The sequence below is a fragment of the Lampetra planeri genome, chromosome 52 (genome assembly GCF_965212315.1).
Source record: "Lampetra planeri chromosome 52, kcLamPlan1.2.h2, whole genome shotgun sequence".
Taxonomy (NCBI): domain Eukaryota; kingdom Metazoa; phylum Chordata; class Hyperoartia; order Petromyzontiformes; family Petromyzontidae; genus Lampetra; species Lampetra planeri.
In genome coordinates, this window is record NC_136158.1 from 7373113 (window position 1) to 7657280 (window position 284168).

The 284168-nt window shown below is 52.8% G+C and overlaps 7 protein-coding genes across 23 annotated transcripts; 5 read left to right on the forward strand and 2 right to left on the reverse strand.

Moving 5' to 3' along the window:
• Window positions 1–10942: 10942 nt before the first annotated feature.
• Window positions 10943–79027, forward strand: C52H14orf132 (chromosome 52 C14orf132 homolog). Its single transcript, XM_078616992.1, has 2 exons — window positions 10943–11156; window positions 77388–79027. The coding sequence occupies exons 1-2, from the start codon at window positions 11130–11132 to the stop codon at window positions 77799–77801; spliced, it is 441 nt and encodes a 146-aa protein (XP_078473118.1). The 5' UTR covers window positions 10943–11129; the 3' UTR covers window positions 77802–79027.
• Window positions 79028–86646: 7619 nt separating this feature from the next.
• Window positions 86647–94247, forward strand: LOC144734631 (G-protein coupled receptor 4-like). Its single transcript, XM_078616899.1, has 2 exons — window positions 86647–87945; window positions 94230–94247. The coding sequence occupies exons 1-2, from the start codon at window positions 86647–86649 to the stop codon at window positions 94245–94247; spliced, it is 1317 nt and encodes a 438-aa protein (XP_078473025.1).
• A 1595-nt stretch (window positions 94248–95842) lies between these two features.
• Window positions 95843–141510, forward strand: SYNE3 (spectrin repeat containing nuclear envelope family member 3). Of its 7 annotated transcripts, none has more exons than XM_078617059.1 (19): window positions 95843–95961; window positions 112766–113013; window positions 113152–113287; window positions 113586–113698; window positions 114006–114277; window positions 114744–114893; window positions 115577–115883; window positions 116968–117143; window positions 117460–117606; window positions 121606–121771; window positions 125954–126100; window positions 127033–127671; window positions 132725–133030; window positions 134584–134709; window positions 136097–136440; window positions 137309–137387; window positions 137841–137912; window positions 138569–138621; window positions 139345–141510. In XM_078617059.1, exons 2-19 carry the CDS (start codon window positions 112804–112806, stop codon window positions 139538–139540), a joined length of 3639 nt encoding a protein of 1212 aa, XP_078473185.1. In that variant the 5' UTR covers window positions 95843–95961; window positions 112766–112803; the 3' UTR covers window positions 139541–141510. The 7 variants fall into 7 exon arrangements, with proteins under 7 accessions (XP_078473185.1, XP_078473186.1, XP_078473180.1 ...); XM_078617054.1 differs by lacking the exon at window positions 95843–95961 and adding an exon at window positions 107545–107651; XM_078617055.1 differs by lacking the exon at window positions 95843–95961 and adding an exon at window positions 107545–107651 and having other exon boundaries at window positions 139348–141510.
• An 8876-nt stretch (window positions 141511–150386) lies between these two features.
• On the forward strand, window positions 150387–160170 carry LOC144734699 (uncharacterized). 2 transcript variants are annotated; one of them, XM_078617005.1, is made up of 6 exons: window positions 150388–150626; window positions 153052–153192; window positions 154295–155552; window positions 158089–158397; window positions 159322–159459; window positions 159914–160170. In XM_078617005.1, exons 3-6 carry the CDS (start codon window positions 154325–154327, stop codon window positions 160066–160068), a joined length of 1830 nt encoding a protein of 609 aa, XP_078473131.1. In that variant the 5' UTR covers window positions 150388–150626; window positions 153052–153192; window positions 154295–154324; the 3' UTR covers window positions 160069–160170. The 2 variants fall into 2 exon arrangements, with proteins under 2 accessions (XP_078473132.1, XP_078473131.1); XM_078617006.1 differs by lacking the exon at window positions 153052–153192 and having other exon boundaries at window positions 150387–150626.
• Window positions 160171–161232: 1062 nt separating this feature from the next.
• XRN2 (5'-3' exoribonuclease 2) lies at window positions 161233–198304 on the reverse strand. Of its 2 annotated transcripts, XM_078617003.1 has the most exons (31): window positions 198131–198304; window positions 195468–195595; window positions 195137–195248; window positions 193987–194098; window positions 192749–192807; window positions 191088–191177; window positions 190806–190878; window positions 189840–189890; window positions 189454–189611; window positions 189074–189148; window positions 186395–186528; window positions 186116–186173; window positions 185258–185365; window positions 184798–184845; window positions 183711–183872; window positions 183327–183371; window positions 182578–182693; window positions 180515–180650; window positions 179747–179854; window positions 170080–170169; window positions 169420–169492; window positions 168799–168882; window positions 168045–168148; window positions 166954–167033; window positions 166547–166603; window positions 165991–166059; window positions 164420–164551; window positions 163880–163974; window positions 162685–162760; window positions 162282–162444; window positions 161233–161649 (listed from the first exon to the last, which is right to left on the reverse strand). In XM_078617003.1, exons 1-31 carry the CDS (start codon window positions 198203–198205, stop codon window positions 161584–161586), a joined length of 2937 nt encoding a protein of 978 aa, XP_078473129.1. In that variant the 5' UTR covers window positions 198206–198304; the 3' UTR covers window positions 161233–161583. The 2 variants fall into 2 exon arrangements, with proteins under 2 accessions (XP_078473129.1, XP_078473130.1); XM_078617004.1 differs by lacking the exon at window positions 183327–183371.
• Window positions 198305–218199: 19895 nt separating this feature from the next.
• On the reverse strand, window positions 218200–244498 carry LOC144734676 (leukemia inhibitory factor receptor-like). Of its 3 annotated transcripts, none has more exons than XM_078616971.1 (17): window positions 244280–244498; window positions 243708–243808; window positions 239167–239436; window positions 236394–236520; window positions 235652–235806; window positions 234280–234437; window positions 233729–233912; window positions 232341–232420; window positions 231294–231522; window positions 229604–229858; window positions 227704–227808; window positions 226836–226970; window positions 224479–224637; window positions 223308–223398; window positions 223064–223133; window positions 222526–222817; window positions 218200–220812 (listed from the first exon to the last, which is right to left on the reverse strand). In XM_078616971.1, the coding sequence occupies exons 2-17, from the start codon at window positions 243766–243768 to the stop codon at window positions 220700–220702; spliced, it is 2484 nt and encodes an 827-aa protein (XP_078473097.1). In that variant the 5' UTR covers window positions 243769–243808; window positions 244280–244498; the 3' UTR covers window positions 218200–220699. The 3 variants fall into 3 exon arrangements, with proteins under 3 accessions (XP_078473097.1, XP_078473098.1, XP_078473096.1); XM_078616972.1 differs by having other exon boundaries at window positions 223308–223395; window positions 244212–244498; XM_078616970.1 differs by having other exon boundaries at window positions 244212–244498.
• Window positions 244499–244931: 433 nt separating this feature from the next.
• LARP7 (La ribonucleoprotein 7, transcriptional regulator) lies at window positions 244932–265031 on the forward strand. Of its 7 annotated transcripts, XM_078616973.1 has the most exons (13): window positions 244984–245049; window positions 247638–247688; window positions 247934–248165; window positions 249032–249132; window positions 249309–249392; window positions 249701–249865; window positions 254978–255053; window positions 259552–260092; window positions 260302–260396; window positions 262478–262629; window positions 263023–263176; window positions 263506–263597; window positions 264136–265031. In XM_078616973.1, exons 2-13 carry the CDS (start codon window positions 247683–247685, stop codon window positions 264211–264213), a joined length of 1776 nt encoding a protein of 591 aa, XP_078473099.1. In that variant the 5' UTR covers window positions 244984–245049; window positions 247638–247682; the 3' UTR covers window positions 264214–265031. The 7 variants fall into 7 exon arrangements, 6 of the variants coding, with proteins under 6 accessions (XP_078473100.1, XP_078473105.1, XP_078473103.1 ...); XM_078616974.1 differs by lacking the exon at window positions 247638–247688 and having other exon boundaries at window positions 244932–245049; XM_078616977.1 differs by lacking the exon at window positions 247638–247688 and having other exon boundaries at window positions 244943–245037.
• The last annotated feature ends 19137 nt before the right edge of the window (window positions 265032–284168 follow it).

Below are 284168 nucleotides of genomic sequence, written 5' to 3' on the forward strand. Positions count from 1 at the left end.
CTGTCACTCACCTCCCTCTCACTATCACTCACCTCCCTCTCAGTGTCACTCACCTCCCTCTCACTGTCACTCACCTCCCTCTCACTGTCACTCACCTCCCTCTCACTGTCACTCACCTCCCTCTCACTGTCACTCACCTCCCTCTCACTGTCACTCACCTCCCTCTCACCTGTCACTCACCTCCCTCTCACTGTCAGTCACCTCCCTCTCACTGTCACTCACCTCCCTCTCACTGTCACTCACCTCCCTCTCACCGTCACTCACCTCCCTCTCACTGTCACTCACCTCCCTCTCACTGTCACTCACCTCCCTCTCAGTGTCACTCACCTCCCTCTCACCGTCACTCACCTCCCTCTCAGTGTCACTCACCTCCCTCTCACTGTCACTCACCTCCCTCTCACTGTCACTCACCTCCCTCTCATCGTCACTCACCTCCCTCTCAGTGTCACTCACCTCCCTCTCACTGTCACTCACCTCCCTCTCACCGTCACTCACCTCCCTTTCACTGTCACTCACCTCCCTCTCAGTGTCACTCACCTCCCTCTCAGTGTCACTCACCTCCCTCTCAGTGTCACTCACCTCCCTCTCACTGTCACTCACCTCCCTCTCACTGTCACTCACCTCCCTCTCACTGTCACTCACCTCCCTCTCAGTGTCACTCACCTCCCTCTCACTGTCACTCACCTCCCTCTCACCGTCACTCACCTCCCTCTCAGTGTCACTCACCTCCCTCTCACCGTCACTCACCTCCCTCTCAGTGTCACTCACCTCCCTCTCACTGTCACTCACCTCCCTCTCAGTGTCACTCACCTCCCTCTCACTGTCACTCACCTCCCTCTCAGTGTCACTCACCTCCCTCTCAGTGTCACTCACCTCCCTCTCACTGTCACTCACCTCCCTCTCACTGTCACTCACCTCCCTCTCACTGTCACTCACCTCCCTCTCACTGTCACTCACCTCCCTCTCACTGTCACTCACCTCCCTCTCAGTGTCACTCACCTCCCTCTCACTGTCACTCACCTCCCTCTCACTGTCACTCACCTCCCTCTCAGTGTCACTCACCTCCCTCTCACCGTCACTCACCTCCCTCTCACTGTCACTCACCTCCCTCTCACTGTCACTCACCTCCCTCTCACTGTCACTCACCTCCCTCTCACTGTCACTCACCTCCCTCTCAGTGTCACTCACCTCCCTCTCAGTGTCACTCACCTCCCTCTCACTGTCACTCACCTCCCTCTCACTGTCACTCACATCCCTCTCACTGTCACTCACCTCCCTCTCACCGTCACTCACCTCCCTCTCACTGTCACTCACCTCCCTCTCAGTGTCACTCACCTCCCTCTCACCGTCACTCACCTCCCTCTCACCGTCACTCACCTCCCTCTCACCGTCACTCACCTCCCTCTCACTGTCACTCACCTCCCTGTCACTGTCACTCACCTCCCTCTCACCGTCACTCACCTCCCTCTCACCGTCACTCACCTCCCTTTCAGTGTCACTCACCTCCCTCTCAGTGTCACTCACCTCCCTCTCAGTGTCACTCACCTCCCTCTCACCGTCACTCACCTCCCTGTCACTGTCACTCACCTCCCTCTCACCGTCACTCACCTCCCTCTCACCGTCACTCACCTCCCTCTCACTGTCACTCACCTCCCTCTCACTGTCACTCACCTCCCTCTCAGTGTCACTCACCTCCCTCTCAGTGTCACTCACCTCCCTCTCACCGTCACTCACCTCCCTCTCACTGTCACTCACCTCCCTCTCACTGTCACTCACCTCCATCTCACTGTCACTCACCTCCCTCTCACTGTCACTCACCTCCCTCTCACTGTCACTCACCTCCCTCTCACCGTCACTCACCTCCCTCTCACTGTCACTCACCTCCCTCTCACTGTCACTCACCTCCCTCTCACTGTCACTCACCTCCCTCTCACTGTCACTCACCTCCCTCTCAGTGTCACTCACCTCCCTCTCAGTGTCACTCACCTCCCTCTCACTGTCACTCACCTCCCTCTCACTGCAACTCACATCCCTCTCACTGTCACTCACCTCCCTCTCACCGTCACTCACCTCCCTCTCAGTGTCACTCACCTCCCTCTCACCGTCACTCACCTCCCTCTCACTGTCACTCACCTCCCTCTCAGTGTCACTCACCTCCCTCTCACCGTCACTCACCTCCCTCTCACCGTCACTCACCTCCCTCTCACCATCACTCACCTCCCTCTCACTGTCACTCACCTCCCTGTCACTGTCACTCACCTCCCTCTCACCATCACTCACCTCCCTCTCACCGTCACTCACCTCCCTCTCAGTGTCACTCACCTCCCTCTCAGTGTCACTCACCTCCCTCTCAGTGTCACTCACCTCCCTCTCACTGTCACTCACCTCCCTTTCAGTGTCACTCACCTCCCTCTCACTGTCACTCACCTCCCTCTCACCTCCCTCTCAGTGTCACTCACCTCCCTCTCAGTGCCACTCACCTCCCTCTCAGTGTCACTCACCTCCCTCTCACTGTCACTCACCTCCCTCTCAGAGTCACTCACCTCCCTCTCACCTGTCACTCACCTCCCTCTCACTGTCACTCACCTCCCTCTCAGAGTCACTCACCTCCCTCTCACCTGTCACTCACCTCCCTCTCACCGTCACTCACCTCCCTTTCAGAGTCACTCACCTCCCACTCACTGTCACTCACCTCCCTCTCACTATCACTCACCTCCCTCTCAGTGTCACTCACCTCCCTCTCACTGTCACTCACCTCCCTCTCACTGTCACTCACCTCCCTCTCACTGTCACTCACCTCCCTCTCACTGTCACTCACCTCCCTCTCACTGTCACTCACCTCCCTCTCACCTGTCACTCACCTCCCTCTCACTGTCAGTCACCTCCCTCTCACTGTCACTCACCTCCCTATCAGTGTCACTCACCTCCCTCTCACTGTCACTCACCTCCCTCTCACCTGTTACTCACCTCCCTCTCACTGTCACTCACCTCCCTCTCACTGTCACTCACCTCCCTATCAGTGTCACTCACCTTCCTCTCACCGTCACTCACCTCCCTCTCACTGTCACTCACCTCCCTCTCACCTTCACTCACCTCCCTCTCACCGTCACTCACCTCCCTCTCACTGTCACTCACCTCCCTCTCACCTCCCTCTCAGTGTCACTCACCTCCCTCTCACTGTCACTCACCTCCCTCTCACCTGTCACTCACCTCCCTCTCAGTGTCACTCACCTCCCTCTCACCTCCCTCTCACTGTCACTCACCTCCCTCTCACTGTCACTCACCTCCCTCTCACTTGTCACTCACCTTCCTCTCACTGTCACTCACCTCCCTCTCACCTCCCTCTCACTGTCACTCACCTCCCTCTCACCTGTCACTCACCTCCCTCTCAGTGTCACTCACCTCCCTCTCACTGTCACTCACCTCCCTCTCACCGTCACTCACCTCCCTCTCACCGTCACTCACCTCCCTCTCACTGTCACTCACCTCCCTCTCACCTCCCTCTCAGTGTCACTCACCTCCCTCTCAGTGTCACTCACCTCCCTCTCACCTGTCACTCACCTCCCTCTCACCTTTCACTCACCTCCCTCTCAGTGTCACTCACCTCCCTCTCAGTGTCACTCACCTCCCTCTCACCGTCACTCACCTCCCTCTCACCTCCCTCTCACTGTCACTCACCTCCCTCTCACCGTCACTCACCTCCCTCTCAGTGTCACTCACCTCCCTCTCAGTGTCACTCACCTCCCTCTCACTGTCACTCACCTCCCTGTCACTGTCACTCACCTCCCTCTCAGTGTCACTCACCTCCCTCTCACTGTCACTCAACTCCCTCTCACTGTCACTCACCTCCCTCTCAGTGTCACTCACCTCCCTCTCAGTGTCACTCACCTCCCTCTCACTGTCACTCACCTCCCTCTCAGTGTCACTCACCTCCCTCTCACCTGTCACTCACCTCCCTCTCACCTGTCACTCACCTCCCTCTCACCGTCACTCACCTCCCTCTCACCTCCCTCTCAGTGTCACTCACCTCCCTCTCAGTGTCACTCACCTCCCTCTCACCTGTCACTCACCTCCCTCTCAGTGTCACTCACCTCCCTCTCAGTGTCACTCACCTCCCTCTCACTGTCACTCACCTCCCTCTCAGTGTCACTCACCTCCCTCTCACTGTCACTCACCTCCCTCTCACCTCCCTCTCAGAGTCACTCACCTCCCTCTCACCTGTCACTCACCTCCCTCTCACCTCCCTCTCAGTGTCACTCACCTCCCTCTCAGTGTCACTCACCTCCCTCTCAGTGTCACTCACCTCCCTCTCACCGTCACTCACCTCCCTCTCACCTCCCTCTCAGAGTCACTCACCTCCATCTCACCTGTCACTCACCTCCCTCTCAGTGTCACTCACCTCCCTCTCACTGTCACTCACCTCCCTCTCACTGTCACTCACCTCCCTCTCACCGTCACTCACCTCCCTCTCAGTGTCACTCACCTCCCTCTCACTGTCACTCACCTCCCTCTCAGTGTCACTCACCTCCCTCTCACCGTCACTCACCTCCCTCTCAGTGTCACTCACCTCCCTCTCACTGTCACTCACCTCCCTCTTACCGTCACTCACCTCCCTCTCACTGTCACTCACCTCCCTCTCACTGTCACTCACCTCCCTCTCACCGTCACTCACCTCCCTCTCACCGTCACTCACCTCCCTCTCACTGTCACTCACCTCCCTCTCACCGTCACTCACCTCCCTCTCACCGTCACTCACCTCCCTCTCAGTGTCACTCACCTCCCTCTCAGTGTCACTCACCTCCCTCTCACTGTCACTCACCTCCCTCTCAGTGTCACTCACCTCCCTCTCACCTCCCTCTCAGAGTCACTCACCTCCCTCTCAGTGTCACTCACCTCCCTCTCACCGTCACTCACCTCCCTCTCAGTGTCACTCACCTCCCTCTCACTGTCACTCACCTCCCTCTCACCGTCACTCACCTCCCTCTCAGTGTCACTCACCTCCCTCTCACTGTCACTCACCTCCCTCTCACCTCCCTCTCAGTGTCACTCACCTCCCTCTCAGTGTCACTCACCTCCCTCTCAGTGTCACTCACCTCCCTCTCACTGTCACTCACCTCCCTCTCACTGTCACTCACCTCCCTCTCACCTCCCTCTCAGTGTCACTCACCTCCCTCTCAGTGCCACTCACCTCCCTCTCAGTGTCACTCACCTTCTTCTCACCGTCACTCACCTCCCTATCACTGTCACTCACCTCCCTCTCACCTTCACTCACCTCCCTCTCACCGTCACTCACCTCCCTCTCACTGTCACTCACCTCCCTCTCACCTCCCTCTCAGTGTCACTCACCTCCCTCTCACTGTCACTCACCTCCCTCTCACCTGTCACTCACCCCCCTCTCAGTGTCACTCACCTCCCTCTCACCTCCCTCTCACTGTCACTCACCTCCCTCTCACTGTCACTCACCTCCCTCTCACCTGTCACTCACCTCCCTCTCACTGTCACTCACCTCCCTCTCACCTCCCTCTCACTGTCACTCACCTCCCTCTCACCTGTCACTCACCTCCCTCTCAGTGTCACTCACCTCCCTCTCACTGTCACTCACCTCCCTCTCACCGTCACTCACCTCCCTCTCACCGTCACTCACCTCCCTCTCACTGTCACTCACCTCCCTCTCACCTCCCTCTCAGTGTCACTCACCTATCTCTCACTGTCACTCACCTCCCTCTCACCGTCACTCACCTCCCTCTCACCGTCACTCACCTCCCTCTCACCTGTCACTCACCTCCCTCTCAGTGTCACTCGCCTCCCTCTCACTGTCACTCACCTCCCTCTCACCTCCCTCTCAGTGTCACTCACCTCCCTCTCAGTGTCACTCACCTCCCTCTCAGTGTCACTCACCTCCCTCTCACTGTCACTCACCTCCCTCTCACTGTCACTCACCTCCCTCTCACCTCCCTCTCAGTGTCACTCACCTCCCTCTCAGTGCCACTCACCTCCCTCTCAGTGTCACTCACCTTCTTCTCACCGTCACTCACCTCCCTATCACTGTCACTCACCTCCCTCTCACCTTCACTCACCTCCCTCTCACCGTCACTCACCTCCCTCTCACTGTCACTCACCTCCCTCTCACCTCCCTCTCAGTGTCACTCACCTCCCTCTCACTGTCACTCACCTCCCTCTCACCTGTCACTCACCCACCTCTCAGTGTCACTCACCTCCCTCTCACCTCCCTCTCACTGTCACTCACCTCCCTCTCACTGTCACTCACCTCCCTCTCACCTGTCACTCACCTCCCTCTCACTGTCACTCACCTCCCTCTCACCTCCCTCTCACTGTCACTCACCTCCCTCTCACCTGTCACTCACCTCCCTCTCAGTGTCACTCACCTCCCTCTCACTGTCACTCACCTCCCTCTCACCGTCACTCACCTCCCTCTCACCGTCACTCACCTCCCTCTCACTGTCACTCACCTCCCTCTCACCTCCCTCTCAGTGTCACTCACCTCCCTCTCACTGTCACTCACCTCCCTCTCACCGTCACTCACCTCCCTCTCACCGTCACTCACCTCCCTCTCACCTGTCACTCACCTCCCTCTCAGTGTCACTCGCCTCCCTCTCACCTGTCACTCACCTCCCTCTCACTGTCACTCATCTCCCTCTCACCGTCACTCACCTCCCTCTCACCGTTACTCACCTCCCTCTCACTGTCACTCATCTCCCTCTCACCGTCACTCACCTCCCACTCACTGTCACTCACCTCCCGCTCACCTGTCACTCACCACCCTCTCACTGTCACTCACCTCCCTCTCACTGTCACTCACCTCCCTCTCACTGTCACTCACCTCCCTCTCACTGTCACTCACCTCCCTCTCACCGTCACTCACCTCCCTCTCACCGTCACTCACCTCCCTCTCACCTGTCACTCACCTCCCTCTCAGTGTCACTCGCCTCCCTCTCATCTGTCACTCACCTCCCTCTCACTGTCACTAATCTCCCTCTCACCGTCACTCACCTCCCACTCACTGTCACTCTCCTCCCTCTCACTGTCACTCACCTCCCTCTCACCGTCACTCACCTCCCTCTCACCGTCACTCACCTCCCTCTCACCTGTCACTCACCTCCCTCTCAGTGTCACTCGCCTCCCTCTCACCTGTCACTCACCTCCCTCTCACTGTCACTCATCTCCCTCTCACCGTCACTCACCTCCCTCTCACCGTTACTCACCTCCCTCTCACTGTCACTCATCTCCCTCTCACCGTCACTCACCTCCCACTCACTGTCACTCACCTCCCGCTCACCTGTCACTCACCACCCTCTCACTGTCACTCACCTCCCTCTCACTGTCACTCACCTCCCTCTCACTGTCACTCACCTCCCTCTCACTGTCACTCACCTCCCTCTCACCGTCACTCACCTCCCTCTCACCGTCACTCACCTCCCTCTCACCTGTCACTCACCTCCCTCTCAGTGTCACTCGCCTCCCTCTCACCTGTCACTCACCTCCCTCTCACTGTCACTCATCTCCTCTCACCGTCACTCACCTCCCTCTCACCGTCACTCACCTCACTGTCACTCATCTCCCTCTCACCGTCACTCACCTCCCACTCACTGTCACTCACCTCCCGCTCACCTGTCACTCACCACCCTCTCACTGTCACTCACCTCCCTCTCACTGTCACTCACCTCCCTCTCACTGTCACTCACCTCCCTCTCACTGTCACTCACCTCCCTCTCACTGTCACTCACCTCCCTCTCACCGTCACTCACCTCCCTCTCACCGTCACTCACCTCCCTCTCACCTGTCACTCACCTCCCTCTCAGTGTCACTCGCCTCCCTCTCATCTGTCACTCACCTCCCTCTCACTGTCACTCATCTCCCTCTCACCGTCACTCACCTCCCACTCACTGTCACTCTCCTCCCTCTCACTGTCACTCACCTCCCTCTCACCGTCACTCACCTCCCTCTCACCGTCACTCACCTCCCTCTCACCTGTCACTCACCTCCCTCTCAGTGTCACTCGCCTCCCTCTCACCTGTCACTCACCTCCCTCTCACTGTCACTCATCTCCCTCTCACCGTCACTCACCTCCCTCTCACCGTTACTCACCTCCCTCTCACTGTCACTCATCTCCCTCTCACCGTCACTCACCTTCCACTCACTGTCACTCACCTCCCGCTCACCTGTCACTCACCACCCTCTCACTGTCACTCACCTCCCTCTCACTGTCACTCACCTCCCTCTCACTGTCACTCACCTCCCTCTCACTGTCACTCACCTCCCTCTCACCGTCACTCACCTCCCTCTCACCTGTCACTCACCTCCCTCTCAGTGTCACTCGCCTCCCTCTCACCTGTCACTCACCTCCCTCTCACTGTCACTCATCTCCTCTCACCGTCACTCACCTCCCTCTCACCGTCACTCACCTCCCTCTCACTGTCACTCATCTCCCTCTCACCGTCACTCACCTCCCACTCACTGTCACTCACCTCCCGCTCACCTGTCACTCACCACCCTCTCACTGTCACTCACCTCCCTCTCACTGTCACTCACCTCCCTCTCACTGTCACTCACCTCCCTCTCACTGTCACTCACCTCCCTCTCACTGTCACTCACCTCCCTCTCACTGTCAAATACTTATTTCCCTTATTAAAATGCCAATCAATTTATAACATTTTTGACATGCGTTTTTCTGGATTTTGTTGTTGTTATTCTGTCTCTCACTGTTCAAATAAACCTTCCATTAAAATTATAGACTGATAATTTCTTTGTCAGTGGGCAAACGTACAAAATCAGCATGGGATCAAATACTTTTTTCCCTCACTGTACCTCCCCTTCGTCGTCAATCCCTCCCCATGCTCCCACCTGTCGCCCTTAACCCTTTGCTTCACCTCTCCCCACGCTCCCTCCCTCTCTCCTCCAGCCCCCCCCTCTCTATCCTCTCGCCCCCCTTCTCTAAATCAGCAGCAGCGAGAGGAGGAGGATGAGATCGCGACTCGAGGCGCCGAAGGCACGGCGCCCATCTTAACTGCTGCGAGTCCGCCTTTGTCTCTCTTTACACATATACACAGCGTGCACAACACGCATCCACAACACATATACACAACATACACAATACGCATCCACAACACATACAGCACATACACCACGTAGGTTAATACAGTATATACACATACAGGCAGATATACTTGAGATTCAAATATATTACGCATAGACGCACACACGAACATAGACAGTGACAGCCTTGAACAGACTTGGGTCAAGTGCTGAAAGCGAATACCTATTAAGGCACGCGAGGAGGTGGGTGACCAGCTCTACGCCCGGCCGCCTTTGTCTCCCCAGTGCTAATGTTCGCACAGCGCACCGGGTACTCATTTGAGGCTGAGTCGACCTTGGGGAGGCTCAGGACCGGTTCAGTCATTCGCACAAACGCGTACTGTACACGTACTCAAGAGACACACGAAGATCCCATGCACGCACACAGACATAGACCCGCACGCACGCACACAGACACACGGAGATCCACACAGACATAGACACACACACAGACACACAGAGACACACAGACACACGGAGATCCACACAGACACAGACACACACACACACAGAGACACAGACACACGGAGATCCACACAGACATAGACACACGGAGATCCACACAGACACACACACACACAGAGACACAGACACACGGAGATCCACACAGACACAGACACACACACACATAGACACACACACAGAGACACAGACACACGGAGATCCACACAGACATAGACACACAGACACACGGAGATCCACACAGACATAGACACACACACACACAGACAGAGACACAGACACACGGAGATCCACACAGACATAGACACACACACAGACACACGGAGATCCACACAGACATAGACACACAGACACACGGAGATCCACACAGACATAGACACACACACACACAGAGACACAGACACACGGAGATCCACACAGACATAGACACACACACAGACACACGGAGATCCACACAGACATAGACACACAGACACACGGAGATCCACACAGACATAGACACACACACACAGACAGAGACACAGACACACGGAGATCCACACAGACATAGACACACACACAGACACACGGAGATCCACACAGACATAGACAGACACACAGACATAGACACACACACAGACACACGGAGATCCACACAGACATAGACACACAGACACACGGAGATCCACACAGACATAGGACACGCACACAGACAGACACACAGACATAGACCCGCACGCACACCGACAAGCACACGGAGATCCACACAGACATAGACACACAGACACACGGAGATCCGCACAGACAGACACACACACAGACAGACACACGGAGATCCACACAGACAGACACACACACAGACACACGGAGATCTACACACAGACAGACACACACAGACAGACACACGGATATCTACACACAGACAGACACATACACACAGACACACGGAGATCCACAGACAGACACACAGACAGACACACGGATATCTACACACATACACACAGACACACGGAGATCCACAGACAGACACACAGACAGACACGGATATCCACACACAGACAGACACACACACAGACACACACACAGACAGACACACAGACAGATACACAGACAGACACACACACAGACAGATACACAGACACACAGACAGACACAGACACACAGACAGACACACACACACACAGACACACACGGGCACGCCGCGCACACGGCACTGCTGGAAGCATCTGTTGATTCAATTCCCTCCTCACGACTCCCGCGACAAGACAGCTGATCTCCCCCACCCCGCGATGCCCCAGACGCTGATGGAGTGTGGGGGGGCGTGAGGGGGGGGGGCGTGAGGGGGAGCGCCGGACCCCCCCCCCCCCCCACATTCTGCACAGTGACGCAGCCAGGGGTCGAACCGGGACCTAAGCAGCGGCAGGAGCAGCAGGAGCAGCAGCAGCAGGAGCAGCAGCATCAGCAGGAGCAGCATCAGCAGGAGCAGCATCAGCAGGAGCAGCATCAGCAGGAGCAGGAGCAGCAGCAGCAGGAGCAGCAGCAGCAGGAGCAGCAGCAGCAGGAGCAGCAGCAGCAGTAGGAGCAGCAGCAGCAGGATGGACTTCTCATTCAACGGCGCCTCGGTGAGATCACAAACCATCATCGCCATCACGCGACCCCTACGATCACCTCCACCACCACCATCGTCACCACCAGACAAAGATTCCCCGTGTAGCCTGAACAGACTGTCCGGGCAAGTGCTGTGAGCGAGTAGCAGCACCTGTGAAGGCCTGCACGGCACACGAGGGGGTGGGTGGCCAACGCCCCGGCCGGACGCCTTTGTCTCCCCAGCGGCGATGTTTGCACACCGCACCAGGTACTCATTTGAGGCCGAGTCGACCTAGGTGAGGCCCGGGACCGGGCGCAGAATAACCGCCGCTGGTGTTAGCGGTGGTCGTAAGCGGGAATCCAACCCGGGTCGCCTCGGTTGGGATCAAGGCAGCTCCCGGGGACGCTCCTCAGAATCATCGCAATCTTTATTTAGACTGCAGCAGGAGGAATCCGATGAGCTATGAAGCTCTTTTCCATAGATGTCCAGTAGGGGGCAGGGGGCTCACGACGTTTTCTCAAATCCTCCCTGGCCGCCTCTCGCCTGCCACTTTAGCAGCGCCGACTCGGCACCCGCTCACGGCTCTCAGTCTCGTCGGCCGGTCAAGTGCGGTGGGGGTCAAGTGGTGGGGGGTGGTGGGGTCAAGTGGTGGGGGATGGTGGGGTCAAGTGGTGGGGGATGCCCCCCACCGCTGTCCCAGACGAGCGAGTGGAGGCCAAACCACCGCTCTCGGAGACCTCCCTCGGAGCGGAGTGAGCAGGGAGCGCGCCTTGGCACTCGGGTGTGCCGCCGTGCGGTTTGTCCGCTCGCACGCGCCAATCGGGCGAGTCCGTTATTGACCTGACACTGAACACAGCGGTCGCTATGAAGGAGTTGGTGGTCATGGTGGTGAAGTAGGGTTACATAGTGGTGGTGGTGAAGTTGGGTTATATAGGAGTGGTGGTGATGTAGGGTTTTAGATTTGAAGCTTTCGTGACTGCAAGGATTCATATTCTTCAGTTTTTACGGTAAAGTCACGTAGGTAAAAAAAAAATTGTATTCATAAAAGTAAAACCACGGCAAAACTGATTCTTCCGCCGTTGCCTATCATTGCTACAACGCTGTGGGCTCTCATGAAATTGTCTTTTCCGAGACCAAGGTACTCTGCAAACCTCCTGGCTACCATCAAAGGTTTGTACACGAAGCCATCCAAATATACAAACACAGACATAATTTCAACCGTGATGATGGGTACAAACTGAGTAATCATTGGAAAGATGTTATTAACTATGCAAAAAAGGTTTAACCACACATATTTGGACCATCTTATTTGATAGGCACTATTCTTCAGTTACCGTACAGTTTCTTCTTTTTTCACACACTGGTTTCCTGCTTTAAGTTTTACCACACATTTGGCAAATCTAGAATTAATCCCAGCAACATAGCAAAGGGCTGTTTCATCTACATAACAAAGGCTCAGTCCCATTTACAGCAGCCGCACCTTTACAGCAGCCGCACCTTAACAACTCTGGTACCTCCCAGTTCAACCAGTCTACACAACAAATGCTCATTCCTAGCAGCGGCCTCAGAAGCACCAAGCTCACAATAATAATAATACAAAACTCCGATCTAGGTGCCTGCCTTGGCTCCTCCCACCCTCAACCAGTATATATATTTAATAAAGGTCGTGGAAGCGACTTCTGGAATCCGGTCTTTATTTGTCTTTCGTTCACAACACTCCTGTCTTACTCCTTCACGCTGCTAACAGACAGCGTGAGAGGGAGAGAGAGAGAGACTCGCGCTGCCACGTGGCAGGCCTGGACCCCCCACTCCAGCGTGGGTTCACCCTTCGTTCGTTCCAGATCTGACCACGTGTTGTCCGTCTCCACCCCTTTTAATACCCGGGTCACGTGGTACCTTTCCACCAGTCCTGGTTAACCTCCATGGAATCTTCCAGACTCCATCATACGATCCCAGGACCACGCCCCCGACTCGTCCCCCCATTGGCTGTGGCTAAAGCCAGCAGATCCAATCATCTACTTACAGATGCCACCTTCCCATTACGTTACGGCCACGCCCCTAGACTTCTCCCCATTGGCTATGGGCCAGGACCGGTAGAGCCAATCATCGTAACGAGGTGTGATCAATCAACCACCCGGATATATCCTCACATTACATCACCCTCCCCCTTCCCCCCCCCCAGTGTAAAAAGTCAGCCGTCTCGGCTGGGAAAAGAGTGACGGCCCCACTCCTTTAAATAACATTTTAGGGCGTCCATGATGCATTAACAAGGTAAGGGGAGTAGGGCGCCAATGCGCAGAGAAATTAAAACATTACAGACATAAAAACAACCAACGTACATTAGGGCGTCCCTGTAGCGCAGTAACACCAGGGCGACAGACCGTAAGGACAACAGTATTAGGGAAATGGGAGAGACTTCGACCGCGTACGCGACGCCGGACGCTCTCCTCCCCTCGCGCGAGGTTGCCTCGCCGACTGTTCAGCAGGAGGTGGGTGCAGTGCAGAAGAAGAAGAATTTTTGGTGTCCCCTGTGGCTGGGACAGGCCCCGTTGGAGGTAAAACGTCCGGGGTCTCGTCGACCTTCAAAACCTGTGCGTCTGCGGGGGGTAGAACACGGCCCCGCTGGGGATCAATCGGCAAGGCAAGTGGCACATTCGGCACGCCAGACCCCGGTAGGTCAACAAGTGGGGATGAAGGGCCAGCACGCGGGTCAACATAGGGCTTGAGCCGCGACGAGTGAACATACCAACGACATTCGCCGTACTGGATGCGAACGCTCTGGGGATTCCGAATGTCCACCAACCTCACGGGCCCCCGCCAAGGCCTGTGCAGTTTAGGGGACGTACCCACCAGCACCTGAGGGCAATGGAGCCATGCCATATCGCCCACCGACCAAGGTATGTCAGTTCGCGATCGACGCGCACACCTCTCGTTCCGTGCCTGTGTACGGGCCGTCGCACATCTGGCGGCCTCTCGCGCCTCCGTAACCCGTTTAAGCGAGTCCCACATGTGGTCAGGCAAGGAAGGGGACGGTTGTTTCCCCGCTGCACCAAGTTGCACATCAATCGGGGGTATATTCTCACGGCCATAAATAAGGAAAAATGGCGAATATCCTGTGGACGCGTGCGGGACCATGCGGTATGCCACCAGGACGCCCGGTATGTGCAAGTCCCAATCGGTTTGTTTTTCACTCACCGTGTGACAAAGCATGGCCGAAAGGGTGCGGTTAAATCGTTCCACCATACCATCCGTTTGCGGATGGTAAGGGGAAGTGTGGATTTTCTTTGTACCCAAGGCAGAGCACACGTCTTTGAGCAATTTAGAGGAGAAGTTATGTCCTTGATCTGTGAGCAGCCCTTCAGGTGCTCCCTTATCCATGACGTACCCATTCAAGAAAGCCTCGGTGATGGATGAGGCCGTTTGGTCAGGTAGAGGCCAGGCCATAGGCCAGCGAGAAAAATAGTCGACCCCGACCAAAAGGTATTTATTGCCCCTAGCTGATGGAGGGAATGGGCCCAGGATATCCAGAGCAACCAGCTCATTAATACGGATACCTCGATCGATCGTAGGGGCGGGACATAATTTTGACATGGCGGTTTCCGCTTCGCACAATCATGGCATGACCGGATAAAGCTGGTGACATCCGCTGTCACGCCTGGCCAAAAAAAATCTTGCTGCATTGCGGCCAATGTTTTCTGCACGCCAAGGTGCATCAGCTTGTCGGCGTGCAGCGCGTGGATCAGATCGTGGCGAAGGGACATCGGCACAACCAGGCGTGAACGGCCTGACAACCCATCTGTACACATTAGTAATCCCGCCTGGCCCCGAAACAACTGCCATTTCCATCCTGCCAAATGAGATCTCAGTTTCCCGACCAATTCCCGCAGTGGAGCCAAAGAGGCATCGGCCTCTTGCTCGCGTAGCTACACCGAGTGCGGCAAATGCAGCGTATAGTCGACTCCAACGGGTATATCCTGGCCTTCATCCTTTGACATCGCCCCCATGACTGGACAAGGCGGAGTAGGCAGCGCCGCACAGCGGTGCGTACCCGTCAGACAGGCGCAGGGAGGGGTCGCGGGCAACCTAGAGAGAGCGTCTGCGTTGCCATGGCGAGTACCCTTGCGGTACGTGATCTCGAAGGAAAACTCCTGCAGCGATTCCAACCACCGAGCCAATTGATCGGATGGTTGTTCCAATTTCAATGAATACTGCAAGGCAGCATGGTCAGTGCACACGAGGAATTTCCTTCCATACAGGTACGGCTGGTACTGGCGAACAAAATGGACAATTGCCAGCAATTCCCATCGCATCACGCAATTGCGCGTCTCGGCAGGAGACAGAACCCTGCTGCCTTATGCCACCACTCACTCGACCCCGTCTTTCCGTTGTGACAAAACGGCCCCTATGTTGATGTCGCTAGCATCCGTGTCAAGGATGAACGGCTGGGAAAAGTCTGGGTAGTCGAGTGTCGGAGCGGTGGCCAGGCGATCCCGGAGAGACTGAAAAGAGCGCTCCTCTTCCGGGCCCCATTTAAATCTCTGATTCTTCCCTGTTAGAATATGCAGCGGCTTAGCCAGCGTCGCGAAATTCTTAACAAATCGGCAATAGTAGGATGTGAACCCTATAAATCGCCGTACGTCGCTCACTGAAGTGTGCGTCGGCCACTCCAGGACACAAGACGTTTTCTGAGGGTCCGTGGACACACCGTCAGAGCTGACGATGTGTGCAAGGTAGCGGACAGATCGTTGCAAAAGGTGGCACTTCTTTGGTTTTAATTTTAGGTCAGCCGACCGCATCCTTTGAAAGACAGTCTCAAGCCATTGGAGGTGTTCTTCGAAGGTGCGACTGAATACAATGATATCGTCCAAATATATGAGGCACGTTTCCCACTACAGCCCCGTTAGCACCAGTTCCATCAGACGTTGGAACGTCGCCGGTGCTGCATTCAACCCATAGGTAGGCGGTTAAACTCAAAGAGGCCCTGCGGCATGTGGAACGCCGTTTTCGGTCTGGACGTGTCATCGAGGGAAAGCTGCCAAAACCCAGACGACAGGTCGAGGGTAGAGAAGAAATTTGCCCCCGACAAAGCGTCCAACGAGTCGTCCATCCGTGGCAAGGGGTATGCGTCCGCCACGGATATCTTATTCAATCGGCGGAAGTCTACACAAAACCTCGTTCCGCCATCCTTCTTTTTAACCAACACCACCGGCGCGCCCCAAGGACTGTTGGACGGCGAAATTATATCGGCCGCCAACATGTCGTCCACCGCGCCACGCACGTGTTCCCTTTCTGCAGGGCTCATGCGATGCAGGTGCATACAAATCGGTCCCGCCGCACCGGTGTCGATATGGTGCGACGAGAGCGAGGTATGGCCCAAATCCAAATCGTTTCTACTGAAAACATCAGCGTACTCCGACAATAGTGAATGCAAGGCGCTCCGCTGCATGGCTGACAAGGACGTATTTTCCCGGCACAATTCGGCGATCCATCGATCATCCGAACAATCAGATTGTGGCACGCCAGTGGCCATTTTTGTGGTTTGGTCGCCCTCAAAGCTGGTGAAATTGGTAGTGGCGTGAGCCAATACCGAGCCAACCGGAACGACCACCCGGTCCGAGCCCCCATTTAACACGAGATGGAAAACGATTTAGCCACAGAGTTTGACGGGGACAACAACACACCCGTCGCATCGTCCGCGGCTTCCAACCGCTTCCGGTAATGCAGCGGGATAAGCATTTGTGTGCCCGATGATATTTCTACCGTGACATCAACAATAGCATTAATAGCGTTTCCTGGGGGCGAACGGCCCAGCAGGGACGGCAGGAAGGACATTCAAGCAACCTTGATCGAGGAGTATTTTAACGGGCATCTGACGAAGGAAATCGGTGCCCAAAAAGCATGGGATGGCCAACGAACGCGAGATCAAAACTAGTCCCAACGCGGTGATATTCCCTATAGCAATGCGCACATCTACTCGTCCCAAAATACCCATGGTACCTCCATTCACAGCAACGCATGCATCGTTAGCCGGTCGGATCCGCGATGTAGGAATGGACAGGAGATGAAAAATAACATCGGAAATTATGGTTGCAGACGCACCGGTGTCCACCAAAATACAGACATCGATCCCATCGATAGTACCCCGTACCGTCGAGGACCCCGACGTGGCTACCATCACCCTTCGAGCCAATTTTTTCCATTGTGTAACCGAGTGCGGCATCACCCCAGGTGACCCACAATTCCCTTCAGGAGTGCAAACACGGGTGCGAGTGGATGCGTGATGTGTCAAGACCTGCCGGGTGTCCGATGTGTGCCAACTTGCCCGTGGGTGCCGTGGATCCGCGTCCGGTGGAGGAGATGGAAGTCGGCCCGACGGGAGCTGAGGAGGTTGGAGTCGGCAGCGACAATCCCGGGCGAAATGGCCTCGTCGGCCACACTTGAAACATGTGGCCGCCCCCGCCCGGTGGTCGGTCGCCCCGGTCCCCACTCGTGGACGTCCGGCCCCGTCGCGCTGCTCGCGCGGCCGTCGTTTCGGGACCCAGCGAGGAACGGCTGCAACCACCTCGCCGTCGCTGGAGCCGTTGGAGCCGTGGATGACACGACGTGGAGCCCATCCCAACGGTAGCCCGTCTATCTCAGGGTCTCCTGTCCATGCCGCCATCTGGTCCCAGCATTTGAGGTTGAACTTGGCGTCCAAATAGCACGCCGCCCATCGAGACATTAGCGGTTCGTGGCCGCACACCGGCAATGATATGTTAAGTTCCTGGGACAACTCAATCATTCTAGAAAGGATGAGAGGATCCAGGAGATCGGCTGATGAATCAGGGTAAGGCGGCCATGGCAAGCGCCAACAGCGCCCCACGGTAGGCCAAGGGCGATTCTTCCGCTCCATGAATTTCCTGGTAGCCGCCATCGGTGGCTCGTAGAACTCCGCCATTTCCGCAAAAGCGTCACGCAGCGTCTTTTTCTTACTCGCCGGGATGCAGTGGAAGACTGCCAAGGAGACGTCGTCCAACAGCGTGGGCAGAGCCTCCAGCGCTTCTGCCTCCGTCCATCGCACCGACCGGAAGGCTGACTCGAACCGCCACGTGAACGCGCTCCAGTCACCCCCGGTGACAAATTCTTTAATTTGAGGAAGGCGATGGCGGCGGTGAATATCCGAGGCCTCGGGCGTGTCAGATCCCGCTACCCACGCAGCACGCGGCTCCGTAAAGATGGCGTCTGGCAGCCGCGTGGCAGCAGCCCCGCCCAAGATGGCGTCCGGCGGCCGCGTGGCAGCAGCCCCGCCCAAGATGGAGGCCTCCCCCTCCGTGGCAGGAGCAATGGCGGACGGCGTTTCCCGCTGAAGATCTTGATCGTCGGCCCTTGGGTGAGTTCCACACGGCCGACCGAGGGCCGCAGATGACGCGACCGCCGTTGCAAGATTTAGCAGGATCGCACGGAGAGACTCTATCTGCTCCGCCACCCGACGCCACCCCTCGTCCGCAGCCGGAGACGTCTCCTCGCCGGCCTGTCGTCGATGCGCGGCGTCGGGGAGAGCGGCAGACGGCAGCAGAGGACCCGTGGCTCCCAGCAGCTCGTCCGCGTCCGCCTCGTCATCTTCATCCGACAGAGGATCCGGTGGGTTTCTTTTCTTGAGGTGCTTGGACATTTTCTAATAATTGTCCAAATTGTCTCAATGTAATAAAGGTCGTGGAAGCGACTTCTGGAATCCGGTCTTTATTTGTCTTTCGTTCACAACACTCCTGTCTTACTCCTTCACGCTGCTAACAGACAGCATGAGAGGGAGAGAGAGAGACTCGCGCTGTCACGTGGCAGGCCTGGACCCCCGCTCCAGCGTGGCCTCACCCTTCGTTCGTTCCAGATCTGACCACGTGTTATCCGTCTCCACCCCTTTTAATACCCGGGTCACGTGGTACCGTTCCACCAGTCCTGGTTAACCTCCATGGAATCTTCCAGACTCCATCGTACGATCCCAGGACCACGCCCCCGACTCGTCCCCCCATTGGCTGTGGCTAAAGCCAGCATATCCAATCATCTACTTACGGATGTCACCTTCCCATTACGTCAGGGCCACGTCCCTAGACTTCTCCCCATTGGCTATGGGCCAGGACCGGTAGAGCCAATCAATGTAACGAGGTGTGATCAATCAACCACCTGGAATTTCTCTTACTTGATACAGCAATCGTGCTGTGACGATTCCACCTGAAGACGGAAGCTTGTGTTGCCTCCGAAACGTCGTGATTTTTATTAAAAATTTTATTTTACTTTAATTAATTTTAATTTTAATTTTTTTACCTACATGACTTTACCGAAAAAACCTAAGAATGTGATGTAGGGTTACATAGGAGTGGTGGTGGTGAAGTTGGGTTATGTAGGAGTGGTGGTGAAGTTGGGTTATGTAGGAGTGGTGGTAGTGGTGAAGTAGGGTTATGTAGGAGTGGTGGTGGTGAAGTTGAGTTATGTAGGAGTGGTGGTGGTGCTGAAGTAGGGTTATGTAGGAGTGGTGGTGGTGAGGTTGGGTTATGTAGGAGTGGTGGTGGTGAAGTTGGGTTATGTAGGAGTGGTGGTGGTGAAGTAGGGTTATGTAGGAGTGGTGGTGGTGAAGTAGGGTTATGTAGGAGTGGTGGTGGTGGTGGTGGTGGTGAAGTAGGGTTATGTAGGAGTGGTGGTGGTGGTGAAGTTGAGTTATGTAGGAGTGGTGGTGGTGGTGAAGTAGTGTTATGTAGGAGTGGTGGTGGTGAGGTTGGTTTATGTAGGAGTGGTGGTGGTGAAGTTGGGTTATGTAGGAGTGGTGGTGGTGAAGTAGGGTTATGTAGGAGTGGTGGTGGTGGTGAAGTTGGGTTACGTAGGAGTGGTGGTGGTGGTGAAGTTGGGTTATGTAGGAGTGGTGGTGGTGAGGTGGGGTTATGTAGAAGTGGTGGTGGTGGTGAAGTTGGGTAATATGGGAGTGGTGGTGGTGGTGAAGTTGGGTTATGTAGGAGTGGTGGTGGTGAAGTTGGGTTATGTAGGAGTGGTGGTAGTGGTGGTGAAGTCGGGTTTTGTAGGAGTGGTGGTGGTGGTGGTGAAGTTGGGTTATGTAGGAGTAGTGGTGGTGGTGGTGGTGAAGTTGGGTTATATGGGAGTGGTGGTGGTGGTGGTGGTGAAGTCGGGTTATGTAGGAGTGGTGGTGAAGTTGGGTTATATGGGAGTGGTGGTAGTGGTGGTGATGTTGGGTTATATAGGAGTGGTGGTGGTGAAGTTGAGTTATGTAGGAGTGGTGGTGGTGTGGTGGTGAAGTTGGGTTATATGGGAGTGGTGGTGGTGAAGTTGGGTTATATGGGAGTGGTGGTGGTGGTGAGGTGGGGTTACGTAGGAGTGGTGGTGGTGGTGGTGGTGGTGGTGGTGGTGGTGGTGAAGTTGGGTTTGTAGGAGTGGTGGTGGTGAAGTTGGGTTTTGTAGGAGTGGTGGTGGTGGTGGTGGTGGTGAAGTTGGGTTATGTAGGAGTGGTGGTGGTGGTGAAGTTGGGTTATATGGGAGTGGTGGTGGTGGTGGTGGTGAAGTTGGGTTATGTAGGAGTGGTGGTAGTGGTGGTGAAGTCGGGTTTTGTAGGAGTGGTGGTGTCGGTGGTGAGGTGGGGTTATGTAGAAGTGGTGGTGGTGGTGGTGAAGTTGGGTTATGTAGGAGTGGTGGTGGTGGTGGTGAAGTTGGGTTATATGGGAGTGGTAGTGGTGGTGGTGAGGTGGGGTTACGTAGGAGTGGTGGTGGTGGTGGTTGAAGTTGGGTAATGTAGGAGTGGTGGTGGTGGTGAAGTTGGGTTATGTAGGAGTGGTGGTAGTGGTGGTTGTGGAGTTTGGTTATGTAGGAGTGGTGGTGGTGGTGAAGTTGGGTTATGTAGGAGTGGCGGTGGTGATGGTGAAGTCGGGTTATGTAGGAGTTGTGGTGGTGGTGGTGGTGAAGTTGGGTTATGTAGGAGTGGTGGTGGTGAAGTTGGGTTTTGTAGGAGTGGTGGTGGTGGTGTTGGTGAAGTTGGGTTATGTTGGAGTGGTGGTGGTGGTGGTGGTGTTGAAGTTGGGTTATGTTGGAGTGGTGGTGGTGGTGGTGGTGGTGAAGTTGGGTTATGTAGGAGTGGTGGTGGTGGTGAAGTTGGGTTATATGGGAGTGGTGGTGGTGGTGGTGGTGAAGTTGGGTTATGTAGGAGTGGTGGTAGTGGTGGTGAAGTCGGGTTTTGTAGGAGTGGTGGTGTCGGTGGTGAGGTGGGGTTATGTAGGAGTGGTGGTGGTGGTGGTGGTGAAGTTGGGTTATGTAGGAGTGGTGGTGGTGGTGGTGATGGTGAGGTGGGGTTACGTAGGAGTGGTGGTGGTGGTGGTGGTGGTGGTGAAGTTGGGTTATGTAGGAGTGGTGGTGGTGGTGGTGGTGGTGAAGTTGGGTTATGTAGGCGTGGTGGTGGTGGTGGTGGTGGTGGTGGTGGTGGTGGTGGTGAAGTTGGGTTATATGAGAGTGGTGGTGGTGGTGGTGGTGGTGAGGTGGGGTTACGTAGGAGTGGTGGTGGTGGTGGTGGTGGTGGTGGTGGTGGTGGTGGTGGTGGTGGTGAAGTTGGGTTATGTAGGAGTGGTGGTGTTGAAGTTGGGTTATGTAGGAGTGGTGGTGGTGGTGGTGAAGTTGGGTTATGTAGGAGTGGTGGTGGTGGTGGTGGTGGTGGTGAAGTTGGGTTATATGGGAGTGGTGGTGGTGGTGGTGAGGTTGGGTTACGTAGGAGTGGTGGTGGTGGTGAAGTTGGGTTATGTAGGAGTGGTGGTGGTGGTGAAGTTGGGTTATGTAGGAGTGGTGGTGGTGGTGGTGGTGAAGTTGGGTTATGTAGGAGTTGTGGTGGTGGTGGTGAAGTTGGGTTATGTAGGAGTGGTGGTGGTGGTGGTGGTGGTGAAGTTGGGTTATGTAGGAGTGGTGGTGGTGAAGTTGGGTTATATGGGAGTGGTGGTGGTGGTGGTGGTGAAGTTGGGTTATGTAGGAGTGGTGGTGGTGGTGGTGGTGGTGGTGAAGTTTGGTTATATGGGAGTGGTGGTGGTGGTGGTGGTGAGGTTGGGTTACGTAGGAGTGGTGGTGGTGGTGGTGAAGTTGGGTTATGTAGGAGTGGTGGTGGTGGTGAAGTTGGGTTATGTAGGAGTGGTGGTGGTGGTGGTGAAGTTGGGTTATGTAGGAGTTGTGGTGGTGGTGGTGAAGTTGGGTTATGTAGGAGTGGTGGTGGTGGTGGTGAAGTTGGGTTATGTAGGAGTGGTGGTGGTGGTGAGGTGGGGTTATGTAGGAGTGGTGGTGGTTGTGAAGTAGGGTTATATGGGAGTGGTGGTGGTGGTGAAGTTGTGTTATTTGGGAGTGGTGGTGGTGGTGGTGAAGTAGGGTTATGTAGGAGTGGTGGTGAAGTTCGGTTATATGGGAGTGGTGGTAGTGGTGGTGAAGTTGGGTTATATAGGAGTGGTGGTGGTGGTGGTGGTGAAGTTGAGTTATGTAGGAGTGGTGGTGGTGGTGTTGGTGAAGTAGGGTTATATGGGAGTGGTGGTGGTGAAGTTGGGTTATATAGGAGTGGTGGTGGTGGTGAAGTTGGGTTATGTAGGAGTGGTGGTGGTGGTGGTGGTGGTGGTGGTGGTGGTGGTGAAGTAGGGTTATATGGGAGTGGTGGTGGTGAAGTTGGGTTATATGGGAGTGGTGGTGGTGGTGGTGGTGAAGTTGGGTTATGTAGGAGTGGTGGTGGTGGTGGAGAAGTGGGGTTATATGGGAGTGGTGGTGGTGATGGTGGTGGTGAAGTTGGGCTATGTGGGAGTGGTGGTGGTGGTGAAGTCGGGTTATGTAGGAGTGGTGGTGGTGGTGAAGTGGGGTTATGTAGGAGTGGTGATGGTGGTGAAGTTGGGTTATGTAGGAGTGGTGGTGAAGTTGGATTATATGGGAGTGGTGGTGGTGGTGGTGGTGGTGGTGGTGGTGGTGAAGTTGTGTTATGTAGGAGTGGTGGTGGTGAGGTGGGGTTACGTAGGAGTGGTGGTGGTGGTGGTGGTGGTGAAGTTGGGTTATGTTGGAGTGGTGGTGGTGGTGGTGAAGTTGGGTTATGTAGGCGTGGTGGTGGTGGTGGTGGTGGTGAAGTTGGGTTATGTAGGAGTGGTGGTGAGGTGGGGTTACGTAGGAGTGGTGGTGGTGGTGGTGAAGTTGGGTTATGTAGGAGTGGTGGTCGTGGTGGTGAAGTTGGGTTATGTAGGAGTGGTGGTGGTGGTGAAGTTGGGTTATGTAGGAGTGATGGTGGTGGTGAAGTTGGGTTATGTTGGAGTGGTGGTGTCGGTGGTGAGGTGGGGTTATGTAGAAGTTGTGGTGGTGGTGAAGTTGGGTTATGTAGGAGTGGTGGTGGTGGTGGTGGTGGTGAAGTTGGGTTATGTGGGAGTGGTGGTGGTGGTGGTGAGGTGGGGTTACGTAGGAGTGGTGGTGGTGAAGTTGGGTTATATAGGAGTGGTGGTGGTGGTGAATTTGGGTTATGTAGGAGTGGTGGTGGTGGTGGTGAAGTTGGGTTATATGGGAGTGGTGGTGGTGAAGTTGGGTTATATGGGAGTGGTGGTGAAGTTGGGTTATGTAGGAGTGGTGGTGGTGGTGAAGTCGGGTTATGTGGGAGTGGTGGTGGTGGTGGTGGTGAAGTTGGGTTATGTAGGAGTGGTGGTAGTGGTGGTGAAGTCGGGTTTTGTAGGAGTGGTGGTGTCGGTGGTGAGGTGGGGTTATGTAGGAGTGGTGGTGGTGGTGGTGGTGGTGGTGAAGTTGGGTTATGTAGGAGTGGTGGTGGTGGTGGTGGTGGTGAGGTGGGGTTACGTAGGAGTGGTGGTGGTGGTGGTGGTGGTGAAGTTGGGTTATGTAGGAGTGGTGGTGTTGGTGGTGAAGTTGGGTTATGTAGGCGTGGTGGTGGTGGCGGTGGTGAAGTTGGGTTATATGAGAGTGGTGGTGGTGGTGGTGGTGGTGAGGTGGGGTTACGTAGGAGTGGTGGTGGTGGTGGTGGTGGTGAATTTGGGTTATGTAGGAGTGGTGGTGGTGAAGTTGGGTTATGTAGGAGTGGTGGTGGTGGTGGTGAAGTTGGGTTATGTAGGAGTGGTGGTGGTGGTGGTGGTGGTGAAGTTGGGTTATATGGGAGTGGTGGTGGTGGTGGTGGTGGTGGTGAGGTTGGGTTACGTAGGAGTGGTGGTGGTGGTGAAGTTGGGTTATGTAGGAGTGGTGGTGGTGGTGAAGTTGGGTTATGTAGGAGTGGTGGTGGTGGTGGTGGTGAAGTTGGGTTATGTAGGAGTTGTGGTGGTGGTGGTGAAGTTGGGTTATGTAGGAGTGGTGGTGGTGGTGGTGGTGAAGTTCGGTTATGTAGGAGTGGTGGTGGTGAAGTTGGGTTATATGGGAGTGGTGGTGGTGGTGGTGAAGTTGGGTTATGTAGGAGTGGTGGTGGTGGTGGTGGTGGTGGTGGTGGTGGTGGTGAAGTTGGGTTATATGGGAGTGGTGGTGGTGGTGGTGGTGAGGTTGGGTTACGTAGGAGTGGTGGTGGTGGTGAAGTTGGGTTATGTAGGAGTGGTGGTGGTGGTGAAGTTGGGTTATGTAGGAGTGGTGGTGGTGGTGGTGGTGAAGTTGGGTTATGTAGGAGTTGTGGTGGTGGTGGTGAAGTTGGGTTATGTAGGAGTGGTGGTGGTGGTGGTGGTGGTGGTGGTGGTGGTGGTGGTGGTGGTGGTGGTGGTGGTGGTGAAGTTGGGTTATGTAGGAGTGGTGGTGGTGGTGAGGTGGGGTTATGTAGGAGTGGTGGTGGTTGTGAAGTAGGGTTATATGGGAGTGGTGGTGGTGGTGAAGTTGTGTTATATGGGAGTGGTGGTGGTGGTGAAGTAGGGTTATGTAGGAGTGGTGGTGAAGTTCGGTTATATGGGAGTGGTGGTAGTGGTGGTGAAGTTGGGTTATATAGGAGTGGTGGTGGTGGTGGTGGTGGTGGTGGTGGTGGTGAAGTTGAGTTATGTAGGAGTGGTGGTGGTGGTGTTGGTGAAGTAGGGTTATATGGGAGTGGTGGTGGTGAAGTTGGGTTATATAGGAGTGGTGGTGGTGGTGGTGGTGGTGAAGTTGGGTTATGTAGGAGTGGTGGTGGTGGTGAAGTAGGGTTATATGGGAGTGGTGGTGGTGAAGTTGGGTTATATGGGAGTGGTGGTGGTGGTGGTGGTGAAGTTGGGTTATGTAGGAGTGGTGGTGGTGATGGTGGTGGTGAAGTTGGGTTATGTAGGAGTGGTGGTGGTGGTGAAGTCGGGTTATGTAGGAGTGGTGGTGGTGGTGAAGTGGGGTTATGTAGGAGTGGTGATGGTGGTGAAGTTGGGTTATGCAGGAGTGGTGGTGAAGTTGGGTTATATGGGAGTGGTGGTGGTGGTGGTGGTGGTGGTGGTGGTGGTGGTGGTGGTGGTGGTGGTGGTGAAGTTGTGTTATGTAGGAGTGGTGGTGGTGAGGTGGGGTTACGTTGGAGTGGTGGTGGTGGTGGTGGTGAAGTTGGGTTATGTTGGAGTGGTGGTGGTGGTGAAGTTGGGTTATGTAGGCGTGGTGGTGGTGGTGGTGAAGTTGGGTTATGTAGGAGTGGTGGTGAGGTGGGGTTACGTAGGAGTGGTGGTGGTGGTGGTGAAGTTGGGTTATGTAGGATTGGTGGTCGTGGTGGTGAAGTTGGGTTATGTAGGAGTGGTGGTGGTGGTGAAGTTGGGCTATGTAGGAGTGATGGTGGTGGTGAAGTTGGGTTATGTTGGAGTGGTGGTGTCGGTGGTGAGGTGGGGTTATGTAGAAGTGGTGGTGGTGGTGAAGTTGGGTTATGTAGGAGTGGTGGTGGTGGTGGTGGTGAAGTTGGGTTATGTGGGAGTGGTGGTGGTGGTGGTGAGGTGGGGTTACGTAGGAGTGGTGGTGGTGAAGTTGGGTTATATAGGAGTGGTGGTGGTGGTGAATTTGGGTTATGTAGGAGTGGTGGTGGTGGTGAAGTTGGGTTATATGGGAGTGGTGGTGGTGAAGATGGGTTATATGGGAGTGGTGTTGAAGTTGGGTTATATAGGAGTGGTGGTGGTGGTGAAGTCGGGTTATGTAGGAGTGGTGGTGAAGTTGGGTTTTGTAGGAGTGGTGGTGGTGGTGGTGGTGAAGTTGGGTTATGTAGGAGTAGTGGTGGTGGTGAGGTGGGGTTATGTAGGCGTGGTGGTGGTGAAGTTTGGTTATATGGGAGTGGTGGTGGTGGTGGTGGTGAAATTTGGTTATGTAGGAGTGGTGGTAGTGGTGGTGGTGGTGAAGTTGGGTTATGTAGGAGTGGTGGTGGTGGTGGTGGTGGTGAAGTTGGGTTATGTAGGAGTGGTGGTAGTGGTGGTGAAGTCGGGTTTTGTAGGAGTGGTGGTGTCGGTGGTGAGGTGGGCTTATGTAGGCGTGGTGGTGGTGGCGGTGGTGAAGTTGGGTTATATGAGAGTGGTGGTGGTGGTGGTGGTGAGGTGGGGTTACGTAGGAGTGGTGGTGGTGGTGGTGGTGGTGAATTTGGGTTATGTAGGAGTGGTGGTGGTGAAGTTGGGTTATGTAGGAGTGGTGGTGGTGGTGGTGAAGTTGGGTTATGTAGGAGTGGTGGTGGTGGTGGTGGTGGTGGTGAAGTTGGGTTATATGGGAGTGGTGGTGGTGGTGGTGGTGGTGGTGGTGGTGGTGGTGGTGAGGTTGGGTTACGTAGGAGTGGTGGTGGTGGTGAAGTTGGGTTATGTAGGAGTGGTGGTGGTGGTGAAGTTGGGTTATGTAGGAGTGGTGGTGGTGGTGGTGGTGAAGTTGGGTTATGTAGGAGTTGTGGTGGTGGTGGTGAAGTTGGGTTATGTAGGAGTGGTGGTGGTGGTGGTGGTGGTGAAGTTCGGTTATGTAGGAGTGGTGGTGGTGAAGTTGGGTTATATGGGAGTGGTGGTGGTGGTGGTGAAGTTGGGTTATGTAGGAGTGGTGGTGGTGGTGGTGGTGGTGGTGGTGGTGGTGGTGGTGGTGGTGGTGGTGGTGGTGAAGTTGGGTTATATGGGAGTGGTGGTGGTGGTGGTGGTGAGGTTGGGTTACGTAGGAGTGGTGGTGGTGGTGAAGTTGGGTTATGTAGGAGTGGTGGTGGTGGTGAAGTTGGGTTATGTAGGAGTGGTGGTGGTGGTGGTGGTGAAGTTGGGTTATGTAGGAGTTGTGGTGGTGGTGGTGAAGTTGGGTTATGTAGGAGTGGTGGTGGTGGTGGTGGTGGTGGTGGTGGTGGTGGTGGTGGTGAAGTTGGGTTATGTAGGAGTGGTGGTGGTGGTGAGGTGGGGTTATGTAGGAGTGGTGGTGGTTGTGAAGTAGGGTTATATGGGAGTGGTGGTGGTGGTGAAGTTGTGTTATATGGGAGTGGTGGTGGTGGTGAAGTAGGGTTATGTAGGAGTGGTGGTGAAGTTCGGTTATATGGGAGTGGTGGTAGTGGTGGTGAAGTTGGGTTATATAGGAGTGGTGGTGGTGGTGGTGGTGGTGGTGAAGTTGAGTTATGTAGGAGTGGTGGTGGTGGTGTTGGTGAAGTAGGGTTATATGGGAGTGGTGGTGGTGAAGTTGGGTTATATAGGAGTGGTGGTGGTGGTGGTGGTGGTGAAGTTGGGTTATGTAGGAGTGGTGGTGGTGGTGAAGTAGGGTTATATGGGAGTGGTGGTGGTGAAGTTGGGTTATATGGGAGTGGTGGTGGTGGTGGTGGTGAAGTTGGGTTATGTAGGAGTGGTGGTGGTGGTGGTGGTGAAGTGGGGTTATATGGGAGTGGTGGTGGTGATGGTGGTGGTGAAGTTGGATTATGTAGGAGTGGTGGTGGTGGTGAAGTCGGGTTATGTAGGAGTGGTGGTGGTGGTGAAGTGGGGTTATGTAGGAGTGGTGATGGTGGTGAAGTTGGGTTATGCAGGAGTGGTGGTGAAGTTGGGTTATATGGGAGTGGTGGTGGTGGTGGTGGTGGTGGTGGTGGTGGTGGTGGTGGTGGTGGTGAAGTTGTGTTATGTAGGAGTGGTGGTGGTGAGGTGGGGTTACGTTGGAGTGGTGGTGGTGGTGGTGGTGAAGTTGGGTTATGTTGGAGTGGTGGTGGTGGTGAAGTTGGGTTATGTAGGCGTGGTGGTGGTGGTGGTGAAGTTGGGTTATGTAGGAGTGGTGGTGAGGTGGGGTTACGTAGGAGTGGTGGTGGTGGTGGTGAAGTTGGGTTATGTAGGAGGGGTGGTCGTGGTGGTGAAGTTGGGTTATGTAGGAGTGGTGGTGGTGGTGAAGTTGGGCTATGTAGGAGTGATGGTGGTGGTGAAGTTGGGTTATGTTGGAGTGGTGGTGTCGGTGGTGAGGTGGGGTTATGTAGAAGTGGTGGTGGTGGTGAAGTTGGGTTATGTAGGAGTGGTGGTGGTGGTGGTGGTGAAGTTGGGTTATGTGGGAGTGGTGGTGGTGGTGGTGAGGTGGGGTTACGTAGGAGTGGTGGTGGTGAAGTTGGGTTATATAGGAGTGGTGGTGGTGGTGAATTTGGGTTATGTAGGAGTGGTGGTGGTGGTGAAGTTGGGTTATATGGGAGTGGTGGTGGTGAAGATGGGTTATATGGGAGTGGTGTTGAAGTTGGGTTATATAGGAGTGGTGGTGGTGGTGAAGTCGGGTTATGTAGGAGTGGTGGTGAAGTTGGGTTTTGTAGGAGTGGTGGTGGTGGTGGTGGTGAAGTTGGGTTATGTAGGAGTAGTGGTGGTGGTGAGGTGGGGTTATGTAGGCGTGGTGGTGGTGAAGTTTGGTTATATGGGAGTGGTGGTGGTGGTGGTGGTGAAATTGGGTTATGTAGGAGTGGTGGTAGTGGTGGTGGTGGTGAAGTTGGGTTATGTAGGAGTGGTGGTGGTGGTGGTGGTGGTGAAGTTGGGTTATGTAGGAGTGGTGGTAGTGGTGGTGAAGTCGGGTTTTGTAGGAGTGGTGGTGTCGGTGGTGAGGTGGGCTTATGTAGAAGTGGTGGTGGTGGTGAAGTTGGGTTATGTAGGAGTGGTGGTGGTGGTGGTGGTGGTGAAGTTGGGTTATATGGGAGTGGTGGTGGTGGTTTTGAAGTTGGGTTATGTAGGAGTGGTGGTGGTGGTGGTGGTGAGGTGGGGTTATGTAGAAGTGGTGGTGGTGGTGGTGGTGGTGAAGTTGTGTTATGTAGGAGTGGTGGTGGTGGTGGTGAAGTTGGGTTATATGGGAGTGGTGGTGGTGGTGGTAGTGGTGAGGTGGGGTTATGTAGGAGTGGTGGTAGTGGTGGTGAAGTCGGGTTTTGTAGGAGTGGTGGTGTCGGTGGTGAGGTGGGGTTATGTAGGAGTGGTGGTGGTGGTGGTGAAGTTGGGTTATGTAGGAGTGGTGGTGGTGGTGGTGGTAAGGTGGGGTTACGTAGGAGTGGTGGTGGTGGTGGTGGTGAAGTTGGGTTATGTAGGAGTGGTGGTGGTGGTGAATTTGGGTTATATGAGAGTGGTGGTGGTGGTGGTGGTGGTGGTGGTGGTGGTGGTGGTGGTGAGGTGGGGTTACGTAGGAGTGGTGGTGGTCGTGGTGGTGAATTTGGGTTATGTAGGAGTGGTGGTGGTGAAGTTGGGTTATGTAGGAGTGGTGGTGGTGGTGGTGGTGGTGAGGTGGGGTTATGTAGAAGTGGTGGTGGTGGTGGTGGTGGTGAAGTTGTGTTATGTAGGAGTGGTGGTGGTGGTGAAGTTGGGTTATATGGGAGTGGTGGTGGTGGTGGTGAGGTGGGGTTATGTAGGAGTGGTGGTGGTGGTGAAGTTGGGTTATATGGGAGTGGTGGTGGTGGTGGTGGTGAAGTTGGGTTATATAGGAGTGGTGGTAGTGGTGAAGTCGGGTTTTGTAGGAGTGGTGGTGTCGGTGGTGAGGTGGGGTTATGTAGGAGTGGTGGTGGTGGTGGTGGTGGTGGTGGTGGTGGTGGTGGTGGTGAAGTTGGGTTATGTAGGATTGGTGGTGGTGGTGGTGAGGTGGGGTTACGTAGGAGTGGTGGTGGTGGTGGTGGTGGTTGTGAAGTTGGGTTATGTAGGAGTGGTGGTGGTGGTGGTGGTGGTGAAGTTGGGTTATGTAGGCGTGGTGGTGGTGGTGGTGGTGGTGGTGGTGGTGGTGGTGGTGGTGGTGGTGGTGGTGGTGGAAGTTGGGTTATATGAGAGTGGTGGTGGTGGTGAGGTGGGGTTACGTAGGAGTGGTGGTGGTGGTGAAGTTGGGTTATATGGGAGTGGTGGTGGTGGTGGTGAGGTTGGGTTACGTAGGAGTGGTGGTGGTGGTGGTGGTGGTGGTGGTGGTGGTGGTGGTGGTGGTGAAGTTGGGTTATGTAGGAGTAGTGGTGGTGGTGAGGTGGGTTTATGTAGGCGTGGTGGTGGTGAAGTTTGGTTATATGGGAGTGGTGGTGGTGGTGGTGAAGTTGGGTTATGTTGGAGTGGTGGTGGTGGTGAAGTTGGGTTATGTAGGCGTGGTGGTGGTGGTGGTGGTGAAGTTGGGTTATGTAGGAGTGGTGGTGAGGTGGGGTTACATAGGAGTGGTGGTGGTGGTGGTGGTGAAGTTGGGTTATGTAGGAGTGGTGGTCGTGGTGGTGAAGTTGGGTTATGTAGGATTGGTGGTGGTGGTGGTGAGGTGGGGTTACGTAGGAGTGGTGGTGGTGGTGGTGGTGGTTGTGAAGTTGGGTTATGTAGGAGTGGTGGTGGTGGTGGTGGTGGTGGTGGTGGTGGTGGTGGTGGTGAAGTTGGGTTATGTAGGCGTGGTGGTGGTGGTGGTGGTGGTGGTGGTGGTGGTGGTGGTGGTGGTGGTGGTGGTGGTGGTGAAGTTGGGTTATATGAGAGTGGTGGTGGTGGTGAGGTGGGGTTACGTAGGAGTGGTGGTGGTGGTGAAGTTGGGTTATATGGGAGTGGTGGTGGTGGTGGTGGTGGTGAGGTTGGGTTACGTAGGAGTGGTGGTGGTGGTGGTGGTGGTGGTGGTGGTGGTTGTGGTGGTGAAGTTGGGTTATGTAGGAGTAGTGGTGGTGGTGAGGTGCGTTTATGTAGGCGTGGTGGTGGTGAAGTTTGGTTATATGGGAGTGGTGGTGGTGGTGGTGGTGAAGTTGGGTTATGTTGGAGTGGTGGTGGTGGTGAAGTTGGGTTATGTAGGCGTGGTGGTGGTGGTGGTGAAGTTGGGTTATGTAGGAGTGGTGGTGAGGTGGGGTTACATAGGAGTGGTGGTGGTGGTGGTGGTGAAGTTGGGTTATGTAGGAGTGGTGGTCGTGGTGGTGAAGTTGGGTTATGTAGGAGTGGTGGTGGTGGTGGTGAAGTTGGGTTATGTAGGAGTGATGGTGGTGGTGAAGTTGGGTTATGTTGGAGTGGTGGTGGTGGTGGTGGTGGTGGTGGTGGTGGTGAAGTTGGGTTATGTGGGAGTGGTGGTGGTGGTGAGGTGGGGTTATGTAGAAGTGGTGGTGGTGGTGAAGTTGGGTTATGTAGGAGTGGTGGTGGTGGTGGTGGTGAAGTTGGGTTATGTGGGAGTGGTGGTGGTGGTGGTGAGGTGGGGTTAGGTAGGAGTGGTGGTGGTGAAGTTGGGTTATGTGGGAGTGGTGGTGGTGGTGAAGTAGGGTTATGTAGGAGTGGTGGTGAAGTTCGGTTATATGGGAGTGGTGGTAGTGGTGGTGAAGTTGGGTTATATAGGAGTGGTGGTGGTGGTGAAGTTGAGTTATGTAGGAGTGGTGGTGGTGGTGTTGGTGAAGTAGGGTTATATGGGAGTGGTGGTGGTGAAGTTGGGTTATATAGGAGTGGTGGTGGTGGTGAAGTTGGGTTATGTAGGAGTGGTGGTGGTGGTGGTGGTGGTGGTGAAGTAGGGTTATATGGGAGTGGTGGTGGTGAAGTTGGGTTATATGGGGGGAGTGGTGGTGGTGGTGGTGGTGAAGTTGGGTTATGTAGGAGTGGTGGTGGTGGTGGTGAAGTGGGGTTATATGGGAGTGGTGGTGGTGATGGTGGTGGTGAAGTTGGGTTATGTAGGAGTGGTGGTGGTGGTGAAGTCGGGTTATGTAGGAGTGGTGGTGGTGGTGAAGTGGGGTTATGTAGGAGTGGTGATGGTGGTGAAGTTGGGTTATGTAGGAGTGGTGGTGAAGTTGGGTTATATGGGAGTGGTGGTGGTGGTGGTGGTGGTGGTGGTGAAGTTGTGTTATGTAGGAGTGGTGGTGGTGAGGTGGGGTTACGTAGGAGTGGTGGTGGTGGTGGTGGTGGTGGTGGTGGTGGTGGTGGTGGTGGTGAAGTTGGGTTATGTTGGAGTGGTGGTGGTGGTGGTGGTGGTGGTGGTGGTGAAGTTGGGTTATGTAGGCGTGGTGGTGGTGGTGGTGGTGGTGGTGGTGGTGGTGGTGAAGTTGGGTTATGTAGGAGTGGTGGTGAGGTGGGGTTACGTAGGAGTGGTGGTGGTGGTGGTGAAGTTGGGTTATGTAGGAGTGGTGGTCGTGGTGGTGAAGTTGGGTTATGTAGGAGTGGTGGTGGTGGTGAAGTTGGGTTATGTAGGAGTGATGGTGGTGGTGGTGAAGTTGGGTTATGTTGGAGTGGTGGTGTCGGTGGTGAGGTGGGGTTATGTAGAAGTTGTGGTGGTGGTGAAGTTGGGTTATGTAGGAGTGGTGGTGGTGGTGGTGGTGAAGTTGGGTTATGTGGGAGTGGTGGTGGTGGTGGTGAGGTGGGGTTACGTAGGAGTGGTGGTGGTGAAGTTGGGTTATATAGGAGTGGTGGTGGTGGTGAATTTGGGTTATGTAGGAGTGGTGGTGGTGGTGGTGGTGAAGTTGGGTTATATGGGAGTGGTGGTGGTGAAGTTGGGTTATATGGGAGTGGTGGTGAAGTTGGGTTATGTAGGAGTGGTGGTGGTGGTGAAGTCGGGTTATGTGGGAGTGGTGGTGGTGGTGGTGGTGAAGTTGGGTTATGTAGGAGTGGTGGTAGTGGTGGTGAAGTCGGGTTTTGTAGGAGTGGTGGTGTCGGTGGTGAGGTGGGGTTATGTAGGAGTGGTGGTGGTGGTGGTGGTGGTGAAGTTGGGTTATGTAGGAGTTGTGGTGGTGGTGGTGAAGTTGGGTTATGTAGGAGTGGTGGTGGTGGTGGTGGTGGTGAAGTTGGGTTATGTAGGAGTTGTGGTGGTGGTGGTGAAGTTGGGTTATGTAGGAGTGGTGGTGGTGGTGGTGGTGGTGAAGTTGGGTTATGTAGGAGTTGTGGTGGTGGTGGTGAAGTTGGGTTATGTAGGAGTGGTGGTGGTGGTGGTGGTGAAGTTGGGTTATGTAGGAGTGGTGGTGGTGAAGTTGGGTTATATGGGAGTGGTGGTGGTGGTGGTGAAGTTGGGTTATGTAGGAGTGGTGGTGGTGGTGGTGGTGGTGGTGGTGGTGGTGGTGGTGGTGGTGGTGGTGAAGTTGGGTTATATGGGAGTGGTGGTGGTGGTGGTGGTGAGGTTGGGTTACGTAGGAGTGGTGGTGGTGGTGAAGTTGGGTTATGTAGGAGTGGTGGTGGTGGTGGTGAAGTTGGGTTATGTAGGAGTGGTGGTGGTGGTGGTGGTGAAGTTGGGTTATGTAGGAGTTGTGGTGGTGGTGGTGAAGTTGGGTTATGTAGGAGTGGTGGAGGTGGTGGTGGTGGTGGTGGTGGTGGTGGTGGTGGTGGTGGTGGTGGTGAAGTTGGGTTATGTAGGAGTGGTGGTGGTGGTGAGGTGGGGTTATGTAGGAGTGGTGGTGGTTGTGAAGTAGGGTTATATGGGAGTGGTGGTGGTGGTGAAGTTGTGTTATATGGGAGTGGTGGTGGTGGTGAAGTAGGGTTATGTAGGAGTGGTGGTGAAGTTCGGTTATATGGGAGTGGTGGTAGTGGTGGTGAAGTTGGGTTATATAGGAGTGGTGGTGGTGGTGAAGTTGAGTTATGTAGGAGTGGTGGTGGTGGTGGTGTTAGTGAAGTAGGGTTATATGGGAGTGGTGGTGGTGAAGTTGGGTTATATAGGAGTGGTGGTGGTGGTGGTGGTGAAGTTGGGTTATGTAGGAGTGGTGGTGGTGGTGAAGTAGGGTTATATGGGAGTGGTGGTGGTGAAGTTGGGTTATATGGGAGTGGTGGTGGTGGTGGTGGTGGTGGTGGTGAAGTTGGGTTATGTAGGAGTGGTGGTGGTGGTGAAGTGGGGTTATATGGGAGTGGTGGTGGTGATGGTGGTGGTGAAGTTGGGTTATGTAGGAGTGGTGGTGGTGGTGAAGTCGGGTTATGTAGGAGTGGTGGTGGTGGTGAAGTGGGGTTATGTAGGAGTGGTGATGGTGGTGAAGTTGGGTTTTGTAGGAGTGGTGGTGAAGTTGGGTTATATGGGAGTGGTGGTGGTGGTGGTGGTGGTGGTGGTGGTGGTGAAGTTGTGTTATGTAGGAGTGGTGGTGGTGAGGTGGGGTTACGTAGGAGTGTTGGTGGTGGTGGTGGTGGTGGTGAAGTTGGGTTATGTTGGAGTGGTGGTGGTGGTGAAGTTGGGTTATGTAGGCGTGGTGGTGGTGGTGGTGAAGTTGGGTTATGTAGGAGTGGTGGTGAGGTGGGGTTACGTAGGAGTGGTGGTGGTGAAGTTGGGTTATGTAGGAGTGGTGGTCGTGGTGGTGAAGTTGGGTTATGTAGGAGTGGTGGTGGTGGTGAAGTTGGGTTATGTAGGAGTGATGGTGGTGGTGAAGTTGGGTTATGTTGGAGTGGTGGTGTCGGTGGTGAGGTGGGGTTATGTAGAAGTGGTGGTGGTGGTGAAGTTGGGTTATGTAGGAGTGGTGGTGGTGGTGGTGGTGGTGAAGTTGGGTTATGTGGGAGTGGTGGTGGTGGTGGTGAGGTGGGGTTACGTTGGAGTGGTGGTGGTGAAGTTGGGTTATATAGGAGTGGTGGTGGTGGTGAATTTGGGTTATGTAGGAGTGGTGGTGGTGGTGGTGAAGTTGGGTTATATGGGAGTGGTGGTGGTGAAGATGGGTTATATGGGAGTGGTGTTGAAGTTGGGTTATATAGGAGTGGTGGTGGTGGTGGTGAAGTCGGGTTATGTAGGAGTGGTGGTGAAGTTGGGTTTTGTAGGAGTGGTGGTGGTGGTGGTGGTGAAGTTGGGTTATGTAGGAGTAGTGGTGGTGGTGAGGTGGGGTTATGTAGGCGTGGTGGTGGTGAAGTTTGGTTATATGGGAGTGGTGGTGGTGGTGGTGGTGAAGTTGGGTTATGTAGGAGTGGTGGTAGTGGTGGTGGTGGTGAAGTTGGGTTATGTAGGAGTGGTGGTGGTGGTGGTGGTGAAGTTGGGTTATGTAGGAGTGGTGGTAGTGGTGGTGAAGTCGGGTTTTGTAGGAGTGGTGGTGTCGGTGGTGAGGTGGGCTTATGTAGAAGTGGTGGTGGTGGTGGTGAAGTTGGGTTATGTAGGAGTGGTGGTGGTGGTGGTGGTGAAGTTGGGTTTAATGGGAGTGGTGGTGGTGGTGTTGAAGTTGGGTTATGTAGGAGTGGTGGTGGTGGTGGTGGTGAGGTGGGGTTATGTAGAAGTGGTGGTGGTGGTGGTGGTGAAGTTGTGGTATGTAGGAGTGGTGGTGGTGGTGAAGTTGGGTTATATGGGAGTGGTGGTGGTGGTGGTGGTGGGCAGGTGGGGTTTTGTTGGAGTGGTGGTGGTGGTGAAGTTGGGTTATATGGGAGTGGTGGTGGTGGTGGTGGTGGTGAAGTTGGGTTATGTAGGAGTGGTGGTAGTGGTGGTGAAGTCGGGTTTTGTAGGAGTGGTGGTGTCGGTGGTGAGGTGGGGTTATGTAGGAGTGGTGGTGGTGGTGGTGAAGTTGGGTTATGTAGGAGTGGTGGTGGTGGTGGTGATGAGGTGGGGTTACGTAGGAGTGGTGGTGGTGGTGGTGGTGGTGAAGTTGGGTTATGTAGGAGTGGTGGTGGTGGTGGTGGTGAAGTTGGGTTATGTAGGCGTGGTGGTGGTGGTGGTGAATTTGGGTTATATGAGAGTGGTGGTGGTGGTGAGGTGGGGTTACGTAGGAGTGGTGGTGGTCGTGGTGGTGGTGAAGTTGGGTTATGTAGGAGTGGTGGTGGTGAAGTTGGGTTATGTAGGAGTGGTGGTGGTGGTGGTGGTGGTGAGGTGGGGTTATGTAGAAGTGGTGGTGGTGGTGGTGGTGGTGAAGTTGTGTTATGTAGGAGTGGTGGTGGTGGTGAAGTTGGGTTATATGGGAGTGGTGGTGGTGGTGGTGAGGTGGGGTTATGTAGGAGTGGTGGTGGTGGTGAAGTTGGGTTATATGGGAGTGGTGGTGGTGGTGGTGGTGTAGTTGGGTTTTATAGGAGTGGTGGTAGTGGTGGTGAAGTCGGGTTTTGTAGGAGTGGTGGTGTCGGTGGTGAGGTGGGGTTATGTAGGAGTGGTGGTGGTGGTGGTGGTGAAGTTGGGTTATGTAGGAGTGGTGGTGGTGGTGGTGAGGTGGGGTTATGTAGGAGTGGTGGTGGTGGTGGTGGTGGTGGTGGTGGTGGTGGTGGTGAAGTTGGGTTATGTAGGCGTGGTGGTGGTGGTGGTGGTGGTGGTGGTGGTGGTGGTGGTGGTGGTGGTGGTGGTGGAGGTGGTGGTGGTGAAGTTGGGTTATATGAGAGTGGTGGTGGTGGTGGTGGTGAGGTGGGGTTACGTAGGAGTGGTGGTGGTGGTGAAGTTGGGCTATATGGGAGTGGTGGTGGTGGTGGTGGTGAGGTTGGGTTACGTAGGAGTGGTGGTGGTGGTGGTGGTGGTGGTGGTGGTGGTGGTGGTGAAGTTGGGTTATGTAGGAGTAGTGGTGGTGGTGAGGTGGGTTTATGTAGGCGTGGTGGTGGTGAAGTTTGGTTATATGGGAGTGGTGGTGGTGGTGGTGAAGTTGGGTTATGTTGGAGTGGTGGTGGTGGTGAACTTGGGTTATGTAGGCGTGGTGGTGGTGGTGGTGGTGAAGTTGGGTTATGTAGGAGTGGTGGTGAGGTGGGGTTACGTAGGAGTGGTGGTGGTGGTGGTGGTGAAGTTGGGTTATGTAGGAGTGGTGGTCGTGGTGGTGAAGTTGGGTTATGTAGGAATGGTGGTGGTGGTGGTGGTGAAGTTGGGTTATGTAGGAGTGATGGTGGTGGTGAAGTTGGGTTATGTTGGAGTGGTGGTGGTGGTGGTGGTGGTGGTGGTGGTGGTGGTGGTGGTGGTGGTGGTGGTGGTGGTGAAGTTGGGTTATGTGGGAGTGGTGGTGGTGGTGGTGAGGTGGGGTTATGTAGAAGTGGTGGTGGTGGTGAAGTTGGGTTATGTAGGAGTGGTGGTGGTGGTGGTGGTGAAGTTGGGTTATGTGGGAGTGGTGGTGGTGGTGGTGAGGTGGGGTTACGTTGGAGTGGTGGTGGTGAAGTTGGGTTATGTGGGAGTGGTGGTGGTGGTGGTGAAGTTGGGTTATGTAGGAGTGGTGGTGGTGAAGTTGGGTTATATAGGAGTGGTGGTGGTGGTGAATTTGGGTTATGTAGGAGTGGTGGTGGTGGTGGTGAAGTTGGGTTATATGGGAGTGGTGGTGGTTAAGTTGGGTTATATGGGAGTGGTGGTGAAGTTGGGTTATGTAGGAGTGGTGGTAGTGGTGGTGAAGTCGGGTTTTGTAGGAGTGGTGGTGTCGGTGGTGAGGTGGGGTTATGTAGGAGTGGTGGTGGTGGTGGTGAAGTTGGGTTATGTAGGAGTGGTGGTGGTGGTGGTCATGAGGTGGGGTTACGTAGGAGTGGTGGTGGTGGTGGTGGTGGTGAAGTTGGGTTATGTAGGAGTGGTGGTGGTGGTGGTGGTGGTGAAGTTGGGTTATGTAGGCGTGGTGGTGGTGGTGGTGAATTTGGGTTATATGAGAGTGGTGGTGGTGGTGAGGTGGGGTTACGTAGGAGTGGTGGTGGTCGTGGTGGTGGTGAAGTTGGGTTATGTAGGAGTGATGGTGGTGAAGTTGGGTTATGTAGGAGTGGTGGTGGTGGTGGTGGTGGTGAGGTGGGGTTATGTAGAAGTGGTGGTGGTGGTGGTGAAGTTGTGTTATGTAGGAGTGGTGGTGGTGGTGAAGTTGGGTTATATGGGAGTGGTGGTGGTGAGGTGGGGTTATGTAGGAGTGGTGGTGGTGGTGAAGTTGGGTTATATGGGAGTGGTGGTGGTGGTGGTGAAGTTGGGTTATATAGGAGTGGTGGTAGTGGTGGTGAAGTCGGGTTTTGTAGGAGTGGTGGTGTCGGTGGTGAGGTGGGGTTATGTAGGAGTGGTGGTGGTGGTGGTGGTGGTGGTGGTGGTGGTGGTGAAGTTGGGTTATGTAGGAGTGGTGGTGGTGGTGGTGAGGTGGGGTTACGTAGGAGTGGTGGTGGTGGTGGTGGCGGTTGTGAAGTTGGGTTATGTAGGAGTGGTGGTGGTGGTGGTGGTGGTGAAGTTGGGTTATGTAGGCGTGGTGGTGGTGGTGGTGGTGGTGGTGGTGGAGGTGGTGGTGGTGGTGAAGTTGGGTTATATGAGAGTGGTGGTGGTGGTGAGGTGGGGTTACGTAGGAGTGGTGGTGGTGGTGAAGTTGGGTTATATGGGAGTGGTGGTGGTGGTGGTGGTGAGGTTGGGTTACGTAGGAGTGGTGGTGGTGGTGGTGGTGGTGGTGGTGGTGGTGGTGGTGGTGGTGGTGAAGTTGGGTTATGTAGGAGTAATGGTGGTGGTGAGGTGGGTTTATGTAGGCGTGGTGGTGGTGAAGTTTGGTTATATGGGAGTGGTGGTGGTGAAGTTGGGTTATGTTGGAGTGGTGGTGGTGGTGAAGTTGGGTTATGTAGGCGTGGTGGTGGTGGTGGTGGTGAAGTTGGGTTATGTAGGAGTGGTGGTGAGGTGGGGTTACGTAGGAGTGGTGGTGGTGGTGGTGGTGGTGAAGTTGGGTTATGTAGGAGTGGTGGTCGTGGTGGTGAAGTTGGGTTATGTAGGAGTGGTGGTGGTGGTGGTGAAGTTGGGTTATGTAGGAGTGATGGTGGTGGTGAAGTTGGGTTATGTTGGAGTGGTGGTGGTGGTGGTGGTGGTGGTGGTGGTGGTGGTGGTGGTGGTGGTGGTGGTGGTGGTGAAGTTGGGTTATGTGGGAGTGGTGGTGGTGGTGGTGAGGTGGGGTTATGTAGAAGTGGTGGTGGTGGTGAAGTTGGGTTATGTAGGAGTGGTGGTGGTGGTGGTGGTGGTGAAGTTGGGTTATGTGGGAGTGGTGGTGGTGGTGGTGAGGTGGGGTTACGTAGGAGTGGTGGTGGTGAAGTTGGGTTATGTGGGAGTGGTGGTGGTGGTGGTGAAGTTGGGTTATGTAGGAGTGGTGGTGGTGAAGTTGGGTTATATAGGAGTGGTGGTGGTGGTGAATTTGGGTTATGTAGGAGTGGTGGTGGTGGTGGTGAAGTTGGGTTATATGGGAGTGGTGGTGGTTAAGTTGGGTTATATGGGAGTGGTGGTGAAGTTGGGTTATGTAGGAGTGGTGGTGAAGTTGGGTTTTGTAGGAGTGGTGGTGGTGGTGGTGGTGAAGTTGGGTTATGTAGGAGTAGTGGTGGTGGTGAGGTGGGGTTATGTAGGCGTGGTGGTGGTGAAGTTTGGTTATATGGGAGTGGTGGTGGTGGTGAAGTTGGGTTATGTAGGAGTGGTGGTAGTGGTGGTGGTGGTGAAGTTGGGTTATGTAGGAGTGGTGGTGGTGGTGGTGGTGAAGTTGGGTTATGTAGGAGTGGTGGTAGTGGTGGTGAAGTCGGGTTTTGTAGGAGTGGTGGTGTCGGTGGTGAGGTGGGCTTATGTAGAAGTGGTGGTGGTGGTGAAGTTGGGTTATCTAGGAGTGGTGGTGGTGGTGGTGGTGGTGACGTTGGGTTATATGGGAGTGGTGGTGGTGGTGTTGAAGTTGGGTTGTGTAGGAGTGGTGGTGGTGGTGGTGGTGAGGTGGGGTTATGTAGAAGTGGTGGTGGTGGTGGTGGTGAAGTTGTGTTATGTAGGAGTGGTGGTGGTGGTGGTGAAGTTGGGTTATATGGGAGTGGTGGTGGTGGTGGTGGTGGTGAGGTGGGGTTATGTAGGAGTGGTGGTGGTGGTGGTGAAGTTGGGTTATATGGGAGTGGTGGTGGTGGTGGTGGTGAAGTTGGGTTATGTAGGAGTGGTGGAAGTGGTGGTGAAGTCGGGTTTTGTAGGAGTGGTGGTGTCGGTGGTGAGGTGGGGTTATGTAGGAGTGGTGGTGGTGGTGGTGAAGTTGGGTTATGTAGGAGTGGTGGTGGTGGTGGTGAGGTGGGGTTACGTAGGAGTGGTGGTGGTGGTGGTGGTGAAGTTGGGTTATGTAGGAGTGGTGGTGGTGGTGGTGGTGGTGGTGACGTTGGGTTATGTAGGCGTGGTGGTGGTGGTGGTGGTGAATTTGGGTTATATGAGAGTGGTGGTGGTGGTGGTGGTGAGGTGGGGTTACGTAGGAGTGGTGGTGGTCGTGGTGGTGAAGTTGGGTTATGTAGGAGTGGTGGTGGTGAAGTTGGGTTATGTAGGAGTGGTGGTGGTGGTGGTGGTGGTGAGGTGGGGTTATGTAGAAGTGGTGGTGGTGGTGGTGGTGGTGGTGGTGAAGTTGTGTTATGTAGGAGTGGTGGTGGTGGTGAAGTTGGGTTATATGGGAGTGGTGGTGGTGGTGGTGAGGTGGGGTTATGTAGGAGTGGTGGTGGTGGTGAAGTTGGGTTATATGGGTGTGGTGGTGGTGGTGGTGAAGTTGGGTTATATAGGAGTGGTGGTAGTGGTGGTGAAGTCGGGTTTTGTAGGAGTGGTGGTGTCGGTGGTGAGGTGGGGTTATGTAGGAGTGGTGGTGGTGGTGGTGGTGGTGGTGGTGGTGGTGGTGGTGGTGAAGTTGGGTTATGTAGGAGTGGTGGTGGTGGTGGTGAGGTGGGGTTACGTAGGAGTGGTGGTGGTGGTGGTGGTTGTGAAGTTGGGTTATGTAGGAGTGGTGGTGGTGGTGGTGCTGGTGGTGAAGTTGGGTTATGTAGGCGTGGTGGTGGTGGTGGTGGTGGTGGTGGTGGTGGTGGTGGTGGTGGTGGTGGTGGTGGTGGTGGTGAAGTTGGGTTATATGAGAGTGGTGGTGGTGGTGGTGGTGGTGAGGTGGGGTTACGTAGGAGTGGTGGTGGTGGTGAAGTTGGGTTATATGGGAGTGGTGGTGGTGGTGGTGGTGGTGGTGGTGGTGGTGGTGGTGAGGTTGGGTTACGTAGGAGTGGTGGTGGTGGTGGTGGTGAAGTTGGGTTATGTAGGAGTGGTGGTGGTGGTGAAGTTGGGTTATGTAGGAGTGGTGGTGGTGGTGGTGAAGTTGGGTTATGTAGGAGTTGTGGTGGTGGTGGTGAAGTTGGGTTATGTAGGAGTGGTGGTGGTGGTGGTGAAGTTCGGTTATGTAGGAGTGGAGGTGGTGGTGGTGAAGTTGTGTTTTGTAGGAGTGGTGGTGGTGGTGTTGGTGAAGTAGGGTTATATGGGAGTGGTGGTGGTGAAGTTGGGTTATATAGGAGTGGTGGTGGTGGTGGTGGTGAAGTTGGGTTATGTAGGAGTGGTGGTGGTGGTGGTGGTGAAGTAGGGTTATATGGGAGTGGTGGTGGTGAAGTTGGGTTATATGGGAGTGGTGGTGGTGGTGGTGAAGTTGGGTTATGTAGGAGTGGTGGTGGTGGTGGTGAAGTGGGGTTATATGGGAGTGGTGGTGGTGATGGTGGTGGTGAAGTTGGGTTATGTAGGAGTGGTGGGGGTGGTGAAGTTGGGTTATGTAGGAGTGGTGGTGGTGGTGAAGTGGGGTTATGTAGGAGTGGTGGTGGTGGTGAAGTCGGGTTATGTAGGAGTGGTGGTGGTGGTGAAGTGGGGTTATGTAGGAGTGGTGGTGGTGGTGAAGTTGGGTTATGTAGGAGTGGTGGTGAAGTTGGGTTATATGGGAGTGGTGGTGGTGGTGGTGGTGGTGGTGGTGGTGGTGGTGGTGGTGGTGGTGGTGGTGAAGTTGTGTTATGTAGGAGTGGTGGTGGTGAGGTGGGGTTACGTAGGAGTGGTGGTGGTGGTGGTGGTGGTGAAGTTGGGTTATGTTGGAGTGGTGGTGGTGGTGAAGTTGGGTTATGTAGGCGTGGTGGTGGTGGTGGTGGTGGTGAAGTTGGGTTATGTAGGAGTGGTGGTGAGGTGGGGTTACGTAGGAGTGGTGGTGGTGGTGGTGGTGAAGTTGGGTTATGTAGGAGTGGGGGTCGTGGTGGTGAAGTTGGGTTATGTAGGAGTGGTGGTGGTGGTGGTGAAGTTGGGTTATGTAGGAGTGATGGTGGTGGTGAAATTGGGTTATGTTGGAGTGGTGGTGTCGGTGGTGAGGTGGGGTTATGTAGAAGTGGTGGTGGTGGTGAAGTTGGGTTATGTAGGAGTGGTGGTGGTGGTGGTGGTGGTGGTGGTGGTGGTGGTGGTGGTGGTGGTGGTGGTGGTGAAGTTGGGTTATGTGGGAGTGGTGGTGGTGGTGAGGTGGGGTTACGTAGGAGTGGTGGTGGTGAAGTTGGGTTATGTGGGAGTGGTGGTGGTGGTGGTGAAGTTGGGTTATGTAGGAGTGGTGGTGGTGAAGTTGGGTTATATAGGAGTGGTGGTGGTGGTGAATTTGGGTTATGTTGGAGTGGTGGTGGTGGTGGTGGTGGTGAAGTTGGGTTATATGGGAGTGGTGGTGGTGAAGTTGGGTTATATGGGAGTGGTGGTGGTGGTGGTGAGGTTGGGTTACGTAGGAGTGGTGGTGGTGGTGGTGGTGGTGGTGGTGGTGGTGGTGGTGGTGGTGGTGGTGAAGTTGTGTTATGTAGGAGTGGTGGTGGTGAGGTGGGGTTACGTAGGAGTGGTGGTGGTGGTGGTGGTGGTGAAGTTGGGTTATGTTGGAGTGGTGGTGGTGGTGAAGTTGGGTTATGTAGGCGTGGTGGTGGTGGTGGTGGTGAAGTTGGGTTATGTAGGAGTGGTGGTGAGGTGGGGTTACGTAGGAGTGGTGGTGGTGGTGGTGGTGAAGTTGGGTTATGTAGGAGTGGGGGTCGTGGTGGTGAAGTTGGGTTATGTAGGAGTGGTGGTGGTGGTGGTGAAGTTGGGTTATGTAGGAGTGATGGTGGTGGTGAAGTTGGGTTATGTTGGAGTGGTGGTGTCGGTGGTGAGGTGGGGTTATGTAGAAGTGGTGGTGGTGGTGAAGTTGGGTTATGTAGGAGTGGTGGTGGTGGTGGTGGTGGTGGTGGTGGTGGTGGTGGTGGTGGTGGTGAAGTTGGGTTATGTGGGAGTGGTGGTGGTGGTGAGGTGGGGTTACGTAGGAGTGGTGGTGGTGAAGTTGGGTTATGTGGGAGTGGTGGTGGTGGTGGTGAAGTTGGGTTATGTAGGAGTGGTGGTGGTGAAGTTGGGTTATATAGGAGTGGTGGTGGTGGTGAATTTGGGTTATGTTGGAGTGGTGGTGGTGGTGGTGGTGGTGAAGTTGGGTTATATGGGAGTGGTGGTGGTGAAGTTGGGTTATATGGGAGTGGTGGTGGTGGTGAGGTTGGGTTACGTAGGAGTGGTGGTGGTGGTGGTGGTGGTGAAGTTGGGTTATGTAGGAGTGGTGGTGGTGGTGAAGTTGGGTTATGTAGGAGTGGTGGTGGTGGTGGTGGTGGTGAAGTTGGGTTATGTAGGAGTTGTGGTGGTGGTGGTGAAGTTGGGTTATATGGGAGTGGTGGTGGTGGTGAAGTTGGGTTATGTAGGAGTGGTGGTGGTGGTGGTGGTGGTGAAGTTGGGTTATGTAGGAGTTGTGGTGGTGGTGGTGGTGGTGAAGTTGGGTTATGTAGGAGTGGTGGTGGTGGTGGTGGTGGTGGTGAAGTTGGGTTATGTAGGAGTGGTGGTGGTGGTGGTGAAGTTGTGTTATGTAGGAGTGGTGGTGGTGGTGTTGGTGAAGTAGGGTTATATGGGAGTGGTGGTGGTGAAGTTGGGTTATATAGGAGTGGTGGTGGTCGTGGTGAAGTTGGGTTATGTAGGAGTGGTGGTGGTGGTGGTGAAGTAGGGTTATATGGGAGTGGTGGTGGTGAAGTTGGGTTATATGGGAGTGGTGGTGGTGATGGTGAAGTTGGGTTATGTAGGAGTGGTGGTGGTGGTGGTGAAGTGGGGTTATATGGGAGTGGTGGTGGTGATGGTGGTGGTGAAGTTGGGTTATGTAGGAGTGGTGGGGGTGGTGAAGTTGGGTTATGTAGGAGTGGTGGTGGTGGTGAAGTGGGGTTATGTAGGAGTGGTGGTGGTGGTGAAGTCGGGTTATGTAGGAGTGGTGGTGGTGGTGGTGAAGTGGGGTTATGTAGGAGTGGTGGTGGTGGTGGTGAAGTTGGGTTATGTAGGAGTGGTGGTGAAGTTGGGTTATTTGGGAGTGGTGGTGGTGGTGGTGGTGGTGGTGGTGGTGGTGGTGGTGGTGGTGGTGGTGGTGGTGGTGAAGGTGTGTTATGTAGGAATGGTGGTGGTGAGGTGGGGTTACGTAGGAGTGGTGGTGGTGGTGGTGGTGAAGTTGGGTTATGTTGGAGTGGTGGTGGTGGTGAAGTTGGGTTATGTAGGCGTGGTGGTGGTGAAGTTGGGTTATGTAGGAGTGGTGGTGAGGTGGGGTTACGTAGGAGTGGTGGTGGTGGTGAAGTTGGGTTATGTAGGAGTGGTGGTGGTGGTGGTGGTGAAGTTGTGTTATGTAGGAGTGGTGGTGGTGGTGTTGGTGAAGTAGGGTTATATGGGAGTGGTGGTGGTGAAGTTGGGTTATATAGGAGTGGTGGTGGTCGTGGTGAAGTTGGGTTATGTAGGAGTGGTGGTGGTGGTGGTGGTGGTGAAGTAGGGTTATATGGGAGTGGTGGTGGTGAAGTTGGGTTATATGGGAGTGGTGGTGGTGGTGGTGAAGTTGGGTTATGTAGGAGTGGTGGTGGTGGTGGTGAAGTGGGGTTATATGGGAGTGGTGGTGGTGATGGTGGTGGTGAAGTTGGGTTATGTAGGATTGGTGGGGGTGGTGAAGTTGGGTTATGTAGGAGTGGTGGTGGTGGTGAAGTGGGGTTATGTAGGAGTGGTGGTGGTGGTGAAGTCGGGTTATGTAGGAGTGGTGGTGGTGGTGGTGAAGTGGGGTTATGTAGGAGTGGTGGTGGTGAAGTTGGGTTATGTAGGAGTGGTGGTGAAGTTGGGTTATATGGGAGTGGTGGTGGTGGTGGTGGTGGTGGTGGTGGTGGTGGTGGTGGTGGTGAAGTTGTGTTATGTAGGAGTGGTGGTGGTGAGGTGGGGTTACGTAGGAGTGGTGGTGGTGGTGAAGTTGGGTTATGTTGGAGTGGTGGTGGTGGTGAAGTTGGGTTATGTAGGCGTGGTGGTGGTGGTGGTGGTGAAGTTGGGTTATGTAGGAGTGGTGGTGAGGTGGGGTTACGTAGGAGTGGTGGTGGTGGTGGTGGTGAAGTTGGGTTATGTAGGAGTGGTGGTCGTGGTGGTGAAGTTGGGTTATGTAGGAGTGGTGGTGGTGGTGGTGGTGAAGTTGGGTTATGTAGGAGTGATGGTGGTGGTGAAGTTGGGTTATGTTGGAGTGGTGGTGTCGGTGGTGAGGTGGGGTTATGTAGAAGTGGTGGTGGTGGTGAAGTTGGGTTATGTAGGAGTGGTGGTGGTGGTGGTGGTGAAGTTGGGTTATGTGGGAGTGGTGGTGGTGGTGGTGAGGTGGGGTTACGTAGGAGTGGTGGTGGTGAAGTTGGGTTATGTGGGAGTGGTGGTGGTGGTGGTGGTGGTGAAGTTGGTTTATGTAGGAGTGGTGGTGGTGAAGTTGGGTTATATAGGAGTGGTGGTGGTGGTGAATTTGGGTTATGTAGGAGTGGTGGTGGTGGGGGTGAAGTTGGGTTATATGGAGTGGTGGTGGTGAAGTTGGATTATATGGGAGTGGTGGTGAAGTTGGGTTATGTAGGAGTGATGGTGAAGTCGGGTTATGTAGGAGTGGTGGTGGTGGTGGTGAAGTTGGGTTATGTAGGAGTTGTGGTGGTGGTGGTGAAGTTGGGTTATGTAGGAGTGGTGGTGGTGGTGGTGGTGAAGTTCGGTTATGTAGGAGTGGTGGTGGTGGTGGTGAAGTTGTGTTTTGTAGGAGTGGTGGTGGTGTTGGTGAAGTAGGGTTATATGGGAGTGGTGGTGGTGAAGTTGGGTTATATAGGAGTGGTGGTGGTTGTGGTGAAGTTGGGTTATGTAGGAGTGGTGGTGGTGGTGAAGTAGGGTTATATGGGAGTGGTGGTGGTGAAGTTGGGTTATATGGGAGTGGTGGTGGTGGTGGTGGTGGTGAAGTTGGGTTATGTAGGAGTGGTGGTGGTGGTGGTGAAGTGGGGTTATATGGGAGTGGTGGTGGTGATGGTGGTGGTGAAGTTGGGTTATGTAGGAGTGGTGGGGGTGGTGAAGTTGGGTTATGTAGGAGTGGTGGTGGTGGTGAAGTGGGGTTATGTAGGAGTGGTGGTGGTGGTGAAGTCGGGTTATGTAGGAGTGGTGGTGGTGGTGAAGTGGGGTTATGTAGGAGTGGTGGTGGTGGTGAAGTTGGGTTATGTAGGAGTGGTGGTGAAGTTGGGTTATATGGGAGTGGTGGTGGTGGTGGTGGTGGTGAAGTTGTGTTATGTAGGAGTGGTGGTGGTGAGGTGGGGTTACATAGGAGTGGTGGTGGTGATGGTGGTGAAGTTGGGTTATGTTGGAGTGGTGGTGGTGGTGAAGTTGGGTTATGTAGGAGTGGTGGTGGTGGTGGTGGTGGTGAAGTTGGGTTATGTAGGAGTGGTGGTGGTGGTGGTGAAGTTGTGTTATGTAGGAGTGGTGGTGGTGGTGTTGGTGAAGTAGGGTTATATGGGAGTGGTGGTGGTGAAGTTGGGTTATATAGGAGTGGTGGTGGTCGTGGTGAAGTTGGGTTATGTAGGAGTGGTGGTGGTGGTGGTGGTGGTGGTGAAGTAGGGTTATATGGGAGTGGTGGTGGTGAAGTTGGGTTATATGGGAGTGGTGGTGGTGATGGTGAAGTTGGGTTATGTAGGAGTGGTGGTGGTGGTGGTGAAGTGGGGTTATATGGGAGTGGTGGTGGTGATGGTGGTGGTGAAGTTGGGTTATGTAGGAGTGGTGGGGGTGGTGAAGTTGGGTTATGTAGGAGTGGTGGTGGTGGTGAAGTGGGGTTATGTAGGAGTGGTGGTGGTGGTGAAGTCGGGTTATGTAGGAGTGGTGGTGGTGGTGGTGAAGTGGGGTTATGTAGGAGTGGTGGTGGTGGTGAAGTTGGGTTATGTAGGAGTGGTGGTGAAGTTGGGTTATATGGGAGTGGTGGTGGTGGTGGTGAGGTGGGGTTATGTAGGAGTGGTGGTGGTGGTGAAGTTGGGTTATATGGGTGTGGTGGTGGTGGTGGTGGTGAAGTTGGGTTATATAGGAGTGGTGGTAGTGGTGGTGAAGTCGGGTTTTGTAGGAGTGGTGGTGTCGGTGGTGAGGTGGGGTTATGTAGGAGTGGTGGTGGTGGTGGTGGTGGTGGTGGTGGTGGTGGTGGTGGTGAAGTTGGGTTATGTAGGAGTGGTGGTGGTGGTGGTGAGGTGGGGTTACGTAGGAGTGGTGGTGGTGGTGGTGGTTGTGAAGTTGGGTTATGTAGGAGTGGTGGTGGTGGTGGTGGTGGTGGTGGTGGTGAAGTTGGGTTATGTAGGCGTGGTGGTGGTGGTGGTGGTGGTGGTGGTGGTGGTGGTGGTGGTGGTGGTGGTGGTGGTGGTGGTGGTGAAGTTGGGTTATATGAGAGTGGTGGTGGTGGTGGTGGTGGTGAGGTGGGGTTACGTAGGAGTGGTGGTGGTGGTGAAGTTGGGTTATATGGGAGTGGTGGTGGTGGTGGTGGTGGTGGTGGTGGTGGTGGTGGTGGTGAGGTTGGGTTACGTAGGAGTGGTGGTGGTGGTGGTGGTGAAGTTGGGTTATGTAGGAGTGGTGGTGGTGGTGAAGTTGGGTTATGTAGGAGTGGTGGTGGTGGTGGTGAAGTTGGGTTATGTAGGAGTTGTGGTGGTGGTGGTGAAGTTGGGTTATGTAGGAGTGGTGGTGGTGGTGAAGTTCGGTTATGTAGGAGTGGTGGTGGTGGTGGTGAAGTTGTGTTTTGTAGGAGTGGTGGTGGTGGTGTTGGTGAAGTAGGGTTATATGGGAGTGGTGGTGGTGAAGTTGGGTTATATAGGAGTGGTGGTGGTGGTGGTGGTGAAGTTGGGTTATGTAGGAGTGGTGGTGGTGGTGGTGGTGAAGTAGGGTTATATGGGAGTGGTGGTGGTGAAGTTGGGTTATATGGGAGTGGTGGTGGTGGTGGTGAAGTTGGGTTATGTAGGAGTGGTGGTGGTGGTGGTGAAGTGGGGTTATATGGGAGTGGTGGTGGTGATGGTGGTGGTGAAGTTGGGTTATGTAGGAGTGGTGGGGGTGGTGAAGTTGGGTTATGTAGGAGTGGTGGTGGTGGTGAAGTGGGGTTATGTAGGAGTGGTGGTGGTGGTGAAGTCGGGTTATGTAGGAGTGGTGGTGGTGGTGAAGTGGGGTTATGTAGGAGTGGTGGTGGTGGTGAAGTTGGGTTATGTAGGAGTGGTGGTGAAGTTGGGTTATATGGGAGTGGTGGTGGTGGTGGTGGTGGTGGTGGTGGTGAAGTTGGGTTATGTAGGAGTGGTGGTGGTGGTGAAGTTGGGTTATATGGGAGTGGTGGTGAAGTTGAGTTATGTAGGAGTGGCGGTGGTGGTGGTGAAGTCGGGTTATGTAGGAGTTGTGGTGGTGGTGGTGAAGTTGGGTTATGTAGGAGTGGTGGTGGTGGTGGTGGTGGTGGTGGTGGTGGTGAAGTTGGGTTATGTAGGAGTAGTGGTGGTGGTGAGGTGGGTTTATGTAGGCGTGGTGGTGGTGAAGTTTGGTTATATGGGAGTGGTGGTGGTGGTGGTGAAGTTGGGTTATGTTGGAGTGGTGGTGGTGGTGAAGTTGGGTTATGTAGGCGTGGTGGTGGTGGTGGTGAAGTTGGGTTATGTAGGAGTGGTGGTGAGGTGGGGTTACGTAGGAGTGGTGGTGGTGGTGGTGGTGAAGTTGGGTTATGTAGGAGTGGTGGTCGTGGTGGTGAAGTTGGGTTATGTAGGAGTGGTGGTGGTGGTGGTGAAGTTGGGTTATGTAGGAGTGATGGTGGTGGTGAAGTTGGGTTATGTTGGAGTGGTTGTGGTGGTGGTGGTGGTGGTGGTGAAGTTGGGTTATGTGGGAGTGGTTGTGGTGGTGGTGAGGTGGGGTTATGTAGAAGTGGTGGTGGTGGTGAAGTTGGGTTATGTGGGAGTGGTGGTGGTGGTGGTGGTGAAGTTGGGTTATGTGGGAGTGGTGGTGGTGGTGGTGGTGAAGTTGGGTTATGTGGGAGTGGTGGTGGTGGTGGTGAAGTTGGGTTATGTAGGAGTGGTGGTGGTGAAGTTGGGTTATATAGGAGTGGTGGTGGTGGTAAATTTGGGTTATGTAGGAGTGGTGGTGGTGGTGGTGAAGTTGGGTTATATGGGAGTGGTGGTGGTGAAGTTGGGTTATATGGGAGTGGTGGTGAAGTTGGGTTATGTAGGAGTGGTGGTGAAGTTGGGTTTTGTAGGAATGGTGGTGGTGGTGGTGGTGAAGTTGGGTTATGTAGGAGTAGTGGTGGTGGTGAGGTGGGGTTATGTAGGCGTGGTGGTGGTGAAGTTTGGTTATATGGGAGCGGTGGTGGTGGTGGTGGTGAAGTTGGGTTATGTAGGAGTGGTGGTGGTGGTGAAGTTGGGTTATGTAGGAGTGGTGGTGGTGGTGGTGAAGTTGGGTTATGTAGGAGTGGTGGTGGTGGTGGTGGTGGTGGTGGTGGTGGTGGTGGTGGTGGTGAAGTTGGGTTTTGTAGGAGTGGTGGTGGTGGTGGTGAAGTTGGGTTATATGGGAGTGGTGGTGGTGGTGTTGAAGTTGGGTTATGTAGGAGTGGTGGTGGTGGTGGTGAGGTGGGGTTATGTAGAAGTGGTGGTGGTGGTGGTGAAGTTGTGTTATGTAGGAGTGGTGGTGGTGGTGGTGGTGGTGAAGTTGGGATTTGTAGGAGTGGTGGTGGTGGTGGTGGTGGTGGTGGTGGTGAATTCGGGTTATGTAGGAGTGGTGGTGAAGTTGAGTTATGTAGGAGTGGCGGTGGTGGTGGTGAAGTCGGGTTATGTAGGAGTTGTGGTGGTGGTGGTGAAGTTGGGTTATGTAGGAGTGGTGGTATTGGTGGTGGTGGTGGTGGTGGTGAAGTTGGGTTATGTAGGCGTGGTGGTGGTGAAGTTTGGTTATATGGGAGTGGTGGTGGTGGTGGTGAAGTTGGGTTTTGTAGGAGTGGTGGTGTCGGTGGTGAGGTGGGCTTATGTAGAAGTGGTGGTGGTGGTGAAGTTGGGTTATGTAGGAGTGGTGGTGGTGGTGGTGGTGGTGGTGAAGTTGGGTTATATGGGAGTGGTGGTGGTGGTGTTGAATTTGGGTTATGTAGGAGTGGTGGTGGTGGTGGTGGTGGTGGTGAGGTGGGGTTATGTAGAAGTGGTGGTGGTGGTGAAGTTGTGTTATGTAGGAGTGGTGGTGGTGGTGGTGGTGAAGTTGGGTTATATGGGAGTGGTGGTGGTGGTGGTGAGGTGGGGTTATGTAGGAGTGGTGGTGGTGGTGGTGGTGAAGTTGGGTTATGGAGGAGTGGTGGTGGTGGTGGTGGTGGTGAAGTTGGGTTATGTGGGAGTGGTGGTGGTGGTGGTGAGGTGGGGTTACGTAGGAGTGGTTTTGGTGAAGTTGGGTTATGTGGGAGTGGTGGTGGTGGTGGTGGTGAAGTTGGGTTATGTAGGAGTGGTGGTGGTGAAGTTGGGTTATATAGGAGTGGTGGTGGTGGTGAATTTGGGTTATGTAGGAGTGGTGGTGGTGGGGGTGAAGTTGGGTTATATGGGAGTGGTGGTGGTGAAGTTGGGTTATATGGGAGTGGTGGTGAAGTTGGGTTATGTAGGAGTGGTGGTGGTGGTGAAGTCAGGTTATGTAGGAGTGGTGGTGAAGTTGGGTTTTGTAGGAGTGGTGGTGGTGGTGGTGGTGAAGTTGGGTTATGTAGGAGTAGTGGTGGTGGTGAGGTGGGGTTATGTAGGCGTGGTGGTGGTGAAGTTTGGTTATATGGGAGTGGTGGTGGTGGTGGTGGTGGTGAAGTTGGGTTATGTAGGAGTGGTGGTGGTGGTGGTGGTGGTGAAGTTGGGTTATGTAGGAGTGGTGGTGGTGGTGGTGGTGGTGGTGGTGGTGAAGTTGTGTTATGTAGGAGTGGTGGTGGTGGTGGTGGTGGTGAAGTTGGGTTATATGGGAGTGGTGGTGGTGGTGGTGGTGAAGTTGGGTTTTGTAGGAGTGGTGGTGGTGGTGGTGGTGAAGTCGGGTTATGAAGGAGTGGTGGTGAAGTTGAGTTATGTAGGAGTGGCGGTGGTGGTGGTGAAGTCGGGTTATGTAGGAGTTGTGGTGGTGGTGGTGAAGTTGGGTTATGTAGGAGTGGTGGTGGTGGTGGTGGTGGTGGTGGTGGTGGTGGTGGTGGTGGTGGTGGTGAAGTTGGGTTATGTAGGAGTAGTGGTGGTGGTGAGGTGGGGTTATGTAGGCGTGGTGGTGGTGAAGTTTGGTTATGTGGGAGTGGTGGTGGTGGTGGTGAAGTTGGGTTATGTTGGAGTGGTGGTGGTGGTGAAGTTGGGTTATGTAGGCGTGGTGGTGGTGGTGGTGGTGAAGTTGGGTTATGTAGGAGTGGTGGTGAGGTGGGGTTACGTAGGAGTGGTGGTGGTGGTGGTGGTGAAGTTGGGTTATGTAGGAGTGGTGGTCGTGGTGGTGAAGTTGGGTTATGTAGGAGTGGTGGTGGTGGTGGTGAAGTTGGGTTATCTAGGAGTGATGGTGGTGGTGAAGTTGGGTTATGTTGGAGTGGTGGTGGTGGTGGTGGTGGTGGTGGTGGTGGTGGTGGTGAAGTTGGGTTATGTGGGAGTGGTGGTGCTGGTGGTGAGGTGGGGTTATGTAGAAGTGGTGGTGGTGGTGAAGTTGGGTTATGTAGGAGTGGTGGTGGTGGTGGTGGTGAAGTTGGGTTATGTGGGAGTGGTGGTGGTGGTGGTGAGGTGGGGTTACGTAGGAGTGGTGGTGGTGAAGTTGGGTTATGTGGGAGTGGTGGTGGTGGTGGTGAAGTTGAGTTATATGGGAGTGGTGGTGGTGAAGTTGGGTTATATGGGAGTGGTGGTGAAGTTGGGTTATGTAGGAGTGGTGGTGAAGTTGGGTTTTGTAGGAGTGGTGGTGGTGGTGGTGGTGAAGTTGGGTTATGTAGGAGTAGTGGTGGTGGTGAGGTGGGGTTATGTAGGCGTGGTGGTGGTGAAGTTTGGTTATATGGGAGTGGTGGTGGTGGTGGTGAAGTTGGGTTATGTAGGAGTGGTGGTGGTGGTGGTGGTGAAGTTGGGTTATGTAGGAGTGGTGGTGGTGGTGGTGGTGAAGTTGGGTTTTGTAGGAGTGGTGGTGGTGGTGGTGGTGAAGTTGGGTTATATGGGAGTGGTGGTGGTGGTGAAGTTGGGTTTTGTAGGAGTGGTGGTGGTGGTGGTGGTGGTGAAGTCGGGTTATGTAGGAGTGGTGGTGAAGTTGAGTTATGTAGGAGTGGCGGTGGTGGTGGTGAAGTCGGGTTATGTAGGATTTGTGGTGGTGGTGGTGAAGTTGGGTTATGTAGGAGTGGTGGTGGTGGTGGTGGTGGTGGTGGTGGTGAAGTTGGGTTATATAGGCGTGGTGGTGGTGAAGTTTGGTTATATGGGAGTGGTGGTGGTGGTGGTGAAGTTGGGTTATGTAGGAGTGGTGGTAGTGGTGGTGAAGTCGGGTTTTGTAGGAGTGGTGGTGTCGGTGGTGAGGTGGGCTTATGTAGAAGTGGTGGTGGTGGTGAAGTTGGGTTATGTAGGAGTGGTGGTGGTGGTGGTGGTGAAGTTGGGTTATATGGGAGTGGTGGTGGTGGTGTTGAAGTTGGGTTATGTAGGAGTGGTGGTGGTGGTGGTGGTGGTGAGGTGGGGTTATGTAGAAGTGGTGGTGGTGGTGAAGTTGTGTTATGTAGGAGTGGTGGTGGTGGTGGTGAAGTTGGGTTATATGGGAGTGGTGGTGGTGGTGGTGAGGTGGGGTTATGTAAGAGTGGTGGTGGTGGTGGTGGTGGTGGTGGTGGTGGTGGTGGTGGTGGTGGTGGAAGTTGGGTTATGGAGGAGTGGTGGTGGTGGTGGTGGTGGTGAAGTTGGGTTATGTAGGCGTGGTGGTGGTGGTGGTGGTGGTGGTGGTGGTGGTGGTGGTGGTGGTGGTGGTGGTGGTGAAGTTGGGTTATATGGGAGTGGTGGTGGTGGTGGTGAGGTGGGGTTATGTAGGAGTGGTGGTGGTGGTGGTGAAGTTGGGTTATGTAGGAGTAGTGGTGGTGGTGAGGTGGGGTTATGTAGGTGTGGTGGTGGTGAAGTTTGGTTATTTGGGAGTGGTGGTGGTGGTGGTGGTGAAGTTGGGTTATGTAGGAGTGGTGGTGGTGGTGGTGAAGTTGGGTTATGTAGGAGTGGTGGTGGTGGTGGTGGTGAAGTTGGGTTATGTAGGAGTGGTGGTGGTGGTGAAGTTGGGTTTTGTAGGAGTGGTGGTGGTGGTGGTGGTGGTGAAGTTGGGTTATATGGGAGTGGTGGTGGTGGTGAAGTTGGGTTATGTAGGAGTGGTGGTGGTGGTGGTGGTGAAGTTGGGTTATGTAGGAGTGGTGGTGGTGGTGGTGGTGAAGTTGGGTTATGTAGGAGTGGTGGTGGTGGTGGTGGTGAAGTTGGGTTTTGTAGGAGTGGTGGTGGTGGTGGTGGTGAAGTTGGGTTATATGGGAGTGGTGGTGGTGGTGAAGTTGGGTTTTGTAGGAGTGGTGGTGGTGGTGGTGGTGAAGTCGGGTTATGTAGGAGTGGTGGTGAAGTTGAGTTATGTAGGAGTGGCGGTGGTGGTGGTGAAGTCGGGTTATGTAGGATTTGTGGTGGTGGTGGTGAAGTTGGGTTATGTAGGAGTGGTGGTGGTGGTGGTGGTGGTGGTGAAGTTGGGTTATATAGGCGTGGTGGTGGTGAAGTTTGGTTATATGGGAGTGGTGGTGGTGGTGGTGAAGTTGGGTTATGTAGGAGTGGTGGTAGTGGTGGTGAAGTCGGGTTTTGTAGGAGTGGTGGTGTCGGTGGTGAGGTGGGCTTATGTAGAAGTGGTGGTGGTGGTGAAGTTGGGTTATGTAGGAGTGGTGGTGGTGGTGGTGGTGAAGTTGGGTTATATGGGAGTGGTGGTGGTGGTGTTGAAGTTGGGTTATGTAGGAGTGGTGGTGGTGGTGGTGGTGGTGAGGTGGGGTTATGTAGAAGTGGTGGTGGTGGTGAAGTTGTGTTATGTAGGAGTGGTGGTGGTGGTGGTGAAGTTGGGTTATATGGGAGTGGTGGTGGTGGTGGTGAGGTGGGGTTATGTAGGAGTGGTGGTGGTGGTGGTGGTGGTGGTGGTGGTGGTGAAGTTGGGTTATGGAGGAGTGGTGGTGGTGGTGGTGGTGGTGAAGTTGGGTTATGTAGGCGTGGTGGTGGTGGTGGTGGTGGTGGTGGTGGTGGTGGTGGTGGTGGTGGTGGTGGTGGTGAAGTTGGGTTATATGGGAGTGGTGGTGGTGGTGGTGAGGTGGGGTTATGTAGGAGTGGTGGTGGTGGTGGTGAAGTTGGGTTATGTAGGAGTAGTGGTGGTGGTGAGGTGGGGTTATGTAGGTGTGGTGGTGGTGAAGTTTGGTTATTTGGGAGTGGTGGTGGTGGTGGTGGTGAAGTTGGGTTATGTAGGAGTGGTGGTGGTGGTGGTGAAGTTGGGTTATGTAGGAGTGGTGGTGGTGGTGGTGGTGAAGTTGGGTTATGTAGGAGTGGTGGTGGTGGTGAAGTTGGGTTTTGTAGGAGTGGTGGTGGTGGTGGTGGTGGTGAAGTTGGGTTATATGGGAGTGGTGGTGGTGGTGAAGTTGGGTTTTGTAGGAGTGGTGGTGGTGGTGGTGGTGGTGGTGGTGAAGTCGGGTTATGTAGGAGTGGTGGTGAAGTTGAGTTATGTAGGAGTGGCGGTGGTGGTGGTGAAGTCGGGTTATGTAGGAGTTGTGGTGGTGGTGGTGAAGTTGGGTTATGTAGGAGTGGTGGTATTGGTGGTGGTGGTGGTGAAGTTGGGTTATGTAGGCGTGGTGGTGGTGAAGTTTGGTTATATGGGAGTGGTGGTGGTGGTGGTGAAGTTGGGTTATGTAGGAGTGGTGGTAGTGGTGGTGAAGTCGGGTTTTGTAGGAGTGGTGGTGTCGGTGGTGAGGTGGGCTTATGTAGAAGTGGTGGTGGTGGTGAAGTTGGGTTATGTAGGAGTGGTGGTGGTGGTGGTGGTGGTGAAGTTGGGTTATATGGGAGTGGTGGTGGTGGTGTTGAAGTTGGGTTATGTAGGAGTGGTGGTGGTGGTGGTGAGGTGGGGTTATGTAGAAGTGGTGGTGGTGGTGAAGTTGTGTTATGTAGGAGTGGTGGTGGTGGTGGTGGTGAAGTTGGGTTATATGGGAGTGGTGGTGGTGGTGGTGAGGTGGGGTTATGTAGGAGTGGTGGTGGTGGTGGTGGTGAAGTTGGGTTATGGAGGAGTGGTGGTGGTGGTGGTGGTGAAGTTGGGTTATGTAGGCGTGGTGGTGGTGGTGGTGGTGGTGGTGGTGGTGGTGAAGTTGGGTTATATGGGAGTGGTGGTGGTGGTGAGGTGGGGTTATGTAGGAGTGGTGGTGGTGGTGGTGAAGTTGGGTTATGTAGGAGTGGTGGTGGTGGTGGTGGTGGTGGTGGTGGTGGTGGTGGTGGTGAAGTTGGGTTATGTAGGAGTGGTGGTGGTGGTGGTGAAGTTGGGTTATATGGGAGTGGTGGTGGTGGTGGTGAAGTTGGGTTATGTAGGAGTGGTGGTGGTGGTGGTGGTGGTGGTGGTGGTGAAGTTGGGTTATATGGGAGTGGTGGTGGTGGTGGTGGTGGTGGTGAGGTTGGGTTACGTAGAAGTGGTGGTGGTGGTGGTGGTGAAGTTGGGTTATGTAGGAGTGGTGGTGGTGGTGGTGGTGAAGTTGGGTTATGTAGGATTGGTGGTGGTGGTGGTGGTGGTGGTGAAGTTGGATTATGTAGGAGTGGTGGTGGTGGTGGTGGTGAAGTTGGGTTATGTAGGAGTGGTGGTGGTGGTGATGGTGAAGTTGGGTTATGTAGGAGTTGTGGTGGTGGTGGTGGTGGTGAAGTTGGGCTATGTAGGAGTGGTGGTGGTGGTGGTGGTGAAGTTGGGTTATGTAGGAGTGGTGGTGGTGGTGAGGTAGGGTTATGTAGGAGTGGTGGTGGTGGTGGTGGTGGTGAAGTTGGGTTATGTAGGAGTGGTGGTGGTGGTGGTGGTGGTGAGGTGGGGTTATGTAGAAGTGGTGGTGGTGGTGGTGAAGTTGTGTTATGTAGGAGTGGTGGTGGTGGTGGTGGTGGTGAAGTTGGGTTATATGGGAGTGGTGGTGGTGGTGGTGAGGTGGGGTTATGTAGGAGTGGTGGTGGTGGTGGTGAAGTTGGCTTATGGAGGAGTGGTGGTGGTGGTGGTGGTGAAGTTGGGTTATGTGGGAGTGGTGGTGGTGGTGGTGAGGTGGGGTTACGTAGGAGTGGTGGTGGTGAAGTTGGGTTATGTGGGAGTGGTGGTGGTGGTGGTGGTGAAGTTGGGTTATGTAGGAGTGGTGGTGGTGAAGTTGGGTTATATAGGAGTGGTGGTGGTGGTGAATTTGGGTTATGTAGGAGTGGTGGTGGTGGGGGTGAAGTTGGGTTATATGGGAGTGGTGGTGGTGAAGTTGGGTTATATGGGAGTGGTGGTGAAGTTGGGTTATGTAGGAGTGGTGGTGGTGGTGAAGTCGGGTTATGTAGGAGTGGTGGTGAAGTTGGGTTTTGTAGGAGTGGTGGTGGTGGTGATGGTGAAGTTGGGTTATGTAGGAGTAGTGGTGGTGGTGAGGTGGGGTTATGTAGGCGTGGTGGTGGTGAAGTTTGGTTATTTGGGAGTGGTGGTGGTGGTGGTGGTGAAGTTGGGTTATGTAGGAGTGGTGTTGGTGGTGGTGGTGAAGTTGGGTTATGTAGGAGTGGTGGTGGTGGTGGTGGTGGTGGTGGTGGTGGTGGTGGTGGTGGTGGTGGTGGTGGTGGTGAAGTTGGGTTATGTAGGAGTGGTGGTGGTGGTGGTGGTGAAGTTGGGTTATATGGGAGTGGTGGTGGTGGTGGTGGTGGTGAAGGTGGGTTTTGTAGGAGTGGTGGTGGTGGTGGTGAAGTCGGGTTATGTAGTAGTGGTGGTGAAGTTGAGTTATGTAGGAGTGGCGGTGGTGGTGAAGTCGGGTTATGTAGGAGTTGTGGTGGTGGTGGTGAAGTTGGGTTATGTAGGAGTGGTGGTGGTGGTGGTGGTGGTGGTGAAGTTGGGTTATGTAGGAGTAGTGGTGGTGGTGAGGTGGGGTTATGTAGGCGTGGTGGTGGTGAAGTTTGGTTATATGGGAGTGGTGGTGGTGGTGGTGAAGTTGGGTTATGTTGGAGTGGTGGTTGTGTGAAGTTAGGTTATGTAGGCGTGGTGGTGGTTGTGAAGTTGGGTTATGTACGAGTGGTGGTGAGGTGGGGTTACGTAGGAGTGGTGGTGGTGGTGGTGGTGGTGGTGGTGGTGGTGGTGGTGGTGAAGTTGGGTTATGTAGGAGTGGTGGTCGTGGTGGTGAAGTTGGGTTATGTAGGAGTGGTGGTGGTGGTGAAGTTGGGTTATGTAGGAGTGATGGTGGTGGTGAAGTTGGGTTATGTTGGAGTGGTGGTGGTGGTGGTGGTGGTGAAGTTGGGTTATGTGGGAGTGGTGGTGGTGGTGGTGAGGTGGGGTTATGTAGAAGTGGTGGTGGTGGTGAAGTTGGGTTATGTAGGAGTGGTGGTGGTGGTGGTGGTGAAGTTGGGTTATGTGGGAGTGGTGGTGGTGGTGGTGAGGTGGGGTTACGTAGGAGTGGTGGTGGTGAAGTTGGGTTATGTGGGAGTGGTGGTGGTGGTGGTGAAGTTGGGTTATGTAGGAGTGGTGGTGGTGAAGTTGGGTTATATAGGAGTGGTGGTGGTGGTGAATTTGGGTTATGTATGAGTGGTGGTGGTGGTGGTGGTGAAGTTGGGTTATATGGGAGTGGTGGTGGTGAAGTTGGGTTATATGGGAGTGGTGGTGAAGTTGGGTTATGTAGGAGTGGTGGTGAAGTTGGGTTTTGTAGGAGTGGTGGTGGTGGTGGTGGTGAAGTTGGGTTATGTAGGAGTAGTGGTGGTGTTGAGGTGGGGTTATGTAGGCGTGGTGGTGGTGAAGTTGGGTTATGTGGGAGTGGTGGTGGTGGTGGTGGTGAGGTGGGGTTACGTAGGAGTGGTGGTGGTGAAGTTGGGTTATGTGGGAGTGGTGGTGGTGGTGGTGAAGTTGGGTTATGTAGGAGTGGTGGTGGTGAAGTTGGGTTATATAGGATTGGTGGTGGTGGTGGTGGTGAATTTGGGTTATGTAGGAGTGGTGGTGGTGGTGGTGGTGAAGTTGGGTTATATGGGAGTGGTGGTGGTGAAGTTGGGTTATATGGGAGTGGTGGTGAAGTTGGGTTATGTAGGAGTGGTGGTGAAGTTGGGTTTTGTAGGAGTGGTGGTGGTGGTGGTGGTGGTGGTGGTGAAGTTGGGTTATATGGGAGTGGTGGTGGTGGTGGTGGTGAAGTTGGGTTTTGTAGGAGTGGTGGTGGTGGTGGTGGTGGTGGTGGTGGTGGTGGTGGTGGTGGTGAAGTCGGGTTATGTAGGAGTGGTGGTGAAGTTGAGTTATGTAGGAGTGGCGGTGGTGGTGGTGAAGTCGGGTTATGTAGGAGTTGTGGTGATGGTGGTGAAGTTGGGTTATGTAGGAGTGGTGGTATTGGTGGTGGTGGTGGTGGTGGTGGTGGTGTAGTTGGGTTATGTAGGCGTGGTGGTGGTGAAGTTTGGTTATATGGGAGTGGTGGTGGTGGTGGTGGTGAAGTTTGGTTATATAGGAGTGGTGGTAGTGGTGGTGAAGTCGGGTTTTGTAGGAGTGGTGGTGTCGGTGGTGAGGTGGGCTTATGTAGAAGTGGTGGTGGTGGTGAAGTTGGGTTATGTAGGAGTGGTGGTGGTGGTGGTGATGGTGAAGTTGGGTTATATGGGAGTGGTGGTGGTGGTGTTGAAGTTGGGTTATGTAGGAGTGGTGGTGGTGGTGGTGGTGGTGAGGTGGAGTTATGTAGAAGTGGTGGTGGTGGTGGTGGTGAAGTTGTGTTATGTAGGAGTGGTGGTGGTGGTGGTGGTGAAGTTGGGTTATATGGGAGTGGTGGTGGTGGTGGTGAGGTGGGGTTATGTAGGAGTGGTGGTGGTGGTGGTGGTGGTGGTGGTGAAGTTGGGTTATGGAGGAGTGGTGGTGGTGGTGGTGGTGGTGAAGTTGGGTTATGTAGGCGTGGTGGTGGTGGTGGTGGTGGTGGTGGTGGTGGTGGTGGTGGTGGTGGTGGTGGTGGTGGTGGTGGTGGTGAAGTTGGGTTATATGGGAGTGGTGGTGGTGGTGGTGGTGAGGTGGGGTTATGTAGGAGTGGTGGTGGTGGTGAAGTTGGGTTATGTAGGAGTGGTGGTGGTGGTGGTGGTGAAGTTGGGTTATGTAGGAGTGGTGGTGGTGGTGGTGGTGGTGAAGTTGGGTTATATGGGAGTGGTGGTGGTGGTGGTGAAGTTGAGTTATGTAGGAGTGGTGGTGGTGGTGGTGGTGAAGTTGGGTTATATGGGAGGGAGTGGTGCTGGTGGTGGTGAGGTTGGGTTACGTAGGAGTGGTGGTGGTGGTGGTGAAGTTGGGTTATGTAGGAGTGGTTGTGGTGGTGGTGAAGTTGGGTTATGTAGGATTGGTGGTGGTGGTGGTGGTGAAGTTGGGTTATGTAGGAGTGGTGGTGGTGGTGGTGAAGTTGGGTTATGTAGGAGTGGTGGTGGTGATGGTGAAGTTGGGTTATGTAGGAGTTGTGGTGGTGGTGGTGGTGAAGTTGGGTTATGTAGGAGTGGTGGTGGTGGTGGTGGTGAAGTTGGGTTATGTAGGAGTGGTGGTGGTGGTGAGGTAGGGTTATGTAGGAGTGGTGGTGGTGGTGAAGTAGGGTTATATGGGAGTGGTGGTAGTGGTGAAGTTGGGTTATATGGGAGTGGTGATGGTGGTGGTGAAGTCGGGTTATGTAGGAGTGGTGGTGAAGTTGGGTTATATGGGAGTGGTGGTGGTGGTGGTGAAGTTGGGTTATGTAGGAGTGGTGGTATTGGTGGTGGTGGTGGTGGTGGTGGTGGTGGTGAAGTTGGGTTATGTAGGCGTGGTGGTGGTGAAGTTTGGTTATATGGGAGTGGTGGTGGTGGTGGTGAAGTTGGGTTATATGGGAGTGGTGGTGGTGGTGGTGAGGTGGGGTTATGTAGGAGTGGTGGTGGTGGTGAAGTTGGGTTATGTAGGAGTGGTGGTGGTGGTGGTGGTGAAGTTGGGTTATGTAGGAGTGGTGGTGGTGGTGGTGGTGAAGTTGGGTTATATGGGAGTGGTGGTGGTGGTGGTGAAGTTGAGTTATGTAGGAGTGGTGGTGGTGGTGGTGGTGGTGAAGTTGGGTTATATGGGAGGGAGTGGTGCTGGTGGTGGTGAGGTTGGGTTACGTAGGAGTGGTGGTGGTGGTGGTGAAGTTGGGTTATGTAGGAGTGGTTGTGGTGGTGGTGAAGTTGGGTTATGTAGGATTGGTGGTGGTGGTGGTGGTGAAGTTGGGTTATGTAGGAGTGGTGGTGGTGAAGTTGGGTTATGTAGGAGTGGTGGTGGTGGTGATGGTGAAGTTGGGTTATGTAGGAGTTGTGGTGGTGGTGGTGGTGAAGTTGGGTTATGTAGGAGTGGTGGTGGTGGTGGTGGTGAAGTTGGGTTATGTAGGAGTGGTGGTGGTGGTGAGGTAGGGTTATGTAGGAGTGGTGGTGGTGGTGAAGTAGGGTTATATGGGAGTGGTGGTAGTGGTGAAGTTGGGTTATATGGGAGTGGTGATGGTGGTGGTGAAGTCGGGTTATGTAGGAGTGGTGGTGAAGTTGGGTTATATGGGAGTGGTGGTGGTGGTGGTGAAGTTGGGTTATGTAGGAGTGGTGGTATTGGTGGTGGTGGTGGTGGTGGTGGTGGTGGTGGTGAAGTTGGGTTATGTAGGCGTGGTGGTGGTGAAGTTTGGTTATATGGGAGTGGTGGTGGTGGTGGTGAAGTTGGGTTATGTAGGAGTGGTGGTAGTGGTGGTGAAGTCGGGTTTTGTAGGAGTGGTGGTGTCGGTGGTGAGGTGGGCTTATGTAGAAGTGGTGGTGATGGTGGTGAAGTTGGGTTATGTAGGAGTGGTGGTGGTGGTGGTGGTGGTGGTGGTGAAGTTGGGTTATATGGGAGTGGTGGTGGTGGTGTTGAAGTTGGGTTATGTAGGAGTGGTGGTGGTGGTGGTGGTGAGGTGGGGTTATGTAGAAGTGGTGGTGGTGGTGAAGTAGGGTTATATGGGAGTGGTGGTAGTGGTGAAGTTGGGTTATATGGGAGTGGTGATGGTGGTGGTGAAGTCGGGTTATGTAGGAGTGGTGGTGAAGTTGGGTTATATGGGAGTGGTGGTGGTGGTGGTGAAGTTGGGTTATGTAGGAGTGGTGGTATTGGTGGTGGTGGTGGTGGTGGTGGTGGTGAAGTTGGGTTATGTAGGCGTGGTGGTGGTGAAGTTTGGTTATATGGGAGTGGTGGTGGTGGTGGTGAAGTTGGGTTATGTAGGAGTGGTGGTAGTGGTGGTGAAGTCGGGTTTTGTAGGAGTGGTGGTGTCGGTGGTGAGGTGGGCTTATGTAGAAGTGGTGGTGGTGGTGGTGAAGTTGGGTTATGTAGGAGTGGTGGTGGTGGTGGTGGTGGTGGTGGTGGTGGTGGTGGTGGTGAAGTTGGGTTATATGGGAGTGGTGGTGGTGGTGTTGAAGTTGGGTTATGTAGGAGTGGTGGTGGTGGTGGTGGTGAGGTGGGGTTATGTAGAAGTGGTGGTGGTGGTGGTGAAGTTGTGTTATGTAGGAGTGGTGGTGGTGGTGGTTGTGGTGGTGGTGGTGGTGAAGTTGGGTTATATGGGAGTGGTGGTGGTGGTGGTGGTGGTGGTGGTGGTGAGGTTATGTAGGAGTGGTGGTGGTGGTGGTGGTGGTGGTGAAGTTGGGTTATGGAGGAGTGGTGGTGGTGGTGGTGGTGGTGAAGTTGGGTTATGTAGGCGTGGTGGTGGTGGTGGTGGTGGTGAAGTTGGGTTATATGGGAGTGGTGGTGGTGGTGGTGGTGGTGGTGGTGGTGGTGGTGGTGGTGGTGGTGGTGGTGAGGTGGGATTATGTAGGAGTGGTGGTGGTGGTGAAGTTGGGTTATGTAGGAGTGGTGGTGGTGGTGGTGGTGGTGTTGAAGTTGGGTTATGTAGGAGTGGTGGTGGTGGTGGTGAAGTTGGGTTATATGGGAGTGGTGGTGGTGGTGGTGAAGTTGGGTTATGTAGGAGTGGTGGTGGTGGTGGTGGTGAAGTTGGGTTATATGGGAGTGGTGGTGGTGGTGGTGGTGAGGTTGGGTTACGTAGGAGTGGTGGTGGTGGTGGTGGTGAAGTTGGGTTATGTAGGAGTGGTGGTGGTTGTGGTGAAGTTGGGTTATGTAGGATTGGTGGTGGTGGTGGTGAAGTTGGGTTATGTAGGAGTGGTGGTGGTGGTGGTGCTGGTGAAGTTGGGTTATGTAGGAGTGGTGGTGGTGGTGATGGTGAAGTTGGGTTATGTAGGAGTTGTGTTGGTGGTTGTGGTGAAGTTGGGTTATGTAGGAGTGGTGGTGGTGGTGGTGGTGGTGAAGTTGGGTTATGTAGGAGTGGTGGTGGTGGTGAGGTAGGGTTATGTAGGAGTGGTGGTGGTGGTGGTGAAGTAGGGTTATATGGGAGTGGTGGTAGTGGTGAAGTTGGGTTATATGGGAGTGGTGGTGGTGGTGGTGAAGTCGGGTTATGTAGGAGTGGTGGTGAAGTTGGGTTATATGGGAGTGGTGGTAGTGGTGGTGAAGTTGGGTTATATAGGAGTGGTGGTGGTGAAGTTGAGTTATGTAGGAGTGGTGGTGGTGTGGTGGTGAAGTAGGGTTATATGGGAGTGGTGGTGGTGAAGTTGGGTTATATAGGAGTGGTGGTGGTGAAGTTGGGTTATGTAGGGGTGGTGGTGGTGAAGTCGGGTTATATGGGAGTGGTGGTGGTGAAGTTGGGTTATATGGGAGTGGTGGTGGTGGTGGTGAAGTTGGGTTATATGGGAGTGGTGGTGGTGGTGGTGGTGGTGAATTTGGGTTATGTAGGAGTGGTGGTGGTGGTGAAGTTGGGTTATGTAGGAGTGGTGGTGGTGGTGAAGTTGGGTTATGTTGGAGTGGTGGTGGTGGTGAAGTGGGGTTATGTAGGAGTGGTGGTGGTGGTGGTGGTGAAGTTGGGTTATGTAAGAGTGGTGGTGGTGGTGGTGGTGAAGTTGGGGTTATGTAGGAGTGGTGGTGGTGGTGGTGAAGTTGGGTTATGTAGGAGTGTTGGTGAAGTTGGGTTATGTAGGAGTGGTGGTGGTGGTGGTGCTGGTGAAGTTGGGTTATGTAGGAGTGGTGGTGGTGGTGATGGTGAAGTTGGGTTATGTAGGAGTTGTGGTGGTGGTGGTGGTGAAGTTGAGTTATGTAGGAGTGGTGGTGGTGGTGGTGAAGTTGGGTTATGTAGGAGTGGTGGTGGTGGTGAGGTAGGGTTATGTAGGAGTGGTGGTGGTGGTGGTGAAGTAGGGTTATATGGGAGTGGTGGTAGTGGTGAAGTTGGGTTATATGGGAGTGGTGGTGGTGGTGGTGAAGTCGGGTTATGTAGGAGTGGTGGTGAAGTTGGGTTATATAGGAGTGGTGGTGGTGAAGTTGAGTTATGTAGGAGTTGTGGTGGTGTGGTGGTGAAGTAGGGTTATATGGGAGTGGTGGTGGTGAAGTTGGGTTATATAAGAGTGGTGGTGGTGAAGTTGGGTTATGTAGGGGTGGTGGTGGTGAAGTCGGGTTATATGGGAGTGGTGGTGGTGAAGTTGGGTTATATGGGAGTGGTGGTGGTGGTGGTGGTGAAGTTGGGTTATATGGGAGTGGTGGTGGTGGTGGTGGTGAAGTTGGGTTATGTAGGAGTGGTGGTGGTGGTGAAGTTGGGTTATGTAGGAGTGGTGGTGGAGGTGAAGTTGGGTTATGTTGGAGTGGTGGTGGTGGTGGTGAAGTTGGGTTATGTAGGAGTGGTGGTAGTGGTGGTGAAGTCGGGTTTTGTAGGAGTGGTGGTGTCGGTGGTGAGGTGGGCTTATGTAGAAGTGGTGGTGATGGTGGTGAAGTTGGGTTATGTAGGAGTGGTGGTGGTGGTGGTGGTGGTGGTGGTGGTGAAGTTGGGTTATATGGGAGTGGTGGTGGTGGTGTTGAAGTTGGGTTATGTAGGAGTGGTGGTGGTGGTGGTGGTGAGGTGGGGTTATGTAGAAGTGGTGGTGGTGGTGAAGTAGGGTTATATGGGAGTGGTGGTAGTGGTGAAGTTGGGTTATATGGGAGTGGTGATGGTGGTGGTGAAGTCGGGTTATGTAGGAGTGGTGGTGAAGTTGGGTTATATGGGAGTGGTGGTGGTGGTGGTGAAGTTGGGTTATGTAGGAGTGGTGGTATTGGTGGTGGTGGTGGTGGTGGTGGTGGTGGTGGTGAAGTTGGGTTATGTAGGCGTGGTGGTGGTGAAGTTTGGTTATATGGGAGTGGTGGTGGTGGTGGTGAAGTTGGGTTATGTTGGAGTGGTGGTAGTGGTGGTGAAGTCGGGTTTTGTAGGAGTAGTGGTGTCGGTGGTGAGGTGGGCTTATGTAGAAGTGGTGGTGGTGGTGGTGAAGTTGGGTTATGTAGGAGTGGTGGTGGTGGTGGTGGTGGTGGTGGTGGTGGTGGTGGTGGTGGTGGTGAAGTTGGGTTATATGGGAGTGGTGGTGGTGGTGTTGAAGTTGGGTTATGTAGGAGTGGTGGTGGTGGTGGTGGTGAGGTGGGGTTATGTAGAAGTGGTGGTGGTGGTGGTGAAGTTGTGTTATGTAGGAGTGGTGGTGGTGGTGGTTGTGGTGGTGGTGGTGGTGAAGTTGGGTTATATGGGAGTGGTGGTGGTGGTGGTGGTGGTGGTGGTGAGGTTATGTAGGAGTGGTGGTGGTGGTGGTGGTGAAGTTGGGTTATGGAGGAGTGGTGGTGGTAGTGGTGGTGGTGAAGTTGGGTTATGTAGGCGTGGTGGTGGTGGTGGTGGTGAAGTTGGGTTATATGGGAGTGGTGGTGGTGGTGGTGGTGGTGGTGGTGGTGGTGGTGGTGGTGAGGTGGGATTATGTAGGAGTGGTGGTGGTGGTGAAGTTGGGTTATGTAAGAGTGGTGGTGGTGGTGGTGGTGGTGGTGTTGAAGTTGGGTTATGTAGGAGTGGTGGTGGTGGTGGTGAAGTTGGGTTATATGGGAGTGGTGGTGGTGGTGGTGAAGTTGGGTTATGTAGGAGTGGTGGTGGTGGTGGTGGTGAAGTTGGGTTATATGGGAGTGGTGGTGGTGGTGGTGGTGAGGTTGGGTTACGTAGGAGTGGTGGTGGTGGTGGTGGTGAAGTTGGGTTATGTAGGAGTGGTGGTGGTTGTGGTGAAGTTGGGTTATGTAGGATTGGTGGTGGTGGTGAAGTTGGGTTATGTAGGAGTGGTGGTGGTGGTGGTGCTGGTGAAGTTGGGTTATGTAGGAGTGGTGGTGGTGGTGATGGTGAAGTTGGGTTATGTAGGAGTTGTGTTGGTGGTGGTGGTGAAGTTGGGTTATGTAGGAGTGGTGGTGGTGGTGGTGGTGGTGAAGTTGGGTTATGTAGGAGTGGTGATGGTGGTGAGGTAGGGTTATGTAGGAGTGGTGGTGGTGGTGGTGAAGTAGGGTTATATGGGAGTGGTGGTAGTGGTGAAGTTGGGTTATATGGGAGTGGTGGTGGTGGTGGTGAAGTCGGGTTATGTAGGAGTGGTGGTGAAGTTGGGTTATATGGGAGTGGTGGTAGTGGTGGTGAAGTTGGGTTATATAGGAGTGGTGGTGGTGAAGTTGAGTTATGTAGGAGTGGTGGTGGTGTGGTGGTGAAGTAGGGTTATATGGGAGTGGTGGTGGTGAAGTTGGGTTATATAGGAGTGGTGGTGGTGAAGTTGGGTTATGTAGGGGTGGTGGTGGTGAAGTCGGGTTATATGGGAGTGGTGGTGGTGAAGTTGGGTTATATGGGAGTGGTGGTGGTGGTGGTGAAGTTGGGTTATATGGGAGTGGTGGTGGTGGTGGTGGTGGTGAAGTTGGGTTATGTAGGAGTGGTGGTGGTGGTGAAGTTGGGTTATGTAGGAGTGGTGGTGGTGGTGAAGTTGGGTTATGTTGGAGTGGTGGTGGTGGTGAAGTGGGGTTATGTAGGAGTGGTGGTGGTGGTGGTGAAGTCGGGTTATGTAAGAGTGGTGGTGGTGGTGGTGGTGAAGTTGGGGTTATGTAGGAGTGGTGGTGGTGGTGGTGGTGAAGTTGGGTTATGTAGGAGTGTTGGTGAAGTTGGGTTATGTAGGAGTGGTGGTGGTGGTGGTGCTGGTGAAGTTGGGTTATGTAGGAGTGGTGGTGGTGGTGATGGTGAAGTTGGGTTATGTAGGAGTTGTGGTGGTGGTGGTGGTGGTGAAGTTGGGTTATGTAGGAGTGGTGGTGGTGGTGGTGAAGTTGGGTTATGTAGGAGTGGTGGTGGTGGTGAGGTAGGGTTATGTAGGAGTGGTGGTGGTGGTGGTGAAGTAGGGTTATATGGGAGTGGTGGTAGTGGTGAAGTTGGGTTATATGGGAGTGGTGGTGGTGGTGGTGAAGTCGGGTTATGTAGGAGTGGTGGTGAAGTTGGGTTATATGGGAGTGGTGGTAGTGGTGGTGAAGTTGGGTTATATAGGAGTGGTGGTGGTGAAGTTGAGTTATGTAGGAGTTGTGGTGGTGTGGTGGTGAAGTAGGGTTATATGGGAGTGGTGGTGGTGAAGTTGGGTTATATAAGAGTGGTGGTGGTGAAGTTGGGTTATGTAGGGGTGGTGGTGGTGAAGTCGGGTTATATGGGAGTGGTGGTGGTGAAGTTGGGTTATATGGGAGTGGTGGTGGTGGTGGTGGTGAAGTTGGGTTATATGGGAGTGGTGGTGGTGGTGGTGGTGAAGTTGGGTTATGTAGGAGTGGTGGTGGTGGTGAAGTTGGGTTATGTAGGAGTGGTGGTGGTGGTGAAGTTGGGTTATGTAGGAGTGGTGGTGGTGGTGAAGTGGGGTTATGTAGGAGTGGTGGTGGTGGTGGTGGTGAAGTCGGGTTATGTAAGAGTGGTGGTGGTGGTGGTGGTGGTGAAGTCGGGTTATGTAGGAGTGGTGGTGGTGGTGAAGTGGGGTTATGTAGGAGTGGTGGTGGTGGTGGTGGTGAAGTCGGGTTATGTAAGAGTGGTGGTGGTGGTGGTGGTGGTGAAGTTGGGGTTATGTAGGAGTGGTGGTGGTGGTGGTGGTGAAGTTGGGTTATGTAGGAGTGTTGGTGAAGTTGGGTTATATGGGAGTGGTGGTGGTGGTGAAGTTGGGTTATGTAGGAGTGGTGGTGGTGGTGGTGAGGTGGGGTTACGTAGGAGTGGTGGTGGTGGTGGTGGAGTTGGGTTATGTAGGAGTGGTGGTGAAGTTGGGTTATATGGGAGTGGTGGTGGTGGTGGTGGTGAAGTTGGGTTATGTAGGAGTGGTGGTATTGGTGGTGGTGGTGGTGGTGGTGGTGGTGGTGAAGTTGGGTTATGTAGGCGTGGTGGTGGTGAAGTTTGGTTATATGGGAGTGGTGGTGGTGGTGGTGAAGTTGGGTTATGTAGGAGTGGTGGTAGTGGTGGTGAAGTCGGGTTTTGTAGGAGTGGTGGTGTCGGTGGTGAGGTGGGCTTATGTAGAAGTGGTGGTGGTGGTGGTGAAGTTGGGTTATGTAGGAGTGGTGGTGGTGGTGGTGGTGGTGGTGGTGGTGGTGGTGGTGGTGGTGGTGAAGTTGGGTTATATGGGAGTGGTGGTGGTGGTGTTGAAGTTGGGTTATGTAGGAGTGGTGGTGGTGGTGGTGGTGAGGTGGGGTTATGTAGAAGTGGTGGTGGTGGTGGTGAAGTTGTGTTATGTAGGAGTGGTGGTGGTGGTGGTTGTGGTGGTGGTGGTGGTGAAGTTGGGTTATATGGGAGTGGTGGTGGTGGTGGTGGTGGTGGTGAGGTTATGTAGGAGTGGTGGTGGTGGTGGTGGTGGTGAAGTTGGGTTATGGAGGAGTGGTGGTGGTGGTGGTGGTGGTGAAGTTGGGTTATGTAGGCGTGGTGGTGGTGGTGGTGGTGAAGTTGGGTTATATGGGAGTGGTGGTGGTGGTGGTGGTGGTGGTGGTGGTGGTGGTGGTGGTGGTGGTGGTGGTGGTGGTGGTGAGGTGGGATTATGTAGGAGTGGTGGTGGTGGTGAAGTTGGGTTATGTAGGAGTGGTGGTGGTGGTGGTGGTGGTGTTGAAGTTGGGTTATGTAGGAGTGGTGGTGGTGGTGGTGAAGTTGGGTTATATGGGAGTGGTGGTGGTGGTGGTGAAGTTGGGTTATGTAGGAGTGGTGGTGGTGGTGGTGGTGAAGTTGGGTTATATGGGAGTGGTGGTGGTGGTGGTGGTGAGGTTGGGTTACGTAGGAGTGGTGGTGGTGGTGGTGGTGAAGTTGGGTTATGTAGGAGTGGTGGTGGTTGTGGTGAAGTTGGGTTATGTAGGATTGGTGGTGGTGGTGGTGAAGTTGGGTTATGTAGGAGTGGTGGTGGTGGTGGTGCTGGTGAAGTTGGGTTATGTAGGAGTGGTGGTGGTGGTGATGGTGAAGTTGGGTTATGTAGGAGTTGTGTTGGTGGTGGTGGTGAAGTTGGGTTATGTAGGAGTGGTGGTGGTGGTGGTGGTGAAGTTGGGTTATGTAGGAGTGGTGGTGGTGGTGAGGTAGGGTTATGTAGGAGTGGTGGTGGTGGTGGTGAAGTAGGGTTATATGGGAGTGGTGGTAGTGGTGAAGTTGGGTTATATGGGAGTGGTGGTGGTGGTGGTGAAGTCGGGTTATGTAGGAGTGGTGGTGAAGTTGGGTTATATGGGAGTGGTGGTAGTGGTGGTGAAGTTGGGTTATATAGGAGTGGTGGTGGTGAAGTTGAGTTATGTAGGAGTGGTGGTGGTGTGGTGGTGAAGTAGGGTTATATGGGAGTGGTGGTGGTGAAGTTGGGTTATATAGGAGTGGTGGTGGTGAAGTTGGGTTATGTAGGGGTGGTGGTGGTGAAGTCGGGTTATATGGGAGTGGTGGTGGTGAAGTTGGGTTATATGGGAGTGGTGGTGGTGGTGGTGAAGTTGGGTTATATGGGAGTGGTGGTGGTGGTGGTGGTGGTGAAGTTGGGTTATGTAGGAGTGGTGGTGGTGGTGAAGTTGGGTTATGTAGGAGTGGTGGTGGTGGTGAAGTTGGGTTATGTTGGAGTGGTGGTGGTGGTGAAGTGGGGTTATGTAGGAGTGGTGGTGGTGGTGGTGGTGAAGTCGGGTTATGTAAGAGTGGTGGTGGTGGTGGTGGTGAAGTTGGGGTTATGTAGGAGTGGTGGTGGTGGTGGTGGTGAAGTTGGGTTATGTAGGAGTGTTGGTGAAGTTGGGTTATGTAGGAGTGGTGGTGGTGGTGGTGCTGGTGAAGTTGGGTTATGTAGGAGTGGTGGTGGTGGTGATGGTGAAGTTGGGTTATGTAGGAGTTGTGGTGGTGGTGGTGGTGAAGTTGGGTTATGTAGGAGTGGTGGTGGTGGTGGTGAAGTTGGGTTATGTAGGAGTGGTGGTGGTGGTGAGGTAGGGTTATGTAGGAGTGGTGGTGGTGGTGGTGAAGTAGGGTTATATGGGAGTGGTGGTAGTGGTGAAGTTGGGTTATATGGGAGTGGTGGTGGTGGTGGTGAAGTCGGGTTATGTAGGAGTGGTGGTGAAGTTGGGTTATATGGGAGTGGTGGTAGTGGTGGTGAAGTTGGGTTATATAGGAGTGGTGGTGGTGAAGTTGAGTTATGTAGGAGTTGTGGTGGTGTGGTGGTGAAGTAGGGTTATATGGGAGTGGTGGTGGTGAAGTTGGGTTATATAAGAGTGGTGGTGGTGAAGTTGGGTTATGTAGGGGTGGTGGTGGTGAAGTCGGGTTATATGGGAGTGGTGGTGGTGAAGTTGGGTTATATGGGAGTGGTGGTGGTGGTGGTGGTGAAGTTGGGTTATATGGGAGTGGTGGTGGTGGTGGTGGTGAAGTTGGGTTATGTAGGAGTGGTGGTGGTGGTGAAGTTGGGTTATGTAGGAGTGGTGGTGGTGGTGAAGTTGGGTTATGTTGGAGTGGTGGTGGTGGTGGTGGTGGTGAAGTCGGGTTATGTAGGAGTGGTGGTGGTGGTGAAGTGGGGTTATGTAGGAGTGGTGGTGGTGGTGGTGGTGAAGTCGGGTTATGTAAGAGTGGTGGTGGTGGTGGTGGTGAAGTTGGGGTTATGTAGGAGTGGTGGTGGTGGTGGTGGTGAAGTTGGGTTATGTAGGAGTGTTGGTGAAGTTGGGTTATATGGGAGTGGTGGTGGTGGTGAAGTTGGGTTATGTAGGAGTGGTGGTGGTGGTGGTGAGGTGGGGTTACGTAGGAGTGGTGGTGGTGGTGGTGGAGTTGGGTTATGTAGGAGTGGTGGTGAAGTTGGGTTATATGGGAGTGGTGGTAGTGGTGGTGAAGTTGGGTTATATAGGAGTGGTGGTGGTGGTGAAGTTGAGTTATGTAGGAGTGGTGGTGGTGTGGAGGTGAAGTAGGGTTATATGGGAGTGGTGGTGGTGAAGTTGGGTTATATAGGAGTGGTGGTGGTGAAGTTGGGTTATTTAGGGGTGGTGGTGGTGAAGTAGGGTTATATGGGAGTGGTGGTGGTGAAGTTGGGTTATATGGGAGTGGTGGTGGTGAAGTTGGGTTATGTAGGAGTGGTGGTGGTGAAGTTGGGTTATGTAGGAGTGGTGATGGTGGTGAAGTGGGGTTATGTAGGAGTGGTGGTGGTGGTGGTGGTGAAGTCGGGTTATGTAGGAGTGGTGGTGGTGGTGGTGGTGGTGAAGTCGGGTTATGTAGGAGTGGTGATGGTGGTGAAGTGGGGTTATGTAGGAGTGGTGGTGGTGGTGACGTCGGGTTATGTAGGAGTGGTGGTGGTGGTGGTGGTGAAGTTGGGGTTATGTAGGAGTGGTGGTGGTGGTGGTGAAGTTGGGTTATGTAGGAGTGGTGGTGAAGTTGGGTTATATGGGAGTGGTGGTGGTGGTGTTGAAGTTGGGTTTTGTAGGAGTGGTGGTGGTGGTGGTGAGGTGGGGTTACGTAGGAGTGGTGGTGGTGGTGGTGAAGTTGGGTTATGTTGGAGTGGTGGTGGTGAAGTTGGGTTATGTAGGAGTGGTGGTGGTGGTGAGGTAGGGTTATGTAGGAGTGGTGGTGGTGGTGGTGAAGTAGGGTTATATGGGAGTGGTGGTAGTGGTGAAGTTGGGTTATATGGGAGTGGTGGTGGTGGTGGTGAAGTCGGGTTATGTAGGAGTGGTGGTGAAGTTGGGTTATATGGGAGTGGTGGTAGTGGTGGTGAAGTTGGGTTATATAGGAGTGGTGGTGGTGAAGTTGAGTTATGTAGGAGTGGTGGTGGTGTGGTGGTGAAGTAGGGTTATATGGGAGTGGTGGTGGTGAAGTTGGGTTATATAGGAGTGGTGGTGGTGAAGTTGGGTTATGTAGGGGTGGTGGTGGTGAAGTCGGGTTATATGGGAGTGGTGGTGGTGAAGTTGGGTTATATGGGAGTGGTGGTGGTGGTGGTGAAGTTGGGTTATATGGGAGTGGTGGTGGTGGTGGTGGTGAAGTTGGGTTATGTAGGAGTGGTGGTGGTGGTGAAGTTGGGTTATGTAGGAGTGGTGGTGGTGGTGAAGTTGGGTTATGTTGGAGTGGTGGTGGTGGTGGTGGTGAAGTCGGGTTATGTAGGAGTGGTGGTGGTGGTGAAGTGGGGTTATGTAGGAGTGGTGGTGGTGGTGGTGAAGTCGGGTTATGTAAGAGTGGTGGTGGTGGTGGTGGTGGTGGTGGTGGTGGTGAAGTTGGGGTTATGTAGGAGTGGTGGTGGTGGTGGTGGTGAAGTTGGGTTATGTAGGAGTGTTGGTGAAGTTGGGTTATATGGGAGTGGTGGTGGTGGTGAAGTTGGGTTATGTAGGAGTGGTGGTGGTGGTGGTGAGGTGGGGTTACGTAGAAGTGGTGGTGGTGGTGGTGGAGTTGGGTTATGTAGGAGTGGTGGTGAAGTTGGGTTATATGGGAGTGGTGGTAGTGGTGGTGAAGTTGGGTTATATAGGAGTGGTGGTGGTGGTGGTGAAGTAGGGTTATATGGGAGTGGTGGTGGTGAAGTTGGGTTATATAGGAGTGGTGGTGGTGAAGTTGGGTTATTTAGGGGTGGTGGTGGTGAAGTAGGGTTATATGGGAGTGGTGGTGGTGAAGTTGGGTTATATGGGAGTGGTGGTGGTGAAGTTGGGTTATGTAGGAGTGGTAGTGGTGGTGGTGAAGTTGGGTTATGTAGGAGTGGTGATGGTGGTGAAGTGGGGTTATGTAGGAGTGGTGGTGGTGGTGGTGGTGAAGTCGGGTTATGTAGGAGTGGTGGTGGTGGTGGTGGTGGTGGTGAAGTCGGGTTATGTAGGAGTGGTGATGGTGGTGAAGTGGGGTTATGTAGGAGTGGTGGTGGTGGTGAAGTCGGGTTATGTAGGAGTGGTGGTGGTGGTGGTGGTGAAGTTGGGGTTATGTAGGAGTGGTGGTGGTGGTGGTGAAGTTGGGTTATGTAGGAGTGGTGGTGAAGTTGGGTTATATGGGAGTGGTGGTGGTGGTGTTGAAGTTGGGTTTTGTAGGAGTGGTGGTGGTGGTGGTGAGGTGGGGTTACGTAGGAGTGGTGGTGGTGGTGGTGAAGTTGGGTTATGTTGGAGTGGTGGTGGTGAAGTTGGGTTATGTAGGAGTGGTGGTGGTGGTGAAGTTGGGTTATGTAGGAGTGGTGGTGGTGGTGGTGAAGTTGGGTTATGTAGGAGTGGTGGTGGTGAAGTTGGGTTATGTAGGAGTGGTGGTGGTGGTGGTGAAGTTGGGTTATATGGGAGTGGTGGTGGTGGTGGTGGTGAGGTGGGGTTACGTAGGAGTAGTGGTGGTGAAGTTGGGTTATGTAGGAGTGGTGGTAGTGGTGGTGGTGAAGTTGGGTTATGTAGGAGTGGTGGTGGTGGTGGTGAAGTTGGATTATGTAGGAGTGGTGGTGGTGAAGTTGGGTTATATAGGAGTGGTGGTGGTGAAGTTGGGTTATGTAGGAGTGGTGGTGATGGTGGTGGTGAAGTTGGGTTATATGGGAGTGGTGGTGGTGAAGTTGGGTTATATGGGAGTGGTGGTGGTGGTGAAGTTGGGTTATGTAGGAGTGGTGGTGGTGGTGAAGTTGAGTTATGTAGGAGTGGCGGTGGTGGTGGTAATGGTGAAGTTGGGTTATGTAGGAGTGGTGGTGAAGTTGGGTTATGTAGGAGTGGTGGTGGTGGTGAAGTCGGGTTACGTAGGAGTTGTGGTGGTGGTGGTGGTGAAGTTGGGTTATGTAGGAGTGGTGGTGGTGGTGGTGAAGTTGGGTTATGTAGGAGTGGTGGTAGTGGTGGTGAAGTCGGGTTTTGTAGGAGTGGTGGTGTCGGTGGTGAGGTGGGCTTATGTAGAAGTGGTGGTGGTGAAGTTGGGTTATGTAGGAGTGGTGGTGGTGGTGGTGAAGTTGGGTTTTGTGGGAGTGGTGGTGGTGGTGTTGAAGTTGGGTTATGGAGGAGTGGTGGTGGTGGTGGTCGTGAAGTTGGGTTTTGTGGGAGTGGTGGTGGTGGTGGTGAGGTGGGGTTACGTAGGAGTGGTGGTGGTGAAGTTGGGTTATGTAGGAGTGGTGGTAGTGGTGGTGGTGAAGTTGGGTTATGTAGGAGTGGTGGTGGTGGTGGTGAAGTTGGGTTATGTAGGAGTGGTGGTGGTGAAGTTGGGTTATATAGGAGTGGTGGTGGTGGTGAAGTTGTGTTATGTAGGAGTGGTGGTGGTGGTGAAGTTGGGTTATATGGGAGTGGTGGTGGTGAAGTTGGGTTTTATGGGAGTGGTGGTGGTGGTGAAGTTGGGTTATGTAGGAGTGGTGGTGGTGGTGAAGTCGGGTTATGTAGGAGTGGTGGTGAAGTTGGGTTTTGTAGGAGTGGTGGTGGTGGTGAAGTTGAGTTATGTAGGAGTGGCTTTGGTGGTGGTGAAGTTGGGTTATGTAGGAGTGGTGGTGGTGGTGGTGGTGGTGAAGTTGGGTTATGTAGGAGTAGTGGTGGTGGTGAGGTGGGGTTATGTAGGCGTGGTGGTGGTGAAGTTTGGTTATATGGGAGTGGTGGTGGTGGTGGTGGTGGTGAAGTTGGGTTATATGGGAGTGGTGGTGGTGGTGTTGAAGTTGGGTTATGTAGGAGTGGTGGTGGTGGTGGTGAGGTGGGGTTATTTAGAAGTGGTGGTGGTGGTGGTGGTGGTGGTGGTGGTGGTGGTGGTGGTGGTGGTGGTGGTGGTGGTGAAGTTGGGTTATATGGGAGTGGTGGTGGTGGTGGTGAGGTGGGGTTATGTAGGAGTGGTGGTGGTGGTGAAGTTGGGTTGTGTAGGCGTGGTGGTGGTGGTGGTGGTGGTGGTGGTGGTGGTGGTGGTGGTGGTGGTGAAGTTGGGTTATATGGGAGTGGTGGTGGTGGTGGTGGTGAGGTGGGGTTACGTAGGAGTGGTGGTGGTGGTGAAGTTGGGTTATGTAGGAGTGGTGGTGGTGGTGGTGAAGTTGGGTTATGTAGGAGTGGTGGTGGTGGTGGTGGTGGTGGTGAAGTTGGGTTATGTAGGAGTGGTGGTGGTGGTGGTGGTGGTGGTGGTGGTGGTGGTGAAGTTGGGTTATATGGGAGTTGTGGTGGTGGTGGTGGTGGTGAGGTTGGGTTATGTAGGATTGGTGGTGGTGGTGGTGGTGAAGTTGGGTTATGTAGGAGTGGTGGTGGTGGTGAAGTTGGGTTATGTAGGAGTGGTGGTGGTGGTGATGGTGAAGTTGGGTTATGTAGGAGTTGTGGTGGTGGTGGTGGTGAAGTTGGGTTATGTAGGAGTGGTGGTGGTGGTGGTGAAGGTGGGTTATGTAGGAGTGGTGGTGGTGGTGAGGTGGGGTTATGTAGGAGTGGTAGTGGTGGTGAAGTAGGGTTATATGGGAGTGGTGGTGGTGGTGAAGTTGGGTTATATGGGAGTGGTGGTGGTGGTGAAGTCGGGTTATGTAGGAGTGGTGGTGAAATTGGGTTATATGGGAGTGGTGGTAGTGGTGGTGATGTTGGGTTATATAGGAGTGGTGGTGGTGAAGTTGAGTTATGTAGGAGTGGTGGTGGTGTGGTGGTGAAGTAGGGTTGTATGGGAGTGGTGGTGGTGAAGTTGGGTTATGTAGGGGTGGTGGTGGTGAAGTAGGATTATATGGGAGTGGTGGTGGTGTTGGTGAAGTTGGGTTATGTAGGAGTGGTGGTGGTGGTGAAGTTGGGTTTTATGGGAGTGGTGGTAGTGGTGGTGAAGTCGGGTTATGTAGGAGTGGTGGTGGTGGTGAAGTGGGGTTATGTAGGAGTGGTGGTGGTGGTGGTGGTGGTGAAGTCGGGTTATGTAGGAGTGGTGGTGGTGGTGGTGAGGTGGGGTTATGTAGGAGTGGTGGTGGTGGTGGTGGTGAAGTTGGGTTATGTAGGAGTGGTGGTGAAGTTGGGTTATATGGGAGTGGTGGTAGTGGTGGTGAAGTTGGGTTATATAGGAGTGGTGGTGGTGGTGAAGTTGAGTTATGTAGGAGTGGTGGTGGTGTGGTGGTGAAGTAGGGTTATATGGGAGTGGTGGTGGTGAAGTTGGGTTATATAGGAGTGGTGGTGGTGAAGTTGGGTTATGTAGGGGTGGTGGTGGTGAAGTAGGGTTATATGGGAGTGGTGGTGGTGAAGTTGGGTTATATGGGAGTTCTGGTGGTGAAGTTGGGTTATGTAGGAGTGGTGGTGGTGGTGAAGTTGGTTAATGTAGGAGTGGTGGTGGTGGTGAAGTTGGGTTATGTAGGAGTGGTGATGGTGGTGAAGTGGGGTTATGTAGGAGTGGTGGTGGTCGTGGTGGTGAAGTCGGGTTATGTAGGAGTGGTGGTGGTGGTGGTGAAGTCGGGTTATGTAGGAGTGGTGATGGTGGTGAAGTGGGGTTATGTAGGAGTGGTGGTGGTGGTGGTGGTGAAGTTGGGGTTATGTAGGAGTGGTGGTGGTGGTGGTGGTGGTGGTGAAGTTGGGTTATGTAGGAGTGGTGGTGAAGTTGGGTTATATGGGAGTGGTGGTGGTGGTGAAGTTGGGTTTTGTAGGAGTGGTGGTGGTGGTGGTGAGGTGGGGTTACGTAGGAGTGGTGGTGGTGGTGGTGGTGGTGGTGAAGTTGGGTTATGTAGGCGTAGTGGTGGTGGTGGTGGTGAAGTTGGGTTATGTAGGAGTGGTGGTGGTGGTGAGGTGGGGTTACGTAGGAGTGGTGGTGGTGGTGAAGTTGGGTTATGTAGGAGTGGTGGTGGTGGTGAAGTTGGGTTATGTAGGAGTGGTGGTGGTGATGGTGGTGAAGTTGGGTTATGTAGGAGTGATGGTGGTGGTGAAGTTGGGTTATGTTGGAGTGGTGGTGGTGAAGTTGGGTTATGTAGGCGTGGTGGTGGTGGTCGTGAAGTTGGGTTATGTTGGAGTGGTGGTGGTCGTGAAGTTGGGTTATGTAGGAGTGATGGTGGTGGTGGTGAAGTTGTGTTATGTTGGAGTGGTGGTGGTGGTGGTGGTGTTGAAGTTGGGTTATGTAGGCGTGGTGGTGGTGGTGGTGGTGAAGAATTTCGCTGCTCACCCCAAACTATGATGAATGCTCTGATTGGTGCATTGTGTTTGTCCTGTTTGGTCTGGCACTGGTGTATGCCAATCGGTTTCAAAGACAATGTGCACATTGTCAGAGCATGCGTATTCGCATGTTCACCACAATTACGTGTGATTAATGCAGATTTGCTTCATTGCGAAAGGTATGTATTTGGTGTTTGAACATCTTAACACCTGTTTTATTGCTTGAAAGGATAAAACCTATTATTTTTCATGCTAGAGGATATTGGGACACCCGGAGAGAACACAAAAACACTGTAAGCCATACAGATGGAACAGATGTGGATTCGTCTGCACTGTCCCGCCTTCTCGTGGCGAGCCAGTGTACGGCTCCTCGATGCATCATCAGTGTGTGATCCACCAACCCTCGCTTTTGCCTCCACCTCACTGGGTTACAGCAGCCACATGAAGCAGCGTAGCCACCGGCACCGCCGCCACCATCACTGCCACCACCGCCACCATCACTGCCACCACCGCCACCGCCGCCACCATCACTGCCACCGCCCGTCTATCGCACCGGCCAGTAGGGAGGGATGATTCACTTTCGGTTTTGACTGAGTGAGTGGGCGGGCGGGCGGGTGACAGCGATGACGATGACCCCTCTCCCCCCACTCTATCCCAGCACATGCCTGTCATGGCCGCCTCCTTCATCGACTTCCCGGCTGGGACCGGCACCTTCGCCAACGATGAGGAGGACGAGGAGGAGGACGAGGAGGAGCTGGCAGAGGTGACCACCGTCTCCAGCGCTCACCACCACCACCACGGCCACCACCACCACGGCCACCAGCAGCAGCAGCAGCAGCACGGCTCCGGCCCCAACACTGTCTCCGGTGCTGGGGCTGCTTCTACCTCCGGCTCGGGGCTGGCGCTGCTGAGTGGCCACCGCGGCGCCGAGGGCCCCGCCGGCCCCGCCGGGGCAGGGGCCCGGCCCCAGCGAGGACGCCTCGACCGCGGCTCCGTGGGCCTTTGGGTGGCGCTCATCGCCACTGCCGCCAACATCCTAGTCATCGCCATCGTCTACGCCAGCACCTTCTGAGCCACCGCGGAACTACCGGTGGAACCAGCGGTGGAACTACCGGTGGAACCGTCGGTTGAACCATCGGTTGTCTCATCGGTGGAACTACCGGTTGAGCCATCGGTGAAACTATCGGTGGATCCACCGGAGGAATCATTGGCAGAACTACCGGTGACGCCATCGATGGAGCCATCAGTGGAACCATTGGTGGAACCACCGGTGGACCCATCGGTGGAATCACCTTTGGAACCATCGGTAGAACTACCGATGGAACCAATGGTGGAACCACCAGTGGAACTACCGGTGGAACTAACTTCCGGTGGAAATACCGGAGGAACAATCGGTGGAATTTACACTTATAATTCTTCACTTCCATTCCAGGAAGCAAGAGGCATCGCGTTGGGACAAATTGCGAACACACAACAGGGTCCTCGCCGGAAAGCGACCACCAGCAGTTCACCAGCACCGTCTCGAGCAACGCCCACGAGACACTGAATGCCAAAACCGGTCTCGTGTTTGGTGCTCGTGAGATACGATGCACTGCCGGAAGGAGAGGGGCCGTGTGGCCGATGGGACGTTTAAAGTAATATTCGCATCTTTGTTTGCACAGGGGCACTGGCAGTTGCCCCGCCGGTTCACGAGCTGCGCAATCCCACCTGCTCCTCCGCAAGTCTCCCAGGTCCCCGTTCCCGTCCGTGACCGACGCCGTGGCGGCGACGAACACTGTTGACCGACGAGTCCACGCGAGGACTACGCCAGCCCGCTGTCTTGTGTTTCGCTGCCCGCCCCCTGTCGTCGGGACGTGGCACGCGCCGTTCTCAACCCTCTGGGTCGACGGTCTCAACGGCGACAAATGGCCACGCGTTCAGTTATTTTGAGCCGGTGGTCTGGACAAGGCTGAGAAGCTACAAACGCTCCCCCGGGTCACGTGCTGTTGAGGGGGATCGGTGGGACGGCGGTTAGCGTATTGCATTAAGTGTTTAATTCGGGGTCGTTAGCTGTCGTCGGTGACAAGCGCGTGAACCGTTTCTGGGCCTCCCTACGTCGACTCAGCCTTAAAATAGGTACCCCGTGCTGTGTGTAGACAGTGCGGCCGTGGAGACAGGGAGACGAGGCGCGTGGCCTCGGTGGGTGACGACGCTCGTCGCCTCGGTGGGAGACAAGGCGCGTGGCCTCGGTCGGCTCTGGTGACATCAACTGTGACAGCAGAGCTGCTCGGCATTGGTCCTGTGCTTGTTGTTGTGCGTTGTCAGTAATAAATAGAACAGACGCAAAGCTGAAGTAGTGGCCTCTGTCGAACTCCCCGAGCGCAGGGTGGCCGCATTCTGCTGATGAGGTGCTGAGAAGTTGAGACCGCTCCACGTTTGTTTTGACCGTTCTAATGAGCGCTGCCCGGAGATTCTGGGGCAGGAGAATTGCTGTTCGCGAGCACCTATGAAGGCCAGCACGGCACACGAGGGGGTGGGTGGCCAGCACCACGCCCCCCCCCCGGCTGCCTTTGTCTCCCCAGAGGGGACGACTTAATACAACGCAGTAGGTACTTATTTGAGGCTGAGTCGACCTAGGGTAGGACCAGGACCGATTTAGATAATCGTCACTGGTGTTGGTGGCCGTGATGTGGGATTTTAACTTGGGTAGTCGGGTTCGTGGTGCAATGCGCCAACCTCTACACGACCACACCCCGCACAACTATCACCAATACCAACAGCCGCCATTTACCACGAAATGATGATGACGTCAATGTGGCGCCTGTGCCAGGCTAGGTGCAATTTGAGGCCACTTGAAGTGTCGAAGGCTCGCTGACAGATCCAGCAGGTGCCACGGGTTGAATGGTAGATTCACCAGCTGTACCCCCTACTGTGCCAACCTGATGCATTTTATCCGCCCGGCACTCCGCTCGTTGTTGTTAGTGTCGCTCCTCTGCCCTCCGTTTTTGCTGGAGGGCGACTGCCTCCAACTTCCCAGCAGCAGCAGCAGCGTCCTTCACGAGCCTCCTCCACAGAGGCCGATCTTGACACCGCTGGTACCAGTCATCGCCTAGTCCACTCAGCTCCACATTGCCCTGTACCGCATCGGTCCACCTCTTCTCTAGCCCATGTCGTGCCCGTTTAGCCCCCTCTATGCGGCCAAATAAAATCTGCTTGGGCATGTGGTGGCTGGGAATGTGGTGGCTGGACATGTGGGCTACATGACCCAGCCAAGGCAGCCTTGCCTGCTGGAGGAGTTCACTGATGGGAATATGTCCAGATCTTTCAAGGACAATCCTGCCTGCAGGTTAAACCCAGGATGGATCGTAGGCATGCCAGCAGCCTGAATGTTTCTAACTGGCGCAGATTTTCCATCATCACCAACACCGCCACTACCACCAACATCGCCACCACCACCATCATCATCACCACTGCAACGTACTGGTACTGGTTATTCAGACCAAGCCACTGCCTCTCTGTGTGGAGTTTAACACGTAGGCTTTCGCGACCAGTATTATTCATAATAAAGGCTTTTTGGTTAGATTGCGTAATTATAGATGTGTCGCAACCCTCCACCACCCGACACGGCCAATCAAGAAAAAACGTGTCACGTTAACAAAACGCCAAGTAGTTACTTCTTCAGCCCACCGGTGTGTTTGAAGAGTGAATACACAACATTTAGAATTTGAGTACGACGTTTCGCTGGTAATTACATCCAGCATCTTCGGGCGATTTACTAATTAACTGATTACTAATCCATTATATAATTACAATACCCCCCCACCTCCGCCTCTGATCTCGAAACCTGATGGGGTTCAATGATGACGTCGTCCTGCACTATCTAAGACTGGAAGCAGGTGGATGGCTTCACTATTCTGGCAAATCGCCTGAAGATGCTGGATGTAATAACCAGCGAAACTTCGTACTCAAATTCTAAATGTTGTGTATTCACTCTTCAAACACACCGGTGGGCTGAAGAAGTAACTACTTGGCGTTTTGTTAACGTGACACATTTTTTACTGATTGGCCGTGTCGGATGGTGGAGGGTTACGACACATTTATACTTATGCGATCTCACCAAAAAGCGGTATTCTTTCCCCCTTTCCGCGTGGGTTTCCTTCAGGTTCTCCGGTTTCCTCCTCCCTTCGCGTTAAACGTCCTCCTCCCATAGCTAAACCCCACACCCACAGTGGCACTGCGATTGAGCCAAAACCACAATCTCCAATGCTGAAACATTCCCTGCAAATCGCTCCGCTGGGATCACACAGAGCAGCAGCAGCAGTGACATCGCCGCCCCCCTCCCCGGCCACGAAGACTCGGCAGGGCATCTCCTGAGAGAGACTCGGTGAGCCTCTGCCCTCGGGTCAGCGAGCGGCATCTCAACAATTGTCGTCTGAGCGTGTGCGGAGCGGCGGCGGCGGAGTGGTGAGAGCACTGCACCTCGAGCCCGGGGCCATGTGAGTTCGATTCCCACTCGCGGCCGCCATCAGTGACGATTACCTGAACCGGTCCTGGGCCACGCCTATGTCGACCCAGCATTAAATGAGTTGCGGTGTGAACATCAGCACTGGGGAAACAAAGGCGGTCGGGCGTGGTTCTGACCACCCTCCCCTTCGTAGGTGCGCCGTGCCGACCTTAATAGGTGTTCGCTAACAACACTTCCCCCAATAGTTAGAGGCGATATGGGGGAATCTGTGTCCTGTGCGTGTGTTGTGTGTATGTGTCTATGTGTATTGCGTGTCAGTGTCTATGTGTGTCGTGGTGGGTATTGTACACGGCGTGTCTGTAGGCACGTGCATATCCAGGTGTGTATTGTATGTGTGCAAGGGAATGTTGCTGCGCGTTTGAATACGTGATCCATCAACCCCATCCCTACGTGACCCATCAACCTCCAGTGTGTCTGTGGGATGACTCAATCCACACACATCCCTCCCTCCCCACGCCGTCTTTGTCTACGGCGCTGCCTGTGCTTAATGACACCACTGTGTCAATTGTCCCGCCGGGGTGGTTATTGTGGAGGGGTGAGTGGGGATGAGAGGCCCGCGTTGATCACTGGACAATGGTTGTTTGTTGTGTGGTGAATTAGTCCACACGATCCGACCGCCCCCACCCCCCACCCCCACCCCCCAGTCTCAGCATCTCGGCGGCTCCGCGTCCTTCAGAGTTTGTGAGCTCCGAGCGGGGAAGGTCGCGGGAGTCGGCGTCTCTCGTCTCAGACGAGGGTTTCGAAGTCTCGACGGGGAGCGCGGCCTTGGGTCCACGGCGCCGTAGAAACTCGGCGTAGCAGGCGGGCAAATTGGCATCGGTGCCAAAGGCAACCGAACAGGGACCTCAGTCGCGGCTGCGGGGGTCATCATCGCGACCCGGTGTCTCTTCTCAAACGACCGCCGCAAAGGTACGAGCTCGCGCGTGTCACAGTCTTCTCCCATCCCCTCTGCCGCGCCTGATGATTGTGAACGCCAGTCATCAGAATGATGGCGATGCCGCCGTTGTTAAATGACCCGTCACTGTGACGCACGCGCTGGCGAGACCCTGCGCGGAGCGGTGGCGCAGTGGTTTCCTCTTTCCGCTGCGAACCCGGCGACCCGAGTTCGATTCCCGTCCACGGCCACCAACACCAGTCGCGAATATTTTTAAAGTTGTCATGGGCCCTCCCCTAGGTCGACTCGGCCTTAAACGAGGACCTAGTGCGGGGTGTAAAACACCACCTGCTGGACATCTGTAAAGAAGAGCTCCATAGGTCATCGGATTCCTCCTGCAGTATAAATAAATAGATTTTGATTCAGCACTTAGAGATAAATGTGGCCGTTCCGCCCTTAATTGGTGCTCGCTAATAGCAAGAACTCGATCAGTCTAAGTAGGCTACGGTGGCGGGGGGAGGGGGTCTTTGTGTGTATGGGAATGGTGGTGAGTGAATGTGAGCGCGGGTGTTCAAACAGGGGTGGGCTGTTGATTGGGGTTGTTGAAGGCAACAACCCCAATCAATGTTTTGTGTGTGGGTGAGTGAGTGTTTTGTGTGTGTGGGTGAGTGTTTTGTGTAGGTGGGTGAGTGTTTTGTGTGGGTGGGTGAGTGTTTTGTGTGGGTGGGTGAGTGTTTTGTGTGGGTGGGTGAGTGTTTTGTATAGGTGGGTGAGTGTTTTGTGTGGGTGGGTGAGTGTTTTGTGTGGGTGGGTGAGTGTTTTGGGTGGGTGAGTGTTTTGTGTGGGTGAGTGTTTTGTGTGGGTGAGTGTTTTGTGTGGGTGGGTGAGTGTTTGGTGTGAGTGGGTGAGTGTTTTGTGTAGGTGGGTGAGTGTTTTGTGTGGGTGGGTGAGTGTTTTGTGTGGGTGGGTGAGTGTTTTGTGTGGGTGAGTGTTTTGTGTGGGTGAGTGTTTTGTGTGGGTGAGTGTTTTGTGTAGGTGGGTGAGTGTTTGGTGTGAGTGGGTGAGTGGTTTGTGTAGGTGGGTGAGTGTTTTGTGTGGGTGGGTGAGTATTTTGTGTGGGTGAGTGAGTGTTTTGTGTGGGTGAGTGTTTTGTGTGGGTGAGTGTTTTGTGTGGGTGGGTGAGTGTTTTGTGTGGGTGGTTGAGTGTTTTGTGTGGGTGGGTGAGTGTTTTGTGTGTGTGGGTGAGTGTTTTGTGTGTGTGGGTGAGTGTTTTGTGTGGGTGAGTGAGTGTTTTTTGTGTGTGGGTGAGTATTTTGTGTGGGTAGGTGAGTGTTTTGTGTGGGTAGGTGAGTGTTTTGTGTGTGTGGGTGAGTGTTTTGTGTGTGTGGGTGGTTTGTGTAGGTGGGTGAGTGTTTTGTGTGGGTGGGTGAGTGTTTTTTGTGGGTGGGTGAGGGTTTTGTGTGGGTGGGTGAGTGTTTTGTGTAGGTGGGTGAGTGTTTTGTGTTGGTGGGTGAGTGTTTTGTGTAGGTGGGTGAGTGTTTTGTGTAGGTGGGTGAGTGTTTTGTGTAGGTGGGTGAGTGTTTTGTGTGGGTGAGTGTTTTGTGTAGGTGGGTGAGTGTTTTGTGTGGGTGGGTGAGTGTTTTGTGTAGGTGGGTGAGTGTTTTGTGTGGGTGGGTGAGTGTTTTGTGTAGGTGGGTGAGTGTTTTGTGTAGGTGGATGTGTGTTTTGTGTGGGTGGGTGAGTGTTTTGTGTGGGTGGGTGAGTGTTTTGTGTAGGTGGGTGAGTGTTTTGTGTAGGTGGGTGAGTGTTTTGTGTAGGTGGGTGAGTGTTTTGTGTGGGTGGGTGAGTCTTTTGTGTGGGTTAGTGAGTGTTTTGTGTGGGTGGGTTAGTGTTTTGTGTGGGTGGGTTAGTGTTTTGTGTGGGTGAGTGAGTGTTTTGTGTGGGTGGGTGAGTGTTTTGTGTAGGTGGGTGAGTGTTTTGTGTGGGTGGGTGAGTGTTTTGTGTAGGTGGGTGAGTGTTTTGTGTAGGTGGGTGAGTGTTTTGTGTAGGTGGGTGAGTGTTTTGTGTAGGTGGGTGAGTGTTTTGTGTAGGTGGGTGAGTGTTTTGTGTAGGTGGGTGAGTGTTTTGTGTGGGTGAGTGAGTGTTTGGTGTGGGTGGGTGAGTGTTTGGTGTGGGTGGGTGAGTGTTTTGTGTGGGTGAGTGAGTGTTTTGTGTGGATGGGTGAGTGTTTTGTGTGGGTGAGTGAGTGTTTTGTGTGGGTGAGTGAGGGTTTTGTGTGGGTGGGTGAGTGTTTTGTGTGGGTGGGTGAGTGTTTTGTGTGGGTGGGTGAGTGTTTTGTGTAGGTGGGTGAGTGTATTGTGTGGGTGGGTGAGTGTTTTGTGTAGGTGGGTGAGTGTTTTGTGTAGGTGGGTGAGTGTTTTGTGTGGGTGAGTGAGTGTTTGGTGTGGGTGGGTGAGTGTTTTGTGTGGGTGAGTGAGTGTTTTGTGTGGGTGGGTGAGTGTTTTGTGTGGGTGAGTGAGTGTATTGTGTGGGTGAGTGTTTTGTGTGTAGTTCAAGGCCGTAGCCATGGAGTCAACATTGGGGGGGACCAAATTTTCCAGGGGGTCTGGGAGTCCCAACCCAGAAAAATATCTAAATTTGAAAACTCATTTCCTGCCATTTCCTGCCTAAAATGTTTAAAAATGCACTGACACATGGGATGGACTTTTTTTATTTTTTACAATAATGTCTAATAGTGTATCGTATTATATTGTTCTGTTTTTACTTTTTAAATCCTTTATATTAAGTTCGCTTGCTTGCTTGCTTGCGCGCTTGCTTGCTTGCTTGCGCGCTTGCGTGCTTGCTTGCTTGCTTACGACCGTGCAAATCTTTCGGTCGTTTTTTAACCCACTTCCCGTGATCCAATCGAGCTGACATTTTGCACACAGACTCGTTGTGCGAGACAATTAATGTTCGTGAAAACATTTTTCAAAAATTTTACACTTTTTAGGCAAAAAAAAAATATTTTACATTTATTCAAATATAACTCATTCATGGCTTTGGCTGAACGTCACAGTGTAGGAGCCCAGAGCGTAACCCCTCCACAGGCTGTGGCGGAGTAGCGCAGTTGGTAGCGCCCTCGCTTACCATGCCAAAGGTCGCGGGATCGATCCCCGCGTCCTCCACAGGCGAATATATTTTAAAATCCTTTATATTAAGTTCGCTTGCTTGCTTAGGACTGTGCAAATATTTAGCTCGTTTTTTAACCCACTTCCCGTGATCCAATCGAGCTGACATTTTCCACACAGACTCGTTGTGTGTGACAATTAATTTTCGTGAAAATTTTTTTCCAAAATGTTACACTGTTTAGGGAAAACAAATTAAATATTTTATTACCAATTGCTTAATACTCGCAGATAATCATCTGACCCATAGGTGGCAGCCATCTCAAGCCAGAGGACGAGAAGACTCTAGCCGCCACGCATATAAAGGATTTATAGTGAAAAACTTTGTTTTTACGGGTTTACTTGTTTTACCATTTCTTGTTTCATTGTATGTAATGTTTGAGATTAGGGATTAATAAAGTACAATCATAAACACAATCATATAAACAGAAATCTATGTATTAATTTATATGAAGACAGGTCCAGATATTGTGGCTAAGGTTGAGCTAATTGTTGTTTTCATTTACATATATTGGGGGGGATGTGTCCCCCCCAATATATATTATACTTACGGCCTTGGTGTAGTGCAGTGGTTTACGCACTTGCTGCGCAACGAACCCGGCGACCCATGTTCGATTCCCGATCACGGTCAACACCAGTGACGATTATTTGAACCGGTCCTAGGCCTCCCCTAGGTCGACTCAGGTGGCAATGTGTTAAAAGGAAATCATCGCCACTAGGGAGACAAAGGCGGCCGAGCGTGATGCTGGCCACCCACCCGCTCGTGAACCATACCGACCGTCATAGGTGCTCTCTAACAGCACTTGCCCCAACAGCCTTTAAGGCTACACGGGGCATCTTTGTAGCTGTCCCAGGAATGGGTCACGTCGCCCGCATACCCAACCACCGCATGGCCAAGCAGCTTCTGTTTGGATGCATAGAGGGGAGTGCTAAATGGACGCGGCACGGGCAGGAGGAGCTGAGTGCACTTGCTGAGGACCAGTACCAGCGGTGTCAAGATTGTCCTCGGTGGAGGACGAGACTCGTGAAGGACGCTGCTGGGCAGTTGGAGGCAGTGACCCTCCAGCAATAGCGGATGGCAAAGAAGCGACCTCACAACAATGAGCGGAGCGCCGGGCGTCTAAAACGCAGCAATTTGGCACAGCTGGTGCATCTGCCATTCAACCCACGGCACTTGGGTCTGTCCCGTGACCTCTTACCAACGAGCCCTCGACACTCCGCGTGGCCTCAAAGTGCACCTAGCCTGTCACAAGCACAGTGGAGACGTGACTGCCACTTCATGGGGAATGGCAGCTGTTGTTGTTGCATGTGTGAATGTGCACAGGGGTTAGCGCACTGCGCCAATAACCCGGCGACCCGAGTTCGATTCCCGCTCATGGCCATACACCAGTCCCGGGATGTCGCGGTGCAGGCCGAGCCCTGCGAGGCTGTGAGCTGCGATGCAGGGCGAGCCGTCTGTAGTGTCTCTCGCTCGCCGCTCTCGCGCAGAGACGTCGCCATGCAGGCGCCGGCGACTCGCGACGCGCACGCGGCAACGGCGGCGGCGTCGACGGCGGCGACCGTGGCGGCCGTGGTGGCCGCGACTCTGGGGGTCGTCGCAAACGGCACGGACGCGAGCGGCTGCTCCGAGGAGGCCTTCGAGGCGGCGCTGGAGAACGGCACGCTGCCCCCCGACTGCGGGGCCGACCTGTCCGCGGCGGCCGTGCTGCTGCCCGCGGTCCACTCGTTGGTGTTCGCGCTCGGCCTGCCGGGGAACATGGCGGCGCTGTGGCTGTCGGCGTGGCACGCGCGCCGGGGCAACGTCCTGGCCGTCTACCTGCTGGGCCTGAGCGCCAGCGACCTGCTCTACGTCGCGGCGCTGCCGCTGTGGATCGAGCACGCGGCGCGCCGCCGGCTGCGCTGGGCGTGGGGCGACGCCGCGTGCCGCGCCGCCGCCTTCCTCCTGGACGCCACCAACGGCGCGGCCGCCCTCTTCCTCTGCTGCGTCGCCGTCGACCGCTACCTCGCCGTGGCGCACCCCCTGCGCTCTCGGCCCCTCCGCCGCGTCCGCGTCGCCCGCGCCGTCAGCGCCGGCGTGTGGGCGGCCGCCGTCGCCGAACACGTCCCGGCGCTCGCGCGCCCGGCCGTGTCGCGGGCCCACGCCACCTGCCTCGACCGCTTCCCGCTCGAGCGATGGGCGGCCGGCGCCGGCCTCGTGATCGCCTCCGTCGGCTTCCTGCTGCCGCTGGCCGGGACGGCGGCCGCCTACGCGGGGGCGGTGCGCGCCGTGCGCCGCTGCCCCGCGGTCGGGCGGCGGCGCGGGCGGCGCGTCCGGAGGGTCGCCGTCGCCGTGGTGCTCATCTCGGCCTTCAGCTTCGGGCCCTTCTACGCGGCGCTGTTCGTGCGCGCCGCGGCGCGCCTTGCGCTGGGCCCCTGCGCGGCTTGCCGCCTCGACGCCCGCGTGGCGCCCGCGTACGAGGCGGCGTTCGCGCTCACGGCCGTCAACAGCGCCCTCGACCCCGTGCTCAACGCGCTTGCCGTGCCGAGCGCCCGCGAGCCGCTGGCGCGGGCGCTGGCGTCGCTCGCCGGGCGGGCGAGGGAGGTGGCGGCGCGGTGGCCGTGGCGGAGACGAAGCGACGTGCCGGACGCCGTCCCCCCCGTGCCCCCCACAGAGCACCCCCCCGTGCCCCCCACAGTGCCTACCCTTGTGCCCCCCATCGTGCCCCCCACAGAGCACCCCACAGAGCACCCCACAAAGCACCCCCCCCGTGCCCCCCACAGAGCACCCCCCCATGCCCCCCACAGTGTCCACCCCCGTGCCCCCCACAGTACCCCCCACAGAGCACCCCACCGTGCCCCCCATCGTGCCCCCCACAGAGCACCCTCCCGTGCCCCCCATCGTGCCTCCCACAGTGCCTACCCCCGTGCCCCCCACAGAGCACACCCCCGTGCCCCCCACAGAGCACCCCCCCGTGCCCCCCACAGTGCCCCCCTCAGAGCACCCCACAGCACCCCACCATGCCCTCCACAGTGCATCCCCCCCGTGCCCCCCACAGAGCATCCCACCGTGCCCCCCACAGAGCACTCCCCCGTGCCCCCCACAGTGCCTCCCACAGAGCACCCCACAGAGCACCCCCCCGTGCCCCCCACAGAGCACTCCCCCGTGCCCCCCACAGTGCCCCCCACAGAGCACCCCACAGAGCACCCCCCGTGCCCCCCACAGTGCATCCCCCCGTGCCCCCCACAGAGCACCCCACCGTGCCCCCCACAGAGCACTCCCCCGTTCCCCCCCACAGAGCACCCCACAGAGCACCCCACAGAGCATCCCCCCGTGCCCCCCACAGTGCATCCCCCCGTGCCCCCCACAGAGCACCCCACCGTGCCCCCCACAGAGCACTCCCCCGTGCCCCCCACAGAGCACCCCACCGTGCCCCCCACAGAGCACCCCACCGTGCCCCCCACCGTGCCCCCCCACAGTGCATCCCTCCGTGCCCCCTACAGAGCACCCCACCGTGCCCCCCACAGAGCACCCCACTGTGCCCCCACAGAGCACCCCACAGAGCACCCCACCGTGCCCCCCACAGAGCACCCCACCGTGCCCCCCACAGAGCACCCCACCGTGCCCCCCACAGAGCACCCCACAGAGCACCCCACAGAGCACCCCACCGTGCCCCCCACAGAGCACCCCACCGTGCCCCCCACAGAGCACCCCACCGTGCCCCCCACAGAGCACCCCACAGAGCATCCCCCCGTGCCCCCCACAGTGCATCCCCCCGTGCCCCCCACAGAGCACCCCACAGAGCACCCCCCCGTGCCCCCCACAGTGCATCCCCCCGTGCCCCCCACAGAGCACCCCACCGTGCCCCCCACAGAGCACCCCACCGTGCCCCCCACCGTGCCCCCCCACAGTGCATCCCTCCGTGCCCCCCACAGAGCACCCCACCGTGCCCCCACAGAGCACCCCACAGAGCACCCCACCGTGCCCCCCACAGAGCACCCCACAGAGCACCCCACCGTGCCCCCCACAGAGCACCCCACCGTGCCCCCCACCGTGCCCCCCCACAGTGCATCCCTCCGTGCCCCCCACAGAGCACCCCACCGTGCCCCCCACAGAGCACCCCACCGTGCCCCCACAGAGCACCCCACAGAGCACCCCACCGTGCCCCCCACAGAGCACCCCACAGAGCACCCCACAGAGCACCCCACCGTGCCCCCCACAGAGCACCCCACCGTGCTCCCCACAGAGCACCCCACCGTGCCCCCCACAGAGCACCCCACAGAGCACCCCACCGTGCCCCCCACAGAGCACCCCACAGAGCACCCCACAGAGCACCCCACAGAGCACCCCACATAGCACCCCCCCCCCCGTGCCCCCCACAGTGAGTGGGGGAGAAGTCAGCCCCAGCACCGCTGTCCAGTGACACGGAGACGGTTGCCTGGAGACGGTTGCAGTGACGATGTCCTCGCGATGTCGGAGTAGCCACTGTGATGACTCTGGTGATGGTGGTAGTGTGCTGATGGTGGTAATGGTGGTTATGCTGATGGTGGTGATGGTGGTCGTGCTGATGGTGGTGGTGGTGATGCTGATGGTGGTGGTGATGCTGATGGTGGTGGTGATGCTGATGGTGGTGATGGTGGTGGTGATGCTGATGGTGGTGATGCTGATGGTGGTGGTGATGGCGGTGATGGTGATAGCGATGATGGTGGTGGTGATGGTCGAGATGGCGGCGATTTTAATTTGGGAGCTTTCGTGACTGCAGGAATTATTCTTTGGTTCTTTTCGGTTAAGTCACGTCTAAAAATAAAATAATAAATCAAAATAAAACAACACATTACGACGTTTCGATTGCAACACAAGCAATCATCATCAGGCATAAAAGAAATAGCAACAAAAATCTAACTAGAAAACTATAGACCGACATACAAGCAGACAGACATCGCAACGGCACACATAGAGAGTATACAGGCACACGAAAATTAAATAACCTAGTAAAATATTGAAATGTGATGTAATACAACACAGAGAGTCGGTTAACACACAATTAACGCATGGCCTGGTTGACTACGTGTTTCAAAATTTGCTAAGTTAGAATTTTAAGTGTGAGCAACAAATATCTAACTAGAAAACTATAGACAGACATACAAGCAGACAGACATCACAACGGCACACAGAGAGAGGACACAAATCGGCTGTGTGAGCAACAAAAATCTAACTAGAAAACTATAGACAGACATATAAGCAGACAGAAATTTCACACTTAAAATTCTAACTTAGCAAATTTTGAAACACGTAATAAACCAGGCTATGCGTTAATTGTGTGTTAACCGACATATAAGCAGACAGAAATTTCACACTTAAAATTCTAACTTAGCAAATTTTGAAACACGTAATAAACCAGGCTATGCGTTAATTGTGTGTTAACCGACTTTCTGTGTTGTATTACATCACATTTCGATAATTTACTAGGTTATTTAATTTTCGTGTGCTTGTCTCCTAATTTTCAGGCTTGCCTCCCGTGCCGCGTTTGTCCTAATTTTCAGGTTTGCCTCCCGTGCCGCGTCTATCATCTCACTTACAATAGGAGTACGTTGGCGTGCACCCATTGATCTCCCCGCCCTCTCCCTCCCCCCGTCCCCTCCCCCTCCTCTCTATATTTAAGGGACCGTCACAGAAACGACCATCTCTTTGTGCCGATTTGTGTCCTCTCTCTGTGTGCCGTTGTGATGTCTGTCTGCTTATATGTCTGTCTATAGTTTTCTAGTTAGATTTTTGTTGCTCACACAGCCGATTTGTGTCCTCTCTCTGTGTGCCGTTGTGATGTCTGTCTGCTTGTATGTCTGTCTATAGTTTTCTAGTTAGATATTTGTTGCTCACACTTAAAATTCTAACTTAGCAAATTTTGAAACACGTAGTCAACCAGGCCATGCGTTAATTGTGTGTTAACCGACTCTCTGTGTTGTATTACATCACATTTCAATATTTTACTAGGTTATTTAATTTTCGTGTGCCTGTATACTCCTCTCTATGTGTGCCGTTGTGATGTCTGTCTGCTTGTATGTCGGTCTATAGTTTTCTAGTTAGATTTTGTTGCTATTTCTTTTATGCCTGATGATGATTGCTTGTGTTGCAATCGAAACGTCGTAATGTGTTGTTTTATTTTGATTTATTATTTTATTTTTAGACGTGACTTAACCGAAAAGAACCAAAGAGATGGTGGCGGTGATGGTGGTGATGGTGGTTCAGGGTTAACGTCGAGCTGGGCCATTGATAGGCCGGGTGCGTGATGGGGTTAGGGCCAGGGCCGTGTCTCACGCTGCGATGTGATTGGTCGTGTCGGCAGACAGGGATATCCGTCACGTGTCACTCTGCTCACCCTCCGGCGTCTCCTCCTCGCTCACCCGAGGATCTCCACTCTCGGACCTCAGCCGACGGTGGGGATTTCTCATTCCTATGGCGGGGCCGAGTTTATCAGAATCAGATTCTTGATGTAGACTGGAAGAATCCGATGATCTGTGAAGCTCTTTTACACAGATATCCAGTAGGGGCGGGTCAGAAAGCTTCGGCAACAACAGTACAACAACCAAAGTCTAGGAGAGCTACGTCACTAAATATAAAAACAGTAAAGAAAGCTGACAAGTACAAATTGCATAAGCACTTCAATCCCTGCCGATTATCCAAATGACAACCACTGCTGACTTCCTCAAAAAACGGTGTTCACGTTATCGACCCCAGAGGGAGGGATGGTGATGATGGGCTGCGTCAACCACCAACCAGGATGTGAAGTCTCAACCCCTTTCCACTCGCTCTGCGACCGCGGTGCCGCCTGCCCGTGTGGGGGGTCCCCACCACCAAAGAAGCTCAACTCACATCGCAGGCGACGCGGTGGCGACACCCGCGCCCCCCACACAGCGAAAAGCAACGCCTCGGTTCGATGCCCGACTGGGACGCTGCTCCGTGTGGCGTTTGTATATTCTCGCCCTGTCCTGCGGTGTGAGTGTGTGCGCCGTACCAGCCTTCATAGGCGCTCGCTATCAGCACTTGCCCCAAACAGTCTGTTCAGATTATGCGACGGAACTTTGCCTTTATGAGTGGAGTTTGTATTCTCTCCCCTGTTCTGCAGTGAGTGAGTGGAGTTTGTATTCTCTCTCCTGTTCTGCAGTGAGTGAGTGGAGTTTGTATTCTCTCCCCTGTTCTGCAGTGAGTGAGTGGAGTTTGTATTCTCTCCCCTCTTCTGCAGTGAGTGAGTGGAGTTTGTATTCTCTCCCCTGTTCTGCAGTGAGTGAGTGGAGTTTGTATTCTCTCCCCTCTTCTGCAGTGAGTGAGTGGAGTTTGTATTCTCTCCCCTGTTCTGCAGTGAGTGAGTGGAGTTTGTATTCTCTCTCCTGTTCTGCAGTGAGTGAGTGGAGTTTGTATTCTCTCCCCTGTTCTGCAGTGAGTGAGTGGAGTTTGTATTCTCTCCCCTGTTCTGCAGTGAGTGAGTGGAGTTTGTATTCTCTCCCCTGTTCTGCAGTGAGTGAGTGGAGTTTGTATTCTCCCCCCTGTTCTGCAGTGAGTGAGTGGAGTTTGTATTCTCTCCCCTGTTCTGCAGTGAGTGAGTGGAGTTTGTATTCTCTCCCCTGTTCTGCAGTGAGTGAGTGGAGTTTGTATTCTCTCCCCTGTTCTGCAGTGAGTGAGTGGAGTTTGTATTCTCTCCCCTGTTCTGCAATGAGTGAGTGGAGTTTGTATTCTCCCCCCTGTTCTGCAGTGAGTGAGTGGAGTTTGTATTCTCTCCCCTGTTCTGCAGTGAGTGAGTGGAGTTTGTATTCTCCCCCCTGTTCTGCAGTGAGTGAGTGGAGTTTGTATTCTCTCCCCTGTTCTGCAGTGAGTGAGTGGAGTTTGTATTCTCCCCCCTGTTCTACAGTGAGTGAGTGGAGTTTGTATTCTCTCTCCTGTTCTGCAGTGAGTGAGTGGAGTTTGTATTCTCTCCCCTGTTCTGCAGTGAGTGAGTGGAGTTTGTATTCTCCCCCCTGTTCTGCAGTGAGTGAGTGGAGTTTGTATTCTCCCCCCTGTTCTGCAGTGAGTGAGTGGAGTTTGTATTCTCCCCCCTGTTCTGCAGTGAGTGAGTGGAGTTTGTATTCTCCCCCCTGTTCTACAGTGAGTGAGTGGAGTTTGTATTCTCTCTCCTCTTCTGCGTGGGTTTCCTCCGGCTTATCCGCGTCCCTCCTCCCAGATAAACACACGCGCACAGTGGAAGCGGTGTCGGCCAAACCACATCCCAATGCTGACACATTCCCTGCAATCACTCAATTAGGATCACGCGCAGCAGCAGTAATATCCCCCCCACGCCCCCTACTGTGAAAACTTGGCAGGACCCTCCTGAAAAAGAGCCTTGAGACTCGGTGAAACCTTCCCCGGTAATACAAATAATCTGAGGGTTGGCTTGTGAGCATCAGGTGTGGTTGTTGATAGTGGTGGTGGTGGAATCGAGGAGCGGATGCGCCCTACAATCGGTGTGGGAGGCAGGGAAATGTTAACAACCTCGCCTGGTATACAGGAAGTGGTGGGATCGATCCTGACCTTGACAATGCCTGATGTATATTTGGAATTCGCGTGTCTTTCTCTCTCCCTGTGGTCGCGTGACATTTTCTCCGGGTCCTCTGGTTTTTCCCTCCACATTCACAATCAACGTGCGTTTCGAGTCCAGTATTTGACTGCTTTCAATTTGCATGTGGCTTTTGAAAAAAAGAGAGACGGAGCTCAGGGAGTCTTACCTGGTTAAAAAGTTTACTTTTAGTTTAGTTTAAGAGACGTTCATCAGTTACTTGATTTGTTCGGATGACGACGACGACGATGATGATGGTGAAAGGGAAGTGGGTTGTGACCTGCAGTGTGGTGAGTGGGTGGGTGAACGGGTGAGTGTTTGAGTGGGTGAGTGGATGAGGGTGAGTGTATAAGTTGATCCTCGCATGTGCCACTGTGCGAACTCCGCCGTGCCCCAGTGGGGTCCCGAGGCCTGAACCCTTTGACCTTTGACTCTGTCCACAACCACCAAAGGCCTCCCAGGAGGCAGTGGCAAGTCGAGAACGAACGCGCACTGTGCGCCATCGCCGTTTTGTGTTTTGATAATAAAACTTTTCATTCGCATGCGCCGCGTGCTGTCCCTCCACTGCTAGATGAGTGCTGTGGGTGCGGGTTGTTGTCGCCATGGGGAAGAGCGGTGGCGCAGTGGTTTAGCGTTGCCCTACGAGCCCGGCACCGACCCATAACAGTAAACATTCGATCCGGTATTGGGCCTGCCCTAGGTCGACTCGGCCTTAAATGACTATCCAGTGCGGTGTGTGAACATCATCGCTCGGGAGATAAAGGCGGCCGGGCGTGGTGCTGCCCGCAAACAGCTCTTGCCCCAGCGGTCTCAGGCGACAGAGTCGGCTGCAGCAAAACCACACTCGGTCGTTCCCTCCCATCGCTGCTGTCCAGCCGCTTGGTGGCGCAGTGGAGACACCCGGCGCCTCCTCGCAGCGACAATCGCCTCGGCTCATTTGCCGGGCGCCTCTTTGTGTGAAGTTTGTATTCTCTCCCCCTGTCCTGCGGAGGGTTTTCTTTGAGTTGTCTGGGTTCCTCTCATAGCTAAACCCACACCCACAGTGGAACTGGTAACTCCCCAATGCTGAAACATTCCCTGCAGATCACTCAATTGGGATCAAAGTCGTCTGAGCAGACTGTTGGGGCCGCAACGCCACACCACGGGGTGGGTGGCCAGCAGCCACGCCCGGTCGCATCATCATTATTATCATCCCCTAGTGGTGATGTTTACACACCGGATCAGGTGCTCATTTGAGGCTGAGTCGACCCTGAAGAAGGGGGCATTGAGACTCTCGGTGGAGGCTTAGTGGCGATACTCTTCTAATGATCAAAATCGATCCACTGCTGGATGAAGGCCTCCCTCCCAAAAGTCTCTGACATTTCTCAGAATCGCACGATGCAAGAATCCCCACACGCAACAAACGTTAAACTGTTTCTTTATTTTACTTTACAAGGTCTAAGCCCCACTGAGCTGCGTTGCTCTTTTTCAGAAGCGGCCAGGCTATCGCAAATGATAGACCGACGAAGAGGCCAATCACGTGGACATTTATAGCAGCCGCATACTCTAAACGCGGGGAGAGAGAGACGCAAACTCCAACTATACAGCAGCAGGCATCGTCAGTGTCAGGATGGAACCCACGACCTCCTGTACACCAGGCGAGGTAGTCAACATCTCCTAGCCACCGTGGTGATGATGATGAGAGAGAGAGAGACGCAAACTCCAACTATACAGCAGCAGGCATCGTCAGGGTCGGGATGGAACCCACGACCTCCTGCAGACCAGGCGAGGTAGTCAACATCTGGCCACAGTGGCGCCCTCGGCAACCCCGGGACGCTCGTCCACAGCACTGCGTTGTGGCCTTCAAAGGAATACTGCGTGTAAGAGGCAACGTTTCGGGCAATGGACCATATTTAGAGCACAGCTGCTGTTGGGCGCTGCCGGGGGAGGGAGTGGATTGGGGGGAGGGGTCGGGGGGAGGGGTCGCGGTGCTGGTGGTGTGAGGGGCTGGCGGGGCGAGCCCTGCGCATGCGCACTCAGCGCGGAGTCCTCGAGCAAGACGAGGACCGCCAGCCCCGGGTGGACGCGCAGCCCCCCCCCCCGGCAGGGGAGCGAGCGGGGGACGTCGTGACCCCCCCCCTCACCGCAGGGTGAGTGCCGCGACCCCCCCCCCCCGCGGGGTGAGTGCCGTGACCCCCACCTCGTGGTGGTGGTGGTTGTTGTTGTGACGCGTGGTGTTGTTGTTGCTGCTGCTGTTCGGAATTATTGACGGGCAATGCAACTCGGGGAAGGGCGCCACGGTGGCTATGAGATGTTAACTCCATCGCCTGCTATGCAGGTCGTGGGCTCGATCCCGACCCTGACGACGCCTGCTGCTGCTGCTGCTATTTGGAGGCTGCTGCTGCTGCTGTCTCTCTCTCTCTGTGTGTTTCTCTCTCTGTGTGTTTCTCTCTCTGTGTGTTTCTCTCTCTGTGTGTTTCTCTCTCTGTGTGTTTCTCTCTCTGTGTGTTTCTCTCTCTCTCTGTGTTTCTCTCTCTATGTGTTTCTCTCTCTGTGTGTTTCTCTCTCTGTGTGTTTCTCTCTCTGTGTGTTTCTCTCTCTGTGTGTTTCTCTCTCTGTGTGTTTCTCTCTCTGTGTGTTTCTCTCTCTCTCTGTGTTTCTCTCTCCGGCTCCTCCGGGGTTTCCCTCTCCACATTCGGAGTCGACGTCACCACGCGCTCGGAGTGTTTTAGCCGCTGCTCTAAATCTCCACACGGCGACGAGGACGATGATGGTGACGATGATGATGGTGGTGGTGATGTTGGTGGTGATGACGATGATGGTGATGATGGTGGTGGTGATGATGATGATGACGGTGATGAGCCGCCTCAGTCATTTGCGATGGCCAGCGGCGCTTGTGATAAAAGAGCTCGGTCACATTAACAGCGGTGCCGATTCACAGCCATTGCCTCCGGGCTGTTTCGATTCCTCGCCGCGGCGGCGTCGGTGATGTCAAAAGCAGCAACGTCGACTGTTTACACTGGGAGCTTTGTTGTCGTTGTTGTGTTTACAAAAAGCCTCGACCGGCGGTGTCAACCAGACGCAGGCCAGGCCGTAAACGGTGCTGTGGATGCACACGCGGGGGAATCGAAATGATCGATTGCGCGCACGCGATTTCACGCGCTGTGTCCTTACGGAATAGGAATCGAGCGGGTCTCGCGGAATCGATCCATGTTGACAAACTCGCAGCTCGGTGATAACGCGTCACGTGTCTCTGTGTGTGGGCACGTGTCTGTGTGTGGACACGTGTGTGTGTGTGGACACGTGTGTGTGTGTGGACACGTGTGTGTGTGTGGACACGTGTGTGTGTGTGACACGTGTGTGTGACACGTGTGTGTGTGTGACACGTGTGTGTGTGTGACACGTGTGTGTGTGTGACACGTGTGTGTGTGTGACACGTGTGTGTGTGTGGACACGTGTGTTTGTGTGGACACGTGTGTTTGTGTGTGTGTGTGACACGTGTGTGTGGACACGTGTGTTTGTGTGTGTGGACACGTGTGTTTGTGTGTGTGTGGACACGTGTCTGTGTGTGTGGACACGTGTCTGTGTGTGTGGACACGTGTGTGTGTGTGGACACGTGTGTGTGTGTGGACACTGTATGTGTGTGTGGACACTGTGTGTGTGTGTGTGGACACTGTGTGTGTGTGTGTGACACGTGTGTGTGGACACGTGTGTGTGGACACGTGTGTGTGTGACACACGTGTGTGTGGACACGTGTGTGTGTGTGGACACGTGTGTGTGTGACACACGTGTGTGACACACGTGTGTGACACACGTGTGTGTGTGTGACACACGTGTGTGTGTGTGACACTGACACTGTGTGTGTGTCGATCCGTTGCACCTGCTGGGTCTGCCCCGTGACCTCCTGCCAGCGGGCGTTCGACACTTCACGTGGCCTCAAGGTGCACTTGGCCTGGCACAAGCGTCGTGGTGACGTCACCGCCACTTAGTGGTGAATGGCGGTTGTTGTGTGTAGACACGTGTGTGTGTGTGACACGTGTGTGTGTGGACACGTGTGTGTGTGTGTGTGTGGACACGTGTGTGTGTGTGTGACACTGTGTGTGTGGGGACACGTGTGTGTGTGTGTGTGGGGCCACGTGTGTGTGTGTGGACACGTGTGTCTGTGTGTGTGGACACTGTGTGTGTGTGGACACGTGTCTGTGTGTGGACACTGTGTGTGTGTGGGGACACGTGTGTGTGTGGACACGTGTGTGTGTGGACACGTGTGTCTGTGTGTGGACACGTGTGTGTGTGTGTGGACACGTGTGTGTGTGTGTGTGTGGACACGTGTGTGTGTGTGTGTGGACACGTGTGTGTGTGTGGACACGTGTGTGTGTGTGGACACGTGTGTGTGGACACGTGTCTGTGTGTGTGGACACGTGTGTGTGTGGACACGTGTGTGTGTGGACACGTGTGTGTGTGGACACGTGTGTGTGTGGACACGTGTGTGTGTGGACACTGTATGTGTGGATACGTGTCTGTGTGTGTGGACACGTGTGTGTGTTTGGACACGTGTGTGTGTTTGGACACGTGTCTGTGTGTGTGTGTGGACACGTGTGTGTGTGTGGACACGTGTCTGTGTGTGTGGACACGTGTGTGTGTGTGTGTGGACACGTGTGTGTGTGTGTGGACACGTGTGTGTGTAGACACTGTGTGTGTGTGTGGACACGTGTGTGTGTGGCACTGTGTGTGGACACGTGTGTGTGTGTGTGTGGACACGTGTGTGTGGACACGTGTGTGTGTGGACACGTGTGTGTGTGTGGACACGTGTGTGTGTGTGGACACGTGTGTGTGTGTGTGTGGACACTGTGTGTGTGGACACTGTGTGTGTGGACACTGTGTATGTGTGGACACGTGTATGTGTGTGTGTGGGCACGTGTGTGTGTGGACACGTGTGTGTGTGGGTACTGTGTGTGCGTGGACCTGTGTGTGTGTGGACCAGTGTGTGTATGTGAACACGTGTGTGTGTGACACGTGTGTGTGGACACGTGTGTGTGTGACACGTGTGTGTGGACACGTGTGTGTGTGTGTGTGGACACGTGTGTGTGTGTGTGACACGTGTGTCTGTGTGTGTGGACACGTGTGTGTGGACACGTGTGTGTTTGTATGTGTGTGTGGACACGTGTGTGTGTGTGGACACTGTGTGTGTGTGGACCAGTGTGTGTGTGTGAACACGTGTGTGTGTGTGAACACGTGTGTGTGGACACGTGTCTGTGTGTGGACACTGTGTGTGTGGACACGTGTGTGTGTGTGTGTGTGGACACGTGTCCACACACACACACACATCGCCACTCGGAAGACAAAGGCGGGCGGGCGGGTGTATTGCTGGCCACACATCCCGTCGTGCCGTGCCGGCCTTCATAGGTGCTGCTACTCGCTAACAGCACTTGCCCCAACAGTCTGTTAAGGATATACAGGGGACCTTTGTTTTTTTATGTAAAGGTGTCTGACCTCTCACGATATATACACAGGCAGTTCGCCTCCTCCCGTCGACCCCTTGTCACTCAGCTATTGCTACTACTACCTTGGTCCCTGTTCCCATGATAATCACTCTCCCGTTCATCCTCCACCCGTGTTGAGGACTCTAGGTCACAGCTTGACTCGGCCATCTGTCCCACCGCTCGCGAACTCGCCCACTCACTCGCCTGCTCACAGGCTCACCCGTCACCTCGTCCACCCACTCACTCGCACACTCATCCGCTCACCCTCTCATCCACTCACTTATTCATTCACCTTTTAACCAACTCACCCACTCAATAACTCACCCATTCACTCACCCATTCACTCACTCGCCACACTACAGGTCACACGACTGCACTCTCGGATTCACTCTTCCCATCATCATTATAGTTATCCGGGTACCAAATAAACTCATCAGCGTCTCTTAAACTCAACAGTTATTTTTATTTTACCAGGTAAGGGCCACTGAGCTACGTAGCTCTTTTTTAACAAGCAACCTGGTCACAAATTGTCGCTCAACGACGTGGCTCGTCATCATCATCGTTTGTAAATGTGGAGCCGGCAAACACTCTAAACGCGTGGCGACGTTGATTCTAAATGTGGAGGGATAAATCACGCGGCCACGGAGAGAGAGGCACGCAAACTCCAAATATACAGCAGCAGCAGGCGTCGTCAGGGTCGGGATGGAACCCACGACCTCCTGTAGACCAGGCGAGGTAGTCAACATATCCTGGTCACCGTGGCGCCCTCGGCAACCCCGGGACGCTCGTCCACAGCACTGCGTTATGGCCTTCAAAGGAATACTGCGTGTTTCAACGTTTCGGGCAATGGACAATATTTATAGCACAGCCGCTGTTGGACGCTGTGTTACACGACACAAGGGTGCAGGGGGCTCGTCTTTTACTGCTTCCCCCAGTCCACACTCGTCCCCAGCCTTCTCGATCCGGTTTTCGACAATTCTCTCTCATATCTCCTGCCACAGTCACCGTCCCACTCCCCCTTCCTTTTGGTGGGAATCCTTCCTCCCCTGACATCCCTTACACACTCATATAGACACACGGGTGCTGTCTGTTGCTGGCCGCTTGGCGTTTGTGGGACTGGGCCCCGTGCCTCGCAACCGCAGTGAAGAAATAAGCCCCCACGTGACCAATACAGAGGTGGTACAACCTCTGAGCTGGCAACACGTTTGGGCTCGATTCACGTGCCACGTGGGGGTTGGGGCTGCCCCCCCCCTTTTCCCCTCGCCCCTCTTCCTGCCAGGTCCCCCATTACAAAGCTCCCCCGTGCAGCCTTAACAAACTTTCCGGGCAAGTGCTGTTAGCGAGTAGCAGCAGCACCGATGAAGGCTGCCGGCACTGGCACACGAGGCGGTGGGTGGCCAGCACCGCGCCCGGCCGTCTTTGTCTCCCCAGTGACGATCTTACCAGCTGCTCATTTGAGGCTGAGTCGTCTTAGGGGGTGCCCAGGACCGGTTCAGATATTCGCCACTGGTGTTGGTCGTAGCCATGAGCGGGAATCGAACTCGGGTGGCCTGGTTTGGTCGGGCAGCGTGCTGACCACTGCGCCACCGCTCCCCATTACTCACTTCCTCAGCCACACCCTGCCCCTGGGGCCCCCCTTCCCCCCATTTGCCACTCAAGTTGCCAGACAGAAGGTTTTCCCTCTAGATCCCATCTTGTGTTCGTGTGTTGGGGGTGGTGGTTTGTGGGGAGCGGTGGTGTAGCGGTTAGCGCGCTGTACTACGAACCCGGCGAACCAAGTTCGATTCCCACTCACGGCCACCAACATCAGTGACGATTATCTGAACCGGTCCTGGGCCTCCCTAGGTCGACTCAGCCTCAACAATTAGTATCTGGTGCGGTGTGTAAACATCACCACTGGGGAGACAAAGGTGGCTGGGCGTGGTGCTGGCCACCCACGACCTCGTGTGCCGTGCCGGCCTTCATAGGTGCTCCTCGCTAACAGCACTTGCCCCAACAGTCTGTTCAGGCTACACAGGGCATCTTTGTCTTTGGTGTGTGTAGGAGTGAGCTCGAGCTCTGGGAAGGGGAGGGGACCCCGGCAGGAATGCAGCAGCCACACCCTGTGAATCCACGATCTCATTCATCATTTGTATTCGTTCTGAAAATATTTATCTTTAGATCGATCGTGGAAGATCCTTGGAGAGGGAATCGATTGGTCACCACGGTCGTGGTAATAATCACCGCCATCATTATCACTGCCATCATCACCATCATGGTCACCTCCATCATCGCCATCATTACTCCTGACAAGTCGTCCACCGTCCCTCCTGGCCCGTGGCACATCCTGCCCAAGCGCACTCATTCCTGGTCACCGTCCACTTCGCTTGCTCCTCTGTCTCTCGGTGTCATCTCTCCACACTTCCTTATGCACTCTTCCGCTGTCGTCGTTGCCGCCGCCGCTGCTGCTGCTGCTGAGGCTACCCCACCGGAGGGGTGGTCCGTTGCCTCCCGCTCACTCTGCTTTCGCTACTACCACTGCTACTGCCGTGGTCGCCGTGAGCTTCACTCTCGATTGATTGTCCCACCCGTGTCGAGGTCGAGACCAGTCTCATCCACCACCACCACACTGCAGGTCACAACCACGCACTCACCAACCCACTGACCCACGCACTCACCAACCCACTCACCCACCCACACACTCACCCACTCACCTACCCACACACTCACCTACTCACTCACCAACCCACTCACCCACCCACACACTAACCTACTCGGCGCACTGCAGGTCACAACCACGCACTCACCAATCCACTCACCCACCCACACACTCACCCACCAACCCACTCACCCACACACTCACCCACCAACCCACTCACACACTCACTCACCAACCCACTCACCCACCCACACACTCACCCACCAACCCACTCACCCACCAACCCACTCACACACCCACACACTCACCCACCAACCCACTCACCCACCCACACACTCACCCACTCATCCACCCACACACTCATCTACTCGGTGCACTGCAGGTCACAACCACGCACTCACCAATCCACTCACCCACCCACACACTCACCCACCAACCCACTTATCCACCCACACACTCACCCACTCACCCACCCACACACTCATCTACTCGGTGCACTGCAGGTCACAACCACGCACTCACCAATCCACTCACCCACCCACACACTCACCTACTCGGCGCACTGTAGGTCACTCATCCGCTTACACACACCACATCAGCCACCCACTCGCCACACTGCAGGTCAAACCGACACACTAACCCACCCACTCGCTACACGACAGGTCTTTGCACTTCTCTCTCGTCTAATTCACCCTGTGAGAGTGCTGATTGTTCCTGGCAGCTTGGCGTTTCGGGAGCTCTGGCCCCGGCGCTCCGCGGTCTAAAGAGCAAGGGGCCGGGTGGAGCCGGGGATCAGCCCCAGGGTGGTGCAGGACTTCTCAGTTCCCCTCCAGCCCCCCTCCAGCCCCCCTCCAGCCCCCCTCCTGCTCCCCTCCTGCTCCCCTCCAGCCCCCCTCCAGCTCCTCTCCAGCTCCCCTCCTGCTCCCCTCCTGCTCCCCTCCTGCTCCCCTCCTGCTCCCCTCCAGCCCCCCTCCAGCTCCCCTCCTGCTCCCCTCCTGCTCCCCTCCTGCTCCCCTCCAGCCCCCCTCCAGCTCCCCTCCTGCTCCCCTCCTGCTCCCCTCCTGCTCCCCTCCAGCTCCTCTCCAGCTCCCCTCCTGCTCCCCTCCTGCTCCCCTCCAGCCCCCCTCCAGCTCCCCTCCTGCTCCCCTCCTGCTCCCCTCCTGCTCCCCTCCAGCTCCCCTCCAGCCCCCCTCCAGCCCCCCTCCAGCCCCCCTCCAGCCCCCCTTCTGCTCTCCTCCTGCTCCCCTCCAGCTCCCCTCCTGCTCCCCTCCTGCTCCCCTCCTGCTCCCCTCCTGCTCCCCTCCTGCTCCCCTCCAGCCCCCCTCCTGCTCCCCTCCTGCTCCCCTCCAGCCCCCCTCCTGCTCCCCTCCAGCTCCCCTCCTGCTCCCCTCCTGCTCCCCTCCAGCTCCCCTCCAGCTCCCCTCCTGCTCCCCTCCAGCCCCCCTCCTGCTCCCCTCCAGCTCCCCTCCTGCTCCCCTCCAGCTCCCCTCCAGCCCCCCTCCAGCCCCCCTCCAGCCCCCCTCCAGCCCCCCTTCTGCTCTCCTCCTGCTCCCCTCCAGCTCCCCTCCTGCTCCCCTCCTGCTCCCCTGCTGCTCCCCTCCAGCCCCCCTCTAGCCCCCCTCCAGCTCCCCTCCTGCTCCCCTCCTGCTCCCCTCCTGCTCCCCTCCAGCCCCCCTCCTGCTCCCCTCCTGCTCCCCTCCAGCTCCCCTCCTGCTCCCCTCCTGCTCCCCTCCAGCTCCCCTCCAGCTCCCCTCCAGCCCCCCTCCAGCTCCCCTCCTGCTCCCCTCCAGCTCCCCTCCAGCTCCCCTCCTGCTCCCCTCCAGCCCCCCTCCTGCTCCCCTCCAGCTCCCCTCCAGCTCCCCTCCAGCTCCCCTCCAGCTCCCCTCCAGCTCCCCTCCAGCTCCCCTCCAGCTCCCCTCCAGCTCCCCTCCTGCTCCCCTCCAGCCCCCCTCCTGCTCCCCTCCTGCTCCCCTCCAGCTCCCCTCCAGCTCCCCTCCAGCCCCCCTCCAGCTCCCCTCCTGCTCCCCTCCTGCTCCCCTCCAGCTCCCCTCCTGCTCCCCTCCTGCTCCCCTCCTGCTCCCCTCCAGCCCCCCTCCTGCTCCCCTCCTGCTCCCCTCCAGCTCCCCTCCTGCTCCCCTCCTGCTCCCCTCCAGCTCCCCTCCTGCTCCCCTCCTGCTCCCCTCCAGCTCCCCTCCTGCTCCCCTCCTGCTCCCCTCCAGCTCCCCTCCAGCTCCCCTCCAGCTCCCCTCCTGCTCCCCTCCTGCTCCCCTCCTGCTCCCCTCCAGCCCCCCTCCAGCCCCCCTCCAGCTCCCCTCCTGCTCCCCTCCTGCTCCCCTCCTGCTCCCCTCCTGCTCCCCTCCAGCCCCCCTCCTGCTCCCCTCCTGCTCCCCTCCAGCCCCCCTCCTGCTCCCCTCCAGGTCCCCTCCAGCTCCCCTCCAGCCCCCCTCCAGCCCCCCTCCAGCCCCCCTCCAGCCCCCCTTCTGCTCTCCTCCTGCTCCCCTCCAGCTCCCCTCCTGCTCCCCTCCTGCTCCCCTCCAGCCCCCCTCCAGCCCCCCTCCAGCTCCCCTCCTGCTCCCCTCCTGCTCCCCTCCTGCTCCCCTCCAGCCCCCCTCCTGCTCCCCTCCTGCTCCCCTCCAGCTCCCCTCCTGCTCCCCTCCAGCTCCTCTCCAGCTCCCCTCCTGCCCCCCTCCAGCCCCCCTCCAGCCCACGTCTGTCCCCTCCAGCTCCCCTCCTGCTCCCCTCCAGCCCCCCTCCTGCTCCCCTCCTGCTCCCCTCCTGCTCCCCTCCTGCTCCCCTCCAGCTCCCCTCCTGCTCCCCTCCAGCCCCCCTCCAGCCCCCCTCCAGCCCACGTCTGTCTCCTCGACGTAACGAAACGCACCGACTGTCGTCCTTGCACATCCCATCAACCATAGGGCCCCTTCGGTTGTATTTTGGCTTTTTTCTGCTCTACGACTTCTGCTTTTGCCTCGCTCGTCACGCCGTGGTCGCACGGCACCAGTGGCCGTGTCTCGGTGCAGTCTACACCCCAGTGCGCAGCCTGGTCATGGCTTGCATCAGCGGCGAGGGATGTCTGCAGCGCCACATCCTGAACCCTCTTCCTTCTTAGATCTTCCCTCCACCGCGCCTCTGTCCACCGAGACATTATAGATGGGGGTGGTGGAAGATTGCAGCCTTTCACGCGTGAGAAATCCGCACCTCCGATTAACACGGTGCGAGAGAAGTTCAACATACACTACAATATACACTACACACTGCACTATATAATACACACTGCACTATACACTACACACTGCACTATACACTACACACCGCACTATATACTACACCACTATACGGAATTGAAAACTCCGATGGGCGCGGTTCAACATACTACCACTTAGACGGTTCAACATACTACCACTTAGACGGTTCAACATACTACCACTTAGACGGTTCAACATACTACCACTTAGACGGTTCAACATACTACCACTTAGACGGTTCAACATACTACCACTTAGACGGTTCAACATACTACCACTTAGACGGTTCAACATACTACCACTTAGACGGTTCAACATACTACCACTTAGACGGTTCAACATACTACCACTTAGACGGTTCAACATACTACCACTTAGACGGTTCAACACACTACCACTTAGACGGTTCAACATACTACCACTTAGACGGTTCAACATACTACCACTTAGACGGTTCAACATACTACCACTTAGACGGTTCAACATACTACCACTTAGACGGTTCAACATACTACCACTTAGACGGTTCAACATACTACCACTTAGACGGTTCAACATACTACCACGTAGACGGTTCAACATACTACCACTTAGACGGTTCAACATACTACCACTTAGACGGTTCAACATACTACCACGTAGACGGTTCAACATACTACCACGTAGACGGTTCAACATACTACCACTTAGATGGCGCGCCCCCACCCCTCGTCCTTAACTCAGCGCGCGTCCCTAACTTTAGACGGAAATCCGCGCGTCTAAGCTCACCCCCATCCCCTCCCTGGCCACACACCACGCAAAGACAAAGGTCTCCCGCTTGGGCTTAACAGGCTGATGGGGCAATTGCTGTTTGTGAGCACATTTGAACGACGGCACGGTGCACGGAGGGGGTGGGTGGCCAGCACCACGCCCGGCCACTGATGTTTTCGCACCACACTGAGTACTCGTTTAAGGCTGAGTTAACCTAGGGGAGGCCCAAAACTGGTTCATATGATGGTCCTGTGTTGGTGGCCACGAGCAGGAATCGAATTCGAGTCGTCAGGTTCGTAGCACAACATGCTAACCGCTGCGCCACCACTCCCCACGCACCACACTCCACATGCCACACATTACACGCGCCACGCACTTCACGCACCCTCTGAGCTCCACACGCCCCCCCACCACCACCACCCCCACACCCTCTCGGTTCCCGTCCTGTACGCCCAGACGTCCCACTTCCTCTATTGGGATGATCATGGTGGTGTAAGAGTAAGAGGAGAGCTGCTTCTTTACAACCGGAGCTTCCCACACGCTCCCAGCTCACGAGCCCCCCCCACCGCCCCCCCAAGTAGCCCACGCTCGGTGAGGCCGCGCGTGAAACAGTGGCGGCTGCTGACGACTTTGAAGTCCGAGGACGCACAGAGCCTTGCCAAGAAACGGGGCAATCTTCTTCGACTATGTGGGGGTCACGCTCGCAACACCAGCGTGGTTGTCAGAGGCGCTCCCCACACGTCCACACACAGACGCGCGTGTGCGCGTCTGTGTGTGGACGTGTGGGGAGCGGTAGTGTCGTGGTTAGCGCGCTGCGCTATGAACTCTGCGACACGAGTTCGATTCCCGCTCACGGGAAGCATCAGTGACGATTATATGAACCGGTCCTGGGCCTCCTCTAGGTCGACTCAGCCTCAAACGAGTCCTAGGGAGACAAAGTCAGTTGGGCGTGGTGCTGGCCACCACCCACCCCCTCTGTCTGTTAAGGCTACACGGGGCGATTTTTGTCTTTGAAGGCGTTAGGGTGTATCTCACGAGGTGATGGCGCAGTTGGGAAAACAGACACACGGAGACGCCCACAGATACTCGCAGAAGCCGACACTCGTAAAGGTGCTCACACGAACACCGCGACGTGAAGCGTGTGAGGCTCTCTGCTACCGACAGGTCACGGGGGACAGACCCTGGGCGTTGTGGGTTGGCGACTGACATACACCACGTGCGCTCCCCACCGTATCAAACACCCCCCTCCACCTCCCGGTGTCTCTCACTTACACTGCCACTTCCCCCGCCTTGTGCGGAAACGAACGCGGTCTATGAATAGGAATCGTTCGGAGAAGTGTCGGTGTGACGTGGCCTCGCGCCCACTGCCCCATCCATACCAGTGGTCAAAACCGTGACCCACCTCCCACTGCTCCCCTCCCCCCTCCCATGTCACTACCCTGACCCACCTCCCTCCCTACTGCCCGCCACTCCGCACTGATGGTGCACTTGCAGCAGCCTTGAGCTCCTCCGTGTGGAGCGCCGACTGCTTCTGATCTGTGGTTCTTGTTTTGTTCCGGTTTGCCTCTGGTTGGAAGAGAGAGATTTGGCGTGGGAAGGGCTGATGTTGCCTGGGGGGGGGGGGCACCGACATGGGGCTGATGGGGGCTCGAGTCAGGGTGACGGCGGTCGGGCGGTTGTGGTGACGCCGTCTCGACTCGCCCGGTGTGGGAGACAGCCGTGCGGTGCAGGTCGGTGTCGCGAGCACCAGCGTGTGTGTGTGTGCTGTCAGGCTGTGTGTGTGTGTGTGCTGTCAGGCTGTGTGTGTGTGTGCTGTCAGGCTGTGTGTGTGTGTGCTGTCAGGCTGTGTGTGTGTGCTGTCAGGCTGTGTGTGTGTGTGCTGTCAGGCTGTGTGTGTGTGCTGTCAGGCTGTGTGTGTGTGTGCTGTCAGGCTGTGTGTGTGTGTGCTGTCAGGCTGTGTGTGTGTGTGTGCTGTCAGGCTGTGTGTGTGTGTGCTGTCAGGCTGTGTGTGTGTGTGCTGTCAGGCTGTGTGTGTGTGTGCTGTCATGCTGTGTGTGTGTGTGTGCTGTCAGGCTGTGTGTGTGTGTGCTGTCAGGCTGTGTGTGTGTGTGTGTGCTGTCAGGCTGTGTGTGTGTGTGCTGTCAGGCTGTGTGTGTGTGTGCTGTCAGGCTGTGTGTGTGTGCTGTCATACTGTGTGTGTGTGTGTGTGCTGTCAGGCTGTGTGTGTGTGTGCTGTCAGGCTGTGTGTGTGTGTGCTGTCAGGCTGTGTGTGTGTGCTGTCAGGCTGTGTGTGTGTGTGCTGTCAGGCTGTGTGTGTGTGCTGTCAGGCTGTGTGTGTGTGTGCTGTCAGGCTGTGTGTGTGTGCTGTCAGGCTGTGTGTGTGTGTGCTGTCAGGCTGTGTGTGTGTGTGTGCTGTCAGGCTGTGTGTGTGTGTGCTGTCAGGCTGTGTGTGTGTGTGTGCTGTCAGGCTGTGTGTGTGTGTGCTGTCAGGCTGTGTGTGTGTGTGCTGTCAGGCTGTGTGTGTGTGTGCTGTCAGGCTGTGTGTGTGTGCTGTCAGGCTGTGTGTGTGTGTGCTCTCAGGCTGTGTGTGTGTGTATGCTGTCAGGCTGTGTGTGTGTGTGTGCTGTCAGGCTGTGTGTGTGTGTGTGCTGTCAGGCTGTGTGTGTGTGTGCCCTCAGGCTGTGTGTGTGTGTGTGCTCTCAGGCTGTGTGTGTGTGTGCTCTCAGGCTGTGTGTGTGTGTGCTCTCAGGCTGTGTGTGTGTGTGTGCTGTCAGGCTGTGTGTGTGTGCTGTCAGGCTGTGTGTGTGTGCTGTCAGGCTGTGTGTGTGTGTGCTGTCAGGCTGTGTGTGTGTGTGCTCTCAGGCTGTGTGTGTGTGTGTGCTGTCAGGCTGTGTGTGTGTGTGTGCTGTCAGGCTGTGTGTGTGTGTGCTGTCAGGCTGTGTGTGTGTGTGCTCTCAGGCTGTGTGTGTGTGTGTGCTGTCAGGCTGTGTGTGTGTGTGCTGTCAGGCTGTGTGTGTGTGTGCTGTCAGGCTGTGTGTGTGTGTGCTGTCAGGCTGTGTGTGTGTGCTGTCAGGCTGTGTGTGTGTGTGCTCTCAGGCTGTGTGTGTGTGTATGCTGTCAGGCTGTGTGTGTGTGTGTGCTGTCAGGCTGTGTGTGTGTGTGTGCTGTCAGGCTGTGTGTGTGTGTGCCCTCAGGCTGTGTGTGTGTGTGTGCTCTCAGGCTGTGTGTGTGTGTGCTCTCAGGCTGTGTGTGTGTGTGCTCTCAGGCTGTGTGTGTGTGTGTGCTGTCAGGCTGTGTGTGTGTGCTGTCAGGCTGTGTGTGTGTGTGCTCTCAGGCTGTGTGTGTGTGTGCTCTCAGGCTGTGTGTGTGTGTGTGCTGTCAGGCTGTGTGTGTGTGTGCTCTCAGGCTGTGTGTGTGTGTGTGCTGTCACGCTATGTGTGTGAGTGCTGTCTCGCTGTGTGTGTGCTGTCAACAGTCATCGTCATCATCATAATTCAGCAATCATCACGCACACCGCATCACCATTACCATCATAATCATCATCATCCCTGCTGGGTCATTAAAGTGATTATCACTTTGCGGAATATTTATGAATAGGTTTCTACCCTTTCTGTCACTAATACAGATAGATGTTAAGATGTTCAAACACCAAATAGACACCTATTGCAAGGCGTCATGTCTGTATTAACCACACATACTTCTGGCAAAACATGAAAATGATCATGCTCTGATGATATATCTGCATTGTCTTTGAAACTGATAGAGCTACACCAGAGACAGCCTTCTTTATTGCCTGTTCTAACTCTTTGGTCGCTGCCATGGGAATGTGTAATTTCCACCAGTGGCCCCAGGGCCACACATGGTGTGCGTAGTTGAGGGGTTGTTGGGCCGCCTTGTGGATGCGGCTCTACCGTGTGCCGTGAGCGACCTTCGCGGCGATGCCTCCAGCTCCGCTCTGTTTGGGTTTTTTCGCGATGGGAGGAGGAGAGCGGAGAAAACCGGAGGAAGCCCGTGGTGAGAGGAGACTACAAATACCACACACACGAAGGCAGCGGCGTGGTCGAATTAGCACAGCGGTTGTCGCAGTATGCTGCAGTGGTGGTGGTGGCGTTGATGGTGGTGGTAGTCACTATGTTGGTGGTAGTAGCGATGATGGTGATGGTTGTAATGGTTGTGATGGTGATGATGGTGGTGGTGAAAATTGCGTGGGGTGTGGTAGCGTAGCTGTTAGCGCGCTGCGCTACGACCCCGACGACCCAAGTTCGAATCCCGCTCACGTTCCTGGACCTCCCCTAGGTCGACTCAAAATGAGTGCCTGGTGTGGTGTGTAAAAGCATCCCCTCTGGGGAGGAGAGGTGCCCGAGTCGGGGATCGAACCCAGGGGCTTCTTCCTACGAGGCGCTGCGCCTCCCTGTCGTGGTACAAGGCCGTGAGGGGTGGCAATGGCTTGGGGAGGGCATCATCCAGCAGTGGGTTGGAGCGTTGGCGATGGTGCAGATATTGGCAATCGGCGATCGCTTCAGGGGTGTTTCTCAACACTTCGACCGTTGGCGATGAGGAGGAGACACGGGCGGGGGGGAGACAAAGATAAAGATCTCCCGCGTAGCCTTTAAGTGCTGTTAGCGAGTAGCACCTATGAAGGCCGGCACGGCACACGAGGGGTTGGGTGGCCAGCACCACGCCCGGCCGCCTTTGTCTCCCCAGTGGCGAAGTTTACACATCGCACCAGGTACTGATGTTAACTCCCTCGCCTGCTATGCAGGAGGTCGCGGGTTCGATCTCGACCCTGCTGTCTATTGTATATTTGGAATTTGTGTGTCTCTCTCTCGACCCGTAGTCACGTGGACTTTTCTCCGGATCCTCCGATTTGTTGTGTGGGGTGTGGTAGTGTAGTGGTTAGTGGAGTGGCAGGGTGGTAGTGGCACAGTGGTGACGCCATTCTCTCCCCTGTTTTGCAGTGAGTGAGTGGAGTTTGTATTCTCTCCCCTGTTCTGCAGTGAGTGAGTGGAGTTTGTATTCATTCTCCTTGTTCTGCAGTGAGTGAGTGGAGTTTGTATTCTCTCCCCTGTTCTGCAGTGAGTGAGTGGAGTTTGTATTCTCTCCCCTGTTCTGCAGTGAGTGAGTGGAGTTTGTATTCTCTCTCCTTGTTCTGCAGTGAGTGAGTGGAGTTTGTATTCTCTCCCCTGTTCTGCAGTGAGTGAGTGGAGTTTGTATTCTCTCCCCTGTTCTGCAGTGAGTGAGTGGAGTTTGTATTCTCTCCCCTGTTCTGCAGTGAGTGAGTGGAGTTTGTATTCATTCTCCTTGTTCTGCAGTGAGTGAGTGGAGTTTGTATTCATTCTCCTTGTTCTGCAGTGAGTGAGTGGAGTTTGTATTCTCTCCCCTGTTCTGCAGTGAGTGAGTGGAGTTTGTATTCTCTCTCCTGTTCTGCAGTGAGTGAGTGGAGTTTGTATTCTCTCCCCTGTTCTGCAGTGAGTGAGTGGAGTTTGTATTCTCTCCCCTGTTCTGCAGTGAGTGAGTGGAGTTTGTATTCTCTCCCCTGTTCTGCAGTGAGTGAGTGGAATTTGTATTCTCTCCCCTGTTCTGCAGTGAGTGAGTGGAGTTTGTATTCATTCTCCTTGTTCTGCAGTGAGTGAGTGGAATTTGTATTCTCTCTCCTGTTCTGCAGTGAGTGAGTGGAGTTTGTATTCTCTCCCCTGTTCTGCAGTGAGTGAGTGGAGTTTGTATTCATTCTCCTGTTCTGCAGTGAGTGAGTGGAGTTTGTATTCTCTCCCCTGTTCTGCAGTGAGTGAGTGGAGTTTGAATTATCTCCCCTGTTCTGCAGTGAGTGAGTGGAGTTTGTATTCTCTCTCCTTGTTCGGCAGTGAGTGAGTGGAGTTTGTATTCTCTCCCCTGTTCTGCAGGAATAACTGTTAATCGAATATAGGAATTAGATGTTAAAAGCGTGAATCTGTTCTAAAATGATCACAAATTGACCTGCTTTTGTTTTAAGGCTGATTACTTCCTACTCCTCTTTTCCTTTTGCCAATTCACTTTAGCAGCCATTGCAATAATTAAAAATTTTCTAAAAAGTGTAAAATTAAGTCTGAGTCGCCGAGTCTGCACGAGAGGCTGTCTCCACGGCCACAACAGACAACGCGAGGCAGACGAAGCCAGTCGAGGTCTAGACGCTCATAAATGAGCGTCGCCGCTTCGCTGAGCGCATGGCTCAGCCCCAGTTACGAGCGTTCGGATCGGTCGAATCGGTGCCCGTGTGCATAATGTAACACGGTGACGGTAGTCACATTTCTAACGTCAGTGGACACCATGGGGTCACCACGGGGAGCGAAACGTTCACCTGAAAACCGTTCACCGATGTCACTGTTAACTGAGGGTCTACTGTACCGTACTGCGAACACTGAGCAGCACCCGTCAGGGAAACAAGAGTTGTGCCTGTTGCACCCAGCCCATGCCAGGCTAGGTGCACTTTGAGGCCACTTGAAGTGTCAAAGGCTCGCTGCTGGTACGGTCAGACCCAGGTGCCATGGGCTGACTGACTGGGATGACTCCTGTGCTCTCTACTGTGCCAACTTGCTGCTTTATAACCATCTGGTGTTGTGATGCCTTGTGACGGTCCATCGTCGTGACGCCCCGCGTCGTCGTCGTGACGCCCCCCCTCGTCGTCGTCGTGACGCCCCCCCTCGTCGTCGTCGTGACGCCCCTCCTCGTCGTCGTGATGCCCCTCGTCGTCGTGACGCCCCGCGTCGTCGTGACGCCCCGCGTCGTCGTCGCCGTGACGCCCCGCGTCGTCGTCGTCGTCGTGACGCCCCCCCTCGTCGTCGTCGTGACGCCCCGCGTGTTGTTTCAGCTACGGGTGCCCCAACGACCTCCCGGGCTTGGCTAACGATGGCCGCCTCACGCGATGCTGTAGCTGACTCGGAGCAGCTCACGGGGCAGCAGGAGCCCGGATTCCTGCGGGACGGTGGAAAAGGTGGAGCAGGAGATGGTGGAGGAGGAGATGGTGGAGGAGGAGGTGATGGAGGAGGTGATGGAGGTGGAGGTGATGGAGGTGGAGGTGGTGGCCTCTATCGGATGACGGTGACCACGGTCGAGACGGTGAGGGTTTTCATACGGCTCACGCTCACCCCAGCTCACCCTTGCACTGATCCCGCACTGATCTGCCCGCTGATCCCCCCCCCGTTGATCCCCCCCCCCCCGCTAATCCCCCCCCCGCCGATCTCCGTTATCCCAAAGGAGCTGCTTACCTCGCGGGTGTTGGTGAGAGGGGGAGGGGTCGGAGCGGATTTCCACCAGAGCGGAACGACCCGCTCCTTTGACTCCACGTTCCCCACAGAATCACCGCTCCACCCCGGGCTCCATGCCTACTCCGGTGAGACGACTCGTACGCTTGCTAACCACTCGCTCGCTCGCCACGACTCACTCGCTCACCACTCATACGCTCACCACCACTTTCTCACCACCACTTGCTCATCACTCGCTCGCTCGCCGCCCACTCGCTTCCCACTCACTCACCCGTTCATTTGCTCGCTACTGTATGAATAGTTGACGTTGTTGTTGTTGACGTCGTTGTTGATTAAAACGTTGTTTTTGACGTCGTCGTTGTTGTTGACGACATTGTTGTTGACGTTGTTGTTGATGCTTTCGTTGTTGTTGCTGTTGTGTTCCAGGCGCCCGCGAGGCGCTGCGCGCGTGGCTCCATGGCACGCGCCTCGCCGTGGAGCAGCATGACGGTTGCCATGGCGACGTCGCCGACACGCAGCGCCACATCGACGTGCTGCAGGTGCTGCCCCCCTCCTCTCACCCACGACCTCCGACCTCCGAGACGACCCTTGACCTGCCGCGACTTCCACCAGCCGTCCCCTGCTCCCCTGACGTCTCGCAAATGACCCCTGACCTCTGTGTATTCGCTCACATGATGTCCCCGTATCTTTGTCTCCCCATGTGTGTCTCTCTCTATCTCCTCATGCCCCCATGTCTATCTCTCTCCTCATATCTGTCTCTCTTTCCCGGTGTCCCCTGGTCTCTCTGTCTCCCCTAATCCCCGTGTCTCTCTCCCCGTGTCCCCGCGTCTCCGCCGTCCTCCGCAGGCCGTGCTGGACAATCTCCCGGAGGGGCGCTCTCTGCTCGAGCACTCGGCTGCTGAGCTGGAGACGCTGGCGCTGGCCCGTGGGGGTGGGGGTGGGGGGGGCGTCCCCCCCCACGGCCCCCCTACCCCCGGCGCCCCGCACCCCGTGCCGCCGGCTGCCCTGGAGGAGGCGGAGCGGACGCTGGAGGGCGACCGGCGGGCCCTGGGCCTGGTGAGCGCGCGGGCCCACGCGGCCCGCCTCGCCCTCGCCCAGCGCCTGCAGCGGCTGCACAGGTGGTTCCCTCGACGCGCCACTCCACATTCCACTCGCTCCCAGCGCCAGAAACACACAAACAACACGCGAACAGCATGCGTACACCACGCGAACGGCACACGAACTACACACGGACATCACGGGAACAGCACGTCAACAGCACACACTCCTGGCACCAGAAACACACGTTCATTGTCTCATCAGCGGTGGTTCACCAGTAAGCCCGACTGCCGCTGACGAGACATTTGAGTCCCACTCACGGCCTTCTCTTGGCTTTCCCCCGAGCTCGACTCGGCCTTAATTGAGTACCCGGTGTGGTTCGTGTAACGCGTCGGCACCGGGGAGACAAAAGCCACCGGGCGTGGCGTCGTCCATGCTGCCCCCTCGTAAGTGCGCCGTGACGGCCTGAACGACCGCTCGCCCGCCGGCACTTACGGCCCGATGGCGCCTCGTGGACTACACGGGGTCGACCCTTTGCCTGTGCAGGAGCGGCGAGCAGCTGCTGGAGTTTGAGCGCTGGCTCCGGGGCGTGGAGACGGCGCTGGGCCATGGAGCGGCCTCGGGGAGGCCCGGCGAGGAGAAGGAGGCCATCGCCTCCGCCATGGAGGCCCTGCTCGAAGACATCAACCAACACAGGTCTCCCGCACACACACAGACGCACAGACAACGATCCCCCGTATCACCTTAACAGACTGTTGGGGCAAATGCTGTCGGCGAGGAGCACCTATGAAGGCCGGCACGGCACACCAGGGGGTGGGTGGCCAGCACCACGTCCATCTGCCTTTGTCTCCCCAGTGGCGATGTTTAGTATACACCGCAACCTGGCACTCATTTGCGGCTGAGTCGACCTAGGAAAGGCCCGGAACCGGTTCAGATAATCGTCACTGATGTTGGCTGTGAGCTGGAATGAAATTCGGTCACCGGGTTCAAAGCGCAACGCTCTAAGCATTACGCTGCCGCTCCCCATATACACATACACACAGACGTAGACAAAACAAACATCGACAAAGATCCCCCGTTTAGCCTCTACAGACCGTTGGGGGCAAGTGCTGTTAGCGAGCACCCATTAAGCCCTGCGCGGCGCACGAGGGGTTGGGTGACCGACATCACGACCGGCAGACTTTGTCTCCCTTGTGCCAACCTGTCACCACCACCTTCATCACCATCACCACCATCATCACCACCACTACCATCACGACTATCATCACCACCACCGTTACCACCATCATCACCACCATCATCACCACCATCATCACCACCATCATCACCACCACCGTCACCACCACCGCCGTCACGATCGCGGTGTCACCGTTGCCCAGGCCGCAAATGGACGAGGTGACCGGCGCGGGCGACGACACCCCCATGGGGGAGGCGGTGGGGGGCGGGGGGGCGGCAGCGGCGCCCCTCGCCCCCGACGCGTGTCTGCGCGGGCGCTACGACGCGGCACTGGCGGCGGCCGCGCTGCGCGCCAGGGAGGACCGCGTACGGGCACAGCTGGACGCGGCGTGGCGCTCTGCGCGCGCCGACCTCTCGCGCTTCTGCGAGGACGTGCGGGCACAGCTGGGCGCCGTCGACTGCGTCGTGGGCCAGCGCCACGAGCTGCACGCACGCACGCAGCTCAGCAAGGTGGGCGCCCGCTCGCCCCCGCTCGCTCACGCCCGCTCGCCCCCGCTCGCCCCCGCTCGCCCTCGCTCGCTCACCCCCGCTCGCCCTCGCTCACCTCCGCTCACTCACGCCTGCTCGCCCCCACTCGCTTAGGCCCGCTCGCTCACGCCCGCTCGCCCCCGCTCACCCCTGCTCGCCCTCGCTCGCTCTCGCTCGCTCGCCCCCGCTCACCTTCGCTCACTCACGCCTGCTCGCCCCCACTCGCTTAGGCCCACTCGCTCACGCCCGCTCGCCCCCGCTCGCCCTCGCTCGCTCGCCCCCGCTCACCCCCGCTCACCCCCCGCTCACTCACGCCTGCTCGACCCCACTCGCTTAGGCCCGCTCGCTCACGCCCGCTCGCCCCCGCTCGCCCTCGCTCGCTCGCCCCCGATCACCCTCGCTCGCTCGCCCCCGCTCACCTCTGCTCACTCACGCCTGCTCGCCCCCGCTCGCTTAAGCCCACTCGCTCGCCCCCGCTAACTCGCACTCCTGTGTAGCCGATTCCCGACTCGGGTGCCTCTTTCCGTGAAGTTTGTATTGTCTCTCCCGGTCCTGCGTGGAGTTATCTGGGTTAATCTCATAGCTAAACCCACACCCACAGTGGAACCGGTATTCGCCAAACCACATCCTCAATGCTGAAACATTCCCTGCAGATCACTCAATTGGGATCAAAGACAAAGATCCCCCGTATAGCCTGAACAGCACCAATGAGGCCCGGCACGGCACACGGGGGGAGGGTGGCCAGCAACCACCCCCGGCCGCCTTTGTCTCAGGTACTCACTCGAGGCCGTGTCCATCTAGGGTAGGTGGCCCAGGTGTGTTTGAGATAATCCATTGCAGGTGTTGGCCGTGAGTGGGAATCAAACTCGGGTAAACGGGGGTTCGTAGCGCAGCGCGCTAACCACCACCGCTCCCTCACTCGCGCACACGCACGCCAACTCGTAGGATCGCTCGCGCGCCCGACTCGCGCGAGCGGTACGTGAGCGTCGGAGATCACGGGCAGGCCGGAGCCCCCTGCACTCACCCAGGCGGTCTCTGCCCTTCCCCCTCTCGCCCCGCGAGCCAGCGCCTGCTGGGGTGCCGCGGCGAGGGCGAGCGCCTGCTGGCGTCGCTGCTGGGCGCCGGGCGGCTGGTGCTGCGCGCGGCGCTCTGCCCCGTGGAGCGTCGCGCCATCCAAGCGGCGCTGCACGACGAGCAGTCCGCCTGGGACGAGCTGCACACGAGCTGCGTGCACGCACACGGGTACCCCCCCTCCACTCCCTCGCCTCCCCCACCCCTCCTGGCCACAGTCCCTCTGACTGGATGGAATCTATCACGTGGCTTCTTTCACAGTAATTCAGTCACTTTATGTTGGTCTCTGCATCCCAGTCAGCTGGAGTGACTGTCTCTGTATCTCTGTCCCCCGTGTCTCCCAGTCAGCTGGAGTGACTGTCTCTGTGTCTCTGTCCCCCGTGTCTCCCAGTCAGCTGGAGTGACTGTCTCTGTGTCTCTGTCCCCCCGTGTCTCCCAGTCAGCTGGAGTGACTGTCTCTGTGTCTCTGTCCCCCCGTGTCTCCCAGCCGGCTGGAGTGGCTGTACCTGCAGTGGCGGAGCTACTCGGAGCGACGCACGGCGCTGCTGCGTGCGCTGGCGGCGCACGTGAGCGCAGTCGACGCCCTGCTGCTCCCCCAGCCCAGCCTGGCCGACAAGGAGGTGGCGCTGGACAGGTGGCGCCACCCACACCCACACACACCCACACACTTCACTCAATCACCACACGCTCACTCACTTACACACCCACACACTGCACTCAATCACCACACACTCACTCACTTACACACCCACACACTTCACTCAATCACCACACGCTCACTCACTTACACACCCACACACTGCACTCAATCACCACACACTCACTCACTTACACACCCACACACTGCACTCAATCACCACACACTCACTTACACACCCACACACTTCATTCAATCACCACAGGCTCACTCACTTACACACCCACACACTGCACTCAATCACCACACTCTCGCTCACTTACACACCCACACACGTCACTCAATCACCACACACTCACTCACTTACACACCCACACACTGCACTCAATCACCACACACTCGCTCACTTACACACCCACACACGTCACTCAATCACCACAGGCTCACTCACTTACTCACCCACACACTGCACTCAATCACCACACTCTCGCTCACTTACACACCCACACACGTCACTCAATCACCACACACTCGCTCACTTACACACCCACACACTGCACTCAACGACCACACACTCACTCACTTACACACCCACACACTTCACTCAATCACCACACACTAGCTCACTTACACACCCACACACTTCACTCAATCACCATACACTCACTCACTTACACACCCACACACTGCACTCAACCACCACACACTCGCTCACTTACACACCCACACACTTCACTCAATCACCACACACTCACTCACTTACACACCCACACACTGCACTCAACCACCACACACTCACTCACTTACACACCCACACACGTCACTCAATCACCACACACTCACTCACTTACACACCCACACACTGCACTCAATCACCACACTCTCACTCACTTACACACCCACACACTTCACTCAATCACCACACACTCACTCACTTACACACCCACACACTGCACTCAATCACCACACACTCACTCACTTACACACCCACACACTGCACTCAACCACCACACACTCACTCACTTACACACCCACACACGTCACTCAATCACCACACACTCACTCACTTACACACCCACACACTGCACTCAACCACCACACACTCACTCACTTACACACCCACACATGTCACTCAATCAACACACACTCACTCACTTACACACCCACACACTGCACTCAATCACCACACACTCACTCACTTACACACCCACACACTTCACTCAATCACCACACACTCACTCACTTACACACCCACACACTGCACTCAATCACCACACACTCACTCACTTACACACCCACACACTTCACTCAATCACCACACACTCACTCACTTACACACCCACACACTGCACTCAATCACCACACACTCACTCACTTACACACCCACACACTTCACTCAATCACCACACACTCACTCACTTACACACCCACACACTGCACTCAATCACCACACTCTCGCTCACTTACACACCCACACACGTCACTCAATCACCACACTCTCGCTCACTTACACACCCACACACGTCACTCAATCACCACACACTCACTCACTTACACACCCACACACTGCACTCAATCACCACACTCTCGCTCACTTACACACCCACACACGTCACTCAATCACCACACACTCACTCACTTACACACCCACACACTTCACTCAATCACCACAGGCTCACTCACTTACTCACCCACACACTGCACTCAATCACCACACTCTCGCTCACTTACACACCCACACACGTCACTCAATCACCACACACTCGCTCACTTACACACCCACACACTGCACTCAACGACCACACACTCACTCACTTACACACCCACACACTTCACTCAATCACCACACTCTAGCTCACTTACACACCCACACACTTCACTCAATCACCATACACTCACTCACTTACACACCCACACACTGCACTCAACCACCACACACTCGCTCACTTACACACCCACACACTTCACTCAATCACCACACATTCACTCACTTACACACCCACGCACTGCACTCAATCACCACAGGCTCACTCACTTACTCACCCACACACTGCACTCAATCACCACACTCTCGCTCACTTACACACCCACACACGTCACTCAATCACCACACACTCGCTCACTTACACACCCACACACTGCACTCAACGACCACACACTCACTCACTTACACACCCACACACTTCACTCAATCACCACACTCTAGCTCACTTACACACCCACACACTTCACTCAATCACCATACACTCACTCACTTACACACCCACACACTGCACTCAACCACCACACACTCGCTCACTTACACACCCACACACTTCACTCAATCACCACACACTCACTCACTTACACACCCACACACTTCACTCAATCACCACACACTCACTCACTTACACACCCACACACTGCACTCAACCACCACACACTCGCTCACTTACACACCCACACACTTCACTCAATCACCACACACTCACTCACTTACACACCCACACACTGCACTCAACCACCACACACTCACTCACTTACACACCCACACACGTTACTCAATCAACACACACTCACTCACTTACACACCCACACACTGCACTCAATCACCACACTCTCGCTCACTTACACACCCACACACTTCACTCAATCACCACACACTCACTCACTTACACACCCACACACTGCACTCAATCACCACACACTCACTCACTTACACACCCACACACTTCACTCAATCACCACACACTCACTCACTTACACACCCACACACTGCACTCAATCACCACACTCTCACTCACTTACACACCCACACACTGCACTCAATCACCACACACTCGCTCACTTACACACCCACACACTTCACTCAACCACCACACGCTCGGTTACTTACACACCCACACACTTCACTCAATCACCACACGCTCACTCACTTACACACCATTAACCACTTACTCAACCGCTCATCCACCTACATTTACTCAACCAAAGACAAAGATCCCCCGGATAGCCTGACAGACTGTTGGGGCAAGTCCTGTTGTCTGTGAAGGCCGGCACGGCACACGAGGGGGTGGGTGGCCAACACCGCGCCTGACCACCTTTGTCTCCCGAGTGGTGATGTTTCCACACCGCACCAGGTCCTCATTTGAGGCTGAGTCGACCTAGCAGAGGCCCAGGACCTGTTCAAATAATCGTTTTTGATGGTGGTTTTGGCTGTGAGCGGGAATCGAACACAGGGTAGCTGGGTTCGTAGCGCAGCGCGCTAACCACTGCCCTACCTCTCCCCACAACTCGCTCAACCATCCACCCACTTACACACCCGCTCAGCCACTTACACATTCCGCTGTGTCTATCGATTGGTGTCGTGACGTTGACTGTGCTGTTTGTGGGGAGAAGTGCTACAAACCTGGCGACCCGAGTTCTATTCCTGCCCGCGACCAATAAGCAGTTGAACCGGTTTTGGGCCTCCCCTAAGCCGACTGATGCAATGTGTAAACATTGCCACTGGGGAGACAAAGGCGGTGGGGCATGGTACTGGCCACCCGCCCCCTCGTGTGCCAAGCCGCCCTCCATAGGTGCTCCTCTCTTGTCCTGATGGTCTGTTAAGTTGTATCATGTAGGCTTCAGCTAATTAGTAAAGGTGAGTAAAGGTAAATTGTAAATGTTGTGGGTTTACTCTAGTAACTAATGGGTACATTTTGTTTACTTGTCAAACCTTACTAATTGGCTGTGTCGGATGGTGACGGCTTTAACGACATATTTATATTAACGTGATCTACCCAACAAAAACCTCTTATGGATAATAAAGGTTTGTCACGTAACCAAAACGTTCCAATTAGTGACTCCCTTCAGCACACATCGGTTGAGCGTAGGAGAGTTAAACCCCACAACATGTACAAATTTCGAGTACTGTGACGTTTTGTTGGTGATTGCGACCATCAGGTCCTGTTAAGGCAACACGGAGGTGAGCCTTTGTGATTGTGTTTGCGCGCGTGTGGGGGCGTGGGGGTGCAGGTGCCGCGAGGTGGACGGGGCGCTGCGAGCGCTGGGCCCCGCGCTCGACGAGCTGCAGGAGTCGGCACGCGCGCTGCTCGACCGCACCGAGGACGCGGAGCTGCACGGAGACGCGGAGCGCGACGCGCTCAGGGCGCCGCACCGCGACGCGGCGCAACGTGTGCAGGTGGGGGGGGGGGGCAGCCACCACGCCCCTCGGCGTGCCGTGGTGGAGGCTGATTGCAGTGCGTGTGTGTGACTCGGTATGCTAAGTTTGTGTGGGAGGCCCCGGGGAGACAGGCATCTGTGACGTATCCTGGCCAAACCCCATTTGGCAGAGCCACGAGACTGAATCCTTACCCTCAGGGTTCCTCAAGAAATGTCAAAAAGCCACTGCGGGTGGCCACGTGGAATGTTAAAATGCTCACTGCAGAGGAGAGACTGTCACTCCTCTGTCGGGAGCTGGACTGATACCGCCTGGATCTCTGCGGTATTCAGAAGGTCCAGTGGACTGGCTCTGACTCCAACCACAATGAGGGGTGGACAGTCCTCTACTCAGAGCAGAAGACTGACAAACAACAGGGAGTGGCTCTTCTGAACAAAAAAATTATAGGGTCCTAGAAGCATGGCGGTGAGGTGTGGGAAGCTGTAAGCCCCAGGTTATTGTGGGCTCACCTTCCCATCAACCAGAGGCGAGGAGTGGTGGTTACTTATGCCCACACCGAAGATGAACATCAGTGGAGGGATTCGGGCAAGGCCAATGAATCAGATGTCTTCTATGACCTCATGTCACAGACGCTAAAGTTGGCCCATCGGACTAGAGTCAACCTGTCATAATGCTGGCACCTGGGCTGGAGTGATTGGAAGGCATGGGCCAGATCAGCTCAATAACACCAGTAGGAGGCTGCTAGACTTCTGTGGAGCCCATGGGCTTGCAATTACCAACAGTGATGGTACAGCGGATGCGGGCCCATATCCTTGACACCAGGACCTACTGTGGAGCTGATCTATCGACTGACCATCGGCTTGTCATCTGTAAGATGGGTCTGCCATTCTTCCACTCCGGTGGTGGTGTACACCCAGGACCCCATTCAAACCCACAGTGGCCTGGTCTCAACTAGTCGATGAAAGTTGCAAGCGAGATTTTCATCATCACTTGCACCTGCGGTTGGCATCGTACCCGCATCCTCCTGATGCCAACGGGAAATGGGTGAGGTTTAGGACTGGCTCATGTAGCTGCAATGGCTGCTTTGGGTGCACGGCCTAAGCCTCCGCAGTTACCCTGGCTGACAGATTAGGTGTTCCGGCTGGCTGAGAAAAAGCGACAGGCCCACTCTCACTGTCTTCAGCACCCTACGTTGGAGAAAGAGCTTTACCACAGCCTTCGCTCGGAGGTTCGGAGAGCCGTGCGGCGCTGCAAGTATGGGTGGTGGTCGTGGGTTGCTAAAGATATGGAGTCTGCCTCAGCAGCCCGCGATCATAAATCACTATTTCACTCCATCAAAAAAGTAACTTGCAGCGCCACATGTATCACCATCATTAGGGGAAAAAACGGTGATCCAATCTCTGACCCCCAGGAACAGGTTTGCAGATTTGCTGAGCATTTCTGTGAGGTCCTGGGGGAGGGGAAATCCCTCAGCCAGGAAAACATCATGGAACAAAGTGGGGATAATCCTGCTGAGGCTGCGGTGCCTCAAATATTGGAAGAGGTCACCCCCTGTGAGTGGCTGGCTGAGGTGCCATCTGTTGAGGAAGTACTGAAGACGATCCGGAGTCTGAGACCAGGAAAGGCACCGGGCAGAGATGATCTCCCAAGCGGAATGCTGAGGGAGGGTGGCGTTTGTGCACAGACTGCCCTATATGACATAACAACAGTCTGGACCACTGGACGGGTTCCGCAGGATTGGAAGGATGCCCTGGTGGTCCCCCTCTTTAAGAAGGGGGACCGCACAGACTGTAACAACTATAGAGGCATCTCACTCCTCAGTGTGCCGGGAAAGGTCCTGGCAAGGATTATTCAACATCGCCTTGCTTGGCACGCTGAGGAGAGGCTTGCGGAGCCCCAATGCGGTTTCAGGAAAGGGCGGTCCTGCACAGATGCCATATTTTCTGTCCGTCTGCTACAGCAGAGGTGTAGGGAATTCCAACAAGACCTACATCTCTGCTTTATTGGCCTTGGTCAAGGCCTATGATACCATCAGTAGGCCTGGGCTCTGGGTTGTTCTTCGTGCTTTCGGAGTCCCTGACCCTCTGCTCACGATCATTAAGGACCTTCATGATGGTGAGCGGGCCCGGGTAAAACTACGTGGCCAGGAGTCAGAGCCTGTCCCTGTACACCTTGGGGTGCGACAGGGATGTCCTCTGGCTCCCACATTATTTTACATCTATTTTGACCGCGTAGTTCGTGAAGCCTTCAATAGCTGTACTGGGGGAATTTCCATTTGGTACAGATATAATGGGAGGCTGATTGACGCCCGGGTGCGATCAAGGGATGGCTCCCTATTGGTCAACCACGTTATGTATGCCGATGATTTGGTAATAGCTGCTCATTCAGAAGAGGAGTTGGAGACGCTGCTGCTGTGACTGGAGCGTGCCACTAAGAGGTGGGGCTCACAAATCCTTGAAAGATCTGGGCAAAGTCCCATTGGTGAGCTCCTCCGGCAGGCAAGGCTGCGTTGGCTGGGTCATGCAGCCCGCATGCCCAGCCACCGCATGCCTAAACAGCTTTTGTTCGGCCGGATCGAGGGGGCTAAACGGGAGCGGCACGGGCTAGAGAAGAGATGGAGTGATGTGGTACAGGAGGACGTGGAGCTGAGTGGACTTGCCGATGACTGGTACCAGCGGTGTCAAGATCGGCCTCTGTGGAGGAGATTCGTGAAGGACACTACTGGGCAGTTGGAGGCAGTGGCCCTCCAACAACAACGGAGGGCGGAGGAGCGACGCTCACAACAATGAGCGGAGCACCGGGTGGATAAAGCACAGCAAGTTGGTACAGTAGGGGGCACAGGTGGTGCATCAGCCAGTCATCTCGGTCATCTCAGTCGACCCATGGCACCTGGGTCTGCCCCGTGACCTCCTGCCAGCGGGCGTTCGACACTTGACGTGGCCTCAAGATGCACATGGCCTGGCACAAGCATCGTGGTGACGTCACCGCCACTTATTGGCGAATGGCGGTTGTTGTTGTTGTGGTGGAGGCTGAGTGCGGTGTGTGTGTGACTCACTGTGTTGTGGAGCAGGCTGAGTGCGGTGTGTGTGTGATTCAGTGTGTTGTGGAGCAGGCTGAGTGCGGTGTGTGTGTGTGTGACTCAGTGTGCTGTGGAGCAGGCTGAGTGCGGTGTGTGTGTGACTCAGTTTGTTTTGGTGGAAGCTGAGTGCGGTGTGTGTGTGTGTGTGTGTGACTCAGTGTGTTGTGGAGCAGGCTGAGTGTGGTGTGTGTGTGTGACTCAGCGTGTTGTGGAGCAGGCTGAGTGCGGTGCGTGTGTGTGTGTGTGACTCAGTGTGTTGTGGAGCAGGCTGAGTGCGGTGTGTGTGTGTTTGTGTCTGACTCAGTGTGTTGTGGAGCAGGCTGAGTGCGGTGTGTGTGTGACTCAGTGTGTTGTGGAGCAGGCTGAGTGCGGTGTGTTTGTGTGTGACTCAGTGTGTTGTGGAGCACGCTGAGTGCGGTGTGTGTGTGTGTGTGACTCAGCGTGTTGTGGAGCAGGCTGAGTGCGGTGTGTGTGTGTGTGACTCAGTGTGTTGTGGAGCACGCTGAGTGCGGTGTGTGTGTGTGTGACTCAGTGTGTTGTGGAGCAGGCTGAGTGCGGTGTGTGTGTGTGTGTGACTCAGCGTGTTGTGGAGCACGCTGAGTGCGGTGTGTGTGTGACTCAGTGTGTTGTGGAGCACGCTGAGTGCGGTGTGTGTGTGTGTGACTCAGCGTGTTGTGGAGCAGGCTGAGTGCGGTGTGTGTTTGTGTGTGACTCAGTGTGTTGTGGAGCAGGCTGAGTGTGGTGTGTGTGTGTGTGACTCAGTGTGTTGTGGAGCAGGCTGAGTGCGGTGTGTGTGTGACTCAGTGTGTTGTGGAGCAGGCTGAGTGCGGTGTGTGTGTGTGTGTGACTCAGCGTGTTGTGGAGCACGCTGAGTGCGGTGTGTGTGTGACTCAGTGTGTTGTGGAGCACGCTGAGTGCGGTGTGTGTGTGTGTGACTCAGCGTGTTGTGGAGCAGGCTGAGTGCGGTGTGTGTTTGTGTGTGACTCAGTGTGTTGTGGAGCAGGCTGAGTGTGGTGTGTGTGTGTGTGACTCAGTGTGTTGTGGAGCAGGCTGAGTGCGGTGTGTGTGTGACTCAGTGTGTTGTGGAGCAGGCTGAGTGTGGTGTGTGTGTGTGTGTGACTCAGTGTGCTGTGGTGGAGGCTGAGCGCCGGGTGAGCGAGCACCGGATCTGGGTGGACTCCGAGCAGCAGCTGCAGAAGTTGGTGGAGGACGCCAGGGAGGAGCTTTCTCACCTCCCCCCTGGCACCCTCACCCTCACCACGCTCACCCCGGTGAGCAATGCACACTGACCCTACACCACGTGTGTGTCGCAGCGCTACGAACCCGGCGACCCGAGTTGGATTCCCGCTCATGGCCAACACCAGTGACGGGTTATCTCAACCGGTCCTGGGCCTAACAGCACTTGCCCCAACAGTCTGTTGAGGCTACACGGGGGGTGGGGAGGTTTACACGAGTACGAGAGTGTGTACGCAAGTGTGTGTGTACACGAGGGTGTGTATGTGAGTGAGTTTAACCAGGCTGGATTTTGTGAGGAGCTCACAAATCCTTGAAAGATCTGGGCAAAGTCCCATCGGTGAGCTCCTCCGGCAGGCAAGGCTGCATTGGCTGGGTCATGTAGCCCGCATGCCCAGCCACTGCATGCCTAAACAGCTTTTGTTCGGCCGGATCGAGGGGGCCAAACGGGCGCGGCACGGGCTAGAGAAGAGATGGAGTGATGTGGTACAGGAGGACGTGGAGCTGAGTGGACTTGCCCGATGACTGGTACCAGTGGTGTCCAGATCGGCCTCTGTGGAGGAGGCTCGTGAAGGATGCTACTGGACAGTTGGAGGCAGTCGCCCTCCAACAACAACAGAGAGCGGAGGAGCGACGCTCATAACAACAAGCGGAGTGCCGAGTGGCTAAAGCACAGCAAGTTGGCACAGTAGGGGGCACAGATGGTGCATCAGACAGTCATCTCAGTCATCTCAGTCAGTCGACCCGTGGCATCTTGGTCTGCCCCGTGACCTCCTCCCAGCGGGCGTTCGACACTTCACATGGCCTCAAGGTGCACATGGCCTGGCACAAGCGTCGTGGTGACGTCACCGCCACTTAGTGGCGAATGGCGGTTATTGTTGTTGTACATGTCTGTGTCACTGTGTGTGTGTCACTGTGTGTGTCACTGTGTGTGTACGCTTTGTCTCTGTGTACCGGCGCACACCCCCAGTCTCTGCGCGATCTGCACGAGCGCGGCAACGTGGCCATCTGCACGGCGCGCACCTGGGGGGGGCGCGTGGGCCCAGACACGGGCTCCCCGGGGGGTCCCCTCATCACCCGTCGCCTCCACGCACTTTCCCGCGAGTGGGAGAGCCTGTGGGGCGACCCGGCCGCATCGCCCGCCCGCACCCCCTCCTCCGCCATTGCCCCCTCCTCCTCTTCCTCCGCCATTGCCCCCTCCTCCTCTTCTTCCACCGTCGCCTCCACCGGCGCCTCCACCGTTGTCTCCGTCGCCTCCACCGGCGGCTCCACCGGCGCCTTTGGCATTGTCGGCAGCTTCCGCGGCGGTGACTCGGTCGACTTGGTCGCCCGGTCCCCAATCGAGCCGGCAGCCTCGCCCGCCCGCTCCGCCGCCCCGCCGGGCAGCGGCGACATCGCCAACATCACCAACATCACCAGCATCATATCCAGCGCCACCAACATCACCAACATTTCCAGCGCCACCAACATCACCAACATCTCCAGCGCCACCAACATCTCCAATATCTCCAGCACCAACACCTCCAGCACCTTCAACAGCAGCAGCAGCATTGACGACAGCAGAAACCACAGCAGCAGCAAGATTGGCAGCAGCATCAGCGCCATGCAGGTAAGCGCCGTTGCGTCTTTGCACACCATTCCATTTTCAACTCGAGAGTGAAGTGTAGACCCCATGTGTGTGTGTGTGGTCACCTTGCTGCGGGAATAACTGTTCTGATGAGCCAGTGTCTTGTCAAAGCTGCTCAAATGCCAACGTGTTATATATTCTCATTGCCATGCTCGTTTACCCAGGAAAGCCTCGGGGAGCCTCAAAACCCATTTCGGGAGGATCCTGCCTGATCACGGTGGCTTGGAGATACTCTTTGTTTCTTTTGGTAAAGTCACGTAGGTAGAAAAATAATAGATCACAACGTTTCGATCGCAACACAAGCAATCGTCATCAGGTGGGACAACCACAGCAAGAAGAAACTGCTGAAGTAGGCGAGAGATCTGCCGTGGCATGAGGTTATATAGTAGTGTATAGTGTAGTGTATAGTGTAGTGTATAGTAGTGTATAGTGTAGTGTATAGTGTAGTGTGTAGTGTAATGTATAGTGTATTTTATAGTGTAGTGTTTAGTGTAGTGTATAGTAGGCCTCGGCAGTAGGGGGGAGAGAGGGGGGGAGGAGGCAGGGCAGAAAGTGGACCCCGCAGTAGACCCGCAGTAGACCCAGCAGGGTAACTGGAGTAGAGTGGGCCACCGCAGTAGACCCCACAGGGTCACTGGAGTCAAGTGGGCCACCGCAGCAGCACCCGGGTCACTGGAGTAGAATGGGCCACCGCAGTAGACCCCGCAGGGTCACTGGAGTAGAGTGGGCCACCGCAGTAGACCCCGCAGGGTCACTGGAGTAGAGTTGGCCACCGCAGTAGACCCCACAGGGTCACTAGAGTAGAGTGGGCCACCGCAGTAGACCCTGCAGGGTCACTGGAGTAGAGTGGGCCACCGCAGAAGACCCCGCAGGGTCACTGGAGTAGAGTGGGCCACCGCAGTAGACCCCGCAGGGTCACTGGAGTAGAGTGGGCCACCGCAGTAGACCCCGCAGGGTCACTGGAGTAGAAGAGTGGGCCACCGCAGCAGCACCCGGGTCACTGGAGTCAAGTGGGCCACCGCAGTAGACCCCGCAGGGTCACTGGAGTAGAGTGGGCCACCGCAGTAGACCCCGCAGGGTCACTGGAGTAGAGTGGGCCACCGCAGCAGCACTGGAGAGGTCGGCTGCAGGGGGGGAGAGAGAAGGGGGGGCGGAAGCAGGGCATCACAGAGAGAGAGAGAGAAAGACACAGAGTCGGAAATAACAGCTGACATGGGCAGATAAGATGGAGACATCACAGTCAGTTAAGACTTTACCTGGTTAATAATGTCCTTCCAATGATTGCTCAGTTTGTACCCATCTTCTCGGTTGAAGTTGTGTCTGTGTTTATATATCTGGATAGCCTGTGGGTTTGCAGAGTACCTTCATCTTGCAAAAGTCATTTTCGTGTGAGCCCATTGCGTTAAAACAATGATCAGCAACGGCAGAGGTATTGGTCCTACCGTGTTTGAGATCTGCCTTGTGTTCGCGAACGCGGCCCGATGCATGTCGTTTTGTTTCCCCAATGTAACTGCTGCCGCAGCCACAACTCAGTTTGTAGACACCAGGGTATTGCATATCAGGAATCACATCTTTTACAGATGGGATCAAATCACAGATTTTGTGTACTGTGTTGAAACGAACCTAGATCTTGTGTTTGTTTAAGATTTTGGAAATATTTTTTGTAACCCCTGCTATTTTTTGGCAAAGTGATGTTTTTGGTTGGATCCTCAGATGGTTGTCTCCCCAGCTTTGCGGATTGTACGGTCAGAATATCCGTTCATCCTGAGGGCTTGGTGTACGTGCTCCAACTCACTGGCTAGGTGGTGCTGGTCGGAGATGCAACGGGCCCTATGGTGTAGTGTTTTTATGAGGAAATTCTTCTGGGCTGGATGGTGGTGGGAGTCAGGCTTTAGATAGGCATGCGTGTGGGTGGCTTTCCTGTAGACCAGGCATGTCCAAAGTCCGGCCCGCGGGCCAATCACGGCCCGCGGTCAGAGTTCATACGGCCCGCAGCTTCGGTCTTAAACAGGACCCTGCGGGGTGGGCTGGTAGGAACGAATAACCAAAGAATATAAACATAATGTATTATTACACTTGTTTAGCCAGGAAAGCCCCACTGAGTCGAAAGGTTTTTGTAGGGTCCTGGCAAGTGTTTGCAGTAGGGGGCGATGTTGCTACACCTAATCGGACGATACGAAGGGAGACTTTGAGGCCTATTTCTAGGCTTTAGGCCTAGCTGTAGGCTTTAGGTCACTGTGAGTTAATTTGTAATTTAAATGTTTTAATTATTTATGTAAAAGCTTGAAATTTAAATGTTTCTATTTAAAAGCATCAGGGAATGTAACATTGTGAAACATTAACTCCCTTTCACACACGCGGGGGCACGATACGAAGGGAGAGTTTGTGGCCTAGTTCTAGGCTTTAGGCCTAGCTGTAGGCTTTAGGTCGCTGTGAGTTAATGTTTAATTTAAATGTTTTTATTATTTATGTAAAAGCTTTAAATTTAAATGTTTCTATTTTAAAACATCAGGGAATGTAACATTGTTAAACATTAACTCCCTTTCACACACGCGGGGGTACGATACGAAGGGAGACTGTGAGGCCTAGTTCTAGGCTTTAGGCCTAGCTGTAGGCTTTAGGGCGCTGTGAGTTTTTTATTTAATTTCACAGTTTTAATTATTTAATTTCAAAGTTTTAATTAAAAGCTATCTCAGGGAATTATAAGGGAATGTTACACTTGTTTAGCCAGGAAAGCCTCATTAATTTAAATGTTTTAATTAAAAGCTATCTGAGGGAATTATAAGGGAATGTTACACTTGTTTAGCCAGGAAAGCGTCACTGAGTAAAGGTTTTTGTAGGGTCATGCCAAGTGTTTGCAATGTTAATCTTCAAGGGAAAGATGCAGTGGTGAGCCAGCTATATGCTCACACCAAGGCCTTTGGAACCAAACTGCAACTTTTCCAAAGACACTTGTCCCAAACAGAGCCCTGCACCGCGCACTTCCCAGCTTTAATGGCTCGCTAGCTCTGTCAGAATAAATAAATAATTAACCTTTAAAGATGTTATTCCTCTTTCTGCCACACGGTGGCAGCACCATTCTAATGCTCTCTGGCTGAATGCGCTGAATGTTAATCTTCAAGGGAAAGATGCAGTGGTGAGCCAGCTATATGCTCACACCAAGGCCTTTGGAACCAAACTGCAACTTTTCCAAAGACAATTGTCCCAAACAGACCCCTGCACCGCGCACTTCCCAGCTTTAAAATAGGTAATTGACAGTTTCTCACAGGACAACATCGGTGCGCAAATGAAGAGTTATGCAACAGCTATCGCATCTCTTTCTGTGGAATTTAACAAACGCTTTCGGGACTTTGCAGTTATTGAAAAGGACATGTTGCTTTTCTCTTCTCCCATCTCCGTGGACCCTGATGATGTTCCTCCACAGCTGCATCTGGAGCTCATTGAGCTGCAGTTTGACGATGAGTGCCGCGGGAAACACCAGCAGTGTTCTCTTGTTGACTTTTACCGGCAGCTGGACAAAAGCAGGTTTCCAGAAATGCAGTCATTCGCTAAGAAAATGCTGATGTTATTCGGCTCTACATATTTGTGTGAGCAAACATTCTCAGTCATGAACTTAAATAAGAACCGATTTAGGTCAAGGATGAGTGACTCCAAATTGCGTGGCATTTTATGCATCTCAACCACTGCCCTCAAGCCTGACCTGGTCTCTTTACTGAAATCTAGATCTCAGTATCACCCTTCTCATTAGTGTCAGCAAGTTATCTGTTCCTTGATCAATCTGAAATTGAGTGTTTTGAACGGTAACATCTGTCACTATTAACAGTGAAAAGCCTAAAGCACACTAATGCACTTGGACTTATGGCACTTGTTTTTATTAAACTCTTGAATAAGATTTGGTTATAACTAGACCAGGACCAATATCATCGTGAAGTCGCACACGCCGTTAGGCAGCACTAAAGAAGAATAAGATAACTGTTGATGTTATGTACCTGTAGATGTGACACCAACTCTTGCTTTCTGAAAGATCTTGTAAAAGACAAAATTCACTTGTTTTAAAGTTAATGATAACAGACCACTTTGCATTACTTATAACTCCTGTTTAAAATGTTCATGAGGCAAATTCATTTAACTCATGGAAATGTAAGGTATTCTATACAGTTTGTTCAATGTTATCTGACTGAATGAAAGGCAGAATTGTGTATTTAGAGTTGTTCACGTCTGCCTGAGCGGCTTATATTTGGTTACATTGTCATTTGAAAAATAAGCGTAATTGTGACAATGATAATTGTTTTATAACGGTGTGTTTTCACGTAACTTTTGTGGTAAAAATGTCGGAAGGAACTATTGGCCCCCGGGCATCTTCACTTCATCAAATTTGGCCCTCTATGCAAAAAGTTTGGACACCCCTGCTGTAGACAGAGTGTCCCAACGAGCCATCAGGTCTCTTCTCGATCAAAACATCCAGGAATGGTAGCTTGCCATATATTATTTTTCTACCTACGTGACTTTACCGAAAGAACCAAAGAGTATGGATTCCTGCAGTCACGAAAGCTTCAAATCAAGATTGGCTAGGAGATGTTAACTACCTTGCCTGGTATACAGGAGGTCGTGGGTTTGATCCCAACCCTGACGCCTGCTGTCTATTTGGAGTTTACATATTCTTTTTCTCCGGGTCCTCTGATATTTCCCTCCACAACATCATGTGTTTAGAGTATTTGGCTGCTATAAATTTCCACGTGATAAGCCACGTCGTTGCACTAACATTTGTGGCCAGGTCGCTTCTGAAAAAGAGCTGCATAGCTCAGTGGGCCTTACCTGGTAATATAAAAAATAGTTTAAATAGTCTTCCTGAGAGGGGTGACGGTTCCCTCTCTCCCCGTGTGCATGCGTGCATTTCCCAATCGGGTGATTTTGCAGTGTCAATTTGTCAGAATAACCGGCGTGGCCTGCCCGATGCAAACCCCCTAGGCTCTGCAACGATTAGCGGGTTGCCGTGAGCGGCCCTGAGCCGGCGCGTGCGCTGCCGCCTCCACAGGGGCCGGCGTCGGCATGGACGGCGCTCGGTGCGAGTGGCAGCGGAGTCGGAGGCAGTGGAGCTCGCGTGGAGAGAGTCCCACTGACATTGGCAGCATCACCGACGGTGGCAGCGGCGGCGGCGGCAGCAGCGACGGCGACCGCGCCGGTGTGGGCATCGCACAGAAGTCCCCAGGGCCCCGTGGCCCCGGCAGTGACGGCCGGAGGCCTGGCCATGTGGCTGGACCATGCGGAGGCCGTGGTGGGACGCATCGCCGCCACGCAGCCCGACCTGGCTGCCAAGAGGGTGGCGCTAAGGGCGCATGAGGTGAGTGGGGGGGGGGCCCACTGCTGTCGCCGCTTGTCGTCGCTCTTGAGCGGCCGTAGGTAATTCCAAATTTGCCATAGCGAGCGTCGGTTTCCACCATGGGAGAGTTTGTCACGCACGCATTTAACCTTGCCAACCAACGCTGCCTGCTCTCCCACCACCACCAAACACAAAGTTCCCCCGTATAGCCTTTAACAAACTGTTGGGGCAAGTGCTGTTAGTGAGTAGCACCTATGAAGGCCGGCACGGCACACCGGGGGGTGGGTGGCCAACACCACGCCCGACCATCTTTGTCTCCCCAGTGGTGATGTTTAACACACCGCATAGGGTACTCATTTAAAGCTGAGTCAACCTAGGGGAGGCCCGGGACTGATTCAGATAATCGTCGCCTGGTGTTGGCCATGAGCGGGAATCGAACTTGGGTCGCTGGGTTCGTAGCGCAGCGCGCTAACCGCTACACTATTGCTCGCCACCACCAACTCTTCCTCCACTATCCTCATCCCTCTGTAATGAGAGACGAGGGGTAATTGCATAGTCACTGCTGGGTAACTAATATCCAATGAGAAGGAAGCTCGTGGGTATGTACGGGAACTATCGGGAAGGTTCCACGAGGGGGCGTGGCTAGAGGCGGAGCTTAGCTCCGCCGAGGGCAATATAAGGAGAGGCAGTGAGGGGACTCTTGGGCGGTGTGGGAAGCCTGGAGTCCGGACTACATCATCGCCTACCTCTACTCGCCACTGGCCACGTGGCGGGCTCGGCCAGCGAAGCCTTCTCTCCTCCAAGCGTGCCGCCAGCCAGCGGCGAGCGTGGAGAGAGAGAGAGAGACACGCCGCGACGGTGGAAGAGGGAGAGCGCACGTTACGGCAACAGAGAGAGAGGGAAGCCATCTGGAGAGAGAGTGGAGCTGTGCAGTCGTTGTTAATAATAAAAGACGCCAGTCAACATTCGTCGTGGAAGTGCTTTGTTAAACCTCTATTACAGGTAGGAACAACAGGTTCCACACTGCCCACCAGGGATTATTTGTCTGTCGTGCATACCACGGCCCCGCCCCACGAGAGCCCTCCCATTGGTTCGGGGGCGCCGAATACAATTATTTAATTAATCGAGCTCGGCAGGGTTTCGCCGACCAATGGGAGCGGTGGGTTGGGGTTGGTAGAGGGGGGGGGTTAGTGGTGGGGGGGGGGAGCACCACCGCGACTTGGGCTAATGAGGAGACGGGCGATGTTTAATTCACAAAATGGAACTGGGGGAGGGTGGCTCCATTCATAAAATGGAAGCCTTGAAAAGAAAAAAGCGGATTAATGGCAGCACTCAGCTCCTGTGATGGGAAAGTGGAATTTCTACGGCTGGCTAGGGGTGGCTAACCACTGCTCTCTTGCTGACTAGCTTGCGCTGTCTGTGGTATGACGTAGCCAACCGCGCTAAGCGGAGGTGCGGGTACGGTGTCCGGGCTGTGTGGTGTGGCACGGTGTGGTGTCCGGGCTGTGTGTGGTGCATGATGGTAGGGGTCATGTGGTGTGGCACGGTATGGTGGTGGCGCTGTGCGGCTGCAGGTGCTGCTCGAGGAGGCTCGGCAGTACGAGGGGGCGGCCGTGGCGCTGGGAGAGGGGGCGGCCGTGAAGGACCCCGGCGCGGACGCCCTGCGCCAGCGTTACTGGCGCTTCCGGGAGTTGCTCGAGGTGAGAGAGGCGCTTGCCGGCTCACCGCGTCGCCCATCATCCGTCGCTCAGCTCCCCACCTACCTTGCTCGTCTCGTCAGCCGCGTCGCCTACGCAGCCGAGACGTGACCGGGATCACCGGACCGCTCTTGTCATTGTGGTGACCCAGGTCGGTGACCTTTCTACGTGAGACCCATAGTGGCGAGATGTTTAACTACCTCGCCTAGTATACAGGAGGTCGTGCGTTCAATCCCGACCCAGACGCCTGCTGTATATTTGGCATTTGCGTGTCTCTCTCCCCGTTTGTCACGTGGATTTTTCTCCGGGTCCTCTGATTTGTAACTCTGCGTTTAGAGTATTTGGCTGCTATAAATTTCCACATGATAAGCCACTTCCTTGATCGTCTGAAAAAGAGATACAGTAATCCCTTGTTAATTCGACACATATGGGCCTCTGGCCTTACCGAATTATCCAGTATTCTGAATTATGTAAAATGGCACTCCCCAGTACTTCCTGCCCCAATAAAAAAAAAAATCCAAATTTGTTTTCCAAAAATTATTTTCCAGAAAAGTAACACTTCCCATGAGTAACCAGCACTGCAGGCGAAGAAGGAGGATGCGGTAGGTTCCATGTGGTCGGTGACAGAGGTTGTGGGGGGGGGCTTAATGCACTTGGTATGCACTTACTGTACTGTGTTCACTTTATCATTAAATTATAACTTAAACACCAAATTACACGAACTTATACTTCACATTTTTTATTTAACAATTAATGTTTACTTAAAGACTACATTATATTACACTTTTAGACGACATTACTCGCTGTCAGACGACATCAACTGATGTGGCACTTCACTGCTGACAGGTGTCTGTAGAAGAATATTTCAAGACTGAAGGCACTGCACTGGAGGCTTCACTGCTGGTAGAATGTAGCTTACGCCTGGGTGCTTGTGACATGGGCTTATGTAAGTCAGAGATTTTTCCATGTTTGTAATATTGACGCCTGAGGATATCTGCCCTGACATCCCTCAAAGTAGCAATAGTGCTGGGTCCAAAGCAACATCTCTGCACTAACGCCCACCACGCGAGCCGCCACTGGGCTGTCGTTGTTTTGGTCGTGGCGCTCGCCGTCACTCCACGTGCGTGCCGGAATTGGACCGACCATTCAGTACGGCAATTCGGCTCGTACACTGTATATATGCCGAAAGCGCAGTCGTACCGATTTATCCACAATTACGAATGATCAAATACCGAATGATGAGGTTTTACTTATATAGCTCAGTGGACCTTACCTGGTAACATACAAAATGGTTACATTTTTTTAAGGTAAAATAGATCTTGTCTCTTGAGTTCTCACGTGGTCAAACGAGATCATGAACCCTGACCCTGCACGCCCCTCCCCACTCTAGGCCTCCACCCAGCGCTGGCGAGAGCTCACGGCCACCCACAACGACTTCCAGCAGCGCCACTACGCCTTCCGCACGTGGCTCTCCCACGGCCGGCGCCAGTTGCAGGACACGCTGAGCCCCCAGGGGGGCGGCACGGGGGTGCGGACGCGGGCGCAGGTGGAGCTGCGGGGGGCGCTGCACGAGCGCCGCTCCGAGAAGGAGGCCGAGCTGGCGCTGCTGCTGCAGCTGGGGGCGGCCGCGGCCCAGGACACGAGTGCCGCCGGCGCCGCCAAGATCCGCGCGTGGATGCGGGAGATGAGGCAGGGGTGGGACTCGCTGTGGAGCATCCACGCGTCGTGCGAAAGGTGCCCCGCCTCCCTTCCTGCAGTGCCGCCCCCCCACCCCCCCTTCGCTGCGCTACCGCCATCTTCTGAGTCGTGCGCAGGCTTCTAGTGAGCGGCTTGACAAGAAATGGCCGTATCGGCGGTACACCGGTGCAGCATACCACACCGGTCCTCGTAAAACAGCCTAAAGTCAAGGTTAGGCCCGTACTGACGATGTCGCTGTTGCCCTCAAGTGAGCTGCAGACTCTCCATCAGAAGTTGCACTACTTAGACTCAGCAGCTGCTTTCCCACTGGAACGTGTGACACCACAAGTCGCAAGCTTTGGGTGCCACCATCCGCCAATAAATTATTCCGGAAACGAACCAAGGAACCGTCTGACCAAGTTTAGGGCACGAGGAGTCAAGTCTGCCTTTGTAACAGGGAGCAGCCAATCATCGTCAGGCATATGGCAACAGATTGAAGCTTCGTTTTCAGCCGCTCATAACGTTCATTTTCCAACTGCTTCGACATCACGTGAACCGATTTTGACGCATCACCACCATCATCACCATCACCACCACCACTCCGCAAGACTTTGTCACCGAGGTTGCGAATCGAACGAAAATAAATAATGATTGCGCAAAAATTTGATGTAATTTTTTTTAATAGACCATGCATCACCGGTGTAATACTTCCAATACGTTCAAGTGGGGCTTTCAGAAAGCTGTTGACTCCTTGGCCCGAAAAAGTAAAAACGACGAGAGTGGCTGCACCGAGTGCGTACGTGATGAGTGCCGTCGGGCGTTGGGGCAGCGGCCGCTTGCGGGCTCCGTTGACTCGATGACGGCCTTCGGCCTGGACCGAGCCGATGGCCCCCAGACTAACCGGCCGTGGTGCTCGCCCCCACAGGTCGGAGAGAGGTCGCGAGGGAGCGGCGTGGATCGCACGCGAAGCAGAGACTGCAGCGTGCACCGCCCAGCCACAGACGGTGGGTGTCCGAGTGTGTGGGTGTCTGGGGTGTCCGAGTGTGCGGGTGTCCGAGTATGCGGGTGTCCACGTGTGCGGGTGTCTGAGTGTGTGGGTGTCCATGTGTGCAGATATCCAAGTCTGCTGGTGTCCAGATGTCCAAGTGCCTTGAGTGATAAGCGATGGCCGTTTGGCACAGGAGCATTAGCTGTGTTGCAGTACGGGTCTGGGAATGTGTTGGCAGGACAGGGTAAGAAACGTGAATGTTGGTAAGAGGAAGACGTAGTGATGGGTGGGACGCATGTGCAGGGTGGAGGAGGGTGGGTGGCCCAGACGGGCATTACTGCGGCACCCAAATGTCGGCGACCAGGGAAGAGAAGACCTAAAGCCAGACACGTAGGCCCAATACTGAGAAATACCCAGACCCAGGGATTGAACTCCCCCCCAACCCACCCCGTGCCACGCGCGAGTGCAGGAGGTGGCGCGAGTGGAGGCTGAGGTCACGGCCGCACCAGAGCAAGCCAACACGGCACTGCGCTACAGGAAGGTGCGGCCAGCTCACACCGCTCACCCACCGCTCACCACCCAGCCGCTCACCCATCCACCAACCTGCCTACCTCACCTACTCCCCCATCCACCCACCCGCTCCCCCTGCTTTCCCCCTCCCTCCTTCACACCCACCACTGGTTCATATGTCAACGCGAGCGCCCACTCGATCTCCCTCCCATCCACTCACCCTCCCAATAACCCACCTACCCCTGCCCGCTTCCTCCACACCGTGCCCGCTGGCTGTGTGTGTGTGTGCACGTGCATGTGTGTAACCCGTGCGTGCGCGCCTGTCACACTTCCTGTGCGTGTGGTTCACTGCTGTCCTGGAGACCACAGCGGAAGTGTGCAGCTCCATGCCGATAACCGCACCGCACATCCCACCCCTCCCCCGACCTCCGCACCCTCACCCCCAACACGAAACCCCCACCCCCGCCCGCCCCCCACGTCCCACCCCCCACGTCCCACCCCCCTCCCCACGTCCCACACAACCTCAGCCCTCGGGGCGTCCCACGCACCCTCAACCCAGATCTCGGTACACAAATCAGTTCCTCCCACCGATATTGCCGAGACCTGTGGTTGCCAACGGTGACCACGGGGATTAATGACTGCCGTGCGTTCCCTAACGCTCGCCACTGTCCGTGTATCGCCCCCTAGCAGCCACCACCATGCGCCGAGTCGTCCGTGCTGACGCGCGACAAACGGGGGAGGTGAGTAACTTGCTCGCTCGCCCATTCAGCCCACTCCCACACGTGCTCACCCGCTCACTTGTGTGTGTGCGTGCCGACGTGTGGATCGGCAGTGCGCGCTGCCACTATCAACCCGGCACACCAGAGTTTTATTCCTTCTCACAGCCAACACCAGTGGATAATACTTGAAACGGTCCTTCGCCTCGCCCTAGGCCGACTCAGCCTTCACGGTGGTTAGGAGATGTTAACTCCCTCGCAGAGTATACAGGTCGTGGGTTCGATCCCGACCTTGACGCCTGCTGAATATTTAGAGTTTAGAGTTTGCGTGTCTCTCTCTCTCCCCGTGGTCGAGTGGATTTTTCTCCAGGTCCTCCTGTTTTTCCCTCCACATTTAGAATCAACATTATACGCTTACAGCATTTGACTCCTATACAGTTGCATATGATAAGCCACTTCATTGGGCTACCATTTGTGATAGTCAGGTCGTTTCTGAAAAAGAGTTACACAGCTCAGTGGGGCCTTACCTGGTAAAATCAAATAAAACATAGTTTAGTTATAAGTTTACCTGGTGCGGTGTGTAAACATCACCACTGGGGAGACAAAAGCAGCTGGGCATGGCACTGGCCATCCACCGCTTCGTGCAGCCTGCCGGCCTTCATCGGCACTGCTCCGCGAACAGCACTTGCCCCAACAGTCTGTTTGAGGCTATCGGGAGGATATTTGTCTTTGTGTGTGTGTTCACAGCAGGTGGTGCGCGTTTGTGCGCCGCGTGCTCAAGGCGGCGGTGCCATTCCTGCTGCTGCTGCTGCTCCTGGCGCTGCTCGTGCTGCTGTGCTGGATCCCGGCCGCTCAGCGCCACCACAGCTGCTCGCTCGCCAACAACCTCGCCCGCTCCTTTCAGCCCATGCTCACCTACACCAACGGGCCCCCGCCCACATAAGAGTGGGCAGACGCTCACCACTTATCTACCCAGCTGCTCACCTACCCAGTTGATCGCCTACCCAGCCGCTCACCTACCCACATGTTCACCTGCCCAGCCGCTCACCTACCCATCGACTCGCACATCCACTTTATCTACCCACTCACCTACCCACCCACTCTATCTACCCACCTACATATTCACTCACCTACTCGCCTACTCTTGCACCTATTATCTTCACCTTCTCACTCATCCACGCTACTGAGAATAGGGGTGAGCAGAGGGTGTGTGGTGAGGATGGGGATGAGGTGAGACGCACACTCACCGTTTCTTTTTCCACCAAGCTAAGGGGCAGCGCTCGACGCCCTGAGTCAGTGGTGGAAATTCCACATTCCCAGGGCAGGGACCAACGTTTTGTATAGAGCAGTCACCGTGGACTTCCCACGTGGTGCGGTACTCAATTTAACAACCCCAGACGGGTGATGACCCCCCAAGGGGGAATTGAACTTCGTGTGACCTGAGACTGAGAGTCCAGGTCACGAAGCCCAGGGGCACCTCCGCTGGCTGTTGGGCGTCTGGCTGTGCAGCCCACAGGTGCTTGTTGAGCGAGAGAGAGGCGCTGGTGTCTTCACGTAGAGAGGTCGTCCACGTGCCGTGCGAGTGTTTTCCGACACGTCCACGCCGTGGTGCCTCGCTGCCCAACCTGGCCCACTCACCTGCCCTCGCGGCATGGGGGGGGGGTTGTATGTATGTAGTGGAACTTGTGTATAAAAGTTATTTCACACCGTACGTAGCCAACCTTGCTAATCGGGAGTGGCGGGGGAACACACGGGAGGGGAGATCATCATGAGATCCAGGGGGCAGCGCCAGAAAGAGTCGCAGGGCTGCCAGGTCTGGCCAGGAAGGCCCAACTTGAGATTCGGCACCACCCGGGACAAGGGAGGCGTTGCTGGATAAGACCAAGATTTGTCGCAGTCCATTGAGCGGCAGCATTTGTGAAACTCATCTGTGGAGACCCAGCGAAGGGGAACATCGGTTCGTCAAGGTGGAGGGAGGGGGGGTTCAATGAACCCTAGCAGGATGACCGATGTTATTACCTCTGGGTGGTGGTGGTGCGGTTTCTCTCGGGTCAGCAACTGTTTTGAGAATCGGTAACCGGTTACCAGCAGGGCGTTGGTTGGTAAATGCACCGGCCACCCTCGTTTCTCAGTCCCAAAGTGCAGGCGCAGCCGTGCAGTGCCTCTCACGCCGCTGCTGGCGGAAGGGGCCTACACAAGTGGGAACTCTGGGGAGCCGCTTTAGGAGCTCTACCCATCCCTCGAGGGTGTTTGGCCTACTCCACACTCGCCACACGTCTTGGAGGGTGTATGCCCACACTTTATTCCCTATCAAATTTAAGAAGCCTACGCCGGTGTTTCAACTGCCGTGTCAGATGATGGACGACAAGGCCAGGGCGCTGCTGACCACTAACCCTACAGCAAAAAGCACAAACATATATACACATTTTAACGAGCCTAGTTTGTCGGGGCTACCCTATTTCCTCTAACGTGAGCTATTGCCCTTTAAAACAATCTGCCAAACATCCCCGTGTGGCAGGACCCTCCTTACAGGGAGCTCTTGAGACTCGGTGAAGCTCACCCCCCTGGGGTCAAGGGCAGTGCTGCGGCCGCCCCTCCCACCCCGCAGCGCATTTGCGATTGTTACATCGGCGCCGCCGCGTTGAGAATTGAGGCGCCCGCTTTTGCGGGCGCTGAAGCGCCAGCGGCTTTGTCATGGCGCTCGCACTGCCAGGTGTAAGGCGCCAGATGTAAGCTGCCCGCTTCACGACTCGAGCCCCCGGCTACCGTACGTAGCAGCAGCAGCAGCCGCGCGCCGTCGCCCTCGTCGGGAGGTGTGCTTACACGTGGGTTTATTTGTATTTTTTTCTTACGCTTTTAAGACGCCGGTGGCTATGTCAGCAATAACGTGAAATAATAAATTCTGTAACCACATTGTGTGTGACGGCTGCCCCAGGGCTGTGCTGTGACGGCTGTTCTCATTTTTGCTTGAGCTACAAAACAACCCTCGTCCTGTCGCGGTCGGTCGAGACAGAATGTCCCCACGTGTTGCGAGGCGAAGCTCTGTGTTTGTAGCGGTGGGCCCGCGAAAGCAAATATCGCGCAGCTCCTTCCCGCGATCCTTTCCTCTTCGCGTGACCTCCGTTTCCACACACAGTTCAGTCGACAGCAGTGCTACCCCCACCCACTCTGCCACGCTGAGAGGAGTCACTCGAATTTGTCTTTGCCAAATTAAACGTCGAACCAAGCATAGGGGTGCCACGGTGGCGAGATGTTAACTACCTCGCCTGCAATGCAGGAGGTTTGTAGGTTCGATCCCGACCCTGACGCCTGCTGTATGTTTCCGTGTTCTCCCCGTAGTCATGACCTGGCCACAAATGATGGCCTAAATTTCCACAATAACACAATTATCAAAATCAACTTAACTTCAAATTAAATTATGAATATATAAGCAGTATACAATTCATTAATTTACTTATGTAACGATATTCATATTAGCTTTAATCTATACAGCTAGGCTGATCACTGTGGTGAGATCTTAATTACCTCACCTGGTATACAGGAGTTCACAGGTTCGATCCCGACCCTGACGCTGTAAATTTGGAGTTTGTATGTCTCTCCCCGTGGTCGCGTGGATTTTTCTCCGGGTCCTGCGGTTTTTCCCTTCACATTTAGAAACATGTGTAGTGTCCAGCTCAGAGACACTCGGAGACGCCGTGGAGGCAACACTTTGATTACAACTTTCCCTAATACACACGAAAGGGTGTAGCTGTCAGCTACCCGAGGGAGGTTTCTCCTCCGGGCTAATCCTCCCGAGCTGCACGGGGTACCTAGCCACGACCGGACCCCGGCTTGGGTCCGGGTCTCGTCTATCGGCAGGTCTTCTCCCGGCTTCTCGTCGGCAGCCCCCCGAACCTGTTTGGGAGTCCGGTTTATATTCCCGGCCCAGGGGCTCCGTCCGCCCCTTTCCACGCCTCCCTTCTCGGGCGTTTTAGAGGGGCCTCGTCTCAGCCCCAGGGCCCCCTACCCTTTACAGAGGCTGGCACTGCACGCAGAGCGCAGTGCTCTCCATCCTCCTCAGACGATCTCTGCCGGCCCTTGCTAGGCCCGGTACTGCGCTCCTCCTGCACCGCTGTTGGCGGCATGAGCGGCGCCGCGTGTCTCGCCTCACACAGGCCGGCTTAACGTATCCTGCAGTGGCATCCACCGATGCCACTACATCACCCCCCCCACCACCCCCCCTTCGTAGCATTCAGCCGTCCCGGCTGACAAATAAAAAAACAGAACAGTAACAACCCCACAGACACAAATGTACGCTATAAACAAAAATAATTAACGACCAGAAAGGGGTGAGAACATGTAGTGGCATCCACCGATGCCACTACACATGCATTTAGAGTATTTAGCCGCTTTGAATTTCCACACGATAAGCCAGTTTATTGAGCTGTCATTTGTGATAGCCAGGTCGCGTCTTAAAAATAGCCACACAGCTCAGTGGGACTTAACTGATCAAATTTAAAGTGAATTAAAATTATAGTTTAAATGCACGGCGATGGTTTAATCGCAGTCGGGCAGCTGGAACCCAGATTGGAACCCAGGCTCTCGGCATTGCCGCCTCAAGACCTCTGCACCGTCACCCGGCCGCCTCGAGTGAAGATGGTCCAGGTCGTGGTAGAGCATCGCCGTAGGAGCAACTCGGCCACAATGGACCGAGTTCTCTGTGGAGAGGAACAACGTCAAGTGGGAGCCACTGGTGGACCCCCGGGAAGGTGCTGATGCCACCACTGCACATCTAATTTGGCCTTATGAAACAATGTCAGAGCTGTAGATAAGGAGTCGGCAGCCTTCAAGACTTCTTCCCTCAGCTGTCTGAGGCAAAGGTCAAAGCCGGTGTCTTCGTCAGACCACAGATAAAGAAGATCCTGGAGTGCAAAGAATTCCCCAAGAAGCTCACTCGTAAGGAGAAAGCGGCTTGGGACAGCTTTGTCGCAGTGGTTCGTGGCTTCCTGGGCAATCACAAGGCCGACAACTGGTGAAGAACTACGGCACAATGGGCTGGAGGATGTCCCTCAAAGTCCATAAATTCAAGGAGAACATGGGAGCGTACTCGGAGGAGCAAGGCGAGCGCTTCCACCAGGATATACTGGACTACCAAGGACAGTATAACGAGAACATGATGGGAGACTACATTTGGGGGCTGATTCGTTAAAGTGATTTACAGTTTTAGCGTAAATCTCGAAAAACTACTCACTTCTAAATTTTTTGTAGTAATTTTTGTATTACTTTAGTATAAATACATGTTAAGTTGGATTAATGTTGTTTTTTCTGACTTTGTGAACGAAAAGACAAATTCGCCAGTTTTCTCATTGAAAATCGGTAAATTTAAAAATATCACTGTCCTGATCACAAAAGCAAAGTTTGTGGGGAATAATAGGCATTTTCTATACTTTTTAGGCATAAGCAATTACGAAATAACACTTACTACCCAGGAGCAAAAATGGTGTCACATCGTGTAATCCGTCACTGGTCATGATGGCCGTGAGGGGGAATCGAGCGTGAGTCCGCCGGGTTTGTGGTGCAGCGCGTGGACCGCTGCGCCACCGCTCCCCACACACGGAGCTGTCGTGCGTGTCCGTGCCCCGAGACGATGACACGCGTGGCGGGGTCGCCGGGCCGGAGGGTGCAGCGCCGCCCATCACAGAGGAACTATTTGAACTTTATTATTTTATTTTACCAGGTAAGGCCCCACTGAGCTGTGCAACTCTTTTCTGATAGCGACCTGGCCATCACAAATGGTTGCTCAACCAAGTGGCTTGTCATCACGTTCAAATGTATAGCTGCCAAAATGCTCTAAACGCGTGTTTCTAGTGAGGAGTCACAGCCTAAGCCCGGCCTAGAAGTCCAACTCGTGAACATTCCGTTCAACACGGGGTAGGCTTTTGCGACAAATATTTTCAATGAGTTTTTTTTTGTTAGATCAGGTAAAAATAAATGTGTCGTTAAACCCTCCACCATCCGCGACACAGCCAATTCGTATGGTTGTGTCGCGTAAACCAAACGTGTCAATTAATAACTTGCTCAGCACTTATACCGATTGTGTGTTGGAGAGTAAACCCACGACAACATTCACAACTCCAAGCGACGGGGGCGAGCCGAGGGAGAGGGTGACAGTCCCCCGGGGCTGTGCAAAAGCACCGCACCTGGGAGCGCTTGGGGCGCCCGTGGTCTGGGTCATATCCGCCGGGGTCACCTCTTTCGCTTGGAGGCGGTGGCGTTGGTCTTACTGCCGCTGCTGATGCCCGTTGTGTTGAATGCGAGCCCGGGGTTCCCGTGGTTGACCGGTTGCGCAACGTTTCCTCTCGCAAGGGGACGTTCATAACTAGAAGACAGCGGCCGCTGTGTCCCTGGCTCTCAGCCCCGGTGTGTGCAGGCCAGAGGTGGGACAAAGTCATTGTTATGCAAGTCCAAGTCGAGTCGCAAGTCATCAAATTCATGACTCGAGTCTGACTCGAGTCCAAGTCACATGACTCGAGTCCACATCTCATAGGTGGGACAAAGTCATTGTTATGCAAGTCCAAGTCGAGTCGCAAGTCATCAAATTCATGACTCGAGTCTGACTCGAGTCCAAGTCACATGACTCGAGTCCACACCTCTGGTGCAGGCGCACCCACACACGCATGACCGTGGCATGTAACTGCGCGCGTGCGTGCGCGTGTTGCCACAGTGGGGAAGCGGTGGCGTAGCGGTTAGCGCGCCGCGCTACGAACCCGGTGAACCAAATTCGATTCCCGCTTACGGCTAACCAGTGACGATTATCGGATCCTGGGCCTCCCCTAGGTCGACTCAGCCTCAGTGAGTACCTGGTGAGGTGTGTAAAAGCATCGCCACTGAGGAGACAAAGTCGGCCGGGCGTGGTGCTGGCCCACCCACCTCCTCCTCGTGTGCCGTGCCGGCCTTCATCGGTGCTCCTCGCGAACAGCACTTGGCCCCAGCAGCAGCCTGTCGAGGCGACACGGGGGGGATCTTCTTGTGTCTACGACGTCTCCTGACCAAACCCGATTTGGTGGAGCCAGGAGACTGAACCCGGCCCCTCGGGCTTCCTCCAGAACCAGCAGAAACCCACGTGGAGGTGTTGGAATGATCGAACTCTCACTGTGGACGTTTTTAATTAACCATTTACACTGAAAGTTACTTAACATTAAACTGAACTATCCTAATAATGCCTTTCAAATGTTATGAATGGTACCAAAAAAGCACTTGATCACCTTCCGCTTGCTATGTTTACGCATTAATTCACCTCAGATTTTTACAAAAATCTTGTTAAGCGACCTCAACAACGACCTCTCCGACGCCATTCAGAGGCGTTGCTTCTGCGGCTGCCTGGAACGTTCCTCCCAATATAAGAAAGACGCTGTGGGGCTATGCACTTTTACATCATCTACATTGACAAACTAATTTATTTGAACGCTTTCCACAAACATCTCTCTCGTAGCTCGCAACGTCGACCACCAAGACACAGACGGCATGATTTCGGAATCATCACATTTACCTACACTGGAGGGAATCCGATGAGCGATAAAGCTCTTTTTCACAGATGTCCAGTAGGGGCACGGGGTCAAAACGTGACAACAACAAACAGCACACAAAGACGACAGGAGTGCAAAGTATAGTAAAGGTAAACAAATCACTTAAAATATTTCTACACGTAAAACTAAACTTTTTAGTTTGTTATCTTACTAGATAAGTCCCAAAGAGCTGCTATATTCGTTTCTTTTTCAGAAGCGACCTGGCCACAAATGACGACCCAAATCGCCTCAACTATAACACACAATTATCAAAACAAACTTTAACTTTTAATTAAATTATGCATATATTATCAGTATCCATTAATCATGATTTGAAGCTTTCGTGACTGCAGGAATCCATACTCTTTGGTTCTTTCGGTAAGGTCACGTAGATAGCAGGAGAACTGCTAACGCATGGGGAGAGAGGAGAGACACCCTGACGCCTGCTAACGCAGCTCTCCTGCTGTGTTTGTCTCACCTGATGACGGTTGCTTGTGTTGCGATCGAAACGTCGTGATCTATACAATTTTCTGTCTACGTAACTTTACCGACAGAACCAAAGATAACCCATTAATCAGTTAACAATTATCATGTAACGCTATTCATATCAGTTTTACTTTGTACATCTCGGCCGAACACTGGCGAGATGTTAACTACCTCGCCTGGTATGCAAGAGGTTCTGGGGTTCGATCCCGATCCTCACCCTGACGCCTGCTGCTGTATATTTGCAGTTTGTGTGTCTCTCCTCTCTCTCCATGGTCGCGTGGATTTTTCTCCGGGTCCTCCGGGTATTCCCTCCACATTTAGAATGTCACGTTTAGAGTATTTGGCTGCTATAAATGTCCACACGATGATGAAAAGCGACTTCGTATAGCCAGGTCGCTTATAAAAAAAATGTATAATAAAAATTGAAAGGGTAAAACCTATTCTTACATTTTTACTTAAAACTTTCGTGACTGCAGAAATCTATATTCTTTGGTTCTTTCGGTAAAGTCACGTAGATAGAACAATAAAGTGAATAAAAATAAAATGAAAATATAAAAATATAAAAACAAATAAACACTGTGGACTATAGCCTGGTTCTTAGTCGGAGTGAGCGTACTGACAGTCTATAATGTAGACTGTAGCCTGGTTGTTAACCTCGGTGAGCGTACTGACAGTCTATAATGTAGACTGTAGCCTGGTTGTTAACTTTGGTGAGTGTACTGGCAGTATATAATGTAGACTGTAGCCTGGTTTTTAAGCTGGTGAGCGTATTGTAAATCTATAATGTAGACTAGCAATGGTTATTAAACTGAGTGAACGTACTGGCAGTCGATAATGTAGACTTATTCTGGTTCTTTCAGGAATAATAAAAAATAAGAATAAGAATGCAAATAAAATAAAACACCAAAACCACGACGTTTCGATCGCAACACAAGCGGTCATTATCAGAAAAAAGGGGATTAGCATCTAAAGGCAAGCTGTTTATAAAGGTTTGGAGATGGGCGTAGCCCAAATGTTTCAGCAGTATGGGCGGGGCAGCTAATGTTCATGTAGGAGAAAACAACGACACCGGCAGTGGGTCGACACCAATCAAAGGGCCGCTAGGCAATCATTGCACCTGACGGTGGAGGTTGACAAGAAAACACAAATCAAATCATGACCCAAAGTGGTTGATGACATCTTTCCAATGATTGCTGAGCTTATAACCATCTTCTCGGTTGAAATTGTGTCTGTCTGTATATATGGATGGCTTCATGAACGAATCTTTGTTGATAGCCAGTAGGCTTGCAAAGTACCATCGTCTTAGATAAATCGATTTCGTGTGAGCCAGCCGCATTAAAGTAATGATCAGCCACGGCAGAAGTATTGGTCCTACCGTGTTTCAAATCTGCCTTATGCTCACGAACACGGTCCGAGACATGTCGCTTAGTTTCCCCAATGTAACTACTGCCGCAGATACAGCTTGGCTTGTAGATGTCAGGATATTGCATGTCAGGAAACTTGTCCTTCACAGATGGGATCAGATCACGAATTTTATGTACCGTGTTTAATCGCACGTGGATCCTGTGTTTGTTCATGATTTTGGAAATCGTTTTGGTTACCCCTGCTATGTATGCAAGGTGATGGTTTTTAAATTGTTATTTTCATTTTATTTTTATTACTTAACCAGAATAAGTCTACATTATAGACTGCCAGTACGCTCACTCCGATTAAGAACCAGGCTACAGTCTACATTAGTGTTTTTTAGTTTTTATTGTTTTAATTTTATTTTTATTCTTATTTTTCTATTTACGTGACTTTACGGAAAGAACCAAAGAATATAAAAACCTATTATTATTTTTCATAATTTTGGATAATGGCACAAAGGTCCTATCGATGAAAATTTTTTTTTGTGTTTTGGTTGGGGGTGGGGGTGGCATAATGTGCCCACGTGTGGCCGGGTGTCCAATCTGAATATTTAGACTGGACGAATTCGATGAGCTATGAAGCTCTTTTTAACAATTGTCCAGTAGGGGCGCGGGGTCAGCTGAGTAACAACAAAAATGCAAAACAAACAGATAGGATTGCAAAAGAGAAAACAATCTAAGCGAGTCAATAAACATAAATTATATTTTTTTTTACGGAAAAAGAAGTCCGATTTTTCAATTTCTGATGGGTCACGTGGTGTTCCACCCCCACGTGCAGGGAGCGAGGGCAAGATGCAGGTCAAGAAGACTGCTACTGGGCACCTCTGCATTGCAAAGTTCACAGACAATGACAAAGACCCCCCCCCCGTAGCCTTAACAGACTGTTTGGGCAAGTTCTGTTAGCGAGCACCTAGGTCGACTCAGCCTCAAATGAGAACCTGGTGCGCAATGTAAACATCGCCACTGGGGAAACGAAGGCGGGCGAGCGTGCTGCTGGCCAACCACCCCTTCGTGTGCCGGGCCGGCCTTCATAGGTGCTCGCACAGTTATACAAAGACAAACCCACTCGGCCTACACCACTAAGAATCGGGAGAAAACTACTCAGGGATGGGGCCTTACCATCAGCTCCACCAAAACCAAGCACGTGGCTGGGTATTCTATGTTATCAAATACTTCACCCTCTTAACTCTCCATGAGTGATGCGGGCAGTTGTGTAAAGAGTAAGAGACAGTTCTGTACCTAGGCAGTGGGCTTATGACCAGCTCCGGTTTAGGAGTGGCGGTCTCGCTCCAAATCAGTCGGTCCGGCTGCGTAACGCTGTTGTAGCTACCTGGTCTGTCGCTCCGCACGAAGCTTCGGGTCTTCTCTGCCACGGTCATGCCCTCCCTTCTCTATGCTTGCGAAACGTGGACGCCTCTAATGGAAGATCTGTGCCGGTTTGAAACATTCAGGATGGCCTGCCTACAATTCTTCTTGGGGTTAACCAGACTGGATTGTGCGAGGAGTTTACAGATCCTTGAAAGATCTGGACAGTCCCCATCATTGATGGCTGGGTCATGTAGCCCACAAGTCCAGCCACCGCATGCCCAAGCAGCCTCTGTTTGGCTGGATAGAGGGGGCTTAACGGGCACGGCACGAGCTAGAGAAGAGATTTGAGCTGGTGTGGTACAGAAGGGTAATTGAACTTGCCGATGACCGGTATCAGCGAGGACTGGTACCAGATCGGCCTATATTGAGGTCCGTGAAGGTCGCTTCTGGGCAGTTGGAGGCAGCCGCCCTCCAACAATAGTGGGGGGCAGAGGTGCTCAACTCAAGACGGCACAGGTGGCGGTGCATCTGCCAATCATCTCAGTCAACTCATGGCACCTAGAGCTGTCACGTGACCGCACACCAGCAGCGAGCCTTCGACACGTCACGTGGCCTCAAGATGCACCTAGCCTGGCACAAGGGCCGTAGTGACGTCACCGCTACTCAGTGGTGAATGACGGCTGCTGTTTTGTGTGTGAATGCGTTTGTGTGGGTACGGGGAACGATAGCGCAGTGAACCCGGCCATCCGCGTTCGATTCCCGCTCACAATCAATGCCAGTGACGATTATCTGAATCGGTCTTGGGCCTCCCCTAGGTCAATTCAGCCTCAAATGAGTACCTGGTGCGGTTTGAAGTAAACATCGCCACTGGGGAGACAAAGGCGGCCGGGCGTGGCGCTGGCCACCCACCCCCTCGTGTACCGTGCCGGCCTTCATAGGTGCTCGCAAACAGCACTTGCCTCAACAGTGTGTTACAGACTATACGGGGTATCTTTGTCTTTGTGTTGGTCCGTGTGTGCGTGTGGGTCCGTGTGTGAGGAGTTGTGGCTGTGTGCTCAGCACAAACGCGCGATGTTTGCACAGTGCAACAGGAAACCAGAACTTTCCGTGTTTAGGCACCGTCACTTCCCCATGCACACGTCTCTCTCATCTCGCGTCTCCCATCTCTTCACGTCTCCCATCTCCTCGCCTCCCCCTTCCCGGGTACGGCCATGGGGGGCCCTGTGTGGAGTCGCCCCTGACCACCCTGAGCGCCTCGACCGCCACTTGAGGGAGGAGAGTGAAGGCGAGTGGCGGCTGCGCGATGGGCCTCGTGTCCCGTGATGGTGATGATGGTGTTAGTGGTGATGATGGTGTGAGTGGTGGTGATGATGGTGACTGACATTCGTGGTTATGTTAGTGGTGTTGGTGGTGATGAGAAATGTAGTGGTGGTAATGGTCACTGTTGCTGTAAGTGGTGATGGTCGCTGTGATGTTAGTTGGGATGATCACTGTAATGTAGTGTTGATGATCACGATGGTATTCGTGGTGATCACGATGTTAGTGGTGATGTTTTTGTTGTTAATGGTGATCACTGTAATGTTCGTGATGATGATGACGATGAGAGACGTTAGTGGTGATGATCGCACTTCACATGGCCTTCAAGGTGCACCGAGCCTGGCACAAGCGCTGTAGCGACGTCACCGCCACGGCTGCCGCTGCTGCTATGTACGTGCATCGTGTTAAGTGTTAGTTTGTGTCAGCGTGTGCCCGCTTTGTGTTTGCGAGCCACTCAGGGTAGCAGTTAGCGCGCTGCGAACCCGGCGACCCGGGTTTGATTCCCGCTCAAGTGACGATTATCTGAACCGATCCTGGGGCTCCCCTAGGTCGACTCAGCCTCAAATGAGTACTTTGTGTGGTGTGTAGTCAACATCGCCACTGGGGAGTCAGAGGCGGTCGGGCGTGGCGCTGGCCACCCAACTCCTCTTGTGGCGTTCTGTCCTTCATAGGTGATCGCTAACAGCACATGCCCCCAACAGACGATGTTAAGGCTACACGGGGGATCTCTCTTTGCAATTGGTAGTTTGGCCAATTGGAGCGAGTCTGTCTGTCTGCGACTCAGAAGGCGCCACAGGCATGGAGAAGGGGTGGGGTGATCTCGGGTAGCGAACCTGTGGAGCAGGAGAAGTCGTCCGACTTACAGCGAACTGCAGGTGGTCAACTCCCCGGTAGGAAGCCTCAGCAAGGTCCCGATTCCTTTGGGAGCTTCAACTCGAAACACGCTCGCGTGGTTCCCATCGTCAGTGAGCGAGAACCGAGCGACTTTGACTGCCGCAGAGAGCAACAACGTAACGTTGATGTCGACGCACACACGTGACCTCCACTCCTGACCTTATCGTGACCTCACACACGCACTGCTGGATGGCGAATGTATGTGGAACGTTTTTCGCACCTTACGAGGCCAACCGTGCAAATCGGAGGTGCGATGGTAAGGACAACAAACTGTACACTAAAAGCAGCTCTAAAGATGCAATTTATATATTTATTTAAAAGTGCAGAACAGCTCCAATGGCTTCCTAATAATAGATGCATTGCATTGCCCGATTGTGGCCAATCAATAACAGTTTAAACATAACGGTTTTAATCTTGATTTGAAGCTTTCGTGACTGCAGGAATCCATACTCTTTGGTTCTTTCGGTAAAGTCACGAAGGTAGAAAAAAATAATATATCACGACGTTTCGAAGCGGTCGTCCTCGGGCGGGAAAAAACAATCCAGCAGTGGAACTGCTGAACCAGCGAGAGAGCTGTTACAAGAGGTTGTTTATGTGGCGATGGGCAAGCAAGCGGGGTCTGAGCTGGAAAGGAATTCCATCCCCGGACGCAAGCACGTCAGTTGTGTTAATGGGGGAGATTAGGGAGAGAGATTAGCATAAAATGAGCTTCCGTCACCGCATAAGAGTATCATCCACACATATGCGCACAACAGCAGTGTTAATGGGAGATTAGCACTATGTTGATGGGAGAGATTAGGCAGGGAGATTAGGGGGATTAGCAAGTTAATGTCATGTCTATGTGTAACACAAGCTGCGGCGCTGCCAACTGCACTGCGAGGCAAGCGCGTCCACGTGCCAGAGAGACACAAAGCCCATCACACAGCCAGAACCATCAATACATGGAGGCTAAGGGAGCAGAGGTGGCCATGTTAGTGAGACCCCAGCCCGTTAATGCAGAGGCACCTAACAGGGCAATGCAACTCAGAGAGTCGGAGATAACAGCCAAACGGCTGGGAAGAATGGAAGCACCACAGCAAGTTAGGACTTTGCTTGGTTAATAACGTCCTTCCAATGATTGCTCAGCTTATACCCATCTTCTCGGTTGAAATTGTCTGTGTTTATATATCTGGATAGCTTCATGGACAAATCTGTTATGGTAGCCCGAAGGTTTGCAGAGTACCTTGGTCACTGACGTGCTTGCGTCCGAGGATGGAATTCCTTTCCAGCTCAGACCCCGCTTGCTTGCCCATCGCCACAAAAATAACCTCTTTTTTGTAACAGCTCTCTCGCTGGTTCAGCAGTTCCACTGCTGGATTCTTTTTTTCTGCCCGAGGACAACCGCTTGTGTTGCAATCGAAACGTCGAAATATATATTATTTTTTGTTTTATTTGATTTTTCTACCCACATGACTTTACGATTTTATTACGATTTTATTTTATTTATTATTTTATTTCAGGAGTCTCAAGACTCGTTTTCAGGAAAGGCGCTTGGCCACGAATCCCACGAGTCGTGGAAGCTTGGCTTCGTGTAGGAGGAGGAGACCGCAAGATCTCGGAGACAACCCCAAGGACGAAGTCCACTTCGCCCACCTCCTCCCGTAACGACACGTCACCACCCGGCCACATCGCACGCAAACCCCTCCAAAATTTGCGTGGTTCACAAATCTCCGCGTGATCCATCAATGCACCGCATCCAGAGGGCTGGATCACAGGCGTGTGCGCACTACCACACAAGTGTCCAGGTTGGATCCGGAATCTGTGTTCGCGGGTGGAACTTTGTCGCATGGAACTACTGCACGGTGTTGAAGGACCCAGGCTGAGAGACGTTCCGGGGTTTGGTCCGCCGCTACTGCCGATGTAGATGCAGAGCAACAACTGCAATGTTACATAAATCGGAGTTATATAATAAAAAGCCACAGATACCCGCTTCAGGAGTAGCGGAGTGTATCGCTGTAATGTCTCCTTTGTATTCGTGGATCGGCGCATTGCGTCGTTATACATTGTACAGTCTGTTCTGGATGACCACAGTCGCACACTACTGGAGAGTTTTCCATTTTCCATTTGTGCATCAGGTATCATCCGCATTCACTGCCATGGTTTGTGCAGTGGATGCAGTTTAGGGTAGACCATGAGCTTGTTCCGGGTAGTCCGGTTCTGATTTTCACTCCCACCACAACGCTCCGGGTCGCTCGGGCCGAGTTCCACCCCTGGTGGCGACCCTAGCACCACACGTCCATGAGCCATTGTATTGAGGGACTGCTCCTGTGTGGAGTTATCTTGGTGTGGTCTGGGACTGTTGTTGTTTTTGCTGAATTTCTCAAGCTTGATAAATCGGAGTTATATAATAAAAACATATTTACGTATTTAAATTTAGAGACTTGATTACCATTTTCTCTATTTTGCACTATCGTTTTTGTTGTTGAAAAAGAGCTTCATAGCTCATCAGATTCCTGCTGCAGGCTAAATAAATTGATTAAGATTCTGATTGGCGATGCGTTTTGTAAACAAACCCGTGGGGTGGAATCAACTCGTTTGCAATGGTTCCACAGGGTGTTAATAGACACACAAACATTGGAGATACTGGCCTTATCTCTAGGAACATGGAATTCCCACCACTGGTCCAGAACACGCAAGGATGTAAACGTCTCTGTGCTTTGGCCCGCGTCTCACACTGTGCCCCCACCCCACCTCCCTCCCCAGCTCTCGAGGTGGGGGAGGGGGTCGGATCTCATGGAGCCTCTCGTTGGACACTGCGACCCCCTTCGACCCCCGGGCTCATGCTCCCCACCAGTGACCTCGGCACCTGCTCTGGGTGCAGCACGAAACTGCTGGTCCCGGAGAACGGTGGTGCACCGGCCCTGCAAGCCCCGCGCAGCGACGCTCACGACCCCCCGTGGCGGTGGCGGCAACATCGGGGTCGCATGGGGTACGGGCTCCTGGAACCACCTCGACCTCCCCGAGGAGCCCTCGGCCTCTTGGAGCACGTGGCGGCCGCTGTGCCGGGCCCCGTCTCGGTCCTGCGAGAGCCTTCCCTGTGGCGAGGGGAGCGGCGGGGAGGCGGGACAAGGAGACGGACGGCGAGGCGCTGGAATAGTGGGGGGGAGCGCTGCTTGTGGTGCTGGTGGCGGTGAAACAGGTGGTTTCGGTGGACGTGGAAGACGAGGTGGTGGTGATAGTGGAGGAGACAGTGGAGGAGACAGTGGAGGTGGTGAACGTGTTGTTATTAGTCATAGGAGTGGAGGAGGTGGTGATGCCGAGGAGGAGTCAGTGAAGAGCTCTCACACTGCCGTGCGCGGTTCGCTCGTGAGCTGGCTCGTCCAGGAGATCCCCTTGGAGCCAAACCCAGGTGACCCCTCCGCCCCGAGCACCAAGCAGGGCTCCCCGCACAACTCCAACCTCACCACTGCGCCGCCCATCCCCGACATGCACCTCCTTCACCTCCCATTATCGCGCGCATCCTCCACCTCGTCGTCGTCATCGTCGGACGACGACGACGATTATTCCGGGACCCCCGCGGTGGCAGAGAGGCCCGCGTCAGCTTCGGGGCCCAGGGTTGGAGGGAAGAGGGCAGCCCTGGGGCGTCTGATGAACGGGGTCCTGGGGGCCCTGGTTTCCCCCGAGCGCCTCCTCCACCACAGGGTCAGGGTCCTGATGCGGGACCCGGCCACACGGCTCGGGGAGCTGGCGTGCCGCTTCAGGGCCCGCGTGGGGCAGGAGGTCGCCGCGGTGGAGGCGACGAGGGCAGCGGCTACGCCGAGCAGGGCCAGCGAGGACGAGCAGAGGGGCGAGGAGCGTGGGGACGAGGGAGATGGCGAGGTGGAGGCGGCTGAGGAGGAGGAGACAAGTACCACCTTCTTGCAGGAGCTGGGCGCCGCGCTCGCCGACATCCGGGAGGAAATGTCGGCGTCGCAGGAGCTGGAATCCGGAGTCTTGCAGCTACTACCGGAGGAGAGCCGAGGTGAGCGGCGATCTCCCTCCTCCGCACAGCGCGGAGACGAGGAACTACTTTTTGGAACGGCGACTCTCTTCTTCTTTGGTGCCTCGGCCTTAACGCTCGGTTCCCTGCCTGCAATGTTCCCCATCTGTCCACTTCTTTCAACATCCTAATTCTTGAGTGACTGGAGGACCGCTCCGAGAGTTCTCGATGGGCTATCAAGCAGGTGGCCGTGCGCTCCACTGCTCTGCGTCCGCAGGCCAAACTCTGCTTTACCCTCCGCTTGTGTGGGAGATGGATGCTATGGGCCGTGCAACAATGCCCCAGTGTGACGAGTCACTGTAGTCCGGAATTTATGAGAAAGCGAATAACTCTTTTGTACTTGTATGGTACACTCCGCCGTGAGCTGTTTTTTTTACAAGAATGACCTCGGTTACAAAGACTTTGGTTACAAAAAAACAAAGCAGGTGTCAGGGGTCGGGATCGAGCCCACGATCTCCTGCATACCAGGCGAGGGAGTTAACATCTCTAGCAAACGCAATCCAGGAAACCAACATTCAAGTCATGCACAACTGAAGTCAATGCTAGCAGCTAACTCAGAAATATAAAGCTAGGTAGGGGTCACTGATAAAGACCTGGTCACTTTTGCACTGGGCCATGGGGATATGAGATACATGGGGTCATGGAGTCATGGAAAGTGAGACACGGGGCACAAGGTGTGAGGACACAGGACATGAGACCTGAAAGCCTCAGTCTCAACCCTTTTTCTTAGGAGGCTCCTGAATTGGGACGTTTTGTTTAAAGCAATTGGAGCCCTTAGTGCCGAGCAGAGTGGTTTGACCGTGTTCTCGGAAGAGGCTGGCATTTTAATGGAACTCAAGTTCTCATTTAGAACGTTTTTTTTCTTTCTTGCTTTCGGCATCGGTGCCCACGAGTTTCCGGGCGAGGTTCACGTTGCTTGCTGTCTTGGTGAAGACTTTCTGCAAACATTTCAGCAGCTCAGGCCTCATCCCCGAGCCGGTGTATATTTTTACCGTACGGCTGGTTTCTGGACCTTCTCATCGCAGACGCGTTGAGCTCACCGTCCGCTGGCGGTCGTTTACGCAGAACTCCACGGGTCTTGGGTCATCGATTTGAACGTATTGGCGGTACATCGGCGGAGCGCGGTATAAAAAAACAAGATCACATTTTTGCGCAATAAATATTTGTTCACTCGATTTGCAACTGAAGAAGCTTCGCAGTCATATAGCAACACTCAGCCCTGATGACGATCGGTTGCTCCATGTTCCAAAGGCAAGATTTGACTCCTCGTGCCCTAGACTTGGTCGGACGGTTCCTCGGTTCATGAGGAATAATTTATCGGCAGACGGTAGCATCAAAAGATTACGACTTGTAGCATCACACGTTTGAATGGGAAAGCGGCTGCTGAATCTAAGTAGTGCAACTTCTGATGGAGAGTCTACAGCTCACTCAAGGGCAACAGCGACATCGTCAGACTGTTTTATGAGGACCTAGCGTACCGCCAATACGTCCATTTGGCGGATGTTGCACAATATCCCAAAAAATATTCCGCCATCAAGTTCTAGGTCCTGTGCAAGGCCTGGCCTCACCTCGCTCTGAGCTTGGTGGTCGTGCACCGGCGGGACGCTCTCGATTTGGCGACACACACAGGTGTGCAAGCACCACGTGTCCAGACGCTTTAAAGCCCTGTCCAGACCACCAGCTCTAAACAACCGTGGTAATTTTTGTCATTTAGACCAGTGACTGGCAGAATAGGAAATATGGCCGTCCCAACAGCAAGCAGTGAATCAAGACACACAACCGAAGACCGGTTTAGTCCTCATTAGGACTCATTGGGACGGCGCAGCCACCAATGTTCACTGCCGCCGTCTGCCACCGAGATGTCCGGATTTTCTCCTAAACGACAAAATGGCCTCGCATTTAGTTCCATTGGACTGGTGGTCTGGATAAGGCCAAGGGCTTTTGTGAATGGCGCAGTGCTACACAATTCTACAGCAAGCAGTCCATGGGCACATCGCCAACGCCCAACGGGGGCGGCTGGAATGACCCCCTATCCATGCTCTGCGGTCAGAGAGCGCGAGGTTCGGATCCTCGCTTGTCTCGCACTGCCTTCTGGGAGTCGAGCAGCAGAGCTGTGCGGACGAGCGCTATAGGAGCGGTACGGGAGCGGTACAGGAGTGATATAGGCGCGAACGATAAAGGAGTGGTATAGGAGCGATATACGAGGAAGCGGTATAGGAGTGAGCAGTTTAGGAGTGATATAGGAGCGAGCGGTAAAGGAGTGGTATAGGAGCGATATACGAGCAAGCGGTATAGGAGCGAGCAGTTTAGGAGTGATATAGGAGCGAGCGGTAAAGGAGCAGGATAGGAGTGAGCGATAATAGGAGTGAGCGGATTAGGTCAGCAGCTTGTGAGGCGCACAGAGGAGCGCTGTAGGCCGGGCCACGGCGATGATAACCCAACATCCCATTACTCGTTTTATACATGCAATGTGACGATCATCACCCCCCACCGCGCCCCCCCACCCCATCCCATCCAGAGTCGGCGCTAGAGTCGTGCCTGGCCGCCTGCCTGCTGCGCCCGCTTCACGGCGCCATCGTCGCCTGCCTGGAGGCCCGGCGAGGTCTCGACGGCTCAGCTTCCCGGTTGGACCGGGGCCTCCGGGCGGCACGCAGGGGGCCCTGCCCCTGCATGTGGTGCAGTGGGGAGCGGCCCCTGGCCCCCCCCAGCGTAGAGGGAGTGAGGAGGACGCTGGCGGCGATGGGTCAAGCGTACGCGCCGCACGGCAAGGTGGCACGTCTGCTGGCGGCCTGCAGGCTCGTGTACGACGCCATGGGCACGGCCACCAGTGGGTGATACCGGCAATGGCATCATCAGCACCATAAGCAGCACCATCATTATCAGCACCATCAGCAGCATAATCAGAAGCACCATCAGCATACTACTGAGCCAAGAATGTGTCCTGCACGTGACGTCACTCCATGAGGTCCACCCCCCCTCATTAATGTTCATAAGTGGGTGGAATTTTACACTAACGCAGAGGAAGGTCGATCTGAATGAAATAATTTATTACACAGTCGCTTAAACTGACGTTTCTTTACAAAGTGACGGTAAAAAATAAATCTATGCAGCACAGTGCGACATCCGTGCGTGACGTCACTGCAAAAGAGGCCCCCCCCCCCCTTTATTAATATTCATGCCCGCGTGGACATTTACACTAACGCACAAGGTTACGCACTCCACATGCTGCACCCATCCACAATAACCATTAGCGGGTGACGTCACTCCACATGGGACAATAATAATGAGCTGAACAATTTTCTATTGAATATTTCAGATTTACTGCAATATACACCCATCCTAGGACAGGCAAAAAGCTAGTCAAAAGTAACAAAACAATTATAAACATGGTTGTGAAAAATTATAATGCCTGTGTTAGTCTATCACCCCCACCAAAAACAAAAAAAATTCCACATCCCATCAGCTGCTGTCGAATGTTGAAAACCGGTCCACGCTTTTGCTCGTATTGAACCAATGCTCGTGCGAAGATGATGCACTCATGGTATGACGAAGGAGCGTTTGTCGCACTTACGTAATAATCCTTCATCGCGACCAGCGCTGAGGCAGCCCTCGGCGCGTGTCCTTCCGTCGTGTCGATGTCAGCGAAGCACCACGCGGCGCCGCCGCCGCTGCGACGTTGCCGGCGCATTCGTTGATTTTTGTGAAGTTGCTGCCATCGCCGTGACCACGACGTTTGCGGTGCCATTGCCAGGCCGGGGGGAGGCGCTGGGCGCCGATGACTTTGTGCCGGCGTTGGTGCACGTGGTGTCACGCGTGGAGCTGCCGTCACTCATCGTGCATGTGCTCTACGCCATGGAGATGATGAATCCGCTCGCCCTGCACGGGGAGGGTGCGCCACTCACCCCACTCCGATTTCACCACTATACCCACGTCAACGCTCACTCACTCATGTCACTACTCACCCGTGTGAACACTCGCTCACCCAAAGCAACGTTCACGAACCCACGTCAATGCTCGCTCACCCGCATTGCCACCGACTAACCCGCATTACCATTGGCTCGCTCTCAACATCACCCATGACTGTGCTCTAGCAGACCGACAGAGAATATAGCATCTGTATTTACTGTGGGGGCTCTGCAAGACTCTCCTCAGCGCGCTGCCTAGGAAGGGGGAGATGCGGAATAACCCTTGCCAACACCTTTCCTCGCCTCACACCCCCCCATCCCCTCCCTAAAAAGAGAATATGGCAATCCTGCACACAGGCGAACACACACTTCCGCCTCCCCCTCAATCCCTGGGATGTCTCCCTCCATCCTCCCCCCTCCCATTCCCTGCCCCCCCAGGAGGCTACTACCTGACTACGATCTACGGGGTCCTCTTCATGCTAGAGCGGGAGCCGAGCGGTGGCCGCTGCGAGCGGCGGGGCCTCAGCCGCCGGGCCCAGCGCTCGCTGCACAGCTGGGAGCGCAGGCGCACCGCCAGGCTGGCGCGCCGCTGATGGGGCCCCACTGGCTGTGATAGTGTGGGGCGGGGGACACCCCCGCCCACCATCGCGACAATAACCGGTGTCTATTATTTATACAATAAAACGTCGACAGTCTCGCGTCTTGGTCTTGTTTCCAGCAGTTTGGCGGCAATGATCACCACTTACAGGCCAGTGCTCCATCATCTTGTGCTGCCCCCCTCCCCCCAAGGCTAAATAACTGCACTCAAGAGATGCTTCGTTTGGATGTGGGCGCAATGCAAATACAAGCAGCAGGGTTATGGTTTATAATCCTGGAATCCGGCCAGGTGTTTTAAAGGTAGAGCGGCTCACGTTCGGAAGCTTGCGACTTTAGATCCTGGTGGGGGGTTAACTCAGGCCAATTGCCCCACCTTGGTGGATAACACGAGTCCCAGTGTGGAAAGACTTGCCCCGCACCGCTCCCCTTCCCCCGCCATAGGAATGTGGCATTTCCACCACTGGTTCAAGGGGCTGTAAACAAGATGAACACTGCCTCAATGCTCATTTGAGCAGCAGGACATCACTTGGGACTTGAAGTTTTTTTTTAAGTTGAGTGTGTGCGTGGGCCCGGCAGATCATCAAGCTGCGATTTGGGATTGGAACGATTTCCGCACACGCGAGAGGGGAGATGCCGCTCACGGAACGCCACAGCGGTGGAGTCGAGACGCACGCCGAGCGAACTTCGCCCCTCTTCCGACGGCGGCAACGAACACAGTTGCATGCGCGCGCGTTGGGCCGGCGCTGTGTTCGTGCTACCGCGAGCGGCCAGCCGGCACCGTGGCGCTACCAGCGTCTGGCTCGCCGCGTGCTGAGCTCGCTCGGTGAGAGGTGCCCGCATGAAAAGACGCGGCCGTGGAAGCTGTCGACAAACCAGGGTTTATTTTTCTGGGTTTTAGTAACGGACGACAACGTTGATCCCCAACCCTCCCACCCTCCCCCCAACTCTCCCACCCTCCCACCACACTTCTCAACTTTGACCCCCGTTTGCCGACCCATGAAACTAAAAACCCGCATCAACTGTTTTTTTTGTTCCTTCCAGCATAAAAAAAATCTCAGCTAAAAAAATTACATTGCAACGTTGTGCTCACATCCGACAGCCGCCGCACGACGCCCGCAGTGTACAACTGTAATTTACCGCGTGACATTTTCAACACTCAATTTCTGTTCCGGCATTTAATGACAAAAAAAATACATGACCATCATGGGGGATTAAAACTATGAAAAACGGTGGACAGAGGAAACGAAGTAAATGGGGACGGAGCGCTCAGAGACGGGGGTCACCGAGACAAGGGAGGTCGGCACGAAGCTATGATCCTGGGATACCTGGGTTCGACACCACAACGACGACGGACAAGGTGCGAACCGCGACGTGCGAACTTGCCCGGGAAGGCCCTCCCCCCCCGAGGTCAACTCGGCCTTAAAATGAGCCCCTGGTCAGGTGGCTCGGCGGCAGGCCGTGTGGTCCACGTGGAGGAGTTGATGCACCACCCCTACCCCGTGTCCCGTGTCTCAGTAGCGAGAGTAGCGGGAGGTTGGGGGGGGCATGGGAAAGCTGCCTCGGCCCGGGTAGGAACCCTGGTGGGAGGTTGATAAAGGGGAGCACAGGGGGGGGGGTGGGGGGGCGTGAGCACCCATTCCTCAACTACACACACACACAACTCCACCAAGTAGGGGCGAGTGCTGTTAGCATGTATTAAAGACAGAACTACAAATACACCTCCCTCCCCCGGACCCAACACCCACCAAACCACACAAACCACTGACCACACCCAATAAACTACCACCACACCCAACACACTATCAACACAAAAATCACAAAACCCAATCACACGGCACAGAAACACACCAATCACCGTGCAGCCTTAACAGACTGTTGGGGGCAAGTGCTGCTAGCGAACACCTATGAAGGCCGGCACAGCAGACCACGGGGTGGGTGACCAGCACCATACTCTGCCGCCTTTGTCTCCCCAGTGGCGATGTTTATACACGGCGCACTAGGTACTCATTTGTGGCCGAGTTGGCCGAGTTGACCTAGGGGAGGCCCAGGACTGGTTCAGATAATCATCACTGGTATTGGCCGTGAGCGGGAATTGAACTAAGCTCACCGGGTTTGGAGTGCAGCGTGCTAACCACTACACTACCGCTCCCCATCGACACGCGCACATGCACGCACACAGACGCATGCACACACCCGACCTCTGACTTACACGGGGTGCTCCGTGCCGCGGCTGGAACATCTGCTGCTGCTGCTGCTGGACCCCCCAACTGCCGCCTCCACTCTGCTGGAAGTTGCCCCCCCCCGCCGGGGGGTAGGATCCCTGCGACCAGGCCCCCTGGCCCCCAGAGCCGCCCCCTCTCTGTGTGGTCATCCTGGGTGGAGCAGAGGGGAGAGGGTCGCAGGCGTTCACGCACAAACCTCCCCCCAAAGGCGACTCTGTCCATCACGGTCTTAGAGACACCAGCAGAGTTGTCCAGGCGAATGTATGGGGAGCTCGTGGGGCGAGCGAGTGAGCACGTGGGTGAGCATGTGGGTGAGCGAGGCGGGTGGAGGAGGTGGGTGGAGGATGTGGGTGGAGGAGGTGTGCAATTGAAGCAGACGCCGGCCCTCACCGGTTGGAGAGTGGGGGGTTGTAGAGCTGTCGGGGCTGTGGGTTAAACCACTGCTGAGAGTCTTGCCGCGCTGGCACTGGGCCATACAAACATCTCAGATTAGCATGGTTGACAACGTAAGGTGCGAATAAAGTTCAACATACATACACACAAATACAAAGCTCCCCCATATAGAAATAACAGGCTGTTGGGGCAAGTGCTGCTAGCGAGCACCTATGAAGACCGGCACGGCACACGGCGGGGGAGGCCTGCACCACGCCCAGCTGCCTTTGTCTCCCCAGTGGCGATGTTTACACATTGCAATAGGTACTAATTTGAGGCCGAGTCAAAAGACAGGTTCAGATAATCGTCACGCTGGTGTTGGCCGTGAGCGGGAATCGAACTCAGGTCGCTGGGTTCGGAATGCAGCCCGCTAACCACTGCACCACCGCTATCATAGAATACTCGATAGAAAAAGTTTCAGTCCAACGAACAATCAGGGCGCAGGAACGCACTACGTTATGGAGCTGTGGGGTTCGGTGGGCAATGCTACTGCATGCCTACATGGAAGACTGCACACTGTTGAGTGTACAATTTGTTAATTTTATTTACGTCAGTTTTTTTATATACATACTGTACAGTATAAAATGTTATTTTGAATGTACATTTTCTTTGTTTACAATATGAACGGCAAGTTATGAAGTGTTTACAGTGTGAAATGGTATGTGATGAAGGCTGGGCACGCATACTCATATTATTGTTATAAGTTATTCAATCTACGAAGTTTCGACATACGAACAAAGCTCCAGGAACGCATCTGCTTCGTATACCGAGGCATTGCATGACCACACAGTTTCAAGCCGTAACTTGCACAGAATGAATTCAGACAATCAACATCACAAGGCGCACACGGTTAGACAGAACACGCCGCCGGTTGCAGGTGCCGTGCGTTGTACCGTGTGTGCACCCTGCGTTTTTTTACCGCAGGTGTGCACGAGGTGAGAAACCGACGGCATGGCCTAGCGAGTGTGCAATATCTTTCTGTGCTGACGTTACCATGTCGTGGGCCAAAGAGCATGGACTGTCAGAGTAAAATAATCGATGCGAGGATGAAACGGTCAGGTCCAGGGTGCCACCCAGATAATTAATTATTTCATTAATTCACTCTCTGGGTCATTTACTCGGGCGCTCGGTCGCTCATTCCCCCAGGACTCACTCTGCCGGTTGCTGGGCTGATGCTGCCCCTGGCCATAACCTCCGTGAGCCTGGGGCCAGCTGTTCCGAGAGGTCGCGGCCTGGGCAGTCGAGTGCCTGTGGTGTCGAGAAGGCAAAGTGTTCACATCCACACCACACGGCCTCATCACCTATACGGTACAAACTCACCACGCACACCACAAGGCCTCACCACCTGTACAATACAGCCTCACTAACCACACCACATTGGCCTCACCACCTATACGGTACAGCCTCACCAACCACACCACATGGCCGCATCACCTATACGGTACAGCCTCACCAACCACACCACATGGCCGCATCACCTATACGGTACAGCCTCACCACACACAGCACACGGCCTCACAACCTATACAGTACAGCATCGCCACTCACACGACTGCAGATTTAAGAGTCACTCAAGAGTCACACACAGACTCTCTCAAACACTGTCACTCACCACTCGTACAAACAGACTCTCACCATCACTCGTTCACACCGACTCTCCCAGACACCAACCCCACCGGTGCCCCTCACGCACCGCAGCATGTTGAAGGAGGCCTGGCCCAGGTGCTGTTGCTGCCGATTAGGGTTGAATCCGAGCTGCGGCTGGTAGTTGCGCCCGGGGTTCCTTTGTTCCCAGTCGCCCGGCTTCAGCACCTTCTCCGCTTGCCTGGGGTCACGCCGGGGTCACGCGGGGGTCAGTACGCATGCGTGCATGTGTGCGCGTACGCGTGTGTGTACGTGCATGAATACATGTGTGCATACGCATAGTGACGGAACAGCGGATGCAGGCCCATGTCCTTGACATCAGGACCTACCGTTGAGCTGATCTGCCCACTGACCATCGACTTGTCATCTGTAAGATGCGCCTGCCATTCTTCCACTTCGGTGGAATTTCCATTTGGTACAGATACAATGGGAGGTTGATCGATGGCCAGGTTCGGTCAAGGGATGGCTCCCTATTGGTCAACCATGTTATGTATGCTGATGATCTGGTAATTCCTGTTCACTCGGCGGAGGAGTTTGAGTCACTGCTGCCGAAGCTTACCACTTAGAGGTGGGGCCTTACGATCAGCCCAATCAAAACTTAGCACCTGCCTGGGAATTTTGCACCATCGGACCCTCCACCACAACTCCCAATTGGTGATGAGGCAGTTGTGGAGCGTGGAGAGAGTGGAGAGTTTTCCATACCTGGGCAGTATGCTCATGACCGGCTCCGGTTTGACAGCAGAGGTCTCACTCCGAATCAGTCGAGCGGCATTATCTTTTCATCGGCTGCGTAACGCTGTTGTAGCTACCTGGTCTGTCGCTCCGCACGAAGCTTCAGGTCTTCTCGGCCACAGTCATTCCCTCCCTTCTCTACGCTTGTGAAACATGGACCCCCCTAATGGAACATCTTCGCCGGTCAGAAACATTTAGGCCGGCCTGCCTACGATCCATCCTGGATATAACCAGCCTGGATTGTGTAAGGAGCTCTCAAAATCCTTGAAAGATCTGGGCAAAGTCCCATCGGTGAGCTCCTCCGGCAGGCAAGGCTGTGTTGGCTGGGTCATGTCGGCCGCATGCCCAGCCACCGCATGCCTAAACAGCTTTTGTCCGGCCGGATAGAGGGGGCTAAATGGGCACGGCACGGGCTAGAGAAGAGATGGAGTGATGTGGTACAGGAGGATGTGGAGCTGAGTGGACTTTGCGATGACTGGTATCAGCAGTGTTAAGATCGGCCTCTGTGGAGGAGGCTCGTGAAGGACGCTACTGGGCAGTTTGAGGCAGTCGCTCTCCAACAACGGAGAACGGAGAAGCGACGCTCACAACTAGCGGAGCCCCGGATGGCTAAAGCACAGCAAGTTGTCACAGTAGGTGGCACAGGTGGTGCATCAGCCTGTCATCTCAGTCAACCCGTGGCACCTGGGTCTGCCCCGTGACATCCTGCCAGCGGGCGTTCGACACTTCACGTGGCCTCAAGGTGCACATGGCCTGGCACAAGCGTCGTGGTGACGTCACCGCCACTTAGTGGCGAATGGCAGTTGTTGTTGTATGTGCACAAGTACATGTGTGTGCATGCGTGTGCATGCGTGTCACGACCGCCGAGCGAAATTGTTTGGAACTCACTTGGCCCCCGGGAGGAACTCAGCCTTGAACACGAATCCTTCCTCATACTGCGGGTCCCGGAACAAGATGCTGCCACACGGAGGGGGCGGGAGGGGGGGGGGTCGGGGACTCTGAGACGACGGCGAAGAGGTAGGGGGGAAGGGGAGGACAGAAAAAGGAGGAGTGCCACGAGCTCTGGTTGCAGCAAGAGCGAGGGGCAAGGCACGCCCAGGGCCGTCCATAGGGGGGGGGAGGGTGTGGGCCCCCTGACGCCTTCAAACTAAACCAAAAGGGAGTATTACATCTGACACCACCGTGACATGAAAGCACAGAGGCCCTACCCCCCTCCCCCCCCAATGCATGGGGCCCGGGGCGGTCGCCTCAATTTGCGGCTCTCGGTGTGAGGTGAGTCGGGGGGGAGGGGCAGTGACACGATGAGGAACTGATGATTGCTGACTGAGAACTGAGAAGTTCCAGGTCGGGGTTATCGGGGGCCACGGTGGATGAGTGGGGTGGGCGATCGAGGGGGTGGGAGATGGGCAACGGAGGGGTGGCTGGTTGCGATGTCACCACTGACCTCACACAGCTGTTGTGCTTCACATCAGGCAGCGTGGGCACAGGGGACTGCACAACCCTGTGGGACACACAAAACACACACAAAATACAAAGTTCGCTCATATAGCACGAACAGACTGTTAGGGCTAATGCTGTTAGCGAGTAGCACGTATGAAGGTCGGCACACGATGGGGTGGGTGGCCAATACCACGCTCGGCCGCCTTTGTATCTTTCTATCCCCAGTAACTTCTATTTACACACGGCATCAAGTACTCATTCGAGGCCAAGGGCCAGTTCAACGTCGTAATTCTTATTGGCCGCGACTCGAACTCGCCAGGTTTGTAGCATAGTGCACTAACCATTGCAGCACTGCTCCCCACTGTGTACAAACTCGCGCGCGGACACACACGCACGTGCGTACGTCAGTACCTGCCAGGCAGGATAGAGTCCTGGTCCAGACGTAGTTTACTCGTCATGCCGTGGCAGAGGTTGGGGGGCAGATCCACCTCCTACGGAGGGGGAGATATGGTGAGGAACGGTGAACAGGGATTGGGCCAGTCCAAGTGACGACACCAGATAGCGTTACAGTTCACCAGGATTGCTCCAAGTGAGCCTGACTGCTGATGAGAAACCAAACGTTAAAAGCGGCCCAGAGTTCTGTACATGTCGATGCAGTGGTCCTTTACACAAACGCCAAGCGGAGGGGTTGGGGTCAGGTGAATGCCACCCCCCCCCCTCCCCCATCTGGACCCATGACACCCACACTCCCCTACAAGGACCCGTGACCCCCACGCTCCTCCCCCCACCTGGACCCGTGACCCCCGCGCCCCCCACCTGGACCCGTGACCCCCACCTGGACCCGTGACCCCCACGCCCCCCACCTGGATCCGTGACCCCCACCTGGACCCGTGACCCCCATGCCCCCCACCTGGATCCGTGACCCCCATGCCCCCCCACCTGGACCCGTGACCCCCACGCTCCTCCCCCCACCTGGACCCGTGACCCTCGCGCCCCCCACCTGGACCCGTGACCCCCACCTGGACCCGTGACCCCCACGCCCCCCACCTGGACCCGTGACCCCCACCTGGACCCGTGACCCCCACGCCCCCCACCTGGATCCGTGACCCCCATGCCCCCCCACCTGGACCCGTGACCCCCACGCTCCTCCCCCCACCTGGATCCGTGACCCCCATGCCCCCCCACCTGGACCCGTGACCCCCACGCTCCTCCCCCCACCTGGACCCGTGACCCCCACACCCCCCACCTGGACCCGTGACCCCCATGCCCCCCCACCTGGACCCGTGACCCCCACACCCCACACCTGGACCCGTGACCCCCATGCCCCCCCACCTGGACCCGTGACCCCCACACCCCCCACCTGGACCCGTGACCCCCATGCCCCCCCACCTGGACCCGTGACCCCCACACCCCCCACCTGGACCCGTGACCCCCACGCCCCCCACCTGGACCCGTGACCCCCGAGCCCCCCACCTGGACCCATGACCCCCACGCCCCCCCACCTGTCCGTTCTCAGCTCCGCCGCTGTAGAGCTCCACCATGAAGTCCTGCAGCGGGTGGTACTGCCCCACAAACAACACGTCGCTGCCGAGGCTGTTCCTACGCACTGAGCAGGGTGGGGGGGGGTGAAGGGTTGGTGAATCATGTAAAGATCTGTGAGACTCCGAAGCCAAAAAGACGGAAGGACGGCCAGACAGCGGCTCAGGTCAGAGACGTTGAGCTGGCACTTTCATTAAACTGGGTCCTCACCAACGACTTGCATAGGGACCCAAAGACTCACAGGGATACCTATAGACTTCGCATGGAGACCCAAAGACTCACATAGAAACCTTTAGATTTACACACACTGGGTTTATGATTAAACCGAGTTCTCAAGTATCTGTCAAGAGTCACCAATGGCTACGCAAAAAAATGATTGCCTTGCATATGGTTTGATGCTTAATTGGAAAAATTCCAGCTCTTGACAAAATCTCGGATTGACCACCACATGACTGCGAGCGTTACTCTCAGCGGCAGAGCGGGTGGGGTGGTTACTGTACTCTATTTACTGTGTGCGGAAACAGAGGTCACGTGAAGAGGAATTAATCTCAAAGGTAGCTCTGCGATATCCGCTTACGTGGGCCCGTGTCCACCACGTAGGGCCACAAGACAAAACGCCAATCGGGACAAACACAACTTGGACTCGCGAGGTGATCATGGGGGGGGGGGGGGGCATCGGGGGCGATCGGGGGGATGCAGGGGAGGGGGGGGCCTCACTCTCGTCCTCCGAGAGGTCGGGGTAGACGTCCGCGAGGGCCGCACGCAGACGGCGCTCGTCCACGAAGGGCAGCAGCGCCACGCCTATGGGCAGCACGAGTTACACGCATTACACAAATACACACACACACAACTATCCCCCTGTATAGGCTTAACAGACTTTTGGGGCAAGTGCTGTTCGCCAGTAGCACCTATGCAGGACGGCAAGGCCCACAAGGGAGTGGGTGGCCAGCACCATGCCTGGCCACCTTTGTCTCCCTAAGTGGCGATGTTAACACATAGTACCAGGGACTCCTTTTAGGCTGAGTCTACCTAGGCAAGGCCGAGGACTGATTCAGATATTCGTCGCTACACCATTTCCTTAGTTACTCCATCTAAATGATTGAGTGAAGATGTTTCAGCAACTCAGTTTTACCGTAAGTCGTTTAAACGTAATTTTTCTGAACTGACTTGTGTGAGGAAATTAATTTAGTTTTTTATGTGAGCTGTTGTCCATTTTTTCTGCAACGAAGCTGTTTTTGTTCCAATTTCTATTTGGCTGTTTTTATTAATCCTGTTCAACTCATCATCAGCTGTGAAATCAACTTCAACCATCATTGGTGGGTGGATGGTGGGGCTCACCCTGCCAGGCGTACTTCTTCCCGTTGAGGTCGATGGAGAAGTCGTCGGGATAGAAGTCGATGATTTTCGAGTCCTGTGGGAGTGAAAATCACGGACACGTGTGTACAAAGACAAAGTCCCGCTGTATAGCCTCAAGACTGTTGGGGAAAGTGCTGTTAACGAGCACCTATGAAGGCCGGCACTGCACACGCGGGGGTGGGTGGCCAGCACCACGCCCGATCGCCTTGGTCTCTTCCCTAGGAGGGATGTTTACTACAGACCGCACCAGGTACTAATTTGAGGCCGCGTTGACCGAGCGGAGGCCCAGGACTGGTTCAGATATTCGTCAGCGATGTTGACCATGAGCGGGAATCGAACTCGGGTCGCCGGGTTCATCATGCAGCACGCTAACCGTTACCACGACCGCTCCCCCCCGGGCACATGCACATATGCACACACGCATGTGGTTGTTGCTGTCAGGCTGTAACATCCCAGAGCTGGGTGAAGACCTCCCCCACTTCCCCCCCCCCCCACCTTCCGTTGCCTCTGCTGTAACTCCGTTTCACCGCTATCTCTTCCGCCCCCCCTCTCGGTCTCTGCTCCATCGTTACATTGTCCATTTTTGTTCTGAAAAGTTCGGGTGAAGGTGGGGAGGTGTTGGGGAGGGGGAGCGAGACTCACCGGGTTGGACATGAGCTTGCGCCACGTCACCGGCAGGAAGTTGCCGCTGGCCTCCGGGAACACCCCCATCAGCTGTTCCAGGGGCTTGAACTGCAAGGGGGGGGGACAACCACGTTTCAAGTTTGAAGTTGATTGTGTGTAACCAGATGACAATTTAAGAGATCAGGATAGAAGTATAATTTGCAGGAGTGACTCATCTAGGTCACCAATATGACAATAGAAACATAAAAAAAAACTCTTTTATTCAGCATCCATGGGGAATGGAGGGTGCCGTTTCATCAAATATGCGGGTTGTCTGACAGTTATAGTTAACGAGCAGGAAGGACCCGGCGTTGCCTGGAGGAAAAATATTTAAAATCTTGTCTTCTCTTAAAAACATAACATATACATACACAAATACTAAGCTATTGTGAAAGCCCGGCGTTCCGTTTTCCGTTTGTCTGTTCATTTGTCCGTCAACAAAATTATAAGAGGCTTGCAGAAGTCCTGAATCAAAAAGTAATATAAGGTGGGGGGTAAATAGTTGATCCAAAAGGATTCCGAAAATTGTCGACGCTCCCCTCAAAAAATATTTTTACCCCCCTGGAGGCATAAATACCGCCACACCCTACGTACAATAGAATGAGTATCTAGTGACTCTAAATCAGAGTATGGCTCTACAGTAGTATCTACTGACTCATAGTAGTATCTATTGACTCTATAGTAGTGTAATGCGGGCGTAAGCGACCTTCCGGAGGTGACGTCACGGGGGGTGGAGTCATGTGACGTGGGGGTAAGGTTCGGGGCTTTAAGCGGGTAAACCGGAAGGGGAAGGCAGTCGGGGTGTGAGCGGAAAAGAGTGAGGCCACGCGGGCAAGTGTGGAGAAGGGGGGGGCGCCGACGGCGATCGGGAGCCAACCCCGAAGATAAGAGCAAGCTGCGGAGTGGTGTGCAGCTGGGGAGGAGACAGCCAGGAGGGCTGCGAGTTAGAGGCAGCGGTGTGGCTGCCAGGAGGAGCTGCGGAGAGAGAGAGAGAGGGGGCTGCTTGATAGAGGCAGCGGTGTGGCTGCCAGGAGGAGCTGCGGAGGGAGAGAGAGAGAGCAAGAAGCTGTGAGAGCTGCGGAGGGAGAAGAGCAGCAGAGAGTACAGCCAAGGGGGGCTGTGTGAGAGAAACAGCAGCGGAGCTGCTGTTGGGGATCGGGCCGACATTGGAGTCAGCACCGTGGAGAAGCTACAGAGTAAAGACAGCCGTGTGGGTGTACAGCACGAACCGAATAATAAAGGACACTGAGCCAGACATCGTGGTCCAGTCGTTTATTACACTGGTGTCGGAAGTGCAACGGCATGTCGAAACAAGTGAGGAAGAAAGTTAATCCGGCGCCTGCATCGGCTTCTTCGTCCGACGACGACGAACTCCCTCCAACCACGGATCCTGTTGGGGTGGTGGAGGAGAGCCAGGCTGAGGCGACCACGGGAACGGGTGTGGAGGATGTTGGCGCGGTGGCGGGTCCGTCGACATCATCAGACGCGGATCAACGATGGCAAGCGATGGCGGTACAACTGGAGGCACTTCAGGACGTCCTGGCGCATCTATGCCATCTCGTCGCGCCAGGGACGATGGATGATGCAAGTGGTGCTCCGCGGGCCGCCACGTTGCCTGTCCTGCCGCCGCCATTGCCCACGCGGCAAGAGGCCGCCATTTTGCGCGCTCCGTGGCGCCAAACCGCCATCTTGGCCACGCCGCGGGCCGACGCCATTTTGAATTTGCCATCACAACCACCACCATTGGAAGACGGCGGGAAGAGGAGTCGGAGTCGCCACCTTACAACAGTTAAAGAATTTTCCGTCGGTGGGGACTGGAGCGCGTTCGCCTGCCGCTTCTTGGCGGCGGTACGCACAGCAAGATGGACCGATGCGGAGGCTTTGGAGGTGTTGCCGACTCTTCTGGACGACGAATCTGTCCGATTCTTCCGTTCCATAGCGACCGATAAGAAGGCAACTTTATGTGGTGTTTTTCAAGAAATGGCCGATGCTTATGAGCCACCAGATGATGCGCATCGGCGATTCGCTCAACGACAACGAGCACCAGAGGAGTCGCCCGTGGCGTTCAGGGGTGCGGTGCTGGAGCTGGCCATGGCAGCTTATCCTGAGACGCCACAGGACCTGCTTGAGCCTCTCATATTAGGGAAAATGTTGGAGTTGTCTCGGGATCTAGGGATCCCCATGCCTGTGTGTGGGCATGAGAAGCTAACTTCCCGGATGGCTGCTAAGTGTCTCGATGCGCAATTCAACCTCCGTCGCTGGAAACAAGTGACGGCGTGGACGGGGGGGCCCGTCAAAGAAGGGGATGCGCTGGGGTGGGACCCTGCGCAGGCCGTCTATGTTCCGGATGACCGGGGCCCTCAACAACTGACGGCCGCCTCCGCTCCATGGACGGGACGCGGCGGGCCGAGACCGCGCGCGATGCTACCAGAACGGGGCCGTCAGGAGGCGAGGCCTGCGCTTCGGCGCAACGAGGCCGAATGTTTCCGCTGCGGGCGTAGGGGCCACTACGCCAGAGACTGCTGGGCCCGCTTCCCGGCTCCGCCGCAGCAGGAGGCCTCGGCACCGGTCAAGTCGGCTAAAGATCCTCCGAAACAGGCATGTCGGCACGCACCAGACACTCGGCAAGGCTTTCCACCTCACCCACCACCTGTGTTGCGCGATCCTATTGTTGTTGTTAAAGAAAGGCCATCGACGGGGCCTTGTCATTCAGTTACGCAGTGGCGCAAATTGGCACGGAGAGTTGTCGCGGCCGCTACGGGTTCGTCCACTGTACCGGGGTCCATACAAGGTGTGGACGTGCGCATTTTGGTCGACTCGGGGGCGTCTGCGACTATTATATCGGATGTCATTTTCCATCTGTTGGGCATTCCGTCGGGGGCTGTGCGTCCGGTTTATGGGTCGTGCGTCGCTGCGAACGGGGGTAGCATGGGCATCGTGGGTCAGGTGGATGCTAAGATATCTATTGGGGATGTGTCGGCCTCGGGTGTTGTGTTGATATCGAGATCTTTGGCGGTTCCTTGTTTGTTAGGCACCGATTTTTTGGCTAAGATGCCCATTTTGATCAAAATCAATGAGAATTGTATTGAACTGCCGGGGGGCCGTCAAATCTCGTTTCTGCCGTCGCCCTGGGGGCGACCTGCTTCGGCCGTACAAGTGCAGGCGCTGTCCGTCGCATCTGTGGACATTCCACCTGGTACACAGATGCTTATACCCTTGCGGTATCGGAAGCCCCTGCCTGATCGGCTAGGAGCAGTAGGGGTCTTGTTGTCACCGTCCGCCACGATAACAACCGGGTTGGCGTTAGTGGGGGCACAGACCATCGTCCGGCCGGATCAATTACCGTTTTTACAGGTGCTTAATGCGGGGGGAGAAAACGTCCGTGTCCCGGCCGGTACGGTTGTGGCACATGCCACTACGGCGTTTGCGACCCATGATTGTCCACATAGCCGGGGAGTTGTTGCTGGGGTTTCCGAGCCAAGGAGTTCGGATGATCGTTGGGTTGCTCAATTATGTGACGAAAATTCTTCCCTGTCCATGGAGCAACGTGGTGCGCTGCGTAAATTGTTGTTGACATATTCCGATGTGTTCAGCTCCGATGATTTGGATTTGGGCCGCACTTCCTTGCTTTACCATCACATTGAGACGGGCGATGCTGCCCCTATTCGATTAAATTCGCATCGGATGAGTCCTGCGGAGCGAGAACACGTACGGGGGGCAGTGGAAGACATGTTGGCTGCGGACATTATATCGCCATCTAACAGCCCATGGGGCGCTCCAGTCGTCTTGGTTAAGAAGAAGGATGGCAAATTGCGATTTTGTGTTGATTTCCGCAAATTGAATAAGATATCGGTGGCAGATGCGTACCCCCTGCCGCGTATGGATGACTCCCTCGACGCATTGTCGGGGGCTAAGTTCTTTTCCACACTGGACCTCTCTTCGGGATTTTGGCAGCTTCCCCTTGACGAGTCCTCACGGGAGAAAACCGCTTTCCGTACGCCGCAGGGGTTATTTCAATTCAACTGTCTCCCGATGGGATTGAATGCGGCCCCTGCTACATTTCAAAGATTGATGGAGCTCGTTTTGACGGGGTTGCAGTGGGAGACATGTCTTATATATTTGGACGATATCATTGTCTTCAGCCGCACATTCGATGAACATTTGACGCGGCTGGAGACAGTGTTCACGAGGATGCGTTCTGCCAAATTGAAATTCAAACCAAAGAAATGTCACCTACTGCAACGGTCCGTCCGCTATTTGGGGCACATTGTGAGCGCTGAGGGAGTGTCCACGGATCCGGAAAAGACGGCGTGCGTCCGGGATTGGCCGACTCCGGCCACCGTGGGGGATGTTCGGCGGTTTTTGGGATTTGCCTCGTATTACCGAAGATTCGTGCCGGGTTTTGCGACGATTGCGAGGCCTTTGCATCTCCTTACGGGTAAAGGACGGAAGTTTGGTTGGGGACAGCCGGAGGAGGCGGCCTTTCGGAGTCTGCGTGATCTATTGGCCACGGCCCCAACATTGGATTATCCCGATTTCGATCACCCATTCATTCTTGATACGGACGCGAGTGACACAGGTATTGGGGCGGTGTTATCACAGTCTAAAGGGGGTGTAGAGCGTGTCGTGGCGTATGGTAGCCGAGTCTTGTCTCCTGCGGAAACCCGCTACTGTGTCACTCGCAGAGAACTATTGGCGGTTGTTTTTTTCCTACGGCAATTTCGACCATACCTCTACGGTCGTTCTTTTATTGTGCGTACGGATCATGCGGCCTTGCAATATGCCCTTAAAATTGACCAGCCATCCGGACAGTTGGCACGTTGGTTGGACACGCTACAGGAATTTTCCTTCCAAATTCAACATCGGAAGGGTGTGCGCCATGCGAATGCTGACGCACTTTCCAGATTACCGCGGCGCGCCCCTTGTAAATGTGAGTCGGGGACGCATAGGTGTTCGCCGATTCCAAACCCCCCTCAGCCGCTCACGTTGGCCGTCGAGAAGTCGGACACTCCGATGGAACCGGGACCGGCTGACGGGGTTTTGAATCTGCCGCGGTCTGTCTGGATCCGGGAACAGATGATGGATGAGTCATTGGTGTCCTTGCGGAAGCGGTCTGCTAAGGACAATGGGAGTCCGAGTATGGCTGTGGGGCCGCAAACCGCTCTCCGAGATGGTCTGCTTATGTGGCGGGAGGGGTTCCAGGAACGTTGGCGCCTGGTGGTACCAACGTCCTTGCGGTTCGAGTTGATTAGAACCCTCCATTGTGACACTCTCTTACATTTAGGGGTGCAGAAGACCTTGTTGACGTTGCAACGTCATTATTTTTGGCACGGCATGGCGACAGATGTCGTAGGGCACGTGCGCGCGTGCCCTGCGTGTGCACAACGTAAGCCGCCGAAACATCCTTACGTGCCGCCTCTCCAGTCGATTCAGGTGTCTCGAGTCAATGAATTGGTGGCACTGGACATATTGGGACCTTTTCCACCATCGGCGAGGGGTAATAAATATTTGCTGGTAGGGGTTGAGTACCTCTCCCGTTGGCCGATGGCCTGGCCGTTGCCTGATCAGTCGGCCGCGGCCATTACCGACGCCTTTTTGTTTGGGTATATTATGGATAAGGGGGCGCCTGAGAGACTCCTCACGGACCAGGGCAGGAATTTCTCTTCTAAATTATTGGCGGAAGTGTGCGCGGGCCTTGGGACTAAGAAAGTACGGACATCCCCATACCATCCGCAGACGGATGGTATGGTTGAACGGCTGAACAGGACATTGTCTGCCATGCTTTGCCATACCGTGAGTGAACAACAATCAGATTGGGATCTGCACATCCCCGGGGTGCTTTCGGCGTACAGGATGACGCCTCATGCGGCTACGGGATATTCGCCGTTTTACCTTATGTATGGTCGGGAAAACGTGCCGCCGGTGGATGTGCAATTGGGAACTGGGGTGAAGGGACCTCGGAAACCACTTCCTGAATACATTCAGGACACGGTTCGCCGAGTCACGGAGGCGCGGGAGAATGCCCGCGTGGCTACGGCCAAAGCCCAGGCCCGGAACGAGCGATATGCGCGACGGTCTGAGGGGGAGTGCCCTTGGAAGGTTGGGGACCTAGCCTGGCTTCATTGTCCACAGGTACGTCCGGGGACCTCGCCGAAATTGCACAAACCCTGGCATGGTCCCGTACGCCTCATTGCGGTTCCCAACCCACAGACAGCACGCGTCCAGATTGGGTCTCGTCGCTGGGTTGTGCATACGTCGCGCTTGAAACCATATGTTGCTCCCTTACATGATGCGTCATCCCCCAATGTTGCCTTGCCGGGGTCTGTTGCTGCTGACTCTCCCCTGCCTGCGTCCATTGATTTTGCTAGAGCGCCTGTCGTACCTGTTCCAGACAGGCCGGCCGTGACATTGCGGGGGACGAGGGGCCCTGCTCGGAGGACGCCTGCCAGGTCTGCGGGACCTTCGAGCCCTGCAGCCCTTCCGACCCAGCTGCGGGCACGGTCACAGGACAAGCCCAAGACTAACTCTTTAGAGACACGGGACGGCGGTGGACTTCCAGCTGCGACAGGGGGATTACCCCCTGTCGTTCCTCGACTTTCATCGCGTTCCCGTTCTGCGAGTGGGCCGCCGACCGTCCGGGACGGGCCGGCGACCCGCACACGTTCCAAATCGCTTACGTTTCGTTGAGTGTTGTTGTCTTGTTATTTTCTTCTTACAGTTGTATTTATTGCATGCTTTTGTACGATCGTTGATGTTGATTGCGTTGTTGTTGTTCTTGCTGTTACATTATATGCTTAGTGTCCTTTAGGGGGGGAAGCTCGGTTCGCCGCATTACGATTTGCTATTGGTCAGCCGAGGTCGGCTGGGATTTTTCTACGGGGGAGGGTGGTGTAATGCGGGCGTAAGCGACCTTCCGGAGGTGACGTCACGGGGGGTGGAGTCATGTGACGTGGGGGTAAGGTTCGGGGCTTTAAGCGGGTAAACCGGAAGGGGAAGGCAGTCGGGGTGTGAGCGGAAAAGAGTGAGGCCACGCGGGCAAGTGTGGAGAAGGGGGGGGCGCCGACGGCGATCGGGAGCCAACCCCGAAGATAAGAGCAAGCTGCGGAGTGGTGTGCAGCTGGGGAGGAGACAGCCAGGAGGGCTGCGAGTTAGAGGCAGCGGTGTGGCTGCCAGGAGGAGCTGCGGAGAGAGAGAGAGAGGGGGCTGCTTGATAGAGGCAGCGGTGTGGCTGCCAGGAGGAGCTGCGGAGGGAGAGAGAGAGAGCAAGAAGCTGTGAGAGCTGCGGAGGGAGAAGAGCAGCAGAGAGTACAGCCAAGGGGGGCTGTGTGAGAGAAACAGCAGCGGAGCTGCTGTTGGGGATCGGGCCGACATTGGAGTCAGCACCGTGGAGAAGCTACAGAGTAAAGACAGCCGTGTGGGTGTACAGCACGAACCGAATAATAAAGGACACTGAGCCAGACATCGTGGTCCAGTCGTTTATTACAGTAGTATCTGCTGACTCTGGAGTTGTATCTGACTGTACAGTTGTATCTACTGAGTAGAGTAGTATCTGACTGCCGTAGCATCTACTGACCGTAGTAGTATCTACCGACTCCATAGTAGTATCTACTGACTATAGTAGTAACTACTAACTCTATAGTCGTATATACTGATGCTGCAGTAGTATCCACTGACTATAGTAGTATCTATTGACTCTATAGCAGTATCTGACTCTAGTCGTATCTACCGACTCTATAGCAGTATGTACTAACCCTACAGAATGCCGTGGCGAGGCCTAGTCCCGCGGAGTGCCGCCGGCCTCGGCTAGATTGCCCAGCCGGCCGAGGTGGCACCTTGGCCGGCTGGGGCTGGGCTGCTGCCCCTCCCACTATCCCCGGGCCGCTCTACGGTCGTATCTACTGACTGTATAGTAATAACTGCACACATTGGGGTGGGAGAGGGGAGAAGAGGACGTCACACTGTTCAGAATTTGCCTCAGTGTTGCGTTTTTATTTTTCATTTTGAACGCGATAGAGAATTCTCCCCCCCCCCGTCCCCACCGACCGCGTGTGCGTTGCTAGGGGCAATGACGAGTCAGTGTTTCTGCTCATGCGCAGATGCGTGCTTTGGCGCCACGATCAGCGTAATAATATAACAATAATAAATTGCTAATTTAACTACTTTACATTTGACGGATGGGAAAATCAAATAGTGCTTTTTCGTCCAGGGGCTTATTGTGTCGTATCGGTGTACTTTGTTGAAACGTAAACCCAACAGTTTGTCAGTTAAAAGCATCACAAGGCGTATGTGCAGACTGACAGACACACAGACAGACAAAAAAATTAGTTTAAAAGGTAAGATGGTTCACCACATTTTTCAAGTACATAAAATGTTTATAGAAAGAAACCCAGCCTACATTTTAACTATGATATAAGAAATAAGATAACTCTCTTACAGAGTTACTCACTGGTCAGTTATAGAGAATTCTACGTTGATTGTCGAAGCAGTGAGGCCATTTAGAGTAGAGTATACAGTATTAGAGTACCGCGTGTACAGACTGGTGGTAGCGCCACCACTCGGCAGTATCCTGAAACTTCTAAACTACAGACCTACGATACGCACACAGCAAGATGCTAGATGGCTGTTGGAATTTTTTGTCTATGACAGATGCCGGTTAATAGAGCATTTGCTGTACCACCAAAAAAGTACAACAATGAAGCAAATAGAAATCAGAGCAAAAATATACAAACAGAAATCAGAGCGCCCAGGGCGTGGTGCTGGCCACCCACCCCCTCATCTGAAGATATGAAGCCGTCCTCCTGAAGAAGCCCCGAAGTCAAGACCAGTACTCGAGTCGGGGTCCGGGCTTGACGGCCTCCCCCAGTTGTGTTAGGGCTAGTTAGCTCAGAGGGACTACACTCCCCAGGTTACCTGGTGGAAGGGGCAGCTACCCCTTTGTGTTAGCGAGTATTGTTATATTTCAATTTAAAGCTTTCGTGACTGCAGGGATTCATATTCTTGGTTCTTTCGGTAAAGTCACGTAGAAGGGAAATAATAAAATAATAAAAATAAAACATTAAAAAATTAAATTCTCACGACGTTTCGGCCACAACACAAGCAAGAACAGAGCTGCCAGAAAGACAGCGTCCCAATGAACACCAAGCTTAGCGGTGTTCATTGGGACGCTGTCTTTCCGACAGCTCTGTTCTTCACCCGAGGACAGCTGCTTGTGTTGTGGCCGAAACGTCGTGAGAATTTTATTTTATGTTTTATTTTTATTATTTCCTTTCGACGTGACTTTACCGAAAGAACCAAGAATATGAGTATTCTTATAATAAACGTGTTGCCTCCAGAGAAACCTCGTTCTCCATTTGTACCCACCACATTTGTAAATGGCTTCACACGTGCCAAACGCATCTCCAACAGCGGTATAATTTGTAGCGTGCGGTTTTCGCAAGGAGATGCGCACGAAATCACAAGCGAGAAGGCATGGTGACAAATGGTGCCAACAACTGCCCAAGCTCTGCGGTCCTATACTCGGATGTTTGGCCAACGCCCGCGAGTGTTCCTACACATGGGGAGGGAACAGAGTGGCCGCGACTCGGTGGGGAATGGCGGCTGTTGTTGTTGCTGTTGTGCGTGTGTGCGTAGGTGCGCGAGCTCTCACGGGTTTGGTGTCGATGGCGAAGTCGGACGGCATGCTGGCCACGTTGTGGAAGTCGGAGGCAAAGGGCGCGTAGTGGAACGGGTAAAACCACTGCCACGACGCGCAGCCCTGGCACCAGTCACACCAGAGGGAGGAGGGTGAGCGGCGTTAGGGTGAGAGAGAGGAGGGTGAGCGGAATTGGGATGAGAGGGATGAGGGTGAGCGGCGTTGGGGTGAGAGGTAGGAGGGTGAGCAGCGTTAGGGTCAGAGGAAGGAGGGTGAAAGGAAGGAAGGTGAGCGGCGTTGGGGTGAGAGGGGGAAGGGTGAGAGGGAGGAGGGTGAGTGGCTTCGGCGTGAGAGCGATGAGGGTTAAGCAGCGTTGGGGTGAGAGAAAGGGTGAGCGGCGTTGGGGTGAGAGGGGGGAGGGTGGGCGGCATCTGGGTGAGAGGGGGAGGGTGAGCGGCATCGGGGTGAAAGGCAGCGGAGTGAGCGGCGGGAGCGTGAGAGGGAGCAGGGTGAGCGGCGTTGGGGTGAGAGGGAGAAGGCGTTATGGTGAGAGGGAGGGTGAGCGGTGTTGGGGTGAGAGGAAGGGTGAGCGGCGTTGAGGTGAGAGAGAGAAGGCGTTATGGTGAGAGGGTGAGTGGTGTTGGGGTGAGAGGAAGGGTGAGCGGCGTTGGGGTGAGAGGGAGAAGGCGTTATGGTGAGAGGGAGGGTGAGCGGTTGGGGTGAGAGGAAGGGTGAGCGGCGTTGGGGTGAGAGGAGGCCGAGCGGCGATGGGGCGGTGGGCACCTGGTAGTAGTAGCGCAGCACCCAGCACAGGCCATGCACATACGCCCGCGCCACCTTGTCGGTGAATCCGGTGTCACCGTCATCCACGTCGAACTTCTGGCGGTAGTATCGCTGCTTCCAGCCGTCCTCCCACAGCCTGCGTCGCCACCGCACACAAAGAGATCCCCCCCCGCGTAGCCCACGCGGGCCATTGGGGATGAGGACCGTTAGCGAGCGGCACCTACGAAGGCCATCACGTGGGGGTGGCCTTGTGGACGGAACCACGCCTGACCGCCTTTGTCTCTCCGGCGTTGATGTTTTATAGGCACGGCGCCAGTCAGGCTCACTGTGAGGTCCGTGGTGGGAAGTGGGGGGCCGTGGTGAGGAGTAGGGGGCTGTGGTGAGGAATCGGGGCGGTGGTGAGGAGCGGGGGGCCGTGGTGAAGTGCGGGGGGCTGTGGTGAGGAAAGGGGGGCCGTGGTGAGGAGTGGGGGGCCTTGATGAGGGGGACCGTGATGAGGAGCAGGGGGCCGTGGTGGGAGTGGGTGGCCTTGGTGAAGAGTGGGGGGCCGTGGTGATGAGCGAGGGGCTGTGGTGACGAGTAGAGGGCCGTGTTGAGGAGCGAGGGGCCGTGGTGAGTAGCGGGGGGCCGTGTTGAGGAGCGGGGAACCGTGGTTAGGAGCGGGGGGCCGCGGTGGGAGTGGGGGGCTGCGGTGGGAGTGGGGGGTCGTGGTGAGGAGTGGGGGGTCGTGGTGAGTAGCGGGGGGCCGTGGTGAGGAGCGGGGGGCCGTTGTGGAAGTGGGGGGCCGTGGTGACGGGTGGAGGGCCGTGTTGAGGAGCGGGGGGCCGTGGTGAGGAGCGGGGGGCCGTGGTGAGGAGCGGGGAGCCGTGGTAAAGTGTGGGGAACCGTGGTGTGAGTGGGGGGCCGTGGTGAGGAGTGGGGGGCCGTGGTGGGAGTGGGGGCCCGTGGTGAGAAGTGGGGGACCGTGGTGGGAATGTGGGAGCCGTGGGGGGCCGTGGTGAGTAGAGGGCTGTGGTGAGGAGTGGGGGCCGTGGTGAGGAGTGGGGGGCCATGGTGAAGTGTGGGGGTCTGTGGTGGGAGTGGGGGGTAGTGGTGGAGTGGAGGGGCCCTGGTGGGAGTGGGGGCTGTGGTGAGGAGTGGGGGGTCGTGGTGAGGAGTGGGGGGCCATGGTGATGTGTGGGGGACCGTGGTGGAAGTGGGGGACCGTGGTGGAAGTGGGGGGCCGTGGTGAGGAGTGGGGGCCGTGGTGACGAGTGGAGTGCCATGGTGGCAGTGGGGGGCCGTGGTGAGGAGTGGGGGGCCATCGTGAAGTGTGGGGGACCGTGGTGGGAGTGGAGGGCCGTGGTGAGGAGTGGGGGGCCGTGGTGAAGTGTGGGGGACCGTGGTGGGAGTGGAGAGCCGTGGTGAGGAGTGGGGGGCCGTGGTGAGGAGTGGGGGGCCGTGGTGGGATTGTGGGGGCCGTGGTGAGGAGTGGGGGGCCGTGGTGAAGTGTGGGGGACCGTGGTGGGAGTGGAGAGCCGTGGTGAGGAGTGGAGGGCCGTTGTGGGAGTGGGTGACCGTGGTGAGGAGTGGGGGGGCGTGGCAGGAGTGGGGGGCCGTGGTAGGAGTGGGGGCCGTGGTGGGAGTGGGGGGCTGTGGTGGGAGTGGGGGGCCGTGGTGGGAGTGGGGGGGGCCGTGGTGGGAGTGGGGGGGCCGTGGTGGGAGTGTGGGGGCCGTGGTGAGGAGTGGGGGGCTATGGTGAAGTGTGGGGGACTGTGGTGGGAGTGGGGGGTAGTGGTGGAGTGGGGGGGCCCTGGTGGGAGTGGGGGCTGTGGTGAGGAGTGGGAGGCCGTGGTGGGAGTGGGGGGGGGCGTGGCAGGAGTGGGGGCCGTGGTGGGAGTGGGGGGCCGTGGTGGAAGTGTGGGGGACGTAGTGAGGAGTGGGCGGCCGTGGGGGGCCTAGGTGAGGAGTGGGAGGTCGTGGTGAGGAGTGTGGGGGCCGTAGTGGAGTGGGGGCCAGTGAGGAGTGAGCGGCCATAGTGGGAGTGGGGGGCCATGGTGAGGAGTGGGGGGCCCTACACGCACCTCACGTTGTCCTCGGGCTCAGGCTCATCATCGCTGTCTTCGAGCGGCCGCTTCCCCGAGGGGGAGGGAGTGCCCCCCCCCGAGCTGAAGCTGCTGTTCCCAGAGTGGGACGGAGCCTATGGGACACAGAGACACACGGAGACACAGGGTCACATGGACACGTATGCCATATGTGCATGGAATGTGACCACCAAATTGCACGTACAATGCTCTCAGACTCGTCTAGACCACCAGCTCAAAACAGTAACGAGACGACAAGATCTATCTTTCTTTATGCCCGTTACAAAAGAAAAATCTCACCGAGTCCAGACTTTTTTTCCGGAGGGTCCTGCTACGTTTTCACAGTAAGGGGGGGGGGGGGGGCGATGTTGCTGCTGCTACTGCTGTGCGATTCCAATTGAGTGTTTGGCAGGGAATGTTTCAGCTTTGGGATGTGGTTTGGACAACACTGCTTCCACTGTGCGCGTGTGTTTAGCTATGGGAGGAGGAAGCCGGAGAACCCTGGAGGAAACCCACATAAAAGAGGAGGAGGGAATACAAACTCCACTCACTCCCACACTGCAAAACAGGGGAGAGAATACAAACTCCACTCAATCACTGCAGGACAGGGGGAAAGAATACAAACTCCACACAGAGGGGCACCAGAAACAGGATTCAAACCCAGGTGCCACTCACTGCACTGCCATCTGCCGCCCCCTAATCAGCGATGATTGATGAGACACCGATTGCTCTGAGTTACCAGAACTCACCGGGCTCTGTCCGTACATGGAGCTCTTCAGAGACTGAGCAGCGCTCTGCCAACAGATACACCACAAACACACACCACCCACACCGCCCATACACCATACACACCACCCATACACCACACACCACACCCACCACACATCACACCCACACCTCCGATTAGCACAGTTGGATACATACGGTGTAAAAGAAGTTCAACATACATACACACCATTCACACATTTACCATGTGGGGTAGTGTGGGGGCCAAGTACCATTATGTGTAGTAGAGTGTGGGAGTTACGTACCATGATGTGGTAGTGTGGGGGGCACGTACCATGATGCGTGGTAGCGTGTGGTAGTGTGGGGGGCCACTTACCATGATGTGTGGTATTGTGGGGGCCACGTACCATGTTGTTGTAGTCTCGTCCCTGCGTGCGCATTTCGTACGCCGTCTGCCGGGGGTTGTGGATGGGGTTGCTTCCCCCCCGGCCCCCCCTCCAACCGCCGCCACCACCACCACCCAGCGGCCGGGGAGAAAACTGCCCCCCAGGGATGAAGGCCGGACGATCCTGGTCCAACCGCGGGCACAGAAGGGCAACGTCAGGTGAGGGAGGAATTCTCGCACACACTACAGTCGTCTCTCGGTAAACAGCGACTTTGGTTAACGGTTTTTCAGGTTAACATTTCGCATCACATAAGGACCCCATGGTTTCGACTGACATTAACAAGTTTACTAACAGTATGTTTACGTTATGCATGTGGGCGCCAATTTCGACCAATCCGAGCGCTCGTGACTGGAGCTGAGCCATGCCCTCAGCCAAAGAGTGTTTGGGCCTCGAATGGTTTTGTTTACATCGTGTTTTATGTTTTGGAAGTGGAGACAGCTATCTCGCAAACTCAGTGACTCACTTATTTTAAAATATATAAGTTAATTCGATTCACAGTTATTTCGGTTAACAGTAGTTTTCATGGAAAAGATGAAAGACATTAACCAAGGAATGACCTATTTATTTATTCATTGTTATTTACTTATGCTCGTTTACCCAGTAAACAGTCTCAACTCTTTTTCAGGAGAGTCCTGCCAAGTTTTCCGCAGTAGGGGGCGATGTTGCTGCGGCTGCAAATTAAGTAATTTGCAGTTAAGGTTTCAGCATTGGGATGTTTGGCCAAGAGGTCAAAATCTGTCTTAACGATGGGAAGAAATTGCACCCAGCGGAAACCCATGCAGAACAGGAGATCCTACAAACTCCACACAGAAAAGGCGCCCACGTTCAGAATTGAACCCAGGGCACCACTTTGCCGCCAATAAATAATATTGTTCCACACATCCCATCGGCCACACAACCTTCTGGGAGTGAATCCTATCTGGAATGTTGGTTCAACACCATAAAAACTCTCGAATGGTTTTGACTTTCAGCGTCTCATCAGCAGTTAGGTTTACTTGCTTAAACCGAAGCTGCCCGCCGTCTGGTGACGCTTATGAAGTTCACTCACCCGCTTCATCCGCTTCTTTCTGTCCTTCTGACGTCGTTTGAAATCCAACTGTGGGCGCACACGCACACACAAAGACAAAGACCCCTCTCAAATAGCCTTAACAGACTGTTGGGGTAAGTTCTGTTAGCGAACACCTATAAAAGCCGGTATGGCACACGTGGGGGTGGGTGGCCAGAACCACACCCGGCCGCCTTCGTCTCCCCAGTGGTGATTTTTACACACCGCACTGGGTACTTAGCAAAGGCCGAGTCGATCGAGAGGAGACCTATGTCCAGTTCGGCTATTCGTCACGGATGTTGGCCGCGAAAGGGAATTTGAACGCGGGTCACCGGGTTCGTAGCGCAGCGCGTTAACCACCGTGCCACCACTTCCCGGGGAAACGCGTGGTCAGTGTGCTCACGCACATCGTCTGCAATCGCGACAAGGAGCTAACAAGGTGGGGAGGGGGGTGGGAGCTCACGTCGTCAGTGCGGCGCTTCTTGAAGATGTTGTCCTCCATCTCCCCCAGCGCCTCCATCACGAGCTGCACGCGCTCCAGGTTCACATAGCCACTGTTCGTCAGGTAGCCCTGCACGCACACACAAAGATTCCTCCGTGTACTCTCAACGGATTGTTGGGGGAAGTGCTCATAGCAGCGAGTAGTACCTAAAAAAGGCCAGCACAGCAGACGAGGGGGTGGGTGGCAAGCACCACACCCAACCGCCTTTATCTCCCGAGTGGCAATGTTTACACATCGCACAAGGTACTCATTAAAGGCCGAGTCGACCTAGTCGAGGCCCAGGACCGGTTCAGGTCATCGTCACTGGTGTTGGCCGTGAGCGGAAATAGAACTCGGGTCACCAGGTTTGTAGCACAGAGCACTAACCGCTATACTACCGCTCCCCACAGGCAGCCCTACATTCACACACGCATAGGCAGACAACAGACGCTGTTTCGCCACTAAGTGGCGGTGATGTCACCACAGCACCTGTGTCAGGCTAGGTACACTGAGGCCACGTGAAATGTGGGTGGCTCGCTGTTGGCAGGTTGGACGTGGAACAGACCCAGGTGCTATGGGATGACTGAGATGAACTACCTGTGCTCCTCGCTGTGCCAAGACGTTGTTTAAACTTCTCGGTGCTCTGCTCATTGTGAGCGTTGCTCATCTGCCCACAATTAGCATCCGTCTCCTCCACAGAGGCCGATCTTGACACCGGTGGTACCAATCATCGGCAAGTCTACTCAGCTCCATCTCTTCTCTAGCCCATGCCGTGCCCATTTATCCCGCTCTATCCGGTCAAACACACAGACCCGTGCACGCACGCAGGGCTGCCCTCACCCCTGTGCGGTGAACCACGTTCTTGTAGATGCCGACGAGGCGATCGATGGCTCCCTCCCTGGCACACAAGGAGACATCACCACCATCATCATCACCACCATCAACATCATCACCAATACCATCAACATCACAACCCCAACCACCTTCAAGAACAACCGCCATTCACCACTAAGTGGCGGTGACATCACCACGGCGCTTGTGCCAGGCTGTGCGCACATTAAGGCCAAGTCAAGTGTCGAACGTCTGCTGGCAGGTCACGGGACAGAAATTCGGCCTCACCGGATCTCCAGGGAAGGCAGGTGCGGCAGGAAGTCGTTTCCGACAAAGAAGCACATGAAGACCCAGTCGTCGATGCTCCTCTCCAGGTCGAAGGGGAAGGGCAGGCTCGCCATAGTGAGCTCCCGCTCCAGGTACTAGCGGACGGGACACAGGGCAGGGGTGGCAAGCGTGGAATGATGCTTAATACTACACTAATAACATAATAATGACTTAATTATCCAGGTGAGCTGCACTGGACTCTTTTTCAAGAGGGTTTAGCAATGGGTTTTTTTATTTTAAGATGTTTTCAGCCAAATAATTGGGAGTGTTTATTATGCATGTGGGAGGAAACCGGAGCACCCCACATGTGCGAGGGAAAAACACGCAGAAACGTGGTCACCACATCTACGCCTCTATATAAGGAATGAAACAGGAAGACTTCTCCACAAATCTGTCTGTCGCCTGATGAAGCTACTTGTAATTACTGGCGAAACGTCGTACTCAGATTGAAAATGTTGTGGCTTCGCTCTCCAACACACCGGTGTGCTGTACTCGTGACGAATTGGCATGTTCTGTTAACGTGACAACCCTTACTAGTTGGCTGTGGCGGGTTTTAACGACACGTTTATATATGTACGCGCTCCAACAAAAAAAAAAACCTATATTATGGATATTGGTCGCAAAAGCCTATATGTTAAATTCACAACATCTGTGGGATGACCCACCAACCCTCGCTTCTGCCTCCACAGTACTGTCTGTTTTCCTATAACACAGTAGTAGTTGCATTCCTGAAGAAATCCCTGTTATGGAAAAATCACGTTGGAATATATAATATAGGATAAAGTACAGTCCGCAATAACACGTGAGATGTGTATGCAGGCAGAACAAAGACTGAGGCACATGGGTAGAATCTAGAAGGTCCCAGCAGCATCCCGTCTTGTGCGATGCTACGCCAAGACAGACGCATGACCGCTTACTCCGCCTCAAAGTAGTTCTGTTCACTCGATTGTGTTATATCCAATTTGCATCCACATCATAAAGAAGTGTTCCCTATACATTAATCGCGTTACATCCAATTTGTGTTATGAAAACAACACACGGCATTATAGAAGAACAGACAGTACTGGATTACAGGCAGCCACGCGCACAGCCGACACTGCACGACAGCCGTCGTCGGAGTCACCTTGGCGGTAACGCGGTTGAGCGGCAGCGCGTTGGCCGCACGTTGGAGAGGTTCGGGGTCAAAACCATGCACACTGGTGAGTAGAATGACAAAGATTCCCCGTGTAGCCTTAATCGACTGTGGGGCAAGTGCTGTTAGCGAGTTGCACCTATGAAGACCGGCACGAGGAGTTGGGTGGCCAGCAACCACGCTAGGCTGTCTGTCTTCCCAGTGCTGATATTTTGCACACCCACACTAGGTACTTATACTGGTAGGAACGAAGTGAACCAGCCTACAATAGATTATATCGTCCGTCCGTCCGTGTAGCAACATCGCCCCCTACTGCAAACACTTGGCATGACCCTACAAAAACCTTTAGACTCAGTGACGCTTTCCTGGCTAAACAAGTGTAACATTCCCTTATAATTCCCTCAGATAGCTTTTAATTAAACATTTAAATTAATGAGGCTTTCCTGGCTAAACAAGTGTAACATTCCCTTATAATTCCCTGAGATAGCTTTTAATTAAAACTTTTAAATTAAAATTTAACTCACAGCGGCCTAAAGCCTACAGCTAGGCCTAAAGCCTCGAACTACGCCTCAAACTCTCCCTTCGTATCGTACCCCCGCGTGTGTGCAAGGGAGTTAATGTTTAACAATGTTACATTCCCTGATGTTTTTAAATAGAAACATTTACATTTAAAGCTTTTACATAAATAATTAAAACATTTAAATTAAAAATTAACTCACAGCGGCCTAAAGCCTACAGCTAGGCCTAAAGCCTAGAACTAGGCCTCAAACTCTCCCTTCGTATCGTCCGATTAGGTGTAGCAACATCGCCCCCTACTGCAAACACTTGGCAGGACCCTAGAAAAACCTTTAGACTCAGTGGGGCTTTCCTGGCTAAACAAGTGTAATAATACATTATGTTTATATTCTTTGGTTATTCGTTCCTACCAGCCCACCCCGCAGGGTCCTGTTTTAAGGGCGAGTCTATATGGGGAGACCCAGGACCAGTTCAGATATTCACCGTACACACGTGAGTACACAAACACTTGAGTACACACATGTGCATACAATAACAACAACTGCCATTTGTCATTTAGTGGCGGTGACTTTACCACGGCGCTTCTGCTATGCTATGTGCACTTTGAGGCCACGTAAAGTGTCGAACGCTCGCTGGAAGGAAGTCAGGGGACACACCCAGGTGCCATGAGTTGACTGAGATGACTGGCAGATGCACCACCTGTGGTCTCCACTGTGCCACCTCGTTGCATTTTAGCCACCTTGTCTTCTGCTCATTGTTGTGAGCAGTGCTCCTCTGCCCTCTTTTGCTGTTGGAGGGCAACTCCCGGCAACTGCCCAGGAGCGTCCAAGGTGAAAAGGCTCCGATTCCAGGCCACATTAGCTTTTCGCAACCCTGCCCACAATCATGAAGGTCTTTAATGATTGTGAACAAAGGATCAGGCTTATCACACACAGAAACACATGAACAAATGTGCAGACACAGACGCATGACCAGGAGCTGCGAAACCCCACCTCGCGCAGAATGTTGAGTCTCAGGAATATGAAATCCTGCTCCGAACCAGGTGGGAGGTCAGCAAACTCGTCATGCTGTCACGGGGAAACACAGGGGGAGACAACACAACACACAAATGGTTATGCTTAACCACAACACAGCATACACCTGTGTGCACTGCATGAGTGCACCTATGTCCCCAGGCGCCCATGTTTTTTCAGGTGTCCACTTTTTTCTTGTGTCCCCCCCACCGCATCTCCGCAAGTTGCCTCTCGCAGTCCTTCATCTTGTGTCTGTGTGTCCCCCCATGTGTCCCCTCTGTCCCATTGTCTTCACCTTGTACCTATATCCCCTGCTACCACTCCACCGTGTCCTTGTGTCTACCCCCGTGTATCCGCACCTTGCCCTGCTTTTCGCGGGGCAGCCCCTCGCAGTCCTTGAGCTCGTGTCCGAACTGAGAGCAGAGTGCGCACGGCCGCTGCTGGTTGGGCTTGAACTCCTCACGGATGATCGTGAATTTGGGCTCATGCGTTGCCAGCCCCAACATGATGAGGTCCGCTGTGTGGGCAGATAACCACAACTCATTCACCATGGACAAACACACACACACCGAGCACAGATACACAAGACACACAGCCCAAGCACAGACACCCAGACACATAATCGAAACAGACACCCAAACCAAACACACAAACACAAAGAGCCCACGTGCGTGACTATAAGAGACGGTTGTGATGATGGCTGGCTCTCGCTTTGGTTTTTAGGCGGGGGGGGGGGGCGTCTCACCGTCGGCGCCGCACAGGCAATGGTGGGTGTTGGGGTCGTGGTTCGGTTGAGCTGTAGGGAAAGCAGACGCAGCAGAGACATCAACAACACACCCACCCCCCTTCAGCCAACAGAGGCGCTACCATTCATTGCAATGTATAAATACGTGCGTATCTGTGTTCACATGTGTGTATCTGTGTGTATGGGGAGCAGTGTTAATGCTTAGCGCACCGTGCTACAAACCCAGCGACCAGAGTTCTATTCAGGCTCACTGCCAACAGTGGTGAGGAGTGCCTAAACTAGTAGTGGACCTCACCTAAGTCGACTCAGCCTGATGAAGCTAGTTGTGTAAACATCAGCACTGGGGAGACAAAGGCAGTGGGGCGTGGTGCTGGCCACCCAACCCTCATGTTAGAGTTCTCGCCTTTATAGGTGCTCGCAAACAGCACTTGCCAAGTCTGTTAAAGGGGATCTCTGCATTTGACTTTATATACATGTATCTGCGTGTGTACATTTGCATGCATATGCGTGTAAGTGGATCCGAGTGTATATCTGTGTGCACGTGTTTACGTGTGCCTATGTGAGCGGTGGTGTTACGGTTAGCGCGCTGTGCTATGAACACAGCAACCAGAGTTCGATTCCCGCTCGTGACCAAAATCAGTGACCAATATCTGAACCAGTCTTAAGCCTCCCCTAGGTCTACTCAGCCTCAAATGAGTACCTGGTCCTGTGTATAAACTTCGCCACCAGGGACACAAAGGCGACCAGGCATGGTGCTGGCCACCCACCCCTCGTGTGCCATGCACGCCTTTATAGGTACTCGCTAACAGCACTTGCTCCAAAAGTCTGTTAAAAGCCTACATGGGGGATCTTTGTATGTGTTCGTATGTGTGTGCGTACAAATGTATGTTGTGTACACGTGTGTACGTGTGTGTTTATACGCATGTATGTGTAAGTGTGTGTTAACAAGTCTCTATTGGGCCTCACCTCTCTGCCTGCGAATGAAGTCCATGATTTTGTGCTCCCCCTCGCCTGGCACGCTGGCATCCGACAGGATCACCTGCTCACACCACACCGTGATACAACCACACCGCACGTCAACCACACCGTAACACTGACACACCGCGAGTCTAGCAGATAATGGCACAGCCGCATTGTGACACACCCACAGCACGGCGGTTGCCGTATCATGGAGTGGTGGGGTTGATAGGGAGTTCTGAGGCTGTCGGAGAAGGGTGAGGCTGCCAGGGAGCGGTGTGATATCCTTACCGCGATGTTGCGCCAGCCCGGATCACTGTTCAGTCTCTCAGCCACATAGTAGCGCAGACACTTGGCCAAGTTGGACATGAACTCTGTGCCCTGTGGGGAGGGGGGGCATGGGGGGGGGGGCAGGAAGAGTATGACCAACGGTAGAGGGGGAATGAGGTCGTGTCACCACCCACGCTCACCACTTCCCCCCCGCCTCACACACTCACCACTTTACGAACCCACATTGATCAACATGAATTGCGGTCAACTAACCCCTACGATCGGCATGGTGTGGGGGAGGTGCTCGTCCATCAGTGGACTGACAAAGCATGTCGAGTATTTAAGAGCTAATACATAAAAGTGAAACAGGTATTGGCCAAACCTCCCACTGCTGAAACATCGCCTGTTTGAGAGGAGGCCTGACGGATCCTTGGGACATTCTGTCTACAGGAAAGCCACCCACACAGATTCCTACTTGAAACCGGATTCCCACCACCACCCATCTCAAAAGAATTCTCTCATCAAAACGCTATACCACAGAGCCCATGGCATTTCTGACCAACACCACCTGGCCGGTGAATTAAGACATGTACATCGGGCCCTCAGGATGAACGGATACTCTGACCGCACTATCCGCCAAGCTGTTTCTCCCACCACACAGAAACAGCCACATGAAACTCCGACCAAAACTATCACGTTACCATACATAGCAGGCGTGACCAAAAAGATCTCCAAAATTCTAAACAAACATAAGATCCAAGTCCGATTCAGTACAGTGCATAAAATCCGTGATCTGATTCCATCTGTGAAGGATGTCGTTCCTGACTTACAGTATCCTGGAGTCTACAAATTGAGTTGCATTTGTGGTGATTGCTACATTGGAGTAACAAAACGTCATGTTTCTGATCGTGTCCGCGAGCACAAGTCAGATCTGAAACACGGCAGAACTGATTCTTCGGCCGTTGCCGATCATTGCTACAACTCGGTGGGCTCTCATGAAATTGTCTTTTCTGAGACCAAGGTTCTCTGCAAACCTCCTGGCTACCATCAAAGGTTTGTACACGAAGCCATACAAATATACAAACAGACATAATTTCAACCGTGATGATGGTTACAAACTGAGTAATCATTGGAAAGATGTGATTAACCATGCAAAAAAGATTTAACTACACTTATTTGGCCAATCTTATTTGAGAGACAACTATTACAGGTTTACCATGTTCAGTTGTTTTCTCCTTGTCACAGGTTGAGTCACAAACCGTACCTCTCCATAACAAAGGCTCACCCTCTTAAGCCTCACCTTACCATATTAATAAAAAGTGTGCTGTACTTGGCCCTTCCCCCCTCTCCAACCATTATATAAACGGAGTGGTAGCTCCTGCAATCTTTCATTTACTTGATACAGCTGTCGTGGCTGTATCAAGACGGAAGCTTGTGTTGCCTCCGAAACGTCGTGATCTTTATTTTATTTTTTATTTTACTTTTATTAATTTTAATGTTTTACCTACATGACTTTACCGAAAAAACCTAAGAATATGAATCCTTGCAGTCACGAAAGCTTCAAATCTAGAATTAGGACTCTAGAAGACAGTGGCCATCAATGTTCACCGCCACCACATCAGGGTTAATGAAAGGGTGAATGGAGTTCAGGCAGTGAGTCCTGGTGGCAGGGCAGGACTCACGGGGGTGATGCAGTTGCTGTCGAACCTCTCCTTGGCCTCTTCCGGAGGGAGAAAACCACCTGGGGTAGCGGGAAAAGAGACGGAGATTATCCTGGCAGTGCTCCGAGTCAACGGGTTGTGGTAGTCACTGCACGTAAGGTGAAGGGATATAGGGGTAATAGCAGTGTCATGAGCGTATAGAGTTAATGTCGTGCAACCGGGGGGGGGGGGGGGGGGTGTCGTGGCCGAGCGGTCGCACGTTCGCCAGTTGTTGTAGAGGTTCGTGGTTTTTAATCCTGCAGGCCACCCTGGTTATTACAGCCAGTGTTTAATAACCATAAATATCCGAGTTGTCTGCTCGCAGTGAACGTCGAAGGTTCCCTGACATCATTCACAAGGGTAGGCCATTGTGCGACGGCATCATGGTTCAAATTTGAAAACTTATCCGCAAATTACTCAATTGGAATCACACTTAGCAACTATTGGCAAATGACATGCGCCTGTAAAACCGCGCCTTCGTAATTATTATAGGTTGGCTGATGTGTATGATGGATGGGTCTGTATGTGTACATCTATGTGCGTCCTTGTACGTGTATGCGTGTGTCTAGGTCCTCGTGTCCATCTCTGGGTGTCCGTGGATGTGCCAATGTGTCTGCGTATGTGTATCCGTGCCTGCGCATGTGTGTCTGTGCATTTGTATGAATGAGCATCCATGTGCGGTAGTGTGGGGAGCGGTAGTGTAGCGGTTAGTGCCCTGTGCTACGAACCTGGCGACTCGAGTTCGATTCCCGCTCACAACCAACATCGGTGACGGTTATCTTTACCGGTCCTGGACCTCCCCTAGGTTGACTCAGCCTAAAATGAGTACCTGGTGCAGTGTGTAAAGATGGCTACTAGGGAAACAAAGCAGGGGGATTTTGTCTATATGTCCGAAGGTTGTGTAGTGGTTAGCAAGCTGCGCTACGAACCCGGCAACCCGAGTTAGATTCTCGCTCACGGCCATCAACACCAGTGACGATTATCTAAACTGGTCTTGAGCATCCTTGAGGTGGACTATGCATCGGCGCTGAGGAGAGACAGCCATGCCTGGTGCTGGCCACCCATTCCCTCATGTGCCATTCCAGACTTCACAGGTGCTAACAGGACTTGCCCCGAAATTTATGTTAAGGCTACACGGGGGATCTTTGTCTTCGTTTTGTGCATGCGTGTGTCCATCGCTCGTCATCCATGTGTGTGCCTTTGCGTGCGTCATTCCGCACCCTTCAGGAGGATCTCCTCCCGGATTCGCTTCTTGTCATCCGTCATCTCCTGCCCCTCCTTAGAGGCGCGAAACCGGCGTGACCGCTGCTGGTTCATCTTGGCCCGGGGAGCCTGAGACACACACGCGTAGACACACGTAGCGATATCCATAAACACACACACACCAACACATATCTAGGCAGTCACACACAAAGACAAAGATCCCCATATACCCTTAACAGACTTGCGGGAAGTGCTGTGAGCGAGCACCTATGAAGGCCGGAAGGGCACACGAGGGGGTAGGTGGCCAGCACCACGCTCAGCTGCCTTTGTCTCCGTAGTGGTAATATTTACACATCGCACCAGGTATTCATTTTAGGTTGAGTCAACCTCGGGGACGCACAGGACCGGTTCATATAATAGTCACTGGTGTTGCCCACGAGCGAGAATCGAACTCGGGTCACCGGGTTCAGAGCACACCGCGCTACCCGCTATACTACAGCCCGAGACATACACGCGTAGACACATGTAGAGATATCCATAAACACACACACAAACACACAGCTAAACAGTCCCACACATACACACAGCCACACACAATTCAGCCAGACAGGCCAGCCTGAATCTTACAAGCTGGAGCAGGAGATACACTAACACACAGAAATATAATCACACACAGCCATTTCCAGTCATGCACACAGAAACAGACACACATGAGTGGGTATATAATCAAGCAACCACCTCGTGTGTAGGCGAGCCAACAACAAGAGAGCCATTTCCGGTTGCCTGATCTTATCCTGCCGATTGGAGGATAGAGTAGAGGGCTGCACCCACCTCATTGTGAGAGAAGCCAGAACTAGTACACCTATATTCCAGAGATCCAGGAGGTACCGATTCAGCTCCCGACCGAGGAATGATAGCCGGTCACTCTCCTCCCTTCCCTAGGGAGTGTTCGGACGTTCCCAGCGGGCTGGCCATAGCGACCGCATGTTGTTTCTAGAGGAACCCCAAAAGGAAGTTGTCTCCTGGCTCCGCCGCAAGAAGTTTATTAGCCAGGGGACGTTAAGAACCCTCATCTCCTCGGGGCCTCCGGAAAATGCTCCCGTTAGCAGAGCCCGCGAGAGCGGCCACCGTGGTGCCTGCGAGCGCGGTGAATGGAAGCTCACTCACTACGCCATCGATGGCCATGTACAGCAGGCGGCGGGGCCGCACGATGCTGAAGAGTCGGTCGATGTACTCGAAGATCGCCACCATCATCTCATCCTCGTTCTTGGGCGCCGGCCTGGGTGGTGGGGGGGGGATAAACGTGGTGTGGCTCGTCTTGGTTGAGTACGTGTCGGTGCAGGTCGCTGCGATTCCATGGGAATCGGCGCGACTTGGGTGTGATGAGAGGTGGCAATACTCTGCGTGACACAGCATGGTGAGCCTTTGACGAGGGTCGTCCTGTGTGGCTCGGATTTGAGGTGGAATGGCATTGGCTGTGCTTGGTGTGGGCTCTTACTTGTCCTCGGGGTGCGTGCACGGGTGGATGATGCCATTCATGTCCAGGTAGAGGTTGTCGAACTCGACCTCATTGGGGTTGGGCTTGCTCGTGTCCACGGGGATGCGGACGCCATTGACCTCCCGCAACTGCATGGCACGCACCATGGCGAGATCGTGGTCACGACGTACGTAGCCCAACACACGAGGTACAGCGCCACGACTTCACGTACATTTCACACACTCTGGTCCATATCTAGGCAGGAGCACGCAGTCCCTACTTCAATGGATGAGATAGAATTCAATGAAAAGCAGCCAGGATGACTTATACTCCAACACTCACCGATTTACTTTGGCCACTCGCCCTCTGGCAGCCAGCCACCTCCTTATCACTCTTCTATGGCTACTACCTTGAACTTCACTCATTTGATTCCCATGCATTTAGCTCATTGATTACTCAACCGATGTTGAGGACAATCTACGAGACCGACTGCTTTTTTTCACCCGTACCGTGTTCAACACTTAAGAGGTCACAACACACTCACTCACAAAATACACTCAAGTCACTTGTTCACCACACTGCAGGTTACGACGCTTCTATTTCTGCTTCTTCCTTCACACTGCTTCACTTTGAAACTCCCTCCCAGTCTCTTTTCCCAAACTCTAATAATAATAACCTCGGTTCAATAAAAAAAAGTGTTAAATCTTGTCTACGAAAAATAGACAGTGCTGTTTGTTACTGACCATTTGATATCATGGGCCTTAGGCCTGTGCTGAATTGCTATCACAACTATTGCCAAAGACAAAGATCCCCCTGTTGGGGCAAGAGCTGTTGCGAGTACCTATGGAGGCCACCATGGCACACGAGGGGGTGAGTGGCCAGCATGATACCTAACCGCCTTTGTCTCCCCAAAGGCGATGTTTTACACACTGCACCAGGGACTCATTTGAGGCTGAATCAACCTAGGGGAAGCCCAGGACCGATTCAGATAATAGTCACCTGGTGTTGGCCGTGAGTGTAAATCGATATCGTGTCGCCAGGTTCGTAGTGCAGCGCACTAACCGTTGCACTACCGCTCCTCACACAACTATCACCAACCACTACCATCATGACCATCAACATCATAACCACCATCAATCACGACTATCATCATCGTCGCCGTCTGTCTCTACCACCACCATTCGGGCCGGTTACACGGTCGCGTGTTCGCCGCTCGTGACAGAGGTCCGCGGTTAAAGACCCACGGTCGCCACGGTCAATAGTGTGGGCCTTTGTGTTCCCGCGTCACTGTACACTTTTTTAAGTATTCGCAAATTATGTAAACTGTGAAAACACACAAGACCGTTGGCCCCCCGAATGTGAAACGAACGCAAATTATAGCCGTCTGTGAAACGCAGCAGCCAGGGGCGAAACTCCCGATGACAACGGGGGGGGGGGGGGTGCAAGATCCGACTGTGGGCCCCCCCCTCCTCTCCCGACTCACTTTTACTGAAATAGCTACGGATGGTTTTACCCCTATACAGTAATACTGTAGGCCATCACTATACTGTATATATTATCTTAGTTGCACCGAATATGGGGTTGAGAGGAAGAGTCTCGCAGTGGCAGTGTTAATAAAAAATAAAGTTAACAATACTCACAATCAAGTTATCATACGTCTTGCTTCCATGCGTATGTCATTGAGCAAACCAGCCTGGTCGGTGTTCAGTAACAAACACCAGCAGTAGCGCTACCATATTTTAAGCTGTGTATATTTCGGAAATGTTTTTCATTTGTAACAATGTTGTTTTTTTTGTATTCATGGTTAATTGTTGGAATATTTTTTATATAATAAATGTTAACATTTTTGTTACTTGTTTATCTGTTGATTCGGGGCCTCCTTGTGGCCCACTGGTCCCCGATGTGTCGCATTACGCTGCCACAAACCCCCACCCCATCGTAGGGGCCCTCACAGCGGCCCCTTGCTTCGTCACGATAGCCGTGCGCTGCGTATAAAGCAGTGGGGTTCTTTACTGCAGCCTTGCACCCCTTTGGTTCTCAATCTTTTAAAAATGTGTTAACAAATACATAGGGTTTGATGAAACAAAAGAGTTGTACCTACGTGCCCGTGGTTCATTTGTTTCGATGATTACCTACTAAAACAAATCTGCCAATGTCTCGCACCCCCAGATAGGACATCTCGCACCCCCAGGGGGTGGCGTGATGGGTTAAGAAGAACCGCCGATGTCAGGGATGGCGCGACTATCAAATTGCACTCCATTCTCCACGACACCAACGATCGTGCGGTGCATTTTGCACCGCACGATCTACAACATCTGGGAGGCCACCAGCATTGTGTCCACGCAAGCCCAAATCTGCTGATGATGCACCAAATGTCGAAACCGGTCAAGCGTTTTTCCTTGCGCAGAGCCAACGCTTGCCGGAATTACGGCACTCGGAAAATAAGGCCCGGCGTGGCCGACGGGATGCGTAAATGAACGCCCTGCTGATGTTTTAGTCGGACACGCGTCTGTGGAAAGGAGGCGAGTCGCCTTCGGCGCGACTGCGTCTGTTCGCCTTCCTTCGCGAGGCAGGCGCCGTTCTTATTTCGCGGGACGCCCCCGTCGCGACCACGCCGCCCACGGAGCCTAAGAAACCGCCTGGGCCTAGCCGCCGAGGCGTCGGTCGGCGCGGTGCTCGCTCACCTTCTCCTCTACGCAGTTCACCACGATGGAGGGGTACTTCTTGCTGAGCCACCTGAAGAAGGCCGGGACCCCCATTGCTGCTTCCCACTGTGCGAACGAGTTTCTCTCTCGGCGCCGCTGTGACCACCCCAGGCCGGAAGAGACGACCTCACCTTTGACCCGCAACCTCCGCCCGCAACCCGAGGCTTTGACGGGAAATATATTTTTTTGTACATAGATTCAAAATTACGCAATTAAAACCTTGAATTACAACGCTGGCTTTGAAATAATATTTTCGTAATAAAAATAACATTTCTGTTCATGCCATGAGGTAATAAAAAAACTATTTTGAAAGAGGCTCATGAATAAACATGAGCCGGCTTAGACGTAACGCCATTGGTCATCGCCGCCGTCTTAATTGGTCACGATTTTCCCGCGTTTTTTCCTCCCGCAACTGCCCAATGAGCTCCGCTCGCGCGGGGTGGCACGTGGCCTTGACGGCGGGGCAAACAACGCAACGACGACGACCAATCGGAATACAGCATTAAATACACTTTTAAACAGGTCCCTGCGGGGTGGGCTGGTAGGAACGAACAAATGAATGGCTATAATAAAATGAAATGGCGGGGGTACTATACGAAGGGAGAGTTTGAGGCCTAGTTCTAGGCTTTAGGCCTAGCTGTAGGCTTTAGGCCGCTGTGAGTTAATTTTTAATTTAAATGTTTTAATTAAAAACTATCTCAGGGAATTATAAGGGAATGTTACTCTTGTTTAGCCAGGAAAGCCTCACTGAGTCTAAAGGTTTTAGTAGGGTCCTGCCAAGTGTTTGCAGTAGGGGGCGATGTTGCTACACCTAATCGGACATCGGACGGACGGACGGACGATATAATCTATTGTAGGCTGGTTCACTTCGTTCCTACCAGTATAAATGTTTTCTACTACAACATCAGAGTGCAGCGCCACATTAAATACGCTCTACAATGACAATAGTTTAAAGCGATTTGAAGCATGTTTTATTTGGGGGGGGGGGGGGGCAGAACTTTGTGACGTCATATTTGAGGGGGGTCTGCCTTTTTGTGACGCTGTGTGACGAGGGGGGGGGGGTCAAAAATCGTCCAAAATCGCGTGACGTCATTTATGGACGGCCCCCTGAGCTAAAAGCTATTTTCCACAGAAGCCCACTAAGGTATCAACTTATTTTTCATAAACGACCAGCCCACCACAAATGATAGCCCAACAAAGTGACATCACTTGGACATATATAGCACCAAAACAATCGAATCAATCTCAACGCAGCAGTTTGAAGCACCTCCAGGCCGAGACGCAGCACCCTCCGTCCCTGCGTGGAAAGCCTTGCGCTCGACGAATGGCGCCAATACTCCGTGTAGGCTGTGGTCCACAGCGACTCTCAATGGTCGCGTTGCTGTGCATTGCAGAGTTCAGTGTCCAACCGGGATGCCTATCTAACAATGAGGGACCGTGCCAATAGCGAACACATCAAACCAGTTCAGCATAAAATTTCGATTTAAAGCTTTCGTGACTGCAGGGATTCATCTTCTTGGTTCTTTCGGTAAAGTCACGTAGAAGGGAAATAATAAATAATAAATAAAACATTATCGGCCACAACGCAAGCAGCCGTCCTCAGGTGAAAAACAGGTCTGTCGGAAAGACAGCGTCTGAATGAACACCACCAGGCTTGGAGCGTATATTTAAGCTGGGTTGGAGGGGGGAAGGGGCGCCTTGACATAGGAATTCGTATATCAAGAGGAATTTAGCATATTTATGGGAAATGCAGATATGGGATTAGTCACTACTTGTGGAATGCGTAGGAGGTGGGGGGGGTTTCAAAGTCAAATTAGGCCCGTGCAGTATGCAGGATTAGCAGCATCAAAGGGAGGGAGTAGGGTTAGCAGTAATAGAGGGAAGGAATTTTAATAGTAAGGAGCTGCAGCAGCTAAACCACCACGTAAATAAACGAAAATATAAACTACATCAGTATCATCAATATACTAAATATAATCTCCAAAAAGCTGAGCTACTAACAGTAAGTCATACATTACAATTCTATATGTCGCAAAAAATATAATATGCCTCACACGGGTCTACCCCGTACTATATACTGCCATAGACAAACCCAACATTAAATTATATACTGCATTACTATACACCACCTTAGACTATACATTGTAATATTACACTATGTATTATTCTACCCACCCTACTGTATACCACACTGCTGTATATTCACTATACAATTACAATACTATATATTACCTTATACATTATATTAAAGATTACACTTTTATACTATTTATACAATCTGCTATACACTATACCATTGACCGTCGCGTGAAAGGTACTAAGAGGAAGCAACGAAATATGTCAATGGGAGAGTGGTGATAGGAGACTTGCAGCGGAGCAAAGAATCCATTCCCTGCGGAGAATAAAATATATATAGTCAATGCCAGTGAGTGGACTGCGGTCTGAAAGTCACCGTAAACGTGAACACAATCAGTTAAGATCCGAAATGGTTTATTACGTCCTTCCAATGATTGCTGAGCCAGAAGCCATCTTCTCGGTTAAATTTGTCTCTGTGTTTGTATATGTGGATCGCCTCATGAACGAATCTCTCATGGTAGCCAGATGGCTTTCAGAGAACCTCTGTCTTGGAGAAGTCAATGTCATGTGAGTCCACTGAATTGTAACTGTGATCTGCCACGGCTGAGGTGTTTGTCCTACCGTGTTTCAGGTCTGCTTTATGTTCACGGATGCGGTCTGAGAAATGTCGTTTGGATTCTCCAATGTAACTGCTACCACAGAGGCAACTTAGTTTGTAGATGCCAGGGTACTGTATGTTTGGAACCACATCTTTTACAGACGGGACCAGATGACGGATTTTATGTACTGTGTTGAATCGGACCTGGATCTTGTGTTTAATCAGGATTTTGGAGATATTTTTTGTGACCCCAGCAATGTAGGGTAAGGTGATGGTTTTGAAAGGCTCCTCAAACAGGATCCTTCTTGATGGTTGGAGTGATGGCTTTGCGGATTGTGTAGTCGGAGTAACCATTAGCCTTAAGAGATTGGCGTACGTGCTTGAGTTCACTGGCAATGTGTTCCTGTTTCGATTTAAAGCTTTCGTGACTGCAGGGATTCATCTTCTTGGTTCTTTCGGTAAAGTCACGTAGAAGGGAAGTAATAAAATAATAAAAATAAAACATAATAAAACAATTCTCACGACGTTTCGGCCACAACGCAAGCAGCCGTCCTCAGGTGAAGAACAGGTCTGTCGAGAAGACAGACCTGTCTGTCGAGAAGACATACCTTTTCTTCACCTGAGGACGGCTGCTTGCGTTGTGGCCGAAACGTCGTGAGAATTGTTTTATTATGTTTTATTTTTATTATTTTATTACTTCCCTTCTACGTGACTTTACCGAAAGAACCAAGAAAATGTGTTCCTGGTCGGAGATGCATTGGGCTCTATGGTGTATAATAATAAATAGTTTAAAAGTGTCATGTTCAATATAATGTATAAGGTAATATATAGTATCGTAATTGTATAGTGAATATACAGCAGAGTGGTATACAGTAGGGTGGGTAGAATAATACATAGTGTAATATTACAATGTATAGTCTAAGGTGTATAGTAATGCAGTATATAATTTAATGTTGGGTTTGTCTATGGAAGTATATAGTACGGGGTAGACCCGTGTGAGCCATATTATATTTTTTGCGACATAGAATTGTAATGTATGACTTACTGTTAGTAGCTCAGTTTATTGGAGATTATATTTAGTATATTGATGATACTGATGTAGTTTATATTTTAGTTTATTTACGTGGTGGTTTCGCTGCTGCAGCTTCTTACTATTAAAATTCCTTCCCTCTATTACTGCTAACCCTACTCCCTCCCTTTGATGCTGCATACTGCATAATGCACGGGCATAATATGACTTTGAAACCACCCCCACCTGCTACGCATTCCACAAGTAGTGACTAATCCCATATCTGCATTTCCCATAAATATGCTAAATTCCTCTTTATATGCAAATTACTTTGTCAAGGCGCCCCTTCCCCCCTCCAACCCAGCTTAAATATACGCTGCCAAGCCTGGTGGTGCCAATTCAGATGCTGTCTTTCCGACAGACCTGTTCTTCACCTGAGGACGGCTGCTTGCGTTGTGGCCGAAACGTCGTGATAATTATTTTATTGTTTTATTTTAAATATTTTATTGTTTCCCTTCTACGTGACTTTACCGAAAGAACCAAGAACAATTGAGCATTGATTCACGCAATCCTGACCGCTGACGAATGTCAAAAGCGGTCCAGAGTTTTGCTCGTATTGAACCAATGCTGCTGAATATGATGCATTCCGAGAAGGCCGTGTGTGTGGCTGATGGGATGTGTAAATATGTCTATTTTAGGGATGGACGGATATTGGAAGTAGCCAAATGGTCTGTATAGTCATTGCACTGCCAAATTAGTGCCACCATGACCCCAGGATCACACTATTTGGGGATACTAAAACGAAAATATTTTTAAACTTGCATTTGATAGGTAAGGCCCACTGAGCTGTGTAGATCTTTTTCAGAAGCGACCTGGCTATCACAAATGATAGCTTAACGAAGTTGCTTATCACGTGGAAATTTATAGCAGTCAAAAACGCATGTTGATTCTAAATGTGGAGGGGAAACTGGAGGACCCGTAGAAAAAAATCCATGCTAACATGGAGAAAGCATGCATACTTACAGGCCGCCAGCGTCGGGATCGAACCCTGGACTTCCTGTATACCAGGCGAGGTAGTTAACATCTCCTAGCCACCGTGGCGCTGCACAGGTGGCGATACTGCGTTGACAGTGGTGCACAAGCGCAATTTACAAAAACTGAACATATTCGTCAACAGCACTGTCGCCCTTCAGAGGGAACATTCTTATATAACCGGCAACCTTCTGGGCATGGCTCCATCATGGACACAGAGCGGTCAGAGATGAATCATACTTGGAGACGTAGCACTACCATATACATCAAACACAGCAGTCCTGGGAGCACATTTATTGAACAATGTTTCCAGCAGAACACATCCATTGCTCGCATGGCCACTTACGATGAATCCGTCCGCTTATTCACTCAATAAAGTCTCAAGACAATTTCAGGAGGGTCCTGTCACATTTTTCGCAGTAGGGGGCGATGTTGCAGCTGCTGGTGCCGTGTGTGTAACCGTAGGGAAGCGGTAGTGTAGCGGTGAGCGCGCTGCGCTACGAACCCAACGACCCGAGTTCGATTCCCGCTCACGACCAACACCAGTGACGATTATCTGAACCGGTCCTGGGCCTCCCCTAGGTCGACTCAGCCTCAAATGAGTACCTTGTGCGGTGTGTAAACATCGCCACTGGGGAGACATAGGCGGTCGGGCATGGTGTTGGCCACCCCACCCCCTTGTGTGCCGTTTCCGGCCTTCATATGTGCTCGCTAACAGCACTTGCCACAACAATATGTTGAACGCTATACGGGTGATCTTTGTATTTGTTACCGTAGTTTGCAGGTGATATCTCGGTATTTGGCCAATACCAATTAAACAATCTTGATTTGAAGCTTTCGTGACTGCAGGAATCCACTCTCTGATTATTTCGGTAAAGTCACGTAGATAGAAGAAAAAATAATAAAAGAACACGACGTTTCGGTCGCAACACAAGCGTCCGTCATCAGGTGAGAAAGAATGATCCGCTGCTATGTGCCTATATAGGCACAGAAGGGGCCACAGCAGCGGATCATTCTTTCTCACCTGATGACGGACGCTTGTGTTGCGACCGAAACGTCGTGTTCTTTTATTATTTTTTCTATCTACGTGACTTTACCGAAAGAATCAGAGATTACCAATTAAAATTTTTTTTTATCCATGCGAGGAAACTGAATGTGCCGGAGGAAAACCATGCAGAGCAGGGGCAGAGAACATACAAACTCCACACAGAGAGGCTGCCAAGTCGGGATTCGAACCTGGTGCCCATCGGTGTGAGCGTCATCGGTGCGTTGCCGCCCTAACTTGAGGTCACGGTGATGAAAAAGCAATTGGCGTTACCCTCTCTAGCAATAATTCAGGTGTTCAGATATTCAAACACCGAATATATACCTATTGCAAGGTATCATCAAGTCTGCATTCACCACACATGCTCGTGGTAAAACATGCAAACATGCTTTGATTTAAAAAAATGGATGCATTGTCCTTCAAACTGATTCGCCTACACTAGAGCTACAGCTTCTTTTATGGCCTCGTCTCACCAACCGGTGTTAGACCAGAGAACAACGCCAAACGACGAACAGCACAAAGGCAATGCAAATATCACAGCATTTATAGCTCGCGTTGAGCAGTTTTATCTTATGGGATCATCTTAATATCTCCTGTATTATTGTCGGGAAGGGTTAAGCCTATTTCTTTTTCATTATTCTGATACCGGCAATAAGGTCCCATAGATATGAGGTCACGATGTTACAAACGATAAAACTATTATTTATTTCACTAGGTAAGACCCACTGAGCTATATAGCTCATTCTCATAAGCGACCTGGCCACAAATTATAGCTCAACAAAGTGGCTTATCACGTGGAAATTTAAAGCCGCCAAATACTCTCAACGCATGTTAATTCTAAATATGGAGGGAAAAACCGGAGAACCGGAGAAAAATCCACATGACTACGGGGAGAACATGCAAGCTCCAAATATACAGGCGTCATGAACCCACGACCTCCAGGCGATGTAGTTAACATCTCGCCACCGTTCATGTGACACGGGGCTCACGAGGTGGTTCAGCGAGGCTCTCGTGGCTGAACAACGACGAGCAACGCGAATCACCCCGAGCCCTCCGCCTCAGGAGTGTCGTCCTCGCGCTCGCCCCGTGACCCCACGCACAGCTCAGGGAACCCCGTGGCGGGGTCGTGGGCACGCGAAAACGCGAGGCCCGCGGCCTCCCCCACCACAATCTCGGCCGTGGTGTGGATGCGCAGCTCCCCCAGGACGTGGCCGCCCCACACGCGGCCCCGCGCGTCCGACAGCGCCGCGTGGACGTGCGCCTCAGGGTTGAGGGTCCCCACGAGCGACACGATCTCCAGGGGTCCCTCCAGGGGCAGCAGCGACCACGAGGCGGGGTCCGCGAACTCCGTCACCTCCTAGAAACGATGTGGGGATAGGGAGGCGAGAGCCGCCAAGTTTTCTCAGGAGGCTTAAGCGGGACACGTGGTGTGGCTTGTAGCCTCCTCCCTTCCCCCTTCGGCAAGCACCGCTCAATTTTACATAGCCACCGTCCCCACCAACACGACGGAGAGCGAGTCGCTCATTAGCTCAGTTTCTTATTCACGTATTAGCTTGTTTTTTCATTCGCCCGGTCAGTCATGCGGTGATTTATTCTACCCAGTCGATGCACGGCTGTTTTCATTCACTCAGCTGTTCAGCCAATCCTGAAGTCCCTGCGTCTTTCATTCTGTCAGTACTCGGGCAAGCACAGGGCGACTCGAATCCGATTCCGATATCGGGGGATAATTTGTCATAACCCAAACAGTCCAAGATCTCACAAAGCAGTTATCATTTGGTCGACACCAGAAACATGATGGTTACGACCTTCGTCATGATTATACTGATGGTAACTTTCTGATCGTGATGATGGTGATACTGATTCTACTTATGATTTTGATCGTGGTGATGGTGATAGTGATTCTGCTCTGGAAATATTGATCGTGATGATGGTGATACTGATTTTGCTGATGGGGATATTGATCGTGATGATGGTGATACTGATTCTGCTGATGAGATATTGATCGTGATAATGGTTATACTGATTCTATGGCAATATTGATCGTGATGATGGTGATACGGATTCTGCTCGTGGCAATATTCATCACGATGATCATAATTCTGCCGATGGTGATTTTGATCGTGATGATGACAACGGTGATATGAAGATGATTATTCAGAGCTGACGATGATGATGGTGGTGGTGGCGTGCGCGGGCCCCGTCTCGCCTCGGGGCTCCGCGCTGCGGGGCCCGGGAGGCGCAGCGTGGCCCCCGTGACGCTGCCAACGGCCGCGAGGAGGAAGGGCGCTTGGAGGCCGCGGCGCGCCACGAGGAGACGCAGCGCGGCCATGGCGTCTTCCCCGGGGCCCACGCGCAGCGCCCACACAGACAGCGCAGAACTCTGCCGCGGGATGCGGCGGTGGTGGTGGGGGGCGAGGCACGGGGATACAGAGAACAACAGCCGCCATTTGCCACGAAGTGTGACTGTAGGAGACTCCAGCAGGCATTCTTCTCATTCAATTTAAAAACGTGACACATTTTTTACTGTTTGGCCGTGTCGGGTGGTGGAGGGTTACGACACATTTATAAATAACGCGGTCTGACCCAAAAACCTTTATTATGGACTCGTCTCATTCTTTGCTGCGGCGTTCGATTAAAGTAGCAGCCGCCGCAGGCTGCAGTTCGTTATCATACTCTTTGGTTCTTTCGGTAAAGTCATGTAGAAAAATAATAGATCACGACGTTTCGATCGCCACACAAGCAATCGTCCTCTATCCCACCTGAGGACGACCTATTATTTTTTCTCTACGTGACTTTACCGAAAGAACCAAAGAGTATGGATTCCTGCAGTCACGAAAGCTTCAAATCAAAATTATTCGTTCTCGTTCAGCTATTCCACGGCATGCGTCGTGGGTAGCTGAGTGGAAGCTTCCGCTCGTCCCAACAACACGGCGTGTGTGCCAGGCTAGGTGCATCTTGAGGCCACGTGAAGTGTCGGTGGCTCGCCGCTGGCATGAGGTCACGGGATAGACCCAGGTGCCATGGGTTGACTGACTGAGATGACTGGCAGATGCACCACCTGTGCCCCCACTGTGTCAACTTGCTGCGTTCTATCTTGATTTGAAGCTTTCGTGACTGCAGGGATCCATACTCTTTGGTTCTTTCGGTAAAGTCACGTAGATAGAAAATAAAATAAATCACGACGTTTCGGGCGCAACACAAGCGTCCGTCATCAGGTGGGAAAGCGTGGCCTGCTGCTGAGGCAGACTGTTTTAAAAGGTCTGAAATGGGTGTAGCCCAATGGTCTATCCGCCTGGCGTTCCGCTCGTCGCAGTGAGCGCCGCTCCTTCGCACTCTTTTGTTGCTGCAGGGCGACTGCCTCCAACTTCCCAGCAGCAGCGGCGGCGTCCTTCACGAGCCTCCTCCACCGAGGCCGATCTTGACGCCGCTGGTACCAGTCATCGGCAAGTCCACTCAGCTCCAGATTCAATCGGCTCCAAGTTTCAAGTTTATTTCCTTCACCGTGGTGAGAACTCAAGAGACCAGGCTAGGGTCTCATTTGCAAGAGTGACCTGAATACGGAGGCAAGGGGCCACGGAGACACGGGTACATAGAGACACGGATACATGGAGACACGCACTTACCATGCCTCCGCTGCGCCCTTGTTCACACTTTGCCCTTTCAGCTGCTCCGTGATGACGCTGCCGCTTTATAAATAACACGCGGGGTCAAACAGGGACGAAATAAAAAGATCCCCCGTATAGCCTTAACATAGTCTGTTGGAGCAAGTGCTGTTAGCGAGCACCTATGAAGGCCGGCACGGTACACGAGGGTGTGGGTGGCCAAGCTCAACGCCCGGCCGCCTTTGTCTCCCGAGTGGCGACGTTAACACACCGCACCAGATAATAATTTGAGGCTGAGTCGACGTAGGGGAGGCCTATGACCGGTTCAGGATAATCGTCACCAGTATTGGGTAACTCGGGTCGCCGGCTTCGTAGCGCGGCGCGCGAACCGCGACCCAACCACCGCTCTCCACACGCAGTAGAGTAGCGCTTAGCGTAGACAACACACAGAGACACCGAGGAGACACACACACAGACACCGCGTAGACAAGAGACACTGCATAGACACACACAGAGACACCGCGTAGACACACACAAAGACACCGCGTAGACACCACACAGAGACACCGTGTAGACACACACAGAGACACTGCATAGACACACACAGAGACACCGCGTAGACACACACAGAGACACCGCGTAGACACCACACAGAGACACCGTGTAGACACCACACAGAGACACCGTGTAGACACACACAGAGACACTGCATAGACACACACAAAGACACCGCGTAGACACCACACAGAGACACCGCGTAGACACACACAGAGACACTGCATAGACACACACAGAGACACCGAGTAGACACACACAGAGACACCGCGTAGACACACACAGAGACACCGCGTAGACACACAGAGACACCGCGTAGACACACACAGAGACACCGAGTAGACACACACAGAGACACCGAGTAGACACACACAGAGACACCGCGTAGACACACACAGAGACACCGCGTAGACAACACACAGAGACACCGTGTAGACACACACAGAGACACCGTGTAGACACACACAGAGACACCGTGTAGACAACACACAGAGACACCTCGTAGACACCCAGAGACACCGCGTAGACACACACAGAGACACCACGTAGACAACACACAGAGACACCGTGTAGACAACACACAGAGACACCTCGTAGACACCCAGAGACACCGCGTAGACACACACAGAGACACCGCGTAGACACACACAGAGACACCGCGTAGACACACACAGAGACACCTCGTAGACACACACAGAGACACCGCGTAGACACACACAGAGACACCGCGTAGACACACACAGAGACACCGTGTAGACACACACAGAGACACCGAGTAGACACCACACAGAGACACCGCGTAGACACACACACAGACACCGAGTAGACACACACAGAGACACCGTGTAGACACACACAGAGACACCGCGTAGACACACACAGAGACACCGCGTAGACACACACAGAGACACCGCGTAGACACACACAGAGACACCGCGTAGACACACAGAGACACCGCGTAGACACACACAGAGACACCGCGTAGACACACACAGAGACACCGAGTAGACACCACACAGAGACACCGAGTAGACACACACAGAGACACCGAGTAGACACCACACAGAGACACCGCGTAGACACACACAGAGACACCGAGTAGACTCACACAGAGACACCGCGTAGACACACACAGAGACACCGTGTAGACAACACAGAGACACCGCGTAGACACACACACAGACACCGAGTAGACACACACAGAGACACCGTGTAGACACACACAGAGACACCGCGTAGACACACACAGAGACACCGCGTAGACACACACAGAGACACCGCGTAGACACACACAGAGACACCGAGTAGACACACACAGAGACACCGCGTAGACACACACAGAGACACCGCGTAGACACACACAGAGACACCGAGTAGACACCACACAGAGACACCGAGTAGACAACACACAGAGACACCGCGTAGACAACACACAGAGACACCGAGTAGACATCACACAGAGACACCGCGTAGACACACACAGAGACACCGCGTAGACACACACAGAGACACCGCGTAGACACCACACAGAGACACCGAGTAGACACACACAGAGACACCGCGTAGACACACACAGAGACACCGAGTACACACACACAGAGACACCGAATAGACACCACACAGAGACACCGAGTAGACACACACAGAGACACCGCGTAGACAACACACAGAGACACCGCGTAGACACACACAGAGACACCGCGTAGACACACACAGAGACACCGCGTAGACACACACAGACACCGCGTAGACACACACAGACACCGTGTAGACAACACAGACACACCGCGTAGACACACACAGAGACACCGCGTAGACACACACAGAGACACCGCGTAGACACGCACAGAGACACCGTGTAGACAACACAGAGACACCGCGTAGACAACACAGAGACACCGCGTAGACACACACAGAGACACCGCGTAGACACACACAGAGACACCGCGTAGACACACACAGAGACACCGCGTAGACACACACTGAGACACCGTGTAGACAACACAGAGACACCGTGTAGACACACACAGACACCGCGTAGACACACACAGAGACACCGAGTAGACACCACACAGAGACACCGAGTAGACAACACACAGAGACACCGCGTAGACACCACACAGAGACACCGAGTAGACATCACACAGAGACACCGCGTAGACACACACAGAGACACCGCGTAGACACCACACAGAGACACCGAGTAGACACACACAGAGACACCGCGTAGACACACACAGAGACACCGAGTAGACACACACAGAGACACCGAGTAGACACCACACAGAGACACCGAGTAGACACACACAGAGACACCGCGTAGACACCACACAGAGACACCGAGTAGACACACACAGAGACACCGCGTAGACACACACAGAGACACCGCGTAGACACACACAGAGACACCGCGTAGACACACACAGACACCGCGTAGACAACACAGACACACCGCGTAGACACACACAGAGACACCGCGTAGACACACACAGAGACACCGCGTAGACACACACAGAGACACCGTGTAGACAACACAGAGACACCGCGTAGACACACACAGAGACACCGCGCAGACACACACAGAGACACTGCGTAGACACACACAGAGACACCGCGTAGACACACACTGAGACACCGTGTAGACAACACAGAGACACCGTGTAGACACACACAGACACCGCGTAGACACACACAGAGACACCACGTAGACTCACACAGAGACACCGCGTAGAACCACACAGAGACACCGCGTAGACACACACAGAGACACCGCGTAGACTCACACAGAGACACCGCGTAGACACACACTGAGACACCGTGTAGACAACACAGAGACACCGAGTAGACAACACAGAGACACCACGTAGACACACACAGAGACACCGCGTAAACTCACACAGAGACACCGCGTAGACACACACAGAGACACCGCGTAGACACACACAGAGACACCGCGTAGACTCACACAGAGACACCGCGTAGACACACACAGAGACACCGCGTAGACAACACAGAGACACCGTGTAGACACACACAGAGACACCGTGTAGACACACACAGAGACACCGTGTAGACAACACAGAGACACCGCGTAGACACACACAGAGACACCGCGTAGACACACACAGAGACACCGCGTAGACACACACAGAGACACCGAGTAGACACACACAGAGACACCGCGTAGACACACACAGAGACACCGCGTAGACACACACAGAGACACCGAGTAGACACCACACAGAGACACCGAGTAGACAACACACAGAGACACCGCGTAGACAACACACAGAGACACCGAGTAGACATCACACAGAGACACCGCGTAGACACACACAGAGACACCGCGTAGACACCACACAGAGACACCGAGTAGACACACACAGAGACACCGCGTAGACACACACAGAGACACCGAGTAGACACACACAGAGACACCGAGTAGACACCACACAGAGACACCGAGTAGACACACACAGAGACACCGCGTAGACAACACACAGAGACACCGCGTAGACACACACAGAGACACCGCGTAGACACACACAGAGACACCGCGTAGACACACACAGACACCGCGTAGACACACACAGACACCGTGTAGACAACACAGACACACCGCGTAGACACACACAGAGACACCGCGTAGACACACACAGAGACACCGCGTAGACACACACAGAGACACCGTGTAGACAACACAGAGACACCGCGTAGACACACACAGAGACACCGTGTAGACAACACAGAGACACCGCGTAGACAACACACAGAGACACCGAGTAGACATCACACAGAGACACCGTGTAGACACACACAGAGACACCGCGTAGACACACACTGAGACACCGTGTAGACACACAGAGACACCGCGTAGACACACACTGAGACACCGAGTAGACACACACAGAGACACCGAGTAGACACACACAGAGACACCACGTAGACACACACAGAGACACCGTGTAGACACACACAGAGACACCGCGTAGACACACACAGAGACACCGTGTAGACACACACAGAGACACCGTGTAGACACACACAGAGACACCGCGTAGACACACACTGAGACACCGAGTAGACACACACAGAGACACCGAGTAGACACACACAGAGACACCGCGTAGACACACACAGAGACACCGCGTAGACACACACAGAGACACCGCGTAGACACACACAGAGACACCGCGTAGACACACACTGAGACACCGAGTAGACACACAGAGACACCGTGTAGACAACACACAGAGACACCGAGTAGACATCACACAGAGACACCGAGTAGACACACACAGAGACACCGCGTAGACAACACAGAGACACCGCGTAGACACACAGAGATACCGAGTAGACACACACAGAGACACCGAGTAGACACACACAGAGACACCGAGTAGACAACACAGAGACACCGAGTAGACACACACAGAGACACCGAGTAGACACCACACAGAGACACCGCGTAGACACACACAGAGACACCGAGTAGACTCACACAGAGACACCGCGTAGACACACACAGAGACACCGTGTAGACAACACAGAGACACCGCGTAGACACACACACAGACACCGAGTAGACACACACAGAGACACCGTGTAGACACACACAGAGACACCGCGTAGACACACACAGAGACACCGCGTAGACACACACAGAGACACCGCGTAGACACACACAGAGACACCGAGTAGACACACACAGAGACACCGCGTAGACACACACAGAGACACCGAGTAGACACCACACAGAGACACCGAGTAGACAACACACAGAGACACCGCGTAGACAACACACAGAGACACCGAGTAGACATCACACAGAGACACCGCGTAGACACACACAGAGACACCGCGTAGACACACACAGAGACACCGCGTAGACACCACACAGAGACACCGAGTAGACACACACAGAGACACCGCGTAGACACACACAGAGACACCGAGTACACACACACAGAGACACCGAATAGACACCACACAGAGACACCGAGTAGACACACACAGAGACACCGCGTAGACAACACACAGAGACACCGCGTAGACACACACAGAGACACCGCGTAGACACACACAGAGACACCGCGTAGACACACACAGACACCGCGTAGACGCACACAGACACCGTGTAGACAACACAGACACCTCGCGTAGACACACACAGAGACACCGCGTAGACACACACAGAGACACCGCGTAGACACGCACAGAGACACCGTGTAGACAACACAGAGACACCGCGTAGACAACACAGAGACACCGCGTAGACACACACAGAGACACCGCGTAGACACACACAGAGACACCGCGTAGACACACACAGAGACACCGCGTAGACACACACTGAGACACCGTGTAGACAACACAGAGACACCGTGTAGACACACACAGACACCGCGTAGACACACACAGAGACACCGAGTAGACACCACACAGAGACACCGAGTAGACAACACACAGAGACACCGCGTAGACACCACACAGAGACACCGAGTAGACATCACACAGAGACACCGCGTAGACACACACAGAGACACCGCGTAGACACCACACAGAGACACCGAGTAGACACACACAGAGACACCGCGTAGACACACACAGAGACACCGAGTAGACACACACAGAGACACCGAGTAGACACCACACAGAGACACCGAGTAGACACACACAGAGACACCGCGTAGACACCACACAGAGACACCGAGTAGACACACACAGAGACACCGCGTAGACACACACAGAGACACCGCGTAGACACACACAGAGACACCGCGTAGACACACACAGACACCGCGTAGACAACACAGACACACCGCGTAGACACACACAGAGACACCGCGTAGACACACACAGAGACACCGCGTAGACACACACAGAGACACCGTGTAGACAACACAGAGACACCGCGTAGACACACACAGAGACACCGCGCAGACACACACAGAGACACTGCGTAGACACACACAGAGACACCGCGTAGACACACACTGAGACACCGTGTAGACAACACAGAGACACCGTGTAGACACACACAGACACCGCGTAGACACACACAGAGACACCACGTAGACTCACACAGAGACACCGCGTAGACACACACAGAGACACCGCGTAGACACACACAGAGACACCGCGTAGACTCACACAGAGACACCGCGTAGACACACACTGAGACACCGTGTAGACAACACAGAGACACCGAGTAGACAACACAGAGACACCACGTAGACACACACAGAGACACCGCGTAAACTCACACAGAGACACCGCGTAGACACACACAGAGACACCGCGTAGACACACAGAGACACCGCGTAGACTCACACAGAGACACCGCGTAGACACACACAGAGACACCGCGTAGACAACACAGAGACACCGTGTAGACACACACAGAGACACCGTGTAGACACACACAGAGACACCGTGTAGACAACACAGAGACACCGCGTAGACACACACAGAGACACCGCGTAGACACACACAGAGACACCGCGTAGACACACACAGAGACACCGAGTAGACACACACAGAGACACCGCGTAGACACACACAGAGACACCGCGTAGACACACACAGAGACACCGAGTAGACACCACACAGAGACACCGAGTAGACAACACACAGAGACACCGCGTAGACAACACACAGAGACACCGAGTAGACATCACACAGAGACACCGCGTAGACACACACAGAGACACCGCGTAGACACCACACAGAGACACCGAGTAGACACACACAGAGACACCGCGTAGACACACACAGAGACACCGAGTAGACACCACACAGAGACACCGAGTAGACACACACAGAGACACCGCGTAGACAACACACAGAGACACCGCGTAGACACACACAGAGACACCGCGTAGACACACACAGAGACACCGCGTAGACACACACAGACACCGCGTAGACACACACAGACACCGTGTAGACAACACAGACACACCGCGTAGACACACACAGAGACACCGCGTAGACACACACAGAGACACCGCGTAGACACACACAGAGACACCGTGTAGACAACACAGAGACACCGCGTAGACAACACACAGAGACACCGAGTAGACATCACACAGAGACACCGTGTAGACACACACAGAGACACCGCGTAGACACACACTGAGACACCGTGTAGACACACAGAGACACCGCGTAGACACACACTGAGACACCGAGTAGACACACACAGAGACACCGAGTAGACACACACAGAGACACCACGTAGACACACACAGAGACACCGTGTAGACACACACAGAGACACCGCGTAGACACACACAGAGACACCGTGTAGACACACACAGAGACACCGTGTAGACACACACAGAGACACCGCGTAGACACACACTGAGACACCGAGTAGACACACACAGAGACACCGAGTAGACACACACAGAGACACCGCGTAGACACACACAGAGACACCGCGTAGACACACACAGAGACACCGCGTAGACACACACAGAGACACCGCGTAGACACACACTGAGACACCGAGTAGACACACAGAGACACCGTGTAGACAACACACAGAGACACCGAGTAGACATCACACAGAGACACCGAGTAGACACACACAGAGACACCGCGTAGACAACACAGAGACACCGCGTAGACACACAGAGATACCGAGTAGACACACACAGAGACACCGAGTAGACACACACAGAGACACCGAGTAGACAACACAGAGACACCGCGTAGACAACACACAGAGACACCGAGTAGACAACACAGAGACACCGCGTAGACACACACAGAGACACCGTGTAGACACACACAGAGACACCGCGTAGACACACAGAGACACCGAGTAGACACACAGAGACACCGCGCAGACACACACAGAGACACCGCGTAGACACACACTGAGACACCGAGTAGACACACAGAGACACCGTGTAGACAACACACAGAGACACCGAGTAGACATCACACAGAGACACCGAGTAGACACACACAGAGACACCGCGTAGACAACACAGAGACACCGCGTAGACACACAGAGACACCGAGTAGACACACACAGAGACACCGAGTAGACACACACAGAGACACCGAGTAGACACACACAGAGACACCGCGTAGACAACACACAGAGACACCGAGTAGACAACACAGAGACACCGCGTAGACACACACAGAGACACCGTGTAGACACACACAGAGACACCGCGTAGACACACAGAGACACCGAGTAGACACACAGAGACACCGCGCAGACAACACACAGAGACACCGAGTAGACACACACAGAGACACCGCGTAGACACACAGAGACACCGAGTAGACAACACAGAGACACCGAGTAGACACACACAGAGACACCGTGTAGACACACACAGAGACACCGAGTAGACACACACAGAGACACCGTATAGACAACACACAGAGACACCGAGTAGACACACACAGAGACACCGAGTAGACACACACAGAGACACCGTGTAGACAACACACAGAGACACCGAGTAGACACACACAGACACACCGCGTAGACACACACAGAGACACCGCGTAGATACACACAGAGACACCGTGTAGACAACACACAGAGACACTGAGTAGACACACACAGAGACACCGCGTAGAAACACACAGAGACACCGAGTAGACACACAGAGACACCGTGTAGACAACACACAGAGACACCGAGTAGACACACACAGACACACCGCGTAGACACACACAGAGACACCGAGTAGACACACACAGAGACACCGTGTAGACAACACACAGAGACACCGAGTAGACACACACAGAGACACCGCGTAGACAACACACAGAGACACCGAGTAGACACACACAGAGACACCGTATAGACAACACACAGAGACACCGAGTAGACACACACAGAGACACCGAGTAGACACACACAGAGACACCGCGTAGACAACACAGAGACACCGAGTAGACACACACAGACACACCGCGTAGACACACACAGAGACACCGCGTAGATACACAGAGACACCGCGTAGACACACACAGAGACACCGTGTAGACACACACAGAGACACCGCGTAGACACACACAGAGACACCGTGTAGACAACGCACAGAGACACCGCGTAGACAACACACAGAGACACCGCGTAGACAACACACAGAGACACCGCGTAGACAACACAGAGACACCGTGTAGACACACACAGACACACCGCGTAGACACACACAGAGACACCACCTAGATATAGCAGAGACACCGAGTAGACACACACAGAGACACCGTGTAGACACACACAGACACACCGCGTAGACACACACAGAGACACCGCGTAGATATAGCAGAGACACCGAGTAGACACACACAGAGACACCGCGTAGATATAGCAGAGACACCGTGTAGACACACACAGAGACACCGAGTAGACACACACAGAGACACCGCGTAGATATAGCAGAGACACCGTGTAGACACACACAGAGACACCGAGTAGACATAGCACAGAGAGAACCGTCCCGCGGGTACAGTCGGCGAATCGGGGCGACCGCCCAGGTGTCAGATGTAATACTTCTGCTTTAATGTGCAGGCGTCGGGGGGCCCACACAACAACTATTGCAGCGGGCCCCTCACCCCCCCCCCCCCCCATGGACGGTCCTGCAGAGGCAGACGCACAGCACACAGAGAGGCAGACGCACAGCACACAGAGAGGCAGACGCACAGCACACAGAGGCAGAGGTACAAGACACCCGTCTCCGCCCCGTGGAATCTGTAACGGCTGATGGATGGTTCGAGGTTTCGTCAAACCGCGAAGAGAGCGGTCGGCAAGCGACGGGAGTCCCTGGGGCAGCGGTGATTCTACGCGAGCAAAACTGTGGACCGGTTTTGACACGCGGGTGTCTCAATCAGGCTCGCTTTGGTGGACTGTCCGATGTTTTAGGCGAGGCCCTTCTTGTTGCGACGCAAAACGAGAATGCAGACACCGTAATGGCGGCGACCCGAACGCAGCCGCGGCGAATTGGGGAATTGCCGGGGAAAATCTCCGCTGAGTCTCGAGACTCTTCTTCAGGAGGGTCCTGCCGCGCTCCACAACGTTGATAATGGAGTGACCCCATGATGTACCCGGTCCGCCCACCATGAGCCACTGTGAAAGCCTCGACAAAGACGTTCTCATATAAATATTTTATTGTGAACTTTCAATACAAGGCCAAAACGGGGTGAGATTGGGTCTCTGTGCGAGTCCATGGGTTTCTCCGTGTGCGTGGTTAAATAAAAGAGCTATTCCAGTAACGTTTTGACCTGTGCAGTATTAGCAAGACAAAACCTATACTCATAATGAAACAATGAGTGAATAGTAAACATCCGGACTGTCTGGTGTATTTTTAATCTAAAGATCTGTTATGTCTGAGTGTTACCTACACAGACTGCTCCAACAGTCTGTGTAGGTAACACGGCAGACCTTTTGTCTTTGTACAAGTACGTGTGTTGGTGCAAGCGGTGGCACAGTGGTTAACGCGCTGCACGATGAACCCTGTCATCTGAGTTCGCTTCCCGATCACGGCTAAAATCAACGACAAATATCTGAAGCGGTCCTGGTCCTCCCTAGGTCAACAGCATTAAATGAGCGCCTGGTGCGGCATGTAAAGATCAGCACCGCGGAGGCGAAGGCGACTGGACATGGTGTTAGCCACACCACCTTCTTATATGTTCACTAACAAAGACCGTCTCCATACGATAACCGTGGCCCTGCATGGGATTCCTCCGGGTTCTTTGCTTTCCTCCCATAGCTAAACACACGCGAGCAGTGTAACCAGGATTGGTCAAAACCACATCCCAATACTGAAACATTACCTGAAAATGACTCTACTGGTATTGGCACGCAACAGCAACGTCGGAGCCTCCTAATAAGAGTCTCGAGACTCGTTAAGGCTTTCCTGGGTAAACAACAATAATACTGGAGTGTTTGGCTACGTGTGTTCATGTGCGCATCTTTGGGTGTTTATTGGGGAGCGGTAGTGTAGTCGTTAGTGTGCTGCGCTACGAACCTGGTGACCTCGGTTCGATTCCCGCTTACGGCCAACACCAGTGATGATTATCTGAACTGGTCATGGGCCTCCCCTAGGTCGACTTAACCTTTAATGAGTACCCGGATCAATGTGTAAACATCGCCACTAGGGAGACAAAGGCAGCCGAGCATGGTGCTGGCCACATCACCCCCTCATGTGCCATTCTGGCCTTCATAGGTGCTCACTAACAGCACTCGCCCAAACATTATTTTAAGGCTATAAGGGGGCTCTTTGTCTTGGTCAAGGCCATTTATACCATCAATAGGCCAGGGCTCTGGATAATTCTCCGTTCTTTTGGAGTTCCTGACCCTCTGCTCACAATCATTAAGGAACTTCATGATGGCGGGTAGGCCCAGGTAAAGCTGCGTGGCTGGGAGTTTGAGCCATTCCCTGTTCACCTTGGGGTGCGCCAGGATTGTCCTCCGGTCCCTACACTATTTACCATCTTCTTTTACCATGTCGTTCGAGAAACTGTACCAATGGAATTTAGATTTGGTACAGATACAATGATCAATGCCCAATCAAGGGATGGCTCCCTATTGGCCAACCATGTTACGTATGCTGATGATCTGGTGATTGCTGCCCACTGAGATGGAGTTAGAGACACTACTTCTGAATCTGGAGTGAGCCACTAAGAGATGGGGCCTTATCACCAGCCCCCCAAAAAACTAAGCACCTGCATGGGTATTTTTTCTATCGTTCAATGCTCTTGTTTGGCAGTGGAGGTCTCACTTCGAATCAGTCAAGCAGCATTATCTTTTCATCAGCTGCGTAATGCTGCGTGGAAGCTACCTGGCCTGTCGCTCCAGAGTAATTCCGGGTCTTTTCAGCCACAGTTATTCCCTCTCTTCTCTAGGCTTGCAAAACGGTGAGCCCTTTAAAGGAACACCACTTTAAAACATTCACGTTGCCCTGCCTATGAACCATGCTGGGTTTAACGAGACTGGATTGTGCAAGGTCAGATATCCTTAAAAGATCTGGACACAGTCCCATCTGTGAACTCCTCCGGCAGGAAAGACTGCGTTGACTGGGTCATGTAGCCCACATGGCCTAGCCATCGCTTTCCCAAGCAACTTCTGTTTGGCCAGATCAAAGGGGATAAATAGGCACAGCCTAGTAAAGAGATGGACTGATGTGGTAAAGAAGGATGTGGAGTTGATTGGACATGCCGATGACCGCTACCAGCAATGTCAAGATCGGCCTCTGTGGAGGTTTGTAAAGGACGCTGCTGGGGAGTTGGAGGCAGTCGCCCTCCAACAGTAATGGAGCACAAAGCAGCGACGCTCACAACAAGCAAAGCGCCGGGCGGATAAACCGCAGTAAATTGATAGAGTTGGTGCATCTGCCAGCCATCACAGTCAGTCAACCTATGGCACCTGGGTCTGTGCCATGACCTCTTGTCAGCGAAGATAGACCTAGCCTGGCACAAGCGACATTGGTGACATCACCGCCACTTGGTGGCTAATATCCGCTTTTGTTGTTGTAGTATCTATGTGTGTACGTGTGTCTTTGTTTTTTGTATATCATATAGGTGTTCCTTAACAGCACTTGTCCCAAGAGTCTGTTGAACGCTACACAGGGGATCTATGTCTTTGTGTGTATCAGGAAGACGTTCTCTGGGGCAGGTAGCTCGACACGGGGAGGCAGGTGGGGTCAGCAGTGAATCCATCGCTCTGCTCTCTCTCCTCCTCCAACACCTCACTCCCACCACCTCCTGTGAGGGGAAAGACATAGGCAGACGATGCAAATCCTCACATGACCATTGTGAACACCCCGAGAGAGAAATGCCAATTATGAAGCCTCTGGCACGTCCATTATGAGCCCGGTGACACAATCATTATGAACCCCCTGACACGGCCATTATGAACCCCCTGACACGGCCATTATGAACCCCCTGACACGGCCATTATGAACCCCCTGACACGGCCATTATGAACCCCCTGACACGACCATTATGAACCCCCTGACACGGCCATTATGAACCCCCTGACACGGCCATTATGAACCCCCTGACACGGCCATTATGAACCCCCTGACACGGCCATTATGAACCCCCTGACACGGCCATTATGAACCCCCTGACACGGCCATTATGAACCCCCTGACACGACCATTATGAACCCCCTGACGCGGCCATTATGAACCCCCTGACGCGGCCATTATGAACCCCCTGACGCGGCCATTATGAACACCCTGACGCGGCCATTATGAACCCCCTGACGCGGCCATTATGAACCCCCTGACACGACCATTATGAACCCCCTGACACGGCCATTATGAACCCCCTGACGCGGCCATTATGAACCCCCTGACACGACCATTATGAACCCCCTGACACGACCATTATGAACCCCCTGACACGACCATTATGAACCCCCTGACGCGGCCATTATGAACCCCGACACGGCCATCATGAACCCCCTGACACGGCCATTATGAACCCCTTGACACGACCATTATGAACCCCCTGACGCGGCCATTATGAACTCCCTGACGCGGCCATTATGAACCCCCTGATACGACCATTATGAACCCCCTGACACGACCATTATGAACCCCCTGACACGACCATTATGAACCCCCTGACGCGGCCATTATGAACCCTGACACGGCCATCATGAACCCCCTGACACGGCCATTATGAACCCCTTGACACGACCATTATGAACCCCCTGACGGGGCCATTATGAACCCCCTGACACGACCATTATGAACCCCCTGACACGACCATTATGAACCCCCTGACACGACCATTATGAACCCCCTGACGCGGCCATTATGAACCCCGACACGGCCATTATGAACCCCCTGACACGACCATTATGAACCCCCTGACGCGGCCATTATGAACCCCGACACGGCCATCATGAACCCCCTGACACGGCCATTATGAACCCCTTGACACGACCATTATGAACCCCCTGACGCGGCCATTATGAACCCCGACACGGCCATCATGAACCCCCTGACACGGCCATTATGAACACCCTGACACGGCCATTATGAACCCCTTGACACGACCATTATGAACTCCCTGACACGGCCATTATGAACCCCTTGACACAGCCATTATGAACCCCTTGACACGGCCATTATGAACCCCCTGACACGACCATTATGAACCCCCTGACACGACCATTATGAACCCCCTGACGCGGCCATTATGAACCCCCTGAGATGACCATTATGAACCCCCTGACACGACCATTATGAACCCCCTGACACGACCATTATGAACCCCCTGACACGGCCATTATGAACCCCCTGAGACGACCATTATGAACCCCCTGACATGGCCATTATGAACCCCCTGACACGGCCATCATGAACCCCCTGACACGGCCATTATGAACCCCCTGACACGGCCATTATGAACCCCCTGACATGGCCATTATGAACCCCCTGGCACGGCCATTATGAACCTCACCGATAGCAGGAGTCGTGCTGTCTCGAGAAATTATTGAGTAGAGGACGCCCATGTCTCCCGTGCGCGTCTCCGTGTCTCCCGCGTGCATCTCCGTGTCTCTGCCGCGTGTGTCCGTGTCTACCAGTGTCTCTGTGTCTTCCTGTGTCTCTTCCAACTTATACCCGTAGACACAGGAGGACACGGGAGACACGGGGGATTGTGGGTAGGAAGACACGATCTCCAGGGAGCATGGGTCCACGTCCGTGAAGCACGGCGACATGGGAGGAGACAAGGAGACAGGCCTTGTCTTCGTCTGAGACACACGGAGACATGGTGGGGGGTGGGGGGGGGGGAGTAGTGAGACGCATTGGAGAAGAGCGACATGGGGGTGATCGGAGGAGACATGGGAAGTCAGAGGGAAACACGGGGAGAAGAGGGAGACATGGGGAGGACGAGGATTGCCCAGGGAGAATAGGGAAGGGAAATGGAGACTTGGTGAGAGAGACACAAGGAGGAGGTGTGTGCGTGTCTGTGTGGGTGTCTGTGTGCTTATTCTCACCTCCACCAACTCCCTTAGCCAGGCTAAGTTGAAGAGACTGGGGATTGGTTGCCAAAACGCATTCTTCAACCTAACACCATCAACAATATCATCATCATCAACAACATAATTATCGACATCATTATCATCATTAACATAGCCGACATCAACAGCATCATCACCAAGTGTGTGGGTAAGTGGGTGAGTGGGGGAATGAGTGGGTGAGTGAATGAACGGGTGAGTGAGGTGCACACATAGCACTCACCTCTGTCTATGAAAGCATAAAATAATGGCGAGGATGATGCCTACGGTGATACTGAGGCAAACAGGGACAATGATCCTAGCAGGATCGACTGCTGAGACACGGGAAGACAGGGAGACGAGGAGACATGGGTGAGACAGAGAGATATGGAGACAAGGGAAGACACAGACACACACGGGGAGACACAGAGAGACATGGGGAAACAGGGAGAGACACAGACGCAGGGAGACACACAGACCCTTGGTAAGAAACACACGCACGCAAACACCGCATGTGTTGCGAGTACATGAGTGCACAATTGTTTGTGTCTTTGCGTGTAAGCGAGCCAGCGGGTGGGCGTGTAAGCACGAGTGAGTACACTGGTTAGCGAGCAAGTGGGTGAGAAACTAGAGGACTCGTGACCGGTTTCCGTTTGGGTCAGGTCGTCATGTCGGTGAAACGTCAATCAGTGCTGGAACGCTCCACCACCCAGCACCAGAGCCAGAAAAAACCAGCTGGAACGTAGTGGGCATGTGCTCCTAATGATTTGTTTTCTCAGCAAAGGGCGGAAGAGCAGCAGGAGGAGCGGCGTTGAGAAACCCAAGCCACACTGGCGATGTTTGCTGCATGACGTCTTGCTGGAGATGACATCCGTTATATGATCCCTGGTCCATTCTGAACCAGGGACCGTATAACGATAAATAGCCCTGAGATGGACACCACCAGACAAAAGGTAACCCGAGACCCAAGACCACCTGGCGTGAGACCTTGAAAGACGAGCTGGCAGCAGCAATCAACCTCTCTTGGGGTGAGGCTCAACAAGTTGCCAAGGACAGGAATAAGTGGAGGAAACTCATTGCGGCCTTATGTCCCATAGGGGATGAAGAGAATCAACTATCACGAGGGGTTCACCGGACGGAGCCAACCATGCTACCCGCACTCTGATTAGAACGGCTGGCTACGTACGGTGTGAAAAAGTTCAAAGTATGTACATACAAGAACCCAGCTCACAAAGCCGCATAGATCAGGCGAGTCAGTGAGTGAGCAAGTGGATAAGTGAGTGGGTGGATGAGTGAGTGCATGGGTGAGTAAGTGGGTGGGTGAGTGAGTTGGTGGGAGAGTGAGTGAGTGGGGGGTGAGTAGGTGAGTGGGTGGGTGAGTGATTAGGTGAGTGGATGGGTGGGTGAGTCCTTACAGGAGTCTTTGGTGAGGATCGGGCGAGGATCCCCCTCTGGCCCTGCTCCCTGTGCTGTGAGGGCAGCCATTGTGAACCAGTACTGGGTTCTAGGGGAGAGTTGCCACACTGTGAGGACGCGCAGAGCCGCGTCCGGCACGGAGATCGAGCGGAGAATGCCTGAGACAGGGGGACAACGCAGACACTCAGAGACACGGAGATAACGCAGGCACTCAAAGACACAGAGACAAAGCGGGCATTCAGAGACACGGAGACAACACGGGCATTCAGAGATACGGGGACAACAAGGAAGGACACGCAGAGATACGGGGACAACACGGGAACTCAAGAGACACGGGGACACGGGCACTCAAGAGACACGGAAACAACGCGGGCACTAAGAGACACGGGGACAACGCGGGCACTCGGAGACACGGGGACAACGTGGGCACTCGGAGACACGGGAACAACGTGGGCACTCAAGAGTCATGGGGACAACACGGGCATTTGGAGACATGGAGACAACGCGGGCATTCAGAGACACGGAGACAATGCGGGCACTCAGACACAGAGACAACACTGGCATGCAGAGACAGGGACAACATGGACACTCAGAGATACGGAAACACGGGCACTCAAGAGACATGGAGACAACAAGGGCACTCAAGAGACACGGAGACATGGGCACTCAAGAGACACGGAGACAACGCGTGCACTCAGAGACACGGAGACGACGCGGGCACTAAGAGACACGGAGACAACGCGGGCACTCAGAGACATGGAGACAACACGGGCACTAAGAGACACGGAAACAACGCGGGCACTAAGAGACACGGAGACAACGTGGGCACTCAGAGACATGGAGACAATACGGGCACTAAGAGACACGGAGACAACACGGGCACTCAGAGACATGGAGACAACATGGGCACTAAGAGACACGGAGACAACATGGGCACTCAGAGACATGGAAACAACGCGGGTACTCAGAGACATGGAGACAACACGGCCACTAAGAGACACGGAGACAACATGGGCATTCAAGAGATACAGAAAGAACGCGGACACTCAGAGACACGGAGACAACGCGGGCACTAAGAGACACGAAAACAACGCGGGCACTCAGAGACACGGAGACAACGCGGGCACTCACGGAGACAACACGGGCACTCAGAGACATGGAGACAATGCGGGCACTCAGAGACACGGAGACAACATGGGCACTCAGAGAAACGGGGACAACATGGGCACTAGGAGACACAGGGACAATGCAGGCACTCAAGAGACACGAGGAAAACGCGGACACTGAGAGACATGAGACAACGCGGGTACTCAGAGACACGGGGACTCGAAAGAGACTACACACTCAGTGTTCTGTCGACCGTTTAAGCTGCTGCAGGGAATAGTGTCCAGGTTACATGTGTAATGGGTTCCGGAGACACTTGTAGAGGTAACTTCTTTATTACAATACAACACTCCATTCAGTCCTGATACTCTGTTACAGCCTAGGTACACAGCCTAGGTACACAGCCTAGATACACTACTCTGGCTACGCTCTGGGGTCCTCCGGCTACAATTACCCTAGGGGAGGCTATCTGACCAAACCCAGCCAAGGTGCGGGTCTGGACTCTGGCTTCCTCGGAACTCGCCCTTACAAGGACGTAGAGCCGGGAGTTCCAGAGTCCCACCACTGGCCCTCACAGCGTCCCGGCCCTTACAAGGACAAGCGGGACGAGGCGGTCCAGGGTCCTAAGCTGGCTGGTCTTGGGTCTTGAGCTGCGACTGGCCCCGATCAGCCAGGGAGCTGCCCTTTTATGCCTCGTCCCCAACGAGGGGTGGGGTTGTGTGTGCCCCCAGATATCCCACAGAGCACACACAGCCCCCCCCGTTGGTGGCGCCAAGGGGCTTAAGCGTCTGGGTTGCCTGGGATCCTAGCGCCTGGCGCCGTGGGATTATCTGCCTAGGATTGCAGAGCCCCCAGCAGCCCTTCCCCTCTTATGGCACTACACATGCTTAGCCGCGTTAGCGCACGTGTGAGTTAGTGGGGAGCGGTGGTACAGTGGTTAGCACATTGCGCTACGAACCCGGCGACCAGAGTTCGATTTCCTCTCACGGCCAACAGTAGGCACAATAATCTGAATCGGTCCTGGTTCTCTCTTAAGTCGACTAAGCCTCAAATGAGTACCTGGAACGGTGTGTAAATATTGGCACTAGAGTGACAAAGGCAGCCGGACATGGTGCTGACTACCCACCCCCTCGTGTGCTGTACCAGCCATCACAGGTGCTCGATAACAGCACTTACCACATGAGAACTTTGTGTTTGTATTGGTTTATGGGTGAGTGGTGAGTAGTGGTGAAAAGCGGTGAGTGGGACTCACCTCTGTCCCCATTCCAGGTGAGCCGGTACTCAGTGAGGAAGCCCCGCAGCTCAAGCACTGGGACCGGCTCCCAGCTCAGAGTCACCGACTGCTCAGAGACATCGGTCACGGAGATAGCCGGGGTACCTACAGGGGCTGTGGGGATGCGGGGAGAGACACAGGAAGAGATGTGGGCAGAGCTGCGAGGAGAGCCGCGGGGACAGACAGAGCAACGCAGAGAAAAAAAGATGCAGAAAGACACGGGCACACAGTGAGAAAGTGAGACGGTGAGATGCAGGGAGAGAGACACCGAGACAAGGACACTGAGAGAGAAGCATATGGAAACAGACATATTTAGACAACAGCCGCTATTTGCCATTAAGTGGCAACATCACTTGCGCCAGGCTACGTGTACTTTGAGGACATATGAACTGTTGAAGGCTCGCTTTCTGACCAGAGGTCAGCAGCGAGGGATGACTGGCAGATGCACAGGTGGTGCACCATATTTCCGAGGCATAAACACAAACATCCCCCGTATAACTTAACAGACTGTTGAAGCAAGTGCTGTTACCGAGCACCTATGAAGGCCGGCACTGCACTCCAAGGAGATGGATGGCCAGAACCACGCCCGGCCACCTTCGTCTCTCCAGTGGCGATGTTTACACACACCGCATCAGGTACTCATTTGAGGGCGAGTCAACCTAGGGGAGGCCCAGGACTGGTTCAGATAATCGTCGCTGGTGTTGACCGTGAGCGGGAATCGAACTCGGGTCATTGGGTTCGTAGAGCAGCGTGCTAACCGCTGCGCTACCGTTCCCCACGTGTACACACACACACACTCGTGTACACACACACACACTCGTGTACACACACAAACTTGTGTACTCACTGCCCTCCTGTAGGTATGCACGGGCAGCCTTGATGAGCGTGAACTCGTTGTGCGCACAAGCGTACACACACACGGCATAGCGAACGTACGACTCCACCTCGTCCTCTGCGCAGAGACAGACACACACACAAACACAACAGCTGTCGTTCGCCACTAAGTGATGGTGACGTCACCACGGTGCTTGTGCCAGGCTAAGTGCACTTTGAGGCCACTTGAACTGTTGAAGGCTCGCTGCTAGCAGGAGGTCATGGAACAGACCCAGGTGTTTGGGTTGACTGACAGATGACTGGCAGATGCACCACCTGTGCCCCCCACTGACAACTTGCTGCGTTCTATCCGCCTGCCGTTCCGCTCATTGTTGTGAGCCTCACGCCTCTGCCTTCTTTTGTTAATGGAGAGGGACTGCCTCCAACTGCCCAGTAGTGTCCTTCACGAGCCTTCTCCACATAGGCTGATCTTGACACCGCTGGTACCAGTCATCGGCAAGTCCACTTGGCTCCACATCCTTCTCTACCGCAACAGCTCCATCTCTTCTCTATCCCATGCCGCACCCATTTAACTCCCTCTATCCGGCCAAACAGACGCTGCTTGGGCATGCGGTGGCTGGGCATGTGAGCAATGTGACCCAGCCAACGCAGCCTCGCCTGTCGAACAAGCTCAGTGATGATGAGACTATGTCCTTACACACAAACACGCACGCACAGGGATGGGGTTAAACAGAGACAAAAACACAGGAATACAAAATACAGGCATCTCTCGATTTATGAAAGGGATGCGATCTTCCAAAAAAAAGCATAAAACAAAATATGGTAAATGAGAACGGATTTTCCCATTCATTTAATACTAAACATGAGGGATGTGTTTCGGACAGTTACTCCAACTCCTAACCAAAATATACACACCACTGATATCACGGTTTAAACAAAAACAGAGAACATGAATATAAAAACGATTGAATAATAATTAATTGTAAGCAAATAAATAAATAACCTTTTTAGGGAACTCACCAAAAAGACCTGCATGCTGGAATGACTGTGGAAGGTGATGTCATCGTTAAATTTCAACATGGAAATTCGATTTTCTATCCATAATTTGTCAATTACCTTAGTGTTGAAATTTCGTAAACTGAGCATTTGTAAATCGAGGGATACCTGTGTAGTGGGTCCAACTGAGTCACAGACGTTGTTCCTTTTAGAGGCAACACACAAAGGGGTAACTGCCCATTTACTAGACTACAGCGAGTTAACTGCTACCAAGGGTCGATCCCTCACTCGGGTCTCCGACCACGTGGTTGCCTCGTAAGACGGAGAGCTTCAGCTTGAGACACAGAGCTTCCAGCTTGTAGGTGTTGAGCTTTCAGCTTGTAGAATGCAGTGACCCTGGTCCCTCTCAGGGACCCGCCTTATATCCCTCTCCAGTCGGGGCCGCTCCGCCCTCGGCCCCGCACGCCTTCCCGAACATTCTCGTTCCCTCTCCATCCTTCTCAAGAGCTCTCTCTGGACACGTGATCACCCCCGAGTCCCCCCACCTGGGGCCCCCTGTATGGACATTCAGGATCATGTGTCTATGGGGTCAACCAGGGTGCCATGGCCCAGGGCAACCCTACCCCTGGGCTGACACTCACCCCCTCCCCCTCGGGGGAGCCCCCACCACATACTGTGCGTGGTGCCCGCACTATCCCAGTGCTCGCCAAGCCCCGCCAGGGCTGATATTACACACAGCCACCCCACAGGGTGCTGTCCACGGCGTAGGAACATCGAACGGCACGACCCTTCTGAGCCGGCACTATATAGTGACATTCCTGATGTCACTACACCTTGTAACGTATGGTCCCCTTGAACCATTCTGAACCTGACACGGCTATCATGAACATCCCGGGTTTTGCCATATAGCCTCTTACCTGCGTTAAGTGTTGCCCTGGTAGAATTTGGTCTGATTCTCTTCCAGTAGGTTCTGCTCATGATGTTGTTGTGTCTGCTGATGTTGCCGATAGCAACCGAACAAGGATGACCTTCGGACTCCGTGGCAATCGACCACTGCACCACCAGGCCGCACGGCGATGGGTGCGGTGGCCATGATAGCACCAGTGATGGCGATGAAAATGACGATGGCGATGATGACGATGTTCCCACAATTCTCTCCGCCAGAACAGATTCTGTGAGACCGAGGGAGACAAAGAGGGTAGTGTTTATGTCATTCGGAGGCTTCCTCACATCGCAATCTGTGGCCGTGGGCGAGACCACCGCGCAGGGTCACAGGGCCAAGGGAGCTCTGAGCCTTGAGTCCTGCACCACCTGACAGGGTGACACCAAGCGGGCTGTCGCGTGGGTGTATCTATCCACTGGCCTCATCGTTGAACGACACCGGTTACGTGGAAAAGCGACGCACCGCGCACGACGCGTCGCTCGAGATCTCGCCTCAACGAGCTCCTTGGTCCGGCCGTCGAGGAGGCGCCGCAATGTCGGCAAAAGGTTTTGTGCGAATCGCCTATCGCGCAGATGTCAGGCCAATCGAAAGAAAGGGGGTATTTCACACGACGCCGTACTAACCAATGGGATTCACTCGATCCACGGATCGCTTGCCAATGAATCGACGCAGCGATAACCCTCGTTTAATGGGTTCTCTTTAAAACGTGGCTGTCGGATCGACTGTGAGCAGAATCGATACGAGAAGACACCCTGACACTGCTTTCACAAAGACCATAGAGGGCAGATCGCTGATCGGTGATTTTGTCACCGCGTATCCAATTTTATTTTCATACAGCTACACGTCAGCAAACTTAATTTGGAGCTTTCGTGACTGGAGGAATTACTCTTTGGTTCTTTCGGTAAAGTCACGTATAAAGATAAAATAATAAATTAAATACTAGCATACGACGTTTCGATTGCAACACAAGCAATCATCATCAGGTATAAATGAAATAGAAACACAAATCTAGTATACTTAGAAATGTAATGTAATACAACAGAGAGTCGGATAACATAACAGTCAACACCCTACCAGGTTGATTACGTTCTTCCTGAGAATGCTAAATTTGAGAGAGAGATAAAACACAGAACCAGAGACATATAGACAGACATATAAGCAGGCAGATATCACAGAGATATCACGGAGATATCTGTCTGCTTATATGTCTGTCTATATGTTTCTGGTTCTGTGTTTTATCTCTCTCTCAAATTTAGCATTCTCAGGAAGAACGTAATTAACCAAGTAGGGTGTTGACTGTTATGTTATCCGACTCTCTGTTGAATTACATTACATTTCTAAGTATACTAGATTTGTGTTTCTATTTAATTTATACCTGATGATTGCTTGTGTTGCAATCGAAACGTCGTATGCTAGTATTTAATTTATTATTTTATCTTTATACGTGACTTTACCGAAAAAACCAAAGAGTACACGTCAGCAGTTTGGTAATTAGAATCGCAGGTGGATTGGTTATTACTACAGGCTTGGGCAGTTTAACGAGGCAACGCTGTTTACAATAATATCAGCTTGTAAGTACACAATAACCTGAAGGTAATGAAGGACAGTCCGTACGGGATGGTGGTGATAGCCACCATGAAATCAGTAGCACGGCCATTACGAACCTGTGCTGTAGTCTCTGGGGGTGATGACGACGGTCGCCGGGGGCGACGCCCCTGCTTCGTTAGTCACCGTTATCGTCACGGTGACGGGGAGGGCAGCTCCCGGGGGGAGGGGCCACCCGTTCATCGGGGGTGATGGAACCTTGTGGCATTCCTTATCGGTCCCCGGGGCCGACGAGAGGCACAGCAAGTAGGACCGGACCTTGCCACGCGCCTCGGTGTCGCCGATGGCCTGAAGACACAGGATGTTGGGGTTAGGGGTAGCGCCATTGCATCCTCCAGATGACAAGGCGCAACCCCAACATTTTACGATCAGGGATGACTGCGCATCCTACGAGCCTGCGGGAGTCCGTGGGTCTCTCTGCAAGTCACTGAGCCATCGAGCTGAGAGAGCATCAACTCTCAGAGAGCTTCACAGCCCTGTGAAATTATCACCGTGGTAAGTACATTTATAAGCGCTCAACTATTATAACCGAGGTTATCACGAGTGCACAATATTCGTATTTTGTAAGCTGTATTAAACAGTTTTTTCTTGTATTTTCCACTGAACTCGTTAAATGTGTGTTAAGAGTCTCGAACATCGTGCAGTGGCAGTGAATTCCAGGCCAATAGGCCGCTGAGTAGGCGAGTGGGTGTGTGAGTAGGTGAGTGAGTGGGTAGGTGAGTTCCAGGCCGATGGACCACTGAGTACGTGAGTGGGTGGGTAAATAATCGCCCGGTGTAATCGTTACGGTGCGATCACTCTGGTGAAACCTCTCTGGTGTAATTGCTCTGGTGAAATCAATCTGGCATAATCACCCCGATGATTGCTCCGGTATAATCGCTGTGGAGTAATCGCTCCAGTGAAATCGCTATGGTGCAATAGTTGTAGAGTAATCACTGCGGTGTAATTGCCCCCGTGTAATTGTTCTGGTGCGAATGCTCTGGCGTAATCGCCCCAGTGTAATCGGCCTGGTGCAATTGCTCTGGGGAAATCTCTCCGGTGTAATTGCCGTGTCGTGATTGATGTCGCTTAATTGTGAGGGTCAAGACTTATTTTAAATCTCGCACTTTCCACATGATGGCAGCCATCTTTTCACCCGCAGTTGTAATGGAAACCATCCTCCACAGGTCAGGGGTCACCAGAGGCACTGGCGAGAGAGGGGAGAGTGATGAGGTCACTGTAATGTACACAACCGCCGATAAAAAAAATGTCCTTGCCCAGATACCTCACTGGCCAGGTATTCATGGCCAACTCCAATTATGTACCAGACAGAAGTCTCACTCTGAATGAGTTGAGCGGCATTGTCTTTTCATTGGCTCCGTAACGCTGTGTGGAGGCTACCTGGTCATCGCTCCATACAAAGCTTCATGTCTTCTCGGCCACAGTTATGTCCTCCCTTCTATATGCTTGCAAAACGCACAGCCCCTGAAAGGACTGGATTGTGCAAGCTCACAGATCCTTGAAAGATCTGGAGACAGTTCCATCAGTGAGCTCCTCCGGCAGGCAAGGCTGCGTTGACTGGGTCATTTAGCCTGGATGCCCAGACATCTCTTGGCCAAGCAGATTCTGTTTGACCAGATAGAGGGGGCTAAATTGGAGCAGCAGACTGGAAAAGGAATGGACTTATGTTGTACAAGAGGATGTGGAGTTGAATGGACTTGCCGAAGAATGGTACCAGCTGTGTCAGGATCGGCCTCTGTAGAAGAAGCTTGTGAATCACGGTAATGGGCAGTTGGAGGCAGTCACCCTCCAGCAACAAAGGAGGGCGGAACAGCGATGCTCACAACAACGAGCGGAGCGCCGGGTAGCTAAAACGCAATTAGTATGCATAATGGTGAGCACATGTGGTGCACTTGGAAGTCATCTCAGTCAACTAATGGCACCTGGGTCTGTGCAATGACCGCCTGTCAGCCAGTCTGAGACACTTCACATGGTCTTATGGTAGACCTAGTCTGGGACAAGCAGCATGGTGATGTCACCACCACTTAGTGGCAAATGGCGGTTGTTGTTGTGAAAGAGAAAACAAAGACAATCTCTTGACAGTTCTCAACTAAACTAAAACTTTTATTTTACCAGGTAAGTCCCACGAAGCTATACAGCTGTTTTTTTAGAAGCAACCTGGCCAAAAATTATAGCTCAACAAAGTTGATAATCATGTCGAAATTTATTGGAGCCAAATACTCTAAAGGCATGTTTCTAAATGTGGAGTAAAGATTCGGAGGACCCAGAGAAAAATCAACACAACCACGGGGAGAGAGAAATGCAAACTCCAAATATACGTGCATCAGTGTCAGAATCGAACCCACGACCTCCTGTATACTAGGTGAGGGAGTTAACATCTCGCAAACCGTGGCACCCCTGAATGCAGAGTGCACCTAGCCTGGCACTCGCCAACCTCATTATGTATCTAGCCTGGCACTCACCGGCCTCATCATATATCTAGCCTGGCACTCACCGGCCGATGGTGAGCGAAGGGCAAAGGGGTCCCCCCATGGGCCCCACTGCCTGGGCCCCGCCACCGGGCCCCTCGCATGGAGCCGAACGCTGAGCGCCGTGTAGGGAGGCACGGGCGACAGCAGTAGCTGTGGCCGCTTGCCCCGCGCGGACTCGGCCCACGGGGGACTCATCGGCAGCTCCGCCTGGAACGTGGCGACACGCACGCGGTTAGAGTGCGGCGAGGACGTGCTTCCCTCCCTCTCTCTATGCATCCCTCTCTCTCTCACCCTCCCTCCCTCTCACCCTACCCCTCTACATGCATCCCTCCCTCTCAACCCTCTCTCTCTCCATGCATCCCTCCCTCTCTCACTCCATGCGTCTCTCTCCTTCTCCACGTGTCCCTTTCTCTCTACGCGTCTCTCTCTTTTTTTCTGCGTGTCTCTTTGTCTCTCGCTCTCTGCGTATCCCTCTCTCTGCGTGTCCCTCTCTCTGCATGTCCCTCTCTCTGCGTGTCCCTCTCTGCTTCTCTCTTTCTTTCTGCGTATCTCTCCCTCTCCCCATTTGTCTCACACAGAGGGGGCGGTCGCTGCCGGAGATGAAGGCGCAGGCCTCAAAGTTGAGCGCGACATCGCCGAGGTGGGGGGTCATGAGCCAGCTCACGTTGAGCGCGGGGGGGTCGCTGCCTTCCACGCCCTCCACCCTCAATTCCTGGGGTGGAGGAGGGCGCACTGCGGAATAGGGGTGGGGAGAGGTGGGTACAAAGGTAAAGGCGCAGCGCTGCAGCTGCTGGCTCACCACAGCGCTGCTGGAGGGGTCTTTGTGGGTCTTGCTATGTGTCTGCGCAGGGATGCAAGTCTCTATTACAACAGGGAGGGGGGGCTACGCAAGATCCGACTGTGCCCCCCCTCCTTTCTCCCCACTCACTTTAACTGAAATAGCTACGGGCGTTTTTAACCCCGTATAACAATAATATGTATAAGTATACTGTACATATTAGTTTAGTTGCACCGTGTATTGGGTTTGGAGGAACACAGTCTCACAATGACAGTGTTAATAAAAGAGTTAAAGTTATTGTTAATGCACATGTCAGTTAGTAAAACAGCCTGCTGGTGTTCAGCAACAAACACCAGCAGTTGCGTTACTAGATTTTACGCTGTGTATATTTCGGAAATAAAAAATAATAATTAGTAACAATTTTGTTTTGGTTAATGGTAGTAATATTTTTATATATAGAATTTTTATTAACATGTTTGTACTTGTTTATCAGTTGATTCGGGGCCTCTTTGTGGCCGACTGGGCCCCGATGCGCCGCAGAGCACTGCCGCATACCCACCCACCCCCATAGTAGCGCCCCTGTCTCTGCACGAGGCTACGGAATTCCCTCCCTCGGTCTGTGAGGGGAATGAGTCCGGTATACTTTCTTAAGTCACGTCTTAAAAACTCGCTGGTTTTAACAACAGGCTTTTTTTCCGTAACTTAAGGCGCTTTGAGGCCCTGTAGGAATTGCGTTACAGAAAACCGAATTTGTCCGTGTGTCTGCGAATATCTCTATGACAGTGTGCGGGTCTCTGTGAGTCTCTATGAGTGCGTAAGTCTGTGTCTCCGCGCTGTTATCTGCCTCGCTTGATATACAGGAGGTTTTGGGTTCGATCCTGACCCTGACACCTGTATATTTGGAGTTTGCGTGTCTCTCCCTGTGGTCGTGTGGATTTTTCTCCGGGTCCTCCTGGTTTTTCCCTCCATACTTCGAAACATGTGCGAAGAGTATTTGGCTGCTATAAATTTCTGTACGATAAGCCACTACGTTGAGCTATAATTTGTAGCCAGATTGCTTCTGAAAAAGAGCTGTATAGCTCAGTGGGCCTTACCTGGTAAAATAAAAAAAGTTTTAGTTTTTTCTCTATAACAGTGAGGGTGTCTGTGAATCTCTCTCAGTGCGTACAAGCGTGCGTTGCCGTGGGGAACATCTCGGTTTCCGTAGCGACCCCAAGCCGGTTCTGCGTCGTCACGGTAATGGAGAAGCCGGACAGACGGTCCAGGAGCTCCACGACTCTCCCGGTCTCCGTGGCATCCACAGTCACACTGCGATTCCCAGAGCTTATAGGAAACCACATACAACACATATACAGCATGCCACTGCAGCTGAGGGCATTTAGATTACACAACGAGAGTGTGTGTCTCACCTGTAGATCGACTCAGCCTCAAATGCGTACCTAGTGCGATTGTAAACATTGCCACTGGGAAGATAAAGTTGGCCGGGCGTGGTGCTAATCACCCACCCCCTCGTGTGCCGTGCCGGCCTCCATAGGTGCTTGCCAACAGCACTTGCCCCAACAGTCTGCCAAGGCTATACGGGGATCTTTGTCACTGTCTCACCTGCATATGAGTAGTAGCGCAGCGGTTAGCGCGATGTGCTGCAAACCCGATGACACGAGTTCGATTCCAGTTCACGGCCAAGATCAGTAACGATTATCTGACCGGTGCTAGGCCTCCCCTAGGTCGACTCAGCTTCAAATGAGTACCTGTTACGGTGTGTAAACATCGCCATTGGGGAGGCAAAAGCTGCCGGGTGTGGTGTTGGCCACCTACCCCCTCGTGTGCCATGCTGGCTTCCATAGGTGCTACTCGCTAACGGTGCTTTCCCCAACAGCCTGTTAAGGCTACACAGGGGAGCTTTGTCTCACCTGTAAGTGAGGGTGTAATTGGGAGTGAATTTTCCAACGTGAGTCCGGTTTCCTGGCTTCCAGACGCAGGACAAGGATTTGAGGTCAGGTGTCTCACAGCTCACAGACATCGGAGGCACAGGGGGCTCTGAGACAAAGAAACGGAGACACGGTGAATAATGGGTAGACACCCACACCCTCTCAATTACACATCGACAAATACCCCTCGCATAGCCTTTGACAAACCGTTGGGATAAGTGCTATTAGTGAGCCCCTATTAAGGCAAGCACGGCACATAAGGGGTGTGTGGCTAGCACCATGCCACCTTTGCTTCCTCCAGTGCTGATGTTTACACACTGCACCAGGTACTCATTTAAGGCCAAGTTAACCTGAGTTTACCCAAGTCAACACACATACATACTCACTCACACATAGCCGCTGCCATTCGTCACTACATTGTGCCAGGCTAGATGCACATTGAGGCTATCACGTGAAGTGTCAAAGGCTCGCTGACAGGTCACGGGACAGACCCAGCAGGTGCCATGGGTTGAATGACTGAGATGACTGGCAAATGCAGCACCTATGGTCCCCAATGTGCCACCTCACTGCATTTTATCCGCCGGGCATTGTTTGTTCTTCTGAGCATCGCTCCTCTGCCCTTCACTTTTGTTGGAAGGTGAATGCCTCCAACTGCCCAGTAGCGTCCTTCACAAACCTTCATCACAGAGGCCAGTCATTGGCAAGTCCACTCAGCTACACATCCTCCTGTACCGCATCAGTCCATGTCTTTTCCAACCCGAGCCATGCCCTTTTAGCCTTCGTTTAGTTGGTGGGCATGAGGGCTACATGACCCAGCCAATGCAGTCTCTCTCATCTGCCACAAAATTCAGCCTGGTTAAACCCAGGATGAATCATAGGCTGGACATCCTAAACATTTCGAACCGGCACGCATATTCCTTGAAAGGGGTCCATGTTTTGCAAGCATTGAGAAGCTAGGGCACAACTGTGGCTGAGAATACTTGGAACTTTGTATGGATAGACCAGGTACCCTCCACAGAGCATTACACAGCCAATGAAAAGATGCCGCACGACTGATTCGGAGACCTCCACTGCCAAAGCAGAGTCGGTCATGAGCACACTGCCCAGTCATGGAAACTCCTCCAACTCTCTCCCCTCAACTGCCCCATCATTCATGGAGAATGGAGAGGGTAGAGTATTTGAGGACATAAAACACCCAGGGCAGGTGCTTTGCTTTTGTGGGGCTGGTTATAGGGCCCCATCTCTGAGTAGCATGCTCCAGATTTAACAGTAGCAACTCTAACTCCTCAGAGTGGGCAGCAATTATCAGATCATCTGCATATATAAAATGATTGACCAATAGGGAGCCATCCCTTGACCGCAATCTGGAACATCCAACAGTCTTCTATCGTATCTGTACCAGATGGAAATTGCTCTGGTACAGCTGTTGGAAAGCTTCCCAAACTTCGTGGTCAAAAAAAGATGTTTAATAGTGGTCCTCCTGAAATTCCCTACACCACTGCTGTAGCAGATGAACAGAGAATATAGGATCTGTAGAGGATCGACCCGTTTTGAAAGCACATTGGGGGCCCACAAAAACTTTCCTCAGCGTACCTGGAAATACAACGTTGAATGATCCTTTCCAGGACCTCCAAGGATTATTTAACACCTTAGCCAGCACCTGGGACAGGAGGTCATAGAATATATCCGACTCATCAGCTTTGCCTGTATCCCTCCACTGATGTTCATATTTAGTGGGGGCATAAGCCACCACCACCATTCCTCGCCTATTGTTGATGGGGATGCGAGCCCGCAGGAGCTTGGGACTTCCCATAACTCTCCTCCAGAAGAAGAGGTAATCCCTGTTGTTTGACAGTTTCCTGCCCTGAGTGGAGGACTGTCCACCTCTGAAGGTGATTAGAGCCAGAACGAGCTCACCAGTTATCCTGTATTACACAAAGGTGCAGGCGGTATCGGTCCAGCTCCCGACAGAGGAGTGGCAGCCTCTCCTCCATAGTGGGCATTCGAACATTCCAGGTGGCCACTCAGAGTCGTTTCCCACTGTTACTGAGGAAACCATGCAGAGTTAATTCTCCAGTACCCACCAAAAAGGGTTTAGTTTGGAGACGTCACAGACGCCTACTCCCTCTGGGGTCTCCGGCACAAGCTTGTTTGGATCGTTTTTTCATTTTTGGGAATTGAATTGAAGGTGGAGGGGTCACCAGCCCCTCGCACCAATCCAGAGCCCCCGTTGGCTGTGGTGGTTGCGAGCGCCACAAGTGGAACGGCCGATTAGTATCGGCCTTCTCCCCCGCCCCCAATGGCATAGCTCACAGCCACCACAGAGTTAAGGATTGGCAACCGCCGAGGAGGTGGGGGTTGTTTTGCCAGTCAAAGATCCCCGGTATAGCCTTAAGACTGTTGGGGCAAGTGCTGGGTGGGTCGCCAAAACCACACCCGACCGCCTTTGTCTCCCCGGTGGTGATGTATACACACCGCACCAGGTACTCATTTGAGGCCCGAGTCAACCTACAGATGAGACACACACACTCAAAGACCTAGGGGAGACCTAGGAGCGGTTCAGATAATTGTCACCGGTGTTGGCCGTGAGCGGAAATCGAACTCAGGTCGCCGGGTTTGTAGCGCAGCGCGCTAACCACTACCCGATCACTCCCAAGTCAGATACACACAAACACACCCAGACTCTCAAACTAATATACACTCACATAGAGATACTGGGACACAGAGACACTGGGACACAGAGACAGACACTCACCCCCCACGTAGACCACAGTCCCGTAGCACATTCTGTCTTCCTTGAAGCACAGCAGATTGTGTCCGCTTGGAGGAGACAAAGCCAGTCCAGACAGGGACACGGACAAAGTACCAGGACGCGTGGACACCGAGAGTTCCGAATTAATTTGTTTGCTCCCCAACTTCCAGTGCAGAGATACGGGGTCGGCGGGCACACGGAGGAGACACGTAGCATTGACGGGGACGCCCAGAGGAGCCACGATGTCTTGGGGTTCCACATCACAATCTGAACCTGATGGCACACAGGGAGAGAGAAGGAGGGGAGAGAGGATGGGGAGGGGGACAGGGTGAGGGGTGAGAGAGATGGTGGGGAGAGATGATCCAAGGAGAGAGAAATGAGCAGACAGAAAAAAAAGAGAGGGAAGGAAGGGAGAGAGAGAAAAAGAGATGTGAGATAGAGCACAGAGGGAGAGCACAGAGAGAGGGTACACAGGAAGACAAAGAGTGGGTGTACACAGGGTAAGTGTTATGCGGTAGAACCACGCGGAGACAAGGAATACTATAAGGGCTGTTGTTTATTAAATCACTGTGACAGTCGACATCCTACGCTCACAACAGTGTAGGTGCACTCGATCTCGGTCCTTTACCCCAGACACTGAATACTATTTGGGTCCTACCCTCGGCTACCCCTTGGGCTCATTTAACTCACTCGTCTGCCCATTCGGGAGTTCAGCCAACACCGCTCCGCGACGAGGAGAGAGAGAGACTCTCTTCCAGCCGACCCTGACTGAATACTACGGGACCCTACCCTCGGCTATCCCCTTGGCTCTCCCACTCGTCTGCCCGGAGTGGAGGTTCAGCCAACACCGCTCCGCGACGAGGAGGGAGAGACCCCCTGCAGCCGATCCTTAGCCTGGCTCCCCACGACAACCATGCCTTCGTCACGGGGTCCCCCTTAAGAACCCCTTGGGTGGCTCCTCCCTCCAGCTCGGACTCGCCTTTGTTCCCGAAGATACCCGTTACACCACCCGTGACGTTACGTCATCCTTGACTGTCAACCCGCTCGCTCCCTCATTGGTTACTCACAATACTCCTCTACACAAGTATGGTGTGGGGGTATGTGGCAGCATGATGCGACGGATGGGGGCCCAGTCGGCCACAAGGGGGCCCCAAAAAAGAATGTTAAGATATTTTATAAAAAATATATTCTAATAATTAACCATATATGCCAAAAAACAATGTTATAGAGGAAAAAATATTTCCATAATCCGAATTTTTCGTATGTTGGAAACTGAACAATGTTCCCCAAAAATCAAGATAAAGTCCCATATCCGGAAATAGTTGTGCCTCCCCTACCCGATTACTCGTTCGTTTGGTCTTTTTTATATAGCTACCCGTATCCTATCGCTGTACATATGCCCTGCACTTCCTACGATTCTTTCATTTCATCGAATATCTACCCTAACACTATCCATTATTAAACTAATGGAACATATACTTTATCCAATTGTCTATGAATACCACGAAACATTTGTATTTTAATTCTTAACAGAAAGCAGTCACTTCCAAATGTTTGTTTACCGTGCATTAGGCCAGGCCTAGACTTCTCCGATCACTGTTGGCTGAAACCATAAGCAATCGTGTAATTGTGTTAAATAAGGTACAGATGTAGAGGTGTTACGGGAGGGCGAACAAACACACCAGGGGTGGTTATGCCCGCACGCGGAAGGATGCTTACTACTTCTGCTTACGTAACTAACGCACACATTTCCCCATAATGATATTTTTGTAACATGATTCATGAGCAATTCCGTAAAGTCGGATTTCCGTAAGTCGGGTCTTCTGCAACCCGGAGACTTACTGTAGTAGCGCTACTGCTAGTGTTTTGTTACTGAACAGCATGATTTAAATTGACATGCGCATGAAAGCAAGAGGCACGAAAAAAATGTGTGAGTATTGTTACCTTTAAATGTTGTTTTAATTAACAGTCACTGTCAGACTGTCTTCCTCTAAACACAATACACGGTGCAACTAAAATAATACTTACAGTACAGTTATAGCCTACAAATAATTTTTCTTTTACGATGTAAAGCTTTCGTGACTGCAGGGATTCATCTTCTTGGTTCTTTCGGTAAAGTCACGTAGAAGGGAAGTAATAAAATAATAAAAATAACACATAATAAAACAATTCTCACGACGTTTCGACCACAACGCAAGCAGCCGTCCTCAGGTGAAAACCAGGTCTGTCGAGGCGACAGCGTCTGAATGAAACAGCACACATGCTTGGAGCATATATATAAGCTGGGTTGGAAGGGGGGAAAAGTCCGCCTTGACAAAAGAATATGCATATCAAGAGGAATTTAGCATATTTATGGGAAATGCAGGTAAGTGATTAGTACTACTTATGCCCGTGCATTATGCAGGATTAGCAGCATCAAAGGGAGGGGATATGGGAAATGCAGGTATGTGAATAGTACTACTTATGCCCGTGCTTTATGCAGGATTAGCAGCATCAAAGGGAGGGGATAGCGGTAGCATTAATAAAGGGAAGGAGTGTTAATAGTATGTAGCTGCAGTAACTAAAACCACCACGTAAACAACTAAAGTATAAACTACATCGTATCATCAGTATAATAAATATACTCTACAATAAGCTGAGTTACTAACAGTAAGTAATAATACATTACAATTCTACGTCGTAAAAAATATATAATATGCTTCCATCTAAACTTTATTCTCTTACATCACACGAGTTTACACCGTACTATATACTGCCATAGACAAACCCAACATTAAATTATATACTGTATTGCTATAAACCACCTTATACATTGTATTATTACACTATGTATTATTCTACCCACCCTAATATCACACTGCTATATATTGACTATACAATTACGATACTATATATTAGTATCTTCCACACGACGGTCAATGGTACAGTGTATAATAACAAATAGTATAACATTTATATGCTTAATACAATGTACAAAGTAATATATAGTATCGTAATTGTATAGTCAATATACAGCAGTGTGATATGGTTTATAGCAATACAGTATATAATTTAATGTTGGGTTTGTCTATGGCAGTATATAGTACGGTGTAGACTCGTGTGATGTAAGAGAATAAAGTTTAGATGGAAGCATATTATATATTTTTTACGACGTAGAATTGTAATGTATTACTTACTGTTAGTAACTCAGCATATTGTAGAGCATATTTAGTATACTGATGATACTATGTAGTTTATACTTTAGTTGTTTACGTGGTGGTTTTAGTTACTGCAGCTACATACTATTGTAGAGGAGTAGAGGAGAGTGGTGGCGTCGCGTGCGCTGTCCGGTGCTGTGACATCACGGGACGTGGGGTCGCACGCGCCGGGCAGTGCACGTGACGTCTCGCCTCAGAGGGTATTTAAGGGAGACCCCGTGACGTAAGCGGGGTCACTGGAGGAACGGGGATAGTGGAAGGGGTGAAGAGGGAACCCTTATAGTGATACCTGTTAATAAACCCTGGCGGAAGCCCCTAACTCACCTCCGTCTCCGAGTACCTCCGTCTACAACAGCAACAACTACTTAACACTATTAACACTCCTTCCCTTTATTAATGCTACCCCTATCCCCTCCCTTTGATGCTGCTAATCCTGCATAATGCACGGGCATAAGTAGTACTAATCACATACCTGCATTTCCCATAAATATGCTAAATTCCTCTTGATATGCATATTCTTTTGTCAAGGCGCCCTTTTCCCCCCTTCCAAACCAGCTTATATATATGCTCCAAGCACGTGTGCTGTTTCATTCAGACGCTGTCGCCTCGACAGACCTGGTTTTCACCTGAGAACGGCTGCTTGCGTTGTGACCGAAACGTCGTGAGAATTGTTTTATTATGTTTTATTTTTATTATTTTATTACTTCCCTTCTACGTGACTTTACCGAAAGAACCAAGAAGAAAAAAAAATGTCTATACAGAGTTAAAACCATCCGTAGCTATTGCAGTAAAAGTGAGTCGGGCGAGAGGAGGGGGGCCCACAGTCGGATCCTACACCCAGACCCCCGTTGTCATCGGGAGTTGCGCCCCTGGGTGTACACTGGGGTGTGTGAGAGTACAGGAGGAAGGAGCAGACCAATGGTTAACCTTTACTTACTGCAGACTTGCAACCCCTTTAATTCTCAATCGTAAAAAAGGAAAATATGAATACATAGGGTTAAATAAAACAAAGTAGTTGTACTTACGTGCCCGTGCTTAATTTGTTTCGATGATTTACCTCCTAAAAAATCCGGCATGTCTCGCACCCCCAGAAAGAGCATCTCGGATCCCCAGGGGGTGCGAGATGCACCCCAGGTTAAGAACTCCTGAAGTCGAGACAGTGGAGTGAGCGGCTCAATGAGTCGTGTGGGTGGTGGGCAGCAGTGCCTCTGTGTGACTGTGTGCTGAGTAAACGCCTGAGAGGTGGGTGAGTGCGTGTTCGAATGGGTGAGTGGTAAGAGGTGAGTAGACAGGTGTTTAGTGAGTGATGGGTGGGTGCGTGGATGTGTGAGCAGTGAGTGCCAATACCTTGACAATTTGTCTCCATCAGTAAAATAGCGACCACAATTAATATCCACGCGTGATGCATTTTGGGCGGCTGTAGATGGACGTCATGTGACCATTATAACCTGTAGGGTGAAAGAGAGCGAGTTAGTGAGTAGCCGAGTGAATTAGTGGGTGAGAGGTGAGTGAGTGGGTATCTAAGGTGAGTGGGCAAGTGAGTTGGAGTGATTAGATGCGCGTGTGAGCGGGTGAGTGGGAGTGAGTTGGTGGGCGAGTGACTGAATAATGAGTGGCTGAGTGAATAACCTCAAGAGATGTTGAACCTTAATGGGGGGGGAAGGAGGGGGGTTAATTCGCGGATGTGAGAGCACAGGAAAAGGGATCCGTTTTCCCAGAATTATGATTCCGGGATTTGGGGTGAATCATTGAGGCGTATAGAACCAGACTAAGGCTCCTATTAGGCTCAGTGTAAATAACGGAGGCTCAGAGAGCCAGACCGAGGCTGCTCTAGGGTCCATTGTTATTTACCGGGTTGTAGGCTCGTGGGATGAAGGCTGGGATCAATGTCTCCTCGTGTCTGCCTCCGTCTCCTTTACCGTCTCCCCGAGTCTCTCTTCCTCAGTCTCCCCGAGCCTCTCTTCCTCCGTCTCCCCGAACCTCCGTTGTCTTTAATTCCCGTAAAGGGCGGAAACTTCCCGCTATTGAGATTGGCGAATGTAGAAATGGGTGGCGTGGACGTGATAACGTCGCCTCGGCGAAGGGTCCAATCGTCTGCTGCAATTTTAGCCGCCGACCTCATTACGTTACAGAATTTACAGGACAGCGTGATGACGTCACCGCGCACGTACGCCGGTGTAAGCATTCGTACGCGCTGACGTCATTTCGTCATGCTTTTACGTGATATCATTAACGCGATGACATCATCAGCTACAATCCCCAATTGGACAGTTTTGTGACGTCATCACGTTAACGCCGCTAATTCGAGAATTGTGATTACTTTTTGTCATTCATTTTAAAGATATATCTTAAATCAGCTATGAAAAAGGGCAATTTCTCAATGCGTCGCTTATTATATTTAAGCCCACGGTGTTATTTAGAAATGTGTATTTGTTTGTGCACGACTGCCGACGCAACATTACTCAATAACGCGATTATATATATGTACACCAGATACATAACGTCGTAGAATTATACCGTGCGCGCTGACGTAATCGTGTGATCACAGCGTAATGCCTGTTTATTCAAGGAAAACGACACTTTCGAGTTAATTAAATTAGCATTACTCAGGCACTGCCACGAGCTCTGCGACCACCTCTGGCCACACACCTCAAGGACCCCAACCAACCGCCAGCCCGTGCGTATCAACGTGGGTAACATTTTAAAACATTTTTATTCTTATATAAAGTTAAACCGATAAATTGAACTATTTACTTTAACTCCCTGCCCCGCCGAAAATGTTCAAATTAGTTCATGTGTTCCGTATCCGTAGTTGTTGCTGTACTGTAGATTATTCGAGTAGGCCGCGCGTGAAGCCGCGGTGTCGACTAGGGTCACTGCGGGATTTGCAGATCGGATCCTGTAGAGGGGAGGTAGGGTGAGGGGGTTCGGGGTGAAATTTATATTTATTTGCATTCTTTGGGTCTTTAGGGAAAGTCACGTAGACAGAAAAAATAATAACAATAAAATATTAAAAATAAAGTGAATGAAAAATAATAAGAAATATCACGATTCGATCGCAACACAAGTCAACTTTTTTCCTCCTGATGACGATTGTTGCGATCGAAACGTCCTTATATTTCTTATATATACGTGACTTTACCGAAAGACCCAAATAATATGAATTCCTGCAGTCACGAAAGCTTTAAGTCAATGTTTATTTGCTCTGGTGGTGGTGGTGGTAGCACGATGCTGATGATCCGTGGTGGCTCCACTTCAATAGCCTCGCAGAGAAGATTGTCTTGAGCTCAACGAGGTCGCTCGATTCAATCTGCTGGCGCGGCAGCAAATTGAATCGCGCCTTACGGAGCAAACCGCGCTAATCGATTGTGCGGGAAGGGCAACAAACTAAACCAAGGCCGTAATTATATATATTTAAATATGCTCAAAATGTCCCCCCCAATATATTGCTATAAAAAGTAATCATAATTGCTATGCTATGTAAATAAAAACAACGATTTGCTCAACCTTGGCCACAATATCTGGACTTCTCTTCATATAAATCAATGCATAGATTTCTGTTTATATGATTGTGGTTATGGTTGTACTTTATTAATCCCTAATCTCAAACATTACATACAATGAAACAAGAAATGGTAAAAAAGTAAAAACAGCAATATAATACGATACACTATTAGACAATATTGTAAAAAATAAATAAAAAGTCCATCCCATGTGTTAGTGAATTTTAAAATATTTTAGGCAGGAAATGGCAGGAAATTAGTTTTCAAATTTAGATATTTTTCTGGGTTGGGACCCCCAGACCCCCTGGAAGATTTGGTCCCCCCCCCCAATGTTGACTCCATGGCTACGGCCTTGAACTAAACACAACACGCATCATGCCAGTACCAAAATATCATAATAGGATTTCCCCTTTTTTCTGCAACATAACAAGTGTTAAGATGTTAAAACACCAAACTGAAACCTTATACAAGGAATCATGGCTGCATTAACCACGATACTTGTGGTCAGCATGCAAATAGAAAACGTACGATAATATATGCATTTTCTTTTAAACTGATTGGTCCTCACCAGAGACAGCTTTCTTTTGAGCCTAGTCTCAAAACGGTGTGAGACCAGAGCAAGCCAAAAGGTGTCTTTTGGCATCCTCTGGTCTAGGCTCAAAAGAAAGCTGTCTCTGGTGTGGACCAATCAATTTAAAAGACGATGCATATATTATCAGAGTACGTTTTTTGTTTGCATTCTGACCACAAGTATTGTGGTTAATGCAGACATGATTCATTGTAAAATGTTCGAGTTTGGTGTTTTAACATCTTGTTTTGTTGCCAGAAAAAAGGGGAAAACCTATTCTCAGACAACACGCAGTTTGTGTTTATTCTGCACTGTGATGGATTTACGGGTCGCGCGCGGTGGGGTAAAGCGTGGGTACGCCTACTTCCAGAGCTCCCTGCAGTAGAAGCTGTTCCACTGACAGTGGTTTTAGCGAGCGATTGCAGAGTTGAACGTTTACCCCTAACTGAGAGACGAGGGCACAATCTATGTTGCTACGTGGTTTTTGTACGTTCGTGCTGTAACAGGATAAAATTAATCTGTGACAATAAATTATACTTTATCTTAATACTTTACGAATCCAATAAGCGTCAAGGGGCTGCCTAATATGGGATTTTTCGATCCACAAATCATCTCTTTAGATCCATAAATTATGTGACACGATTGACTAATGATTTAAAAATGTGTATTCAAAATATCCAAGCTTGTATTTTGACTTAACTTTCGTAACTGTAGGAATTCATAATTTTGGTTCTTTCGGTAAAGTCACGTAGATAGAAAATAAAAGATTTTTTGTTTAATAAAATTAGATACAATAAAAAATAATTAATTGAAAATAATGAAAGCAAAAAACCCACGACGTTTTGTTCGCAACGCAAGTGGTCTTCATCAGGTGGTAGATGAGACCGCTTGTGTTGCGATCGAAACGTCGTGGGTTTTTTTGCTTTTATTGTTTAAATTTTATTTTTGTATTTTATTTTCTATCTACGTGACTTTACGGAAAGAACCAAGAATATGAATCCAAGCTTGTGTTCGAGCATGGATAAAGCATGGATAAAACATGGTATTGTATATGGGCATTAATCATTAACATAACATTCATTATTGTTACAGCACGAACCAAATCTGTTCGGTTCACTAAATGGTTACCGGTTCCCGACTTTCGGAACCTGTAATATGAAAACAGTAACCGGTTTAGCGGTTGTCGTTTTAACAACCCTCACTCAGGCATCGGCAGACAGAGACTGCCACGTACGGGGAGCGACACTGGTGATGAAGGTCATGTACGCCTCATTTACTCCGTTTGTTGAGCCACCTGGCCAGGGTTGGGCGATACCGAGCCCACTACTTTTAACTCAGGCAACTGGAGAGCACAGACTAAGCGTTACTTACCTAATATTACAACTAACAATAATGTAATTAATAATCACAATTAAGAGACAACATATATACTATGAAAAAGAAGCATTCAAAATAACATGTTTTTTTTACTTGATGACATTCTATTGTAATTTGTGTTTTAGATCAACAATTGGAGACACAAAGCCGTTATGGAGTTGCAGGGAGACATGGGGATGGTGACGGAGACATTGTGTCCCCCTTGCGTCTCTGCTGAGGCAAAGGAGACAAAGAAAAGGACAAGACTTGGGAAAATCTTATCCGAGATCCGAAGACAGATTGAGTTCTGGTTCGGAGACACGAATCTACACAAAGACAAATTCCTGAGACAAGTTGTTGACGCGTCTACGGACGGATGTAAGACAGTCATGGGGAGACACGAGGGCACATGTGGACACACGAGGGCACACGGGGAGGAAGAATGTATGCATTGTCCTTGAAACTGATTGGCCTACACTAGGTGCTCCAGCCTCCTTTATGGCCTTATCTCACCAACCAGTGTTAGACCAGAGAACAACATCAAACGGCGAACAGCACAAAGGCAATGCAAATATCACAGAATTCATAGCTCGCGTTGAGCAGTTTTATCTTATGGGATCATCTTAACACCTCCTGTATTATTGCCGGAAAGGGTTAAGCCTAATCCTTTTTCATCATTTTGATACCGCCAAAAATGTTTTCCCATAGATATGAGGTCACGATGTTACGAACTGTAAAACTATAAACTTTTTTAGTATTTTACCAGGTAAGGCCCACCGAGCTGTACAGCTTTTTTTTAGAAGCGATCTGACCACAAATTATAGCTCAACAAAGTGGCGTATGTGGAAATGTATAGCAACCAAATACTCTAAACATATTTCTAAATGTGGAGGGAAAAACTGTAAGATCCAGAGAAAAATCCTTGTGCCCACAGTGAGAACATGCAAATTCTAAATATACAGATTTCGGGGTCGGGACCGAACCCACAACATCCTTTCTCCCAGGCGACAGTTAACATCTCGCCATGGGAAGGAGGAGACACAGGGAGGAGCTCATCGAATTCCTGCAGGATAAATAAAGATTCAGATTCTGACATTGTGGGGAGGGTGGGGGAAGGGGTAGGTGAGAGGAGGAATACATAGGATGGAGCAGGCAGACAAACTGAGTAGATGTGCTGATTTCAGTCATGTTAATTTAATCTTGTCTGTGTCCCTCCCCCATGTCTTCGTGTCCCCATGTCTCAGTCGTCCCGCTGTCCGTGCTCATGTCTTTTAATCGGATGAAGACTCTGTCTACTGATATAAACATCATCCGAAGAGCTGTGTCTACCTCAACACAGCTCGAGGTAAGATATGAGATGTATTCAGTGAGATCTGGGATACGGATACACACTGGGTTTGTGGGTCACTGTAAGTCTGTGGGTCTCGTGGGTCTATATGTAACCGAGTGTGGGGTTCTACATGTGTTGATGATGTAGTGATATATGATGTATGTATTGATATCGGTGATATGTTGATGCAGGTGAGCAGTGATGGCCTCAAAATTCGTCGCTCATCTCCACTGGGTCCCAAACCTGAGGACGAAGATGAGAGAACCGTTTATGTGGTAAGGGGACATGGAGACTTGGGGACATGGGGACACGGAGACGCACATAGACTCACAAGATCGTGATTGTTGTGGTGGTTATGATAATCGTGACAGTGGTGGTGGTCGTGTGTAAGCATTGGCACTAGTTGCACAGGCCACCCACCCCCTCGTGTGCTGTTCCGGCCTTCATAGCTGTTTATTAATAGCGCTTTCCCAAAAAGACTTATGGCTACATGGGGTATCTTTGTCCTTTTTATGGTGGCGGTGGGTTTTTTGTCGTAATGATGATGGTGGTGGAGTTTATAATGATGGTTGTGGTTGTGCAGGAGCGGTTGCCACACGGGGTAACGCACGAGTGGTTATCACGAGTCTTCTCCCCGTGCGGCCGTGTCCTCTACGTGTCGCTCCCACGGTTCCGATCATCGGGCGACGCGAAGGGTTTCGCCTTCATAGAGTTTTCTACCAGCGAGGAGGCTTGCAGAGCTGTGCAGGTTAGCCCCTTTCTCCTGAAATGCATGCAGAAAATGTATATGTGAGTCTCTGTGATTCTGGGTGAGTCTGTGTATCCCTGTAAGTTAATATTCTAGCTTCGATTAAGGGGATCCCCTAGACTAAGCAACATCAATACATTCTTGATTTGAAGCTTTCATGACTGCAGGAATCCATCCTCTTTGGTTCTTTCGGTAAAGTCACGTAGATAGAAAATTAATAGATCGCGATGTTTCGATCGCAACACAAGTGACCGTCTTCAGGTGAGAGAGAAAGCTACTGAAACAAGGTCTTATATAGGCCTGAGATGGGTGCAGCCTCAGGGTAAGAGGGCAGGGCTAGAGATGGTCTGCCTCAGGCTGTGGAAGTGGCTATTGTATTGTGAGAGATTAACATGTCAATGCGTCGTGATCTATTAATTTTCTATCTGCGTGATGTTACCGAAAGAACCAAAGAGTATAATATCAATACATGTGTAGTAGGTTCAAATTAGGTGCACACACACGCAACTTGGAGGCAACACTATTTATTAAACGGTAAATAATATAACACTCTACAAGAGGTGGTGACCACCTTCCTCAACTCACTAACACTCTGGAACACGACACAGACTGGACCAGGCAGGCAACGGCCTGCCTGGCCCAGGACGACGACTCGGGACTTGACGACCGAAGATGTCTTCACCTTGGAGTACAGTACAACAGCAGCCTCGCTCTGCGTTCACACCACGCTTATATTTGGTTTGGCGTGGCTGGCTCCGCCCCGGCGTGGCTGGCTCTCTTCAGGCCACGCCTCCCTTCCCAGGACACGCCTCACTTCCCCCACCTCTGGGAGGGTCCGGATCCCTCCACCACGCGACCCCCCCAGGCACCCCCTTGGGGCCCCCAGCCTTCGTACGGGCCGACACAGTAGTGACCTTTCTCTGTCACTACATCACCCCCTCCTGTATAAACACACAGCCGTCCCCGGCTGTAACACAACTGTGAAACATCGAAAAGGTGTGCCTCCGAACCAACAGCATCAATAAATGACCGGCGACCGATAAGAAATACAATCACGTAATATATACAGAATCGACGAGGGTAAAAGGGAACCGCATAGAAAACGGGGAATTAACAACAATTATACATGAAAACTGGCTAACCCACTTACGCTCCAGCACAGCCCCCCCCCCCCCGTTAGAATCACGCATGCAATGACAGTCACCCGTTAGCACCCCCCCGCCTTTCCGACGTGGCGTCACAACTAGTAGCACGCGTCGGCCATATCGGGGGGGGAATTTCCATGTTACCACCCCACCGCCTTTCCGACGCGGCGTCACAACCAGTAGCACGCGTCGGCCATATCGGGGGGGGAATTTCCATGTTACCACCCCACCGCCTTTCCGACGTGGCGTCACAACTAGTAGCACGCGTCGGCCATATCGGGGGGGGAATTTCCATGTTACCACCCCACCGCCTTTCCGACGCGGCGTCACAACCAGCAGCACGCGTCGGCCATATCGGGGGGGGAATTTCCATGTTACCACCCCACCGCCTTTCCAACGCGGCGTCACAACCAGTAGCACGCGTCGGCCATATCGGGGGGGGAATTTCCATGTTACCACCCCACCGCCTTTCCGACGCGGCGTCACAACCAGCAGCACGCGTCGGCCATATCGGTGGGATTTTAACCCAGTCTCTCTCCAAGACTCGCATCGCAGCATATAGCTGTACCGACCAAGCCGAGACGACCCATCGTTCACTCACTGCACAACATGCACCCTAACAACCGAGGGATACAGTCTCAACGTAACAGGACAACTCCACCTGAACCTTACGAATCTCCAGCCCACTGTTTCAACGCACCTCGGAGTGTCCCACTCTCCGGGCCGTCAGGTCAAGCCATCAGACACAGCATGATGGGACCACACTCTCTGAGCCATGTGAGCGCACAGCCCACTTGGCTAGACAAGCCACGGAGTGTCTCGATCTCCGGGCTGTCAGGTCAAGCTGTCAGACAGCATGACGGGACCACACTCTCTGAGCCATGTGAGCGCACAGCCCACTAGGCTAGACAAGCCACGGAGTGTCTCGATCTCCGGGCTGTCAGGTCAAGCTGTCAGACAGCATGACGGGACCACACTCTCTGAGCCATGTGAGCGCACAGCCCACCAGGCTAGACAAGCCACGGAGTGTCTCGATCTCCGGGCTGTCAGGTCAAGCCGTCAGCCATTGCATGACGGGACCACACTCTCAGAGCCATGTGAGCGCACAGCCCACTAGGCTAGACATACCACGGAGTGTTTCAATCTCCGGGCTGTCAGGTCAAGCCGTCAGCCATTGCATGACGGGACCACACTCTCCGAGCCCTGTGAGCGCACAGCCCACTAGGCTAGACATGCCACGGAGTGTTTCAATCTCCGGGCTGTCAGGTCAAGCCGTCAGCCATTGCATGACGGGACCACACTCTCCGAGCCCTGTGAGCGCACAGCCCACTAGGCTAGACATGCCACGGAGTGTTTCAATCTCCGGGCTGTCAGGTCAAGCCGTCAGCCATTGCATGACGGGACCACAACGTTCATGTTAGACACGCAACACTCACTGGGCCATCCTGGTCAGGACCTGCGCCCCAAGATAGGTGACAACCAGCAGCACAATTCCAAATCCCTGGCAGCATGTCCCCATCGCAATTTAACACCATCACAACACATACAATTTGAATTATGATCCCCCACAGAACTGATCCAATGCCGAACAGGTACGCACAATTTGTGACGATCCCGAATATTCAATGGTCACAACAATACACCTCACATCCCGTATCCGTACACATCATCTCCGAGACTCGCATTGCAGCATGCAGCTGTACCAACCGAGTGGAGAGAGCAACGCAATTTGACGGCAATTAAGGGAAACGCACCCCCGATCCATGTAGAACACAAGGAGCATTCTCGCACAAAAGACATCATCTGTGCAACAACGGACAGGAACCAACCAGTGAGTTTGAAACAAATCGAACCTGTCATTTCAAAATCTCCTTCAACATTAACCATGGGACTCAGGGCATTCGAATTTTGAGAGCAAAAAAACTATACACAAACCCCAAGAATCGCCAAATTGATTACTACAGTATATGCAGTATATGAAATTCGTACAGTGAATCATTTGGCGCAATGCTCCATCCAGTCCCCACATGGCAACACACACAATCAATACTCCAGACAATCCGTACATAGTAAACAATCACAAGCAAGTACCCAACATTCCATACACTGTTAACAATTCCAAGCAAAGCTCCATACGGTCTGTACCTTGGCAACAATGACGATCAAAGTTTCTTACAGTTACACGTGGCAATCACGAGCGAAACTCCATACAGTATACACAATAACAACGGCGATTTCGCAACAAAACGATGTAACAACACGAGTCATTAACACGGCAACATACAGGATATCAACGGAGCTCGGGACACCAACACGAATTAATCATTAACTACACCCAGAAGATACCGATCTCGACGCCGTATTTAACAACAACACTTGTTACAAGCAGAAACCCGCATGGTCGCCGCGTCACTTTATCACGCACACAACCGGACGAACACGCTCCGCAAACCAGCGAGTTAAAAAAAAACACACGCGATCGCAACCCGGCGCACGTAAGATGGGTGAAGATTATTATTATTTTTCTTGGGGCCGGGTGCTTGTCATGTCACGACTCGCCTGGCAAACTGTGAATAGCGGAGGGCGGCAAGGTGGAGCACTGGAACGGCCCGAAGAATCTTTCATGGTGAACACGGCCTGCTCTTGCGAACCCATCCACCTCTCGCGCTCGAGCAGAAGGCTGGAACTCCCCCTCTGCAGGCGTTGATGTCGGCGGGAGCGGCATTTCGGCAGCAGGAGCGGCGTTTTGGCGGGAACCGCGCCCCGACCAGCCCTCGAGTTGGCGGGAACCGCGCCCCGACCAGCCCTCGAGTTGGCGGGAGCGGCGTTTTGGCGGGAACCGCGCCCCGACCAGCCCTCGAGTTGGCGGGAGCGGCGTTTTGGCGGGAACCGCGCCACAATCAGCCACCTAGTTGGCGGCCCCACCGCGTGGCCCGCATGGCTGGGCCTCCCCCCGCCAGCCCCCGCAGAGACGACGGTGTCCTCTCCCCGCGGCTCCATCGCTCCGTTCCCGATGGCGGCGAAGCAGCGGTGCGATGACAGTCCCGCCGCTCCGCGTGCAGCGCCATCTCTCTCCCTCTGTCACCGGGGCTGCCATCTCCGGGGCTGTCCGAAGGATGGTCGTCACACCATCCCCGTCGTACGAAGGCGTCCAGATGAGTTTTGTCTTTGTTTTTCGTGTGCCCATTTTACTTCCCTAGGATAACACCTAGCAATATTTATATTTCCACAACTTCTGACGCCAAATGTAGTAGGTTCAAATTAGGTGCACACACACGCAACTTGGAGGCAACACTATTTATTAAACGGTAAATAATATAACACTCTACAAGAGGTGGTGACCACCTTCCTCAACTCACTAACACTCTGGAACACGACACAGACTGGACCAGGCAGGCAACGGCCTGCCTGGCCCAGGACGACGACTCGGGACTTGACGACCGAAGATGTCTTCACCTTGGAGTACAGTACAACAGCAGCCTCGCTCTGCGTTCACACCACGCTTATATTTGGTTTGGCGTGGCTGGCTCCGCCCCGGCGTGGCTGGCTCTCTTCAGGCCACGCCTCCCTTCCCAGGACACGCCTCACTTCCCCCACCTCTGGGAGGGTCCGGATCCCTCCACCACGCGACCCCCCCAGGCACCCCCTTGGGGCCCCCAGCCTTCGTACGTGCCGACACAGTAGTGACCTTTCTCTGTCACTACACATGTATAATTATGTGTATTTACTCTGAGAGTGCATTCAGAAATATTCAGACATATGAGTCTCTGAGTGAGATTCAAGTAGAAAACTCGAAGGCATTGTCGCTCCTGAAATGCTTTTTAAAATATTCCCTTTTGTAGAACCTCGTTCTGTCTGTGTGGCTGAGTTGAAATTCTTTGCTGCAGTGCCTTCAAAAATATAACCACTCATAGAATATATAACTACTCATTGCACATCAGTGAGACTCAGTATCTGTATCTGACAGATGTTACATCATCCAGTCAACTCAGTATCTGCTGCAGGGATATTCCCAAAAACCCGGAAGAGAAGACCAATTTCAGGTAACGCACCCACTCAGTATCATTCACACAATCACTCATCTTACCCACTTGCCGATGATAATAACTGATCATCCACACACACACATACACACTTTCCCACCTACCCACTGCGAGCTTGTAATGTGTCTCCAAGGATATGGATATTTGTGCAAGCCTGTGGGCCTCTATGTGAGTCTGTTGGCCTCTGTGTGAGTCCATGAGCCTCTCAATTTATAGGTCTGTGATTTTGTGGGTCTGTGAGTCTGTAGGTGTCTGTGGTTCTGTGGGTCTCTTGAGTCTATGAGTCTCTGTGTGAGTCTGTGTATCTGTGTGAATGTTTGTTTGTTGGTCTCTGGGAGTCTGCGGGTCTCTGTGTGAGAGTGCGGGTCTCTGACAGTACAGTGAGTGAAAAAAGTATTTGATCCCCTTTTGATTTTGTGCGTTTGCCCACTGACAAAGAAATGATCAGTCTATAATTTTAATGGTAGGTTTATTTGAACAGTAAGAGACAGAATAACAACAACAAAATCCAGAAAAAACGCATGTCAAAAATGTTATAAATTGATTTGCATTTTAATGAGGGAAATAAGTATTTGACCTCTCAATCAGAAAGATTTCTGGCTCCCAGGTGTCTTTTATACAGGTAACGAGCTGAGATTAGGAGCACACTCTTAAAGGGAGTGCTCCTAATCTCAGCTTGTTACCTGTCTAAAAGACACCTGTTCACAGAAGCAATCAATCAGATTCCAAACTCTCCACCATGGCCAAGACCAAAGAGCTCTCCAAGGATGTCAGGGACAAGATTGTAGACCTACACAAGGCTGGAATGGTGAGAAGGTGACAACAGTTGGTGCGATTATTCGCAAATGGAAGAAACACAAAAGAACTGTCAATCTCCCTCGGCCTGCGGCTCCATGCAAGATCTCACCTCGTAGAATTGCAATGATCATGAGAACGGTGAGGAATCAGCCCATAACTACACGGGATGATCTTGTCAATGATTTCAAGGCAGCTGGGACCATAGTCGCCAAGAAAAAGTTGGTAACACACTACGCCGTGAAGAACTGAAATCCTGCAGCGCCCGCAAGGTACCCCTGGTCAAGAAAGCACATACATGCCCGTCTGAAGTTTTCCAATGAACATCTGAATGATTCAGAGGACAACTGGGTGAAAGTATTGTGGTTAGATGAGACCAAAATGGAGCTCTTTGGCATCAACTCAACTCGCCGTGTTTGGAGGAGGAATGCTGCCTATGACCCCAGGAACACCATCCCCACCGTCAAACATGGAGGTGGAAACATGCTTTGGGGGTGTTTTTCTGCTAAGGGGACAGGACAACTTCACCGCATCAAAGGGACGATGGACAGGGCCATGTACCGTCAAATCTTGGGTGAGAACCTCCTTCCCTCAGCCAGGGCATTGAAAATGGGTCGTGGATGGGTATTCCAGCATGACAATGACCCAAAACACACGGCCAAGGCAACAGAGTAGTGGCTCAAGAAGAAGCACATTAAGGTCCTGGAGTGGCCTCGCCAGTCTCCAGACCTTAATCCAATGGAAAATCTATAGAGGGAGCTGAAGGTTCGAGTTGCCAAACGTCAGCCTCGAAACCTTATTGACTTGGAGAAGATCTGCAAAGAGGAGTGGGACACCATTGGAACCTCATTTGCCAGTAAAAATATGATAATTGGTTTTTTACCCTTCTATCTGGCAACAAAACTGACACCTTTTTACAAGGAGTCATGTTTGCATAGACCACAATACCTGCAGTCATAATGCAAATAAAAAACACAAATCTGATAATGTGCACTGTCCTTGAAGATGATTGGTCCACACTCGAGACAGCTTTCCTTAGAGCCTAGTCTCACATGGGTTGGACCAGATGACGCCAAAAGGCGCACAACTCAAAGACAATGCCAATGCACCATCAGAGTATGAGAGCTGACCAATTATATTTTTACTGGCAAATGAGGTTCCAATGGTGTAAATGCTTACCCCGAGCTCCACCCCATCAATGTGCCCCGTGACAACGGACGACCCCGCCGACGCAGCCACAACACGGTGAGCCAACTCGGACCATTGGCCCGGTTGGAGCGCCCTCCCCATCAAGCCGCGACCCGACGCACCAGCACCCCAACCCCGAGAATCGTGTGTCGGGCCATGTGAGACGGAAGTGGGTGTGCGTGCAGGCCGAACATGTGGGGTGCCACGACTTGCCGGAGGATGTTGTGGAGGCTTTTGAAGAGGGCCGTCCTCAGCCGCAGTTCTTGCTCCGCGCTGTCGAGGAGCCCGGCATCCCGAAGCCACGTGGCCCCGGAGGCCACAGTTGTAGCACACGACGAGTGCTCCAGAAGACTTGGGCTGCTCTCGGTGGCTCGGTACGTCCCGAGCCGGTCGCCCGCCAGACCGCCATCCCGCAGAACGGCCCGCAGCGAAGCCCCCCTCAGATTCGGAGGTGGTCGCCGCCACAGTGTGTCCCGCAGCTGCCTTGTTAGCCTTCCTTCGCTGGGAAATCAGATTGGCATGAATGTGCCTTGCAGCCCGTAATGACGACATGTCCGCATCATCCTGTGCCAGGATGATGAAGTTCAAGTCGTCGGCCAATAGCAAAATTTTCTCGGCCACCATCGCATCGATCCCCTCCTCGTCCATGCGCGGGAAGGCTGCCTTCGCCAACGACATCAGGGCCGTGCGGTACGCAAGTGGTGACTCCTTGTCGCCCTTCTGCCGCTCGTAGAAAAGCTGGCGACAATCGGAAGGCGGCCCATAAACCGTGGCCAGCACCTGCAGCGCCGACTGAGGCGTGGAGCGTGCCGACTTGGGTGCAGCGGGTGAGGGTGCCAAGGGCGTCGCCATCCAGCATCGCCGGAAGAGCACACAGCGCCTCATTGTCCGTCCACCCAGCCATTTCCTGGTGGGCGAGGAAACGGCGCTGGAACCCACCACAATCGCCGCCGCTCGATACGAACACCTGCAGGGCCGGCAGGCGTTGCTGAAATGTCGGCTCCGTCACCGATGATCTCTCAGCACTCGTACCGTGTCCATGGACAGTATGGGGAGCAATGGCGGACCCTAATGGAGGTCGCGCCGTTGGTGACGTGCTGGTTCCAGCTTGGTCGGTGCTGTCGTCCGCTGGTGATGACCTGGCGACTGCTGATAGGTAGCCACTGCGACCCGCCCCCCGCCGATGACGTGGCGCACGTTGGTTGGGCCCCGCCGCCTGCATGACGAGCTGGGGCCCCTCCCTCGGCTCCTACTGTACCCGTGGCGGGAAGTTCAAGCCTCTGGCCCATCGCAAAGGCGGGAGTTTCTGGCGGGCGCTGTCCGTCTTCCCGCTGCGCCGCTCCCCCTGACCCCAGGCGAGTTATCTGCTCCAGCATGGCGGCCGCTGCATATAGGAACTCCGCCAGTCGGGAGTGGGCTAACGCCAACTCATCAGCCGACGTCCCGACCCTCTCCGACTGCCCCGCAGGTGTTGGAGCCGGCAGCGGTTGGCCAGGTACGTCGGCGGCGATGTCTTGCACCGCCTCTCCCTCGTTGTCGTCCTCTCCAGGGTCTTGGGCACGAGTCGTCCGTCTCGTATCCATGCTTTGGACCACTCCTGACGCCAGATGTAGTGAGTTCCAGGGAGACTGACGACAGAGTCGAGGCACACTCTTTTATTAACTCAAGGACAGATACAATAGTTGAAGGGGTAACGACCCCTTCACCCGTACTAGCTGGGAAACCACCCCTAGTACTAATTCCCTTGTCCTGTTCCCAGTCCTCCTCTAATGGGCTACGGGAGGCTGTCTGATCCGGCCCTGGTAAGCACGGATCCCGGCACCCAGCTAAGCCGGCCTTGCCCTTACAAGAGCAGAGGTTCGGAAGCTCTTGGGCCGCGCCGCTGGCTTACCCAGCTCGGCCCTGACAAGGGCAGCGAGACAGGGGAGTCCCAGGGCCTATTCTGCCGGTCTTCAGACTTCACTGGTAAGCTTCTTCTTAAAACTGGCCACGAGCTCTCTGGCTCCCCGTCTTTTATAGGGATCCCCTCGGAGGGGCGGGGTTATGGGGGATCACAGAGCCCCCATGGCCCCCCAGTGGTTAACGGATGCGGACGTAGGTGTAGCCACCCGTGTGTGTGGGTGCAGACACCCTTGTGTTTCCCATCCGCCTTTTATCCCCGTAATAACCCCTACAGCTGTATAAAAGACACCTGGGAGCCAGAAATCTTTCTGATTGAGAGGAGGTCAAATACGTATTTCCCTCAATAAAATGCAAATCAATTTATAACATTTTTGACATACGTTTTTCTGGATTTTGTTGTTGTTATTCTGTCTCTCACTGTTCAAATAAACCTACCATTTAATTTATAGACTGATCATTTCTTTGTCAATGGGCAAACGTACAAAATCAGCAGGGGATCAAATACTTTTTTCCCTCACTGAATGAGGATTTCTGTGACAGTATGAGGGTCTCTGAGAGAGGGCAGATCTCTGTTGAGAGTGTGTGGGTTTGAACAAACCCCTTGTCTTCACAGGAATTGCTTCAGTCTCCGATCTGAAGACACAGAGACACAGAGACGCGAAGACACATGGAGACACGGGGAGAAAAGAGAGACGGGGAGACATAGAAACACAGACACCGGGAGACACAGGGACAGCAAGGACAAAGGCGACAAAGAGGGGACGGGAGACACGGGGACACAGAGACGCAGAGATGCAAGTGACAGAGGAGCCAGTAACCAGCCTGTCTTCGGACAAGCTTGGCAAACGGAGACACACTCACGAAGATAAGAGACGCACCAAGAAACAACGTAGACACACAATTGAGACACGGGGGGACAGGGACAAGGATACACGAGGAGACGGAGACATAGATACACAGGGAAGAGACAGGCAAAAGGAGACACGGCGAGACAGAGAGAAGGAAACACAGGAACATGGAGACGGAGAGACGCAGAGACGCAGACAGAGACACAGAGGCATGCGGAGGCACGGGGACACGGTGGGGACTGTTCTGCCTCACGCGGGGACTCAGGGAGAGAAAGAAGGAGGCCATCGACTGTGTGTAATGAGCAAGTACGTGTGTCCCTCACTCCCACAGTGCATTCAGAAATATTCCCAGTCTAAAAATGATATTCATTTTACAGTACATCACAAATCCTCCTTCTCTCCATGTATCCCTCCCCCTTCTCTGTCTCCTCTTCTGTCACCCTCTCCCTCCTCCGTGTCTCCCTCCTTTCTGTGTCCGTCTGTTTCTCGCTCCCTCGCTCCCTCCCTCCACTTAGAGAGTCGTGGTTGAATTTGAGGAGAGATTTTATCCAGAGACAAAAGGTGGCGATGGGAGCCTTGAAGACAACATTAAGAGATGCGACGACACGAGGTGAGACATGGGGAGACAGAGAATTATATTATTTAGACTGGAGGAATGGGATGAGTTATGAGCTCTTTTTCACAGATGTCCAGTTGAGAATCTAATTGAGACCCTCAGACTCGGAGATGTAAATATATGGAGACATAGAGACAGAAACATACCTGAGGAGACAGGTAGAGAGAGATAGACAGGATGATAGTGATACAGGCAAAACGTAAACATAAGACCCACAAACTCAGAGACACAGCCACAGACTCTCACAGGCATGGGGAGACAGGAGGACATGGCCGATATACAGGGAGGTATGAAGACATGGACACATGGAGTTACAGAGACACGGGGAAAATGCATACAAAAAACAAATAGACCGAGAGATGTATAGAGACAGACATGAAGACAAAGTGAGCAGGAAGACAGACGAAAATTTAAACTTAGACAGAGAGAGACAGACGCACGTGGAGACGCAAAGAAACAGAGACCCACACGTGATGGCGTGCAGGTAATGCAGATGATGATAATGATGCTGCTGTTGCTGCTGCAGACATATTTATCCAAGAGAGTTTCAACAGGTCGTAGGACTCTTTTCTTTTTCAGGAGGGTCCTGCATTGGATTTGACATTTTGAGATGTTTTCAGCTAATTAATGATGAGCATTAATAATACTGTACTGTAGGTGGAAACTGGAGCACCCGGAGAAAACATGCATGAGGGGGCAACGCTGTATTCCATTCGGATGAAACAGATGGTGATTAGTCCACTTGCAGTACTGCCTTCTCCTGACAAGCCATGGTACGCTACCTCCTGAACACCCATGGCAAGGGAGTTTCGCATAATTTCAGAATCGGAATCTTTATTTTGACTGGAGGAGGAATCGGATGCGCTATAAAGCCCTTGTTTCACATATATCCAGTAAGGAGCGGGTCAGCAAGTTACAACAACAAGCATTACAAAAAAACAACAGGATTGCAAAATAGAGAAAAGATAACGGCACGAAAAATAAATAAAGTATGAGTACAGATTACATAAGTACGTCGATTTCTGCCGATTTTCAACACTAAATGCAAGCTTGGGCATGGCAGCAGAACAAAAACAGTCCCCGACCACGCAGACAACAACGCACAGGGTATGGTACATCCTGGACGGCCACAGGAAGTTTTCACGTAATTTGTGCAATGATCCAACAACCCTCGCTGCCTCCACAGTGGTGGACTAGAAGCACGCGTAACCACCACCAATGCTGGTGCACGATCAAATCCATTTACAATGGCTAGAGAGCCACGCTGTGAGCCATCAAAGAAGTCACCGGAACAAGAAAAGGGGAACCACGCATGGGGCGAAGCGATCTCCCCAACCGTTAACATGGACACATGCGTAGGTGTCGCCCTCCTTCAGTTGTCGAGGAAGAAATGCGAGCACCGCTGTTGAGAAAAAGCATTCCCCATCTCAACTTGCTGACCACACGGGTCAACAAGGCACAAAACGCCACGTGGCCAACATCAAACGGCATGATGGAAGGCGTAATGGATAAGAGTTGATGGTTCTTGAATTGAGCCTGGTTATTTTCGTGGGTTGGTGGGTGGGTGAGTGGATGAGTGGTAAGTGAGTGAGTGGGTGGGTGGCTGAGTGAGCAAGTCGTGCAGTGGTTAGCGCACTGCGCTACGAACCCGGCGCCCCGAGTTTGATTCCTGCTCACGGCCAATACCAGAAATGTTCTGAACCGTTCCTGGGCCTCACCTCGGTCGACTTGACCGCAAATTAGTTCCTGGTACGATGTGTAAACATAGCCTCTGGGGAGGCAAAGTCACCCAGGCGTGGTGCTGGCCGCCCACCACTCGTGTGCAATCCCTTTATAGGTGCTCTCTAACAGCACTTGCCAAAATAGTCTGTAAAGGCTGTACTGGGGATCTTTGGGCAAGTGACTGTAAGTTGGTGGCTGGGTGAGTTAGTGACGTTAACAAGAACAGAGTGATGAGAAGCGACTGGATCATCAATCAACCCCACTGCTAATGTACTATGCGCATTGGCATGAGGGAGGTCTTCATCCAGCAGTGGATAGATTATGGTAACCCAGACTGTATTTCTCCTTCACAGAAGCCCCAGTGCATTCTGGGAGTGGAGGAACAGGGAATCGTGCCAAGACAGCAGACGCAAAGCACTCTGGGAAAGAGCCACCCCCTTTTGTGAGCGGTGTCATAGTGAGGATTTCCTGTGAGAATGGATTTCCAGGGAGACAGGAGATCAAAGTGAGACATGTAGACAACACGTAGATTTGCACAGAAACAGACTCACAGAGAACCACAGAGACTCACAGACTCCCAAGACCCACAGACTCGCACAGACCCAGACTCTGTTGACCCAGAGACTCTGTTGACCCACAGACTCTGTTGACCCACAGACTCACACGAAGACCCACAGACTCACACAGAGACCCATATATTATACCAAGGCAACAATACGGAGACATGGACACACACGGAGACGTACCGAGACATACGGGGACACACACGGACACAGGAAGACACATTAGGAAACAAATTAACTATAATTCTCCCTGTTTGCCTCTCCCCCCCACCACCCTCCCCTTTCCCCCACCCTCCATTTTCCCCTTCTGCCCATGCCATCCTCTCCCCGTGTAGGGTGCACTGGGAGACACTGTTGTCTACGTAGACGTGTCTCACGGGGACACGGAGGGACACGTGAGATTCGGGAAGCACGAGGACGCAGAGACGGTCGTCTCTCGTGGCGACGTGAGACACGGGGACGACACCTGGAGGCTCGGTGTCCTCACAGGTTCCTCGCCCAACTGCATGCTCAACACTCCCCACGAGCGCCGCCGTGCCGTCGGAGCGGAGATGTCCACACAGAAGTGCTGGGCCGGGTGCCGGTCCCCATGTAGAACTTTTTTTACAAACACACCCCAAGTTTGTAAATTAAGGCAAAGGTTGCCAACCCTCCAATGTCTCATTGTGGGGGGGGGGGGGGGTACACAGTTGATAGTCATTGTACAAATCATCATGTCTCTATCCCTCCCCTCTCTTTCCCATGTCTCACTTCTCCCCGTGTCATCCTCCTATTCTCTCATGTCTCCTCCCCATGTCTCCCTCCTCTCCGTGTATCAGGAGATGCTGAACAGAGATATTGGCAGAAGATTCTCGTTGATCGACAGGTGAAGATCAATCGACCTCGTGAAAAGAAGAGGGGGACTAGCAAAGTGAGTCTGGGCTGGGTCTCTGCGAGTCTGGGTTTGGGTGCCATGGTGGCTACATTAACTCCCTCGCCCGGTATGCAGAAGGTCGTGGATTTTATTCCGACCCTAACAAGTGTATATTTGGAGTTTGCATGTCTTTCTCTCCGTGGTCGTGTGGGTTTCTTTCCGGGTCTTCTGGTTTTTCTCTCCACATAAATTCCTGCATGATAAGCCACTTCATTGAGCTATCATTTATGGTCAGGTCGCTTCTGAAAAAGAGCTGTGTAGCTCAGTGGGGCCTTACCTGGTAAAAAAAAAAAAAACTTTTTAAAATAGTTTAGTTTTAGTTATCTTAAGTCTGTGAGTCACTGAGTTTGCATCTCAGTCGCTGTATGTGGTTCGGTGTTAGTGTGGGTTTCTGGGAGTTTGTGGAACTCTGAGGATGTGAGGGTCTCTTTGAGAGTCTGGATATCTGAGAGTGTGAGGATCTCTATGAGACTGGATATATGCGATAGTCTGTCGGTCTCTATGGGAATGTGAGGGTCTCTATGTATCTCTGTAGTTGCTGGATCGAGTGGAGAAGCTGATGAAGCAGAAGGCCGATGTCATCACCAAACACCTCCGCTTTGAGTTTGATTGATGACATCAACAACATCTACATCATCAACATCATCATTACATACTCGGCACAGATATCTCCAGATTAATAAGAACATCAGCAACGTCGTCACACACAGCATCGTCACCATCATCCACCAAAATCTCAATATGCCCTCTCTGTTTTCATAAAAAGTTATGGTTAGGACTAGTCAATAGAGGCAATTAAGTTTAATGACGATTAAATAAAGTACTTCCATTACTCAAATTAATCTCAATGGGCCCTCCTGTGTTTGAATATAGGACGTGAGCCGTGAATCTAAGTGAAAACTCGAGACCAGGAGTAAGTAATTTGTAAGAGGAACCTAGATCACGAAAAAATGACAAACGCAATAAATAAAAGTTACGGCAATTTAACGATAGAGACAATGAATTGTCAATGGGCTATCACAGAGTTAAATAAGGGACGTCAATCACCAAAGATAGAGGTTCATGGTTAGCATCTGGTAGGCTGCCCTAGTAAATACTGGGGTGAAGATTAACAATAAGATACTACGCCCAATCTGCTTCGCGGTGGACATTGAGCTCCCATGATTTAACTCGAAGAAGAGTAGGCTATTGTGTGCTGGCCTCATGGTCCACATTCACCAGATTTTATGAATTGCACCAATTACTTGGGGAATGCGTGGCAATCATCGCCCCCCCCCCTATTGTGGATACTCATCAGCACCCTCCTGAAAATAGTTGAGACGTGGTGAGGCTTTCCTGGATAAACGAGCAGATTCATGTTATCTGTGCTATTAGCATCTGGAGGACATTGCATCGTTTTTTTTTAAATAAAGTTTTCAAGTCTTTTCAAAATTCTCTTACAGTTGTGCTACTTGTGTCGTGCAGCAATGAATGGGACTTTACATTTAGAAGTCTTCGTAAATGAGCAAAACATCACTTTTGCAAGTGTGGCCTGTGGAAGATATCAAATAAGCTATTACTGAGGTCCTTTATAAAGAAAACGGGGTAAATATAAGAGGCACCAGATGAAGTTAGTGGCATGTGCAAGGAAGCTTTCTATTTGCATCTAACAGTGACATGAACACACGTGGATCTATAAAGACAGTGCAAACATGGGAGCAAGAGTTACTGTAGAAGTACATTTAGGTACAGGTGCAAGTAAACGCTGTGTTCAATATGAAAAGAAAGGGAACCAAGCTGTAGATGAGTGGCAAAGGTATTCTAGAAACGTGGAGTAGCAACTCGGAAATAATTTTTACCAATGTTTATTTGTAAGAATAAGGAGGCACTTCTGAGGCTACGGGAGGGAGTTCGAGGAACTAAGTGGTCGGCCAAAAGCGTTGTGGATATGGCACCGCCACTTAATGGCAAATGGTGGTTGTGTGTAGTAGAAGTATGAGTGGAGCACGGTAGAGTAGCGGTTAGCATTCTGCGCAATAAACCCGGCAATCGGGAGTTCGATTCTCACTCGCGGCCACCACCAATACTGGTGATGATAATGATCAGAACTGGCCCAGGAGGTCACGAGACAGATCCAGATGCCATCAGTTGGTTTACTGAGATGACTAGCAAATGTACTACCCATTGTGCCAACTTGTGTTTTATCTTCCTGCCGCTCTGCTCGTGAGCATCGCTCCTCCGCCTCCCATTGTTGGAGGGCAACTGCCTGCGACTTCTCAGCAGCGTCCTCACCAGCCTCCTCCACGGAGGTCGATCTTGATATCGCTGGTACTAGTCATCGTCAAGTCCACTCAGCTCCACATCCGTCCATCTCTTGTCCAACCCATCCCTCGCCCATCTCGTCCACTTTATCCGGACCCTGGCGATGCCGCATCAGCCCCCGCGCTTGCTAACAGTGCTTTGGGCATCCACCAGAGGGTTTCCCCTAACCAAAAGACAAAGATCCCCCTATAGCCTTAACAGACTGTCGGGGCAAGTGCGGTTAGCGAGCACCAATGAAGGCCGGGACGGCACACAAGAGGGTGGGTGGCCAGCTCCATGGCTGGCCGCCTTTTGTCTGCACCAGGTACTCATTTTGAGGCTGAGTCGACCTGGGGAGGCCCAGGAGCAATTCAGATAATCGTCATTGGTGTTGGCCCTGAGCAGGAATCAAACTCGGGTCGCCGGATTCATAGCGCAGCACGCTCACCGTTACACTACCGCTCACCTAACCATGTATAGTAATAGACGGTCTCCAGTTTTACCCCGCCCAGATTTACGATGATGCACATTTATGATGATTTAAATCTCACCACGGACACATTTACGATGCTGAAATTCTATTTACGACATCTTCCGACGGCTCCAAACACATTTAAAGTCTGGCTGATTCCCAATGTGACTTGAAATGGAGATTTTTGTTATTCTGAAGTCTTTTTGTGATTATTGTTTGCAAATTAAACCTTCTTAAATATGGCCGATAGGAAAAATACACTGGAAAGTAATGTTTCTACTGTTTCTGTCTGGGAAAATATGGTCTCGATTTACGATGGCTGGGCTTCCAGGAACGCAGTGTTGTAAAAGTGGGGACACTGCACCTCGATACAGTGAGGGAAAAAAGTATTTGATCCCCTGCTGATTTTGTACATTTGCCCACTGACAAAGAAATGATCAGTCTATAATTTTAATGGTAGGTTTATTACAACAGTGAGAGACAGAATAACAACAAAATCCAGAAAAACGCATGTCAAAAATGTTATAAATTGACTTGCAATTTAATGAGGGAAATAAGTATTTGACCCCTTTGCAAAACATGACTTCGTACTTGGTGGCAAAACCCTTGTTGGCAATCACAGAGGTCAGACGTTTCTTGTAGTTGGCCACCAGGTTTGCACACATCTCAGGAGGGATTTTGTCCCACTCCTCTTTGCAGATCTTCTCCAAGTAATTAAGGTTTCGAGGCTGACGTTTGGCAACTCGAACCTTCAGCTCCCTCCACAGATTTTCTATGGGATTAAGGTCTGGAGACTGGCTAGGCCACTCCAGGACCTTCATGTGCTTATTCTTGAGCCACTCCTTTGTTGCCTTGGCCGTGTGTTTTGGGTTATTGTCATGCTGGAATACCCATCCACGACCCATTTTCACTGCCCTGGCTAAGCCTTGGCAAGGTAAGGTAATTTACCCTTTTTACCGGGAAGACCTAAAACACGGTAGGACAAACACCTCAGCCGTGGCAGATCACTGTTACAATTCAGTGGGCTCACATGACATTGACTTCTCCAAGACAGAGGTTCTCTGCAAGCCATCTGGCTACCATGAGAGATTCGTTCATGAGGCGATCCATATATACAAACACAGAGACAATTTCAACCAAGAAGATGGATTCTGGCTCAGCAATCATTGGAAGGATGTAATAAACCATTTCGGATCTTAACTGATTGTGTTCACGTTTATGGTGACTTTCAGACCGCAGTCCACTCACTGGCATTGATTTAATGTTGGGTTTGTCTCTCTTGTATTCTCCACAGGGAATGGATTCTTTGCTCCGCTGCAAGTCTCCTACCACCACTCTCCCATTGACATTTCGTTGCTTCCTCTTAGTATCTTTCACGCGACGGTCAATGGTATAGTGTATAGCAGATTGTATAAATAGTGTAGTGTTGTAAGGACGGACTTCTAAACGTCTTTTATGGCACACACCGTTTATTATCTTAATAACACAGTCCCTATCACACTAAGGGGTATATGGTCCCCTCACCCGTTTCCCTCGGAAGGTACAAGCCTCCAGACCTTGCAGGCTATCTAATCTCCCTGCTCTCCCAGCGTCCTCTGGCTGGACTTAGGGGATCTCTCCCCGACCACTGGTTACTCTGAGCCCGAGCCCTGATAAGGGCTGGAGGGCTTGGTCCAGGGTCCTAGACGTCTTCGGCCGTCTTGGGTCTTCGTGTAGCAGAACTCCTCCAGAGCTCTCAGCGCTCTGGCTTTTATACCTGTTCGTGGCCGGGTTGTCCAATCCCCGGCCACCTTGTGAGACCCTCTGATTGGTCCTTCCCAATCTGGGTTTGGATCCTACCTCACCCCATTTGACCCTGACCGTTTGATTGAGCGGGAAAACCTTGTTTACGATCTGCTGTCACAGTTTGCGAACAGCCAGTAGTTAACACCACTACAATAGTATAAAATTGTAATGTTTAATACAATGTATAAGGTAATATACAGTATCGTAATTGTATAGTGAATATACAGCAGTGTGGTATACAGTAGGGTGGGTAGAATAATACTTAGTGTAATATTATAGTCGAAGGTATAGGGTGGTGTATAGTAATCCAGTATATAATTTAATGTTGGGTTTGTCTATGGGAGTATATAGTACAGGGTAGACATGTATGATGTAAGAGAAAAAAAGTTTAGCTGGAAGCATATTATAAAAAAAATGTTGCGACATAGAATTGTAATGTATTACTGTTAGTAGCTCAGCTTATTGGAGAGTATATTTAGTATACTGATGATACTATGTAGTTTATACTTTAGTTTTTTTACGTGGTGGTTTGTAACTGCAGCTACATACTATTAACATTCCTTCCCTTTGTTAATGCTACCCCTATTCCCTCCCTTTGATGCTGTTAATCCTGCATAATGCACGGGCATAATATGACTTTAAAACCCCCCGCCCACCTCCTACGCATTTCACAAGTAGTGACTAATCCCATATCTGCATTTCCCATAAATATGCTAAATTCCTCTTGATATTCAAATTCCTTTGTCAAGGCGCTCTTCTCCCACCAACCCAGCTTAAATATACGCTCCAAGCTTGGTGGTGTTTCATTCTTCACCTGAGGATGGCTGCTTGCGTTGTGGCCGAAACGTCGTGAGAATTATTTATTATGTTTTATTTTTATTATTTTATTATTTTCCTTCTATGTGACTTTACCAAAAGAACCAAGAAGATGAATCCCTGCAGTCACGAAAGCTTTAAATCGAAAGTGCTAAATGTCTTTATATTGTGTGTTGCCTCAAAGTGTGCCTAGCGCCACTTTTTATTTGCCCTGTATTTGTGTGCTGTGCCGGCCTTCAAAGGTACTCGCAGCAATCTTAACGTCCTACATCTCACCATCATACTTATACGCCCCTTTATTTATATTTATCAGAACAAGAGCGACTCCCTGTTTGGTTTTGTTCTGTGCTGAGTACAGAACTATCCACCCACGTGGTAACTGGAGCCAGATCCAGTCCATCGGACTTGTAATCCACAGTAATCCAGGTTCTTGGTTTTGTTTCCATTCTACGTGACTTTACCGAAAGAACCAAGAATATGAATCCCTGCAGTCACAAAAGCTTTCAATCAAAAGTAATCCAGGTGTTACCTGTCTAACTCCAAACAGAGGAATAGCAGCCTGTCCTCCCCAGTGAACGCTCGGAATTCCTCATCTTCAGTAACATTTCCTGCCTGTTGTTTCTGCAAACCATGAGCTGTCAGAGACACCTGTCTTATTGAGGCCTATGGTACATGCTGACTCTGACCGTGTGTTGTTTTGGTAATTAAGCTTAAGGTGCAAATGACGGAGGTGTTTTAGCTAGCTGGAAAAAAATCAGCAGACCCAGTCTCACCGTCTCCAATATCTTACGTCTGAAAATGAAGCATATGGCAGACGACGCTTAGAGGTGCCGAGAACCGTGTGGCAATGCCAGCATAAGTGGTGATCGTGGGTTGTTGAGATGGAAACTGCTTCTACAGCTTGTGATCACAAATTACTGCGTAATTCTATGCAATAATAACTACACCTTTTGTATAATTAGCTAAAATAACAGCAATCTGATCTCTGGCCGAAAGGTATAGGTTTGCAGGTTTTCTGAGCATGTTTAAGAGTTCTTCGGGGAGAAGAAAACCCTTTGCTAAAAAAAACATCGTGGGACAATGTAAAGTAGCCGCTAATGGGGCTTCTGTGCCTCAAATATTGGAGAAAGTAGATGCTCCCTGTGAGTGGCTGGCTGATAAGCCATTTGTTGAAGTGCGAGGGCCGATCCAGAGCCTAATAGCAGGGCATTGCAACATAAGTTACCTCCAAAGCAACCTGCTCAGGGAGGGTGGCAATTTTGTTCAGGCTGCAATAAAGAACATTTTTATACATGTGTAGTGGCATAGAATAAGTAATGTAGCAGCATAGCGCTGGCATCAGCAGGCCAGGTGATACACCAGAGGGGATATCTGGGGGAAAGGTTACAAAAGGGGCACATAGGGAAAGCCCGGGAACCCGCTGGTAGGTTCGAGAGAGGGAGCATAAAAGGGGGCCCTGAACAAGAGCTCGGGGCTGTCGTATGGAGTGGGATCCCCATCGTGCTGTTCAAGATTGTCGCCATCGTCGCTATCGTCTCGTCGCCATCGTCGCTGTAATTTTCACTCGATATTGCGATGCTAGACAGTAGTTTGCTATCTCAGTTCAGCACCATCAGTGTTAGACTACTAGTGTTGTGTATAGGCGAGCAACCCACGTAGAGGTGTATAAGCGAGCGACAGAAGAATGTGTACCAGCATAAGGTGTGTATTGTGCCTCCAACTCTTAGCATCTCCGAGTTAAGTCACTACACATGTGTAGTGGTATAGCGCTGGATGCTGGCGGAAAAGGGTAACTTCGGTGTACGTCAGTACTCGCGACAGCAGGCCACGATATATACGAGAGGGGGACATCGATGGGAAAGGTCACAGAAGAGGCCCATCGGGAAGTTAGTTGGTTTCAGAAAGGGGGCGTGGCCAAGGCAGAGCAAGGCCACGCTGGGAGTATAAGAGGGGGCCCTGAGCGGGAGCTTATGGCTGTTGCTGGAAGTGGAATCCCCGTTGTGCTGTTTAAGATCATTGTCATCACCATCTCATCGTCATCAACATCTCCTATTCGTCGTCTCAGTCTTCACCATCCTGGGATGCTGTTATTCAGACAGCCTACCAACTGTTCTAACTAAGCAGTGCCGCCGACAATAGACGGCCTTCATCATAATAGTGTGCACCCACGTAGGGTGTGTATTATCTCAATGGTGCTTGTTAAATAATAGAAGTGCCTGCAAGTATTACTGTCTCCGATCTGCGTCACTACACATGCATGGACCAAAATATGGGCTGTACTGGATTGAGGATAGCCTTTGTGGTCCCTCTATTTGAAGTTCGAACATACCAATTATCAGATAAAGATTATTCAACATTGGCTTGCCAGACCTGCTGAGAAGCTTGCAGAGCCCCATTGTGGTTTCAGGCCAAAGCAGTCCTGCACACACACCATGTTTTCTGTCCATCTGCTACAGCACAGGTGTAGGCGATTTCAGCAGAACCTAATTGTGTTTTCTTGACTTAATGAAGGCCTGCAATACCATCAAGAGGCCAGGGCCTCGTTTTTTTATGTTTTTTGGTGCCCCTGCCCCCATGGGTGGAGTTTAGGGTGGGGGAGTGCACGGGGGGGGGGTCAATGCTGCCCCCAAAGTGGGCACATTCATTAATTAATTTCAGTATTTTACAAGAAAGATGTAAAGTAATTTAATTAATTTTATCCACCCACGATTCATGTGAGAGACAAAGTCAACCCCTGCCCCCCCCCCCCCAAATACAGAAGTTAATCTCTGCCTATGCCTGCCCCTCTGCTCATATTCATTAACGATTTTCATTATGGTGGGCACGCCCGGCTAAAACTGCATTACCAGAAGTCATTTAATGTTCAACGTTAGTTAACATCATCATTGATTATGTACTTGAAAGAGCTTTCAATGGCTGAAAAATAAGAATGTTCATTATGTATAGTTACAATAGGAGGCTAATCGATGCCTGGTGATAGGCAAGGAATCATTCCCAATTTATTTGATTCCATTACCAAATAATCAGTCAAATTCACATTGGTTTAAATCTAATTAACAATTACCATTTTAATATATTAATATCTAGTTAACATTATGCAGCTAAGCTCTATGATAACGGGAGTTTACCCTCAATCCAGGCTGCAAAGCACTGAGTTGTTTCTGGGCACTTAATTGCAGCCTGACACTGAATTGGGGCCCTCATCTGTGACTTTTTATCAACTGCTGGCTGGGCGGGGCCTAATGTCTTTTAGTTCTAGAAGTTATCTGTCACTTACTTGAAATCGAATTTATTTGTCTAGGGTATGATTTATTCGTTCTACATAATGACAGAAGTCAACCTCACACTATGAGACCTCCTTTACCAGTGGCAAAATATAATAATATGTTTTTACCCTTTCAACTGGTACAAAAACTGACACCTTTGCACAAGGGATCATATTTGCAATAACCACAACACAAGCAGTCAAAATGCAAACAAAAATAAACAACTCTGATAATGATATGCACTGTCCTTGAAGTTGATTGGTCCACACCCGAGACAGCTTTTCTTAGAGCCTAGTCTCCATTGGTGATGGACCACATGACGCAAAAAGGCGTACAACTCAAAAACAGCGCACTATGAGATTATTGAGAGCTCGGGGTAAGCATTTACACTATGAGACCTCCTTTACCAGTGGAAAAATATAGTAATAGGTTTTGACCCTTTCAACTGGTACAAAAACTGACACCTTTGTACAAGGGATCATGTTTGCAATAACCACAACACAAGCAGTCAAAATGCAAACAAAAAGAAACAACTCTGATAATGATATGCACTGTCCTAGAGAGATTACCGTGGGGCCGCATGTGACAGATGGATTTAGTTGTTGGGCGCAGACAGCAGCTTCGTGGATGGCGACACAGCAGCCAGGTAGTTCAGGCACCTGGTGATTTGCCAGGTGTGGTCAGGTCTTGACGACGTGTAGAACGATGTCGTTAATCTTTCTTCAATATATAGACGTGTCTTCACCATAATTATTCTCAGGCTTGTTGGTTTCCAGTCACTTTTTCATTAGCTCGTGTCATCCACAGCACGTCATCCACAACATGCATTTTATTTTTCTTCTTGGTTCTTTTGGTAAAGTCACGTAGAAGGGAAGTAATAAAATAATAAAAATAAAACATAATAAAATAATTCTCACGACGTTTCGGCCACAACACAAGCAGCCGTCCTCAGGTGAAGACCAGGTCTGTCGAGGCGACAGCGTCTGAATGAAACACCACCACGCTTGGAGCGTCTACTTAAGCTGGGGGGAAAAGTGCGCCTTGACAAAAGAATCTGCATATCAAGAGGGATTTAGCATATTTATGGGAAATGCAGGAATGTGACTAGTACTACTTGTGAAATGCTAAGGAGGTGGGCGGGAGTTTTTCAAAGTCATATTATGCCCATGCATTATGCAGGATTAGCAGCATCAAAGGGAGGGGATAGGGGTAGCATTAATAAAGGGAAGGAATGTTAATAGTATGTAACTGCAGTAACTAAACAACCACGTAAAAAGCTAAAGTATAAACTACATAGTATCATCAGTATGCTAAATATACTCTCAATAAGCTGAGCTACTAACAGTAAGTAATACCTTACAATTCTAGGTCACAAAAAATATAATATGCTTCCAGCTAAACTTTTTAAACTTTTTCCTTACATCACACGGGTCTATCCCGTACTATATGCTGCCATAGACAACCCCAACATTAAATTGTATACTGTATTACTATACACTACCCTATGCCTTAGAATAATACATAGTGTAATATTACACTGTATTATTCTACCCACCCAACTGTATACCACACTGCTGTATATTCACTATACAATTACGATACTATATATTACCTTATACATTGTATTAAACATTACACTTTATTATACAATATGCTATGCACTATACCATTGACCGTCGCGTGAAAGGTATTGACTTCTCCAAGACAGAGGTTCTCTGCAAGCCATCTGGCTACCATGAGAAATTCATTCATGAGGCGATCCACATATACAAACACAGAGACAATTTCAACCGAGACGATGGATTCTGGCTTAGCAATCATTGGAAGGACGTAATAAACCATTTCGGATCTTAACTGATTTTGTTCACGTTTACGGTGACTTTCAGACCGCAGTCCACTCACTGACATTGACTATATATCTTGTATTCTCTGCAGGGAATGGATTCTTTGCTCCGCTGCAAGCTTCCTACCACCACTCTAACATTGACATATTTCGTTGCTTCCTCTTAGTACCTTTCACGTGACGGTCAATGGTATAGTGCATAGCATATTGTATAATAATAAATAGTATTAAAGTGTAATGTTTAATACAATGTATAAGGTAATATATAGTATCGTAATTGTATAGTGAATATACAGCAGTGTGGTATACAGTTGGGTGGGTAGAATAATACATAGTGTAATATAACACTATGTATTATTCTAAGGCATAGGGTAGTGTATAGTAATACAGTATACAATTTAATGTTGGGTTTGTCTATGGCAGCATATAGTATGGGATAGACCCGTGTGATGTAAGGAAAAAGTTTAAAAAGTTTAGCTGGAAGCATATTATATTTTTCGTGAACTAGAATTGTAATGTATTACTTACTGTTAGTAGCTCAGCTTATTGAGAGTATATTTAGCATACTGATGATACTATGTAGTTTATAATTTAGCTTTTAACGTGGTTGTTTAGTTACTGCAGCTACATACTATTAACATTCCTTCCCTTTATTAATGCTACCCCTATCCCCTCCCTTTGATGCTGCTAATCCTGCATAATGCATGGGCATAATATGACTCTGAAAACCCCCCGCCCACCTACGCATTTCACAAGTAGTACTAGTCGCATTCCTGCATTTCCCATAAATATGCTAAATTCCTCTTGATATGCAGATTCTTTTGTCAAGGCGCACATTTCCCCCCTTCCAACCCAGCTTAAATAGATGCTCCAAGCGTGGTGGTGTTTCATTTAGACACTGTCGCCTCGACAGACGTGGTCTTCACCTGAGGACGGCTGCTTGTGTTGTGGCCGAAACGTCGTGAGAATTATTTTATTATGTTTTATTTTTATTATTTAATTACTTCCCTTTTACGTGACTTTATCGAAAGAACCAAGAAGATGAATCCCTGCAGTTACGAAAGCTTTAAATCGAAATGCATTTTATTCTCCTGTAGGCACATGTCTTCTTGTTTGCCTCCAATATTTATTCTGCAACACTCACTTTATGTCTCCTTAATCTTACTTGCTGTATGTATCGGCTCTATTATTCAACTGGGAATCTTAAAATGTGCTTTCAGCATCTCCACTGCTTTACCACTATGAGTGGTCATTCGGTGTTTCAGCCGTTCTCGTGCAACGCAGCCTAACAAGCACGGGAGTTCACTCTACCTGACCAACAATGAACATCCGGGCATAATGGGGCTTCCCGAACCTGGCCATCAATCTAATGCAGGGGTCCTCAAACTACGGCCCGCGGGCCACATGCGGTCCGCCAAGGACATTTATCTGGCCCTCCCACCTCCCAGGACTCAGAGGAAGCCAGGGCATGTGGGAGGGGCCAGCTGCGCGGTGACTTGTGGGCAGTGAAAGCCGGAAGCTGGTTCGTGGGAGAGAGAGCGCGGGAGACGTGACAGACTGAGCATCACAGCGCAGCCACAGTCTTTTACAGCAGAGGCAGCTTGGAGGAAGTTGGCAGCATCATTACCCCCCGAACCGAAGAGGTGAGACAAATGACACCCACATCCCATGGTCACTAATTGGGCTGCACTTGTGAGCACTAATTGGGCTGCGCAGGTGAGCACTGATTGAGCTGCGGCGTTGGGCACTGATTGAGCTGCGGCGGTGGGCACTCATTGGGCTGCGCTGGTGAATGGTTCAATGGGCCAATTGACTGGACTTGCCCCCCAGGCCTAAGGCTGCCAGCCCTCCCCTGGCTGCGCTTGACTGCCTCTCCCTCCCTCAGCTCCCTCGGCTCCACTCCCAGTGATATTCCTGTGTGCTGGGGATGTAGATCCCCAGCACACGCACCGCTGAGTAAATGATAGAGGGGTAATAACAGAGTGATCACTGCGATCTGTGAACAAAACTGCAGGTGTAATTAACTTTTTAATGGCACCTGCACCAGTGTGAGCCTGGGGTAAAAGCGGAGTTCCCCCAATCAGACTGCATTGATGGGCAGTGCAGTCTGTATGTCTCTGTGTGGGCAAAGTTATTGCTGGTATATTGTTTTTGTAGCACTGTATATATATATATTGGTATTTTACTAATAGCAATTTTGACTCCCTAGGAAACACCGATGTCAAGAAAGAGAAAAATTGACTCGGAGTGTAGGATATTCAAAGAACAGTGGACTTATGATTACTTTTTCATGCAGTACAAGGAAAGAGCTGTGTGTCTGAAATGCCAAAATATAGTGTCTGTGTTCAAAGAATACAATTTACGTCGACACTATGAAACTCAACATAAAGATAAATATGATTGTTTGGTCGGAGAAGTGAGAAAAGATAAAATATTAAAACTGAAAAATACATTAACTCAGCAAAATACTTTTGTGAAGCAGAAACAGCTAAATATTTCATCACTGCGAGCAAGTTTTCAAGTTGCCAAGCTAATAGCGTGCACTGGCAGACCATTCGTGGAGGGAGAATTTGTTAAAGAATGCCTTCTTTCTGTTGCCAAAGAGATGTGTCCAGAGAAGGCCGATTTATTTAGTACAGTGAGTCTTTCAGGACCTACAATTACACGGAGGATTGAAGAAATGGGAGATAATTTGCATCAGCATTTGCAAAACTCCACAAAAAAACTTTCCTATTTTTCCCTGGCACTCGACGAAAGCAATGATGTTCGTGATTCTGCACAACTTCTAATTTTTATTCGTGGGACGAATGACTATTTCGAAGTCACAGAAGAACTTGCTGCACTGCAAAGCATCAAAGGAACAACTACAGGAGAGGATATCTATGAAAAGGTTTGCCAAACTGTGAATAGTTTGGAGCTGAACTGGGCTAAACTAGCCAGTGTGACAACTGATGGTGCTCCTAGCATGGTAGGATCTAAGAAAGGAGTAATTGCTCGCATTAACCAAGAGATGGACAAACATAACCATTCTCATCCAATAGCCATACACTGCCTCATCCACCAACAAGCGCTGTGTAGTAAATCACTGAAGTGGGACTCTGTTATGAAAATTGTGGTATCTTGTGTTAACTTCATTAGAGCTCATGCACTAAACCACAGACAATTTCAGGAATTTCTGTCTGAGCTAAATGTTGACTATGAAGATGTTCTGTACCACCCAGAAGTCCGTTGGCTGAGTCGAGGGAGAGTTTTGAAACGTTTCTATGACTTACTTCCACAGATTACAGCTTTTCTGCTTTCAAAAAACAAAGAAGTACCAGAGCTCAATGATGCAGAATGGAAATGGCACCTTGCCTTTCTGACAGATGTAACAGAGCTACTCAACAGTTTCAATGTGCAACTTCAAGGAAAGGGGAAGCTCATCTGTGATATGCAATCACACGTCAAAGCATTTGAAGTAAAATTAGGCCTCCTCATCAAACAAGTGAAGGAGGAAAACTTCTGCCATCTCCCCACAACTCAAAATCTGTTAGCGGAAAACCCATTGGTTGCATTCCCAAACAAAACATGTGTGGATTCACTGGAAAAATTGCAAAAGGAGTTCCAATTTAGATTTAAAGAGCTTCATCTCCATGAACAGGACATACAGCTTTTCCGTAACCCATTTTCTATTGACATTGAAAATGTGGATACAATTTACCAAATGGAACTGGCTGAACTGCAGAATTGTGACTCTCTGAAAGACACATTCAAGTCAAGCAGCCTTCATAATTTCTATGCATCTCTCCCCTCTGAGACATATCCTCATCTCAGGAACCATGCACTCAAAATGGCAACCATCTTTGGCAGCACTTATGTCTGTGAACAGACTTTTTCCAGAATGAAACATTTGAAATCTCCAACCAGATCTAGACTAACGGATGCACACTTGCATCACTTGTTACGACTAGCAGTGACAAATATGGAACCGGACATTGACCATCTCATTAGCCAAAAGCAGGCCCATAGTTTCCATTTAAATACTGGCAAGTTTGTTGATTTAACTTTACTTGTTCTTCATTTTAAATATTGTATTTGTTCCCATTTTGTTTCTTCACTTCAAAATAAGATATATGCAGTGTGCATAGGAATTTGTTCATAGTTTTTTTAAACTATAGTCCGGCCCTCCAACGGTCTGAGGGACAGTGAACTGGCCCCCTGTTTAAAAAGTTTGAGGACCCCTGATCTAATGAAATGCTGTGGAGTAGGTGGTGTCTCCAGTCAACCTCCTGTCTTGTTACATATCCCTCAAATGCAGTTAGACTTCTGTCAGTGATACCAAGTTTCCTCAACCAAAACACATACACACTCAAACAACCATTAACACACAATTAACGCATAGCTATGCGTTAATTGTGTGTTGACCGACTCTCTGTGTTGACCGACTCTCTGTGTTGCATTACATTACATTTAGATATTTAGCTAGGTTATTTAACTTAGTGTGTCTCTCTCCCTGTCTCCTAATTTTCAAGCTTTCGCACTGTACCACTCGTCGTGCTACTCATTGACATGCTAATTTTCTCTAATCCCTCCCTCTCTCTCCGCCCCCGCCCCCTCTCTCTATTTAAGGCCTCGACACAGAGGCGTTGCTTTCTCTGTGTGCCTATGTTTGTTCTCTCTCTATGTATCTCTGTGATATGTCTGCTCATATGTCTGTCTATATGTTTCTGGTTCTGTGTTTTATCTCTCTCTCAAATTTAGCATTCTCAGGAAGAATGTAATAAATCAGGTAGGGTGTTGACTGTTATGTTATCCGACTCTGTTGTATTACATTCCATTTCTAAGTATACTAGATTTGTGTTTCTATTTCATTTATACCTGATGATTGCTTGTGTTGCAATCGAAACGTCGTATGCTAGTATTTAATTGATTATTTTATCTTTATACGTGACTTTACCGAAAGAACCAAAGAGTAATCACACCCATGGTTCTAAAGAGTGAGGGAAAACTCACTCTTTACAACCATTAATTTATTAACAGAATTAACATTAACTAACAACACTTGACAACACTGAATATAATAACTGTTAATTTGCTGTCGATGTGAAACACATTGCTCCACTCGCCGGCCCCAATGTTTTGAACTCGAACCAAAGGTAAAGGGCCGTCCATAAATGACGTCACGCACATGGGGGGGGGGGGGTCAAACATTTGTGACGATGTGACGGAAATGTGACGTCACATCAAAATGCGCAACTTTAAATAAATATGGACAACACCTTCTACTCAATTAAATAGACTTTTTAATACATGTTTTCTCCTACAACATCAGAGTGCCGCGCCACATTAAATACGCACTACAATGACAATATTTAAAGCGATTTGAAGCATGTTTTATTTTTGGGACGGGGGGGGGGGGCAGAGATTTATGACGTCATATTTGAGGGTGGGTCTGACTTTTTGTAACACCGTGTGACGAGGGTTGGGGGGTCAAAAATCGTCCAAAATCGCGTGACGTCATTTATGGACGGCCCCTAAGCTGACGCTGAACTCCGAGCAGGGGTGAGACATTGCATAGATGGGCTGTAGTCAGTTTAACACCGTAGATTTCACGACCAATTTACCCATAATAAAGTTTTTTGGTTCAGATCGCATAAATATACATGTGTCAACCCACCACCAAACAGCCAATTCGTACGGTTTGTCATGTAAACAAAAGGTGACAATTAGTTACTACCTCAAGACATCGGTGTGTTGGAGAGTAAACCCACACTCACCCTCCGTCATCGTCCCGTCGCCGCCGCGTGGCTCCCGCGCCGCCCATTTCAAAAGATGGCCGGACGCGGACACGGTGGTAGCCTCGCGCGATTGGTTCGCGCCGCATCACGTGAGGCAAGGTCCCGGGTATTCGACATTACGGGCAGGGAGGGGGTTTGAGATCACGTGGTGCGGGCGTGAGAGGGTGGGGGCAATAGGGGGAGGGGGTTTGGGGGGTTAGAGGTGACGTCTCGAGGGGGCTGAGTTTGAGTGGCTGTTTTATCTGGATTCGAAGGTCGCCTCTCCGTGTGGTGTTTATGTACTGTGTAATTGTTACCAATTCTTGCAATTATTACTAATAGAGTTATAACCATGCAGCAAAGCACACAATGATGGTGATACTCTGCTACTGCAGCTTCGTAACCAATTGCCCCGTTGACCGAGTAACGAGTGAGGGATGGGGATGACTTGTGTTGTGCTGTACTATGCTACCGGCACCTTTAGCACTGACCGGCGTGGGGAAGTAGAGTCAAGCCCCCCTCCACCAGTTGCCTCATCCCAGCAGCACTGGGATTGACATCAATGAGCCATGATCAATCCACTGCTCAAGGCCCTCATCATGCCTTGTGTGCGACTAAACTTATTTCGACCCCAAATTCGCTCCATTAGTATGCAGAACCAATGTATTGATAGTTACATTCTAATGTACAATTGCATTTTATTGAGGGGACTGTTGTCAAGCGGTGCTCTGACACTGAGTTTGCTGTCCTTTTACTGCCTTTTCCCAAGCTTGGGAATTGAAGTTCATTGGCATCACGTGGGGCGAGGCCCCCGATTGGTGGAGATTACCGTGGGGCCGGGGGGAGTAGGGGGAGGAGCTGTGCGGTTAGGGGGAGGGGCTGGAGAGTCACGTGGTGTGTGGTACCGTCACGAGGGAGCGGGGCTTGAGTGGCAGTTTCTTTTACCTCCATTCAACGGTCGCCTCTGCGTGTCGAGATTACCGAGTAATTATGATTGTTATTCATTAGTGTTATTAATTATTGTTATTACTAAGCATTGCCATTACTAGTTATTCTTATGATTTATTGGTATTAATAGCGTTATAAGCGTACAGTATAGCACACAATGATGGTGATAATCCGCTACTACAGCTCTGTACCCCAGTAACCTCTGGCCCCGTTGACCGAGTAACGCGCCTCTGTTATGACTGGGGGCGCTTGTGTTGTGTTGTACTTCTATGCTTACGGCACCTTTACCATTGAGCGGGGTGATGAAGTATGATCACCGCCCGTCCCAGCAGCACTGGGATTGACATGAGCCACGACCAATCCACTGCTGGATAATCAAGGCCATCATGCCGTGTGTGCGGCTAAATCTATTTCGACCTCAAATTCGCTGTACGACGCGGTTTGAATTCACTCTGCATGCGACTGCGCAAGGACGCGGGGCAACATTGTGTACTGTGTGCTGTATGCGCTCCTCAGAGATAGCTACAGAGATACATAGAGAAATAGACAGAGATACATACAGAGACGCATATAGATACACTATCTTTTTTGCTCGTCCAAGGACAGGTGTATATTGCAGTAAATCAGAAATATTCAATAGAAAAATTGTTCAGCTCATGATTATTAATTAGGGGAGTGACGTCACCCGCTAATGGTTATTGTGGAGGGGTGCGGCATGTGGAGTGCGCGACCTTGTGCGTTATTGTAAATTTTCACGCGAGCATGAATGTTTAATGAAGGGGGGGGGGGGTCTCTTTTGCAGAGACGTCACGCACAGATGTAGCACTGCTGCGTAGATTTATTTTTTACCGTTTCTGTAGGTAATAATAGAGAAATACACGCAGATAAATGCACGTAAACATACACAGAGTGGTTCATCTATATATAAAGGACATTTTTTATTATGTGTGTGTTCAACATGTTTAGCATACTTCCCGACATGCAACAAACTTGAAATGAGGCATGTGGGTAGCTTCCAGACTGTACACAATGCAAAAAGTATAAAAATATACCTTTGTATTTGGGGTGGGGGAGCGCAATTATGCATGTATATATTGCACGGCAAGTGAGCGGTGACGTCACATCTGTGATGTCACCCGCATGCGGCCGCGTTACGCAGTGTGCACGCATTCTCCACCCAACTCTCCGCGGAGGCCATGTATCCCGCACATATGCGCGGCATAGCTGTCTCGATTTTCGCAGTCAACGCGACTAAATACATCTTTTTGTGTGCAGCAGCAAAAACTCTCGAACAGTGACCTCTGATGTCATGACATTTGCACAGCTTATGCTGTCTGGAATCGCGAATATTTTCAGCTCGTCACGTCATTCCCTTCCCGAGTTGCCTAAATTGACCTTACGTATAAGTGGGTTAAGGTTGATTTTTCCTTCTGTGATTGATTTGTTTCAGCTTTTTTTCTTTCTTGCAAGCATCCATTTTGTTCAGGGTTTTTTAGTGAAATATAAGGGAATATGAAATTAATCCAAGACAACATTACAAGTCCCGGGCCAAGCTAGGTAGTAAAGCTAGTCTATATATATGTAAAAGGGAAATTTGTGAATATGTGTGTCTGTTCGAAATGTTTAGCATTCTTCCCGACATGCAACGAACTTGAAGTTTGGCATGTGGGTAGCTTCCAGACTGTACACAATGCAAAACGTATAAAAATATACTTTTGTATTTTGGGTGCGGGGGGGGGGCGCAATAATGCATGTAATATATTGCACGGCAAGTGAGTGGTGACGTCAAATCTGTGATGTCACCCGCATGCGGCAGCGTTACGCAGTGTGCATGCACCCCCCCACCACCCTCCGCGTAGGCTGTGTATTAATCTAAGACAAGAATCCAAGTCTCAGGCGATGCCGGGTAATAAAGCTAGTTACCTATACAGTAATCACCCAGAAGTGTCTGTCCGTCCCTCGCGTGACGTCAGTCCACATGAGGCCCACCCCCTGCGTGACGTCACTCCAGATGAGGCCCACCGCCCCTCATTAATATTCATGAGTGGTTTGATTTTTACACTAACGCAGAGGAAGGTCGAGCTGAATTAAATAATTTATTACGCAAAGTCGTTCAATATCTTTTTTTTATCTACGTAGCACAGTGCTACATCCGTGCGTGACGTCACTGCAAAAGAGCCCCCCGCCCTTAATATTCATGCCTGTGTGGAAATTGACACTAATGCACAAGAAGGTCGCACACTCCACATGCCGCACGCCTCCCCTCATTAATAATCGTGAGCGGGTGACGTCACTCCACATGCCGCACCTCTCCCCAATAACCATTAGCGGGTGACGTCACTCCACATGGGGCAACCCCCCCCCCCCCTCATTAATAATCATGAGCTGAACAATTTTTCTATTGAATATTTCTGATTTACTGCAATATACACCCGTCCTTGGACGGGCAAAAAAGCTAGTACACAGATATGTACACAGAGACACAGATACATACACAGATACATACACACAAATACATACACACATATACATACACAGAAAAATACAGAGACTAACTTTACTACCCGGCTTTGCCCGAGACTTGGATTCTTGTCTTGGTTCAATACACGGCCTACGCGGAGGGTTGGGGGGGATGCGTGACGTCAGCAGGCACAGTGTAACGCTGCCGCATGCGGGTGACATACAGATGTGATGTCACCGCTCACTTGTGCAATATATTATATCCATTATTTCCCCCCCCCCAAATAAACTAAGTATATTTTTATACGTTTTACATTGTGTACAGTATGGAAGCTAGCCACATGGCAAATTAAAAGTTTGTAGCCTAGTATATTATGTCCATTATTTCCCCCCCCCCACAGCCGCGTATTTGTGCGGGATACATGGCCTTCGCGGAGGGTTGGGGGGGGGTTGCGTGACGTGATCAGGCACACTGCGTAACGCTGCCGCATGCGGGTGACATCACAGATTTGACGTCACCGCTCACTTGCCATGCAAAATATATCCATTATTAAGCCCCCTCCGCCCCCCAAAATACAAAAGTCTATGTTTATACTTTTTGCATTGTGTACACATGCCAAATTTCAAGTTTGTTGCATGTCGGGAAGTATGCTAAACATTTCGAACAGACACAGATTCATAAATTTCCCTTTGACATATATAGACTAGCGTGAAGTACCCGGCGTTGCCCGAGGGAAAATATATTTTAAAACTTCTCAAAACTTAAAAACATAACATACAAATGAAAATAAAACTTTCATCATTACCTCATGAATTAAAATGGAAAAAAAAATTACGTTCGCGCGTCAAGATTAGATTCGCGCAAAGGAATTGAAGGTAGTAGATTTGTTTAGAATCAGCCTATTCCTGTTTAATCGATACCACAAACGCTCACCAGATATC

Bases quoted from the DNA above. Each gene is read 5' to 3' on its own strand.
- C52H14orf132 (XM_078616992.1), top strand. From the start codon at position 11,130: ATGGACTTCTCATTCAACGGCGCCTCG. The intron at 11,157-77,387 runs GTGAGATCACAA...ACTCTATCCCAG, and splicing joins TCTCATTCAACGGCGCCTCG to CACATGCCTGTCATGGCCGC.
- LOC144734631 (XM_078616899.1), top strand. From the start codon at position 86,647: ATGGCCATACACCAGTCCCGGGATGTCGCGGTGCAGGCCGAGCCCTGC.
- SYNE3 (XM_078617058.1), top strand. From the start codon at position 110,557: ATGAAGGCCGGCACGGCACACGAGGGGTTGGGTGGCCAGCACCACGCC. The intron at 113,699-114,005 runs GTGCTGCCCCCC...CGTCCTCCGCAG, and splicing joins GCCACATCGACGTGCTGCAG to GCCGTGCTGGACAATCTCCC. The intron at 117,607-121,605 runs GTGGCGCCACCC...GTGGGGGTGCAG, and splicing joins AAGGAGGTGGCGCTGGACAG to GTGCCGCGAGGTGGACGGGG.
- LOC144734699 (XM_078617006.1), top strand. From the start codon at position 154,325: ATGGAGCCTCTCGTTGGACACTGCGACCCCCTTCGACCCCCGGGCTCA. The intron at 155,553-158,088 runs GTGAGCGGCGAT...CATCCCATCCAG, and splicing joins ACTACCGGAGGAGAGCCGAG to AGTCGGCGCTAGAGTCGTGC. The intron at 159,460-159,913 runs GTGCGCCACTCA...CTGCCCCCCCAG, and splicing joins GCTCGCCCTGCACGGGGAGG to GAGGCTACTACCTGACTACG.
- XRN2 (XM_078617003.1), bottom strand. From the start codon at position 198,205: ATGGGGGTCCCGGCCTTCTTCAGGTGGCTCAGCAAGAAGTACCCCTCC. The intron at 166,604-166,953 runs GTACTGACGTAC...TGTGTCCCACAG, and splicing joins GACTCTATCCTGCCTGGCAG to GGTTGTGCAGTCCCCTGTGC. The intron at 166,060-166,546 runs GTCAGTGGTGAC...TCCGTGTGGCAG, and splicing joins AAGCACAACAGCTGTGTGAG to CATCTTGTTCCGGGACCCGC.
- LOC144734676 (XM_078616971.1), bottom strand. From the start codon at position 243,768: ATGCATCACGCGTGGATATTAATTGTGGTCGCTATTTTACTGATGGAG. The intron at 232,421-233,728 runs GTGAGTGCCAGG...CTCTCTCGCCAG, and splicing joins CCTTCGCTCACCATCGGCCG to TGCCTCTGGTGACCCCTGAC. The intron at 226,971-227,703 runs GTGAGTACACAA...GCATCCCCACAG, and splicing joins TGCATACCTACAGGAGGGCA to CCCCTGTAGGTACCCCGGCT.
- LARP7 (XM_078616973.1), top strand. The intron at 249,133-249,308 runs GTAAGATATGAG...ATGTTGATGCAG, and splicing joins CTACCTCAACACAGCTCGAG to GTGAGCAGTGATGGCCTCAA. The intron at 249,866-254,977 runs GTTAGCCCCTTT...TGTATCTGACAG, and splicing joins AGGCTTGCAGAGCTGTGCAG to ATGTTACATCATCCAGTCAA.